We start from the raw sequence: 288,358 nt of genomic DNA on the forward strand, positions 1-288,358 counted from the left end.
AGATTTCTTCATTCAAAAGTCTGAGGAACAAACAATATTCAAATAAATTTAAACTATTCCATTCTCTTTTGTCCATACATGCTTTTTACACAATACAGAATCTATTCCTCTCTCTGGAACTTCAGACAGAAGTTCAGATGATGAGATGTTTTGGTTTGGCTTTGTTTTGTTTGATTTTGAGGGTTTGAGGTTTGATTTTATCTTAAACCCGTACTTTCTGGATTTCTAACATATATAGCAGTCTTCTAGCTGCCCTTTGGTAGCTGTAAGCCTAAGACGACAGATCCAAGACATCTGAAGACAACTACATGTTGAGGAACTGTTGTGTCTGGAGATATACCCCTCACCACAGTGAGACAGATAAATCTGTGGATCAGAAACACCAGAGCCTGAAAAGGTATTAATTCATAGAGATCATCTGAAATTTTGTCTGGTGGCTTCCAAATGCTTCTTGAAGCAGGGTTTGATACCTAAATATGAAGTAATTAATCTGTCAAATCTGGTGATGAAACCACAGTGTCCTGGAACATGCAGTTCTTGGAAAGGATGCTCCATTTTGGTTACTTCTTGCCTCTTGGGTCTGCTTTTTCCAATGTCTGCAGCAAACATGTCAACAATTCAACCACTACCAGTCCACTACAGTGATTGAATTAGAGGAAAAACTGTTCCACTGACCATAGACCATATTTGTTCAGCTGTCCTTAGGGTTCTGCCTTTAGCCAGTGGGTTCCTTCTTTAGACAACATGACAAAGAATAAGAATAGCCCTATGCACTAGGTCCAAACACACATGGAACTACCTCTGCTGCAGCTTGAACAAAAAATATCAAAGCCATGGCTCTATTTCATAACACAGGGAATCATGCTGACTGGTTTTTTACTGGATGTAATCAGGCAACTATTAAGACTTTAGAAGTGACTTCTCTGCTTTACCTATGTGCTAAATACAGTGTCATTCTAGTCTTTTATCAGAACCACATGGTCTGTTTATGACATATCTTCAAATGTTATTTTTGGATCTTTTCCAGTCTAACTGTCTTGGTTTTACAATTACACTGTTGCTTTATATAGATCTCATTTAGCCCTTGATGGACTACAGACATCCTGTTTGCTGGCCTATTATCCAACCTCTTATCAGTTCCACTCTAAACCATTATTTCAGAGAGTATCTGTTGTAGTTGTGCAACTTTCTCAAACTACAGTGTTTTAATCTACCCTTTCTAAAAAGCTTTTGCTAACTAAAGAAAATAAAGCACATTTTAAGACAACCACACAAGAAAAGGCAAATAGATTAAGACATAACAATATTATTACTTTTATCATATGAAACAGAAATATCTTTTGCATAAGTCCAATGCCGGCACAAATTATCACACTTCAAGCAAAAACCTTCAAACCAACAAATTAAGTCCTCCTTTTGAAGATTTCTGAGGCATTGGAATTTATTTTCAACTTGTCACCAGGGTTTCAAGAGGGATCTGACCAATAACCTTAGACTAGAAAAAAACCTCTTGAAAATGTGCTCCTTCAAGCAAAAGACAGGTTAGAATTTTAATTTATTTTCTTGAAATGTTTTCTCAGGTTGAAGCAAATGGTATGTTTGCAGGCATTGGTCTCTCTATGCTGCATGACAGGAGAAAGCAGATATAATATATATAGCTCTGGGATTACATTTGATGTTAAAGGGATAACTAAGTACATTGTTTTTCAGGGTTTTGTTTTGAAACATCTTGTTGTTCCAAAATGCCAAGGTTTAGCACCAGCTATCTGGGGAGCTGATCATAACAATCATCATTAATACATTACATCACATGTAACCTCAGGCCAGACACAATTGGTTGATGTCAACTGCTCACTAAGAAGTATCTCCACTTGGGAAAGGAACATTCGTAAATATGCTGCTCCCTCCAACTAAACCAAAGTTACCCTGTCATCCTCATCAGAACACTTTCATCACCTTAATGACATGTATTTTGCTGACAGAATTAAACCAAGGGGTGCAATTCCCATTAAATAAGGAGGATGTGAGGAATGAGGGTTAAAGATGGCCCCATTTAATTAGCACTCATTATAGAACAATAGCTACTTCCAAACCAGTTCATAGCAGAATATTTTTTCCTGACAAAATTCTTATTGTGAGAGGCATGGAGAAATTTTGGAGTGCAGGATGGTTGGCACTTTTAGCTTCTAGGTACAATTAGATGAAAAAAATTTTTTTTTGAATATTTATTAAAAGTACCTAAAGTATTTACATAATAATAAGAATAATAAAAATAAGTATAAGAGTACCACCAATACCTCAATCACTGCATTTCTAAAAGCAGTCAGCAGAAAGATTGCTTTGCAATTTTACCAGAGAAAGTAGAGAAGGAACTGGAAAATTATTCTTTGATGGTGAAAAGTATTTGTAACGAAAATCTTCAAGAACATCATCTTGAATGATGACCTATTTCTCACAGAACCATCACAAGAGAACTAACCCTCCATTTATGTTAACCCCCAAAAAATATAAACAAGGCTCTTCATAGCCGTGATTGCTTATTTTGCAAACCTGTGCCAGTTTTCCAAGGAGTGAATCAAATAAGCAAAACAGTGTTCAAATTTCTGTAACTTCTTTCACACCAAAAATACTGAATTGGGATTTTCAGTAGCAGAGAATTAGAATCAGCTTCTACCTCAGAGCTCCCAAGAGCTAGTAGACCAAAAGCCCAAAATAATCCGTTTTCTGACTAAGCACTTTGTTTTCTAGTTGCTTGAAGAGGTTTGGAACTATCTCCCAGTGTTTGTCAGAATTCTCTGAATGGCTTGAAGGCTTTGATGCATGGCTGTTCTGACAACGCCGTGGCTGGTGAGTGTAGTGCCTCAGAGGTCTACAAACAATGCAATGATTCTCTGGATCTCCTCCATGAAAAGCAAACAGTATCAAGTTCACAATTTTTCTCCTCTTCATTAAGAAGGTCTTTCTAGAAATTTCTGTATTTCTATCCTTTTTCCAGCACAAAACCAATTGTACCTTAACTAACATGAGTGAAATGAGACAAATTAGTAGTACTGCATTATTGTTTTTCAAAGTACAAATTTAAGCTATCAGCTTCCACAGCACTGCATATGGACTGATCTTTGAGTGCTACAGTAGATGGTCTATGCTACTGTTATATTTCTCAAATATCAGCTCCTACCTTCTGCTGTTATGAACCCAGATCTTATTTGTACCAATGCAGTTTTGAAATACTGCATTTGGATGTGCTATGCTGTTCTTGCTGTTTTCATTAGCTACAAATAATCTACAAGACTAGTAAGTAAGTCTAGGTTAAATTAAGCACAAGAAGTGTCCAGAACTCATGGCTTTTATGAATGGTCCATCCCAAGACTGGAAAAGGGCATTATGAAAAAATATACAGAGTGTTTTCTAAGCAGGAGGTGTTAACATCAAGTGTAAATGTACAAGAAATTAAATCTTAAAACTTATTTTTCTCCTCTTCTTTAGGATTTACACTTTTTTTTCCTCCATAGTGACCTAAAAATGTTGTGTTGAAAAAAATGTAAGATTCATCATCTATGTATAATCTAACTTAATAGAATTGTTTCTCTACCTAATAATTGGGGAACAGTGAAAGCAGAGTTGCACTTTTCCACCACCTTCTTTGATTTGAGACTGAACCTAAAAGAGATACACTTTCACACCCTTGGGGAAAAAAATAGAAAATTAATCTTCCATTGCTGTTCTGCCTCTGTTAGCAGCAGGGTATGAGGTCACACTGTTGCCTCAATAAAGACTGCTCAACCTCCTACGCCAAGTGATGTGGTTCCTGCAGAGTATGAACAGCTTGTCTATGAAAGAATCTCTGGATGCAGTGGCTCTATAAATACCTAGCCTTTGCTGTTAATAAGGTATATCAGCTGGTGAAATGTCTTGCAGATGACTAAAGGCTATTGAACAGTAGTTTGTCAGCCCTGTAAAATTGCTCTCCCACACCTTCTCCTTCACCCACACACAGGCATAAATCCGGACAGAACTGTAAGTTCCCAAGGTGCAAGGTGCAAGATATAAAACTGGGGATTTAATGCCCACTTTCTCCCCAGGCCATATTCCTCCAAGATGGAGGATACAAAAGAAGGGTTGGGTTGTGTGGTGGTGGTTGCTGAAAAGCAAATACTGCAGCTACTGACTCTCTAAAAAGGCTGGGAAATGCCTGGATCACATTGTTAGCATCACCCTCAACATTACCTGTGTTTTTCCTTTTCTGTGTCTACTCTATTGAGCTGCATTTGTGAAAGAATCATAGAATATCCTGAGCTGGAAGGGACTCAGAAGGATCATAACATCCTACTCCTGGCCTGGCACAGGGTAATCCCAAGAATTACATAATGTGCCCAAGAATGTTGTCCAAATGCTTTTTGAACTCCATCAGGCTTGGTGCTGTGACCACTTCCCTGGGAGCCTGTTCCAGTGCCCAAAAACCCTCTGGGTGAAGAACCTTTTCCTAATATCCATCCTAAACCTCCCCTGATACAACTTCAGGCCATTCCCTCAGATCCCACCACTTGTCACCAGAGAGATCATTGCCTGCCCCTCCTCTTCCCCTCACGAGGAAGTTGTAGCTGCAGTGAGGTCTCACCTCAGTCTCCTCTTCTCCAGGCTGAACAGACCAAGTTACGTCAGACCCTCCTTGTACAGCTTCCTCTCCAGAGCCTTTGCAATCTGCGTTGCCCTGCTTTGGATGCTCTCTAGTACCTTTACAGCCTTCTTAAATTGTGGTGCCTAGAACTGCACACCAGTCCTCGAGGTAAAAGACTAGTACAGGGAAAGGCTAGGAAAGGCCTACAGGGAAATGTAGGATATCAGCTGCAACTATTTGAAATATATGCAGTTCTAGTTCCTTTTCCCTTTAAAAGGTTTCTAGTACCAACCTCACTACAGAAGGATTTAGAAGATTACAACTAATGAACCTCATCTAATATTGGCAATTTCCAATACCAGCACTATAAAATACTCACTTGCACAGCCTTAATGCACATCTTACAGGTCATGTCAAACAAGAAAGTGGAACAGATGAATATATGAAGCTACCAGATCTTTACCCTTCCCACAGCCAAGAAAACAGGTATGCTGTGGCTTTTTGCAGCTGAACACAACACAAAAGCAACTACTCTGGCTAAAGGGGAAAAAAGGGTCAATGATAAGGGAGGAAATATAAGAACAGGGAACTTAGCTTTCCACCAGCCTCCAATCTCTTAATTTTAAGCCCCTCCCAAGACATACTTTCTTTCTTTCTTTTAAACACCAACAAGCTCATGGAGGATACATTCATTGTTAGTGCCTAACCTGAGTTTTTAGCACACAGTATATTCTTTGGCAAGAGGTTCTACAGATCAGCTAGATATGTGAAGAACCATTCCTGTTGTTTTGTTTTGAACCTTGCTCTGACTACATAGTGGCTACTTGCTAATTTTTGCTCTTCCTCTACCCACAATGAATAATATGGCAGCAATTTTCTGCTCACAGCCTGTGTGCTACAAATGCATCATTAGGTCTCCTCTCCAAGTAGTCTTCTTTCCCTCAATCGCTTGATTGAACACTTCAGCTCTCTGGATTTTTACTATTTGTAACAGAAAATAACTCAGACACTTGTAATTCAAAGGTAGAAGTATAGTACTAAAAAAATCCCAAATAGATAATATAGCATCCTCAAAAGCCCCACTACATCCAGAGCAGAATGCATGACATTTTTAGAAATTATTCATGCTTTTGCATTACTTTTCCAGCTATTAGGAGCAATATGATTTATTACACCACCTAGTCATATTTACAATCAAACCTACAGTGGTCATATTTTGCAGTATTTCATTATTGACTTCAAAAATCATGGCAAGCTTTAAGCCCTGACTTCAGGGGTTATACATTTTAGGGAATATTTCAGGAGAAAATAAAAAACCCCACACCTTTATATTGATTTGCTCATATTCAACCTTTCAGCTTCCCTCTTTCTTGATGTGATAATATAGTTTATTTACATAAACATCCAGGCCTCCCTAACTCTTGCTCACCAAACTGGTGGCCAGTACAGTCCCCCCATCCTCCAACTCCAAGGTCTGTTTTTTTCTTTTATTTGTGCATGATTACACGTCTCTAATCTTCACATAAAAATACTCCACACAGTTCTTTCTCACAGTTTGTTCATGCACTCATAAACCAAGCTAACTCTCAGCTCTTCTGCTCTTGAATCTACAGGTGTTGTATTCCCTACTATTCCAATAATAATGGAAGTCCCTTCCAGTACCAAGTTTCAAACCTTTTTTCCAGAGCTGTCAGTCTCTTGCCTAATCCTGATGTGAACAGCTCTAGCATTTTATCTCCAGAGATAAATCAAGGAAGTTTTATTCCTCAGAGTCTGATCTTTAAGAAAGAGATGTCACATTTATTGATAATTTTAGAGGATATAATTATATAAGCACAATTTAATAATTATGAGTCATTGTGGATATGGAAAGAGTAAATCATGTTAAAGAAATCTGGTTACTTTTAAAATGAAAAATGTTATTAGCCTAGATAAACCAAGAGTCCTGACTTAGCAGGGGTCTTAAAAAGGTTCAGAGGAAAGTCAAAATGATGGATCATTGTTATCTTTAAGAAAGATTTGTTGTGGATGGAGTAAAACTGTATTAAAACTTTTCTCCCAATATCAAGCACTTGTGACCCAGCATTCACATCTGAAAGTCTGTATCCTGAAGTCTGACTCTTTCCCATCCTTGATGGGTTTGGGTTTCTTGGAGCATCCGCTTTTCCTGTAAGACTGTGATAAGTTCAGCTGACTCCAGATCTGACGCAGTTGCCTGCCTTGAGGTTTGAGCAGTACCAAGGTATCATTTACTACCCAGAAAAACAGGGGATTGGATGGAAAATGGAAAGGTAGCTGCTGAGAAGTGAAGTCTCACAGGATTGTAGATTAATACCAGCAGATTTTCATATTTTATTCAATGGTCTACATAAATCTGTAATAAGTCAGACCATTAAATTTGCAGATGATACTAAAATAAGCAGAGTATTCAAGACTCAGAGGGATGTAAGAATAATCCTGCCATTAACAAAATGGGCTCATAGGTGAGATAGGAAATTAAATAAGTATTCATTTAATGTAATGAAAATTGACACACTTCAGTAAAAATAATGTTCAGGACACATACTGAGACACAAATTGTACTAAGGTATTTAATATGTAAAGAGAGAGAAAGTTATGAGCTATTCTTGCATTGCCATTCATAGTTTTAAATTCTAAGAAGACATGACCCCTGTCCTAAAGAGATAACAGATTGGCACAGACAAAATAACACACTGTCATTTAATACAGTAAGAAAGAGTGTCTGCCAGCACAGTCTAAAAAAGAGAAGGAGAGCCCTCTGGACCTGTTAGTCACTAAGATGCCTCAGAAGAGTGACTCTGATGGCCATTGCCACATTTGAGTTTTGCTATTGTCTTCTCTACAAATTTATGTCTGACTAGAAGCTACTTAAAAGCTACACAAAACATTTTAAGGAAAGAGCCCTCAGGTATGAAAATAGAAATGTTGTATTACCAACTATCTGAATAATAGTCAAGAAAAATAAATGCCTATTTCTAAGAGGAGGCAAAACCACCCCAAAACAAAAAAAAAATCCCAAAATCCCAACCACTAAAAGTAGGCCTTTAACTCTCTCTTAAGGTTGCTGAAGGAAAAAGGTCTGAGAATAAATCAAGTAGAAAGCAAGCAAGAGGCAGAGGAAAGGGCAAAAAATGGAAAAAACTAAGTCAAGAACATAATAAAGCAAACCTGCTGGTGAGCTAAAGACAAAGATCCTTTGCCCTAGTTCACACCAGAGAAAAGCAACCCCCAAAACATCAAAAGAAGCACCAAAATACTTTTCAATTATATAGTAAAAAGACTATAAAAAGCAAAGTTTTTCTTCATTTATACCACTATAACAGCTTGTCATAACACATACCTCCAGATGGAATACCCCTTTCTTTTCATTATACTACTAAAAAGTCTGAGGAAGACTGAAAAAACTCCTCCTCACAATTCCCCTATTGAACCATCTATATTAAGGGCAGCAGAGTCCCCTGCTGTACTTGGTTTAGCCTAATTTCTCTGGCTGGTCTATTAACAGCCCGAATTAATTACAGGTATCTACAAACATGTAGAGACTTGGTTAGACTTATTATTTGCTACAGTTTGAAGAGCAAAATTTCAAGGAAAAAATCACAGCAGCGTTAACAGAGGGAAACTGCCAAGGTCATATGATTCAATTATGTAGGAGCTTAGCAACAAAGGAGAGCTGTGAAATACTGTAATAGCAATAAGTCAATGGATTACCACAGCATCAAGCAACATCTTGAAGGAGATCAAAGTAGTAAACAAAATGAAATGTGGTGATAAGAATGAAATAAGGGTGTTCAGTTTTTAGCAGTATGAAAGACTGAATGATTGTAAAGGACCCACATCTCACAGCAATATAAATAAGAGGAGGGGAAAAGATGCTAGCTTTACCTCAGTTAAAAAGAACTGAAATGAATTTCTATTCCTTCTTAAATGAAAAATTTTTACTAAATAAAGGAAAAGAACTCTGATTTTTACAAATACTGTTATTCTAAAATATTTAAACAAAAAGTAGAACAGTAACAGGACATAACAAAGTACTATTTAAGATTCCCAGAAAACAAAATAATTCATCTAGGACACACCGCAGTGTAAAAAAAACCCCAAAACCAATGACTCATATTGGTAAGCAAGCACTCTGTTTCCCTGATGTAAGTTGAGAGAACATAGTTTGATAAGTTTGTGAAAGTATTACAGTAAGTGTATCAATATCAATCAAGTCCAAGGGTATATCAAATATACACTCTACTAGGAAACATTGCTCCACACAAATGAAGGGCATACTCTGTGATATAAGTGGAATAAAACCTGTTCAAATACCACAAATTCTGATTACTAAAGATAAAATCTCATTTAAATACAAACATACCAGATCTCAAAGCCGTTGTGAATGAAGATCATGCTAGGGGTCAGGATGATGGAACCACACTCTGTAAATATGAGTGCATCATCTGTCAGTCTCATCTCCTTGCTGCAAGCACCAAATTACATCTGCAAAATATTTTGTCTTGATCATATCTGCTGGTAAATATCAAGGTCTAAGCTTGTATCTGAATTTACAAGTGATGACATTAATAAGTCTAATTTAGCAATAATATTTCCTACGGAAATCTCTGTAAGGCCTCAAATACAATAACAAGTACATGAAAACATTATTTAATAGCAAATGCCAAAATTGTGGGTTCAGTCCCCGCATGAGCCATTCGTATTCAAGAGCTGGACTCCATGATGCTTGTGGGTCACTTCCAACTCAGAATATTCTGTAATCCATCTGTGATTCAGTTACTATAGAAGGTGGAAGACACTCAAAAGGTGAAATCTTTATTTCCCACTTCTTTTGGGTTTTTTTGTCTCCTCTAGCAGTCTCCCTCACCCCACCAAGTCACTCACCCACATGGTTGGGCCTTCAAGGCCTCTGCACTTAATGACACCCAGTCTCAGTGAGTTTTTACATAGTTGAGTAATTCTGCTTTTGCAAGAGATGGCAAGAAAGGAAGCATCCATTCCACTTCTTTCTCTTGCTTTATACCATAAGAATGTATCTATTACTCTGTTTAGGACAGGAAGGGCAAGGAACTCTGGTACTGCAGTCTACTACTGATACTCCTACCTATGTGTTAGGAAGCAATACCTAAACATCTACTTTCAAATTTTTATTCTAAATTTATTGATGATTACTTTTCCCATTGTATCTTAGCTTCCTTGCCAATTAGTGTATTGGCTTCTGTTTTTCAATGTTTAATCCCTGAGGACTCAAAGGTTATATGGAAATTGACCTTTTATTCTCCCAGGTTCTGGTGTGCACGCCAGTTGTGTTTTGACTACCTGCTGGCACACACCAAGAACTTTCCATCCTTCCCTCACTACACCAGGAGATTATGCCTGCCTGAAAGCAGCATTGTGTCCTCAGTCTGAACAAGAGGAATTCCCTGCTGATTCCAGCTACCATGCAATCTACAGACAGCCTGCGGAAAGCAATATTAATGCCTCTAAGCTTTTGGTTTATTTCTTATAAAGATGACTCATTTTACAGTCTTCAAATAGCCTTTTTTGCCTGTTTCTGCACATAGAACTGTATCTAATACTGTGGTTATATGGAGGGGATCTCATCAGCATCTTGCAAAAACAGCATTAAGCCTTTCCCCCTAACAAGTAATTTCTCATTGCACACCACCTCCTTTCTCAATCCTTTAGAGACCCCTAGAACTGGCTAGAAAACCCTGCTATTCCTTCTCAATTACACTTAGTCACTTGTCTTTTGAGTTAGCAGCAGCTTTTCGTCATTAGCCTTTCAGTGAATGACATTGCTGTTCACATTACTGGAGTTCATTAAATTTCTGTTATTCTATTTATTTAAGATTATACTATATCCAGATATGTCTATCCCAATGTCTTTCAGCTTTATCAGCTAATTTTCATTTCTTCACTCAGACATTCTGTGCCAAGGTAATTAGAGAAAAGTTAAATAATAATAACCCCAAGACTGAATCTCTGAGAGTCTAATATTAACTCCCATGGTGTTTTTTATCAGCTTCATCCAAGAAAATTAGAACAGGTGAACTGCATGAGACCAGAATTTCCCTTTTACATAATTGCTTAGGGAAAGTATATGACTTTTGTGTTGAACAGCCCATGAAAGATTTTTTAAATTGTTTCATAAATTCAAGTATTTTTGAACTCCAAAAATAATTTTTGCATTAGTAATATTCTACAGCTGTAAAGTTCACATTTTAATTATGTGGTAGGTGGACTCCATTTTCTTTTGAACCTAACGTCCTATAACTTCATTTGATGTTACCAATTTTTTTTCAATATAAAGGAAGTTAAGAAGCATCCCTTTCTACTTTTGATATTATAAAACACAATTGTATTCCTTTTCTTGAGAGTGAAAAGACCTATTGTATTGAGTAATCTATTTTTTGTTTCCTTACATGTTTTACTATTACTGCATTTATCACAATCTCTCTCAAACACTGCAATAATTGTTAAAGTAATGATAAATAATATAATATACTGTTCTTGTCTAAAATCACTTACCCAATGGAGAAATGGCAGAAATTTAATCTCAAATGACCCTGCTTTTGTTAATAATTTTACTGTTTTTCCTATTTACCTGAGCACTTTAAAATTTTCTTCACTTCTTAAACAGTTTTTGAATTCTAAGGTCAGATTAATGAGCATCAAATTACTTAAATTATTTTCTCTTTTTATCTAATAGAAGTGTAGTTTCTGTTGTTCTCCAGGGACAAAAGCATCCTTATTATTTCATTATTTTGGAACACTAAATAATGGGTGCTCAAAGCTGAACTCATTAAGCTTACCTAGTTTTGTTTCCAAGAGTTATTTCCTTTTTATATATTCAAACTCATGAATCGTCCTCATTTTGCTTTTGTGTTCTATGTCTTCCTCCTAATTTAAAATTGAAACAGGGCATTCATTTGGATATGTAGATATACTTTTACAATTTATTTTCCCATTCCTTTTACAGCTTTTGAGCTCAATGTTTTGGAGCTCTCAGTTGATCTTTACTAGTGTAAAGCTTCCTAGGTAAAGTTTTCCTTGCTGATGAGTTCTATTTTTCAATTCTTTCAGATATACTTCTAGTATATTTTTAACACAACTGTTCATTTAGTTAGGTTTAGACCTTTCCCTGCTTATTTAAGTTGTTTATTCTGTTTATATTAATAATAATTTGTTTTATCTTTGTAAAGGCTCTTTAGATGCAATTGGGAGGGATCATTTCTTCAAAGCAGTGCCTTTCTACTAGCTTGCATCATCATGGATCTAGTGAAGTATCTGAGCTAGCATACTGCCCCTATAGGCTGAACAGTGGGGAAAGTGATGGAGCAGGCATCCAGGTGGCTCTGCACAGAGCTGTGCTCTGTCACAGCTGAGATGAAGGTGGATTTTAATAAGACAGGGCAGGCTCAGCCAGGATGTCTCTGTTCTATGCTCTCAGTGCACAATGTTCCAAGGAGCTTATCAGTACAGCACTGAGCAAATCGGGCTGGAGCCTTTCTGAGCTTAATGGACCCAATTGCATGATAGAAGAGCAGAGGTCTAAATACCTTTTCAGAGTCTGGCTGAACATAGTCAGGTATATTAGAAGCTCCTGGCCATACCAGAAAACAGATATAGATACATATATAAAATTCCCTTGTGATATCCCTATCCCTCTGTTTCGGGTGATCTGACCTGCTAAGTACCCAGCAGAGATGTTAGTGAGTTTTACTAATTTAAACTAAATAAATTCCTCCCTGAATATCTATCTTCCAGCTTAGAAAATTAAACTTTATGCTTCTAGTATTCACTCCTTATATTCATCTGTGCAACTGAAAGCACTGCTCAGCAGAGAGAAGTGACTCTGCAGTGTTTGCTCACCTGAACTATGTAATGAAAACTGTCCATAAAAGTAAAATGGACATGGTACCAAACCAGGGTTATTTTTAGGTAGTGATATTTGCACAGAAAAGTCACAATATGCTAACTAAACGACTTAATTACTTCCTATTTTATTCTTTTACAGACAATCCAAAACTATCAAAGAGTATGATAGAATTCCTCTTGAATAAATGAAAGGTGTGATTAATTTGGATATATTTTCATTATAAAAAGTGTCTTTACAACATCATTAACATTTCATTTCTCCCGCAGGCTCTGTAAAGGCTGAACAAGAATGGAGAACATACCACTGGCTGTAAAAATTGAACATTTCTCACTCAGCAGCAGGAGAAATGGATGTGATTTATATGAAAACAATAACTGCATTATAAATTGTTTTATGTGGTATATTCTGGGGTTTAGGCATAGAAATCTGCAAAACAAGCAGTTCAGAAAACAGAAAAGTAATTTGAGGCTTTGTCAAGTACTTTTGCACTAAGATTGTTTGAATCAATTACGTTTGCTATTCTAAGACCATACTTCACCTTTTCATTTCATAGTAAGTTTCCTGTCTGACTAGTTCCCTGACTGATGTGTGGGTTTATTACCATAATGAAGCGAATAGGATATAGCCATGTTGCTACTGGGGAAGACATACCAGAATAAATGAAAGCAAAAACAAATTTTAAGATACATGAAACAATATCAAGAAGTACAATGCCATTTAAACCTTTGGTTTCTTGAGAAAATAAATTTTCTTTAAAAATCAGAATTAACTGAAATCAATCATATGCAAAAAACTCAAACCAAAATAAAAAGCTAGCAAAATCTATAATCTGAGGCAAGGAGAAAACCTCCTGATTCTTTTACAGGGAATTCTTTATCATATTTTTGTAGAAAAGAAGAAGCCAGGAAAAAGCCCCAAAGTCACAACTTCTAGCAAATGAAAATGAAACTTTCATATGAAGATATTCATCATGACCCAGATGTGGATGAAGAGAGGTGGCTTGAGGAAAACTTGCATTTCTCCAGTGTGCATTGAGGAACTCTGAGAGTTCTCAGGAGAATAAAGAACAAACAGAAAGAAAAAGTCCTGAAGAAGTCCTGAGGACTTGCCACAGCACACTCTCCTTGCACATTTCATATCTCCTAATTTCTCCTAGAGATTTTGCGAGGTAGCATTACTCAATACTGCCTACTCCTGACACCAGGGACTGACTGCTAGAGCTGTTTCACGGTGCATACATGTTTAAAAAAATGCAAATACATTGGGTAATTTAGTGCAATGTAAATCCACTGGCCACACTCACTAATTGCTTATCAGTCTTACACTTCTGGAAAAGTCTAGGACCCTTGTTGTAAGCTCTAAACAGACACAAGCCATATTCTCAGTATAATCCATGAAGATGGCTTGCTTATTCAAAGCAGAGGTAATTTCATTCCAAATACTCTGGATGGCCGTGTCCCTTTGACAGCAGAGACATCAGACATCATTGCTCACGAGGAAGGCTTGTCAGGTCTTTGCTGACTGGCTGACTGCTACTGTACCCACTCTGTTAGATTGGGTTCTGTTAATACTTGTCAAAGCCTCGAGAATATCTATATAGAATTCAATCAAATATTGCATTTGTTTCACTTTGAAGCTACAGCTTTAGTGACGGGTTCATTCTAAACAAACTTCAGACAGCTGGGGAAGTTTCTTAGTTCACCCATCATCAAAAGAGAGAAAGGCACATTTTTCTTCCTGAATCTGATTTGAACTGGTGCTACTTTTTTTTTTTAATTTGGAATTTTCATTCTTGTGTATGTTTTGATGACAGATATATATCTGCTTTTGCTTTACATCTCTGAAAATTTTATTGTCCAACAATTTTGCTTTTACTAATATACATTAAGATTTTTTCCCCAAATATTATTCTTCAAAGCTCCAATAGATGTCACTATCAAAATATAAAAGAGAGCTGGTTGCGTAATGCAGTCAAAGAGAAACAGCAGGGAAGCCTCACTCTCTGGACTGCTTCAAATCCCAGCATGAGAGCACAACTCATTAAGCTAAACATCGAAGTGAGCAGCTGCCAGCCATAGACTGCATGTCTTTTCATTCTTAAAACCCTCACCATTAGATCAAAAATATCTAATAGTTTCACTGAACATGAAAGTAACACTGAACCTACTGGGTGTTTGGGCTAATAAGCAGTTTCCTGTTAGGTCTTTTCCTCTCTGCCCATGCAACTTCAAAAAAATGACCTATCTTTTCTTTAGCCCACTTTGCACATTACTGGGCTGTGTTTTACAAATGCTCCTTTTTCCTGTTAGTTTGAATCACATCTGGAGTAAGTCTGCTGTGAAGCTTTACTACTGCTTTTGGAATGACACGTCAAAACATGACAGCACTGCTTGAAACGGATAAGTAAAGCTTATAAGTAAAATTATTTCAGAGCTATTTGCCCATACTACAGAAATCTAAGCTTTTTTACTGACCAAGAAAATACTTTGTTCTTTTATCTATCCCTTAAGTCTTTGGGAAAAAAACCCCACATGCTTTCTGTATGAATATTGGAATCTTTCATTGTTCAGAACAATCTCTTTTTTATATTGCTTGAAAGAGGAGGTAAACTCTATACCTCTACAATATGATGTTGAGAGGAGTCTACTAGCTCTCCTGCCTTGGAAAATCAGCTACTTTAAAAATTAAAACAAATTATTTCTTCATTTTTAAATAAATAAAAAACATATAGCCCTTAATTCTTGAGAACATACCTAGGAATGGGAGGCTTTCTATATTCAAAAGACCTTGTGGTTTTTTCTATAAATCTCTGCAAGCTTGTATGGTGAATGTTATTTTGAACAAGTACTAAAGTATTTTCACTGGTGCAAGTTTGTCCTTGCATCAGGACCCATCCCCAAACTAAATTGTACCACAAGATGTCAGTGCAAACAATTCCCGTATTGGTGGCTCCACATTACTTGCTTGTGAACCTTGTTCCAGTTTGAAATTATTTTGAGCAATGAATATGCCTAAAAGGTTTCTAGTCTATTTACAAGCAAAAAGCTTAAGGATGAAAGAGAAGAATTAAATAATTTGTTGCAGGATGGTCTGTCCAGCCTAGATCCCCACTGTTTATGTAGGAAGTCTTCTTCCTTTGTCTAGAACGCCAGACCTGTGCATTAATTCAAAGACACAGACACCTGAACAGTTCTGCTAAAGAGAAGTCTGTGGCTACAGACTAGAGAACCTTTGTGCTAGAATGCAAATATCTTTGTGAAAAAATTGTGCCCGAAGCTACAGAATTTACAATATGCTACTGCAGTTACCTTTTAAAACATGTTTTAAAACAATTTGGCTGAGTCACAGTTTAATGAGCTTAGGATGTGAGGGAATTCAATGAAACAAAAAGGAAAAAAACAATGAAACACAAAGGTCAGCACAGCTACTCAATTTATGTCAGCCAAAGACTGGGCTCTTTTTAGTGAAACACTGTAGGAATATCAACAAGGTACTGCTTCTCTCTCATCTTCCTATTTTCATATTTTTTAATTCCAAGACCAGCTTTGATTTGGGATATGGGAACCTCCATAAGGTATAAAGATTGGGGCATGCTGGAGACCATCACACATGAACAAACACTACAGGTTGCAAGGTTTCTTCCCACCAGAAATGACATGACCTGAGTACATGTAATTTAAAATTAGCTCTTAGGCAACACAGCAAGCGCCTTTTCCATTTGCTTTTTACCTGCTGTTTCTTGTGAGGAGGAGTTATTCTTACATCTCTTATTAATCTTCTCTGGTATGCTACTGACAGCAGGAAATTTATCTGTGATACTCTCTTCATGTTAGACTCAGTTCATTAGAGAAAAGTAGACTGCAGGTACTCACACATGGTGTCTAAGCAGTTTACTTGAGTGACTCCAGAGATTCTGTAAAATGGGAAGAGAGAAAGCAGGCTTAAACTGTACAGCAACTCTTGAATATTAAAACAATCTTGCACAGGTATTGCATCCACAGGAGATGGTACTAGGTCCTGAGTCTAGCTGGCTTGCCCCATTGTGCCTTCCATGTAGGAGGTATAAGAAAGGCACTGAGACCTTTCAAGGAATGCAGGTGAAGCAAAGCCAAAATCAGCATTCTCCAATAGCAATTGGCATAGCACAGAAGATCATTAACAGGATTTTAATAATCAGATTTTCACAAACACCTGGAATACAGGATTTTAGCCAGCCTGTAATGGTGAAGGGCCTTGAGGGGAGACTGGATGAGGAGCAGCTGAGGCCACTTGGTCTGTTCAGCCTGGAGGAGACTGAGGGGAGACCTCATTGCAGTTACAGCTTCCTATGAGGGGAAGAGGAGGGGCAGGCACTGATCTCTCTGGTGACCAGTGACAGGACCCAAGAGAATGGCCTGATGCTTTGTCAGGGAGGGTTTAGTTTGAATATAAGAAAAAGTTTCTTCACCCAGAGGGTGGCTGGACACTGGAACAGGCTCCCCAGGGAAATGGTCCCAGCACCAGCCTGACAGAGCTCCAGAAGCATTTGGACAATATCCCTGGGCAAATGGTGTGAGTTTGCAGGGCCAGAAACTGGCTCTGATGATCCCTGTGGATCCCTTCCAACTGAGAATATTCTGTGAGTGTGTGATTCCATATTTGCTACAGGGATAAAGAAAATAATGTCAAGTTCACAGTGATCACAGCCATGAAAGGTCAAAAATTTTAGCAGGATTTTTAATGCATAGTTAAAAAAATTAACATATCTTCTCCAGACAAGCAAATAAGAAATAGAAACCATGAAAGGAAAATATTTTTCAATGCAATTTTAGCTCTCTTCTAAGAAGCTGTTTCCTAGGTGAAGCACATGTAAAAACAAATAATAACATGTAGTGTTGTTATTTTGCACCTTTTTAACCTTACTGTCTGCTGAATATGTAGTCAGTAAAAACATGGAGGTTATGACTGAAGGTACCCAGAAATTACTGCAGTTACTAGAGATCAGTTATCTTCTGGAAAATACAAATCTTCATCTACATATCCCATTCTGTCAGAATTCAGACATAAATCTCTACATCTTTGAAGCCAAATGTATATCTGCTAACCAGACAAGCTCAAGGACTCAGGCAGTATTAATTCTGTTTCCCTGAGATCTCCTCAACAGGAAAATGGACCTTATAGTTGAATATTTTCCACAGAGTATATTTAGACTACATAACTACATTTTCCATAAGTTCCAGAAAATCTTCCAGAAAAAACAAAAACATCCCAGTGCACATTTTTGGCAAATTTGACTGAGCTCAGACTGTGCAACTGAACTAAAAAGCTGAATTGCTTTTACATATATTAATAGTATATTGAACCCTTTTTAACACTTATCAGTCATCACTACTGTTTCCCTCCAAAATCTTACTAGAAGACGTCTCTAATAATTTCTTCAACATACTTACAAAAATTAACTTCATAGCTACTACTCTGTGTTACACTGCCTACAACTTTACTGTTTGTGAAATCCTATCTAGAGGAAATATTACCTGAACTTTTGTTTATTCTGAAAATTCAAAAGGAAGAAATTTTTTTAAATAATGGACTTCAGCATCCACTAAGCAAAAGTGGTTTCTGATGGTGATTCACGATCATTGTATACAACCCTGTATATTCATCATTCCAGAAGAAAAAAATATAGTATGAAATGTGCTAAATTACCCTCTTTAGTGGATGTATTTATCACAGCTACAAGATCTAGTGGTCTATCTTGCTTAATTTCATTATCTTGCATGTAAGTGCAATAGAATCTGATAGGACCATAATGGCTTGTATGGTGAATATATGGCAAGTCTTCAAATGCACCACCACACCATTTCATCCTCTTTATTCAAATATTGTTAAAAAATCCCTGATATGTAGGAGAAGATCCATTTGCTTTGCACTTACCCAAGATACTGTGTAACAGAGAAATTCCTGAACAGCATTAGCCCAAAGAAAGGGTAATAACAACAATCATCACCCCAAACGGGCCACAGGAACTCTTTGTGGGCCATCTCCTCTGTCATATCTGTTCTTATTAATTTCTATCTTGAATGAGACTTGAATCTTGACTTGGACCTGTTCACTTCTGAGCCTGATGAGCTTGTAATTGTGATAGGTTTGTAAGTGTCCCTGTGCCAGGGCACACTCCCCTGGCCACCCCAGCAGAGACTGCAATAGCCTGTGCTCTTTTCTTGCTCTGGAAGTTTTGCTGCTCAAGTCCATCTGTGCTTCCCTGCCTGGAAATGCTGAGGAAAGGAGACTGGTCACCTCACCTTTATTAGGCTGCTTGACATGGTACAATGCCCATCTCTGCCAATGCTCAGATATCTCTCAGCCATACTCAGAGATGAGCTATTTTGCATGTAGCATCATAACAGCTGGTTGATTCCTTGGGAAAAATACCACAGGTTTCCATAAAGAGGTGCAAGGAGGAAGCCATTAGTAGAATTCAGCAAGTTTTCATGATCCTATAATACCCAGGACTATGTTAGCCAAATTCTAACTCTACCCCTGGGCTTTCTTGCAAGGAGAAAACCTGGGGAAAATAATACTGAAGAATAATTCTTCTCCTGTAGCACAAATCATTGATAATTGTTCTTCATTAATAAGGCCATTTACACACATACTACAGTCCAATTATCAGGCATAATTAATCATAATAAACTATAGGCATGAGACACTCAGATTTTCTCATGAATAATAGGAATATTGTTAGCAAAGAAAAAATGTATTCAAGTATATACCTTATTATTGGCCATTGAATCAGGAAGACATTACTTTTCTCTTACAGCTATATTTCAGACAAAATAATTAATATATAAAATAAAACCAAAGGTGATCTGACCTTCAGTGACAGACTTTGTTCTCAGAAACTTGCCTTTAATTGCTTTTAATTTCTTCCACCAATCCCTGACCATCAGGCTTTCCTCTGTTAGACATCATTGTGAAATCTAGTTTATGGTTATGGATAGAAAACTGGGAATATTTGAGGTTTTACAAAAAGAAGCACATTGTTACATACCTACACTGCTGCAGTATGTAACACTTCACCTTCCTTCAAAGTATTTTTTTGCACTGTGATTAAAAGAAGAGCAAAAATAAAATCTTTGCTTTCAGAATGATTAAAGGTAGTGAGTCAGCCATGAGTCATGAGCGGAGAGAAGGTAAAGCTGTTAAATCTGAAATCACAAATGCTGCTACGTGAGGCAAAAGAGTAATGCCATTATCTTCAAATAACAGCCTCATGACCTCAATGCAGACAGACAGCAGCAAAAGACATGATCACACTCAGAAAGTTAATAACCTATTCTTTGATCTAAAAAATTGTAGTTCAATTGTCTTACCGTATTTTTCTTTCCTGGCAAACATCTATAATTGTAATTTTTGTGCTGATAAGTACTTGCATTCAAGGTTTGTGGAAAAAATGTAAGTAGCAGAAAACACCACAAATTCCATAGCGTTTAAAATGTTCCATTATTTTCTTTATTAAGCTCTTTTTAATCAAACATTGTTATTACTGGGCTGTATCTGCCACATTAAAATCAGCAGGTTGGAAAATGATCCACAAGAACTGCAGTGGTATATCCTGGAGCAAAGAGACAGTGACAGCTAAAGCATGGTGCTGAAGAGACAAATAGTAACTACAAGGAATTAATAACAAGGAAGCAGGAGAGTCAGTAGAAACTGGGAAAAGGACAGAGCCATGTTACTGGAATTTAAATAGAAAATGAATCATTAGAGGAAACTAGGCAAATACAAGTGAAATAAATATGACAGTAACAATGTATGAGCAGTGTATTTGGTTTTTTGAAGATATCAGCCTGTTGACTGATAGGAGCAGTAAAGAAAGTAGGCACCTTTAGGTAAGTATTTGCTTTCATCAAATAGAAAATAATAATTTAAAAAGTAAAATTTAAAAAAACCCTATAAAGTAAAATATTTGTGGATATAGAATATACCACTGTGTACCTCCTCAGATAACAAACCTAAGGCAAGAAAGGAGAGGATATTTTACAAAGATGGATAAACACTAGAGCAAGAAAGAGAAAAAATGGTGAGAAAGAATAAAGGAGGAAGCAGTAAAAATATATCAAGGGGTGGGGTGGAGAGAATTCATTTTGTATCACTTTTCTGTGCCAAATCATAAACACAAGGACACTCAGCAGTTCATTCTTACTCAATGTTTCCACATTTTTCTGCTGTTTTCCATAGGTGGGGCAAAAAAGACAAAGAACGGAGCCAAGCTTTCCATTGGCTTTGATACTAACATGGAAGTGCTTCTCCAGCATGGGAGACATCTTATTTTTGCTTTATGTTGTGGTTTGTACCTCAGTTTCAAATATGGCATTTTAACACTCGTTTTCTCTATAGAAAGAGAAAATCCTGGAAGTCCACAGTACATGTCTTGTTTGCTTTGCCCCATCTGCTGGGGCTGGAAGGCAGCAGGACATACAGTGGTAAGGTCGGGGTGTGCTGAGAGTTATTGAGGGTCAGGGCCCCTCAGAGAGCTGGCTTGTGGTCTGCCTTGTTTGAATTCCAAACTGAATTGCTGGTCACACACCAGCAGGGAACCAGGAAACCCAGCAGAACTCTGCCTCATAGGCACTGTATTTGCCTGTGCCGGAAACAGAGGTTTTATGGAAAAAGGACAGACCAAGAATAGTTTTTTCCCATTCAGCACTAGCAATCCCATGCTTAAAAACCATGAGTCAAGCCTCATGTAATCACTGGAGTTTTTTTAAGGGAAATGTTTTAAAATATTAATGATTAAAATCTTGTTTGCCTTTTTAGATTTTGAACTTTCTATAGGTCTTCTTTCCAGCAGGGAAAAATATTTCTTTATTCACACAGTTTCAGGTGCCAAAGTTTTAAGAAAAACTTCAAGGGCAACATAGTTTACCTAATAGGCAATGTTTTGAGTATTCTCTGAGAGTTACTATTGTTCTTGATGAACTACATTGCTAAGACTTTGGTTTTTTTGCCACAAATTAAGGAGCAAATAAGAAAAATCCAAACAGCTCTTACCTTTAGTGCCATGCAGTTTAGCAGCTTCTTATCATACCGCATAAATTCCTGAAAGCTCGCAGACATTTGGCTGTAAAAAGCTTTAAAATATCTGATCAACTACCCACTTTAGGTAATGGTTTGAGCAATGATGTCCTTAATCCTGCAAATCTGAGAGAAAACTGAAGACAACAAAGACAAGAGAAAGTGCCCTGAGTCCTTTATATCTGGTAAGTATAGGTTACAGCTTTAACTGTCAGCATTTTTCCAACAAAGTGCTCTGGTTTTATTACACCAGAAAGGATAGGATGTTAGCCACTCTCAGGAATAAGCAATTGTGCAACTCTGTTACTTTTAATCAATGCACCTCACCAAAGCTTGAATTGCAGTAAATATTACATCATTCTTGTTTTCATACAGGGAATGCTCTGCCCTGATCCTGAGGTCAGCAGCAAGCTTTTTGGTGACTTAAATGCTGCAGGGTCAGGTCTCAAGTGACACAGGATTCAGCTGCTTACTTCTGGGTTTTCAGTAACTTGATATTGCTGTGTACATAGTCCAGGAAAGGCCATGTGTAGGGATGTGACTTTACAACAGCTGGTAGGAGCAGGGAATTGCTTTTTAACAGTCTTGATGAAAAAAAGTTCTGTTTATCCGCATTCTTCTCCTAAGGTGTATCACTGGGGAGTTTAGTAACAAACAAGAACAAAAGGAAGTCTTATGCAATAGTGCAAATTACAAACATTATTTATGAAGTTTCATGCTTGGACATATGAGGCTAGGCTGTTAGTCTAGAATATTTTTCTTTCTAGAGACCTGAAAGAGTGGTTTATCAAACGAAAGATAGTTACTTACACAAAATCTGTTAGTTCTACATCAATATTTTGTCCTCACACTACTGTCCTCCCATAATTCACCTTGTTTCGCTTGATCCCATATGATTGTTCAAACAACACAACGTAGTCAAATGAAGAAATAAGTTATGGAATATTAAAAAACTGAGGGGAGAAGGCTGGCTTATCAAAATATCATGGTAGCAATGACCATTGTTTGCAGTTTGCATTAAATTAATTGAATTAACTGCATGATATATATTAACTGCACATAATTAAATTCAGTGGCCAACTGGTCTCCAAGTTTTCCTGACTCCTGACTCCCACCCAGACACCTTTGGGATAATTATTTCACTCTTTGCAGTGGATCTAAAGACAGCATGAACTAGATCCAGTAGTGATGTTAGGTGCCTAAAATATCATATAATTTATATTTTAAAAAATTTGTGACAAGCAAGTTGACAGGGATATAGTTACTTACCACATTGCCACTGAAAGAATGGTGCAAAGGTGTTTCTAAGAGCTTGTCCCTGAAACTCTCTTCTCCAAGAATGGCAAATCCTAGCTTCCAGTCTGTAGCCAAAGGATTGCTTATACATACCCAAGTGATATTATTGTGAAGCACAGGAGTCCCGGAGACCCACCATGTTCAAGCCTTCCGTTGAAGGAGCTGTTCTCAGACCCTACTGATCAGTATGCAACGGAAGGATGCTGCTCCTCCCCTGCACCTTGCTTTCAAACAACCTATACACAACGGCAAGTCTCTAGAAGCAGGAAATTTGGATCTAAAAAGCCTTGGAATAGTGGAAATTTTTTTGGCCTCTGCTTTAATGACTAGGTTGTCCTCATCAGACACATACTATACTTGATCTTGAAATCACATTTCTTTCCTCTTGTAAATACATGACATTCATTAGGACAGCTTTAAAATTCGTTTAATTGTACTTAATTCTTCATTGTTGCTCCTCCAAAACTGACAGTTTTCAAATGCATAAAATGTTAAATATTTTTCCTCTTCCTGTCTCTTTTAAGGATTTCTTTCAATAAAGAAATTGACTTTCAGTATGATTCTTTGTTACATTAAACTGACTATATCACCATGACAAATTTGGAAAACATGGGTATACTAACTCACAGGGCCACATAAGAACTTGGTAATCTTCTTGTACTTCTGGAATCAGAGTCTGTTATTTTTTAAAATTATGTATCAAATAACCTTAAGGTTATTTAATAGATAATTTAAAATATTATATTTAATTATATTTATATATATAATTAATTTATATTATTATATTTAATATATAATTTAAAATTATCTATTAAATAACCTTAAGGTTCCATACAATCCAAGCATTTTGATGATTCTATTTTACAATTAAGATGATACTACCAATAGACAGTGTGACAATTTTATATAAAAAACATTACTGTGTTTCTGAAAATTTATTAGAAACATCCCTTTCCATGGACAGTGGCATCTGTTACAGCTAGAGACTGAAAATATGAGTTAATTCAAAGTAGGTTTCCTAAATCTGAGATGTCTGTTACACTGCCATGAAAATGAAATGGGTAAAAAAGCAGAATACAAACTTAAACACATTTTTAAATCCAGGTATTATTACTAGTTTGAAGCATCTAATACAGACTCCATTTTTTAGCTACTTGACTTTAAGCACTTCTAAAAGGCTTGGAGCCAAAAAAAAAATTTGGATGACGGTGAGGAAAGAAAAACAACCTAGATCCAGTATTTTTGCCAGTCCTGCTGTTTGGAGACTCTCTCTGCCATTTGTATTTAATTTTCCTATCTTAGTACACAGCATCTTTCCAGCAGCTTCTGAAAGACAAGACATGCATCTCCCCTGACATCACCCAGCAGGAAACTACCAGAAATTAAGGGCCCAGCCTTGCAAATATATTGTCACGTGAGTGTCAGTGGGATACCCATGTGTAGATCCTGATTTGATCGCTCTCTGAAGTTGGCAATGCAGGTGTATTCTGTAAATAACTCAGCCTAAGCTGCATGTCTGCATTATACAATGCATGCATCAGCCAATTTTATCTAAGATGTTTCAACTCATACTAAGTCAAGTTATTTTACCATGCTGTTTTTAATCATTTTCTTACCTCAACTACTCATCCTCATGTAGCCATATGTTATGAACACTGAATTGGGCATGACATGGAGATTCTAGTGTAATTCAATCATTTCAGAAAAAATGACATTCACATATGTTTATGTTTAGCCTCAATAAGAAGACAGTCAATCACTTTATACCAAGTTACATCAGATATGATTTTAATTATTCCTCTTGTGAAAAATACTTTTCACATATTATTACTAACAAAATCACTGCAAAAATTAAATTAGTTTTACATGGTTTTGAAGAATTTGTAATCCTATGAATGCAAAAATCTATGCTGTGAATGAATATTTTATTTAAATTGGGAAGAAATCAAATAAAATGATTATACTCCCTTAGGAATCTTTCAAACCTTCATAGAAAATCACAAATCTCTTGTATCATAACTGAACTGATTGCAATACAGCATGATTCATGGTTGATTAATTCCAAGGAACTCAGAAGGTTATTCTGAAGTGCTGTTTCCACATTTAAGGTGATGCTAGATCTGCTCTTTCAGTTGTGTTTATCTTTGAATGAAGTGATCCGCTTCATAATTTGGATTCCCCAGAATGCAGCAGAGAGGGAAAACAAGACCTACAACACAGAATTTACAATGAGAATGAGAAACATTATATGAGGTTGATTTGTTTTTTTGGTTTTTTTTTTAGTTTTTTTTGATCTGTAAACATAATGAATGGGTGAAAACAGAGAATTTGAGAAAAAAACCCCAAGAATTCTAGGTATACTGATAAATTCACTCTAGAAAAAGAGGCTTCCTTTTTTCTACTACTCTTTATTGTGGACATTCCTGTTGAATTTTGACAAATGATCTGAAGAATGCTGACACTGTAAGTGGCATGATAAAGTATGAATAACCTTAAACAGGATCTATAGCAAAAGAAGTGTTCTAATTGCAATACAATACGTAATTATTTATTTCCCAACCTGCTGTTTAGGATGAGATATAAGGTAGATGGAAAACAACTTTAAAGTGCAATACTCTTTATCTTGTCCTTAGCTCGTTGCAACTTATTTTTTTTTTTGTTGTGAATTTATTGAGAGATCTAATAAATTTTTTTCAAAATTTATTTGCTGAAAACTGCATTAGGATGAGTAGTAGAGATTTCAGAGTAAAGTCTAAATTAGGCGATAGTTCTGTCTAGAACCCACAATGGAGCAAGATAAAATGTGTATGCACATGGGCACATGTGATATTTTGTATTTAACATTTTCTGAAAGAAACTTTTGTCTTTCACATAGAAAAAATTCTCTAACTTGGAAAATTGCAAAATTTAGGCAGTTGTTATTGGTTACTGAAGTAAGTGATTTTTTTCCATGAGTAAAACAAAATAATTTGTTTATAATGAAAGATATTTTAATAATGTTATTTTTTGCTTCTTAAAAGAAACAGGCCATTTTGACAAGAAATTTTTGAGTCAGTTTATAATAATTCTTTTTTCAGATCAATCTGCAATCTAAAGCTGCTGACTAGAAGAGCCCTAATTTTAACATTAACATAATTTAAAATTTGGCATTTAATAATGCATGGCCCAAAGGTCTACTTCTGTCTTTATCTAGACAGTCACTCACTGAAGTACATGGGATTAGAATGTCCAACATAAATAATAAATTATCATAATAACCAAAAGGTACTAATTTTTCACTCAGTGAAGGCAGTGTCTGCTCTGATCCCTCTCAGAATCTTTTTGGGACAGGTACAGACTTCATGCAATGTGTACTTTAGGTGTACAATACACATGTTTAGCAGTACAAGATGAAAAGTGCACAATGTAGGAGTAAGTAAATTAAGTAAGTAAAATTCAAATAAAATACAATTAAAATCCCCCAATTCTCATTCAATTTTTCTGAATTTCAATCATTTTCATTATAGGCTTTAATTCTACTTGAGCAGGGGTAGGCTGTCTATGGTGTTTAAAACCTCTGATGATGCTGTTGGCACTGTATTTGTAGTCCTATTTGCAGGAAAGACTCATAAAGTGCTCACCAAAAGATTTTTTTGGTAAGAATTTCAGACTTTAGGTATGAAAAATTTAACTTCTTTTTATTTTCTTGCATTATCACATAATGCAAGAAAATGAAAAGATTATCACATTATCACATAAACACCTTGCAAAGCTGTATGGTTCTATTTTCACAGCTATGGAAAGTCTTTTTAAGCAGTACTGCAGTCACACACTGCATGTTTGGTGAGATTTTTCTATGCTGAGATGTTCTGCAGAAGAACTCTAACTGCAAATAACTATCTGTATTTCTTATCTGGCTGTTATGCAATTGAGATGAGTATAAATTGTGATGTACATAAACAATGACTTACATAAAACATACTCTTACTGTGGAAAAATTCTGTCTATCTCCAGAAACAGAACTTATCTACTTGTCATAATTAGTACTTCTTTGACAGATTAATCAACTTCTTTCATTCCTCACCTCAGAAAGATCATTCCTATTCCTGGAAGATGCATTAAATATAGAACTATTTCATTTTTAGAAGAAGCACATTTAATGACTGAGGTGCAGGGCATTCGTAGGGGATTAATGACTGTTGGGAGATGATGATGATCACCTGAAGAAGCACAGCCATGGGCCATTAAGCCCCAGGAAATGTCCTCAGCTAAAGATGGTTATTGCTATTATAGCCTGAAAATGAACAAAATATCTCGGGTGAATTTCTCTTTTTTAAATGAAGTGATGCAGTTTCTTTGTTCTTAATTAAATTCTTCACTGTGAATTTCCTAAAGCATGCAATCAATGCTTGTGGGGGAGTATTTAGAATAGCAGTTATTATATCCAGAATGGAAAATCACATACTGCACACTGTGGATCTGCAAAACTAGTTTGGCTTCAATTCTATAAAATGTATCAATTCTATAAAAGTATTGACTCACTGCCTATCAATGTCAGGACTGCCAATACTTGATGGAAATAATGCATTCGGGAAACAATAATGCTTCAAGGTTCTGGGAGGTGGAGGGGCTAAGAAAAACCCAAACAGCAGGATAAAAAATTAAGGGGCCACGTCCTTGCTTGCATGACAGCAGTTCTGGCTGTCTGTACTGCTGTAATGCTGACCTGCCCTGAACAGAGCCAGCTGTATGGAGCTACCAAGCAGAAACTTGCTGTGTAGGTTGGAGTTCAGTTTCTTTTGATTGCTGCTACATATTTTGGAGTTACAAGGCTTGACCCACTTGAATGAATCGTGCAATCAGGTGATGTCAGGAATGGAAAGCTGAGACGATACGTGCCAGAACTCTGAGCAGACAATAGTGTGGGCAGCAGGAAGCAGCAAAAGAGCATTCCACCAGGCAAGCTGAACTGTAGTTGACCAGTATTTTTCTAATGCCCTTGGGAAAACATATTTCCTGAATCCTATGTGCAGATATTTTGTATTTTCTACTCAGCACTCTCACATGCGAATGGGTTGGGGTTTTTTTTTTTTGGCTGTTTGGCTTTGGGTTATTTCATTTTCTAAATTATTTTCACAGAAATACTCATTCCTTCTTATATTGTCCAAACCCACTAGTACTTGTCCTTTGATAAAAATATTCACATACTGGTTTCATAATTCATCTGGTTTTGAAATAAAATAGAGAATTTAGTATTATACCTTTTCCTTTTTTACACTGAACAAAGCTTCCCCCACCAACAATATGACATAAGAACAATAGTTTCACTTCTGTCTTAAAATGAAAAATTACCGTGGACAGTATTCATACATGGAAGAAGTCTAAAAGCAGGATTTCTCACAACCCTATATTTAGCCAAGTTAAATGCAAACTTTTTGCCACTTTAATATAAACACTTGTTACATTTACCTGTTCAAGTAACTACAGATTAATTATAGACTGTCCTTTAGACTGCTGGAAGAGCACAAATATTTACATTACCTCCTTTCATACAGTCTATTTCCATACAGCCCATATTCTCTCCTTGAATTGTAGAAATGCAAATAACATTATTCACAAGAACAAAGATGGCTTAACTAATGGATTGACTGCAGGACTGAGTCTGCTATTCACAGGAAATTCCCACGGGAGCAATCGAAGTTTATTAGGCTCTAAAGTACTTTAAAATCATTAGCTGAATTCAGGCACCCACTTCTGCATGATTAGCTTTGATGCTGACCACTAATGTTGTTTCCTGCCATTTTCTCTTTTGTAATGTCTTTGTATATCTGAGATGCCTAGACATGATGTCTTTCTTTTCCCCTGCAGATTTCATCTGGATAGAATCAGAAGGCTTTAGACACTGGTCTAAAAATGTAGACAAATATCCAAAGATAGTTCTGCTTTAAGGAGGGGAAGAGTCTTGAACCACACCACCTCAGATCCTTTCCAACCTAAATCATTCAGTGAAACTCTGACATTTCTCAGATTCTGCCCAGATATGTTTGCTCCAAATTTTGCTGCAGAGACAATCTGCAACTGTTATTCACAACTTCTGGGGTACAACATCATATGAATGGGCTTATTATATTGAATTCACTGAACACCTCTGTGTTGGATAATGTATTCTTAGCTCTGGAGATGGCTCAGGAAGATCAGCATATCAACATATTTCATTAAGTTTGCTGTTCACATCACAGAGTGGACCTGATACTGGTAAACATGATAAACAATTAGTTCTCTCAATGTGATGCTGAGCATTGTCAATGTGATGCTACAGTAGTTTAACTGATACTAAACATTATTAAGGCTCTTTTTATGTTCTTTATATACAAATTTGGACATGGCTTCTTCACAGGTACGAGACATAACTTTATACCATCAATAGTAAGGATAACGTAATTTTTGGACTTTGTCTGAGACTCTGTCTGGACTGTGTCTGGGTAATGTCACTGTCCTTTCAAACTAAAGATGGAGATCATAAACTGATACAAAGGCTGAAAATTTTTTAATATTAATAACAAAATGGTTGAACAAACTACTCTAGATTTCACAAGTACCCAAATGATACATTTTTCACCAACACCATATTTTTTTCCCCATTTCTCTTCAGATGACTGTTACAGGTGCTGAAATACACAGAAGAGATAGAAAATTTATGTCTCATAAGTAGGGGAAGATGTTTACTATTTCTGGAAGTCAGGATTTGGATAACAAATGCATGTATCTTCATTCTCAGTACAATGCTTGGAGACGAGCAGTCTGAGGCTAGTAGAGAAATGCCATAACATTAGTAGCAAATCCAGAAATCACTAATCTTGTACAGTGCACAGACCAAGAATATTGCACTTTAAAAAAAGTGGCAATAATAATAGATGGAAAGAGAAGCTAGGAAACAGGAAGGTTCCTCCTCTGCGTGATGACTCCCTCATACTTGGAAATATATGCAGAAGAAAGTGGAAAACCAATTTTTCTTTTTTTGGTGAAGGAACTGTGGATACAAGGGAACAGGGACAGCTGCAATAATAGTGGCTTCACAGCTTTTGTTCAAGATTTCTGTAAAAGCAGCAGATGTTTGGAAATTCTCCATAAGGGCTCATGACACACCTTCAGACTACTGGTGCAGCATGTCTCAAAGATCCAGCAAGCCTCCAAGACCAAGAACAAGGTGCATATCTGATGTCCCTGCTCACTCCAGGGAAGGTGGAACCTGACTATCTCTAGAGGTCCCTTCCTAGCCTAACTATTCTATAACTCTGTGATTAAGACTCTGTTGGCACACACAGGATTTAGCCAAGTATTTCCAACACCCTCAAAGCATATTGATAGTTCACTCAGAGTGAACTATCACTCAGATAGTTCACTCTTCTTTTATGACATATCTCATCGGTTTTATACTTCACTATTAACAAATAATGAGAACACAATAGGGAAGAGATATATACACCTCCTTTTTATTCTGTTAAATATTTTAAACATTCCTTCTTTTATTAAAATATAGTCTGAGACTCTAAACCTAGATAATGCATGAAAACTTAGGCTGCAAAAGCCCAAATACCTTAAAAGGCTTATATTACCTACCCAGGAAAGACAAAGAAAGATCTGGAGAAAGAATATCTATTTCTCAGTTGCTTTCACAGCTGGACACATCCCCAGTATGAAATCAAGTGCACTGCAGAGATGGCTGAGCTAGCAAGCACATAAGCTGCTAAATCTCAGCACAGCACCAGCTTGACTCTATCTTTCCTGGCATTGCACACAAGCTAGCAAGTCACATTCCTCAGTTAAATACGCGGGGATTTTTACACAGGCAGTGCTATTGCAGTTATATTTAGAGCTAAAATGTCTTATGTGCAAGCAGCATGTTATCTGGCATCATGTCCTTCACTCAGGAGAAGCCAGTCCACTGCCTCTCAAATCGCTTGTGTAGATAAATGTATCCTGTTGAACTGTTACCTACGATTTACTTTTTCTCTTGAGTCACAGAATAATTCACAACCTAAGCACCAGGATTAGGAAGATTTTACCTCATTCCCCAAAAGACAAAAATAGTTACTGAAGTGGGAAGCTTTCCTGTCAGTCATATGAATAGGAAATCCAAAATATGTTAATAATTATTAAATCTTCACCTTGTGATGAGCTAATGCAACCTGGAGACAGTATCAATGCCATACTCATTAACATGAATATAAACTCTCTATCTCTTCAGTATAAAATTTGTCTCATAGTATTTTATTGAAACATCTGAGAATATTTTCCACAGTGTTACCTAATGCCATCCATAAATTTCTTGATCATACTAAAATGTTTATCTATTTCAAGATGACCTCAAAGTAAAACCATTTTAAAGAAAAAAAAATCCTTTTTATAATTTAAAAACATTTAAAAATAACTTCTGAACCAAGCCTGTTTCATAGTTTTGCAATTAATTTCCAAAAAAATAAATTTAGTGTTTAGAACATATCGATCATCCTCTGAGCTTAAAAATTTCATAAAACCTGTGAACAAAAGTTAAATTTACAATTTGCAATTCTAGAGCACAACAATATTTTAGAGCTTCTTTCATATTGCTTTAGTTTTATTTCTACAGAACAGCTCTCAAAAACAAGTTCAAAGATCAACACTTTCAGAAAACCTTAATTCTGAATGTCACCTTTTGCATTTTAAATGTTATTATTTTTTTCAGCCTCAATTTAGGCCCAGATTTGAGAAAAAAGAGCCATGGAAATTTTCTCAATTATTTTATGAGATCAACAATTAAATTAACATTTAATCAACAATTAAAAATAAGGCTTTCAAAGAAGTTAATAAAACTGATGGTAAAATAAAATGAAAAACTTAGCCAACCAGTAAACATATCTGTTTAATCTGTTGCAGGCAAACAGACCAAATGAGATTGAGAGAGTTATTGAGTCTTTCATTGCAGAAATGAAATATGTGAGGTAGTCGTGTCTCAGTTTGGCTAAAGTTGTTGAATTTTTTATCTTAAACATTTAAACAGGAGTTGTATCCATTGAGATGCAATATCTCATTTACTTTCACACCTCCCAGCAGTTGTAACATAATTGCATACACCCCACGGCATCACTCCTAGCTCAAACTCGACTTGTAGGGTTAAATGGATATCTGTAAAGAAGCATTTCACTTCACAAGATATTATTTAATTTATATGTGAAGTTTAATCTTCATTATTAAAAAAATATAAAGCTCATTTTGCCTTAACTGATAGATTAGGGCACAGGGCTTAAACAATTGAATGCTTTTAAATTCAGTATTCTAAGTGAGAAAGGCTGTATGTATATATAAGAGTAAGGGTAGGTTTTTTCTATGGTCATGGCTGTAAGCAATGTTTGGGTACCATACTGCTTAATCCTGCTTTGAAAAATGTTTTACTTAAAAGATGGGACAAATTAATTTAAAGGAGCAATGCAAAAGGGACCTCTCCTTTATGCTTTCATCCTAGTTTGAAAATACAGGAAAATTACAGCTACAGGGGAAAAAAAGGGTAGTTTGAACACGGAAGAAAAACTGCTAAACATAACATTTCAGAATTTGGACAAGATAGTACCTGGCTGTGTAATATTTTCCAAAGAGGCATCTACAGACATATTCCAATCTCTTCAATCCTTTCATTTTTATTTCATTTTAATACAAACTTCAGTTTTATACTGAAGCAATGCAGTGTCCAATCTCTCCATCATTAGCAGGCATAAAATATTCTTTGTTTCTATATGGATGTCTTCATTTCAGAGTGTAGCTGTAGTGCACAACCACCCTGGCAGGTGGTGAAGAGAACCAAGAGTGCTCAGTCAGCTTAAAGAGCTCTGACAAAGGTGCTGCAAAGTGATCTCCACTCGCTGGTATACTAAATATCCTCTTGAGAGAAGGCTGACTGGCTATGAGCTCCAAAATGGAACTTTTTCCATTGTATGTGGGGAAAAATATTAAAAAAGTAATCCCAGCCTTTAAGCATAACCCACAGACGTTAGATCACTGATGGGAAAAACTTTGCTGCAGATGTTGAAAAGACGTGATGGGGAAAAGCTGGCTTCTGTGACTAATGGCAAATGTGAAAGAAAGGATTAAGAATGTGCAGAGAGGGATAAAACAATTGAGTGACAAGCAGAAGGGATTTCCAGTACAGTGAACAAACACCAGAAAAGTATTCAAGACAGACAGGGGAAGATCAAGGCTAAAATTCACTCTAGATGAAGACTGCTCTTAAGGCCAACATGCTGTAAGGAGAAATTAATCCTTTCATTGAAAAATGAAGAACAGGGAAGGCTGTTCTCAGCATTAAAAAAATCAAATCAACCAATTTCTGAATGAAGGAAATGGGTCAATATTCATTGATACCATAAAGGAAAAGGCTTGGCATGGAAGGCACATGTCCACATTAAAGGTGGAACACAGCAATCCTCCTGGCCAGCTCTCTTTTGAGGCCAAAGGAAATAAACTGTGACTGTTCTTAAGTTTTTAAGTTCACAAAGAAGAAAAATATACTGAGGCTGATCCAGCCCTCTGTCTATTCCTTTACATGGAAAAGTAGATGTCCTGGCTGTTGGTGTTTCTCTTCCCTGCTCTCCAGACTCTTTATAGCGTGGTTTGTTGGTTCTATTCTTGCCTGGGGAAACTCCTATTTATTCCAAAAACTCATCATCTTTCTATTATATAAAAGAAGTTGTTATTGACATTAACCACAGATGTATTCAAATGAGCTAAATCATTCATATTCCCACTTATTATGTCAAGCCAATAGAGTTGTATTGTTTATTAGGTTAGAGAAAAAAAGCCTCATGGAAGTAATCTATGTGACTTTTTAATAGGAAAACTAGGGGACTATGGTCCAAATGAAACTTCTGTATGGAAGATGCAGAACTGAGTTGGAGAAGAAACACCCAGAAAGCAAGATTTAAAGATTGAATCACAAAATGAAAAAGAAACCAGAATTTTGATGAAAAAGCAGGCACATATATTATAACATTTCTAAAATATAAAAACAAGACAAAAATGTAAATATTTCTCTTTTCCTAGAAAATGTAAAATTCATAATAGCTTTTTAAAAATCTGGAGATGCTGAAGAAAACATGTAATTGAGTAGAGATGGGAGGTACTAGAGAGAAACCAAATACACAAATATCCTGTGAGGGATAGTCATTAAGGAGGAGTATATTAAAAAAAAGAGAATATAAGTATAAGGAGTATATAAGAAAAAAAATTGAGTTAGAGTAGTTCACAAACAAACCATGTCTCAAACTAAAATGCAGATACAAAAAGATGTCAGTATCAATGTGAAAGATAGTAACAGAAGCACTTATAAATAACTATTATATAACATATATTATATATGTTACTATGTTATATTATATTTTATCTATGAATTATATAAAAGAAGCATTTAATGTATTGATTCAGTGACTGAAAGGTGGTGAAATCTTTAGAGAGACATAGATAAGCTGGATATAGTAATGAAGTAGACTACAAGAATTTTAGAAAGGTTTAGAAAAATGGACCTGTAGGAAAGCTTGAAGCAATTCTGCTGTGTATTTTTGAGAAAACAAACAAACAAAAATACTCAAGAGGGGAGTAAGATCAATCTTTTGACATGTAAAAGACTAATATAAAAAGAAATTATAAGCTAGTGCTTAGGCTAATGGAAACAAAACACAAGCCTTTTCTAACTAAAATTTTCATTAGATAATGGGTGGTTTGAGGATGGTATAGCATTGGAATCAGCTATGCATGGAAGCTGGTCTGTAAATAGACAGGCATGTGTCTCTGTGTAGCTGTACTTAATGTCTCTGGCAGGATCTCTGCCAGTTTGGTTTATTCACAATGAATACAAAAGCACTCTCCACCTCTAAATAACTTTTTCTCAGATCTACTTTGCTAACAGTGGTTAATAAAGATATGTCTGCTTAGCACAGGGAGCAACCATGACTTAGCAACTTTTTTTTTTTTTTGCAATAACCAACCTTGTGCAACACTTCACCAAATTCAGTCTCAGATGTGGTTGTCACCTTAGTAAAAGTATGAAAAGCAGAATCTGAGGTTTCTTTCCACCACCACCCTCCCTGCTCAGTTTCTGGCACTGAATGTGGCTGAACCTGCTTCTCATCAGAGAAGTCACAGGCCTATAACATTCAGAAATCAGCTTGCATTGCCTTTTCAGACAATAGCTGCAAAGGCTGATGGCAGAAGCATGAGTGAATTTGCTCTTATTTTACACTCAGCATACTCTACACTAAAGCCACAGGATTGCATAGTAGAAATAATTTGCCTTTAAGACTGAAAGAGTAATCAGTTATGGTAAAAGCCTCGAATGCTGGGCTATTCAATCTGCATACTTTGCCACAGATTATGCAGCATAGAGCAAGACAATTAGTCTCTATAGTTTCTTAGCTGCAAAAAGCTGGTGACTCTGTTTCCCCAAAAAAGAGCTACTTTCCAATCTCTATTTTACTAAAATCCAAGATAGATTCACTGACTGCAGCAATTTCTGAGAGGACAAAGACATTTCAAAAAGACATGGATTTAGCCTTCTGTGTTTTTATTCTGACAACCCTCATATCAATAATTATGAATCCTTTTTTTGTTTTTTTAATCTCAACAAAAATGTTCTTGGATAAATATAACAGACATCCTTAAGAATCAGATAATTTCATGCATTTTTTATGTTGCTCCAGCTATTGAGCAATCTTAGTTCCATAAATCATGGCGCTGACTACATGAAGAGCTAAAAATGGTGTGAGAATTTCTTTCTGTCTCATGATTATATTGCTTTTAAAAAGTCACAAATCACAGTAATATGAACAATGGCCGAGTGTTAGAAAAAATAGCAAACCAGGCTTCAGTTTTATAGCAACATATCCTTTTCTAGTTCTAAGTTTTTGGGTTGGGTTTTTGTTTTGGGGTTTCTCCCCCCCTACATTGGACCCTGCATTAAAAAGCGTGTTGTGCCCTGAATATGCTCATCTTGGAAAGGCTATTTGGTATTGTTGCATTTGTATGTCAAAGGGACGACTGAAATCTCAACAATTGTTAACCTCTCCCATGGTGAGCTAATAAAAGGTCAGAGACTCACATGTGGCTTGCAGCCTGGGGGATTTCTCTCAGTGTTCTGCCAGGGATGGGACTGCCTGAATGATTTCTCTCATAAGTTTTAAGCCATAAACTGCATCCTACTTGGCTTGCTGTGCCAAAACTGGACCCAAGGGTATCCAGAGTCTTTGCTGATGGAAAAAAATGAGTGCTTCCTATGGAAGCCACAGATGTTTTCCTGAGAGAGAGAGAGAGAGAGAGAGAGAGCACAGATGCTCAAATATTTCTCTACTTTCCATTTCTGACTACCTGTGCTGGCAGTAGTTCCGAGAAAGGGGGAGGACAGAGGCAGGCATCCAGCTGCTTTCAATAAACCTTGGCAGCACAGGAACTGAATGCCTAAACACTAAAAGTGTTCAAAACTGATTTCTTTTCCTGGATTTCAAACTATGAAAATGTGAAAGAATGTGCTAGTGCTCCTCATGTTCCCATCTTGAGCAGAAATTTAGTGATCAGGATAATCACCCTAGATATGAAATCAGAGAATTTTTAACTGTTGAAAAGATAGAACTAATAGAAGGGGATGTCTGTATGAATATAAATATATACATACATAGACATTCAAAAGGATATATAAAATACGTATATCCCATGCATTTTCTAGAAAGATTTGTTTCTTCCATCAGATAGTAGGCTGATTGTCACAATATGGATTTGATTTGCATTGCAGGACCATAGTTACCCTCAGTGTAACTCTGAAGTCAAAGAAAACAATTTTGCAAAGTTATATTATAAACTGATTTGACCCAGAATTGTATTTACATCAGCTACCTCACAAATTTCATTGAAGTTAAATTACATTAGAATGAGGCTTATGATACTGCTTAGTAACTATTCATAGCTGCAATTTTTTTTGCCTATACATATTAATGTCCAAAGATCCTTTCATGGATACACTTGATCAAAAGTCTATGTTTCTGTTCTGGACAGGTTACATAGCTGGTTTGAAACCTTTATATTTCCACTGTTCAACACTTTCCTCCAGTTCTACCTTTTGAAATATTACATAAGTATTTCTTAAATGGGATTAATTAGTCCAGTTAAAACACAGAAAATAAGTGGAACTAATAAATGCAAACTGTATAGCAGATAGCTATAGCTGATAAGTAAACAGCAGAACAGCACATATATAAGACTGCAAACCTCCTGGATTGAATGGTTATTCATTGCTCAATTAATCAGCAGAAGCACTCTGAGTTAAGCTTATAGCTCACCAGTTTATTTGCTTATTATAAGGACAGCTCTATCCATCTCATTCATAGTTGCACACCTGTTTGCTTCCTGCAGTCAGTGCCTCCCCCTTCTGTTACAGCCTTTTTTCCTATGAAGTGGAAAAACATCTGTCTATCAACAAGGGAAGTAAGCAGATGAATACTGATGTCTGCAAAAGCTTTGGGAAAGAGTAGCTCTATAAAAGTGCTATTTTTCCCAACAGACAATCAAAAGGGCATTCTCTCCACAAGAATGAATTCTCTCCTTCTGAATGATGTTCACACACCAGGCTGCTTGAACAGCCACTGACCACTCTTCCTCAGAGCAATCCCTCTCCACCCAATTGCTCATCAAGACCTTCAAGACCTTTCACTTACATTCAATCCCCTACATTTTTTGCGTTTTATGTCTTGATTGCTACCTAGACACCAGACACCTTTTTCTACATCAGCTCAGGGATCAAAGTACATTGCAATATTCTTGCTCTAAAAGACAAGCTGCTCTCCTAGCCAGTACAGAGCAATAGCTTTGGCTTGACACTTCCACAAAGGCATTGTTGTTGAGTGTCTGAGCGCTCCTTCAAACCAGAGAAGCTTTAAAGCTGGTGAAGCCGAATCCAACATGGAAGATAAAATATTTCTAAAGCATAAGATAAGAAGTTAGATCTTCTCTAGGTGGTGATGTCATAGCTTAGCCATATAGGCTTCTGCTCCCCTCTGAGAGATAGAAACCACCAGCAAGATGGACCACGGACAAATCCTTCTAGGAAAGAATGAGAGGAAGAAAGTGGTTTCACTTGACCAAGCCATGAGAAGTCAGCAAGTCTGAGCTTGTCATGAATTCAGAAAAGAAACTTCTGTATCTAAGCTACACCTTGCCTAAAACTCTTCAAAGGGGGAAAAGTGTTATGGGAATTTTGCTCCCTGTATTATACACTAGAGTTTGATTCTACCATGTCTTACTCCTTTGCAACTCATGTATTGCACTTCCAAAAGCACCAGCGCCTGACCTTTCTGATTTCTTGTCCCATTATTTCTAAAATAGAAACTAATAATCCAGCAGTTAGAAAGTGAGCAATCATCCATTTTTTTCTCCAAACTAATTGACAGAGGTCTCTAAAAAGTCAGGTGTCTGCCCAAAATAAAGCATCCCTTTGCAACAATAAAAATCAATCCCTAACTACATATTTAAAAGTAAGAATTAAACAATTTCCAATTGTTCATTAAGAATCAAAGGGGTTTTTCCAAGTACTAATTAATCTAGGTAATATGTTTAACTCTAGTTTTAGTTTAGTTATTTGAAATATTTTGCTCTGCTAGCCCTTTTATTTTTTTTTCTACTCCCAAACTCATTTACAATGAATCCTTTCATATTTACTGAAATTATCATCCTTTTTTACACCCTTCAAGCTCTCTCAGAATAGAAGTTTTTTGCAGTTACCTATCAGCCATATAATTTTTTCAGCAGTACTATACAACCACACTGTTTTTGTGTAAACCTGCATTTTTAAATACTGAATCATACAGAAATATGGAAAACAAATGACTTATCATTGTAATCACTAGAGTAAGAGAATGAAAGGAAACAGGATTACAGAAGTGTAAACACAGTTCTGACAAATTCATATATATATACGCATACGTGATCGAAGAACAAATCTTACAACTCTTACAAAATAATCTTACAGAAGTCTACAGGTGGACACACATTAAAAATACAGCATTAAGGCTGAATATCTGAAAGAAATCCAACTTTTTTCAGCAACGAGAACAAATATCACACCTTAAAAAAATGATGTCCAAATGAGTAAAATAGCTCAGCAATAAGATAATCTTGTAGAAAAATCATAGGTACATCTGTAGTGATGACAGATAATGGAATCTGAGGAGAGACTAGTACAGACAACTCGGAATATGGCTTTGAGTCTTATGATTGTTAAAGAAAATACTGTCAGATACCACAAGATTAGTCTATCTAAGGAATTTACTACTGAATTCGTAATGACACCATCACAGAACAGCTCCTTTATTTTTGAATAAAGAAAGTGAACTGGTTAAAAAAGTTACTTAAAAGCGCCTCCACCTGCTGCCAATCAGAGAAAAAGAAATGAGCAAGCTACCTATAGATTCAAAAAACCTTATTGCAGTCTACAGTTTTATGTCAATGCATTTAGGAACAGAGACAAAAGTGAAGACGAACCAAACAATTCTGAATACAGATACTGTGTTGCTGAATAGACAACCATGAATTTTTCCTTAATAAACCCACATAATTAGGTAATTTAGATGCATAGGTTTGTTCTATCTGTAACTATCAGCTTTCTGTGGGACTCTCCCACGGGGCTGGTTCTAATCCACAGATGAGGAACTGGATCAGTTTGCTTTACTGTGCTCCTTAGGCTATGAGCCATGCTAAAATACTGAGCAACTGGAACATGAGGAGTGACTCCTGGATATTCTCTTCATCCACATAGTGTGAGCTGGACCTAGTATCTTCCAAAAGGCTGCAAGGATGGTAAAGGCCACTTTCTGATGGGATTTGGTTTCCAAAAAAGGCCTTGAATGGACTTCTTGTTAACTTGTTCTCCCACAAACATTCATAACATGAACATGTAATACCCAAAAAGTGAAATATTTATTCTTTGTAGTTTTTGTAATGTTGCCCAGTGGTTTGCAAGTTTTATGAATTCCAAGTCTGTTGATTCCTATGTGAATTTATACTCAGTACTGAAATATAATTGTCTGGAAAATGTGAGATAGAAAGAAGTAGCATTTATTTATATATCTTTAATACAGCTGAAGAATTTTAGAGTAAAAAGACATATGCAAAACCAATTAAACCTGTATTAATGATTTTATCTCCATAACCCTGTATTCTCTTTATGAAGTACTGTACTGAAACATAATTTAAAAACCAAATCAAATCAGAGTTCCATTCTGATGGTGTAAAACTTTAACCAGGGAATTAAATGTGCAGAATGTGTGGTTCATTAAAAATGAAATAAAATTTGTAGCATGACACATATATCTGGAATTAGGAAATAATGGTAAAGACATATATCTATCATAACTCAGTCAAAATGCAGAGACTCGTGTGGGATTGATACAACTGAATCCTATTACTGAGATGAGGAGAGGAAGAACTTAGCAACTTAACTAACTCTGGATTTGAGTAAGCTTTCTTGGGTGTTTTAGCATTTAAAAAAAAGCAGCTGAAAATGATTGATCTCCATGAAAAACTTTGCTATGTTTATGTAAGGCATGTTTGGATTTACAAAAATAATTTTGTTCAATACATCTCATCCCCTCTGCTGCACAAAAATCTTATGCAATAGATTTATTAATCAAAATTAACTGGCTATTTCTGTATGGGTTCTTCTTTTCCTGCAGATCATGTCTTATTACAAATCCTTTATGTGCCTGCATCATACTTGATCTTCCCTTTGTTAAACACACATTTAACCTTGTATGAAGACATCCTACTGTATTGCAGACATCTACCGTGTAAAAACCTGACAACTTGACAACTTTTGGGAAGGCAGTACCTGAGAAGCCTCCAAGAACAGCCTCTCCTCTCTTGAGTCCATTTGACTCAACATCTGGTCCACCAAGTCTAATACAATCCTTTTTATATACTGGCAACTAGGCAAAACAATACACAGGTTTAACAGTACCCAACAATGCTGATTCTCCAGCTGATATAATCAGATGGAAATTTACAGCTTTGTTGTTGAGTGGGAATGTTCTGGCATAAATATTGAGCTCTCTAGGAAAAACTGGCTGCTCATGTCTTAGACAGACACGCCCTTTTCTTCGTAAAAACAACTGTCTGAATGACTGGTCACAAAAAAAATGGTGCAGTTATATCCAGCTTGTAAACAGTGACAAGTGGTGCTCCTTAAGTCTCAGACAGGGTCAATTTCATTCCACATCTTTATCTGGGTAAGGGGACCAACTGTACCCTCTGTCTCTTTGCAGATGACACCAAGATCACAGGCAGCCTTTGATCTGTTAGAAGGCAGGAAGGCTCTGCAGAAGCATATGGATATGCTTGATTAATGGGATGAGACCAACTGTATGAGGCGAATCTTCAAGAAAGCAAAGTGCCAGAGCCTGCACCTGAGTCACAACAACTCCAGGAAGCGCTACAGGCTGAGGGCAGAGTGCCTGGAAACTGCCCAGTGGAAAAGGACCTGGGAGTGTTGCTCAACAGCTGGCTGAATATGAGCTGTCAGTGTGTCCAGGTAGCCAAGAAGACCAATGGCATCCTGGTGTGTATCAGCAACAGTGTGATTGTCCCTCTGTACTCAGCACTGGTGAGGCCACACCTTGAATTCTGTGTCCAGTTTTGGGCTCCTCTCTACATGAAAGATATTGAGGTGGGGGAGCAAGTCCAGAGAAGGGCAAGAGAGCTGGTGAAGGGTCTGGAGCCCAAGTCCTAAGAGAAGCAGCTGAGGGAGTTGGCATTTTGTTTTGGCCTAGAGGAAGAAGCTCAGGGGAAATCTTATGGCTCTTTACAGCTGAAAGGAGGATGTAGTAAGGCATGAGATCAGTCTCTTCTCCCAAGAAAAAAGCAGTAAGACAAGAAGAAATGGCCTCAAGTTGTGCCAGAAGAGGTTTAGATTGGATATTAGGAAAAATGTCTTCTCAAAAGGATTGTCAAGCACTGGAACAGCCTGCCCAGGAAAGCACTGGAGTCACCATCCATGGAAGTATTTAAAAGATACGTGTATGTGATGCTTACAGATGGGGTTTAGTGTTGGGCTTAGCAGTGCTGTATTAACAGCTGGTCTCCATGACCCTGGACCTAGGACATTTTTTCCAACCTAACTGATTCTATGTTTTTATGGACTCAGACTAAATTCCTATTTCTCAAGAAATAGCAAGCAGGCAAACCACTCTACCAGCGCTCACTCAAAAAAACTCTGAATTCAAGGAATGTTAGGTTGCCATACAGAGGAAAGAGAAGACCTGCAATGTGCCATTGCCAGGGCCAACATATGGTGGAAGATGCACCATTCAGAAAGAATCAACTCTTGTCTCATAGATGAAGAGCAGCACAAGGAAGCTTGTTTACTCGTATTGAGTCAGTAATATCTTCTTAATGTTAAAGAGATAACAAAAAGCTAACAGGTCAGCAACATCTGCATGTTGGTATAAAACCCCTGTTAAGCTTAGAAAAGTTAAAAAGATAGGCTCTTGGGACACATGACAAATAAACCTTTAAAGCCCACTTGCTTCTTCCCCACAACAGCAGTAGAACTCTCCTAACTTCATTTTTGCTGCTCCACTAAGGAAAATGCCCCTCAAACACTGATGATTATTACTCCCTTCATAGTTGTCTCTTTTTGTTTTTTTCTTTCCATTGTTACACTTAACATCTTGCACTTGCACAAAAAATTGCACCAGCAACAGCCTTAAAATAAACAACTACCCCTGCCTGGTTTTAGTTCTTCCCTCTTCAATCACTTTATCTTGTCACTCAGCCTGGCATTCCATGTGTTGTAGGAACTACATGCATGTACATATCCTGGATAAGACTCTCACCCTTCAAATACCCAGTTCCTGTCTTGGACAGCTCACATTGGACCAAATCTATGAATATCTGGATGGTGGTAACACACCCAAATGAATTATGGGGCAAAAACATCAGAAAGAATTTGAGCCAATGAAAACACTATTAAGGATTTACAAACTCACATAATTAAACCGCTTTATAAGTGATATGTTGTCTTTACATAGGGAAAAAATGACACCTTTACTTTATATTGGTATGTCATTGAAAGCCTAGCAGAAAACTGAGACTAAAAACTCTGGATGTGTTAAAAGACCAAAAACCAAACCAAAATAAATTCCTGGACAGACAGAGAACGAATTGCAAATGAGGATCTTACAGGTAGGATGAAATTTTCTCTAGCCAGGGCATTAAAGGACAAATATGAGTATTACAAGTCCCTTGTATGCAAAGAGAACATGATGGATCAGTTTGGAACTTGGATTGTTATCCTTCTCAGTTATTGTAGTGATGAAAACAGTATATACACACACACTCTAGAAATCCAGACCTATATCAATTCCATAATAAGAAACACAAATGTACAGGAGTTTAGGGTATTAGAAACATGACAGGAAGAACTTTTGGAAACAAGTTTGGTTCCTACAGTGTCAAGAAAGCACACAAATATTTTGTCCCGAAAAGCCTGCAGAACACAACAGAAGGTAAAATATTTCCTCAAGTATTCTGCTAAGCTTTAGTCTATAATAAAAGCAGAAAATCTACAACACTTATATAGAACAGAAAGATCAGGTTGGCATACAGAGGAAAGAGAAGCCACAGTGACACTCAAAGAAGTACACATACAATGGGATTAGAGTTCCTAAAAGTCATGGATGTATACACCAGCTTTCCTCTTTATGTTCTTGCCATAATCTAATAACATACTGCTAAATAGAACTAGATTTTTCATATCAGAGTTTCTGAAGTGACTAATGTAGCCTAGAGTATGCCTTGGAATTTTCTAGAAGGAATATATTCTAAATTACACAGCATTGTAGTTGAATTTTGTCTTTTTTTTTTTAATTTGCATAAATTAATTACCCCTTGGAGCCTTTGTGCGGCTTCTGTAAATAATTGTGTGGTCTGGTAACCTGTCTCAAAAGATTTATTGTGTATATTTTTTATGGAATGTTTAGCTGAAGCAGCACTCATATTAATGAATGCAGAAAAAAATCCCAAAATATGTATGTCAGTAACATTTCCTTTAAAGATTTTCTGCATAGATAGAATAACAGTGTGGCATGGAACTACAGATAAGTATGAAATACAAAGAAATTGACATAAACAAGTACAATATATAAAGAAAAATGAAATGCATGTTATAAACTTCAGCTATAAATCCTAAATTTTGTAACTCAGCAGAAAAAAAACCAAAACCAAACAAACACAATGCACCTCCAAATCAGAAAAGTGGTGTGGAGGTTTATCAATATTAACCATCTGAGTGGCCAATTCAAACTGGCCACTCAGGTATTTGTTGCTTTCATGCAATAACTCAGCAGTGCAGTTCAAACAGATAGTGGATCAGGTTGAAAAAAATATTCTGTAAGAAATCAGATATACATTCATAAAACTCCTGAAAATGCTTTCTTTCTGAAAGAAGTTTACAAGTAGTACAAGTAGCTTCAAATTGGTGCACTTGGCAAGTAAGTCTCATTGAGATGACTAAGCCCATTTGAAATTCTTTTCCCTGACAAACCAATCTTACCAGGTTGGTATGCTAAGGAACAGACATAGAGACATTTTGCAGAAGTTAATCACTTTTGCACATCATCACAAAAATAACAGCAATTTAAGTAATCTACTCCTGTAGGTTGGCACTGGGAGCTTGTTTTCATTTTTGTTGGCTGTCACAACATCTCTATAACAAGTATAGAGAAAAATCTTATTCAAAGCTTTCATGTAACTTAGGGCTGAGTTTTTCTTTCCTTACTAAGACTTTGGTTTTGGCTTTCTTGCAAGTTAAAGATTATGAATTTGGACATGAAACATCACCAGTGAGAGTTTTTTGATAAATAAATAATTTGCAATATATGTACACACTGAATTTTGTTGTCTGAAAAATCTCAAGTTTTAAACATATTAGCTTTTTTTAATTTCTTAATGGTTAATATTTTTGAATCACCTAGAAGTTCTGTCTCCATCTGTTATAACTATAAACATATTTTTAACTCTGTAATATTGGTATAAATAGTATGAAATAATAAAAAGTAGTATTTTTTATTAATTCTTCAAGGAATAAGTGGCTACCAATAAGCATGACTCCAGAGAATGAAGCACCAATTGTAAAAATCAAAGTGACTAATTTTAGTGTCTTTAAAATGTTGTGTGTTAGGTTTTTTTTAACATTTATATCTGAATCTTCTAATCTTAGTAACTAACAATGCTAATGGAATTACACAGATCAAATCAATCCCTTTTGTTTTGTGTCCAGTTGTTATTTAAGTAAACTTATCAGTCCTGTCCAAATGATGGATAATTTATATTAAACACAAATAAAATGACCACTTTGGTAATCTAAACTTTAGATCCTCTCAGTTCAGTATTTCCAAGCTGTCCCTGTGACCTGTTAGTTTGTCTGCATTGCCACCTGGAGGGCCTCTCAGCAAAGTCAGGCTCCTGACTGAATTCCTCCAGTGAGATTTGGTGATAACACTCCAGGACTTAAAGCAGCCTCTCCTGCCCCGTGGGGGGACCCCACCGTGGTTCCCACTGCCCCCCACAAGCCCTGGAAAGTGCTGAGATAGCCTGGAAAATGTCTAGAAGCCTAACCAGGTGTTTGGTAATTAATGCAAATAGGAGATAGATTTCCCTAACCTCCCCTTCCCTCCACACTGCCTTGTACATTAGCATATACACTAATGATTAAATTAGTTGTCTTAATCATGAAGGTCTGACATTGGCTCAGTTAGAAACCATATATGAGAAGCTGAGGAAATGAGACTACAGCTTCTTGAAAACCCAAAACAAAATGAAGAATTTAAATTCTCCAGTTCAGTTGCACTACCTAAAATTGTGGAAAATAATTAGAAAAAAGTCAGTCAAGAACTTGGACCATTTATAAAAAAGGACAAACCAAAAATCCCCTACTGATTAAATATAGAGCAAATGGTACCCAAAAGACATCATATTTTGGAAGGATAATAAGTTTATGCTTCTTTGAATGACTGTAAAGACAAGTCCTTTATAACAACCAGAGACAGAAAACTGTTTTTAAAATAATGCAAACACAGTAACTTTGTAGAAAGTGAGAACAATATGTGATAGCAAGAAGAAAAAAATGTTTTCTGCAAAATGACATATTTGCAAGAAGCAAAACTTTCCAGAAAAAAAGTAAACCTTTTCTATATGTCCCCTGAAGAAACATAATATTCCAGGCTAATTTTGGTTGCAAGTCTAGCTGCTCAAGCAGATACCTGCTAGTCAGAGCAGATCGAAGTCTTCCCAAAAATCCAGGTCATGGTGTATTCATGAAAGGAGCAGATGCTACCTGACACACAGAGATGACACCACTGCACCAGGAAAGAAAGGCTGCTTCGGCAGGAGTGGGATCAGCATGAGTCCAGAAGATAACTACAGCTAGTGGTTGGGTTATTACTTCCAATGCAAGGAATTGTAATGAAATGGAGAGATTCAAACCTGACCCTATACACAATGAGTGAGTGCAAACCAGATAAAAAAGAAGGGAAATCTTAAAAAGTCAGAACAGTAGGTCTTGGCAGAAAACATCATCTGTTAAGGGCATGAAAATGATACCCCTAGGTACAGCTGTGTGTCTCACAAGAATAGCCTAAGGGGATAGAAATGGAAGCGGAAACAGAAAAAGAGAGAGAGAAAAAAAAAAAGTAATTTTAATAAAAATACAGCTAAACTTTCAGAAACTAGAGAAATCACATGGAATTACTGACAGAGTATTATAGAAGTTACTTCTTCAAGAGGACAGTGTTTTGGTTGCCTTTCACAGCACCTAGGCATGAAGAACCTTCCTGTGGCCAGGTACAACACCTTCTGTTGCTCTTATTCCGAGTGGAAGACCAGTTGGAAGCAATTGCTGCTAAGCTCCTTGTGTTTCCACTGTGTTTAAGGAAGAGAGAATTAATCTGGATGCAAATATTTGTATAAAATAGAAACGCTAATTTAAGCATACCATTTCATTATCCCAAAGCCTCACACTCATGGATCTGAATGAAATCCTTATAAAATATTCTGTAGACTTAAAGGCCTATGACTAGAATATAAAACACGAAGGATGAAAAAAAAGAAAACCTCCATGCTCTGGCAGAAAAAGAGGACTCTGACATGGAGGTGGGCAGGGTAGATACAGCACACAATAAAGCATATAGTCTCCAAAACAGTAAGAACTTACTTTAGCATGCTTTAGTATGCCAAAACTACTAATCTGGTTTAGTATTATGCTGGATACTGCTTTTATTTATTTCTTCTACAGATTTCTACACAGGAAATTAAAGTCTGTACTTACTGTATGCCTGTTACTTAACTGTAACTGTTAGGCTTCACTTCAAGTCCCTTTCTTTAGCAAAAGTGTGCTAAAAAAATAACAAATCAATAAGCTGCTTGAAACATGTCATGAAGGATTGATTTGAAAGCCAAAGATTGTTTCCTACTGATGGGAACAGCCTTTCTGTAAATTAAGTGTTTCTTTTAAATAAATGCTAAATCTATGGAAAAAGAAATTCTTAAAAAAAAACCACAGTAAAGTGTGCATAATGAGACAGAGAAGCAGTTAAGGGGGGACAATCCCTCAGAGCAACTTATGTACTAGTGTCAAAAAGAAAACAATAGGGGGGTAAGCAGAAAAGAAAAAGAGTAGAGGCAGGAAAAGGAAAAGCAGAGAGTTAAGGAGAGGCTACAGGAGATGGAGTTTGATGAATACCATATACAAACAAAAATGAAAATAAGGAAGAAAATTAAGGGAAGAAAAAACCCAATAATAATAGAAAACAAAAATAAAAAAAGAAATGGAAGATGTATGAAAAAAAAATTGCAACTACTCATTCTAAAGGTGTGCAAAAAAGGGGGAAAAAAATCTTCAGGTCCTCTCTTTATACAGCGCATATGCCTTTCCTTTGCAATCCTTTCAGGCAAAAAGGCTTGCTGGTATTTCCTGCAGTCCAGGTGTATGGAGTGGCGACACTGTCACCCAGTGGCAGACTCTGCCATCATTTAGTGCTGTTCTGCTGGAGAGGACAAGGGTCATCACAACACCTTCTAACCTGGCTATTTCTGCAACTGCACCAAACTGTTTGGCTGCCATTTCATAAAGCAAAATTCATTTGACAGAAAAGGGGTTAAATTTAATACAGCTGGACAGCTGAGCAGCTGCTTTCATGATTTAAATAAAAATAAGCTGAAATCCTTGCTGTCAGCTCAATGATATATGACTTGTAATGGGATGTTTCCAACCTTTTCTTCCATATGGTCGCCTACGTTAGGTAATACACACAGCCTGCAGTGCAACCAGCTTCTCAGAAAACATCTGGGTCCCATTCCTGCTCTGCTAGCTTCAGTGTTGCCTCCCACAAACACAGATGATTCATAAGACAACATCCCTTTGGTTAAGGATCAAATTAGGACATTTCATTGATAATTTTATCATGCATCCCAACTGGAGTTATGGGAAAATGGAACTAATTCAAACAAGAATTTCTCCATACATATTTCCCTCCTATCTGCAGTTGATAAAGTTAAGATTTCAGAAACAGATTTTAATGACTGCTTAGGAAAAAAAGAAAAGAAGAAAAAACCAGCCTATCTCCTGGGAGGAATGCATTTCCGCTTGATTTCATCTTCTCTCTCGCCTAGTTTTAGAGTATTTCCCCCTTCAAAAATGTGTTTGCTGACAGGAAAATCAAAACATTATACTTATTTCTAAAAGCTGAAATCAAAGCCAATTATTTCTTCCATTGATAAGAGATTAGGATCTGCTTCAAGTAAATTTTTTCATGTTTAAAAAATATAATGGAATAAAGAGGAAATCGACATTCTGCCCTGGAGCTCATGTGGTGAGTGACACAAGCTGGCTGCTAAGGAAAGATGAAGTTAACAAAAAATGGCCAGTCATTTCTTTACCCCAGATCCTCCAAATATTAATTCAGTAGGCCTTTGCTGTTCCATTACTTCAGTTTTTGTGGTCATGCTTTTGAACAAGAAGGACTGACAATGCTAGAATTTATGCAGCAATTCACTGATTTGCACAGTTGGTTGCCCATAGCAATTGGTGGTTTTGTGTGAATGTCTTTCAATCCTCTTTTCCAAAACACTTTAAAATCACCATGACTTGCTTCAGTGTGATGCACTACTCCATTAGCATTAAAAAAACAAGTGATCTATACCACTTTATATCTACTCAGTTTTTCAAAATTCTATTTTTTTTCCTCCCTCACAATTTTAGTGAATGACAGAAAGTGGATTAGGGACAGAATTTAATCAGTTAACCATTATTAAATAATAAGACGGTAGTTTGCAAACGCATCTCTATTACAATTTCATATTAAAGCTTAACTCCATTAATTCAGATAAGTCAAAACATTATAAGGATACCAAATGAATATCATATTAAGAACCTACCAAAACGACTCTGTACTTTTTTCTTTAGCACATGTATACGTTGTTATGTGCAAACATAAAATTTAAAATGCTAAAAAAAGGATGAGATTCTTGTTCACTCTACATCCCAAGTATAAAATAAGATAAATCATAAACCAGCAATAGTCTCCCAGGGACAGATGCATACAAATGCACTTCTAAGCTATTTTTCCAAGAGTCATGCCACCACCATGTACATCAAGACAATCTGCTCACACCACAGATACACTGGGTCATGACCCTGCCTATAAGGAGACAGAGATAGACTGCTCTAGGGCAGAATGAATCTGGCTTTCAAGACTTTCTAAATCATGCCAGGTTTGTCAGTGCAGCTCCCAGAGCAGACCAGAGTCAGTGCTATCAGAGACTTCCAGCTGCCAGTTCTGTGATGTGCTCACATCACATACAGTACACATTCTCACCCAGTGTGTAACCAGGATTTACTGAAAGAAAAAAAATCAAGGGGCACCTTTGTTCCAGAAATTCTATCTATATTTTTGTGCACAGATCTACTGGTGCTTTTCACTTAGAAATTGCTGAAACGCTAAAATTGTGATTAGCTCTGCTAACGAATCTCTCTGACACAACAGCATGTTCTGGAATGACTGAAAAAATCCATAAAAGGACAGACACAAGGCTAGATAGAAATGTGTTGGGTTTACTACTAACTTAAGTAATTTTTCTCCCATTGAATCATGATTTTTCTGTCAATTGAAAGTGTTCTGTTGATTTGCAGGGAAACAGACTCAAATTTAACAGCTTATACTCAGCAGCTCAACAAGCTGATATCAAAAGTCATGGACAGGCTGAGCTGGGAACTGTTCTGCCTGGAGAAGAGAAGGCTCTGGGAAGACTTCCAGTACCTAAAAGAGGGCCTACAAGAAAGCTGGAGAGGCCACAAAGCTTTTACAAGGCTACATGGAGCTTGGACAAGGGGTAATGGCATTAAACTGAAAGAGAGTAGGCTTAGATTAGATATAAGGAAGAAATTACTTATGAGGCACTGGAACTGATTTTCAGTTAAAGGTTTCACCAAGAAGTTTTGGATGCCCCATTCCTGGCAGAGTTCAAGACCAGGCTGGATGGGGCTCTGAGTAATCCAGTCTAGTGGAAGGTATCCCTGCTAGTGGCAGGGGGGTTGGAACTAGAGGATCTCTAGATACCTTTCCAACCTAAACATTTCTATGATTCCCTGATACATATTAGACCATTTAACTCACACAGCAATGATAGGAATGCTTTTCAGAATTAAGTTGAAATGCAATAGAATTTTCCACATTATATAGACTGCTGTAAATAGCAGAATTCATGGAAATCTTTAATTTTTCAGTTTTGTAGGAAAGTATTTCATGTTTTCTCTAACAGGTCATTCACTACTGGAGACAAAATGTAATTTTAATCACTTTTCCTCTATGTGATACTAATTTTTACTCATTTTGCATGTATTTCTTTTCTTAATAAAATGCAAGACAGTAGGAAAATTTAAAAAATAATACAAAGCTTGATTTGATTGTTCATTATCAAATTTTAGCACTGGTACAACATCAAAATATACATCATCTACACCAGAAGTAATTTATCTGGAGTGCTGTAATGCACAGAGGAATTCTCCTCAGTGAATGTTTCCTTCTGCACGTTAAGTGACTAAACTTTTGTGCACTTTATCTTGAGATTGAACGTGGTGGAAATAGAGAGCAGAGTGATCATACCACTAGTGGTGGAAATACCAAAAAAGAAAGCAATCAGCTACCAGTGCATGAGAATATCCTTGGATATGGCATACATGCTCATTCCTTTGCTGCTGATGCTTAGAATTGCAAATACTACAAAATTCCATAGAAAGAAGGTGGCTGAACTGAGGCAAAGAGGTTTTGGTTGAGAAGAAAACAAGATCTCAGAAACAGTATATCTTCCTTGTTTTGTTTGATTTCTTTTTTTTCTTACTCATAATTAGATTTGAGAGACTTTGAAAAGGTGTAGAGGACAAAGACAATACATGAAGACAATGTATGCAAAATACCAGATACCTGCTGAATACTGGAGATGCTACACTAAACCACAAAATATTTGTTGACAACTTCTCAGCTTCCTTCAACCTGCCTCAATGACTGAAGGGCTTAATGGTTAGGCTCTTTCAATTTCATCTCACTTGTACTTTATGAATCTGAGTAAAATAATACAAACGTAATGTTTCAATAAGTTTTTAATTCAGAGATTGATACCTACAGATATTGGTATAGCATTTTTGCTGCCAAAGCTAAAACTATAAAAGGATTAGAGACTGAATTCTACTCTAAACAGGAAAAATTAATAATATCATCAAATATCACCTAAGTCTCTATAATATGTTAAAAGGGGGTTAATTCGAAGCAGGTGATATACTTAAGTTTTAGTTTTCCTTTCTCATGACTGCTTCATTCCCTCATTTAATTTGGTCCTCTCCCATGCATCCTTTTGATGGTGCTATTCAGAATGCAGAACATCATTCTGAATAGCAGAATGATACAAACATAAACAACAAAACCAAAATTATGAATTTATCTAAGAATGCTTTCCACTAGAAAGTCAAGCCAGTAGAATTGTGTGTAGACCCCAACAGCATGCATTTAGGGAACTGAATGTGTATGAAACAAAAAGTGCATTAAGGTGATCTATTTTCTTTCACATAGTGGGTATCCAACACATCATATATACAGAACTTTTCTTAAAATTTCTAAGACTATTTAACTAGGAATTATCAATACTATAACTATGACCCAGCTTGAGTGAAGAAATACTCTCATGCAGCAGAATGCCTTTCCATGAAGAAAAAATTTGTATTTGAAGGATATTTGAAAGACCATTTAACTCAAAGAGGAATGATAGGCATGCCTTTCTCAAAAATACACATACATCTGCAATTCTTTAAGATTCAGCTAGATGCACATAAGCACTCACAAAACTGTAAGCAGATGACAGATTTAGAGTGTAGGAGAGTAACCAGAAGCACCAGAAAACTAGAGAAAATTTCATTTTTCTCTTGTGAAAAATAGTATGTTCCAATGGGTGAAATCCCAAGCTGACTCATGTCCGTACTCCTATCCTCTCCTAAATGAGACAGCTCAATGAGGTAACACAGGAAGCTGCAGCTTCTGAACAGTATTCTCAATATCTTGTTATTGGGTACTGAGGTAACCAATTAAAGTTAGAAAATAGAAAGAAATTCTTCTAGTAAAATGAGTTCCAGCAATTTTTCTTCATCTGATTAACAGACACTCTGGTGCAAGAGATTTCAGCAGGAAGAGTCACCTAATCTAAAACATTCAATTCCTGCCTGAACTGATTATCAGGATATTCCCAGGTCATATCCCCTCATTTCTATTTCTTGGGATGAAAATCAATTTTTGTGAACATTTTTATTTTTAGGACAAAGATCTACTTAGAGTGATTTTTCTTGTCCCTAACAAAGTTCTCAGCCTGAATATAGGTATTTTTCACCACTTAAGAATTTCAGAAAGAACCATAACTCACTATTAACCTTTGGACTTCCCAGCCAGCCCTGAAAAGCAATTCCTGAAATGTTCAGGGCCACAGCAATATCATTCTGCTATACACTGCTCTCAGTTATATGTGCAGTCAGTTAAAAAACACTATAGTGCAAGACACGTTGGTCATATTCCCTTCTCTAAGGGAAGATCTTCATGAACAGTGTGGAGGTTTTGAAGATGGCCTTGAGTCGTTTATCATTACCCTGTGATTCAAGGAAATGTTCACTTATGTTTGCTTTTTTGGTGACACACAAAAGGTTTGAAAGTCCTCTGAAAAAATCAGGCTTAAGTTCAGTAATCTGTTCCATTAATTCCATCATAAAAGCCTAATTACAGAATAGGTTATTGAATTTCATCATCTTCCTTTTCTCTCTACATAGATATTTTCTTCCAGGACTCATTCAGCACATATTATTGTATACAAGATCCAGAATACATGAATGATTTTCTTTTTTCCTTATCAGGCTTAATAATAATCATGATTCTTACTTTGAAGAAAATAATAACAACAGAAATTATCATAGAATAACATAGAATAATGAGAGTAAACTATGTACCCAGAATTCAAGTTAATGACACATGGAAAGAGAATGTGTCCTGAAGCCCAGGAGTTCATAACATTGCTGGGTGGGGAACCAGGATAGTTACAGGAGGGAACAAAGCCTGGAATGTGGGAGATAATGCGTGTCAAGGGACCTGCAAGCTTTCTCAAGGGTGGATAAAGGCTTCAACAGGAAGGTCAGAAAGAAACAGTTGGCAAATAGGTGTGGAATAGCATTCTTGAAGAAGACTTATGATCTGGGTTTGAACTAAGGCTAACTTGGGAAATTTTGTTAATCAAGTTAGAAGTTAGAAGCACAGTACTGCCAAGAATACGATCCTTCAGTGATAAAAAGTGAACTTTAAAAATACATAAAATTATGGGACTAAATACTTCACTGATATCTGAAAGAACATAAAAAATTATAAGGTCAGGGCATAAACAAACAAGCAAAAAAACTTGTAAAGCTTATTTTGACTTTTCAGGTAGTCAAGGTCTAACCTTTGCAGGCAAACACTTGAAGACAAATACACCTTCAGTTACTCTACCCTGAGATGTGCAGGCTCCATAAAGAACACACAGAGTTTCAAAATTACCAAAAACCCCAGTTCATAAATACAGGGAAATGGAGGAGTGATCCACCTGAGATACTTAATAGGAGGCTTAGGCTTGTCTCTCAAAGATGTAGGAGTGAAGGAAATTCTTTCCTACCCTTCAATATTTTCACCTCTTCTTTGGATCTAAGTGCCTGGAAATGTTACTCATTTTAAAGTAAAAACCAGAGGACTCTTGCACCTTCTGGATGGTCAGTATGACCACTGACCCAGAGAGACAAGGAGTACAGCTTTGTGGCCTGATCACTCAGTTTAGCCCTCACAACTGAGTTCAATTTCTTCACAGAATGTGGAAAATGTTGGTACAAATTTGAGAGCGTCAACCAGAAGTTCTGGAATGCTAGCACCCCCAAAAGGTTCCTTGACCTTCTCCTTACTACTGGAGACCCTAATTTTGAAAGCATGGGCAAAATCAAACAGCAGAAAAGCATGGTGAACTTGAATCTTCCTTTCAAGTCCCAAACAGATTTGAGAAGGGCATGGCAGCTGCTACCTTTTTGCTAAGTTTCATGGGTTAAACCAGTGACACCAGTAGTAACTAGGCTCACTTCACTGATACACCTAAGAAATAGGAAGAGTTCATGCTGACCAGATTAGAAGACCTGTAAATCAATTCACTAATGATGATCCTTGATGCAGTATTTAGGTAACTGTGCTCAAAACTGCAGAATAAGTTAGAAATAACATAAGTTAGAAATAACACTGAGACTCTGTGTGCAGCCTGACCAGCAGAGCTGTATCTGAACTTGTCTGGTCTGTACTTTGATGCTGTAATGCTGGTGGCTTAGGCCATCTCCCCAGCTGGCTACTTCAGAGCTTTAGGGATAAATTCTTCTGCAGCATCAAGTGCAGTGAACAGCAGGGGGAAAAAAGGGAGAATTTTGGTGTGATGAAGAAACTGGATGTAGTTGTATGAAAGGTAGTCAGGTATCTACCCCTATAGAACTTTGAAATTATAACTAGTGATAGTATGCACATAAATGAATTTGAATACCCTTACACATATGATAAAAGCATCTTGTGGAAAAACAGTACATTAAGTGATCTTCTTTTAAGTGAAAAACAGTCATTTAGAAACTAGTACTGCTTATAAAGAATTACTACACCATCCAAAACTTACCATATATGCATGGTACTGATTTATTTCAAACACACTTAAGTGAAAATTGTCCAGGAAAAAGCCTCAGAAAAATTAAGCACAAGAACATACTGAAAATAAATTTCAAGAAAATAATGAACGAACATATAATGGAAAGAAAATATTTAAATCAATTTTGATTTTTGCATATGAATCAAAAGCTGTATGTTTTAACAAGTCTGACCAAATGAAGAGTAACTATTAAATTTTAAATGCTATTAATTGCCCTTGGGTAATTATGAGGTGGGTAGCATATCTTATTTTTAAATGCAAAATGTATTGTAGAATGGTATAGTTTGCATTCAAAATGCTAATATTAAAAATAATATAAACTGCATGACTGCAGCATGGTGGAATTTGGCTCAGAATTTAAAAGAGAAACTCTTTCCATAAGACACAGTAAAGAATATCATATTTAAATAAGTTTAAGATGTTTTCAGTCTATTCTGTTTTACTCAAGACGACATTTTCTTCTCTAAAACAGCATAAAAAGAATTATATTTAAATAAGTTTAAGATGTTATCCAGCCCATTCTTTTTTTTCCTTAAAAAAATATAATTCATCTGTCAATGAAGACAATTAAATTGTTTCTCAAAGTTCCCTTCCACAAGTATAATGAAAATACCATTCCTATATAACCTATCAAAAGAAAGGAAAAACCCCCACATTCTAACATGATAGACAGACAAAATTGCTTTTAAAAATAAAATTAAAAGGAGGAAGCAATATGATAGCTTCACAGGTTTTGCTGACCATCAATAAAAGTAAAAAGAAATCCAGTTTTTAAATCAGCCATTTTGAGCTATATAGCAGAATGACTCAGCAGAGTAACACCTTTACTATTTAAAAAAATACAAAGAACAACTGCCATTAGCACCCTCCTCCACTCTCTCACCCACACAATATTTTTCTATAGCTTCTTTTACGATACATAAAAATGATTTTAGATAGCAGTGTATTTTGTTACTCTGCCTAGAGTGAAAATGTAATTATCATTCCCTGTTTTATATCTCCTTGCAAAATTAAAAAAAACACACACACACACAAAAAAAAAACAAACAAAAAACCCAAAACAAACCAACAAACAAACAAAAACTCCAAACAAACACAAATTTTATAAGGCTAAGTAAAACCAATATGAAAATTTCTGACCTACAGGATGTTCTTTCTGTTTTGTCAGTCATCTTAGGTGTGATCCCTACAGTTCACATACCTTAAGGTAATATCATGACACATTTAGACTACAGCAATAAAGTAGTCTTTTAGAACACAGGGGTGCTTCTAAGGAGAGAGAAAAAAAATAAAGAAAAGGAGAAGATTTCTAAAGTTCCCTGGTTACGTCTGGTTCCATTGAATGCAGAATATTTGAACCTGCAGAGAACCCAGTCATCCATCATAGCTGCTAGCCCCAGCCACATGGACTCAACAGGACACCGAAATAATCTCCACCTCATTCACCACCATCCATTTTTTTAAACACTTTGTATATCCAGAAATCGTCCCTCATCATCTAATGTGCACATTGATTTTGTCCTTTATTCTCCATTTGCTTGCAAAGTACATTTGCTACACAGCCCTTGTACTTTCAGAGGCACAACACAATCTGAGATAACCCAAATCTGCAAAAGTTCCCAAGATTTTTTTACATTTAGCATAATGAGAATTTGTAATATTTCTTTCTCCTCAAAGCTCTGAAAAAAAGTTGTTCCCATAGGAAAAGATACTTCAGCACATCTTCTCTTAAAGTTCAGAAAAGGAAAAAAAAAACAATTTTCAAAAAGTAGAAAAACCAGGAAGTCTTGAAGGAAATGCTCTTTTTAGTCAATTAAATCTAAATCCTACAAAACTGTTTGACAACATGCATGCCTTGTGTGTACATGCCTTTTACTTATCAGCTTGGGGGAGTGGGTAAGAGGGGAACACAAATCAGCTGAATACTTCTATTTTTCACCTTGGAGATGGAGCCAAGCTAGAGGGAAATTTGAAGTCTATGATGGTTGCATGCTGCTCTAAAGAGTGATGGCAAGGGTTGAGGGGTTTTTTTATGCCATGCTAATAGTGATTTAGGTGTTCTATCAATGCTGTTTGACTTGACAGCACCCTAATTCAGTGACTAGCGACAATCTTGTTGATTCTGAATAACTGTAGATGCAGAATGGGAATGTACAGATGCTCTAGAGACTTATACAGAATAGGCTTGAATGCATTAAAAAGCAGAAATTTTCTGTACAAAAGAAATGAAAGGGGTTTCTGAGGGAAGTTAGAGTGTCTGTAGCTTGTAATTTGAGAGAGAGTAGGCTTGCCCCACCTTCAGATTAAGGGACAATTTATAGGCATCTTTGTAACCCTGAATGAGTAAGGAAATTCAGAGGATTATATTAAAAACTCACTGTCCCAGCAGAGATATGGAACCTTCTGCTGCACTGCTAGAACTCAGGTCATTTGGAAGTAGTTTGATAGACTGAATGATATATTAGAAAGAAACATGGATTTATTTCATGCTCCTGCAGTGCTGAAACAGCGAATGGTTTTGTTAAGTAGGTGATTTTTCTACTTTAAAAGCCCAGTTTCATACCAAAAAAGGACCCATTTATGAACTCAGTTATACAGTCACAGACTCATTTCCTGTCTTTATATTTCCAGTTTGCTTTCAAAGTTATTCCCTTCTTCAATTTGCCTTTTAAAGGAATAAACTGCTATTGAAATTGTGGGGGCAGAAAAAAAAAAATCACATTTCCTCCAACGCACTTGTGAATTTCATTATATGTAAAAAGCAGTTTTTAGTTGCAGAAGCCAATATTGCTCAGAGGAAGTTGAGTGGAGGGGCAGCTGGAGGTGAATGGCTGGTCTATACTTTCTGTGACCTGTCAAGCTGAAGCACATGCATGTGTAGGCCACTGACAACAGAATGAACCTTAAAAAGGTGGAAAATCCTTCTGGTGTCAAGGGAAAAGCCTTGGAGGATTAGCTGAAAACATTTGAAACAAATTGCTGAAGTCATTTGAGTTCAATTTATGTCTTGTTGTGTTGCAAAGTGTGACAAAAGTTTCCTACACCTCACATCTTTAATTTCCTTTTTCTTCCCCTGAAAATGAGCATTGATAGCGATGTGAGGGAAGAGGAACAAAGTGAAAGGGACTGTGTTTTTTTCCAAAGGTAGAAAAGTATATTGAGACGCTAATGGAAAAACCTCCCCACATCCAAACAAAAACCACCCTATTAGTACAATGCTAAACCTCAAAAATACTGAATTTTCCAAACACTCCACTGGTAAAAAATTTACTTCTAAAGTATCTGATGTTTAATTAACTTGTAACAGAAAGCAAAGTGATAGCATTCTACTTTTCCAATAATGTCATGTTTTCTTTTACTTAATGAACAGTATGATACTTTATAGTTAGCAACATTGCCTTTTATGCCATTTAATTTGAAAGAGGAGGATTAGAGTAGCATAAATTTATGATTTTTAAATTCAGTATGTTTTTTAATGAGTTTTTATTTTTTCTGGATATTTATTCAATTACTATCACAAGATCATTTGCCAATTTTTCCATTCTCTTCCCCTATTTTGCTTTTTAAAATGTGTTACAAAAGGGCCCCTAAAATACCTTGATAGCCTCCAATTTGCATAGGTTACGTATTATCTTGCAGACAAAATTTCACCATGTGACAAGTTTTGTGGCACTCAGTTGTAAATAAAAACTAAACCCCTCATAGCTGAAAGATTAAAAAATCAATCTATTCAATCAATATCTATTTCTTCCTCTGTATCATTATATCTCTGTGGATAGCCCTACCTGAAATGACAATACAGATTTTTCTGTGGTTAAGCTATCTGCATTAACAGACTGCCTTTCTATGGCCTTCAAAGCCATTTCTGAAATGCTTTATAACATATAACATGAAGAAGTTATTCTCAAAAATATGTGTAAATAAGAGCTCTGCAAATTTTGGATCTGAAATAAATCAATTTAAATATTGCTTGCAAAGTAAAGAAACAAACAGATAAGAGGATTTCCTTAATGATATATCTATTTTCACAACACATTTATATTTTCAGCAGAGTTAGTTACACTGTGACAAACTTAATCCACACACACAGATTCAGTAAATAATATCTGTGGAATAATTGGACCATTCCTTCCTTGATTGATTATAACGGGGTTATTAATGCTCAAATGTACATCTGCATATTTTATGAAACTTTTTTCCATTCAGAATAAATGCTCAGGTGATGAGAAAACTACTAACAAAGGCTACTTTTTGGAAAATTTTAGGTTTGTTTTATTAATTAGGGTGAAATAGAGCAGTAGAGCTTGCCTTAGGGAACTGCTTCATAATGCCTTTAGTGATGTGCAAAAGATGATAAGTGAAAATAGAATCTGATTACAGCCTCAGAGAAAGAGAAAATATGAACCCTACATACACAAGAAAATAAAAAGAGTGTATAAAAATCTTGAATCTAGGACCAGAAATGTCAGGTAATGGAGCAGCAACATGCTTTTGCAGATCTCTGAGTACCAGAGTTTTGGCTTAGCTCCCAGCTTCAGAAGTTGGATCAAGCTAATCTTCATTCTGCCAAAGTTGATGGAAGCTCTAAAAATGTAAATCTGAGCTACAGCATAAAAAGTGAAGGAATATTTCTTGCCTTATACAATTTTTCAAAGCACATAAATTTTAAAATTAAGTACTGGAACTCTGCAAGGATTGGACTACACAACAGCCAAAATAAGTTACCAAAATTAATGGAAATAAGTCAGTAAGCTTTTTCAGTATTATAATGTGATGCAAGTGTTGGGCAGAGTGATGACAAGTCTTCTCCTCCTATAGATATGTGTGCTCAATAATTTGTGCTCAATAGTTGCACTAAGTTAATCTATTTAAAGAAATAATCAAATTCTTAGATTTTCATCAAACAAAATGATTTGTCAATCTACCCCAGAATGAATCATTTAACAAATCTCCACAATAAATTTTGACGTATATGAAAAAAAAGTATTGAAAATACTATGAACCATTATCTCTTCAAAACTAGAGAAAAATTATATGCATATACATCCTGAACCTTATGATTAAAAAAAAATTACAATATTTGGAGTTGAAATACAAATTGATGGCCTACATTTAAATGTGGCATTCAGGTGCAAAACCTGGGCTGAAGCAATATGGTATTATTGGGCAAGTTTGACCCCTCTGCAACTTTTTGGGTGAAGTTAGAGAAATGTGTAGCAATAAAGGAAGTCATACACAGATATTTGTTCAGGAAGCACATATGTGAAGTAAGTATGGTATATAGTAGTGGTGTGGACATGATAGTTAATTCATACAGGGTATATCTGCACTGTCTTATGAAGTGACTGGTTATATAAGAACAGCTGATACTTTGCTTAAATGAAATATCCATTACCCCTGTCTAAGCTGATAACCCCATTTCTAGCAAGACAGCTGCTCTGCTATGGAACACCCCTGAAACACATGAAATTACTTGGTTTGAACAAAAAAAGTAACTTTCAGTATCCATGCAAATACTGTTTGCCTGGTATTATTCATTTCAACTACCCTAAAACCTAAACTATTCCAACACCTTGCCAACGCATTGTAACATAACTACTGTGTAGTTTCTAAAATTAATTGGGATTTTTTTTTGGTTGACCTTTTTTCTTTCTGTCTTACCTACTCATGAAGTTCTGTGCTAACCCTGGACTGTGGAAAACAGACTCTTTCTAGCATGATGGAATGGTGAAACTTAACAGAAACCGAAGTATTACTGCACGACAAACAATAATAACATAAGGTGGTGCTGTTAAGTCAGTGAACTGACTTTACCTAATTACTCTTATTATATGAGTCAGTAAATTTTAGACGTGGGAGCAGCTGTACCATTGTTCTGGGTTTTTTTCCATAAGGAACATCAGCCTCACATGTTCCTTATCTTTCTCCTTTTTCACTTGCCTTCTTTGAGAATACACACTTAAAGCATAAAATCTAGGCTCATCCAAAATGTAAACCAAACCCCTCAACTTGTTTGACATAGCCTTTAAAAGGGTATAAGAAACTGAGTTCCTCATTGCCTGAGTGCAAGAAGGGATAAACCAACCTGGAGACAGGACATATGAGAATACGAGGTGGATGTTGACAAGGAAAAAGTAAATGAACTCTGTTCTTAGTATATATTCAAAATTTTGACTGGGAAGATTCTAAGGTGCAAGGATGTTTACCGCAGTGTTTTATTTGAGATCGTAACTCAAAACTAAAACTCCTGATTTAGTCATCCCCGCTTCCTGAGCTTTGCAGCTCTGAAGTGTTAGAACTGGATTCCTTTGGGGTGAAACACAACTGGAAGATGCCTTCTGGCAGCTCTCCTGAAGCTCTCCAGCTGCTGCTGGGCATTCAGTCTGAAGAAGAGGCCCAAGTAAAACACGCTCAGTGTAGACTGAGGTCCTTGGCACCAACCATTTTTCTCTAGAGATCAGCTTCTGTTGTGCTGTGCAACTTTTTGGTGGAGCCAGAACTGTACCACACAGGCACTCAAGAGAGAACCAGAAAGACACAGTAGTTGTACTGATGCCTCAAAACAAATAACAAATATTGCTTTCTGAATCAAGGGTTCACAAGACCTAGGAACACCTGTTGTTTTTGAAATGCAACAAAACCAAACACTTTTAAATAAGTGCAAGAAAGCATCTGAAATTATCAAATTTCTCAGAAAAGATTTGCTGTGGATTTCAATGGCAGGTTGGGGTTTTTTTAGTTTCTTATTCCAACTTCTTTTTTAAAAAAAAGAAACCTGCAAGTGTGGAGTAAAAAGAATAAAGAATGACTTATGTTCTAGGAAATGCTTATGAGGTAAAAGTACCTAGAAGTGGGATATTGCTGACAAGTACTGGCAAAAAATTCAGTCATGAATGGCAAGATTACCAAGAGAATTTCTTCTGTGTTACCTCATTCTTCCACGAAAGATAAATACTTGGTAGTGAAAGCATAATTAATACCCCATTTTCTTTTAGACTCAATAAAACAGGAAAATAATAAGAAATACTGATAACCCTGCATTTCTACAGCTGAAAAAAAATGGCAAAATAGCTTTGTTTACCTAGAGAAAACTTACCAAAAAAAGCTGCAAACATTTTTAAGCAGAATAATTTAATTGAAATGTTATGATCTTGCTCAAGACTTGAAAAAGAAAGAAATAAAAAGTGAATTTATAATATTAAATCGAGTTACATTAAGAAATATGAAACCATATGCAACAAAAAATATTAATGTCTCCATGAAAATCGAGATATAACCTCTTTCATCATTTTATAAATATTTCCTGTAAGTAGTGGAGGTATCTCAAAATGCAACTTAAAAAATATGGAATTAACTTTTACATGCATCACAAGTGTATTGAAATACACTGTGCAGTTACTTTGATGTTTGAATAACAAATATAACAAGTAGGATAAGTTATGGGTGATTCATGCCTTGTTGTTTTGGAAGTTTACATGAAAAATGATGACAAACCATGCAGCAGAAATCCTGAACAAGGAGTGGTGAACATCTGTGGTGTTTCCTCTCTGAGAAAGAGAAAAGTTCACATCCCACCCAGGGAGAAGAAATGATCCTGATAAAGAATGTAAGTGATCTTGTTTGACCTGTGACACAACACTAGTGCTGACCTCTGTGCCTAACCACAGTGCATGTTTTTTGTTATAAGAGTGAGCAAGTGTGCATTGCTAAAAAGGAATGCAAGGAGTATGAATGATGCTGAAAGTCAGAATGAATTATTGATTGTGGAAGTGAAAGTGTGTTTGTTCAGGTAGGTATGAAAGGCTAAATGGAGGAGGAAGCGGAAGAAATGCAAGAAGAAAATTAAATAAACTTACTCATAACCAAGCCATTTCTATTCTAGAAACAAATCAAAGAATTTGCCATTTCCTCGACTCTCCACAGACCAATATTGTGCTCAAAAACATATTAGAACTTCTAGCTATATACTTTAAAGCAGTAAATAAATCTAGTATTGTCCTGTATGATTAAAAAAGTACCAAAATGTTAATCCAACTCTATTTGCTAATGTTATTCATCAGCATTCTATATCATTTATAAAAATCTTCAAATTAGAAATTTAGGACTCTTAACTCATCACATGGAGAGCATGATTAATCGTTCTCATCCAGAAACCACCCACCCCATCATCTTTTTCTTTAAAAAAAGCAAACACACTTATTTTCCAATAGTGGGTGTGCAAATATTTCTAGTATTGGTATAAATATAACACACTGTTCCTGAAAAATGAGCACATGAGAGATTTTAACTGTCAAATTTCCCATGTGGCAACACTAAAGTAAAATAAAATACAACTGGCTGTTTACTGACAATGTCTGCTATCTACAGTTCAGGAAACAGCCCACTTAACATCCAGTGCTTATAAACATATTGTCTCTGTAGGTCTTTTGTTACATATGATCAATGCAACAGATGAAAAGCTGAAGTCAAAATTAATCCATGCAATCTCAAAGCACAAGTCAATGCATTTCTTTCCACATTCAAGAAAAAGGATAATTTATTAAGGGAATTCTGGAAGGAAAGGAATTTGTTAAAGGAATTCACTCCAGCTGAAAATTTGGCCTTCAATTATAGAAGTGAATAATAGAAAAATTATAAAATGCAACAATAAATCTAATTCTATTGCAGCTATTTTTTCTGGAACACTTTAATTTGATCCTGATATATAAGCACAAAAGAATAACACTGCCAGGTCTGATATACAAACCTTGGTAATATGTTAAACAATTGGACAGAGAGAGCTTAACCTGTCAGCAGTCAACGTGCAGTACATTTTTAGCAACAGTAAGAATATGTTTGATAGAGATAGATGACCCAAAAGACAGGAAATATAATGGAATTTTACATCCCTAGGTCTCAAGCTCAAGGGCAGGACCCACAGTGCAACACCTAAACTTTAGGCACCTGCTATAAAATTGTAATCCAGATTCCACTCACTCTACACAGATGCTTAGATGCCTTAAAATGTACAGGGAAAATAAACATTTTTAAAATTCTGTCCAAGAAGATTAGGACACCAAACAGAGAAGAACCCAAATCAATCCTCACAGAAAAATACCTTTTCTCCACAGAGAATAAGCACTCCAATTCAGAGTGCAATTGAAGAGTCCTGGATTTAACCGATCATTTATAGTACAAGTTTATCTTCAGAGTCAGGTTTTCAAGCCTAAACTGAGACACCAAAAAGAATGGGTGCCTCAAAGACCTGAACAAGATTCCCTTTCTTAAAAATGTTGGCAGAGGCAGATGCTGATATTTGCACCAGCCGTTTAAACCATTGCATCCCCTTCCAAAATTTATTTATTATAAAGTAATTTGATAAATTGTTTAGGAAGATTACATCATTTTTCTCCTTAGTCCAAGAGAGTTTATACCAACATCCATTGTTTTGCATGCTCCAACTGCCATTCTAAAAATCTATACTGAAAAAGGGAAAACACCGTTCCACTTCTGTTGAAATTATACCCAAGAATACAATTAAAGACCTAAGGACTGAGAGAAATGTCAAAAAAACCACCAAAGGCAAGCATGATTCTACAGACCACTGACTTGAGAACTCTAAATTCTACTCCATGCTTTTATTGCTTTTTATGCAACTTCAATTTGAAGCTTTGTATCAAAAGAACAACCAGAAGATAAAATAACAGAATTTGAAATGGTTTGGTTTGGAAAGGACCTTAGAAATCTCCTATTTCCAACCCCACTGCCAAGGGACAGGGACATCTTCCATTAGATCAGGTAGCTCAAAGCACCATCCAACCTGAGCTTGAACACTTCCAAGGGATGGGAAAGTCTGCTGATTTAGGTACTGCTCAGGAAGGTATAAAATGTCATGCAAGGTCAATCTCCCCTCAAGATGCAGCAGCTGCTTAGTTATAGCTGTGAGAGCAAAGCAGCTGAAGTCTGCGTACTTTTATTGTAAGGAAGAATTTTTAATGACAATCTTAAGTGCTTCAAATAGTCTCTTCTGAGGTTGTAAATCCTTCAGCTACCAGATTAATCTAGCTATAAATCTGCTGTCTGGCGTTGCTGCCAGTTGATGAAACATTGGCAATGCATGACATGAACATACTTGTATTTGCAAAACATCTTCCTCAGCTGGCATCTCTTCTCCCAAAACAGGGTCTAAGCAGTGAACAGTGGAATAAAGGAATACTTTCATCTGGCCAAAAATTAGGCACACTGGCCGACTTAACAGTGTTTATTAAACCTCATTTATTTCAGTATCATCATCTCGTAGGTAGCCCCACCATAAATATGCACACATTAAAGGGAAGGTATGTAAATACTTCTATATTTGCTGAATTCCCTTACAGCTTTGCTGATTAAATGAATTCTTTAACTACTATGGGGTTATGCTGTATAAAACCATAGATTATAATATATTAATGCCACCTGTTAGACATCAGAAATTCTAGTCTATAGACTGGTTTCAGAAAAAAAAATTCAATTTAAGGAATATACTTTAAATGCTTAGATTTTTTTAGGTACCCATAATTGAGGGATTAATATTTCATCAGCAATTACAAATGAGTATTATTAAATTTAAACGGATGGCTGATTCATGAGCACATTTGAACTCTCAGATGTCCAAGTGAAATCAGTTCTCCCCTCCAAACACTTTCTTTTATTTCCCACTTTCTTTCACATATCTCACTTTCTTTTTCTATCCACAAATCACTAAGTAAACACAAGAGTACAGGAGTAAATTTCCAGAAGTTAGCATGCAGCAATATTTTCTCTGTTTTGAAGTCACAGACATCAGAGGCAGACTAGAGACTGCATTGTTTTTCATAATCCCAAAGCAGGTCCTAATAAAGCATTGTATCATTTTAATTGAATCTAAAATAAAGAAAAGGCTTCATAAGACCTTGGTATGCTACCTTTTCCAACAAACAGATATTTCCTGTCTCATTCTTATTGTAATAGCAGCAGCCCACTTGTTACAATTAATCAGCGTTCTTACTCTGCTAAGGAGTGTATTACTAATAGCAGTGCCAGAGACTTGAAGGTTTTCTCCTGATTTTATGAATTTCATTGTTATTCAAACTTCAATATAAAGCAACATGTCTTTTTACATCATATTTTATAGAACATTATTTTTTCTGCCTTGGGGACTTGCACAGACACCTCAGCCTCATCTCCAACAACTGCAACTCTTGACATGTCCTGAGGTTGAATCAATTAAAGTGTAAAGGCTCTGACATTTTTGAGCATTCTCTTTATGTTACATTGACAAATGGAGGGGTTTTGTGTTTCATTGGTTAAGAAGGAGTCAGGTTTTAGTTATTTGAACCTAGGGTAGCTTCATTCATGGATCAAAAAAGACCTCTTGGGGCTTCCAAAGTCTTAATTATTTTAAAGCTACAAGGCATGATTTGGTAGAGATTTGGGTAATGGGAAACATATTCTTCTGGGATCACTTCACTTTGGGGAGCTTTCCAGCTGTGAAACAGGCTCTCGAACTTAAAAGCTCTCCAAAGCTCTACCTGGCCCCAGGCCCAAATTTCCTTTTAACAAAAGTTGACTCACAGAACTAGTGTAATATATGCAACCAAAAAACTGCAACATTAAAGAACTGGTAGGATTTATGATAACACTAAAAGTTGTTAAAGTGTTTTTAAAAGGTCAGCTTTTCACATTTAGAAGCAGAAGAATATTCGTTTTTAAATAATCACCACATATCTAATTCCACAAGCAAAAGTGACAGCTATTTTATTATCCAAGGTATCTAAGGAGGTTTGCACATGATAGTATTAACTTCTTAAAATAAAGTGAATGTTCCATTTGTTATCATTCAGAATGATAAATATAATATATCTTTTTTTTTACTTTAGAACTGGTTTTCAGGAAAACTACTTATATGATGATGATGTTTCATTTATTAGTTAATGCAGGCATAAATAAATAATAAATCTGTTGCAATGTCTGTGTGTCTGACATTACCCTGCACCATTTAAACAAAATATATCACTTTAAAGGCATATTTATCAACAAAATACAAGTAAGGAAGGCTACTATGAAGCCCATTAATAGTAATTTTATGTTGTATGTACAAGCAATGGTAGATAAGAGCTGTCCTATATGGTATAGGATCTGAATAAAGTGTGATCTTCATTCACAATTATTCACAAAAATTTTTACTGCCATCAATATGAAAAATAATAACTTGAATACTAAAATAGGAACTTGAAAACTAGAAAATTTCAACAGTAAATTGAAAAATCTAAAACCTGGAATTTTATGCACTCAACTGTACAACAAAAGTGTACAGAAAACCTCAGGACCCAGAACAGACCTTCAGCATAAAGTTCAGTTTGTACTCTAGTATGAGGGTTTCTTACATAGGTCAAACTCAAAATATCTTCTTAACACAAGGACATTTATAAAAAAGTGAAGGAATTATGAATGCCATTAAAGAAAGCCATTAAGCTTGAGGAAATGACACATGCACAGAAATCACACACAGCAACCACCACAATTCCCTACCATATCAAAACATCAGAAAAGCATGCCATGAAAAAAACCCTTCCTCTGTTAAAGTGTAGGGAAAAGCTCTTTCATGTTTATGGGCTCCATTTGAAGTCTGGAACCACAAATCTCCTGTATTTGAGAAAAAAGACTGTAGATCAAAAAGTGTCTTTTGGTGTCTCTATGGTTTCTCCTCTAGTTCTGACCCAGAAAAATCTTGTACATCCTGTGTTCTACTCTGCAATAATGATCCTTTTAAAAAAAAGTTCTGAAGGGTAATTATTATTACAGCTTCAATTCTATACCACAAGTGACTTTGAATAATATGCCTAAGTATATATTATTGCTTCATTCTGTCCTGATCCCTCTGTTTATGTATTTATGTCTCTTCCTTACATTACAAATTCTTCACATCTCTGAGAGAGCACTCCAATTGTCCAACTGAAGAGTAACACAAACACTGTCACCTATCTAGGATATATGATCATGCTGGCCATCTGGAATATCATCTGGAACAGAGAAATGCAGAGGAGTAGAAGACAGAGGCAAGCTCAGTCCAGGTGAAAACTGGTCTGTCCTTAGCCAGTAAAAAAAAAGAAATATTCTCTTTGTTTGATCAGCTCTCTGCAGAGATTTGAGACAGGTACTTTGAGACTGTAATTCACCAAAACCAGCATTTAGGGAAGACACAGGTTTGTCAACATAGGCACAAACTGAGATGTGAGCTGTCTCTTTGTGAAACAATGGGGTAACAGTCCAAATAACAAGTGTCCCTGGAATTAATAGCACTTTGGAATCCTACAGGCAGCCATGGGACCCCCAGCTCCACTGACTGGGGACATGGGCAGGGAGATCTCAGATGGTTATGTCTGTGATTCCCTGTGCAACCCATTTATAGTTTATGCTCTAGTTCATTAGTTTATGCTCTTTTCTGAGCAAAAACTGGCAGCCTTCTCTTGGACAAAAACTCTGTAGAAAAAAAATATAATCATGTTTGTCAAATGGCAAGACTGGGCTAATAATACAGGTTGCAGTCATCAAGCTCAGCATCTCTGTATTTACCTAGGATGTGCCTCTACAGCTTAGATAAATTGCCATGGATAACTCAAAGCAGACTGTCATAATAATTAATTGGCAATACAACCAAAATCTCAAAACAGTAATGTGCAGCCGTCTAATAAAGTTCTAAATGGATGACTCTATTTGTTAATTTTTATTTTAATCAAGCACACCTTTAGACACTAGGAATGAAGGAATTTGGAATTTCTTTTCAGAAGGGAGACAAGTTCAGTATAAATTTGAGAGTCTTTGAGAAGTATAATATAGAGTTTGGAAAAAAAATAAAAAGAAAAAGCACTTCAAAGTGATTTTCTTTGGGGGATTATCCTTATGTAGTAGCACTTCCGGATGCACTGAATGCAAGCCCACACTGAACACACAATGTAGTATGCAAAATGATATAAAAATATTTTCATCTTCGGAATGAATTTACCTGAAAAAAAAAACAGCCAGGTTTTTTTTTGTTCCATTAATTTCTTGAGATTATTATGAAGGAAATACTTAGTAAAATCAAAAAGGCTGTTTATCTCAATATCCACTACACAACAGTGGCCAAAAGCAAATACCTAATAAAAAATGCTAGTACAGGGCAAGAATGCAGTGATATCTTTCCAGAACACTCTCCCAGTCTCCAGAGATTTCCAATTCACAGAATTACGGGAAATATTTATCTGAAAGAAGATCATTCACAATGCCTATTGCAGAGGCAACAGCTCTTACTCAATACATCAGCTAAATTATATTCATTCAGTAAAAACTAATATATTAATAAAACTATTATTTCAGAGCTTGCACTGCTTGAAGCCTAAAATGCCTGTGGTGCATATCCCAACCCACAGGGCATGTTTTACATCTTCACTTCAAGCCTCCTGAAAGGCTCACTGCCTGCAGGGTGGGTGGGTCTGACAAGGAGCCTCAGAGCTGCCCACAGACAGCACAGATGCAGTTCCTGCCAGGCTCACAGTGACAATCACTAATGACTCTGAAGCTGCTTTTCACACAGGACAGACATGGACAAAGGCCCTGTTAAAATGCACTCAAGCCTCATCAAAACATCCATATCTAAGTTCTAGGAGCGAGACTGTGCACACACACAGGTTTCCTGCAGCCTGCCACCAAGCCAGCAGCAGAACTGAGAACTGGAAGGTCTAGCAGAGCATCTGCCCCTCTTGCTCTTCACAGCCACAGATACTTTTGAGCCCTTATTCTCTCCAATCTGTGGAGTTATCCTAAACATTATGAAACTGTTAGTAATGAGATTAACAACTCTTCAGACTCTATTTCCCAATGCCTTGAAGAGATGTGTTTTAAGTGTTTACAAGGAATTAAGCTAGAAATACAATTCCACAGACTACCCTAATGAGACATGGCAGAGCTGCTGGAAAGGCTCTGCTCACATTGACCTGTCACAGCTGGTACAAGGGAAGAGTACAGCCTGTGCTGCTGGGCACTGCTTCTGACCATCCAGCAATTAACAGAGGATCACCAAAAGATCTCAAGGAAAGAGAAAATGCACAAGCTGCCTTTTTTTTGGTGAAAGAAGTTAAACCCATATATTTGTTTAGGCAATGAGTGGTTGGTGGTTAGGCAACCAGTATATTTATTCAATTACTCCTTCCTTCTAAAGGAGTGCCCGTGACTTAGCACTCAGATGTTCACAAGTTGAAGAGGGTTAGGCAGATTGTGTCAGTGTGCCCAAGAATTTATTCATTAACGAGTCTCTACAATGTAATACAGTAACTGAGAAAATGGAAATAAAAACCAAAAACCAACAAACCTACTGTTACAATTTAAAAAAACAAAAAAAAAAATCAGAGAGACCAAGAGACTGCTGTAAAGGATACATATTTCAAACTGCATAAAAATCACACCATGATTTGAACCAGGCTTAGATCAGTGGCTGCAACTTCTTCATGAAGAAAAACTTCCATCTAATACTCAGAGTTACCACAAGGACCCAAATGAGGTTTTACCCCTGGCCATGGACATCAGCACCAAACCAGGGCAGGACTACTGGCTTTGTGTTCCCAATCTGGCAGATGGTAACAGACAACAGTACTCCCTCACCTCGAAAGACCGGTGCTTTAAAATTTCTCTTGAGTTTTGTTTCAGTAGTTATAGGTAGGAGACACAAGATCAGAGTTCCACCCTCAGAAGGACTTCCTCCCATCACAGGCATCCCCTGCAGGAATCTTACAGACCCCCTACTTCCTGATGCTCTGCTGTGCTCTATGACTGCCCCTACTTCAAAGAGTAGCAATTAAACTATTTTACCTAATTCACAACACCCATTGGAATGTAATTCTGGGTAAGAAGTCTCCATAATTTAGGTATTTGAAATCAGTTTTTTTACCAAGAACATGTGGACAGCAAATTACACCATTCTGACAAAAATATTTTTCTGTGCTATTCATCATTTGGTACAGTTCAAGCCCTCAAAATAACATGTATACAGATTCATACACCCACCTCCTCCCAGACAGAAGAAAATTTTCATTTAAATAATGTTTATAGGTTATTATCTTGGGTATATGAATGCTTCAAGTGCACTCTTTTTATAGTCAAAACTGCAAATCATCTCCTACACTTAAGTAAGTCATCACTCATCAGTTACACATCATAGTAAAATTCTATCTCTGTTCCTTCTCAGAGTAATTATTTCAGAGGTATCTGCAACAGGGAGCAGCTACATATCTGAACAACCTGGCTCATGTTTGGTGGATCAGATTTGGTTCTCATTTAAAGAATTTCTTTTTTCATCCGTAATGTTACATAAATAAACATTAAAAGCTTAAAAAAGCCAGAACAGTTGCTGTAAGTGATCAAAGCTGTGGTTATTTAGGTTCCCTTTTCTCACCGGTTCCCTTTTCAACCACATTAGCAATGGTTTTCATTCTTTTGTTTTCCCCCATTACAGTTGGATAGCACTCTCCAAGTCATTAGGGTGTGAATGACCTCTGCCCCAGCAGTCATGGTAGAACAGGTTACACTCTGCCCATTTATCATCTCAACACCTTTCAGCCATTGTGATCCACTTACTAAGGTGATGCTGCATACAGACTTTCCATTTTCTTTTTTCTCTTTCTGCTCTTGCACAATTTCCTATTTGTCACCTAGACCTAGGAACTGCAATTACCTTATTTTGATGACTTTATGAGACAACTTCAGGTCTGATAACTGAAAGAATGATTAAATTTTGGGTTAGGAACTATGCTGGATTTTCAGCCTAATGGTTAAAGCATACCAGTGAGAAGCTAGTCTAAATCATGGACTCAGATGTGTAAGTGTGCTGAGATGAGACTGTCAAATGAAGGAAAATGTTGTGGCATTATGAAAACAAATGACTACAAGAACATTACAATAAACAAACAGCAATGTGGTTGCTACAGATCTTTGATATTGATTGTGCTTTCATTCCTTCTGATAAGCAAGCTGAGACTTGCAGTCATGAACATGTTCAAATACCAGTGACTTGAGTGAGACTTACAGAACCTAATCCTCAAGGAATTACTCACGTACATAATGCTAATAACGTATGTAAACTTTTGCAGCACCAGAACCTCAGTTTGTACATTATGCATATCACACCATAAATTGTATTATGCAAGCACCATTTCCAGTATTTGCACATCTTATTTTCTGTCAGCCTGTTAACATACAATTGTGTTGGTATCTAATACAGACACTATTAAAAGAAAAAAGACAGACATCCACTTGCAATGAAGTGTAGGCAAAGGCTCCTAGGACTCTGCTGGGCTGCAATTCCTTGGTTCAGTATGGAAAATATGGCTGGGTTAAAAAAATTTCATTTGGACCTCAGCCTGAGAAGGTTTGGCAAAATTCCTGGTTTATAGCATTTCTGCTGCCTGCTGCTTCTCTTCCAGGTAGTGCAATGCTTCAGAATCTTAAAGATTTTTGTTTTAGTAATTATTTTTACAGACTTCTTGATAATGCCAATTAATTGAGTCTCATGTGAAATAGTTCTTACTGCTTTAGCATGTCATTTATAATTAAGTTCAAAATCACATGTTAATAGAGCTGCTTTGAATAATATTTGGTTTAGTCTACTCTATATATTTAACTTATAGATAATGCTAAAAATAACAACAAAAAAATACCTGCCAATGTTTGGAACATACGAAAATCTACTGCCTCTTCTCAAGGAGACTAGAAAAATATTCACTGTGATACCAAATCTTCATAAAAGTCTGCATTTCCATTTTGATTCAATTTTACTTGACAAGATGTGACAAGTCCAAGCTAATATTATTGAAGATCATATCCGACATCTCAGCCGCTTAATAATTTATTTTATTGAGTATGAGGTTTTCTGTGAGCAACTGGCAAAATCCATAATATGAATTGTGGTAATAATGCAAAAATGTAACTATGATGACATTTTGTTCAGGAAAAAAAAATAAAGCACTACCAAGCTTGTCCTTTAAACTTTTAAACTTGAATATGATTTCTTGAGACATAAAGTATAAAAACAGTAAAAAGGAATGACCCCCTGTATTTGGTTCTTACTTTCAGGCATAACACAACCAGAATATCAAAACATAATTTGACAACTGAGGTCCAGTGATCACTAAATAATATCTTTAGATATTGGAAGGGCTAGGCTAGGAAGAAGGACTAAGAAAGAAATGAAACCAATGAATTTCACTTCAGCAATGACATTTTCAATGAACTTACATAATTGGTTATATGTTTTTAGGAAAACTTATCTAAGGTGAAAAGGAATTAAGGAGTATTCATAATACCTTAAAAAAACCCACAGTATGAAAGAGGTAAATCCTAAAAAGAACCCCTCCACACCAACACAGCAAAACAAAACAAAAAAAAAAAACCCATCATTAGGAAGAAAGAGTAATAAGTTGCCCCAAATTTTGAATTTTTCCTGATTCCAAAGACAGTATAGAATGCACAGTAAATACCTGAAACATGCTGCAACAAAAGGTCAAATAAACTATTTATAAACAGAGATATATGTACAAAAATATCCTCTCAAATACATGTGTAAAGCATATAAACTAACATAATTGTATGAAAAGCAAACTGAATAAAAATACATGCACATTAGACAGGAAAAGAGATAAGCATGATTCAGGCCTAGTATTTTTTTTTTAATTGCAAGAAAACTTAAATACTGAAATATGTTGCCTGGGAAATGACCACTGTTCAAAGTGTCTGTAATAGATTAGAAATCTGTCTGCCAGAAGGGCTGTTAGGAAGTATTATTGACCCTGACTGGGCAAGGGAGAAGGATTAGAGGCTTTTTGTGTGTGATTCTTTCAGCCATACAGTTCAGTGGCCATTGTCACTAACTCTTATCTGTTTTGTGTGATATTCTGTGCCCTTCAGAGCACAACCCATCATCTCACTTATCCTGTTTCTATGAACCTGTGGCTCTCCATCACATTTGTCTCAGTATTATTTCTATCAAGGGTGAAACTGGACCATCTCCTTAGAATCTGATAGCACTGTTGGTATGTTGGGGAAAGAACTGGGCAGAGGATGAGAGAATGACATGGGTTACGACAGTCACGGTCTGGAGAGAATTTCAAGTGGGAAGGAAAACAAGGAGGGAGTTGAGTTTCTGTGTTTTCTCTAAGGGTAAAGAAGACACAAATTACTGGGGAATGCATTTATTGGTGTAGTATCACTGCTCACAAAAGGACTGTGCACCTTGTCCACTGAGCACTGACCTTTTCAAATATCTGATCAAAGGCTTTATTAAAAGCTGCATTTTTTCTGGAATAACTATGAAATATGTGAAGGGTTTTAAAATTACTATTTTCCTGCAATAAATAGTTCTTGCAAATTTTAAAAAGTTGTCACTAAATAGAGACCTGCCCACAAGGGTAAAGGCCATGTGCAGCCTGAGAAAACTCAAGCATATTAGCTTAAGGCACCAAAGTGACGTAGCACTGACTATGCCATGTTATCATAACATTCCACCAAGATAACAAGACTTGCAACCTGTTGTGCTTCATTTACCTGAAGGTTTTTCTTAGTTTTTAATCCTTTTCATAAAAAAAAAAAAAAGAAAAAAAAAATTAGCTGATGGTTTTTTGTCTGTGGGGACTCTTACTAAAAGGCAAGTGAGCAATGAAGAGACAAAATATCCCATTTATTTTATGTTTCTTATTTTGCTTACTGTTTGCAATGAAGTTCAGATGTCCTTGAATCCTTAAGAGTGCAGCTGGGTAAAACAACAACCCACTTCTTGATTAATGCAGATAACAGTGCAAGGCTAGAGGGTAATCCCAAAGTTCCTCACATTTTCCTTATCTTACCTTTCATCTGCTGTGCACAGTGCTGGCCCGAGTGCATTTTAGCCAAGGAAGAGAGCCAAGGCTGAAACTGCCAAGTGCCCCTGTGATAAAACTACTAAACAGCCTAAACTGTCTAGTCCCGGAACAGCAGGGCCCTGGAAACCAGCAGAATATCTTGTCTTGCCTCACCTTTCCTTACTCTGAGCACTCTGAGGGTTATAGAAAATATCTCAAGACAATCAGACACATCAAGATTTTGGAATGCAGTCAGGGAATCATTACTGTCACTATTTCCTAAACCATCTGCACCTTGACAACACTCTTACAGTATCTATAACTACAGTTAAGTATGTGGAAACTTGTAAAAGTTTCTTTTACATGGCTGTCATTGTTGACTTCAGGAAAAGACCTTAATAATCTAAAAGACCCTTTCAATAACAACGTCACAGCTTTTTACTCCATAATGAAAGCTTCTTATATGTTACATATGCATTTGAATGTTGAAGTACTTTATATATCTATATTCACCAGTGTACATACAGTAAAATTTACTGTAAACACGCTAGTATGTGAAAATTCACATTTCTGTCTGAAAAGTAGGCTGTTTGGATACAAAAGACAGTAGTAAGTTTTTATGTTTCTCTCAGTTATTTACTATTTCTCATTTTTTTAAAAGTCATTAATGGACAAATCTCATACAGTCCTTACCCAAAATCAGTGATGCATTTTGTGCTAATGTACACTAGCTAAATCTGTCCATACTTGCAAGTTGGGCTCTATTATTATGACAATTAGACAATAATTTCGTAAAGAAATCAGACTTTTTTCTTTATTTTTCTGAATCAGTGAATAATTTCCAGTTTCTTTTTAAGTGTGATCCCTGATCACTGACTGAAAACCAGAACTTTTCATAGAATACAAATTAGTGTATTACCAGCAGATACTACTAGGAATTAACCATGCCATTCTCGACCACAAACCTATAAAATCAAAACAGCCAAGTTTCAGGGAAAGCTGATATTTAGAATTAAAATAAGAAGAACACTGCAGCCCTCTAAACCCAGGCTGACAGAGGTTTCTTAGCTGTGTGCTGGTATAAAAATAATTATCAGGTATTATGCAGAGGAATTCAAATGAAATTTAACATCACATCTTAAACTCTCAAAGTCTTGATTTCTATACAAAAATCTGCTTAAATATTTGTGAACTCTCTGTTTTACAACATGACTCTCATGAGAAATTCAAGGCCAAAACCAAATTTTGTCATCAACTACATTTTTTATTGTTTTGTTTTGCATGCCATATTTTTTCCTTTGTGTTCCCATGAAAACAGTGCACTACAAACTGCATCAATGAAGCAGAGATCCATTGTGAAACCTGGTAATGAAAACATGCACAAACTGCATAACTAAATATTTCTCATTGCTACATTGAGCTAACACATGTTCTTCAGCTGTGGCTTCCCTCTAACTCAATACATTTGTAAAGGGACTTTATAAAATGAATAGTTTGAGAATTTGACTGGGGAGTAGGGGCGAATAATCAGTTATTTTTAAAACACTATCCATTACAATGCACCAAGTGTCATTTCAGGGCTTCCTCTTTTTTTTTTTTTCTTTTTTTTTATTTTATTGGAATAATATTCAGATTTTGCATCTGTAAAGTCTAAAGGGCATTCCCCAGTAGAAAAGTATGCTATTTTGTGTTATCATTCCTGGCTGAACCATTCTAAGTTCTGTTAGTTTTTATGTCCCATCACTAAACCCAAGTGCATGGTTCAGTCTGAACTTCTATGCACCTGTCACCAGATTAGTTAAAGACAACTAAGGGTGTATTCAGAGACTCTCACCACTTCAATACTCTGTTTACTAGGGTGCTTTTAAGAAGCCAGGCTAATATATAAAGGTTGAACTTAATTCCTGTCTAAATTTGTTAATTATCCTGTGTTTGCTGAACGTACTGCAGCTGATGGCTACAGCACATAGCAGTGCTGCAGGATTAACAGGTGAATTTAGAATCTAGAACTATGAATCAAAAAGGCCAAATCAAAAATGCAATGAAATTTTGCTATTTAAGAATACTCCCTCTTGAACAGCTCAATACTATAACAATATATCCATAACAACAGCAATAATGGTCTTGGATGGTGGAGTAAGCACTTGGTGGGTACTCTTTAAGAAAGGAGTGATGTCTAGTAAATTATGGATTAGACAGGAGCAGCAACAAGAAAAACCCTGAACATGAGTCAAAACAGAATAGCCAAATTTGCACATAAATTAATCAATATTAGTTTACCTGGAGGACAAAAATAGCACAGAACAGCTGGTGATTTCAGACTCACTTCGAGCAATTATTTTCTTTTTTTTTTTCATTTTTTAACAAAGGGGATCAAGATGGTTCTTTTGAAAAACCCTGAACAAATATTTAAATCTAAGTGACTGTTTTTCAAGGATTTTGCTTTCTCAATCATAATATTGGTGAAAAAAACCCCATTTGAGTGCCAAACAACATATATTAAAAAAAAATCAATGCATTTCTAAGTGCAAGCAAGTTGTGACCCCATTTCTGTTACTGAATTTTTGATAAGCAAAACCAAACTCAAAACATTTCAGAAGAAAGTCCAAAAGCAAGAAAAAGGGTGAATTATGATCTGGCTTATCTTTATGAAGAAAAATACTAATTCATTCTTAAATGCATTTCCTACTATATATTGTATATTACATTGCATACTATATAAATATATAAAATCCTTGTGCATGTATATTACTTAATGTGTTCAATAAATATATGTGAATTTTACTTTTGTTTATATATACATGAACACACAGATATTAATCTCATTTTTAAGTTAATGTCTGAGTCCTCTTGTTTTCTCCATTTATCTCTTTTAAAAAATGGACAAAAGTGGAATTTCATGACACATAACATTCTTTCATAATCGTTTCAGTGGGGAGTAAATAGCCATGAATGACCTTCTTGTCTTTACCTTTGATTTTTTAAATTTTTCTTGGCACTTTAACAAATGGTTCGCCACACTTCCACTGAAAGGGAAGAAGATGTCAGTGACTTGATGGATGCTTTTTACTAGAATTGTGAGTAGAAATACTGCATTTAGCACCATGTAGTCTCCTTATTTTTTAATACTACTCCTGAATATTCAATAGGTAGAATATATTGCTAAGAACACAGATTATAAATAGAAATAGTTAACAGTAAGGTTAAAAAGGCTCTGAAAAGACAAATAACATTTTCCCTGAGAAGTTTATAATGAAGGAAATCTGACAAGATTTTGTTCCTAAATCTGTATTGGAATTTGCTCTTAGGCTTGGATACAAGAATGTGTCAGAGTTTCCTGATAATGTTAGGGAATACATGTTATGCTGCAACATTTAAATAACTTCATAGTGATGACAACAGGAAACAGGTATTGACAGAAAAGGCTATGGATAAAGAAGCGTCATTAAGCTTGTATTCACTAAATAATATTTTAAAAAATTAAGTTTAGAATAATTAAGTTAATAAGCTAGTGTTTAAAAGACATATTTTGGGAGTGGGAAAGATGGGGTTTGATTTTTTTTTGTGGAAGAATCCTCTGGTAGTTGGAAGCATTTCCTTCATTTTAGATCCAAGCTTCATTTAATATTTAATCCACTGTTTTTTCCCACATCCTTTTGCAACTAGCACATGCTAATGGAAGATGACAGACAGACTTATATAAGTCACTTAGGGACAGCTCCAAAATAAACATTTGATGCCTTAAATTAGATGCCACTACAACAAACCATACCCAACAATCCCTCAGAGATATCTATGTAATTTTTTTTTCCTTTTTGACCTGAAACCACATCTGCCATTATGTCTTTTGGCATTGATGCATTCGAAATTTCTCATCTTTCTGTAAGGTAGCTAATTAATTTCCACAAATAAAATAAATACTGGACTTCTCTGAAAGTGATATTTTACTGGAATAAATGATTAAGCCTTCCAATGTTTTCAAACCAGTATTACTAAGCAAAGAACACAAAGAGGCCTAAGCAAATTCACAAGTGAAAAGCTGACCCATGTTTCTTTGCTACAGAAGTGTTACATTTTCTGCTCCCTTTCCTGCTTTTCTTACCATACATCTTCACACAAATTCATTCTGCCATTTTGTCCCTTGTTTGGTCAGTTCTATCTGTGCAAGCCAAGCCCAGGCAGGTAAGAGTGCTGGCAAACCACCACGGTGACCATTGGTGGCATGCAGCTGACAAAGAGAGCATGAGGGACTATTACATGGGACTTCTATGAAAGTAACTCTGTGATGTTCTTTCATGTTTGCATTCTGCTCTCAGCTCGTAGGACCTAATACAAGGCTACAACACATTCCAAATGCACTATTAAGCCATTCTAATAAAAAGATTGGCCTTTTCAAAGAAAGCCCCATTTCTAGAGGTAAAATACCCCAACTTACCCATATTTCCTGCCATATCCCCAAAGTAAGATAGGCACACAGCTACACATCATCCCAGGTTTACATTCAGACCTTCTTTACCACCCCTTGCAATCTGCTGCTTGTGCAAAGTGAAAGGGTTACCTTAGCTTGCCCTGCAGTGCTGTCCACTTTCTCTTTTCAACTCTACTCACAAGCACTGTGACTTTATTGCTAATTTCCTCTTGAACTATAAATATTGTATTTTGGAACTTTCTGACACTTTTTCTTTTCTTGTTTCCTTTGCTGGCCTGTCCACAGCTCCCCACCCTTTCATATTTGTCTCCTAATTGCAGCTAGCCTTAAAAATATTTTTGAAAGTAGCTCCTTTTATCCAAGAGTGTGTGGGGTTTTTTTCCCCTGAATAAACACTCTCCGCCAACCTTCCCTTCTTTTCTGTCCTTACAGCTAGGTTTAAAAAAGTTTGGCCAACCGTTCTGTTGCATTCAGTGGATAAATTCTTTTCAAATAAGCATACTGCAGGAGTACTATCATGCAATTCTCAGATGAGAGCAAGCAAATTCTTTAATTCTCTTATTCTACCTTTTCCAGATTGACAATCTGTTTTAATTTTTCCAACATGGACACAGTGTACAGATTACAGAAATATTTTGCAAATACTCCCACATTAACACAGAGATTTTTACTTTCAATATGTAGGATGTCCTAACCATAATAATGTAAAAACCTTTATAATTAATATTAATTTGGTAAATTAATTAACTAACCCAAAGTTTTGAATTTCCAATCTATAAAAAAATGGTGGCATAGGGATTGAGAGATAAAATAAGTGGTGAAAAATATATTTTCCACTTTGATCAGGAGAGAAAAAGACACCAGACCTTTGTCTCCATAGCCTTACTGTAACTTTAGTTCAATGAGATTCCAAGGAATATGGAAAGACTTATTAATCCCCCAAGGCCTGTAAACTGGCTATTTTTCCCTTTTTCAGCCTCTCTTGTAGCCAGCATCCTTAATTTTCTACAATTCTCTCAAGAGCTGAGGCAGTGGAATTTTAGGCTTCAGTCTTAATAAAGGAATTCTTTTCCCTTGGGTATGCAGCAGTGGGAAGAGGTATAAGAAAGTTCAAATTCAAAATGAACAGAATAATTTCACATATTTTTTGATTGTTATCTAGTTCAGGTGACTGGAGAACACTGACAGTTCAATAACAATAGCATCAATACAAGAATACAAGTGCATTTCTGATATTGAGGTATACACTATCTCACTAATGAGATCTTAATTTAAAATGACAATTTACTTCCATACTGCCAAAGTGTATTGAAAAGATTTATTTATACACCTAATGAACCATAACATAGAGGAATACAAAGTAGTATATTACTCTGTGGAGCTCCTATGAGTTCCACATTCCTGTCTAATTTTTACTCTACTGAATGGTAATTAATTCTGGTCATTTACTTCGACAGCTTTCTGTCAAACTGCCAGGTGTAATGTGCAAAATACACAGAAAAGCTACAACATTGAGATTCATAGCACTTTACATGTAAAACATTAAAATAAATAACAGAAAATCTGTTTGATTTATGACCAAAAATGCAAAAATAGAGGACGGTTTTTTTCCTATGGATTTATGCCTAGATTAAACTGATCTGGACACATAAATGGCAGTGGTTTTATTAGGCAGATCCAAGAAAATGCAATGATTCAAGAGGCTCAAGTTCAGTGGCTACCATTCTGTGCTAGAAATTAGCTGTACACATAAAATTGGAAGCATGTTTCTTTACCAAAAGTAGCAAAATTCTTATTTGGCTAACTGGTTAATGCTTAGTCATTGGCTATCAATTTCACAACTTTAAATATACAAGTTACCTTCCTCAGTGAGTCAGTAGCTATAAATTATACCTCAAAGGAACTTGCAGAGTGTCTATACACTCATCATGACATTTCACTTAAAACAACCAACTCAGTAAGTGTATATGTCTGCATTATTTCCTCTGCAGAAAATCTGGTCTAATTTATATCATCATAATCCAACTCCCTGCAAGAAATCTTCCATCAGATGGCTCCATCAGGAAGCCTGAATTTGTCTCAGTGGTGATGTAAAATTTTTAGTCTGGAAACACTGATTTAACACCTCTTCTTGAGGCCAGGGTTCTGAGCATGAAAGGTCTGTGCCCCTGGGCTGTTATCTACAACTCTTTTCTGTCCTCCCAACATAAATTCAGCTATCTGCTTCTCTTTGAGCTGCTAGTTTCCATTTCTATTCTTGTACAGAGATTCACAGCTCTTATTATAACAATGCTCTCTAATACTATTGGAAGGATTCCCCAATGGTTTCCAGGACAAACTATACTCTGTAATTGCTTCCAGGGTTTCTCCCTGTCTGTCACCACAACACATTTGCTGCATGGCCCAGGACAGGGCCCTCAGAGAGGTCACATTAATAATGTATCTTTGGCTGAAAATTGCCTACTAACAGCACTAACAGTGCCTGTTAACCTGCAATTCAGCAATTCATTTAGGGTAGCCTAGTAATTTTACTATTTCAACAAAGTCAACTTCTGCAGCTGAAATCAGGACCACAGTTTCAGTAAGTGAAGGGTTACAAGTAAGCCTTAATCTGACTTTTTTCTTTTGAGCTTATAACCCATAATGACAGACAAGAGCTCACAGATAAGAGAGACAGTTGTGAGGGATGCTTGTACCACGTGCCACCTTGAGCCAGCAGCCATCTAAAGTGGTATTTTGGCCAACACTACCACACTGGTTCCTGTCTTTCAGAAGCCCTCAAATAAGCAGATCCTGAGAGGGTATTTGAGGGAGACATTAGTAAATAGTAAGTTAAGCAATCAGCTCGACAAATGTGCAACAGGATAGACATGTAAACCAGCAGGCATTGGCTCAAGTCTGACTTTCCCAATGAAATGGGAGGTGATAGGAGACAACTCCATGGAGTCGGGAGAGTGGGAATTTGCATGGAAGATCTGAAGATTAAAGACAAGAAGTCTGAACTCACTAGGACTGGAGCTGGTCAAAGTTCAATAAAAATGTGGGATGATCACAAGTTATGTGTCAGATAAAAAGTTATCTGTTATGTAGCATTTTCTTCCCTTTGAGGAAAAATTAAAAAATGTTGGAATCTTTTTTGATCTAGATTGGGGACTTGGGTTTGTAGGAGCAAAGCTAATGACAAGAGCATTTCTTTCCCCTCTCACATTCTCCCTTTCATTTTCTAAAAATAAGCCTATCAACACAGCAAAAAATACATACTAAACTGTATACAGTTTCTAGCTGAAAATATCTTAATATGTGTGATTACAACCATCTTTGTCTTAATACATTATTTTTATAGGGTTTATTTGAATTTGATACTTCTCAGTCTAGATCCACTAAAGTTGATTATACACAGTATACATAAACATGGAACTGATAAATATGCTTCATGAGGCAAGGAGGTTTCCAGATAGAAAAGAATAAAAGAGAAATTACCATACACATTAATGAAATTCCTAATATAAAAATTATTTCTCTGGATATTACACTTCATTCATCTGAAACAACTGGGAGTTATCCAGAACTAGTCAGAGTGAGAACCTAGGTTCTACTGTGTTTAAGCACCGTTCAGCCTTTAAATTCATTTACATTCAGTTTTTGTCTCAACTTGGAAATAATGGAGGCTAGGGGAAATTCACTTTCAGAGTTCTTGTCTGACTTGGCCCACTTAATCCCTTAATTGGATATTGAATGATCTAAGTACAAAACCAGAAACTGTACATGCTTTTCAAAGAAACACATGGAAAAAAACTCTCTGTGTGTGTGTAGAATTGATAAAAATCAGGGGATTTAACACTAGAAAATAATTTTAAAGTACAGAAAAGCATTCACAAAGAGTTTTACTCATTTTTTTAGTAGAAAACAGAATCCAGAAATACTTAGTTATATTATTTTATGCCTACACAGATGACACAGCTGACAACATTTAATGAGCTTTCCAATATTTATTTCAAAGTAATGTTTTATGGCTTGAAATTAATACCAGTGCTGCCAGGTGTCAAGACTCAATAGCAATTTACTTTCAGAGTAGCAATGCAAATTGCACACTTGAATTTTACAAAGAAAAGAACAGCAGCAAAATATATAGTGACAGTAGTATGAAGTTTGTAGGAAGTGTAGCAGCTCAGCTTCCTGATATATGTGGTTTACCCAGCAAAACAAAACTTTTGTGACTATCACTGACTGCAGAGTGTATTTAAATTTAGCTCCAGGATTAACATTATATTTGCTTAAAAGCTCACTGTGTTCCAGAGCTTAAGTATTTTGCTCTGGTTCAGCATTTCTCTACATTCCTTTTACTAAATTGAACACTTAATAGGAAATCTTCCAATCACAGCACAGGTTCGCTCACTCCCAAAATGATAAAACAGAAGTCAATTAAACAGATAATTTCCTTAGTTATTTTTTATATCAGTGTTGAGAGAAAGTCTCAGTTAAGAGTAAAAACTAGTAGAAAAGCTAGAAGCCTGTATCATTATTAAGAGTATTTTTAATTAAAAAATAATAATTGTTTGGGGATTTTATTTGAAATGAAATTATATATATGCTTGCTATGAAAAAGTAGCAAGTCTGTACAAGTTATTTGAAATTTGTACTACTAACCCTAAACAAAAAAAAGAAACCACAGATATAGCAAGATTGAAATCCTATAGCAACTAGGGATGATCTAAAACTAAATTCAGACATACAAAATCTTCTTCATAGGCAGAGAGAATTTCTGGCATTTCAGACCAGTAAGGTAACTACCCTGTGTAAAGGCTCAGGTTAGTGAAAAGGGAAATACAGACTACAATCCAGCAAAGATTTAAAACACATGCTTAACTTCATGCACCTAAATAGACCCATTAATGTGAAGTTAAGCATGTGTGCATGTTTTTGTAGGGTCATTCTCAAGTGATATCCCTTTGATGAATGTTTCTTCCTGTGTTAGCAGGGAATGGTGTTTGATCAGACCAGCATGGGGTTAAGCGCCCTTTATCTTTCTGTTCTCCACTTAGAGGACCCTACTATGTTGGTGAGTGTGAGGATGAGGATGAGAGGCAACATCCAGCCCTGAAGGTATACAAATTCTGGTTATTTTAAGAGGAATCTCTAATACAGATGAAACTGGAGGTCTGATTGTAGGATTTGTACATCTGTGAGTTCCTGAGCTGCTCCAGGTTGCAGAAAAATTCCTGACAAAATGTTCTAGATTTTTTTTCATAAATCACATTTAGTGATTAATATGGAAGTAGCTCTGCTGATCTCCTGATTAATCTTGTTGTGCTAAGAATACACCAATCATTTTCATTTCTTAGCCATTCTTACTTCAGTAGGAAGTCCATTTGTTTATATACTCATACAATTTTTTTTGCAATTTGGATTTTGATGTCAACAACAGTGATTGCAAAATTGCTGCATAATATATCACACTGAACAATTGTGAGCCTAAGCTGAGGTCTAATTATACATGTCTGACTTGAAGTTTCTTTAGGCATATTCACCACAGTAAGACTAGTACAGCCATCTGCATGACAATAGGAACGTGTCACAATAGGCAACAGATTTTTGAACGGAAAAAAGCAAACCAAGGATGCAAGGAACTGGTTTCCTTTGACAGTGTAACTTTCAGTTGTTTAAGGCCCTTTGATAGGTAATTCTAGAGCCCCTTTGCTACCAGAGTAATCATATCTTAAAAATGCATTAGAATGTGGGCATTCTAATTCTTGGATTCATTTTCCACTCAGTTAAATCAACACAAAGAAAGATTCTGTCATTTGCCCAAGTAGTCACTAATTTAGCAATAGGCAGGAATGGATCCTCCAAGTTCTAATTCTCATTTTAGGAGCAGTTAAGGAGGTTGCATTTTTGCCCATCATTAATTGAAAATATACTTTGTTACACTTCTTCCAAGCAGAAGTTTATAACTGCATATAACTACCGCATTATAGACTGCCCTAGAAAGACACATAGCTTGACTGCATGTGCCACAAAGAGGTAGCCACTAATGCTTCCAAAAATGAAGGAGAATGCAAAACATATGAACTATATCAGGATAGAAAATAAAACAAAACATAACAAAAAGATGAAAGGAATTAATCCTAGATCTTTTGGTAAAGAAAACAAACTGAGGATTATTAATGGCTGTAAACAGTCAGTGGCTGAGTAAAAATCTTGTCAAAAGCTAAACTGATCCAGAAGACAAAGCTGAGAATTTGTCTGAAAAAAAATCTTTTCCATAAATGCTGATCTAATATTCCATATATTATTTCAGCAAAAAGTAGATTTTGAAATATTTAAGCAAGGAATTGCATTGAAACTAACAACTCAGTCATAATGCATCACTTAAGATGCAGCATCCCTGAATTATGGTTTGGGATTGCTTTGCATATTCCTAATTTTAGAGCTAGCAACCCTTCTAGTTTTTATTATCGCCTTGTTATTTCCATTTTTCCTTCACAATGTTATGGTGACTAAAAAATATGTGACTTGAAAATCGTAGCCTTTCATATTTCAATCCCCTGACTTTCCCTGGGGAAGCAGATTACTGCATCATAATACTGGTATCTTTCAGTTAATGCTGTGGGCTTCATTCAACTTCAAAGCAAAGATATTAAAGGCTCATTTTCCACTACAAGGCAGGTGTATTTTTATTAGCTCTTTCTCAAAATTGCTATGACTTCACTTGTGGATACCTCGCCAACAGCCATTATTGAAAGCTGGACTATAATTGCTACGGAACATGCAACGTCTGAAGCACTAAACCAGTGTTACTGCAATCCTCCAACAACTGACTGAAACCAAGTGTTACATCATTAAAGCTGAATTACAACACACCCATGGCGTGTTTTCCATGTGTGCTATTTTAAACAATAGTAGAGAAAAACCTGGCTATAAATTCACAGATCCCCAATTTGTTCAAAATCCATGAACAATGAGGGCTGTCTGACAGGATCTTTTGGCTCTATTTTAGTCAGAAATGTCACGCACCATAATTAAATGTCTGTTTGGTTTTTACTGGAGATGGAAATGCTAGCTTTAGTTATAAATTTAAACAACCTGTCACAAGGGGAGACTCCACATTTATATAGTTTAGGAAAGTTTAGCAATTGTAATTGCTCCAGGAAAGACAAATAAACTAATGGAAACTATTCTATTTTTTAATTGGCTTTGCATCAGAAAAAGAAAAAAAAAAGTTAATGGGATTATGGTATAGCTTTCATCTGGTTTGAAGAGTGCTTTTTGCTTTGGTAGACAGTTTGCGTACTAGTACTTTCCAATGCTTAATTTTCATGCAGAAATTTATTGAAGGGTACAGTGATCACAGCTTCTAGGTTAGGAGAAGATGCCACTGAGAAATGGCAACAAAATACAATCAGTATTCCAGAAAAATGCTTAGCTCAATTCTGCACTGTTCACCCTGCTGTTGTCCAAGTGGAAATATTTTGCTGTCACCTTGGTATGCAGAGACTATTATAGTTGAAGCAAATCCTCCAATTTTTCTACTCAGCTTCAGAAATTTTACTGTGCCCAGATTCCAGTGGAAAATATTTGATCACTCATATGCTTGGATAGAAATTTGTCACCTGGAATAGAAATCAGGATAAACCTGCCAGCATCCTTATGCAGACAGGCTCTGCAAATATATACTAGGCAAGGTCTCTGCCAAATAACTCGTGTCTGGCCAATACCGCCCTTCAAATAGTCTGTGAATGCCAGTTGCCAATAAAGATTCATTATACCACGTATAGTTAAATATTATTTTAGCTTTTGCATCTACAGTTTTAAACTTACACAGTAGCAATTCATTTGCTCTCCACATACTACCTGTCTAAAAGTTTCTGTGCAGTAGCCAATCACAATATTCACACTTCTCACTAGCACCTAAACAATATATGTCTTTTACTTAAAATAGATCAGTCAGATGTAAACATTTCCAAGTTATGTTTTTCACTCACACACAAAGTATGTTCTGTAGCTATTTTAAATAGCAATATCAAATGCAAAACTTTGCAGTAGATGTTATAATTATCTAACACTTTCTAAGACTTTGCACTGCTTTTCAAGAAGCTAGTAATTTCTTCTGGGTTCTATAATCTATTTAAATTATGACAATATGTAATGTCTTCTACTCCTGAAAATGTATGCATATATTAAATCAAAAAAATTAAAGCAAAAAAAATAGTAGCAATCACAGCAAAAAGAAACCATAGTGAAATTTTAGAGCCATTCCCTCAGGTGCAGGAGATCATTCAGAATAGTCCCAAGTCATGCAGAGTATTTAAGTTGTTAAAAAATGAAAATATTTTCAACGCGAGTGTGTACCACTTTCACCATAAATACTTGACTATACATCTTCATTCTCTCTCTTTTAGAAAAAGCTCAACAACTCAGATTATCTCAGTTCAGGATGCTATTTACTTTTTCAAAATGGCACAAAACTTGCTGTTATGATACTTCTCAAGCATTTGTGCTGATGTAACTCATTTTACCCCTGTTTTCACCTATTAGAACATTTCAGTGGATAGATATTAACCTTTGATTCATAGAAACAAGTGATAGCAATACCATTTGTTATAATAATAATAATAATCATCATCATCATTTTTCCACAACATTTTTATTTACCTGATAAACCATGTTGCTTTCTCTTTTCCTTCCTTTCATTGTATCACATCCTTTTACACAACTTCATCACTCTATTTTTCTTCACCTCCTCCCATCCTAGAGTATTCCAGTGTCCTTATGTCTCACTAGCACTTCAGTTATTTGAAGTTCACTCCTGAAATCTTTCTTTACTGTTGTTCATATATTTATTCAGATTTTCTATGGAATTAATTCCTTCTTTCTGGAAGTGTTTTTAAATACTAAGGTTTACTTCAGAGGGCCTTTTTCCATGTGAAGACAGCTAATAAAGTTTTGCACAGATTAAAGAGAAAAATCTATGTTTTTTCATGCACCAGAGAAGACAGTTAATGACAAATACTTAAATCCTATTTAGCACCCTCCTCTTAAATTCTACTGGCTATTGATATGTCATAAACATTATTTACTGATTTCTCAACACTACAATCCATTTCTGCTCTTGCAGAAGGCACTGGTGGCTGAACAATCACTATGTCACAGATGAATCTCCTCTGACACTAGTAAAGATATGGTGCTAGAGTGCTCTAGTGCTACATACCAGGGAACATGTTTGATCCCAGTTTCCAGAAAAATTAACTTTCATGTATTCAAAAAACAAACAAAAAATAGTTTCACCACATGAATAAAAGGAAAAATCTATTGTTCTTTTGTGTATCTGAAAATTTTTCTTTAATTAAATATATTTCTCTAATTTTTGTTTTCATTCAAAAAGATCTATTTGTAGATCTTTTATAAAGTTTATTTTAAGCCATTATGAAGGGCTCAGTAACATCAAGTTTTTATGCTATCTGGTATAGCTCAGATACACCATTCTTGTGCAAGCTTTTTCCCTTTTCTGTGCTTCTCTATCAACCCCAGCACAAATTCTATCATTTCTATGCAGATCCCACTCTTTTCTTCAAGTCTCATCCCCCTAACTCTACCATAGAAATTTCATCTGCCCCAATATTGTTGTGTGTTTGAATGTTAGCTTAGGTTAAATATACTTTAAATTCTTTATCTCCTCTATTTTCAAATAAATCTTCTCTCATTTTCCCATAATTCTAGATATCATCACTGTTTATATGCCATCTTAAATCTCACCTGTCTTGAGACTCCCCTTATCCACATCCACAGATTCTTTTCTAACACACCAGAGAGAATTAGTCTTATTCATTCATGGATCTAGAATTCTCATCTGGGCCCTTGTTTTCTCACCTCTCCAATGCAGCAATCCTCTCTGCCAGAACCTTCACACCTCACTGATGTCCACCCACAGTGCTACTGAAACAAATGTATAAGTGATTACTTTCTATGCTTCCATTAGCTCCCTTTTCAAAAATAAGAACATCTTCAATATTTGAAGGATCTTTGCAGCACATCTCTCTCTTCTCTGAGCTACTTCTGGTATCTTTCATTACAAACATCCTCAATTTTTAGACAAATGCTTTCTGATTGGTCGTAATATTTGTCTATTGGTCCAAAATGTGTCTATTTTCATCTGCTGCCTTTCATCTCATGTTTACATTGTACATTCCTGGAAACAGGACTATTGCTTTGTTGTGGGACTTGACAGTAACTTGTACAACTGTTAGAACACCTGGATGTCAACTAGTTTTACTTCAGAGTTAATAAAGGAAATATTTATTCTTACGTATCACATTGCAAGCAGAGAATGTGGCGATGAAGTGCTTTGCTACTTGCAGACCAGCATCTCATTAGTACATTAAAATCCTGATTTACTGCTGTAGAGCCAATGGATAGCATGATGCTTCAGGACCTCCTTAATACAGGAAAGATCAAAACCACACAAATGTTTTAAATGAGATTCCTAAAGCACAAAATAAACAATTGAAAAGTATTTTCCTCTCTAAATATCATTAATCAGAAGTAATAAAAAATTCATATTTGGAAAGCAATTTTTAAACCACATTGGTCAGAAGAACATCTTGGAGGTATTTTTCTTTGCATGTAATAACACATGTAAGGTAAATATAATTGTTTTCCCTGCTGAAAAGATTTGTTTACACTGATGACTCCGCAGTTTTCTTTAATTAAGTTATCAGATAGTAAATAAAACCATGAAAGCAAGTCACTAAACTACCAAATTTCATCTATTAACAAGGCAATCTATTCTTCTGGTCAGCAGCATACTTCAAAGTGCATATTCAACCAGAATTTTTCTTTTTGTAGCTCCCATTAAAATATAACATGAGGTGTTTCATGTGTTTCACGTAATGCTAAGTGTTATTTTTAAATTAAGCAATAAGAAAATGCTGGAGCTCCAGAGAGCTGGCATTACTTAAAAATTACTGCATATGAATAGTTACACATGCATAATTATATAATTGCACTTGATGGCAGCAATAGCACATAGAGAAGATTATTAATAGTATGTAAAATCTGCAGCAATCTCATGAGGACAAATATCCAACTGAAGTATGAAGAGGTGGCTCTTGGTACAGAATATATTTTAGTTTTACCCTTCAGTATGACAATTACCATGAAAGAAAGGATCAAAGGCAAATGGCACAGCTGGCAGCTTGAGAATAATTTAAGAGGTGTACTGGCAATAGCTTTTTGGTTTCAGTGAGATGGACTGCATTAGCTCTAATAGGGAAATGATGCTGGAGAAGTCATACAGCACTCTTGCCTGGCATTAATACAACGTTAGCTGAACCTGCAATTTTGAGAACTTCATAAAAATTTCAAGGAAAAAAACTTATGCTAATGAATACTAACAATAGCAATGTCTCCTCTGTAATTCAGGACAGAAAATCCAAAGCCACATTTAGGCTTAAATCACTGATTCAGCAACTCGTGACCACTGAGAAAATAAGGTAAGCATGTGCCTGTGTATCTGACCATGATTCCATGACCTTGTCACCAAATTACAAAGGTAATCTGCCTGCAAGGACTTGTCTAAAGACTTTAGAAATCAGGGTATGTGGGCCGGAAAGATGTAAAGTAAGATAATTAATAATTGCAGATAATGCCATACAAACCTAAGGTTCTTCTCTCTGAAAAATATGAATTCTACAGCATTGTAGGAGTGAGTTCCCATGAGCAATCTAATCATTCAGAGCCATAACAAATGAAGTAATAACAGAGTTTGGGAGAATGTACAGATCCTCCCTGATTTCCACCTTTACCCTCCCTCCTAGACCATTACAGGGACCCTGTGGATCAGGTGTACCCTGCATAGTCTGCAGATGGTCTGTGCCTGTCACCCCTCACGACATTTCCTTCCCATTACACCTTTAATCTGTCCATTTGATAATATACTTGATAGGCACAAATTTTCATGTCCTTCTCCCAAAGGACCACACTTTGGACTAAAGGCACAACTCCTGTTTTTCTGTTTTCCTTCAAACAGGCAGTCATTCAGCAGAATTTTGAAGGGTTTCAAGCCTAGCTTGTTTCTTAGCAATTAAGCTAACAACATGGCTCCCTTTCAACAACAGTTTTCCAAAGAGCAGTTACATTTCAAAGACTCTGTCTAAGCCAAGAGGCAAACATTTGTCCACACATGTACAGTTCTGAAAAGCAGAACCTTTCCTGCCAAATCTATTATTGGTTCTCTGAAATTACTGGCATATATGCCCAAATATGCTTCTGTGCAGAGTTTATTAGTATGGATTATTGCACAAAGCAAAATAAAATAATGAAGATCATGCAGTTTAGTCCCAAAAAGATCAAAATGAAACAGTAGAGGATTCAAAGTAGTCAGGCAGATTTTATTTGGACTGTCTAGGAAAAATGGACCAGTTTTGCCTGCACACTGCTTTCACAGCTATTAGTTTTGTTACTTTTGCAATCTGATGCTTTTGATTTTTATTTGATGCTAATAAGTTGTGAAAGCCAGAGAGCTTGCAAAGCCAAAAAAATAAACCTGGATCCACTAAAGAACCTGTTTCCTCCTTCTTAATTCTCCACTAGTCAGGAGTTCATTGGAATGAGCAGATTTGATTCATTTAGTGGATTGAGACTTTTTTATAAGAACTTGGCAGAAATTAGCGATTACTTAGAAGGTGAAAAATAGTTCAATAAGAGTCCTGAAAACATCAAATTATGATAGAACCAATATTGTTATATAGCCATAATTTTATTATAAATTGGTGTAATCACTATTCTTAATCAGAGTACTCTAGAATTCCTTATCTGTTTCAGATGAGCTACCCTTGAGTAATGTAACGAAAAAAATCAGTGCGAAAAAGCTGACCTGAATCCAAGGCACTAAAGTCCTACCAATACTCAGGACTGTGTTAAAACCAGACAGTGTTTGCTTTTTCAAATATCCAGTTTCCCTCTGTCAATGAAAAGCTTCTTACTTTCAACAGTAAGATCCTCAGATATTCTCTTAGACGAAACACTTACTTATCTCTCTCTGCTCTTAAAAGTAGAGATTGGACAACTGAAACAAAGAATCTTTTTTCTTGAAATGTATTATTTAAAGAGTAATGAACTCAAAGCAAGTTGAAGATTTTTTACTTTATTTTAAACCAAGAAGTTTGAGTGAGATGCTTTTGTTTCAGGCAATAATTTGTTCTGCTATTTCACTATTGTTATTTTATAATATTGGGGTGAAAAATATCAAAGTGAAATAAAAGTGTACCAACCCAGGTAGGATGAAACATTCTAACTACTCATCTTGAATCTCCCACCTGTTCATGTTTGTCTTAACATTTTGTAAAAAAAAAGTGATTTCCAATTTTCATGGACCTTAAAATATTTTATAGGTTTTATTTTATTTTTATTTGTTTAGAGAACTAGAAAAAGTTACCCTAATCCTCCCCATTTTCCTTTAATATCTTTTCATTTCTCACACACTGGGAAAAAAAAAACCAAAAGTAATAAAAGGGAAGAGAAAGAGTAAGGAGTTCTGTATCCTTTTATTTAGAAAAGTCTCAACTTTTTTCAGTACTTGTTAAAACATATCAAAGCATATGCCATGGTTTTTTATTGAACTGTACATTTTAGACTCCTATCCAGAAGGCAAGGCAAATTCTAGCAAGTTGCTTCTAGCAAGAGGCTCTTCTCAGTTGTTGGTATGTTGGTAACACATTTTAGGTCCAATTCACAAGTCTGGCAGATGAATTCCTGCTTTTTACATGTTTTATGGTCTGAGGATGCAGTTTAACAAAACTCAGATAACCCCAGGAGCTAATCACCACCCATGCACATAGTATGGAAAGATACATTTGGAATGGATTCACTTTAGGGCAACACTTTCATTAGAAGCAAAGATAGCCCAAAAAGATGTTAGAATTATACTCCAGAACACTTCTCATCCTGTGCTAGAATGTTCTCAGCTGAAAATGACAAAGAACTTTAAAATATTTGTATACATAAACCCCCCTGACTTTTCTAAATAAGGTAACTTTTTCACTAATAGGTTTCACTTCTAAGTCCAGAAAAAAAACTGACCAGGAATTCAGCCATGATGATGGCAACTCTACTCACTGCTTACACAGCAAGCAGAAGCAGGACAGATCGTTTTATGTATGTGCAATGACAGGTATCTTCCCTAAAATGTAATAAACTCACTAGTTGGTCTCAAAAGGAAGTGGGAAGAGATATGAAGTAGGCATAAAACAATGCAGTTAATGGCCAGACTCTGTCTCTTACCATCCTGCTTCACTACCACTTTGAGCTGTGTCCTAGTATCTGACCACTCTTTGTAGGCAAACTACATGAAACCAAAAACAGGATAAATTAATAGATGTAGAGAGGTATAGTAATATGCAGATGTGCAATGAATTCAGGTAATAGCTAAGGACAAAATATAGCATCCCTTTCTCCATAAAACAAAATCTGGAATGTTCAAACTGAAACCAGGCATCTTCAACTGTATTAGCTTCCAATCAGCAAAACAAACAACCTATTCAAACATTTCATGGTTTCCACATGAAGATAAACCAAACAAATTCTGTCAGGACAGATGTGATCACTCCCAGACTCTATAGAGGGTTGCTGTATTATTTTGCCTTGGTTTCAAGTGATAACTAGAGCTTTATATTTACTTTTTTCTCATAACACCTATTTCCAACTTTTAAACATACAAAGTGTTTTGTGTGTTCTGCATTTGGTAATCAGTTGTTAAACACAGCATTTGCTAATCTTCTTTCATCAGGCAATTTTTATTTGGCATTGGCAGGAAAAGGAAATTTTAAAACATTCTCTTTGGGCTGCGCAATACCCACATATAAAATCAAATATAGCATTGTTGCTTTCTCTATATTCTCTTATTCCCTGACTCTAAACATCATAGAAAACAGAATTCCCTGACTCTAAACATCATAGAAAACAGGGGAATGATATAACAAGACAGTAATAAAGGAAATAAATCACAGCACCTATAATGGCTTGATTTTATCTTACTGATCTATTGCCCACTTTAGACAAAAGGTACTGGCTGGTTAGAATTTAGCATGCAATTGCCCAGATGTCATGAACTAGTTTTCAGCCTCTGTAGTTATTTCAGGTGCTGCTAATAGGAAAACAGAGGCTCAACTTTTACTGTGCTTTTCTTCCTTTAGTGTCCACAAGAAGCTTCTGAAAAAAAATAGACTGAGCAGAAGATAGCATTTAAGATTTTTAGAAAGTAATAAAACATATTATAGAACATTCTGAATTAATTTCTGCATTCCTACACAAATGTATTGATTAACATTTCCAGTGGGCTAAATTAAAGTCCAAATCTCTGTGTCCTACAAAGACATTCTGTTGCAGAAATGTTAAGTTTTCATAGCTGTTCACTGTTCCAGAAGTGGGGAGAGACATTTATGGGAAGAGTCTGCTACCATTTCCATTGCAAGATGCAAATATTGAGTAATCCTGGACTGCATGTATTTTTAATATTTGGGGTTTCTCTAAACTGTACAAGATAGAAATATCCAAAATATTTTAAATACTAGGTTGGTTCTTTGTGGTCACCTTGTATGTGCCAAACCCAGATCTTTTCCACATCAGAAACAGCTTGTTTCACTACAGCTTTTATCTCTTAAAAGTTAATTCAATCCCTCTGCCTATCATGTTGGAAGATAAAATTCAAACTAAGTAATTTGTATGTGTGGTCTTGGGAACACAGATACCACGCTTCTCTTTTTAGGATAATTCCTGTAACTTGTCTGTTACAATAGCTTTGGAGGTAATCTATCCAGTTTTGGAAAATAGTCCTACTAATTTTGAGTATCAGGCTGTGCTGACAAGCACAGACATGTGGGTGAGCTTGAGGGGCTAAAGACAGCCCAGAGAGCACACACACACACTGGCCATGCACAGTGATGCTGTAAGGCTCCCCACTCAGGGGTGCTCTTCATGGCAGGGAGAGCCCTTCTGCACTCCTCAGAGTGCATCTTCTGCTTCTCCCCACATGACCTGTGTGGAAGGGGAATCTCCACAAGTAAGCCAATGTCTTTCATCCAGGACACACGAATTGCCCATCTTACCCTGCCTTTGACTCTTAGACATTGCAATGTACTTTACATGACATCTTTAAATCAGCTTTGAACGTAACATTTACGAGAGTGCAAAGTGATCAATAAGCAACAGCTCTGTCAACATGAGTCTTCCACATCTGTGGAAATACAGGGTATGAAACAAATACATGCATTTGTGCATTAACAAAAAAAACCCAAAAACAAAACCAAAAACTGAAACAAAATACTCTAGTACTGCAACTACAGTTACACAGACAAACATCTACCCATGTGGAATATGTCAGTTGTCACTAGGGACTAATATCAGTGAAGTGATTTGCTAGTATGGAGATCTCTATCATTATCCATGTGTTATTACGATATAGAAAAGAATGCAATTTGACAGGGATTGTAGGATTACTGTCTTATAGAAAAATTTTGCTTTGACTTACAAACCAAATTACATCAGTAACAAGATGTGTGAAATACCAGAGCTTCATTTTTGCAGACACCCTCAGATATACAACTGAACATTAATAATCTCATTGGCATGGCTGTTACTTTAAAATGCAAACACTACATACAGCTACATGCCAATTACTGACTGCTTTGGGATAAGAAGGGTTAGAAAATAAACTTTATATCTATGAGTGCAAGTGTTGACAAAAGAAAACACAAAATTTCAGTCAGTATATGTGAACATGTATTTTCTATGTTCAGAGTATTACCTTTGCTTTATCTTTGACTGCATGCTTCTGATTTCTATTAAGTATGACTACCTCCTTGTCTTGTCAAACAATTAAAGTGACAAAAGTAATAGCAGATGCTTCTTTCATAGGTAAAACTACAGCAAGCAGACCATAGCTTGCTTTTTATTACAGCTGCTCTATACAGCCTAGTAATTGCAAGGTAATTGAAAAGATCCTGATAATAAACTGCCAGTTTACTTTTTTTCAAAAAAAATAAATATATAACCCAATTCAGGCTTCATTTTAACAACACATTAGATGGTTTCCAACTTGTCTTGATTTTTGTTTTATTTTATGATTGTAAATAAACCCTGGAAAATTCCTTCCCAGATTTACCACCTGAAACTGCAGCTGTTGGCTGACACTATCAAAGCCTCACAATTCCGAACTCACGTGCAAATCTCATCAAGCGCAGACACTTCTAATTGATTCCAGAAGTTTTTCTTTTGCTAAGATCAGCGGGCAGAAGAAGAATAATGAGCAGCTTTTAAGCAGAGGGGGAAGGGTGTTGAGCTCAGGGAGTGGAGATTTTAAAAGCTCCAGCTCAACTGCTCTGCCAGAAATGCAGAGCAATTTTACGGTCAATTGGCCAGAGCATCTGGAACTATACATCATAGTCCTTAGTTGATGGTGGTGAAGCTGACTCTCAAACTGGCTAAGTCTAAAATCAGTAATGACTCTGCTGTCACACCTAAGTGGAAACTAACTTAATCTACTGCCAGATTTTACTGTGACTTTTTCTAAGGGGCATTATTCCCCTTAGGGCAGTTGTCAAGAATATTAAAAGTCCAGTCCCCGGGATACACTGCATGGCATAGCAAACTTTTCTGAATGAAGCTAACATAGAAAAAAACCGATTACAACGCGTGTTTGTTTAATTCCATGTGTGTTGACAAGGCTTTTTATCATAGGCAGCAGAGTTTCCTTCCATCCCCAGTTTCATTTCTAAAATATATTTGAAATACACCAGCCAATCTAGTTATGGCACAGAGACTGCATAAATGCTGAGGTCATAAATCACAGCACAGGGCATGGAGCTTTCACCTTAATGGAAACCAAATATGGGACACGCGGCTCTTTGAAATGTGGCACAGATGATCTTAACAAGGGACCAAGAAAAAATGCTACAGAGCAGAAAACTATCGTTGATGTGGAAATAAGTTCTTATGAGTAAATGTTTGTTTTATGTCTGTACTTATAAGTCAGTATTCCAACACTGGTAAATTATACTAAGAAACAAGTGAGGTAACAGCAACTCTTTGTATGATGAAAGGAAAAATAAGTAGTGTGATAATATATCACACTAAAAGGGACTTCTGTGGAACACATGATACAGCGTAAATCAGTTCTTTAATAAAGAGATATTTTTTATTTTATCCAGACCAATTAGATTCTATGCCATAAGAAATACCAAAATTGCACCAAAGATCAGAGAAGCAGTCCATTTGGTACAGAATACTGTCTCCAAAAGTTTTTTGAACAGCTGCATCAACCATGTTTAGATACTCTGGAGGAGCAAATAAGCTATTTGACCACAATAAACCTAATTTCTACCTTCATTAGTTAAGGGTTGAATTACACCCTGCAGCACAAGATTTTGTACATCTTCCAAAGCTGGTTATATTTCTAATGTACCACATGCCCACATAGAAAAGAAAACAAGTTATTGATTTAAAACATCTCACATGTATAAAACCTCTCTTTTTCTCTCTTTTCCACCATGAAAGTTGCTCTAGATTTTTTGTCCTTCCTACCTGTAAATTAATACATGCCAGCCAATGTGGCATAGCCAGGCAGCTCATTAAGTTGCAATGCAGAAGTCAGGATGAGAAGATTAACTCTTAGATACAATGCCTTAGTTACAATAAAGGTAAAAGATAAACACATCAAGACAGACATCTATTTCCTCCTCCCTCTTCCTCACTCCTAGCCTCTTATTTTAAGAGTCTGAGTTGCAGCTACTATGAGAGTTGGTGAAAATATTTAAAACAAGAGTTCCAACAACATGTCAATGGCTCTCATTTCTACTTGCTCCTCATTAGTACTACTGTCAAATAACAGCCAGTGTTTGACCAAATTCAGCTCATGGAATATGCTGGCTGGTGCCAAACCAGTGCAGTTGGATGGAAACACTTTAAAGAGGTGGACCATCATCACAGATTTATTTTTACATATCGTGCCTGCTGAACTGTCACATAACTGAACACACAAGCAATGTTTTCTGCTACCTCCAGGTGGTTAGGAGGCTCCAGGCCCAGTCTGACAGAAAATGATTTGGCTTTAGTAATACACACAATCATCACATTACGCAGGCATGAAGTAATCAGCCTAAAGAAAGCTAACTAGTATAGGATGTGGCAGCACAGATTCTCAAAAGAAACACACCAGCTCTTCAAACCAGTCAAATATATTCCCTGTCACTAAGGTTTTAACTGACCTCCACCCAAGAAAAAGTTTTCTTAAGATAAAAAATTTCCTCATATATCACCACTTTTTTTCTTAAATAAACAAATAACACATAAAACCTCAAAGAAACAACAACAAAAAAATTCACTCCCTCCCCCTTCCACATTCACCTAATCATCCATATGAAATATATACAGGAAAAGGAACAGAAAATGCATGTTGAGGAATGTACACTGTTCCACCTCCTGCGGTCACTTCTGTAGTGATGATAGCTTCAAATTATTTTCTTGGAGAAGAAAAGGACACTGGGAGAGATCCCCATGAGTATATCATATAATGAATTCAAATACAATAGCAGGGAGGAAAATATATTTAAATGATCAGAAAAATAACACAATTTTCATAAGGAACCAAGTCTGGTAACACATAACTTCAAAGCATCGATGGACTCAATGCTGATTTTACTTGACTGCAGACATAGACACACAAATTAAGACTTCAGCTTTAGCAAAAGCAAAGTCCTTCTTTCTTACACATAACTATAACATCACTTTGCTTCCTCCCTCCCTGAGCCCTAGCATTAAGAAACTTGCTCCACAGCAAGTTGCATCACTTACCTGAAAAAAATCTTTGTCTGGCTAAGTCAGTCCTGCTAGCAAAGCCAGTTAGCAGGGCAGCAAGGAGGGTAAGAGCCAGAGGGCAGGAATGCTCCATCTACTGAGATTGCCATCTTCAGCTGCTTTTTTCATGCCCACCTGAGCTAATCTAATGACAAAGTGGGAAAGGCTTGCTCCTTGTTTCCTCTGTTCTTCTCCCTTCTCTAACTGACCCCCTAGTTTTCTTTCATTTCTTCTTTATTTCCCATTTAGTTTCCCCCCAGAAGGTGTTCTTCCAATGCAGTAATTCAAATTGTCAAGTCTCCTTATGAGCCAAGCACAATAATTTTCAGTTTAAAGCACCTATTTTTGGCAATTAGAATACCCTCCAAATAGCATTGCAAGGATATGTTCTTTAGAAATCTTTACTGATCCTTAAGTAGTCTTGAGAAATAGGAACATATGAAATATAGTAGCAGAAAATCCCCCACACATATGGAAAACAGTAACATACTTTTTCACTCATTATTGAACATGCTGTTGGTAAAATCAGTCTTGCACTTATCTGCTGCAATGTGCGCCGTTAACATAAGAATTCTGAGAAAGAATTGTTTGTTAGATTCTTAAAACACTTCTTTATCCCTAAGTAATCACGCCCTTGAAGGCTTAATTTATAGAAAAAGTCAACACAAACTCTCTTACATGATGTTGTGCTTTCATTCTTTAACACCGGATTACTAAAGAATTGTTAATTTGGTAACACACAAGGATGAAGATATAAAGACAACATCTTTGAGCATATTACAGGTTATGATTACTAGAAATATTAGATTTAAAAGACCAAAGTCAGCTAAATCTAGATGTATGTTAAAGACTGGATATTTACATGAGGAAAACAAAATGAAGAATTAAATGTTTCAATTTACACCTCTTAAAATTTGTAAGAGAATGTGAAAGTGAAACAGAGCAAAGGAAGTTTAAAATCAAGCAGGTTACCTATGTTATTATATTATGAAGAATAAACAACTTGGAATCATGAACAGAAACATTTTTAGGATAAATTTTAAACCTAATTTCTGGGGAAACCATCTGTTTATGTATTTCTTATGCTTTCTGGTACTGCTGTTTCAAAATTATCATGTCAATCTTGAAGTAAGACATTAGTGTTTGAAGATTTTCAACATGAACTGAAAAATCTCCAGAAATCTCTCGGATTTTTTATTTTGACATAAATTCTATTAGACCCATAAGAACATGCTTACCATGCATATAATACATTGGGAGCAAAAGTGGATCATTTTTTTTTAAAGTGGGTCATTCATTTTAAAATTAGGGACATTTTGAAGTTCATTACAAATATTCAGACTGCAAAAAGGAGAACATTTTTTATTGTGAAGATGGTGAAGCACTGGAAAAAAATGTCCAATGAGGTGGTAGGTGCCTCATCCTTGGAAATTTTCAAGATTGGGTTGATTGGGGCTCAGAGCAACCTGATGCAGTTAAAGATGTCCCTGCTAATTGAACGGGATTGGACTAGAGGGTCTTTATACTCCATACCCAAACTATTCTATTATTCTATGATCACAAAAGCTATTAATATAATGAAATTGTTGATTTGCGATAAAATATCAAGGGTGGAAATAGTGGCATCACTCAGAAACAATACCTATTCTGGTCTGCCCAAGAGCAAATTATTTGAAAGACACCGATTTTTTTTCAGTATTTTCAAAGAAAAATTGTGTAGAAATAGTCCTGTCTCTTGTAAAAAATGGGCTACATAGTCAGTGTCAAACAAAGGGCTAAAAAAAGAACAATAACTGTAATATGAAGGATGAAAGAATAAACACAAGGAAGAAAGTATAGGAAAGTACAGTAGAGAAGAACTCAAGATGATAATAAAGTATTTCTTTTAATGATAGAAACACGTAAAGAACAGAGCAAGAACCACTTCATTTTATTTTCTTCTTTGTGAAAGAAAAGGAAGCTATAGAATTCCCTATAAACAATAGGAATATTAATCCAGTATTTTTATTCTACTCATTTCTTAGTAAGAGACATTTTTATATATGAATAAAAAATACATAAATAAATATATATAAATAAAAATACCAGCAGGGAAGGTATTGAGGATGTATATAATGACATAATTCTCATAGAGTTCAGTTAGAATAGCCAAATAATTCAAGTCTGAAAGCTGTGTCTCAAGGGCAAGGTAAATTGTTCCAAAATTTTAGAATTTGTCACTTCAAACCTCTCTACTGTATTAGGCTCCTAAGGAAATTTTACAAGCAATTTTCAAATAATACTTAAGTAAACCTCTTAAAATACCTGCTAAATTCTTGCAGACTCTTATCAAAGGAATTCAAGAACCATTTGATTTATACACCACAGCTTTGACAATGTAACAAGGGGGGCAGGGGAGAGACTAAACAATTCTCAATTAGTGGCGTTTATCTAGCTTTAAATATTGTCTAATAGCTATTGTTTTCCAACCCAGGCAGGAAAAAAAAACAACAGAAAAACCTCCCAGACCCACAGCAGCAGTAGATTTTTTTTATTTTTCTGATTCCATTTCTTTTAGAAAAGCAGGAGAAGTGAGACCACTTCCAACTGGGAAAGTTGCTATAAATTTTGCGTATGTTTGAAGTCAAAGGAAGCATTCTGAACCTGAGTCTCAGTTCCTACTGTTTAATTTGATTTTTTTTCTGATTTTAAGCCAAAAGAGTAACTTTCTGATGACATTCTACTAATCCAGCCACCCATTTATAACCTTGTTGGTTATGAATAACCATTATTTCCTGGTAACCAATAGTAAGTAGCTTGGTAATGTTGTTCAAATAGGAATACTAACAGTGACTATTGTTATTTCATTGTGATAATATTAAAAGAGATATGAAATACCAACTGTACTGGAAATGAAAATAATAAAAAGCAAAAGTAATGAACAGGATAAAAGTAAATGCTAAGAACACAAAAGTAACCACACATATCAGATCGTAGGTCTATTTAGTCCTGTATCCACTCCTTGCCAATTGCTAAAAGTCTGTTTCTGAGGCACAGGATTAATGCAGAGCAAAACACTTTATATTTAAGTCTTCCAGCCTCCAAGAATTTTCATATTTCTCCCATAAAAGGAGAATTAAACAATCGAAATTCAGCAATGCATTACTATTATTCACTTCAAAGCATGTGATCACAAGTAAATTATTTTTACTAGAAGTGGTAAATGCAGTCCTTCATGACCTTTTTTCCAAGGATAACTGGCATCTCAGTAGTGAACCGGAATAATTTTCTTACAAAAAAACCATAAAAAGTGAAAAATAGTGAGATAAGAAAAAAATAATACTCTATTCAAATAGCATAATGAAAAATAAGAAAGCAAAATGTAAACGTTTAGTGTTTCTTTTCTGCAAAAAGATAAAAAATCTAGAATAATCAGCATAGACATTTTAAAATAAATGTCTTACCTCATATGCATAGCCCAAGAAGGAAAAATGACTCCTGAAGTAGCCAAGTTTGTAAGCACCTATGAAGACTAAACAGCGGATGACTTCCAAAATTCCTGCTTTGGACCTAGAAAAGGGAATTAATTCAGATTAACATCCAGTATTTTCTTCTTTGCTAAATTCAGTGACAAAGAGAAAACAGAATTAGTTTGTGATGTCTTTCACTTACATCTAGTCATCTTTCTTAAGCTTAAAGTTAAGTTTTTATGGTATTTACTTTACATTGACTTACAACCATGAATTTGCTGTGGTGAGAATACCCGTACTTGCAAAATATATTTGAACTAACACAAATGGAGCTGTATATTTAGTTACTGTCCTTCGATCTCAAAAATTACCACAACAAAATTCTGAGAACTGCTACATAAATAGTTCAGAATATTTTCAGTGGTCTACTTCCATAAATTTTTACTAATACCTCTTTATTAACTCCCTAGGTTATTCACATGTCTGGCATGTTGACAGATTTTTACCTATCCTGAATTAAACTGTTCAGTCCTTAAAAGTGAAAGCTATTCCTTCCTGAAAACATAGTGAACAGCAGGTGCAAAGCAGTACTGGCACCTCAGTCTCGAAGGAAACTTCTACTCCATATTTCTTCTCTGTCAGGGCAAATAACTTCTTTGCAAGCAAGTGTGGATGCCACTTACTCTTCTTTAGGGCCATAGTGCCCATAGGGACTACTTCATAATGTATCTCACTGGACTGGTGTATTCAAGATCCAATTTCATTTGAAGCTATACTGATTAAGTTTAGTCTCAAGTCTACACCATCTTTCACACGATTTTGAGCCCACTCTGAGCTACACTGTGTGCTCCTCATATATCATCACTGTATCTGGCACCTATGGCATGCTCCACAGGGCTCACACAATCTGACCTTGAACAGCCTCAGACAGCTGGCACATCCCACTCACCTGCCACTGTCCCAAACCCAGAGGAATGGACCCAGTATATGCAAGCACAGAGCAAGACATGAAGAACCCATCCCAAAACCTTTCTGCAGGGTTTTCTACACAGATGTAGTATTTTCTTGCTATGAGAACAATCCTGGATTTAGGTGCTGGCTAGTCATGTGTTATTTTGTAGTCAACAGACAGCCATGTGCGGGTCTGGGTGATTTTATTGATATAATTACTGAGATTTACATATAGTTATAAATAACCCATAATGAAAGAATAAAAAACTCCATATATACAAAATATATATATATTTTGTATCTTACTTGTTCTCCATAAGTAGTCCAAAAGATGCCAGGGACAGAATGATAAAGCCAATTCTCACGAGAACTGTTCCCTGTGACAACATCTGTTAAAAGGCAGACAAAAAATTCATTTAGAGTAATCTGGAGAGAAATGGAGTTTTTATGGAACAGTAGCTTGAACTTACTCACTGAGTGAAGCAATTGTCTCCTTTTAAAGTAATTTGCTACTTTAAATTTTAGGGGAAAAAAATCTGCTATGGATAGCACTCATACCTAGAGTAACCACGTTCAGAGTTGGTTCCTGAATACTGTATTAATGTTTAATGCTATCTCCTTCTGTCCCATGTGGTTTCTTCCCAAAGTTATTTGATTTCATTTTGATTCTACTCAAGAGGTAAGGAACTTCTACATAAAAATCCCAGCAGCCCTGTTCTTTAAATCTCATATTATGTTACCAGGTTTTTACAATAGCCATCTTTGAATCCCACTGGATACAAATGCCAATGTACTGGTAAGAATAACAACTCACATGACATGATCATGTTTAAGACAAAACAAAATTAAGGTTTTCCCTTCATGACAACTCGACACTTGGTTCCCAAGTCAGCAAAACTTTTTAGCTCATATCATTAACTTCAATCAGACTTAAAACACTTTTCAACATTAACATGTGCATGAGTGTTTAGATGAATCGCAGCATGAGGACGTCTGTCCTTAAAATTTACATCAAAATGACATAAACAAAATTCATAAAAACAGAAATTGCTTTGATTGCAAAGTTTGAATTTTTAAAATTTATTAAATATTTATTTTGTATTCTATACAGCTGCCTTTGAAAATCAAATAATTAATAGGTTTCCTTTTTTCCCTCCCTGATTTTGTTTCAAATAGTTTTGAAAAGCTTTTGGTTTTGTTTTATTTTATTAAAACAAAACAAAAGTATTGGATCTGACTGAGTTATAGAAATCCTTTCTTGCTTCAGCGGCAAAAGAGCTTATGAACAGCATCTTGTGCTTCATTTGCAGGCATTGGAAAAATAAAACTCCACAAATGTCTGCCCTGATTTCCATAAATCCCATTCAGTGACAAGCCTAACTTCCTTCGGTCGTGGCCCCAACCCCTCAAAGAGATCTAAGGTAAGTATCTGTGAGCAGGGGAGGCCACAGGAGGATACTCTCAAGTTTTACAGCTGTGTGAACTTAGAGTGCCCATGTTTGCAAAACACATCAAACCACACACTCAGTCTGGGCGGGTTTCTGTTGTTTTACTGAAGCATCACAAACACCTACTTAGATATCCTCAACAGTTATTGAACAAAGAAAAATCCATCCTAGCCATGTGCAAGCTAAACAGCAGCCTCACCAGTTTACAAGCCAGAACACAGTTCTCACAAATGACACCTGTCAAGCCACTCTGTTGCACAGATTTGTACCAGGTGAGAATCAAACTTACTACTGCATTTCCACATTACCAATCTGCTCCATTCCTCATTATGATAAACTTTTCATCATTAGCAATAGGAGAAATTTGTTTTGAAGTGACAAAGTGTTTGGACAGAGCGTTTTTATAAAAATTTGGCACAGATTCTATTTGAATTTATTAAATGAGGAGTACTTTAACTGCTCATCTAGCCATACTGAGTTCAACTTCCACTTCAGCTTCCTGTACAATTTGGGCCATACAAAAATTCAAGAAGTGAGGAAAGAAAAATATTATTTGGCACAGGCATAACGGAACTCATCCATAAATTTCTTAGAAATGCTTTGACGGGCTTTTCAATGATTGTTACTAGTCTAACAAAGGGGTTTTCCAGGGAACAAAGAATGAAATTCAAAACTTTTCTCCTGAAAGACTGTCCTCACTTTTAAACTGAAAAATTACACATTTTTTAAAATCTATTCATTCTTGCCAGGTGGGTCTGATTTTTCTTTGTTTGCACTGTGATGTACCAGGTCCTGTAGACTGTCTGAAAAATGCTCCCACAGTGGTAGAGCACTAGAGAAGCAAGGTTTTGTATATTAGGCAGGAAAGAGAACTAAACATCAAATCCAGATTTCCATCAAGTCATGGAGTAGCTACATTACAATATATGTCTAAAATCACACTTTGTGGAAAATTAATGAAACTGCAATGGTTTTCATACAAGTGCTAATACCTGTCTTCAGAAAGGATTCAACAGTACATGCTATGAATGAGCAAGGGTGTCCCTAGATCCCAGTTTTAAAGAGCTGCATGATTTCAAACTTCTCTGCCTTTCCAGTGATCCCAAACTTCTAGCTTGTCCCAGGCATGTGGGTTTCCTGGTGACTCCAGCTGCAGAAAGCTGATAGCAGCAGATAAGATAATGCAGATTCATTCTACCTGCCTTTAAGTTCACTGAAGTGCCCTAAAACCCGTTATTAACCTAAGCTTTTGCTGAAACTTGTGGAGAGAGCACACTGGGAATGTGGGAATAAGCTAAGCACTTTGGGAATTCCATTTCTTGCCATTAGCTAAACTGCAAGCCTAAAGACTACATTTGGTACTGCATTAAGAGTTGGATTTGAGTGGATGATGGAAACACTTCCTAAAAGCAGCCAATTTTGGGTCATATTTTAGTGGTAGTTTTACCCATAACTTCTATCGAGGACTTTTTTCTTAGCTTAAAGATATATTTTAATTTACATTACTAGAACAGGAAAAAGAATTAAAATTATCCCCCACATATATCTAACACAGAAGAATAAAGCACAGACTAAGAACTTGACAGGAAATTAATACATTTCAGATCAGTTTTAAACATGGAGTTCCAGAAAAAAAAAGGGAATAGAAATACATTTTAACGTCTTTTCATAAATGAGAAGAACTGAAGCAACCTTGTAACATTTTAAAAAATCAAACTCAAATGTAAACAAGCCTTTATCTTTAAATTGTTAAAATGCTATATGAGGTTCTATGGCATAATAACTACTCGAGCCAGGTGTGATCATATTTTACACACTTGTTTTTTCAGGCCAATTTCCATTTCTCTTCCGACACACTCCTACTTGAACTATACTATTTTGAACACTAGCTATTTGTAAAACTCCTTATGGTGAGTATGCACTCTGGCCCAGAATGTGATGGACTGGAGGACTCTACAGCACAACCTGGTTAATTTCAAATTTGCTATCATCAGATTCATGCAAAAGCATGGCACTGTAATGCCTGAGCACAGTGTGGCAGCTTTCCACTTCCCAAAACATCAGCTTTTGGAGGGGTGAAGGGTGAGGCAGAGAGCCTTACTGGGAATCATGAAGGTAGAAGGTGCAAGTTACCCTTCACTGTAGGTACACACACCACAATCACATACAACAAAAAAAAAATTCCTCATTTGTACTGCTAGCCAAGGATTACCAAGAAACTTTCAGAGAAATACACCATGATGCTATTGGGAATAACATCTTTTAGAAAAGCAGCCATATAGCGTAATTTTTACCACTGTTAGTTTGCTTCCCTAACTTTCTCTTATAGTTCCACTGGTATAGTAATATGCTGCCATGATTCTTTTATTTGCTTTCAAACATGTATCACCCTATGAAGTGGATGCTGGCAGCTGAGGCATCCATTTTCTAGGCATTACTCTACCAAAATCAACAAAATAGTCAGTGGGTTATATCACTAAACTAACATAATATATCAAATCTATGCACTGCAAGCAGCAGTGCAAAAAGAATGTGCCTTTTACACCTTCATTAGTGTTAGCATCCTTGTTCCACCTAAACATAGTATGCATGGATGTACATATAAAATAAATGAGTATTTATATACTGGAGTATTTGTATAAACAGAGAAGCATGTGGGACCACAGCAGGTTCCCCAATTACAAGTCAGCCACAACTCTGCAATGTGGTTATTGGCTGCAATCAAGCAGAAAAAAATATTTCTGTTGGATTTTCATTTCATTTAAAGCTTTAAAAATATCTTTGAGCCTTAAAAAATGGGGGGGAAGGGGATTATAGAATGTAGAAAGAAGTTTACACGGCTTTGTAATCAACAGAATGCCATAGCATTACTATTTTATGGTTTTTTAGTGATGAAAAAAACTAATTCATTTAAACAAAGGAAATGTTATTTCAAATATGTATTTAGATAAGCATTAAAATAGTCAAAATTGACTTTTTATACTGCAAAGAACCAGGTTTTTTATTCCTTTGGAAGTATAACATGGATGCATTTTCTCATTCTGATTTGTCCAGCGGTCCAAAAGAACTTCTAGGAATGATGTCAGCACATTACATAAGTTAACAGCTGCCCTGATCTCATACATCAGATGATCAGATACATTCAAATTAGGAATGATAATATGATGCTATGAATTTTCTATTGTTAGGTGTTGTTAGCTGTATGAATTTATTTTAACTTAGAATTCCTAGGAAAAAAAAAAGTTAATTCTTAGCAATATTATATACACTGTACTTGGTGATGTCCTACTGAATGGATACATTAGTTGTGTTCTTAACTTTCAAGAGATCTTACTAATTTCCATCTAATTGAAACTGCTCACATATTCATATAATTATAAGCACAGTAAATGTTATAGTATCTAACAATAAAAAAAAGACACTGCAAAATGTGTTTAAGGTGCACTTCACTTTGATTTATATGATACCTGAAGTTCTGGAGCTATGAGACTTTTGCTTTGAATGTACTGCAGTTTTACACTCCTAGCACTCTCTCTGGGACTGATCCAAATCCCATTTCTTCAAGAGGCTTTGGATCAGATCTAGATGTGCAGAGCTCAGAAAGCAATTTTTATTCACTGGATGTAGTGCAGATCACTATACAGAAAACAAACACTGTATGCTCTCTCCTGTGGAAAATATATATTTGTTCTTTCCTGTTTTGCTCTTTTCATAAGTTAAATGTAGGTCATTCAGACAGAAGGTATATGGTTGCTCTTTATGGATAGAGAAATTTAACACTTCTACAGGGTGTGAGACCAAACACTGAGCAACTGTAATCACTTGAGAAATGTAATAGCTGTGTGCTGTGTCTTATGGCTGTTATGAAATGGAACTTATACCTAAAGATGAGGAAAACAGTTAGTTTTCTCCATTTATGGAGCTATGCCACAGTTATGACATAATTCATAGCCAGACAGAACGTTCCAGTTGTATCCATAGACATTTCATAACTCAGTGTAGTGGAAAACTGATATTGAAGAAAGGTTTTGTGCCAAGTAAAGTTATTCATACACAAGCTTCCTTCTCATGACAGCTTCTCCACTGTGCTGCAGAGCAATGCAGGAACTCTGCCTTGGGGCCAGCGCTTTCTACACCCACGCTGAAGGTTTATGTCCTGAGATGAGGTGCTTCCAGGCCCCTGTGCTCCCCTCATCCTTACTACCTTATTACCCTGCAGTTTTGTGCAGAGAATTTTGTAGTTGCTTTTCTACAGTAAGTTCATAAATGGAGGATCCTCAGGACATTTCCTCCATGATGGAAAGAATTTAGTGATTATCTGGGGCTTGGGTGCATTTTTCAACTTTCTTTATTACTTATTCTTAAACAGCTGCAGTTACCATCAGATAAAATAATGTGGACCATCCATTTTTCCTTCTAGGATCAGAAAAAGGCCAAAACAATAAGGAATAAAATAGAAAAAAAAAATCAGACTCCTTAATTCTGGCTGCTAAAAGCAACAGCATAGAGTAAAAAGACCCAAAAAACCATTTTGAGTGCAAAATGAAACAAATGGAAAAAACTCAAACACAGAGTTTGATTCCTATGCATATGTAGGAATCTAGAAGTATTCTGGAAAATCTTGCAGAGGTTTTTCTCAATACAGGCACATTAGCAATCAGGTATACTGTTTGACTTGTGTATTTTGGAGGTATTTATTCATACCTTTGGCTTAATTCCCTGTCCTTATAACAGACTAAGCCTCAGATGATTTAGTAATCTCCTAATTCCCTGCAAGTGCAGCGTGACCCTTTGCAGAAGTAAACATGGCACATAGAATAACTCCATACTAATCCAAAGAATATGCCTGAGGTAGCTTTTATATTATACCAGGAATGCTACATCCTGCAGTGTCCAATGGGGCGGGCAGGGGGCAGTGACCACCGCTGGCAAAGGGTTGGAGATTGCCAAGTGAGCATGCCAGGACAAGGCTGAAGAACCCAGGGGGCCCTCTGGGTGTTTACAGCCTGCCTGTGGCAATGTGGATGACACAAACACAGCAAGAGCACTGCTCTTTAACTAAGGGCGTCTTAGAAAGGGTTTAAGAAGAAGACCAAAGGGCATTTTATCAAACTAAGAGAGTTTTGTGGTGTTTCTGTACATCTTGAGAGGTTTTTGACTTATTTGTGGGAATATTATATCCATTAAATCCTGCTTCATAGCTATGAAATTTTAGCTTTAGTACATGAGGGAGAAAGATAGGAAGAAAAACAAGGAGCTTGGAAGGATGTGAAACCTTGGAAGCAGTTAATGTCTCATTTCTTTTAGGTGGACATGGCCTTGTAGTTCACCTTCACAGGCTGCCAGCTATCCACAGAGGAACCAGTCACCATGGAGATCCCATTAGGCAAGTCTGTGGTGATAAATCCATGCCTCTCCTTGCTGTGCTTCTATCAATGCTCTTGTATGTTGGAGATTGGAAGAAAAATTTGCCCTGACTTTATGCTCCTCCAACTCTGAACTAATGCTGACACCAACCTACCCATGTGAAAGCACTGCAAGGCTATTGCAATCTTCCTTCTAAAGCCTGGGCATCTAATAGTATGACCAATCTTAACATCTAAAACTCCATAGTTTCAAGCCTCATGAGGTACTAAAAGCTAAAGTAGGCATATATGTCTTTTAGGCAAATTATTTATATTAAGTAAATAACTGATATTATTATTAAAAAATGTTTACTAAACAAAATCAAATGTATATTTAATAGCATGGGGTTATATATTTAGCCATTTAGGTGAATTCTTTTACAGAAACTAGTTATCATTTTAGTACTTCAAATAAGATATGAGTTGGCTGTAGAGCTGCTGCCCAATCCTTTAATATTTAAACATGTTGTGTGTCATTGCTGTTAGCAGGAGATATTATTTCATAAGGGAAGGAATTACTTACAGTCATAGAAGCAAGAAGTTCAATGTACAAGTCCACTATTACAGCAAAATGTACAAGTGCATAGCAATTAAGATAAACTGGTACATGTGGGTTGTAGGGAACTTCTTTTCCAGTGATCTGTATAAAACAAAACAGTTACTTGCTTTCAAGAGTGACCTGCTCTGGCCTGTTGCTTCTTAATATTCTTTACACTTAAAACACAAAAGGGATGACAGCTAAATGAAGAAAGATAATTTACTGTCAAATTTATATACTAGTTTGAGACAGTTTAACTTTGTGTGTTTGTGCATTCCCACACCTGAAAAAAAGGAGAAATTACTGTACTCCATAGAAAAAAATTTGAAAATCTCTTCAGGAAATGAATAATGAAAAAATAACTTAAAAAACACGCCTTTTCCATCAAATAAAAAGAAAAAACCCCACAGTTAAAACATTCATTTCCTTCAGTTTCTTTTCCCAATTCATCTTCCCCCATGCTTTATGACTGCTAATTTGCTAATTTAAAATAGCATGTGTAGAGTTTTTAACATTGATCCAGTAGCATTAAAAGGCCCAAGTAAATTACACACAACTGAAAGCCTGTGCATGTTCTATTTACCACTGGGATTTCCTCAGGAAGGCCAAGTCTAGGTTTGCCTGGTCCCCAGCCTGGCCCTTTGAATATGACAGAAAGCTTATTGCAGAATCCAGGTGCGGCCCAAAACGTGTTCCAAATATGAGCCAAGGGACGTAACTGAAAAAAAGGTAAGCAATTTTTCATTGTTTGCAAAATAAAGATTAATAAAACATTGCATTTTATTAATTTTTAGTTTTCAAATAAATGATTTTTCAAACTCTGTAAAGAGAATAAATTAGAAATAGATGATGACAGTTCAGAAAACCTGGCTGAAATAGGCAAAAGCAATATGAAGCCCTTGGTTAATTTGGTGAGGATTACAATGACTTCTGCTCAGAGGAAAATCTGTTTTTCCATCTGTGTCTCCTGTAATCACTCCTGAGTATTTAGTGGCATATTGTATAGCTATATTTATGCGGTATGATTTGGTTACTGGGACCTTGAAATGACACACTCTCAGTAATGAAATTACTTAGTATCTGACTGAAATGGATATAATTGCACATCCTCCCACTTTCCAGCCCTGACAGTAAAATTTCTCTTTCTTTGAGATTCCTCCTTGGTTGAACAATCATGAAAAGCAAATATGGATTCCACTGCTTCTCATGTTTTTGCAGAGAATTTTTACCTAGCTTAACTGAAACCTGAACCAATAAGTCTAAGAAGCACCACACTAATTAGTTTTCTTTTTTTTTATTATATGCTTTTGTCTGTGCTTCACTATTTATTATTGAACTGCAAAACACCTCATTCAGTCCAACACCTTATATATCACTGTTTTAATTATTTGTTAATTTTACTGTTATATATTTTCATGATTACTACAAGCTCTGCATATACTCAATGCAGTGAGTAGAAATGGCTGTCTCATAATGAAGTACTGAAGAAATTGTAGATAATGTAATTGACTGGTCAGCAATGCAAGGATGGCTTCAACAGTGCCTAAGAGACGAATTTCTTTTGAATATAACTGAATGTTGAAGATATCAGAATCAGTGATAAAAACTATAGCACCTGGAGCATGATGGGATCAAATGAATTTACTGGATGTGTTAAGCCATATACAACTTTTGCATCTTCGGCCTCAAATGTTCCTGATGGAAGAAGAAAACAAAAGAATGACAAACAATCAAATTCAAAAGTATACATATTTTTTCCACACTGATTCAACATGACAGAGAACACCTTCTTTTACGTACCAAATATCCTGTCCCAGATAATGAGTGTGCCACCATAATTTTTGTCAATGCAGTAAGGATTTCTACCTATAATAAAAATCAATTATGAGACAAGTAATACGGTAAATCAGAATACTAGGAACTGAATTATGAAGGAAAAATCATCATTTCCGTCACATTATAATCTAAAAATAACTTTAGAAGACAGCTAACCCACCACTCCTCATATTTCTATATATATTTCTTTTTTCCTTAATAGCCTTATTGCTCTCTTTCTGTTCAGATTCAAACTTACAAATCAAATGCATCATGTCCAAAATATCTCTGAAATTTGGAGACGAAACCAGGTCACAATATATTTATAAAAGAAAAACTTAAAAGCAAACAAAAATGAATCCATCAGTTTACACCTAAGAAAATATATATTAAATACATATAGGTGTAGTTATCTCATTAATATCTGTCAGGTGTCTCTATCCTCTATGTCACATGTCTGATCCTGCACTATTAATTTCAGTGTGAGGAAAACTGAAAAAATCCTTCTAAGTTTTCTAGGGAATATATTTGTATATAAGCAGTCCTCTCAATGTTAGGAGTGAAGAAGCATTGGTTACACATCCCTAAGTTTGTGGAGACAGTCTGGAGCAACTGTACAGCCCCTGATCAGCTCCATAATGATTTACCTTGACTCCAATTAGGATGAGAGCATTAGTTCAGATTTACAGCTGAAAAAGTAAGAGCAGAGTGTCTCCCTGAGGATTACCAGTAGTTGTGCAAATTTTAAGGACTAGACACTTAGAGCACCACCACTATGGACACAGTGATTGTGAGGATACAATAAACATTAGTAACATCCTCTGCACACGTAGCTCCATTTCAGTCTGTTTCAAACTGTTCTTCCATTCCCCCATTTTTTTAAACTTACTGTCTCTGCACACTGAATGAGCTAAGGACATCTGTGAAATACACTTCTGTGTCTCAGATACATTCATGACATTTTTCAGTATGCAGTAGAGTTATTAGCACAATTTACACATGCAGTGCAGTCTTGAAGGCCTGTGAACACTGATAAAAATCAACCATTATGCACTTTTGTGAAATGAGATTTACCGATAATTCAAACGGGTGAAATCAAATTCCACTAAAATATTTAAAAGTTCTTCTAAAACCTAGCCAAGTTTTTCACATATACAGTGCTTGAATTGGGGTGCAAAAGAGTGTTGATGATTCAGTAGCCAAGAAAGGATGAGGTATTTTTCTATCACTATTCATACTTAAAAACATTGCATTGTTTTCCTCAAAGTCTTCTAACTATTTCATGTTATCCTGACTTAATTTCTCCTCATTAATTAACCTTGAACATAAAAATGTTTAAATTAAATATAAGTTCTGATTATATTTTTAAAAAAAACTGTGAAATTTCTAACTGAACAGGGACCACTTCTGAAGTAGAGGTCAAAATTGAAGTCTTTCTCTAAAACTGATTTTACAGTACAATTTTACTATATTACTATTACTATACAAATAGTGGCCCTGAGGAAAAAAAAGGAATAAGAGGTTCCACTTTTATCTTACCATGATGAACTCTGTGATGACTGGGAGTATTAAGTATCCATTCCAGAGGCCCAAGTTTGGTGATAACCTTAAAAAATGTAATGTTTTAATGAACTTGAAAATACTGTATAAGACCAAGAAGAATTAAGGAAATGAAAAGAAGGAAAAGCTAAAGAAAAGATGTTTATCTTCTGGAGAACTGCATAAAAAGACAGAGGTGCAATATCTTTTTCTGAACTATATCACTGTATTACAGTTACAAACATTTTCATCAAAAATATTAAAATACAAGTTATAAATTAAATTTCTTTTTGATCCAGAAGCTAATTTCTTTTGATCTAAAAGTGAATTGTTTTTATCTTTATTCCATGAGAATCTTTGAGAAAATTGGCAATCATGAGCTGATAATAGGATGGAATCACAGGGAAGTGATTGTCCCAGTGTACTAAGCACTGGTGAGGCTGCACCTTGAGTACTGTGTTCAGTTTTGGGCCTCTCACTTCCAGAAAGGAATTGAGGTGCTGGAGCATGTCCAGAGAAGGGCAAGGGAGATGTGGAAAGGTCTAGAAAACACGTCATGTGAGGAGTGACTGAGAGAACTGGGATTGTTTAGCCTGGAGAAAAGGAGGCTTGGAACGACTTCACTGCTCTCTAACTCCCTGAAAGGAGGCTGTAGAGAGGTGTGGGTCGTTTTCTTCTGCCATGTCCCAGATGAAAGGACAAGAGGAAATGGCTTTAAGTTTTGCCAGAGGAGGTTCACATTGGATATTAGGAAAAAAAAAAATCACAAGAAGAGTGTTTAGACATTGGAATAAATTGCTCATGGAGGTGGTGGAGTCAGTATCTCTGGAAAAGTTCCAGAGGCATCTGGATGTGGCACTTGGGGGATATGGCTTAGGGGTCATTCTGGTGATGCTGGGTTGACTGTTTGACTCTCTGGTCTTGAAGGTCACTTACAATCTTGATGATTCCGTGATTCCATACAAATTGTTTCACTCATTTTTCTTATCCCTACCCAGTGACACTGCTTGAGATTCAGTGCAACTCTATGATACCAGTTTTGCAAACACTTTATGTCTACAAATAAGTGCCATTGACCCAGAAACAAATACTCCTTCCCCCTTCAGTATATTTGACTGCTTGTTTCTTCTATCAGTAACCTTCTTTGACCCTGGCACAAATGCATTAAGACAACAAACCTGCCTGGGGAACTGATGCAAACCAAAACTGCTTTTGTTTTGTTTTTCTAAGTCAGTTTAACTAGATCAGTTCCTGATTTTGGTCCAATGTATGGTCACTGTCATGAGTTGGAGGCATGAAGAGACAGTAGATCAGCATAAATTTATCATGGAGCTACAATCTAATGCAATGACTCAACAGTACAGAAAGATAGCTTTGATCATTTTAGTACCAACCCAAAAATTACAGAAAGTATCCATTGCCAAAAGCCACCTCTAGTGTTTCAAGCTTTGTCAGAAAATGCTGACAAATTAAATTTGTGTGGGCAGGCTTTCTGCTAAATTAGGTACTCTCAGCTACTATGGAATTAGAGGAAAGTCAGCACTGACTTCCAATTTGGTGCTTTGGTTAGCTCAACAGAAGTGTGTGGACAAACAAACAAACAAACAAAAATAATAAAACAAAATAAGCAATAAACTGAAAACAAACAAACAAACAAACAAATAGAAATGTTTCTGACTAATAATAGTGGAAGTATTTTCTTTGAACACAGCAAGTATTCTTTAATCCCAAACACAAATCCATCTGTCACAAATTGATGCAATCACTGGATGATCAAAAAGGACATCTATTCACAATATATTCTGAAATGGTATCTATTCACCATGTCTTATTATGGCCATAATGTCTTGCAATTAAAAGAGAGCAGGGGGCATTAAAACAGCTAAATAAAAATACTAAGACCTTAAGAAACAAATCCAAGAATCTATAATTCTTTTCCTTTTAGAGAATTTAATTAGTAAATTTATTACTCAAAAGGGGTGATCTGTAATATAATAATAGAGATAAGATAATAATGGCAAAAAAACCACAAGCAACATTTAGAGGGGCAGTCATTACTCATGAGAGCAGGTCCATTAATCAAAAAAGGATTTTCATTCCTTTAAGGTTTACAGAACAAAGCCCTGAAATACAGCACTTCCATATCTCTTTCATTTACAGTTCTGCAAGTGCAAGTAGACTTAGATTCAAAAAGCAGACTTAGGATATTCCTCAGATGCATTTAAATTGTTAAGAATCAGGTAAAGATAATAAAAGGAAAAAGTAACATTTTTTCATTTTTCCTCCTCAAAAACTGCAAAAATAATATCACCTTAATTGGTTTAAGTAGAAAATTTCTGTAATTAAAGGAGTATAGAAATACGAAAATTCTTCATCTACATAGAACTGTAATATTTGGTCCATCTTTCTTAAAATCCTGCTCACACTTGACTGGAAAAACAGAATCCCGAGACAAGTTTGTTTTGTTTCATTTAACTCAGAAGCCAAGGACAACATAAGCAGGATCAGCTCTCCCTCAAAATAAGTTCAAGTCTGAAAAGACCACCTAAAGGTAAGAAACAATCCATCATTCCTGCTAGTTCCATTTTCTGCCTTTCTCAAGCAGAACATCCCACTGTTTTAAGATATGTGAGATGTGACCATTAAATTAATTTAATCTGAGACAAATGTTTTAAATTGAACTGCAGCCCAGCACCTGAGAGAGCACTGATTTATCTAATAGACCACAACTAACTTTGATCCAGTTGGTTTGAATATAATTTTAGCTCAATATTTTAACAGTTTTTGTAAAAATAAACCAAGTGTGCACTAGGAGAGCAGGGAATCAGTAAGGATTAGCAGTCTTCACCTTTATCCTACAGGTGGATTATAACAAAATGTCCTCAGAATGAATGCCTTCAGGTCTCAATATCCAGCCGGTTGAATTAAAATTTTAAAACTAAAATTCATCCTTTTTAAAGTCTACACAGTATATCCTTATGCTAAAGTAGAACTTTTTGTCTTGGGACTCTCTAAGGACCTCAGGGTAAAACTTTATATAAATTTATATGCAGAATTTTAAATAAATTTTTCTGACTAATAATAGTGGAAGTATTTTCTTTGGATAGTGAAACTGCTCTCACCCTTTAAAACAGTCTTTCTTTGAGTGATGAAATTTAAAAATCTACTGAAATATCTTCTCTATGTCATAATTAGTGATTGATACCCAAGCCTCCTTTGATTAATTATTCACGGAAGGTCACCTCCATTGCAAAGACATTTTAGCCCCACTCTGAGGAAAATATCATCTGAGACAACAATCAAACCACATGACTTTAAAGCTCAGAGGGGGTGCAAAACTCTCTACCTGATGAAGCAAAAATCTAGTATGTTGACATTAGCAATCCATAAATCAATGCTTTGTCTAAAACACATCAAAAATATTTTTTTCACCAGATAGTCAAAATAGTGCAGGGTGCTATTTCTAGAAACTTTCTTTGCCATCAGTAAGTTTACTTGTAGATATTTAGCTCATTCCTAAAAAACCAAAAAAAACTTTTGTCAGAGGAAAAACTTTGGTGCCAAAAAAAATATAAATGCATAAATGCTATAAATATAACCATATATCTTTCCAGCATACAGAAATACATCACCACTAAAAAGCTCAATTTTGAAAGCTCTTGCAGCATGTACATGTCAAACAACATAGCTCTTTTGTTTAAAATTGTTGAATTTTTCTTTATTCTGCCATCTTACCTGGGGCAAAACTCCTAGAAGCAGATTTTTCACCTAAGTAAATTGGATAGGATAGCAAGACAATTTTTACCAGATATGATTCTGACATGGTCATGTCAAGCTGACAGGAACTTACTGCAGTCATATTGAAAGAAATTAATTTTGTAATAAGTGACTCATAGCAACATTTAATGTGGTGTAGCAATAGCCCTAGTTCAAAAGAATAATCCAGAGAGAAGAAAGGCAGTGGCAGGTATCCTGCTTACCCATCTACCTTTCATCTGTCAGTCTATCCCCATTTCTGTGTCTTTATTATGTCCAGACGTTTTCTTTGGAGAATGGCAAGTTTAAAGGAGCTCATAAGGATTCTTTGTACCAACAACCTGGCTTACACTGCAATTACAACCAGTCGCCAAAGCACACAGACCACTAAGTTTCAGCCATTCAAAGAAAAAAACATTTTCAGCCTGCAATATCACTGTATTCAAATCGGTTTCTTAGAGTAAAAGCTTTCATGATCACATAACAGAAAAAAAAATAAACTTTTTAAAGAACACCAAACAAATGAGATCAGATCAGCTTAGTTTTTATGCTCATAATTGGGATTTTCATTTTAAAAAATCTGCTACTCTAATTTTTGTATCTGACCTTTTTATTGGAAAGTATTCTAAAAAGTAAAAAAATAATAGCTGAAATGTCATTGCTCCATAACCCTGCCATCAGTACTCCAAAACTTATTTCATATTACTCAGAAGAAAAAAAGGTCTGCTTGTGAATATAAAATATTCTTATTCTATGTATCATCGACTAAAGTGATCTGGGGAATACAGCAAAATAGCTACCAATACCCTAAAAGTTGAAATACTCCAACTGTTGTCCAATGACAACCTTATCTGTATTTTGACCATTATGACACTGGGGGTTTACATTTGTGTTTGTTTCCCTGGTACAGACACCTACTGATCTAAATCAACTCCTGTCTGCAATTCTTCCTTTCTCAATTAACACATCATGTGCACCTAAACTCCCATGCCAATGACCCATAGATGAACTGCAACATTCCAACAAAACTCTTTTCCTGTTTCCTTCATTTTTTAACATCCCTTGCCACAAAAATAATTTTTCACTTGTCAAAATCCTTAGAAATGGACTCAATAAACTACCTGCAAATCAAATATGTAGGCATGTCATATATATATGTTATAAAAGTTGTTCCCACAAAACATGTATTCTTCTTTCTTTCTTTTCTTTAAAAACCAATGTATTTCCTCTGCTATACTTGGGTATCACTAAACAGTAAAGCAGAATTACTGACAATAATTGAAGCAACTCCAAAAGCATTGTAATAAATAAGGCATGCTTAGAAATACTTTTCATATACTACTGAATAAAATATCATGGAATTGAAATCTTCCAATACAGATGATAGAAACTAAATGAATTTTTTTCCTACAATACTTCTTCTTATATAAAGATGTTTCCATTGTGACAGCAATCCCTTGCCTAGAGGGAAAGAACATTATGTTATATCTCTGGTGGCATGTAAGCACCTCCATCTGCGGTCTCAGAGTTTGTCAGCACCAAGGGAAATCTTTATTGCCTGGTACCTGCACCACTTCAATGTAGTTCTTGTTTAAGTAATGAGAAAAAATTGTGACATGAAATCCAAGGGAAACTTTACATCTTGTGTAACAACTCCTCCTGTCACCACTACCACATGAATCTTTACTTAGCTCTGTTTCAATGTCAGTGTTAGGAAGGAATGTCAACTGAGTAAAGCAGGCAACCTTACAGTAAAACTATTCGCATATAAAAAGTTCAGAGTTGATTTTTTTTTCCTTGAGCATAAGGAAAGCTGTTTGTAGCACAGCATTACTTTCAATATCATGGTGTTACTGATCTGCAGGACAGAAGGGGGTAAATTCATCCCTGGAGCATCACTATGGAGTACTCTGAACTTAACTTTGGGCTTTCTGTTAGACTAGTTGGTAGTAAAACATATATTACAAGTCATTTCCTCATCAAAATCAAGGTAAGATTCTTATTCCTGGCATATAAATCTGTATTTCAGACAGTCTGGTGGGGAAATTTTAAAATATGACCTTAATTACATTCCCCAGTAGAGCTGCTGTGTTAATTCAGGACAACACACCCATGTATTTATACAGATGGCTCTGGTGACCAGATTTGCCATGTAAAATCTCTACAGGGAAGCTGAGGAAAGGCAGAACTCCTGGGATAAGTGCTCGTCTGCCAGTTTCACACTTTGAAATCCTTGGCAAACTCTGATTTATACACCGCCAACTGTTTTCCTATCTGATTAGGCAGTTTTCTACTCTAGTAAGCATGTAAAATGGATATAGCTGAATTTCCACACTGAGGAGTGAAAAAACAATATTCATAGTTTAGAAATAAAACAAGTGAGAGGAATCAGGCATGTTGGGATCATAAAGAGTTTCATAGAGGGTGAATTTCTGATAAATCTGGATAGTAGGAATGGGAGGTGAAAGCCTAGTTTTAATGGACAGTCTGATTTAGGGCATATTTATATAATAAACACACAGACTTAAGAAATGTGTCTATAATAAATTATCTTGAAGGCAGGCTGTTGTCACTTTCCATTGTTTTACACTTCAACCAGGAGGTAAGGTTTGAATCAAATTGGCATCTTACATGAATATTAAATTAACTGTTTCAACAATTGGATGCAACCTTTTTGTTTTCTCTATAGGTCTAATTAAGCCTTGTGGGAAAGGTGAGCACACAGAGGAGATTTCAATCAATTTTTCCGCTAAAAATGAAAAAACTTACAGGAACTGATTGGTTTAATTGCAGCATTACAAATAGCAGAGCATGGAGCAAATCACACTTTCAGTCATACATCAAGTTAAGCATTTTAAACAAACTCCAGGAGAAAAATTGCTATACAATTTTAGTATTTTTCAGCAGCCTGACAAATACATTCTGGCAATTGCAGGAAAAAAACCCAAAAGTCATAAATCAGTATGCCAGCCCTGAAATAAACTAAAATATAGCCAAGTGAGGCTTTTCATCTTCCTTTCTAAACAGATAAAAAAAACACTCAGCAGCCTATACTTTGTGATTTTAACAAAGAAGTGTCTTTCAAATTTTCTGTTGGCTTTGAAGCTATAAGTAAATAGATTCTCAATGAGTACAAGCCATGAGAAAAACTCAAGAGCATTATGTGTAATATGTTAAGATGGAAAAAGAGGGGTTTTTTTAAACAAAGATCAGAATCTCTAACATTATTCATGTGATATCAATTCATTATTACATTAAATTTATTTGGTAAATGAGTTGTTTAGATTATTTCTCCAGGATGCAGAATGTACTGAACTGTGTTACATCTCTAAGTAGCTCACTTCACTTTTATCTTGCTAATTCTCCAGGGACCTAATAGACAGAAGTGACCTAAATAAAATTCTTTAAGTACAATCTTTAGTTTTAGGGTTTCTGCGGACAGATTAGCAATAGTCAGGCCCACTGTTGCTGAAGTGAACATTTCACAGCTGTTGCCTGCAAGAAGTCTTTGGTGAAAGGAACAGAAGCCAACACTCAAACTCTAGGACTTAACTACTAGCATCCAAATTGCAGTCACTGATTATGTTCTTGTCCTATAAACTTTTTATTTCTGGCCTCAATATCGACTCAGCTTCAACAGGGAGGATTCTTCTGTCTGGATTCCTGCCCATCAAATGCAAACCACCAATATACCCCTAATTATCATGCAACAGCCACTTTTGAATGAAAAAGATCATGGCTCCTGTGCTGCATATTGTATTCAGAGCTATTGGGTGCACAGCAGTATTAAAATAGGAAGCCACACAGAGTTAAAATAGGAGGCTCATCCTGACACTACTAAAGCGGAGCATTGGCATTCTGAATCATCACTGAGCTTTTTTGTGCCCAGGAAGGAACTCCAAACTTCATCCTGCTATGTTTTTCCTGATTACACTGTGTTCAAGCACAACGTACACTTAGCAGGACAGGAACAGTGTGCTCTCTTATGAATGTTTTATTTTCTCTCTCTTTTGTTATTCTTTTTGTTTAAAACAAAAAGTAGAGTTATATGCCTTATATATCTAGAAAGAAAATACTTTTCTCCCCTCATGGGGCAAGTGAAACATGGAAAACTGGAACTTATTTTACAGTTATTGCAAGTATTTGTGTTTAATGATAGTGTTGTCAGCTTTGCCCTTTTCTGTGTTCTGGCAAGTGCAATGATGACAAGACTTTGATCCTACAGGTTGGTCAGAAAATCTAATAAGCCCTTTTGGCAGACAGGCTGGATTGAAGCAGTGAGATCTCTTTGTTTCTTGGAATCATGCTTAAGTTTTGATGTCTGTATTGCATATATAGCCTAGCTGGACCTACAAAGTCACTGTCTGCATTAAAGAAAGTATGTTTACCTTCCTGGTGTTTTTTGAATTTGTTTTCTTTCACTCCAGAGTAAAAATGTGATTTGAGAATTTGCAGCAGACAAATAATGAATTTATGAGTGATAAAAGCATCAGCTATCAGGAATGGGGCAAGAACTTTCTTTTGTAAACCAGAGTTTGGTTCTTTATGCAAATCAACAAACAGTTCTTTTCCTATTGTTTTTAAAATAATTTATTGGATCTTTGTTACAGTACGACAGTATGCAATAGGCTGTGGATGATATCACCTGTTTCTAGGAATTCCAGTTAAATCATCATGTCATTGAATATTCACTGACACAATCTTGAACATCAGACTAGGAGAATGGCTGTAATCACCTCTAATTACCTTCATCCCTTTGATCACTTTTAGCAAAAGTCTTCTGAATGGTAAGTTTCTGATTCCTTGTAACCTGACAGGGACAGATGTGCGTGTTTCTAATTTAAATGAAAGGGAACATCAGACAGAGCTGTGTCTATTTTTGTCTAACATGGCCAAATTAAAGGAAAGACATTCATTATTTCATTAAATGAAGCAATATACTAGAATGAAAAAATAAAGGTTTTCTTGGCATATGTTTTTTGAATTCAAAGTGACCTTCTAGAATCAAATTCAAGAGCTACTGCAGTTTCACAATTCTGCTTAATACATTGGATTATTACTGATTTTACCTTTTACAGATGTACAGATGATACTTTCAAGATTAAGAAAAAATAAATTAAAAAAAAAAAAACAAAACAAAAAGAAAAAGAAAAAACAACCAACAAACACAAACCAAAACACTAGCAGCAAAACAAAAGCAAAATGATATTTCTTATCATGGCCAGAAGATCAGATCAGTCCACCATACTCTATTTCCAATGTGATCGATTCAATACCACCTGTTTGCCATAATTTCGCAAACACTTTCATGTGTTAAATTTGACTCATATCTTACTGACCTTATAGGAAATATTCACAGTCCAGTAAACTAGTAATGAGTAAATAGACATACTTTGTAAATATATTACTATATAAACAATAAGTATATGACTTTGTAAACCAGGCCCAGAGATAGTTTCCCTCCCAACAAAACATCTCCTTTTTTATCTGCAAACTATTGAATACTTTTGCTCTTTACCAAAACCTTCCTTCAACTCCACAAATCAACCACAAGAATAAAACTATTCTCTTTCCAATACAAACACTAAAACATGTAACACCCAAATAAGTTTTGTAATAGTCAAATAAGTTTTGTTAAAATGCTTTTTAAATTCAAAGTCTCATTTCTTGATAAAATCTATGCTTCTGTTTTGACAACTGGATTAAAAAACTACTGCAAGTACTTGAAATAGATGGAATAGACTTTGTAACATTTTTTTTTCACTCCTGAAATCCCTTCTTGCTTATTTAAATTAGACTATGGCACACAACGCAGAGAAAATAGGTCCAAGAAAATTGAAAAAAAAAGTTTGTGAAGAAATAGACCAATCTCAATTGTTAGGACCTGGAAACTAATAACTGAATATTTTGTCTATTGTTTCATACTGTCACTTATTTATCACAGTGTCCTGATTATGACTCTTTCACCCAATTCTTTCACCATCCAATAGACTTTTGTCTCAAACAGCTTCTGCTTGAAAAGACAAGTAAGTCCTCTTGAGTTTCAAGAAGAGCTTTTGCTACTGATATGATGGTAATCACAGGTGTACTGCTACTTAGAAGAACTTAGGTATATTTTTTTATGTATGCTTTTTACCTATTTTCCTTTATTTTACCTGGTTCCTCTGCTTGTTTAATTTCCTCATTGGAAAATAAAGTCAAAACAAAACAGGTTGGTTTTTTTTTCCTGAATCTGGCCATCTTCCTAGGTATGATCTGCTTGATGCAAGAATTTAAGGACTGGGCCACAAGAGCCGACTTGAACTCAGGGAGCCCAGATGAGCTGTGCAGGGCATGGAAGCAGGAAGAATTCCCAATTTCTCTCTTCCAAAGCTTTTCCTTAAAGAAAACTGAGCAGAAGTCAAAGGTAAAACAAGACTTAGACAAAAACCTAGACCAGTACACAAGGTGCACGCATAAGTGAAAAATATCCTTCTGATAAATACTGTACACTTCCTCAGCAAGTTTCAGTTTTACTAATAGGTGTTTTCTGATAACACTAATTGTATTTTTCCCTATATCTGTAGCAGTTTTATGCCTCTCTTTCCAGTCTGCATGAGGTGTTGCTAAAATTATTCCCATTCTTCACCTGTTTTCACCCATGTTACTTCTGTTAATAGTTGTGGCTCACCTTTTTCTGCTCCCAGAGCTGGATGAAGTAGAAAGCCTTAAACAAGAGATGCCTTAAAAAACCTGACTTCTGTGAGTATGCTAAAGGGCAGATCATATTCTCTCCTTAAATTAGAAAATTAAACAGAAACCAATACATGTCAAAGATCAAATAGGCAAGGAATAATCTGCTGCTGCAATTATTACCATCAGGGACTGGATCAGTTGATACTTTCTAAATACAGTTTGACATCTCATAAAAATTACAGCTAAACCAACAGAAACTAATTTCTGTTTTTCACAGGTGTCTATCAGGTTATAAACACACCTAACTTATTGGTTGTAATAAATGCATAGTGGAAGGATATAGTTTAATATAAGCCATAGACCTTCTGAATCACCTGCGAAAATAAACCGAAATGGAGTATTTCTGTCTGTCAGTAACAGTCCTGAAACATTCTGTGGCTTTTGAAAAATTAGTTTTAGTGCCCTTTGACTAAAGTTGTTTTTTTTTTTTTTTTACTTCCCTTATGATCTAGATGAGAATGGTCTGTCTGGTCACAGAAGCATTTCTCCCAGACTATTTAAGAGTAGATCTGAGCCATTCAATTGACCTGAACATTACTGGATAGAACAAAAAATTCTTTTTATTTTTTAATTTATTGAGATCACAGAACCATAGAATCATTTAGATTGGAAAAGAGCTTTAAGATCATCAAGTCCAATAGTTAACCCATCACTGTCAAATGTTTTCCTCAGGGGTCTTCTTGGGTTGACTTTTTTTTCCTTCATTTTTCATTTAAATTAATTACTAGGAGTTTATTTCAATGCTTTGGTGCTACTTAGAGATTTATTTTGAATCCTTGACAAAATCCTGTGATAACTTCAGATTGCCATGTACATGTTGCAATATTCATAGAATCATTAAGGTTGGAAAAGACCTACTACACCATCAACTCCTACTCTTGACTAAACACCACCACATCACTTAACAATTGCACTTAGTGTCATGTCCAGTCATTTCTTGAACACTTCCAGGGATGATAACTCTATCACTTCCCTGGAAGCCCATTCCAATGCTTAACCACACTTTCAACTAATAAATTTTTCATGATGTTCAACCCAAACCTCCTCTAGCACAGCTGGAGGCCATTTTCCCCACTGGCTCTGCCACTGGTTGCCCTGGAGAAGAAAACGGCTCCCACGTGGATGCAGCTTCCTTTCAGGCAGCTGTAGAGAGGATAAGGCCCCCCTGAGCCCCCTCTTCTCCAGGTTAAACACCCCCAGATCCTTCAGTCACTCTCATAAGACTTGTGCACCAGACCCTTCACCAGTTCCACTGTCCTTCTCTGGACAGGCTCCAGCACCTCAAGGTCTTGTGGTGAGGGGCCCAGAACTGGACACAGGATTCAAGATGTGGCCTCACCAATGCAGAGTACAGGGTGGCAATCCCTGCCCTGGTCCTGCTGGCCCCACCATTACTGATCCAGGCCAGGATGCCATTGGCCTTCTTGACTACCTGGGCACACACACTGGCTCATGTTCAGCTGCTGTCAACCAGCATCCCCATATTCTTCTATGCTTGGCTGCTTTCCAGCTACTCTTGCCCCTGCCTGTAGCCCTGCATGGGGTGGTTGTGATCAAAATGCAAGACCTGGCACTTGGCTTCAAATCTCATATCTCTGGCCTTGGCCCATTGATCCAGGATGCAGTGAAAAAAATAGTTGAACATAAATGCATGACATAAGTCAAAGTTGTATTTTCAGTCTAGCATACACAACTTTATTAATTTCAGCCATGCCTTTCCTATATCAATAGTCCATTCTAATAATAAACAATAGTAAAAGAATCCAGCGCCAGAAAAATAGTACAATTTTAATATAAAATTTATAGAGCTTAAAATGCTGTATTATTCTAGATAAAATTACAAAAACTAATGTATACCAAGCATGTAGGAAATACAGAAGTCTAAATGAGGTAGAACAAATGTGTACTTTTGATCTTTATGATACTGTAGTCACAGAATATATGAGTCGCTTGAGTTAAAATAAAATAGACCATGTCTGATCTGTTGGTAGTAAAGCTGGACAAAAACTGACATAACAAATAATGAGACAGGTCAAAGTTATAACACAGGAAACATCTCTTAATATTTTTTAAAGCAACACTGGACACATGTAAAATTTAAGTATAGAAAAATAGCAGGGATTGTATTTGGCTATAAGCTTTTGCTCTAGGCTGAAACATGGCATAGAAAGTTTCAGAAGAGCATGATCATTCTTTTATAATTACCGAATTCAATCTATATTTCTCTCAAAACAAAACATCTTCCCTCCGACGCTTTTTCATGTACTTAAAATCTTTCCTCTTAATTATATACACCTTCTTTTCTTCTATAAAAGAAAAAAATTAGGCATGTACTTTCCTTTTCAGTCCTGTATAAAAAAACAAACAAACCACCATCTACTAAGGAAGAGAGATTTTTTCCCTCCCTCAATCTTACTAGATTTTATTTTTTTTAAAGTGAAAGACGTGCAATCAAAAGTCGTGAAGTGACAATTTCCAAACATCTGTGACTAGCTAATGTGGGCCAAAACTGTATCAGGAATTTGATACTGATGAAAAGCAATAGAAATCTGGGGGGGGGGGAATGCTTCTTCATTTTACAAGCAAATGATTACATTACTGTACGATTATATTGGCAGAATGGAAATAATGAGGTGTATCTCCCCTAGACCCCTAATGACATGTAACAGCACCCTCCACGGACTCCCAGAGCTGCTGGGGGATGATAAATATCTGCTCTCAGAGCAAGGGCTAGCAGCACTTGCTGAGACAGGATGCTGTTTGCTACAGAACCCCAGGCTACAAACTCTGAACAAACTCTGTACATTAGTAAAATGGCAGAAACAGAGACTTGAAGAAAGGATTTTCATATTAATAAAATCTTTATCAGAAAATTAGGATCATTAATATTCAGAAAAGGACTATTAGGAAAAAAAGAGCAGCAATAGCTTTAAATAGTTAAATTGTGATAGCTATTGCAAAGAAAACCCAATGTAATGGTGAAGCATCATATTAATTTCACCAAAAATATAAGGTAGCATAAGCTTGAATGGTCGATACCATTTCCCTTCCTTTCCTTACTTTTTTCTGTCAATGCCTTGCCCTTGAGAGCAGGAAATCTGCTAATACGTGGTGTAACCCTATTTCTATTTCGACATAATTTTTGACCTTAGAGCATGACTCCAACATATTTCAACCGATTTCAGCTGTGCTATAAAATCAACAATATCAACATTAAGAATAACTTCCCTTGTAAGCAAAGTTCTATGAGTGGATCAACTGGATTAATACAAAAGATCCATTGTTTTTCCAGCAGCACAATAATTTAATAGTAAGGAGTGCTTATCTTTTCATTGAGACTGAAATTCATTCTTGTTTAGACTAGTGTCTAAACTTGGCACATTGCACATATGCTATGGAAATTCCTTTTAAGCCCTATGAAGGATTTAGCACTTTAGAGGGATGTAGGCAATTCATAAGCCTCTGAAACTCACTTTAGAAACTAGACGCGCACTGTGGCACCAGTTCTGAGATTCATTGAGTTACTGCTACCCAGCAGAATGTTAGAAACCTCTCGGCCAAGGAAGAGATGGCACCAAGCGCCAGAGAAGACACAGATGAGGCATATCATAATTTTTTAGTGGCAAAGTACACTAAAACTAATTTGTAGAACCTAAAGCATGGTCAAAGAAACTTTGCTACCATATGAGGCCTAGTATTCATTTGGTATAGTTTTAAAGACTGCTTGAATTTTTTCAAAATATTTTAAAAAGCTTAAATGTGTATTGCTTCAGTTTATGCCACTTCTGGTGTTGTGTGTGACATTTTATCTAAGCCTTTCCTATTCGCATGGTGTTTTAGATCATGAGACATATGTTAATGATTTCAGAAATGTGTCCAACAGAAACAAAATGTCAACAATCAAAGTTTGCTATTGGTCCACTATAAGTATCTCACTTTTAATTTTTTAAGTCTTTTTTTAATGAAACACACAGAAAATTTTTTTTTAAATCTGCAATTTAAACAACATAAACACCTAAAATATCAGACGAAGAAAATAAAATTCGCTAAGGACTGTCCTATATATTGCATCATGAAATCAGAGAGGAAAAGGCATCTGTCTGGGCAGAATAAACAAAGGAGTAAGTGTCATAGAAATAATAAGCCCACAGCCCACCTGGGGCTACTGAGAAATATGCTACTGACTTATAACATAAAGTACCTTTAAATACCTCTATTATAATGTAAGGAAGAAGGCAAAGGCCATTGAACTACCTGAGAAGTGTGGGAAACATCTTGCTAATTACAGTGTGTTATTAACCATGCATGTATGTAAACTAGATATGGTCTATGCATTCACAAAACAGAAATGAAGCGGTGTAGTCATAAACAAATAGCCATCAGATAATCATAGAGCATTCTTCATCTGAGAATTTCTTGCATTAAGAAAGAAACAACATAATAATTTAGTTGCAACTCGAAATGATCTTTAAGAAGCACCGACTTTTGCGTATTTTTCCCTAAAATATTGATCCTAGAAATGAAATCAGCTTCAGTATCTGCCAAAAATGTTTAATAAGCTGCAAGATAGGAAAATACAGTATTAAAATAGCAAAAAGTTTTGATTCCTTACAGTTACTTTTTTTTTTCTAAATCTAATTGGGACCAACTGGCCTCATTGCTTCTCATAAATTTAGCAATATACATTCAGAAAAAGGAATAAAAATGAACAGATGTTTCTCCTTAAAGAAGTCAGACAAAGATTTTTCTTACACAATAAATCAGCTGCTAGTGGATTTCCAAGACACTGCTCCAGGCTAACTGTTTAGGTATGGCTTAAAAACCTGGTTTACCTCTGTATGTATCCAAAACTGGTAAAGCAGATTAAACTGTAAATGAACAGCAAACACCGAAGGGGGAATGAAAAGAGCCATGGGCAAGTTGAATATCTGAAAAATGAGAAAGAAAACATACATTAGATATCTAATTCTAAACTCATGATAATATAATGAAGTACTATCAGGAGCTCAAAGCACTGCACAATATACTTGCTTCTTCTAATACATCCATAATGCAGACATTACATAGTGTACATAGATAGTGATTATTATGTTACCACTTGATGTGCTATAGCAAATGAGACACAAATTGATCCAGAACAAATTTCTCACAAGCCAAACTGAGCAAGCAGAAAATCCAACATAAGAATTCATAAATTCTGGTATTAGATGTTTATGCTGTGTATTATATGGAGCAGACAGCAACATAGCCTTGACATTAAGGGTTGCCCTATAGAGAAGAATTATCACAGATTAAGCAAGGTGCTAATTTATAACACTATAACTGCTTACTTGGGAAATTCACAATTAATTGTTTAACTGGCTGAGCAACAGAATAAAACTTCTAAGACCTTCATATGTTAAAAGTCAGTCATTTTTCTTCAGAAAAAGGATGATCTTGAAAGATTTTATCTTTTTATTTTCCCTTTTACCTGACATTGTGTTATATCACCTGCATTGAAAAGTTAATACTTCTCTAAAATACAGGGATTTTTCCTAAACTAAACAGTAGCAGAGGTATCTTCAAAACTTTAAATCTCTTTAGCACTCAGGGAATATCTGTTTGGCCAACAAGAGCTCCCTGTGAAGCACAGGAAAATTAGAAAAATATACTTCAAAATTAGTACTGTCCTTTTCACAAAAACATCAAATCTTTTAACATCCAAGAAGGCAGTCCAATGGCCATGACAGGCCTCCTGGACCAGGAATTCCTTTACTGTAGGTCTGGATATAGCATGTAAAACCAGGATTCTCTCAGTTTTAGCCAACAGGGCTGCCCAATAGATTAGAAGTCACACTGAGGCTGTGAAGCAGCTGCACTTCCACCCCAGTGATGTGACTGATGCTCTCCAGAAAGTCACCACAGACATATGTCACTGTGACAAACCAATGGAGGACTAGGACCTTGCAATATCAGCTTTGTCTGCTGGCTTCAACACCAGACAATGTCTGAAACACCAGGACAAAACCCTGAAGCCATTGCAGTATCACCTGGCAGGGCTGCGACAGCTGGGATTTCAAAATCTACATTTAAAGGCTTCATGGATCACAACTGCCCCACAAATTACCTATGGGGTGTTTCTCTTTCTGTCTTGGAAGCTACTTTCCAAGAAGTAAAGGAATTAAAAGGTAATAGAGGGGGACTAAGTTTCTGTCTAATGGCATGATAACAGCAGGATTTTTTAAAAAAAGGAATGGAGAGGAAATTGATTAAAAAAACCCCAAAACCAAACCAGATGGTTTTCAGATTGTTCATGGAAGTGGTTACAGGATTGAAAGCAGGGTTAAAAAATTATATGCTTTTTCCCTAAAAGTATCAGAAGCAATTTGGTGGTATTTACAGATGACTCAAAGGGGAAAGAAGGATCATCTTCATATTTATTTCCTAACTTACTTTACACAAGAGTACTAGGATTTCCCTGCTAAGTAGTGGGATGAAGGAAATTTTATATAAATCTGTAGGTAAATTTGAAACTGTCAAAGGAGAATGCTTTACTAACTGCCTCACATTTTCTTGCAGTGTAAGCTTTATTTTGCACAGAAAGGATTTTAAAGATCATTTACAGAAGTGGAACTCATAGGGAGAAATGAAAACTTCTCCCATACCAAGATTTGACTTTTCCTATTTGTGGTTCCACTGAAACAAGAAGAGCAATCTCAGGAAAAAAAAATCATTAAACAGCTCTTTACTGGAAATGCCAATTCACCAAATCAAAAGATTTCATGGCAACGTACCAGCTTTAACAAATTTGTATAGGGAAAGCTTTCTTGGCTTCAGAATGGAATTTCTGGTCAAAACTATAAGAAAACTTTTATCACCCTGACAGATCTTTTCTCACTTGGGAATTCAGCAGCAGAGATTGGGAAAGTGCTACAATAGCTGATGGGAAAAGCACCCAGAGAGGAGGTGCAGAGACATTTGCATCTGGGGCTGCTGCACTGCAGCTGTTGGCCCCCACGCCAAAGGCATTGCCCCTCTGAAAGGACCATTGCCCACTCTCCCATGTGGGCATCTCTTCCTTTTTCCTCCCATTTGTAAGTAAAAGTTTGTAACCACTTCCACTACAGAAAGGGAGTGCATTGAAACTCCTGAGGTTTAGCAGGAATGCTGAATTTCCACCCTGGGTCTCTGGGGCCACCTGCTGATGCGGTTGCAGAGGACTTGCAGGGCACGGAGGGCTGCAGGACAGCTGCTGACAGCAAGTTCATGTGGGCAGGAGCTCCTGTGAGGACTCTGCAGCAGTTAAAGGCAAGGATAAAATAAAAAAAAAAATCAAAAAAGCCAACCCATTTTTTACCAGCCATCCCAGACCTGGCAGACTCGTCAGTAGAAAAGAAGTGACTGACTGCACTGAAAACTGTGCTCCCTATTCCATTTCCAGACTCGTATGTAGATGTTTCCACGGCTTTTATACGAAGTCATAGTTCAACAATTTATCTAAATGTAACGTCTAAAGTGATCAAATTATTATGGATTTAATATTTGCAATTAAATCTTATCCTTAAAGTTGAGAATGGTACTCAAAGCATTAAATCATAGCTTTCAAACAGCATGCACAAATCTCTCACAACTGCACTTTGACTGTTTTGCCATTTATACATTCATTTATATAGTATTATCTTGCTTTAGCTTGCTGTCTTCTTCTTAAAAGTTAATACACTTTTTTTTGACATCTTTTTCTCACTAAATAGGCCTCAATAGTATCTCTCAGTCTACACAGTAGATTTGCTCCTCCATGGCCCCTCCAGTGGAGAAACAGAAACACTGTGTATGCAAACAACATGAAGGACTATACATTCAGTTCCAAAATCAGGAGTACATCTCACACCACTGATTGTCAAGCATGTTTTTCTATTCTCTTTCATTTCATCTTTTCAGTCATAGATTAACATGCTAATGTATTTATCTTACAATGTTTAACTTAGAACACAACAGAGCTGGCAGCAGAACAGTCACATAATCCCACGCCGTCCACCATAAGTTTCTCACACTCTCCACAAAATTGGATGTCAAACTCATTGAACAGTATAGTGCACATTCAACAAGATCAGATCAATCTGAAATTAACTAAGGATTTCACTGAGTTTCAGCTTCAAAGCAGATTCATCCATGGTTCTGGACAAAACTGTCAGTCCAAAAAACCAGCAGTTCTGTAAGAATTAGCAAGAATTGTGATCATGCACAGTAAGGCGTTGCAGAAAGAAAACTGGTGTATGTCTGAATAGTTCAGGGAGGAGGCAAAACAGTATTTACATTAACCATATGTTTTGGTTAATATCAAATACTTGGTGAAAAAAACCTGGCACACAAAAGTACCATGTATTCCTAGATTAGTTTCCTTTGCACAAAGCATCTGAATTTTAAATGCACACATATTATTTGCCAAGTGATATCAGTGTGGTCCTGAGGATGGTCTTTGGAATCCAAGGGCGCCAAACATCTTGGTCTTCCGAGTATTTTATGCTCTCTGAAGTAACATCCTCAAAATCATGCCATCAGACAAAGTTCTCATGTGCATACCCATATGTACACACAGGCTTTTTGTCTTTTTGAATTATGTTTTTGTTAAGCATTTGCACATATGGTCCCAATGGGTAAATGGGCAAAGGTTAAATCTTTAACATAGCAGTATTTACAGAGGAAGCAGGGTTGTCACAGACATCCCTTCCGCTATTGTTCATTACGGGAATTTAAATTCTAGGTAATCTTGCTAACATCATATGATTATTTTCTTAATAAATAAACAACAAGGATTTATATAGAAGATATCAAGAAAAAGATCTAAGAAACAGTACTGCTTCATGGTTTTCAGAAGAAAATTTCCCTGGAACATAGCACTTAAACTAATTTAATGTCATACACTTAAGACAGTTATGAACTACAGACTAAGTCCATGTTCAATTACATAAGCACAAATCCACCCAAGTTAATGGAGTTATAGTAGATTTCCATGGGTGAGCACAATCTCTTGACTTCAAGTCATTTGCTCACAGGCTGGATTGCCAAAGGACTGTGGGCTTCCTTCACCACCCATATGATACCTCACTGGAGAATATATAAGATTATACAATTATATGTATGCATTTGTATATGTAAATACATTTAATATCCCTTTTGAACCCCAATTCTGAAAATTAAATTTTGAAGTTATTCATTTTGAGTAACACACAACCAGACAAACTACAATCTGATTGAAAAAAAAAATCAGTCAAAAGAGAACATGAGGGCCCAACTTAGGAAATCAAAAGTTACCCTGGGTGCAGAACTAAACCCTAAATATTATGTTACATTTATGAATGCACTTGGAAATATACTTTTTAAAATCTGTACATTAATATGTACACAGCTCACCATTTCAAATTAATTTTATCTGAAATAATGCTATGTAACATACTGCTCTTACCTACAAGGGTACTGATATGGCATGAATGAGCAGAGACAAATAAATCCATATGCATGTCCAAAGCAAATTTTAATGATGATTTCTCTCCTTGTTCCTTTTATCTAGACAGGCATATTCTGAAATAGTGTAATTATACTCTGCTTTTGTTCTGTATTTATGTATGAATAATTGAATGAAAATTCTCCATTCTACTCAAAAAGTTATGAAAATATAAATGCAGTGTTACAAAGTTAGCCTTCTTTAACTTTGGTAGCTTTAATGTTTGCTGTACAACATTGGTGAATATATTTTAAAACTGATTATCAGATTCTTCAGTTTCCTCTTCTGTGCCTTCAGTGTCAAACATCTTTTTAAAAATTATGTTTTTCTTTGAAGGGAAATAAATGCTATGTTTTAACTTTTACTGAACCTTGTCAATATTAACTTGTTTGTCAAATCTTGTGCAACTTACCCAGGAGGTGTATTTCTGCAGTACAGATTGTCTCAAGGCTGTGAATAAGTTGTAATCTTCTGAACTATGGTGTACTTGGTGCGCAGCCCACAGTATATTAACCTCTGCAAAACACAAAATTTCTAATGAGGTTTGTGCTAGAGAAGCAATATTTGTTTCTCAAGGCCCCTTTTCCTAAGCTAGAAGCAACTAATCCTCCAATTTACACTTTGCTATTTTATATTAACATAAAATAATAAAACCTAATGCTCAAAGCTGAGTCTGTGTAGGCAGGGTTACATGTCTGTCAGTGCACACAAGTCAGTGTAAATTTCATGCTGAAGTAAGGAGAGGCTGTAGCAGGAATTAAAATCATTGCTGGAAGAGCAGAAGGATGTGTGAGATGAGAATTAAACAGCCAGAAAGCCTCATCTGAGTTCTGGTAACATGAGTCAGTTGGAGCTCTGGATGGGATTCAGAGGGACAAAGCCTGAGGATGCTCTCATGCTTGCACTTGATATATTTAAAGACTAAAAGGGGACACAAAATGTTCCAAAAATCATATGCATCAAATTTAAACAACTTAACTGGTGTCAGCTTTTATACTTACATTTTTCTGGAATGTGTGAATCTTCAACCCACTTATGCCACAGACCACAAAACACAGCCACTGCCTGCCCACTAGCGACAAATGGAAAAAACAAACTGATGCTTGCTGGGAAGCCTTGACACAACCAAAGAAGAGCAGCGGCTCTATTGTTACAGTAAAAAAAAACCAAAAAAAACCAAGCTGGAATAAGGGCAAAACCAGTGTCAGCCACATCTTCCAAAGGCATGACAGCTCTAATGCACTGAAATGAAGAATACTGCAAAATCCTGATTATATTTCAAGGCATTTTCTCACTCAAGTGCAGATCTGAGTAGACTGTCTGCACTGTATCTGGCCAGTCCGAAGTGGGATATTAAAATGGAAAGAGTCATGGCCATCAGCTATAAGGATTACCTTAATTACAGAAAAAAGGAAAAAGCATGCAGTCAATGTAGCCCAAATGATGCCTATTTATCATAATTCTTAATTTAAGGTCTCATGTACTTCAAGGGATGAGCATACACAATGCCTCAGCCGATTACAGAAATTAAAAGTTGATTGGCTGTCTGCCAGCTGCACACTCCCATTGCCACTGACCTTGTTTCACCGGAGCCATTAGAGAAGTGCCTCTGGCAGACATTAGAATCACATTCAGAAAACTATTTTATAATGGCTGTCTAAAGTCTTGTAATTATTTGCAACCAAGTTTACATCAAATAGTTTAGGCCTGGTGATTAACCTGTACTTCTAGTGTAAAGTCAGTAAAAAAAATCCTCTTAATGAATCTGAATGTACCTTTACCGTTTAGGGGACTCTTGTAACAGGAGGTAACAGTCCTGCATGCTAGCAACTGGGACTTTTAAATCTAATTAATTTCAACAATTTTGTAATTAACATCATAAAATCATGTTAAAATTATCTCTAGGGCCTTAAAAATACTTAAAATTGCTGAAATAAATGTGCAATTTCAACTATCAAATAACACAACACTAAGTCTAAGAATTCTTTCTTCTTTAAATGCATTTGCTCCTGAAGGAACAAGTGTTCACTATATCAATAATTAGTGATGTCACTAAAAAAAAAATCAAAAAACCACCAACCAACCACATCTCAATGCATCTCTGCCTAATAAACACACTAGGAAATGAGTTATTCAGGTGAGCTTCAGTATTCAATAATAATTTCTGTTTGAAATGTTTCTCAAGACCTCAACAGAAGCTAAATGAGTGAAAAAAGCATCTGAAAAGGTGGAGGTTAAAGACCTGTCTCCTTAGTTGTTTTAAAAGCATTTACTTCCTATCACAAACTGTGTGTAACACAAGCCTCCACTCAATGAAGTACAGCTGTGCAAACAGGGTACAGTAACTGGATCTTTCTTCTTTCCCTCAGTCATTTTTCAGCATTATGAAAAGTTCAAGGAAGGGAATCTATGATGATTTTTACAGTCTACTTTCATTGTAGTTAAGGTCAAATGGTTTTCAAAACGAATTACTAAAAAGGCGTTTTATTAGGATTCATTTTTCAGTTAAACTGCCTCTTACACTAACAAGTATATGGAGTAAGGTAACCAAATATTGGTAAAATGTTAGTTATTCAGATGTGCAATCCAACTTAAATGATCTATCATTCAAAAATGCACCACAGGAATATTGGGGAGATAAACAAACAATTCTTCCACAAGTAATTTCACTGCTACAGCTATTTCTGACTTCTTTTATATGTAAGTAAATTAAATCCTACTACTTAATCCTATTGTTGATGACACCAACTGCACAGACTACGTTAAATTCATTTGAGAAATAGGCAGACTCAGTTGGAAAAAAAAATGTATTAACATTAATCTGAAGAAACTGATCATCAAGAACTTATTTGAAGCAGAAGAATAATATCAATGGGTGAAATAGATCACCCCAAAACTCAGTCTGTAACCATTAGTATATTAAAAATACTACAACCATGATGCCAAAAAGACATCTCTCAAATCTAAGAAACAGACTGAGCATTCTTCATGGAATAAAGCTGACTGCTCACCAACTACCCGCAAGAGAAATGAAATTGTATGTCTCTACAGAAAACTTGTGGTTTCACTTTTTCATTTCTAATGATGATAACTTAAAAGAAAATGAAAAATTATTTGAATTGGGATAAAATTATAAAAGACTCTTTCACACAGACTTTCTCATATGTATTATTACACAATGACCAATAAAGAAAGCAAGGTTGAGCCAATACCAACACAGATTAAAAAAAAATCACGCAGAAAACAGGAAGTATTACTGCATTTTATAAAATTACCAAATCCTACTGTGAAGCCACAGGAAAAAAGTAGGTGATGGAATTGGAGAAGCCACTGAGACAGTGTTCTAATGGAATTTTTGATGTTTCATAATTCAAATGTGATTGTTAAATACAATTTAAAAAATAGATAACTTCAATACACTATACACAAACCCCCTATGTTTGATTGAGGAGAGTGAACCTCATGGAATCATAGGGTAATTCAGGTGGGACAGAACTACCAAAGGTCTCTAGTCCAGCCTCATGCTCACAGCAGGACCAGCTTTAGGTTCCTGAGACTCACTTGGGTCTCAGAAGACCTCTGCATCTGCTGCTATTATGAAGAACTACCTGTCAGTGAAGATAAAGGTAGCATTTCCTTTTCATGTAACTGTGAGGAAAGTTATACAAGTTAAAACCCAGGACAGCAAGGGCCTCCTTTCCTGTTGTGGCTTTCCCCAGTTTCCTGTTAATGGATGGAGACATGATGAGCTATTCTCATCTGGGGAACAACAGGGCAACTGCATCTTGGTACTGGAGTACCAAAAATTGGTGCTTGAATTAACTGGCACTTAAATTGTTGAATTTATTACTATTATTATTACTACTAATATTACCAACATCTACTGAATCAATTAATATTTCCATCCATCACACAATTTAAAGAATCAGCATGTAATCCCAACAGAGAATAAATGAGGCCATGTAGTAGGTGACAAAGGAAAATTGGTGCTACACAGAAACTGCTGAATGAAGGACAGGTTATGATTTGGCCCTCAGTTTTCGTTCTAGCTCTTTAAGTCTCCTTGACATCATCTCAGAATCAGACCTGCTAAAATCAGTGGGCTCCAAGAATATGAGAGATTTGTATCCTACAATTTATTCCAAAAGAAAATGAAGATTTGTCATTTTAGCATTAGTTCAATGTACAAATTCTGTTATTAGAAGAAAAAGAATGAGAAGCTGAGGGAACCGGCCTCGAGAAGCACAGGCTTTGAAGGAACTTAATAGTAGCCTTGTAACAGCAACGAAGCACTGGCTAACAAGAAGCTGAAGCCAGGCTTTTTTCAGCAGTCCCATTTATCTTCTTTACTGGATTTTCCAAAATGGAAAAGATTATTGATGTTATCATTCTTTTGTAGTTCTCCCTTCCTTCGTCCTCCTAATTAATTCATAAAATGTAATGTTTCACACACTTTCAAAATCATACTGGTAAGGTGACCAATGATTTTACTTAGGCTTAATTTTTTTTATTTAAAAATAATTTTTCATTACTAATCAAGTTCCATTCTATGAATCCCTAAGACAGATCCAATGTCTGGGCCATATTTCATTACTTCTGAAGTATTTTCTTTTAGTAGTAGGAAACATTCATTGTGCACATAAGATTCCTCTTGAAGAATGCATAATACAGAGGTGTCAAAGTGAGATTTTTTTTCTTGTTAATTCTAGTAATTTTAAGTAATTTCCATAGCTCAACAGATTTTGGTTAACAACAGGAGAAAACATTTATGCCAATAAAAACCTATAGTCATTTTAAGGAGTGATTTCAATAGAAAGTCATTTTATGAAATCCTCAAAATCAGTGAAATGGTAAAGATTTGATGATTCTTTTTTATAAAAGACTAGAAATTAACTTTTAATTAAAATATGCATACAAGCTTTATAAGACCTGGATCTTAAGTAATATGGGAAAAAATACAGCTGATGAGTCACTTAAAGTTTCCATTCTCTCACAGTCGACACTGACTGTAGCTAGGAGAACAGGCGAAAGTTTCCCTTCAGCACCTACTTAAATTTAAACGAGCCTTCAGTTTTGCTGTGCTAGCCATCTTTTAGAAGATGGCATGGCCCCAACTGACCCCAGTATGGGATCTGCTGTTCCTAAAGCAGGTGTAACCCACAGGGCTTCAGAGGTAGATACTCTGTGCTGCGTTCACCTACAAGCAATCAAAAAGGGATCACCTCCTGGGTCTACCTTCTCTAGTCAGAATTAGTAGAAAGTCCAGGATGACTGAGGAAAGAAAAACAGCCTGGAAGGTAGAAATGTCAGTCACCTCTTTTCTATGCATTTCAATCCTACCTAAAAAGATAAAAGACAGGAAAATACATAGCATTTAAATAATTTATTTGCCAAACTATCACCTTTTCTGATTCACAAAAAAACCCCAACTGTTTGATTATTCACTACCTCACTGCCTTCTTCTAACTGATGTGTTCATAAAATCATAGAATCATAGAATATGCTGAGTTGGAAGGGACTCACAAGGATTATCAAGTCCAACTCCTGGCCCAGCACAGGACAGTGCCAAGAATCACTCCATATGTCTGAGAGCATTGCTGCAACACTTCATGAACTCTGTCAGGCTTGGTGCTCTGATCACTTTCCTGGGGAGCCTGTTCCAGTGCCTGGCCACCCTCTGGGAGAAGAACCTTTTCCTGATAGCTAACCTAAACCTTCCCTGATTCTTCATGACTGCTCACCAAAAAGAGGAGATCAGTGTCTGCTTCTCCACTTCTTCTCACAGGAAGTTATAACTGCAGCGAGGTCTCCTCTCAGTCTCCTCTTACCCAGGCTGAACAGACCAAGTGACTTCAGCCGCTCCTCACAAGGCTTCCTCTCACGGCCCATCACCATCTTTGTTGCCCTCCTTTGGACACTCTCTAACAGTTTAATGTCTTTTTTATACTGTGGTACCCAAAACTGCCCCCAGAACTTGAGGTGAGGCTGCTCAACTCAGAGCAGAGCAGGACAATCCCCTCCCTTGCCCAGCTGGCCATGCTGTGCCTGATGCTCCCCAGGACAGGGTTGGCTCTCCTGGCTGCCAGGGCACTGCTGCCTCGTGTTCAACCTGACATTGACCAGGACGCCCAGGTCCCTTTCTTTGGCCCTGCTCTCCAGCTTCTCATTCCCCAGTCTGTCTGTACATCCAGGGCTGTTCTGGTCCAGGTATAGAATTCAGTACTTGTCTTTGTTAAACTTCCTGTAGCTGGTGATCATCCAGACCTTTAATTTGGCAAGATCCCTCTGCAGGGCCTCTGCCTTGAAGGGAGTCAACAGCTCTTCCCAATTTAGTGTACTATTGCTGCTTTTTAAGAATTTGAATAAATCCCTTCTCATGCAGAGCTATTTCACAGAATCTCATTCTCTCTTTGATTCTATACTTGCATTGGACAAGCAACCCCTGCAATACAGTACCACTTAAATTTTGTTACTGGAAAGGACAATTACTGGATTTATTTTAATGAAAGTTGCCAAAAAACCTGTATTTTGGGACCTATTTGGGATCCACCTGACATAAAATCAGAATCTAACAGATTAGCTATCATCTCCACAACAGAAGTAGATATGAACTGTGGTGGAACTCTTCTGTTCAGTCTGTTATGGAGTAGGCCCTATTTTGTGACTTTTCTGAGCCAATTTTGCTTTATGTTTTTTGTTTTAGTGTTCTTCAGGCAGAGTTGCAGGATAGTTGATTTTGCCAAAAAGCTCTGCTTCCTGCTTATTAGAAATATAATTCTTATAGGAAAAATTCTTTCCTCAGTTACGTTAGTGTTAGCACAGAGCTGTGCGGGTTTAATGAGAACAGAACAAGATCCAAGGAATTTATCTGGAAGGCTCTGTTATATACCACACACCAGGAAGCATGTATACAGGGAAATGTACACTTTTTTTTTGTTTTGTTTTGGTTTGGTTTTTTTTTTTTTTAATAAGACACATTTTGCTTAAATTGTGGCCTTGGCTACAGTGAGTTTCAGCAGTTTTTATTCTCAAGATAATCACATTTGTAAACCAAAGACTGGCTGTAAGGAGATCCGATTTCAAGTGGTGAACTAGATTTGATTTACTATAGACCTTCAAACAATTTTCTTAACCTTTCTCTTTTTCTCATTTTTCTTGAGAAGCACCTATCTATGCATGTTCCTGACCCAGACCAGTTCTCAGCCTTTAGAAAGTAGGAGTTCCACCACTTTTTAAAATATCAGCCATTGCTCATGAAGTTGGTGTGTCAGGACAAGGGGGAATAACTCAAAAGCATTTTTTCAGCCTCAGTATTACCTAGTCCTTCTTGGTCATTTTGCAGCGAAATGCACATTGTTCTACCCAGGTAATGCCAGGACAGGCAATCATACAGCCTGTCACAGAGCCAGTATAAAAGAACATTATGCTACCAAGAGACACCCTGTGGTCTATACAATCACAATCCAACAGTTTAATTAGTAAATTTCACTTGGTGTTCAGCATCTGATCCTTCTGGGATGTGAGATGTGCTCTTTCTGAGCTTTAGTCAGGATTATCTGTTTTTCAGCCTTCTTCTTATGTTACTCTATGTGGTCAGCAAAGTATTTAGTGAGTGGGCTAACTTGTAATCAAGTAATACATGGTATATAGTCCCATGGTTTGTAAGCCAAAAAATTCAAGCAACCTTCCACAAAACCTGCCTCCAGAATGTATGCACAAGCCAAAACCTCCTGCTTGATCTGCTGCCATACCAGTTGAAAACACAAATCTGCTCCCACACAAAAAAGTCCACAATAAGATCTGCAAAACTTAAGATGCAGAATAGTCTGGGGAAACGTGGGAAGAATCAAGATAAGCCAAAGTATTACACATGCTACCCAGAATAAACAACAGGCCAGATCCTATCCCCTTCTAGCAAGAATCCAGAGGACTGCATATTATACCCAGATACACTTCTGAATCTGTAAAATATTTAAAAGAGCATGTGGTTAGGAAAGCAGAGGCTGGCCAGGTCAAAAATAATGGTCCTCTCAACCATACGGGCCTTATGTTATTTCCTGGCGTCCTCATAAGCATGGGACATCAATGGAAAGGCTAGAAAAAGCCACAGCACACCCAAAGATTCAGTCTCTTGGAACTAGTAGGAGCAGTTCCCTTGGAAACTAAGCTGCATGAGTCAAACTTCTTGCAGCATTGTTGTATCCATGTAAATCAGAGTAAGAATCTCAGTTGCTGCATTAGGACAGTGTTAACCTATGGCCTGTGAGCTTTTCATACAGTTTCCAGGAACTGAACAGTCTGTTTCTATATACACCATGGAAAGCCACAAAGGAATAAAGGCTATCAGGTAAGATTCAGAAGTAAGTAACAGTGACTCAATCTCTAACTTCACTCATAATTCTAACAGAAAATGAATGCGCATTCCTTTGTGTGAAAAGATAATGAGAAGATAAAGGATCCAAAGCAGTTTTAGCATGCAATTGTTGGATTTGGATATTTCCACAAAGACAAATAGGAAACATTAAAAAATTAAGAAAAATACAATAGGGATTATGTTTTAGTACTGTGTATATAAGTTTACTCTGAAAATAGTGGAACATTTGCCAAGTCTTTCAGTCCACAGTAGGTCTCACAAAAATTCTGCTGCAACAACTTGCCTGACCAGCCTCTTTCTCACACCTTCCTGAAGCCAATTTTCAAGTGCTTTAGTTGTCTGGAGCAGCTCTGCAGCTGGTCAAAGCTTTGTTTCTCTGAGCTCTGGACAATCTCTGTAACAAAGATAGGAGTCTCTACACCATCAGGAACCATGATGGCAGTAGCTGTTGCACTTTCACTTGTCTCTTTCATATGTGTATAAAGCTTGATTCAGGTATTCTGTTTTTCAGTTGTTAAGGATTTCATAACAGATTCTTTATGTGTAAAAGTGTTAAAATAGCTCTGATTTGTTTAAAAAAAAATGAAATGGTGCCATGGCACTTTCAAGGATAACCAGATTAGAGCATAAAATCCTCTTTGAGAATCCAGTCCCAAGCCCTATCAAGCATTTCCCACAAATACTGGCCTCCTTTTTTTTCAAATACCCTTTATTCAGTGAGGGTTTCTCCTGGTTATAACAAGGTTTATCCACCTTACACCTCACAGCCTCCTGACTGAGTGACACACCATATTTTAACTTCTGAAATTCATTGATGGAGAAAGTTTTTGTAGCACTTTGCTTTCTGCTCCTTTTTTACTACAAAGAGAAGAATATGGCTCATTAATTTCACAACCCTAAATCATCGTGTTATGAAATTACATTTATGCACTAAAATAAAACCTATAACAAATTTCTGTGTAAAGAAGATCCCCAGCAGCTGTTTCAAAATGACTTCTAAAGGTCTGTGCCACTTTATACAAGCTGCAGACTTGACTTAAGCTTCTCCCAGTATGGCCAATTACAGCACTGGCAATCTTTAGTTCTGAGCACTTGCCAACCTGTGTAGCTTAGGGTTACTGAATACTGAGGTCAAACTGTGCTATGAACGTATAAAATGCATTAACTGTGACAAAACTAGCACTGTATTCATTAGCCTGATGATAAAAAGAGAACTGAGACTAAATTAAATAAAATCTTAAAAGGAAAAAAAAGTTACTTTAAAAGACCTAAAAACCAAGTCTTACTTCAAGTCTTCCCATTTTTTTTTCTTTCCCCAAAAGAGTCTCAGCACTGAAATGTCAGCTTAGGCAATTTGAGAACATATTCATCTTGGAGGATCTTAGAAGGAAATTGCTGAAATTAAATAGGGGAAAAAAAAGAGATAATTCTCCTTTTGTTTTTTTGTGGGCGGGAGTGGGGTTGAGAGTTCTCCTCCTGTATTCTGGGCTGTCTTTACAAAAGATTGATGTCTGGTGTCACTGTTAGGAAGTGCAAACTGTTCAGCTTCATTGCAATCTATGTCCTCATCCTCTTGCTCTGCAGGATACCACATACTTTGGCAGGCAATATTCAGAAGGGAAGCAATTTAATGGCAAGAATGGATACCAGTGAAACCTTTTCCCACAATGTTCAAAACTCTGAATGTGCATACGTTAAAGCAACATAAAGCTGGAGGATATTAGGAAGAAAACAATAACTGATAGTAACTCAGACACATTAATCTTACTTTTTTGCCCCTCAGAACAATACATTCAAAAAATTCTAGGGAAATACACACTCAAGGGTGAAAAAAAAAGAAAAAAAAAAGGATGAACTGAAATGATTTCAAGTCTTCCAACCTAAAAGCATAAACATAAACAGACTTTTTCAAAGGAAATATCCATGGCCCCTTCATGTATCTTTTACCTTTTAGGCTGAATTTCTGCATTCATTTATTTGGTTGGTCATTTTTTCAAACTACATATAGCAAGAATTAACGCTGGTAAGTCAATTTATTCTGGTATAAAAGAGGAATTGGCTCTCCACTTTTCTCTTCCACTCTCTTCCAAAGTGTTTTAAATTACTTCTTCAGCTAAGTTCCTGAATGACAGATGTGTGGAAATGCAGACTAAATTTGCAAAAAAATCTACAGAAATTTACAGAGATATTGGGAAAGCCTTGTGCTTATTAAATAGTGGTAGTTCCATTGTATTTGGAACTTCATCCACTTCATTTATAGCATATGTGATGTGTGCTAAGAAACCTGTCCTTCCACAAACTACATTTGGACCAGTGTTGTCAGTACTTATTTTATGCTCCCTTTCCTAAGAGCATATAGCTGACCACAGATCCTCTGTGTCCATCAAGTAATTACCTATGGCTGCAGCTGTAATGCATGCTCTGGACACTATTAAGCATGCTAAGACTTAAATAGCCTTTTTCATTTATCATTCTAACACGAAGGACATGGAATCCATTTAAATAGATTAGATAAAGAGAGCAGTTAATAGTCAAAGCAGGCAGCCTCAATTTAAATGTGAAGAAGAAAGGTAAAAATTTGCCTCCATACTCCATCAAGCTGGGATCTACTTGGTAGAGTGCACCCCTAAGTGTGTCAGCTGGGATTATCTAGAGGATGCCTCTAGCACCAGAATGTTATCTTCAGGGTTTTGTCTCCCATCACTCCCTGTCCCGTCTCTTCAGCAGGGAACAGACATGAGCCTAAATTAGGAGTACACAAATAGGTTTTAACATTGGAGCCATCCACAGGGATACAGGCACTGGCAGCATGCTCACATTTAACTAAAAGGCATGAAACAGCCTTTAAGAAAGCCTTTTACTGGGTGCCCCTTGCTACTTGTGCTAACTCTTAACTCCAAATATCAGGAGTATCAGTATCCAAATATCAGTCAGAAGAGTAGCTTTATATTACATTTCCTCTTTCCCCAAAATATTGATAAATGATTACTAGTGGAAGACAGGTGAAGCCACGTGCAGTAGAGTTTCAGGTATGGGGTTCATTTCAACGTGTGCTGTAAGTTCTGGTAATAAGTTTGGAGAGATGAAGGTGCTCCTGCACTACCAGCAAGCACTGAAACAGATTTCAGGTCTGGGAGTGCAAAACAATGGCTGGCAACACCAACCACTAACAGATGAAGCCGGAGGTGCGGGGGAGCAGGAATACCAACAGACTCCTATGATGCTAATTCAGACTGATTTGTCAAAGAGCAGCTCTAGCACTTGACCTGTAAAGGCACTACTCCTACATGCTCACTGGGTTTGGCAGCCACATGTCTCCTGAATGATGTTGCATTTTCTGACTTTGAAGGCCAATAGCTAGTGGTTGGATAATTAGTACCAGAGCTAACAGAAAGAAAAGGATTTCAGAGACAAAAAATAGCAAGTATGGAAAAAAAAGATTTTTAGTTGATTAATTATGACATTTATACACATCCCACTGTAAATTCCTTCATTTTTTATCCTTTATCTGTTTGCTCTAAGCTACAGAACAAGGTAAGACTGAAAGCTCAATGCAGGATGCAACTGTTGTACTCTGTACTTTCCAATCACACAAAAGTCAGCACTAAAGCTATGAAGTGCAGGATACTAGACTGCAGGCTTACCTCAACCACTGAAGTTGTATATAGGAAACAGATCTGCCTAAGAAAAATAGGCTCCTCTACTCTATATTGTATGATTATTATCTGGCAAGGGTAGTGTATTTCATTTTCAATATAAAAACAGAAGGGTTTTTTGCTGCTTTGAGATCTCTGGTTAAAATCCTTTGCTAGACAAAATAACTGACCCAAAATGAGTGTGCTATTGAGCCAAACTCAACTATAGTCTACCAAAAAAGTCCTATTACTCCACAGCCAATCTCCACCTACTATTAGCAGGAGAGGAGAGGGAAACAGAGAATCTTTATCTGAAAAGTGTTGATTTTTTTATGGAAAACATACTTGTAAGTACAAAGTTTTACAGTGTGTTAAGACATACTGAACAGTATGCATTTATGTATAATTTCATAGGATATTTTATATGCACTCCAGTATCCATTATCTCTATACCCAGCATGGGAGCTTTCAAACCTTTTAAGTTAAAGGACTACCCCGTGTTCATCTCACCACAAAATTAGTCTTTGATGGAAGATCCCAGCAATTTTTTTTTCAACTTCCCAGCCAAGAGACACAGTGACAGCAAAACAGTGGCCAGAAGGAAGCAGAGCACAGCTCTGCCAGTCCAGGCTAAGAATATTCTTTAGCCAAAACTCCAGAGGTATTGCTAGGAGCTTACACTAGGGAATCAGGACATAGATAATCAAATCAGCAGAACTGGCAGGTTCCAATATCACAACATCTAAGACAGTGGCTATAGCACAGGAACCTTCTTTATTTCACCTCCAGGCAGAGAAAAGCGGGGGGAAAGAAGAATTTAAGAAAAAAAGGCAGTAGGGGGGCATTTTAGAAACACAAGCAAACCTAACTTAGAGACAGCTGCTGAAATACATCAAAACAGTAAATTCACATATGTTTATAAGGAGCTTGAAGGATATAAAAATAAACATGATCTTTCAGAAACAGATCAAAACTTTAAGTGATTGTTTAAATAATTTTAATCCCACTTCAGTAATGTTCCCAATTATTTAACCACTGCCATAGAGAAGAAGCATGTCTGATAAAGCAAGTGGGAATTGAAAGACATGGTCAGAATAAAACATTTTTTTGTTCATCAGTTTATACAAAGAAAATTTTACTTCACAGTCCTTTTGTTTACTTCTTCAGCTACTAGCCAAAAAAGATCTGTAGTTTAAGAGTAATAAATACTCTTCTTATTCCCCCACCAACATTGCAAGAAAGACAGTATTGTCTTGATAAAATTTGGCTCTAATAATAATAAATGTTTTGGCATAACATCAGTACAGATTATAAATAGTACAGGTGTCTGTTTCCAAATCTAAAAGCAAAACAAACATCTGCATTTTGCAACTGGCTAGGGCAATCATATCACCACATAGATGTTAATCTAATTCTATTACAATAGGCTTCTAATCATCTACATACTTCCTCTGAAACTAGAGTCAAACCCTTAGATCAGGAGCACTTCTTTCTGTGCATTTACTGAGCATATATATCCTACCAGCTCTGATCTCTTCTGAGACTCTGTGGATCTTCTGCGCCATAAGACCACATAAGGTCTGAATATTCAAAGTTATAAGGAAAGATTTATAAAGGTGTACAAGAGACAGATACATTTGTTTCTGGAATTAGATAGGGCTGGTGAGGTAGAGCTCAGTGGAAAAGCAGGTGGTTGAGATTATGATCAACCAGGCAAACAAACTCAGGCAAGCTGGACCAGATGGCCTTTTTTCTGTTACTAATATTACTTATGTTCCTATTCAGCTGTAAGAAATTATAAATAGTTTACCTGTTCAGATTTTTCTGACTCAAATTACATAAGATCAATGCTCTCACTTCATTGTCACATTAAAACTGATCATGACACTGTCTGTAATTCTATTTAATAATTTACAATGCTGCCAACCAGAGGAGAAACCGGTAGGTGTAATGAAGAAGTTTTGCCTTTAACAACGCCAATTACATAGTAAACCATACAAAAAAAGAAAAGAAAAAAACCCAAGAAAATCCCCAAAACCTTAATCTAGAGGATTAAGTGCTACTAGATACAAACAAAACCTGAAGTCAAACCATATTTCCTGCATTAAAAGATGAAATTTGGAAGGAAAATTAATGGGCATGACTAACCTGTAGTCACAGAGATTGCATGACCCATTAATTTACAACTGCACCAACCATGTCTAAATCTCTCCTTCATCTAACATGTGACACAGTTCAGAGGCAATAAATTTAAAATCAGAATGGTATTTCACAGGTGCACAGAAAAAATTAACATCTCTAAGATTCCAATCTGCATTAATTTATTTCCAAACTATACAAGCAATTTTTACATGTGGGCTACAGCTTATTTTGCACTTTGGACTAATACGAGTGTGGCTTTTCTGTGACAGCAGATCTGAATTACTGTTAGCAAAGGAAACGTTACCAGTTGTGGGGTATACTCTGATGCTGTAAAGACCCTAATAATCTAGTGAAAAAGTTAACTGTGTGAAAAGACTTACAGTATTATGACCAGCTTTCAGAGCAATCCACTCAACACCTATCTATACCTATTTTCCAAAATTGCACTCTCCACTGTAATTTGGTATCACACATAATAATATTGAGACAAAGCAAGCTGTGCCTATCATACACTTTAGAAATCATTCTGCCTCTATGTCCATTTACATTTTAAATATCATCTTGGCCAATTAAAGTCTTAGCTCTTCAAGCACTCCAGGTGCAGGCACATTGAGGCCACACGAAGAACTGCCAAGTTCCAGTTTACATCAATCAAGAGTCTTAGAAGACACTACAAAAATGTATAAATTATCTACACCTACTCTTCATATATTTTTATTAAAGCATGCAAAGAATGTGGTACATCCCACAGCCACTGATATTGATAGTTATTGATTGCTGCTTCATTTCTTTGTAATTATTTCAGAGGAATGCTGGAGGAAGAATTTGAAACTCAAAATATGCTGTGGTTCCCAGTATAGATCATATTTCAGGGACAGCTTTAACAACTTCACAAATTTTCTTGATCCTGGCTCTGCAGACATGCAAACATTTTCATTTACACATAGTATAGTGTTTTGGCTGGTTTGTTTACCATTTATAGTGAACAGCACACAGCACACTTCTTCTAGATATACTAGGCTGGCCTGTCAGTGGAATGATAGGTGAAGCGAGCAGAGCTAAAATCAGTGGAAATAAGGAGACTTTCCCAGTAGCACAGGAAAAAACCCCTTGAGTGGTATTATTAGAATCAGGATGTGACTATAAGTTTCGCAGAGTTGCATGTCTCCCTGGAATGTCACAACAGGCAGGCAACACATGGTTTTTGTCACATTTCAAAGTTTTTAGGTATCTTGTCACATTTCAAAGTTTTTAGGTATCTGAATTCAAAGAATTTTCTTGTTCTAGTTTATAAATGTATCCACTGTTGTGATAAGGCAGAACTTCAGAGATTGGAAGCCTTCACCATATTCCAGCATTCTCTCATTTCAAGGGAAGTCAGATGAGCAGTTGTATCTTAAGGATGTCCTTACCTTGGGACTTCCCCATATAGAAATGTGATTATTTGTGTATTCAAGTGTTTTGTTCAATCAGAATCACAGAGATTTAAAATGTCTGTCTTTGTTTTGCACCATGTACAGTATTAATAGTCTTTGTATAAGTATCTGAACAACTGAAACAACTCTGTTTATGCTATATATTTCAGTACTGTATGCCAGTCTCATTAATTCAGAACAATAAAATAAGCATTAATGCAAAAAACTGAGCTGAAAGAACTTACTGTGCAGCAAAATAGAGAGATAGATAGTTGAGGGTTTCTCCTGAAGACCACAGACATAATCCTGTGTGATCATCCAGCTGAATATTGTGTTAGTGTACTGTATATACAGCTGTTTATACAGATTCTATTCTGCCTTTGCATAATTTAATGAAAATGTTTATTGTAGACTACTTACTCTCCCCTGCTCCAATGCAGTGGAGAAGAGCAGAATGTTTGTACATCATCAGTCTGAATATCAGCAGGACACTTAAAAATTGAATCATAAAAGCAAAGATAAAACCATCACACTCTATGCCAGCCACCACAGTCTCTTCTATGACTCTTTGATCATATTTTCAAGTGTATTAATATCCTAATTGACTCTTAGATCAAGAGATGATCATGAACAAAATTGGAAGCATAGAAAGTACATTTCCTCGAGAATTCTAAAACCACTAAATAAATATCATGGTCACAACCTCCAGTCCACATTGAATTCAACTCTCTTTGCTTCCAGTAGAGAAATCAAGTGAAAGATCTCACATTTTCAGGAGCCTAACCAGGGACAAAGATATGTTTAAAAAGAAAAAATCTGAGAGTGATTTTGGTGTGAGCATTGGCATTTTTAAAAAGTATAAATATTTTTGAGCAGCCTCTTTTCATTAAAATTTCTTAGAAACTTTCATTTCAATCCAGCTTAATAATAAAAAGTAATTATTGTTCCTGTAATTATTTTTTTATTAAAAGACACAAAATCAGAAAGTGATCTGATTTACTATTATATTTAATATTTCTGTATTTTGCCTTATTTTACTTCAGCAGTTTGGAGACAGTTTAAGTATTCTTACCATAATTTGTTCTATCAAACTAGATCAGACAAACAGCTTTTCAGTGAGGGCTTAATCCTGCAAGGTGCTGAGGCCTCAGCAGTGTGTACATAATGTATACAGGGTGTCTTCTCTTGACCTGCAGTCCTAGACTTGAGCAAAAAGAGATAATAAAACCTGTGAGACAAAGAAAACTTGCTTGGACTATAAGTCCAGAAAAATTTCACACCATTGGTGTCCTACGCATATTAGGAGTTTATGTATAAATTGCCAACCTCATGACCCAAGAAGTATGCAGTTTATGACCTCATGCACCACTAAATCCACAGGTGCAGGGGTTTTCTTGCATCTTGAAGAGTGAACCACAAATGGCAAACATTTGCACTACATTCTCAGATAAATCAATATTATCACCAACTATAAATACCCAGAAGATTGTTCCTTGTCACTTTCAGAAACATGCTACATTAATTTTGTATTTCTGGATAGAAAAGATTTTGCTGATGGTAGAGTACTAAAAAAGTGGCTTTCCTCAGAACTTTTTGTTATAAACCAAAATGCTGGAGGAAGTCTTGACAAGAAAAACTAACCTAGTGACTAATCTTTGTACTTGAAAATATTAATAAGAGTATTATTGAGAAATATATCTGCTCTGTCCTGGAATTTCTGGCTTTTATTTCCTCTAAAACATTTATCCAAAATCTGTATAAGTTAATCCTTTTGGTATGATGTCTAATGTTTTGATCTCTGGGTGTCAACCACGTTTTTGGACTGGCCAAATTACAGCTCCAAGGCCTGTGGGAGCAACTCATCAGCTCAAACTTATACATTGCTGCTGAATTTCCTAGACAAGGCTTTTCCCTAGCTCAACAACATCCTCATGGGAAACTCTGGTTTAGAATTCACCCCACTTATTCACTTATGGCAATCAAAGCATGCTCAAAAAGCACCATCTTGTATTCATGACCATCTTTACTGACTAATAAAGCCCTTGACAAAGAACAAGAGTCCTCCTCAGTGCCATAAGTATTCAATCTATCACTTTGTATGTCAAGGTGGATTTGATGCTTCTTCAGCCCAGTAGATCAGTACACAATCACTTAAAAATACATTAGAGTACAGAGAGATGGCTACGTACAATACACAAGGAGACTGCAATTTTGACCTCTTAACACAATGGCTTATTTCAAGGTAAAATTATACAAATGTTAAAATCAAGAAATCTGAGCAACATGCACTTAGGATTTTGCATTCATAATCTTCCCATACTCTGTATAAGCTACATTCATTAGGTAATATACAGCTACATTCTTCTACTTCTGTGTAAGAACGTAGCTATATATAACCTAATGACATCCCCCTCAAGTACAGTCACATGCTGCTTACAGCAGAGGTGTGAAGACAGATCCTACTCATAGCCAATTTTACTAGGACAGTTTTCATCACAACTGAACTCAAAAACTTGAAGGGTGCATGTAGGGATTTGCCTGTGGCCACTACTCTGGATTAATGAATAAGCCCCAGAATACACTGCATGTATGATGAGATCTCCAGCTGCAACCCAGAATAACAATTTATCACAGACAAGATCTGTGGGTTCTATTAGGAAATGGGTTTAGAAGTAAGGGAGTGAAGATGTCATAGGTCACAGCTAAGGGACGGCTGAGGAAGCCTGTTGTGATTAAGGCAGCCTTACATAGCTGCCATGAAAAATTTTCAGCTCAAAATGCAACATCTGCGCAACCAAATCTACCACAGCAATTGTGAAGACAATGGCCAAAACCCAAGGAAAATTATACTATATTCTCTCATAAAAAGTACTTCCCACAAAGAGAATTTTATAGGACTTGACTGAATGAAATGTTGAGGTCATAAGACAGAAGTTTCCAGGGGAAAGCAGAAGGAATAGGGCAAATTCTTTATAAATAAGCATCAGCTATGTATTTGCTATGTCTATCAGTACTGCTGAATGAGCCAGGAAGGAAAGATGTTAGGGAATGTAACTTAAGAACAAAGAAATTATTAAAAGTAGAGAGCACTTATAAATTGATTAACCACATATATATATATATATATATATATATATATATAAACAAACTATACTAGTGACAAGCTGATCAATCATGTTTGTCCATGGACAGCAGGAGTAACTAAAAAAGCATATATTATCTTGCGAACATGAATCACTCCAATAACAGGATTATCCAGATTTATTATAAGTACTAAAGATACATAAATGCCCCAAATATTTAATACTATACGTATAAATGGACAGAAGACACAGTCATTTATCACTTTCAAAAAGTATTAATGCTTCTTCAATAAAAATGAAATTTCATCATAGACATGTTGCGGCTCTTCTCTAGTTAGTAATTTTTAATTTAAATCTTCCCTTCTGTTAATTTCATATGAAAGATAATATAATGCACTGTATATCAAAATTAAAGTAAAAAAATCTTCCTTTATTTCCTACAAAATTCTTGCAGGTTACCTAGACAAGATGATCCAGAGATGTTCATAAAGGTAGCTTTATGAAACATTACTTGTGGATCAAGTATTGCCCATATTTCTGGATCTTATCCCTAGGAACAATTTAAAAGAATTCTTTCCTTGACAGGACAGTGGATTAATAAATTGGATCAGCTCAAGGAACGGGCTGATGGACACCTAAGAAACAAAGCAGGCAGGGTGAGATGGCAGCTGGGCTTAAAAGGGAAGTAAATAGCAAGGGGGAGGATGTGAATGGAGGAGAACAACGGTGTGGCAGAGAGCTGTAAGTGGGGCTTGACGTGGTTAGAAAAGTGAAGCAAGAACAAGAGACAGTCCCTCTGTTCCAGAAACTGAATGTAATCACCTGACTTCACACCAGGTCAATATTGATGGCGTAGAATCACAGAAATATTTAGATTGTAAAAGACCTTTAAGACTGAAAGGTAAATGTGCATTTGAGCCAAGGCAGCACCAAAATTTGCACAGGCACGAAAAGGATCATAGTGGGCTCAGGAGGATCTTTTAAGTAGGGTAATGACAAAGACCACAGCACACAGAGCATTCTAATGGAATCTGATTCACTTTGCAGGTGTTCCTCACATAGAGCAAGAAGAGTTTCAATATTTATCCTTAAATAATTGAATCTCCTCTAACCTGAATACAACTTTCTGTTAAGTAACATTCTGGTCTGTTCTTCAATCAGCCTTAATATGATTAGAGACATCACTTTGCTACATTTACACAGGAGACTCAACAGCTGCTTTTATTGCTGCTTTGGAAGTGTCACAGCACTCTACTGAACCCAGATTAGATTTTTAGAGATCAACTTGATGTCCAGATTCTACCGATGTACTTAAAGATGGATGGAAAAAAGAAATGGGACTTTGTTTTCTGCCCTCCCCTTAGATTTCTTTCTGAGAGACCATGACAATAAATTAATCTTTACACAGGTGCAGTCTTTCTCCTAGAGACTGACAGCCAACTTTCACAGTTTTCAAAAAATTGTCCGATTTCATCAGTTTCATTTTCACAATTAATTCTGATATGTAAATTTGAAAAAAAAAACCACCCAACCTTCACTTAAAACACTGGGGGTTTTGTGTAAAAATTCTTTAGATGGAATGCATATGTGGAAAAACCCATAAGGTTTAAAGGTCTTAAATTAGTCACTATTAAATTTTTCTGTTGCTAGGACTAGAATTTATTTTTTTATGATAAGTAAAATTGGAAGGAAACATATTCTTCAAAAATCAACAGCAAAATATTCTTATTGTTTAAAGCTAAAATTCTGAATACAGTTTTCTACAAGGCATAGGCATTGAAAAAATTCATAGAAAAAGGAAATAATATATATATATCTCCCCATTTCAAATTTTGCCTACATCCAGGAAATCTGATACTTTGTTAACCAGAGAAGCAATTGTTATGAGTCACTAACAGATTTGCATACTAAAAAAAGGACAATCTTACTTTTGTGTTTCATACTATTCTCACACATCAGAAAATAAAGCATAGGTATCTTTATTTTTAATAAATTTTTAATAATCCAAAAATTAGAACAACTCATGGCATCATGAGTTGCTACTGGCTTAAGTTCAGTATTTACTAGAACTTTGTAAAAGCAAAATTTGCTATAAAAAATCAAATTTACGTTAAACATTTCCAGCATCTTCATCGCCACAGAAATTACCCCCAAAAGACTGAAATGCCATTGTGTATCCTGAACTCAAAATCAAGATCAACCAAAAGTGAGGAAACATGGTTGTTGCTACAATAATATTTTTTTAATAATAGCAAAGGATGGTGAACATATGGCTATATTTCCAAATAAAATCCAGTAGCAGGTGTTGGGCTGTGGTTTATGGGTGTTTTTGTAATTTTAATACACAGCAAAGCTGTTGCTGCTGCAGAGAAGATAAGCATTTTTTTCTATGCAGAGGGCTTTTTCCAAAAACTTCTTCAAAGGGATTTTTCCTAAGTGAGGCAAAATTTTCCTTTCAAAATTTTACACATCTTTAAATCATGAAAATTAGTTGGCATTACCTTATTGGTAGAAACTTGCAAACTTGCACCATAGCAGATAATAAAAGACTAAAAATCCCACTAAAATTAAATTTAAAAAACATAATTAAAAATAAATAGATCCAATTTTTCAAGCTTTGATTTTTTTATCCAGCATCACATGGTAGTTCTTCAGACATTTTAATCCATCCTTGGAGACCAGTCCCTAATTTCCCAGCTGATTTGTACCAGCCAGGAAAGGGCTGTCAAATATACAGATAGTACAAAATATTTTAGGATTTACATTCCTTTGGGTTTTTTACTTCCTGTTTATTGGGGCATATTGCAGAAGCATAATGAAGTGGTGAAGCTGATGTTTCAGCCCCCACACCACATGCTCATAGTGACCTGAGAAAGCCAAGCCTCTGTAGGATTCAGAAGTTTGACCTCTTTTTCTGCAGTACAGTGGGAAGGTAAGCAAAGCCCATAATATTAATGGCTTTCAAACTCTTTGTCAGCACAAACCAGTTTCATATTTCCAAAAGATAACAACCTGAGTGAAAGTAGTGAAGTGGAAAGCTGATGAAAAGGGAAATGCCTTTATTTTACCATCTTGCTCATAGGTACCACAGATACATTTAGTGTCAGACTCAATACCTGGAATTCAAATTACTTGAAATTTGTATCATTCATAGATTCTTGTTCCCATCCAATCATTTTAGACACCCATGGGTGCAATGGCATCTCTTTTGGCCAAGTTTATTCTATAACCAATACTGTCCTTGTTAAATTGTTTAGCTGCCTCTGTGCAGTTTAACTGGGAAAAAAACCCACCACCAAAACCACATCAAGTACAACAATCAGTGAATTTGTACGAAATGAAACAAATTCAAAAACTGAGCTATTGAAAGAAAGTTGCAGAGAGGTTAATGTAATACACTGCATTTTTTGGGAGGCTGCTAGGCAATTCAGCTTATTTTGAAAAAAGATACTGTGTCCTCCCCAAATGGAGTCATTTGATGTGAACATCTTTATACTGAACTACTGATGGTTTGAACTTTAGATGATGAGCAAATTTCAGAGTCCATTTGACATATTAATCATATGTGCACCCATATTTTAAAGTGTTCTCTTACAAACTGGCAATGCAATCACATAGGCAGAATGGTCCAGTAAGTCTTCACACTGATCTGACCACTTTGGGAGAGGGAGGATTTAAGGATTCTCAGGATAGCATACTCCTGCTTGAGGGCTATTCCATGAATGATGCTTTCCTTGCGCACATTCTGAAAGACTTGTGCTGAACACATACTAGACATCAAGCTGCAGTAGTCAGGAATTTTCCATCTTTAAACTAATATAAATTCATCAGTAGCTAATAAAAAGATTATTTTGCAGTTGTGATCTCATCTGTAAAAATTTACTTCTCTGTAAAAATTTATTTATCTTCAGAATTAGTAAGGTCATAAAGTTTTGCCTCTGTATCTCTCAGAGTTCAAGATGACTTGACATTGATTCACATATTTGGCTTGATTATATTTCTTTCTTATAATCAACATTGTTATATTTATATAAGCAAACCTTTCAATTAATGCCTCCTCAGTTCCTATTATTTCAAAATGCAGTAGGTCTTTGTGGGTTTATTGACTCACCACTTCCTGAGAAATTTTTCATAAGGGTTCACAGTGAAAATTTCCTACTGTTCTACAGTTCTTCAGCAAGCATTTTACTTGATCTGTGAGTCTGCAGTTCTTCCATTTCTTTGCTCCTGTAGGATGGAGTTTACCTTTGGCAAGAATCAAATATATACTTGGCAGTATCAGCCCTGAAAAAATGAAACTTGGTGGTTATTAACTCATGGAATTATTTTGTAATTTTTCCATCCATAACTTTGACCATGGTAAATGGAAACTGGATCAATTTGTTCTTTTTAATTAGTTTTTTTCAGAGACTGTAAGATTGTTGAATCAGGCTCAGGTCATCCTGTATTAGATGTTTATAAACTCTGACAGTTATCTAGTAAAATAGGATAGAGAATACAAAAAGTGAATGTTCACATCTAGATTCACCTTTTGATACACTCTTGCATAGCTGATGTAAAGATGAACTCACATTTAGACACTTGCAATGAACTACATTTTGTCAATTCACACAAAATCTATAAACAGGATTTCAGACATAACAAGTTTGCAAATGTTTCCATAATTGTAAATAACTCTCCACTGTCCAACTAGAAATTATGAAAGGAAAAAATCATCTATGAAATACATTTACTGAATTTAGTTATGTCAATGATAGATTAAACCTGTTACTTTTTATGCTGCTGATTTTAGCATACTTTGAAACATATAATTATTTTAGGTGAATTTTACTGTTTTGATTTTGATCTTATTTTACTCCTTCCAAGTATTAGGACAGAAATTCATAATTATGTTTAATGGAAGATAAAATCAAAATCTCCAATCTAATACCCCTTCACTAAAGTGTTCACTACATATGAGCTATGAACTATAAACTGAAAAAATAATCATGTCCCAGCTGCAACATACAGATTATTTTTTAAGGGAAGAAAAACTGGATACATGTGCAAGACAATGTGCAATACAGTCAGTCCTGATTACAAGCCAGCTGTGTGAGCTTGAGCTCTTCTTAACAGGGTTAACTTTTCTTTTTCCTCTCCTTTAAAAAAAAGATGTGGCTTCATGTAAAAAAAAAAAGTCCTTATCAGGGTCAACTTTATGCCTCTCTTCATCAAATACTAACTTTTTAACTTGCTCAACCATAATTCTTTTTATGGGTGAGTTTGCTAGTTACACATTCCAGATGTGAGGCAATAGGAAAATTGCAGTGCGGGGGTTGGCTTTGGGATCTGTGTGTCTGAAGCATTCTTTTCCCACTAGAAACTTTTCCCACATTTATAATAATGAAATTGTGAATAATGAAAAGTAAGTTCAAAAAAAAAGAAGTTCCTAAACACACGGGCCAACATTTTCAAATTATAAACAAGAAGAAAGTGTGTCTTCTTATGATTCATCCATTAATTTTGGAAACTGGCAACTGCAGGTCACACCATCTATTTCAAAATTCAGAGGGAAATGCTGGTTGATGACTTCTTTTATTAGAAATAATTTTAATCTTTGGAAATGCAGCCAGTAGGAATTTAGGATGCAATGGAGTTCAAAGTTTGTGTGGGTGTATGTTGTTGGGAAGTAAAGAACAGCAATCCAGGCTACTTTAACTTGCCAGATACAATTTCCTTTCTCAGCATTCTATGGGCTTGCCTAAAAAACTGGAAAAAATATTTTTACTTGCAAAATTGGCTATAGCTGGAATTAATCAAGCAGTATTATCAAAATTTTAAGCTTTGTGTAAGAGAAAAATAGTGTTATTGTCCTGGTGTTGTCTTTCTTCTCCTAAATCAGATGCCTCCAGCTCACAAGAACTGTACATGTTATATATGCAGGTAACATGAATGTGTGTGTATAAATACACATAGAGACAGTGTGGATACACACAAAAATTACATCTATGTAACCCAAGGTTAAGACCAAGATTTTCCAGTGTAATCAGTCTCTAAATCCACTCATTGGCAAATAAATACATCCTGTTCCTGCAAAATACTGTGCTCCTGGGGCTTCTCTAGAAAGTACTTGGTGTGGCTGGAAACACCCTGGAAACAAGGGCTGGGCAGGCACTGTCCTCCCCAAAGTCACAGATAATCCTCTGCATATGGAACAAAACCGGAATCTCTTTTTTTTCATCTCCTGCTGCAGCCTTTCCCCTAATCAGGAAACAGGCAAACAGTTCATGACCCAGTTCAGTGGGAAGACACTTTGGAAGATGGGCTTTTCCAAATGACTACCTTAGGCAGCGGGAGAAGCACTCTGAGCCTAATGCTGCCACTCCCAGGAGATCTTCCCCATCCTCATAGACTGCTCCTCCAGAATCTTTCCACAGTAGTGGGATTTTTGGCCAAGTTCTCCAGCCCTGCTCTGAGGACACATGCTATCCCAGAGCCGCCTAGGAAAATGAAGGGAGCTGTACTTTTTAGCTTCCTTGCTCAGCAGATTGTGCTGTACAAACTCCCCCTGCCAAAACACAAAAGAAGACTAGCAAAAGTACCCAGGATCTCAGTTGTGGAAGATTAAAACCGTCTGGATTAACAATTAAACACTTGGTCATTTTGCTGGAAGTACAAAAAGGACAAACTGAAATTCCATCTTGCTTTGAAGAGAGGACACTTCTTTTATTTGTTGTCTGCATGGGCACCTGCAGCATCTGAGATGGCACAGGCCAGCTCTGCTGACTGATAAAAGGTAACAGGGCCAGCTTTCTCCTCAAATCCAAATGTTTCCAAGAGCTTTTTGCAAGATTTTCTCTAGACTGACCCTCATTATGTCTTCTAGGGCATCACAACATTCTATGTGTCTCCAAAATCCACCACTCAGCACCAAACAACCTTCATTACTTTCAGACTTTATCAGAGGAGATATTAAAGCAAGCAGAGGCTTGAAAGAGAAGACCTTTCCCTTCCTACAAATGGCTATACCAGAGATCCTATCTTTTTTATGTCTCTGCCTTTGGACCACTCAGAAATAACAAATACCTGGTTGTGAAGGAAAGGTTTTTATTATGTTTCATGTAAATAATATTTTATGATGTATTGTGGTTTGGAAGAGTTATTGAGTACAAAATTGAAAGATAAGTGCAAAAGAATCCATGTGTCTTTCTAGGAAATCTGAATTTATTACTGACAGAAAAAGCTTCACTTTCCTTTTCAACTTTAAATTAGAAACAAAGAGATAAAATAAAATATTTATTTCCTTTCTGAGTGTCTTTATATTATGATTTTTTTCAAAAAGCGAGTAGATACACTGCTAACAAAAAACAGATATATTTTTTTTCTATCCTGCTGGGCCACTAGAAGTACATTTTATGAGTTTATGTGTAGGCTTTTCTCATATGTTCCAAAAACGAATTCAGTAACAGCATATTCTAGAAATCTAAAGCTAAATGCTAATTGTGCTTAAATGATTGAGGTTTTTCAACTCCAATGATTATTTGAGAGTTCTTTAATACTTCACTTATACATTTTAAATGTGAGATAATTATGGCTACTTACATATCTTCTGAGCCTTGCGTTGATTTTATGCATTCCACTAAGTTTAACCTTACACCAAACATTTCAAATAACAACATCCAGAAAACAAACTAAGTACTTCTGCTCCATTGAGAAGTAAAGAAGAAAATAGTTCTAGAAAATGAACTGTAATAGTGTGTTAGGGTACCAGCATCTGTTTTCTGGAGCAGGCCAGAGGCCATTCCTTACAATCTTAAAAACTTCAGAACATTCTGCCTCCTACAGAATTAAAGTTATTTGTTTGTGGGTTGTGTTGACCCTGGCTGAATCCCAGGTGCCCCCCAAAGCCACTGTAACTCCCATCCTTAGCTGGATATGGAAAATAAAACAAAAGGCTTGTGGGTTGAGACAAGGACAGGGAGAGATCACTCACTGGTTAGTATCATGGGCAAAGCAGACTCAGCTTGGGCAAAATATTATTAATTTTATTAATCAAAATTAGAGTAGAATAATGTGGAAAAAAACCCTAAATCTTGAAACAACTTCTCCCACACCTATTTTTCCCCTTCTTAGATCTGTTATCCCAGAGGCACTACCACTGTCACTGACTGGCTAGGCCTTGGCCAGCAGTGGGTTCATCTTGGAGCCAGCTGGCATTGGCTCTGCCAGACATGGGAGAAGCTTCTGGCAGCTTCTCACAGACAACACCCCTGTAGTCACACCCCACATCCCTCCCTTGTTATCTAGCTCAAGCTGTCTTCCTGTGGTTATCATTCTCTGTTACTTTATTTCAGATTCACACAGACTCCTAAAAAGTGTTGAACCAGTCTAGTACAGGGTGGTTTTAAGCTAAAGGTGTTTTTAAGCCAGCACAGAAAACCAACTTTAACCATTCTATGTAGCTGATGTATTAGAAATCAGCCTGTCCAAAAGTTTTAATGAATGCAAAAAGTCAAACATCACTAAAACTGCTGACTCTGAAGCAGCATACCAAGTATAAGAGAAAATGGAAACATACTGTCAGAGTTGTCGCTTATCATTGGATCTTTTATTCTGAATTCCTCTCTTCCCTTCTGGTAGAATACCACAGAATTAAAGCACCAGCGGCACATTTTTAATGGAGTAACAGAACAGTCACTGAAACTTTTTTTTGACAGAAAACAAACAACAGGGAAAAAACAAACAAACCACACAACTCACTCCTTAATTTCTCATGCAAAAAGGCCATATGAGATTAAAAAAACCCAGATGAAATTCTGGAAAATGCTTAGCAACCACTGAAACTGTATCTCAGAAGAAACAGGAAACAGTAAAAAAACAGAAAGACATTTGGGTATACAGAAAATTCCCACCTCCCACAGCTCCTGCCAGTCCCTACTTTCATTCCCTCTTCCTACCAGCCCTATTGGGAGCTGCTTCTCTTTAATCAGCAGCTTTGGTGCAGATACAAACTTGTCCCTCTCAAAAGCCTGAGACAGATCTCCTTCCCAGTTTGTCTCCTCCAAAGCCCTGCAAGGAGGTGGTGATGCTACATCTCTGCCAGTGGTACCTGGGGTTAGTACTTGCCTGTTGCAGCAATGGAAAGCTAGGAGCTCTCTCCTGCATACCTGGTGATTCCCCTGGCAGTGCTCAATACTGTGCATCCATCAAAAATAATGGAAATATGAGGATCTACAGAGGGACAATGCAAATCTACCAATTCCAGCTCCACGGGGATTCCCCCTGTGCTACCCTTGCTGTGCTGGATACTCCCCAAGTGGGAAGTCCTCCTTCAGTTTGCATCTGGAGGCACAGAAAGGAAATTTTTCTGTGGGATGGGGAGCACAGCTCCAGGGAAAAGTCAGACCACACGGCAAAGGCCATCTGGTCATTTGCTCTAACCAGAGTGATGATCACAAGTCCCTCTTTGGCTGCTCTTCCCTTCTGTCCTCCTGTACACCCACACACACGTTTGCTCACTCTGGCACTCACGACAACTCTCAGCAGGGTAATTCAGCTCACTGGGTTAGTTTCTGGCTGGGAATGTAAAACAAGAGAAGTGGACTGTCATCCTTGGCTCTGTGATCTGTTTAGCTTTCCTTTTAACCCCTGCTCTTCCCAGCATGGATAGCATTTGGACCCAGTAATAAAAATACAGTCCTAAAAGCAGTGAGCACAGAAACACCTAAAAGTCAGGCATGAAGTTTAGAGAGTGTTTTTATCCATCAGCACATCCATAGGGAAAGGTGTGGGTGCTCAGAAGGCAGGCAATGTTCTGAACTTAAGACAACTGAAAGTAAACATCAAACAAGCAGTTTTGAAACCCTATTTTATGCTTTATCATTTCCCTGCAGTCCCAAGATCTCTACCTTGTATGCAAAAGCAGGACCCCTCATATGAAAGGCTGCTACTTAAAGGACTTTAAGCCATGCTGCTGGATAAGCAGGACTGACCTGCTGCTCCCTGGTGTGATGGCAAGAGGAGCTGGTCACAGTGCAAACAGTAACATTTGAGTAGGTGCAGAGATCTCTGGAATGTAAATCTCACCCAGTCCTAGACAAGACTGTGAATCCAGACTGCCTCCAAAATGCAGCTTAAGATTTTAGTTGTCATTGTAGAAGAGCTAATAGTTTCAACCATTTTGCACACTTAAAGACCAACAAAAAAATAATAGGACCATCACAGAACTGCAGCCAAAGATCTTGTACAAAGGAAGACAGATTGTTTGAAAATCACAAAAAACAGTTTCAGAGATGTGGATATATTCACATTATAGGTATCCTGCTCTCTGGCATGCTTTGATTTTTTTTTAAATTTCTTGAACACATATCTGTTTATGGTCATCTTTGAGTGACCATTCTCAGCTCATTTATCATCTGTACAAAGTTTTAGACTGTTAAAAATCAACCTAGGCACCTATACTTCTTCCTATGGATATTGGTATGGGCTTACTCATAGCCAAGTGTTCCTTACAAAGAAATCAAATATGAGTAATAGTAAGACAGGTGTTCCTACAAAATATTTGTATGTTGAGTCAGTGCAAGAAGGGATAAAAAAAATCATATAATCATAAAATGTTTTGCCTTGGAAGGGATCTTAAATACTACTTAAGTTCCAGCCTCCCTGGACTCCTTCCACTAGACCAGGGCAGGGATACCTTCCACTAGACCAGGCTACTCACAGCCCCCTGCAACCTGACCTTGGACACTTCCAGGGATGGGACATCCATAGCTTCTCTGGACAGCCTGATCCAGTCCCTCACAACCCTCACAGTAAAGAATTTCTTACTAATATCTAATCTAAACTCTCAGTTTGAAGCCATTCCCCACACTGTCCTCTCACTACTTGTCCTTTGAAACGGTTCCTCTCCAGATTTCTTGTATGCTCTTTTGAGGTACTGAAAGGCTGAAACAAGTCACCCCACTTCTCCTCTCCAGGCTGGACAACCCCAAATCTTTCAGCTTTCCCTTGTAGGACAGGTACAACAGCCCCCGATGAACTTCGTGTCCCTCCTCCAGACTCACTCCAATAGGTCCGTGTCTTTCTTGTACTGAGGGCCCCAGAGCTGGATGCACTGCTCCAGGTGGGGTCTCATCAGAGGGAAGCGAATCACCTCCCTCAACCTGCTGGCCAGTGGATGGCTTTGCATGGGTGTGGGTTTTTTGTTGTTGGGGAAGAGCTGAGCAGGAGGAGCAGAATAACTCCCAGCACTCATTCGCTGCTCCCCAACATGGCTAGTAAAGATATTAAGAGAAAAGGCATCTTCCTTTCACTACTGATACACAAGTGGCACCAAAACACGCAGCATAAAAAAAATGCCTGGGCCTTTCACAGTTAAAAACCCACTTGACATTCTTTGTCATGGCAGAGCTAAAATCCTCATTTTAACTGCTTACCGAAAAAGCCACTTTGATCTAACCAGTACACATGTGCCATCACTTGACAGTAGCTTTTTACACATAAATTAACATAGGAATCAGTATAACAGCAAAAACGCCATCCATTAAATGGTATTTCAAAATGCTTCTGTTTCCTAGGAGCACATTATTTGCTAATAAAGACAGGATATATAATGAAATTGGTTTTGTCTGTTAGAAGTGTGTTGTCTTTCAACATATACTGAAATGAAAGATGTATTTAAGTATACATAATTTTATTTTTACACTGATGTTTGCAAAAGGTACTGTGAAAAGAAAATGTCCCCTTGGGAGGAAATATTTTATATAATTTGTAAAGTAATGAGATATTCCAGTTGTAAGTGCCATATAAAAACATTATACATGAATCACTGTACAGATCAAAATGGAATTTTGGTTGCTAATGGTTGAGAATTCAACTCCAGTTCTCAGTCTCTTTTTCACAGGTGCAGACATAGAAGATCCAGTACACACAACTGGAAATTATTTTAAACAAACATGGGTATTTGGGCAATTTTTTCAAATACTGAGAAAAAAAGAATAGGCCAACTTTTGCAGTAAAGAAGGAAAAGGAAATCTCTCATTTTACAGTGTAATATGAACAACTCACTGAGATGCTTTAGGGAAGAGATTTCACACTGGAATTGCAATTTAAAAAAAATACCCAAGATGACCTATTGAAAACTCATTAAAATCAATGCAGGTCAATAAAGAGTCATATGCTTCTACTTTTAAACACACTTAAAACCACACAAAGCAGCACAAAATCACCTTTTATAGTTGTCTAAACTTGTTCTGGATCAGAAAATGCAATGGTTACTACAAAAAATAATGAAAGCAGCTAATAAACCTTACAGAAAACAGTAGATTCAAGCACATGCAAGCAATATGCTGAATAGCTGTTGATTTTCTGTCTGCTGAGTGACTTCAGATCTTGTCACCAGCACAGTCAATGGGGTACAAAATCCTATGGAATTTGCTGTGTGACACTGGCCAAGCAAAACAACCACTGGATCCTAGAACACTGGACATGTCACGTGCTGTCATCATAGATCACGCTGCCGTTCTCACTCCCATGCCAGCAGAAAAGTCTGCTTTTTATATTAAATGCAGACTCTCACAAATCAGTTTTAATAAAAAATTACTTGTGTGCAACAGTATTTAAATCTCTAGCAATTACATTGATTAACTCAAGATGGTCTCTTTCTTCATTCAACTCTTAAGACTGGCTACCTAAAAGCTGGATAGAAAGCATATTAAAAGCCATTTTATTCTGCATTTTGTTTTGGTTCCTCATTGTAACCTCACCACTTTAGTCACAAACAATGGCAACTCCAAGAAACGTGTTGCTAAAGCAAGACTTGACATATCTGGTGTTTTCTGAATACTTACTAAATGAACATATACTTGAAAGCTGCTAATGAGCCATGCCCATTTTTCCCAGGATTTAAAGAGTCAATGTATTTTGCAGAATCATCACAGTATATGCACCCATATGTGTTATCTACAGCCTGAAACATAAACTTGGAACAACTGTATATAAAAATGGTGTCCTCCTAAATGAGTCTATATTTCAGACCGCAATGTCAAAGCATCTAGACTGTTATTGTCAGAAGTGCCTTTGACTTTTCTAAGGGATGGTGGCAATCATTTGAGTGGTTTAATACTGAAGATTTCTTAAAAAGACTGTAGTTTATTTTGCACAATTTGCAATTCCATAGTAGGGTCACAGACACTGAGGAAGTAAGAAGACTGGGTAAATGGATTTTTCTGTTCAATGCCTTACTTTGTTCCCTTTTGGCAGAAGGAAGTGATTTTTTTTTTTTGGTCATTGTAATTACTGTGAATTGGAACACAACTACCTCTAACCTGGCTTTGGGAACTGAACAGGTACAGTTCAGTATAATAAAACATGAGGACCTTCTACCCTTGTTAGAAACTGAAATACAGAAATATGATGTGATACATGGAACAGTTGTTACTAGCACACAATTTATCGATTACTCTCCCCATAACAGAAGAGATCTGTAGCTGGATAAAATATAGATCTCCCAGTATGGCAGCAACATACATGCCAAAGTGTAGGACATATTGATTTTCTCTTAATACCTATAAGCTATTATCTGCATAGAGTTCATTAAGATCATAACATTCGACATATTTCAAATTTAATCACAATTTTGAAATACCTGCCAAAAATACAAAAAAATAGTCTGATTTTAATTAGGTCTAATATGTTGCTAGAAAATTTTCAACATGTACAGTAAGAATTTTCTGAACTAATGAACAAAAGAGCAAAGGTTGTAACATAAGGAGATAAAGTCTGGGCAGCTGTACAGCCGAGGAACATTAAGTCCACCTGCCATCAATTGCTATGGTTGTCCTCATTCATTCCCTGTTCACCTGCCAGGGTGGTACATCTTTCTGTCAAGCAGATCAGGTTGGATCTTCCACTGGCTAGCGTTGCCTTAAGCTCACTAATCTACAACATGTCAGTAGTTTTTCCGTTTTCTGTGAGTACATTATGGACATATATTAATTACACTTCAACTGCCCAATTATGCTGTATTTTTCACTCCTTTCTCCCAGTCTTGATATAAACACAGCAAATTAGCTCTTGCTGACAATTCTGGTTTTTGTAAGGGAATCCTGAGCAGCCTCTTTACAGAATTTTAATTTCTTTTTGATTAAGCCTGTGTGAATTTAAACTCTTAATCAAAGCTCTTGCCAACATTCTAAGTAAATTGCAAAGCCAATCAAGACTTCCTCATTTGCTTTCATTATGTTTCACCTCATGTAAAGTTTCCACTTGGGAAATGCTGAAATGTTAAAATAGCAAATAAAGAAATGAGAACTTGCCCTAGAAATACAACAGCACATAAACCCTACCAACATACATTTTGCTCCTGTCCCAGTTCCAAGTACAAAAACGTAAGAGTCTCCCTCTTCAATTCAAATGGCTTTCAAGCTGGCCCTGAATACTTGTCTAATTATTATACTTTCACTCCTCTGTCCTCCCTTTCTTCTTGTACAAGAAATATGAATTTCAGGGTAATTTCTGCTTATGTAAAACAGCACAGAGGGATAAAAGAAGAGCTTCAGGTACAGCCCAGAATTAAAGATGATGTCATCTCTAATACCTGCTGCAACGTAAACCCATCTAAATGATACTGTAAATTCAGTTAGCTCAAACAGCTGAAGTCTTGTGATTTTTGGACCTAGAAGTGTCCATTCCATTTTCACTCACCAGTACATAGCTGGCAAACACACAGGTCTATGGCTTCAGTACTGATTGAATAAGAGAGGATATGTATATTCCATAGACACATATATTGTTTGAACAGGTGCAAGTATAAACCACAAAGAAAGTTTCTCAATTTCATTCAAGAATGTGAGATTGGCATGTCATCAGTATGCTCCAAGGAGGCTTCTTCAGTCAGCTTTGAGAAGGTCCTGTACTGGAAAGCACCTAACTCAAATGATTAACAGATGATAAAAAGATTTAAAAGGTCCCCTGTAGGTTGACAGGTAATACATTATATAAAGATCTTTTCATCACAGCATGGCAAATGTGTGGAAAGTCAAAGTGAATCAAATATATTTGTATTGTAACCATTCTTTCTGCATTTTCTAATCTAATCACTATATTTAATTACTACTATAGTACTAACAGACAAAGGAGAGCATTTTCTAAGCTGATATTTCAGTGGTATTTCATTCCTTTCCTTCTTGCTAAAGAATCATTACAGCTTTAACATTTTATGTAGAAGGCCATGAGGAATCTAAAATTAAAACTGTTATTAGAAGCAGTTGAAAGCAAGCAGTGAACTGAAGCTGTGCCTTGCAATCTTGGCTATTGTTGTATTATTGCAGAGTCCCATAGGCAGCGCTCACATGTACAGTACAGAGACTTCACATCCTGGCTCTTTTGATTCTTTTGTCTGCCCTCCAACCTGCGCAGCCAGGAACTTTCACTTGAGAAAGATTTATGAAGCCTCCGCTAACAGGGTCAGCCCTGTTATATCACCAGAGGGCTTCTTCTTAAAAATAATAACATCTATCCGCAGCTCAGCAGGGCGGTCTCTCTTGGCACTCGCTCTCCCTGTTTGTCTTAACAACCAGCGCACACAAAGCCCTCAGCTCCAGCGAGGATGGCCAGCGATTCCCTTAGGCACGGTAGCCCCATTTCCTGCTGCCTGCCAGGCCTGTGTCAGCTGAGATAACCCACACCTCCAAAACCCACTCCAGGTTTATGAAGTCTTGACTCCTGAAGCTGGTGGGGTTACACCTTCACATACGAGGAAAAGTTTGCAAATCTGCAAAATCCGTAAGAAGTTTGCAAGGTGGACTAATAAAATGACTTTAGAGACTCTGATTCTACTCAATTACAGTGCAAGACCATTTATTCTTATGTGCCAGTCACTACTATATCATTATGTAGTCACCCTGACTGAGAAACTCCTGTCAGTTCTAATAATTATGAGAGTTTTTTGGTACTATGTTAAAAGCTACTTCCAAGGCTCTTATGCACTTTACAGTGCAAGTGGTTTTGCTATTCATTGCATATATCATTTGAAAGAGGGAGGGTTTTTTTTTTTTCCACTGCAGCTATCAAATATTAAAAATAGGTAGGGAAAAATTATTTTTACAGTCATTTTCTCCAAAGGAGTTCATGCTTAGAAGCCTGGACAAATCCTCAGATAATATGTTCTTCTCTGTATATTTCTTAATAAAATAAAAAGTTGAACTTTTTCCCAAGCTTCCCCTCCTGCTTAAGAAAATGCTCTTAAATTTATTTCATTTATTAAGATAACATAAAGTGTTTCTTTCACAGTAAGCATTCCTAACAAATTTAGTCCCCTGTGCTGGGAGGAGAAAGACTCTTTTCATGAATACTCAGCCAAGGGTTCCTGAGAGTTAATACTCCCACTCTTCTTCTTTGAGTGTCAAGGGATTTTTAACATCCGCAAAACAGACAGGAACTTGGGTTTCTGCCTTAGGAAAAGAATGGATTTTTTTTTTCACCACATAATAATATGCTGTGCAATTACCAATAAGAAAGGAATATTCTCCACTATAAACTGAACAATGTGCAAGAAGCATTTATTGGTCATTTACTGCAAAAGGCATAAGGAATTTAAATTAAGTTTCAGAGTGAATATAGAAAGCAAACAACCTAAAGAAACCCTGAGCACTATACAGTGCAAATTATTTAAATGATAAATAGAAGTCTGTAATATGACAGAGTATTGAGACATCACAGACTAAACTGTTCACTTTTATAAAATACTGATGACTAGTAGATTGTATTCACTGTATCAAGTGCCATAAGATCTAAGTATTACATGTTCACATAAAAGAAGCATTAGTTTCAAATCAGCTCTGTGTGGGAGCATTTCCTTTCACAAATCCAGCTGGAGGACAGGGCCTTTATTAAACTAAAGACTACTGCTTCCAAAGTTTAATAAGACAGAAGGAATGAAGATTCTGTCCCTGCCATGTCCATTTACTGTGTACAGAAATGGGGGTTAACCTGTCTTAAATTAAAATGTGCTGCTTTTTTTTTTTTTTTTGGCTAGTGGGAGAGTAGATCAGTGAAGCAAATCCTTCACATGATGGACAATTTTAACAGTAAGGAAAGTAGTCAAATTAACACTGACCCCACACAAAAGCTGTTATTTTGCTCAGAGGACATTAGTGGTACTTTAATATTTCATAATAAATTCATCCCGAACACTGAGCAGTTGGAAAAGTCATTCAGAAATATATGCACACGCTGCTATCAAGCAAGAACCTGGTAGTTGTAAAAGAACTTTCATGCTATACAAAACCATATTGTTCTCTCTTTGACCCGTTTTGCACATACCAAAATGCTTTTATAAAACCACAAATTCCTGAATCAGCTTACCTTTACAAAGAGAATAGTAGCAATTATGTATCTGCCTTCATTAATTAAAACCACTTCCAAAAACTTACTCATGATTCTGTGCAACATAAATTTTGGAGCTTGCTTTAAGGTGTGTTCTCCTAACCCATTGTCAAACTTTTCCAGAGGCAGTGAAACAGCAGCCAGCACAGGATGCTTTCAGAGGGGGCATACATTCCTGTTTAAAGCAATATAAATCACCAAGTGTGAAGACTTTCCTGGGTGACCATAGGTTGTGTAGAATTACACAAGCTAATTCGCAGTTAGCTCTTTTGCATATTGCAAACCAAGACAGTAAAATTTACCACAATCTAATCTTGTTCTGTCAGAGGCTTAGAGCTGGCAATAAGAAGCTTTTCCATGGCTATCAGAAACAAACCAGCTAGGTAAAGGATGTATCCATAAGCAGCACTTAGTTCCACATGAGCAATTACAACAGGACATAGTCATTCTGTAAGAGAGAACATTTTTCAGACCCTCATGGAAAGAAGTACTCTTTAAGTTCTTCCCCGAGGACACAAGAAAGTACTACCATTCTCCCTTAAATGCAAACTTTTTTTAAAAACAGCAGATATTGATGCTCAGGTCAAATCTGGATCTATAAATATTCTTTTAATCCTCACATTGACTTAGGATCACAGCTTGGGGTCAATCCAGTGAATTAGAAAATTTCATCATATTCTGGCTTATCTCAGTGTACTGATTTATCTCCCAAGTTATGCTATCAAAAAGTAGAGCCAAGTGATTCACAAGTTCATGCCTTCCAAGATGGGTCCTGAATATGTGACAATTCATTTTGGTTTGGCAAATGGAAAGTTCTGGTTCTGGTTTAAGAGATCTTCATACTGAGGATACCACCAACATAATTTAAAAAAAATTATTGTTTCAAAATTAAACACAATTAAAAATATATAGAAAGTGTAATTTAAAAACTATAGCATGAATATTACCTACAAAAATTTTAGGTACTTTTTATGGCTATATTTTCATGTGTGCAATTCAACAGTTGTGACACTTAGTAGCAGTTGAAGGTAATATACACACAGAAAATCACAGGGATACTCTCAAAGTGTCAGGATTTCGACTATCAGAAGTTGTTTGCCATTCAGCAGCTGAATGACTCAACTTTAAAGATGTATTTTTAAGAAACAATACATTTTGTTACCCTAGTGGCCTCACCCTTCATAGTGTCTAAAGGTTTTCATTTGTCTCAAGTAAACATTTTATAATAGAAATTATTCCATATATTTATAATGTCACAAGCATATAAAAATAGCCATCTATTAAATGTGCACAGGTTCAAGAACATTTTTTCCTGCAAAGATGACTTTTCCATACTTCCTCCACTATGGCTGGATGTAAAGTACATTACAAGTCAGAGGGCAGTGAGGGAAAGGCCCTCCCTCCCAAGCCAGCAGGGAAGTGCTAGAGTCTCAGCACATCCCCAACAACATTTCCGTTGACCTTTTCCACATGTAAACGAGGCTCCAACTCAAAGGACACCCCTCATCTCCCAAGTAACAGCCACAACCCTCCTCAATCCTCACTTTGCAACAGTTCACAATCCCTTGCCTAAAGATGTTAGGTAAACTAGAAACACCTTCCTAAGAAACGCAGCCTTTCTTTGCCATCCTTTTATTTTCTCCACTACCAGGTCAGCTATGTTTGTACTAATTCCTCAGGTCATCTAATTTTCAAATTTCCAAAGTGCCTGGAACTCTGAACAATGGAAGGGTTTTTCATTTGACCCATAGAACAAGGAGAGTTACTCTACTGTGGCACAGCTCTCAGACATTAATTGCAATCTTTGTCAACACACTCACACACACAGCTACACAGCTAAAACAGATATGGTTAAATATCAGCTTTGTGTAGCACCTCCTCTCAAAATGGTGCTATTTCCATAGACTTACATATCTTGATAATTAATTTTGGTACCTTAAATTCTAAAATCTAGGATTTGGTACTTGAATTATAGAAAGATTACCTACTATCTTAAAATTAATATTATGATTGAATATTAAATAAATACTGTTAAACCACTTTTGAATTCTACATGTTCTTTTAAAATGTCAGTGCCATCATCACATCCAAGACACTGAAAAACAACCGTTCATTGCAGCAATTATTCCCTGTACTGTGCCAAGGAATTATATTTCCAGCAAGCAAATGATGAGTTACTTCTGAGATAATATTTTTGTTTATGCTTCTTATGTTACCTATATTCAAAAAGGAAGTGTAAAGTGAATTGCCCAGTCCTTCATTTTTTCAGCTTCTTAAAGATTAAAAACTATCTTATTTTGTGCACCTTGTATGGAATTTACACCATTGGAAATCATGCTCCTATGAAAAACTATCGCTTCAGTCAACTAGAAAATTAAAGATTCACTTTTTAAATGAAAACAATGAAAAACCGCTCATCTAAAACCCCTATACTCCTAAAAACAATTAATCTTATTTCATAAAAAAACATGTTTTCTATTGCCAGGACTGTGCCATCTAATTGGAAATCTGAAATTGTAATAAAACTTTGGTTCTTTAATCCATCATATTTCCATAATGTAAATGAGGAACAGACTTCCTTTAGAAGTCAGTTTTGCATTTTTACCAGATACTCTGGAAAAATATTAAATCACAATGGTAAAAGAAGTATGGATTATCTTTTCGCAGAACTTTAAAGCAATATATTAACATGTAATAAAATAATAGCATCAAATTTTGTTGCAGGTTTGTATTCAAAACTTCTCAGCAACATAACTACTTTTTATGTTATCTAAAGCATAAAATAATATTTAGTTCTCTTTAATATCTAGTAAAAATATATGCATTTAAACATAGACACCTTCTCTGAAAACAACAGCTTTCACTTTTTAAGATTTAAGAATCTTTAGGGAAAAAAATGCAAGAACAGGGAAGGCATTTTGAATTTAAAAAATCTCCCCATTTCCCTGTTAATTTCAATTCTAATCACAGTAGCAGTCTTGCAATTTACAGTAGCAGTGAAGTTGTAACTCTTCTCCTGCACATTACACCTGGACACTTCCCGTAGCAATTTGGGTTTTAAATTAATGATATATGATAATATTCCTATTTTGAAAAGGTTTCTCCTCATTGATCTCTCACCTTCAATTTGTAACTATTCTTTCTTCTTATAGGGTATTCCAGAAGTGTTTTGCTTTATTTCAATGGTCATGGATTTGGGTTACAGCACTGCAGGCAGGGGTACCAATCAGAGGAAAGACAGATTTTCCAAAGAAACACAAGACTTTCCTTATTTTTTATACAATCCTACAGCCATGACATAATTTTTTCTTTTAAGTTCTTAATCCAGATATAATTTCATGAGCCTTCTCTTATAGTATGTCACTGTGTTCAATCCTCAATGATTTGGTAATATTATACCTCACATACACACAGAATCAAACATGGCTAGGTCAGCTGTAGTACTATCAACACAACCTGCTTTGAAAACATAGCCCTCACATTACTATTGTTATGAAATTTTACTATCCATGTCACACCACTAGATTTATTTGGCACTTGCAGTCATGACTTGTTCTTCCGGAGGAATTCCTCTATAATTGAGCATAAGTTATTGTACCATTAAAATGCAGCGTTTCCGTAAATTTTAAACAGATAACAGCACTTTCTAGCAAGTGTTTTTTTAGATACAAGTTTATTACCTAGTTACAGGGAGGAAAAAAAAAAGTTGGCTAAAAAAGTTTTTCCTTTTCTAGTTAAAATAAAATAAATGAGGTTAACAGAAAACATCCTGCCATTGCTCCCAAAGGAATATTCCCCAACTATAAAATGAGTGAGGGCCATTTCTCTAAATGTAAATATTTTAAAACCTAATGTAATAATAAACAGTTATACAACATACATTTTCTAATGTGATCTTTTGTATATTTATATTATAAGCATTGATACTTTATAGGTATTTTTATCTATTTCTTTCATTTGTGGATTCAGGTTCAACCTTATTAACAATGGCAATGGTCCAATGACCTGGTAGAAATATGCAGTGGGCACAGACTGCTTCAGCACTGGGGCTTACTCATATTTCAGACGAAGAGTGGGCCTGTGCAGTTGAACTATTATTTTTCCACAAAAATGCCAAGAGACTGGGATGAATAGGCTCCTTTCATTATGCTCTGAAGGAAGAGGAAGACTAAAAGGTTCATGGCGAATTGTGTCCTTGCATAAATGTCAGAACAAAGTACAGCTCCGTGTAAAAACATTTTCTTTACAGTCTTGGCAAGTATTTCCCTAAGAAATTCTGAAGAATTAAGCTCATGATGTCAGACATACTTAAGTGAGTATGAAGGATTAATATTTTTTATTTCTCGGCTGATCTGCTCACCACTATGGGAATCCAAGGCAGAAGTAACCTTTTGGTTACTTTAACCTTTCCTTAAAGCAAGGTACAGAATCATCAGAACTCAAACCCTAAGTTCAGGACACTGATTGATCAGAAAGACTGGCCCTTAGGCATGTAATGTAAATAATACTGCTTGCTGAAATCTTATTTCTATCCACATATACATGCCAAAAGCAGAACAAATCCCTCAAGATCATTAAGAAGGCCAAGCATTTACTGGGATTTTACCGTGTAGACTAACTTAGTCAATATTGTAAAATTAGGTATAGAATTAACAATATTAATTTGCATTGTAAATAATATTCTTGTTTATATTAATATATATATATATATATGTGTATATATCAAGTATCAGATTGCAGTATTGTAAGTATTTTTACTAGATTGTAATCGTCATTACATCATGCCCTCTTTAACATAATAATATTTAATGGGCAATATGTAAATGCAGTGCATTATAAAGAACTCATGGAGTTACTCTCAGTTAGGGATAGAACAGTAATTTAGAAGAATAAAATAATAATTTTTACTTTAAAATAAATACCAATCTCAAAAGAGCTTACAACTGTAAACTCTTTCAAAGTCTAACACAGCAAGTCTGTGGTTTAAATTTCAAATCCTTAGAAGTATTGCAAAAAATTGTATAAATAATAAGTAAACAAAATAATCAAAGGTGAATTTCCTTGAGAATAACATCAGGCCAAGAATTAAAGCTGCTGTGGCTCAAGTATGGGAATGAATAGCTACACTCTGGACTATACTCTCACCCATTTGACTGTGCCAGCATTCAGCATTCAAAGCCACTGCCAATACAGCATTTACCTGAGTCAAATTTAGGGCCCACAACACTTTGGCTTCAATTAGCATTCCAAAGCTCTCTTTGGAACAAATCAGACATACAGTGAATTTCTTCCTGAACTAGGCATCATTCCCTGCATTTGTATTTTAGTTGTCATTACTCAGTAGCTAATCCTGTTTTCTATTTCTTTCTGTGTCCTCTGGCACAGTTTATTTCTGACTTCACTTCTGTTGTGCTACTTCTAAACCACATGGCAAACACTTTCAGCAATGATACAGGTTATATAAACATTCTCTACCAAAGTTAACAGGGGTCTAGTAATCCTTTGAAAGTTAGAGATAACTGTGCATTTCACTATTAAACCAATACCTGCCAACTGAACTTTCCTATGTCAGTGTCTGACATAACATAGACACAACAAGCACTTTCAGGGTTTTTTTCCTAAAATAAAACAGTTTTACTCAGTCATTTTCAATTTGATTCTACTTTGGATATACTGCAATCAAATTAATTCTGACAAAGTAATAGAGTTTAGGCTGATGTTTGGATGTGACACCATTAAGGAAATCTGTGCTGCAAGAAGGAAATTTAACAGCTGCTTCTGGAGGAAGCATCTTTATCACTGAGTCAGAAAGGAACCAACTGCTTAGCATAATTTTAAAGGCAGCTCCTCTGTCACAGGCATCATCACTCAGTTGACGTGTAAAAACCATTTATAAATATTAGCAATCATCTGGCATTTTTCAAAAGAACAAGAAAGTCAATCCTGTTTCCTGACTGAGTTCTGTATTGCATAATTACATTCTGACTACCTAAGTTCCCCTGCAATTTCAGTTAATTACAGCATTATTCTTACTTCCTGTCCTAAAATTATTTGTGTAGTAACCATATCCTACTAGAGTGGAAGATGAAGTAAGCTCTGTGAATTATTTTGATTAATATGTAAAATGTTGTGCTATCATCTCACACAAAACCCCACTACATACTGGATATAATTTCCAACTAAAAAATAAGTGTGAAACTTTTCAGCAATTACATTAATGCTCAGTAGCCCACCTCTCAAGGGATGCTTGTGTTACTTGACTAATAGATATATATCTGTACATAACTAAAAAATATTAGTTCAGCCTTTTAGTGAACATAAGAAAATTTAAAAATCTTAGACCTCTACATAGAGGTAAAAAGTATACAAGAATAAGACACATAGTCTACATGAAAGTATAGTCTTTTTTTTTCTTGCCATTGCCTTTTCCTTTATAACAGAGTAGAGGTAACAGTGTAGAGAGCAATTTTACCCACCTCATCCGGTAAAAATTACTATTGCTCATTCTGAGTATTGGAAAATCATTATATTTTCTTGGCAACCATAAACTTTAGAAGCATAACTATTCAGGAAGCAACAAGAATATTTTCAGCAGACCAAACAGGGCTGCCCAACTTTATGGCAAAAGTATATCTGAGCTATTACAGGTGTTAGATGCTATTCTGAGTGTCTAATATAAAAAGAAGACTTTCATTCACTTTTGATGCAAACTCTAATCTTGTAACAGCAAGCCCTCTAACAGCTTCTATTGCACAGGGTTTTATCCCTGAACTATGCTATGCAGTAACCATGAATCAGTCCATCATAAATTTCCTCACTCCTCCTAAACTCATCCTGACTCTGCATAAATTCCTCTGTACTGCCTCAATGCCTACTGTTTTCTTTCACATCTCTCTTTTCCACCCAGCAATGCTTTCATATTCCACTTGCACACAAATTATTTTCCTATCTGAAAGTACTTCACTTTGCCTGTCCCCAGCTTCTCCTTCTAATTGTTGTGATATCCACAGGAACTCCCAGGAACAGAATTAAGCCACTTCTATAATCACTCTTTCTTCATGGTCACTCTCCATCTCTCTTTCTCTCTTCTGAACAGTTCCCCTCTTTGTATGCAGACTCAGCAAGAACTGCATCTGGTGATACTTCCACATTCTTCACTTTTTAACATCTTTCCTCGTCCTGAGCACATAACACTTTCCAGCAATGTTTTGAGCATTACACAGAAATTGAGACATGTTACTTCTACATCCTTGCAATTGCCAATCTTCAGGTCATGCTCCAGAGCCTATTTATTCTCATACATGACTGAGAAGAAATTATTAAGTCACTGAAGAAATTGGGTGTTGTAAATCCTGTGCCTTCTAAACAAGTATTTGGAAAAGGTCTCTATGTTTTCTGAGGAGGAAAAGGCTGGGCTCCTGTAATTATATGGCTGTTATATTTTCTAATGTTTATAAAATGGCAGAATGGGAACACAAAAATAAGTCTACATAAGCACATGAATAAAAACCCTTTCAGGCACTTGCATTTAAAATTGTAGGCAATGCCAGTTAAGGGAATTTACAGTGCTAGAACATGCTGCAACACTGCCTGCCCAGGAGAAGAACAACTCTGTTTAAAAGTTGGTAGGGGCTGTCTTTGGGTTTTTGTTTGCTGTTTGTTTTGGGGGTTTCTTGTTCAGGTTTTTTGTTTTGTTTCAGTTTTGTTTTGTGTTTTTTGGTTGTTGTTGGTCTGGTCTGGTTTTTTGTTGTTGCTGTTTTTGGTTTTTTTTCTTAAAGTTTCACTCTCTGCAGGCTTGTTTTGGAGCTCCTAAGCAGTGGGGAGTTCACATAAATGAGTTAAACACCTCCCATGCACTGAAGCAGTCTCCAGCCCTCAGGAGATCTTTAGCCCAAGGAAGTGGAGAAATATCTGGCCAGCAAATTTTACATGCTGAAAGGGGCCTCCTCTGCCTCACTGCTAGTATGGTGGCAAGACCCTCTTATCCCTCATCAGCAGAGGAAAATCCCTTCCACATTAAGTACAATTATAGGTGAAAATTGGCTGCCAATTTTTGAAAATCTGTCACTTTAAGTTTTAAGGGAGGTGGTTTCCGTTTCAATTTTAAATATATCTCACCCATATGGGAATAATACACAATCAAATCCAATATTTTTCCTACTGCCTAGCAGCTAAGTTATTTACTTGACTTTAACAAGACGTTTCTTTCCTCTTCCCAGGTTTGAGAGTAAGCACAGGCTAAGATGAGCTGTGCTGCTCTATTAGCAGGCAGCTGCTTCCAACTATTTATCTGAAAAGAAGGAGATCTGTATGTTAGGTGGGAAGGGAGAGACTTAGTATAGGCTGGGGAAGGAAGGGAAAAAGTCAAGCTTTTCATTTTACATTGTCACAAATATTAAGTTTGAAACATGGGAATAGAAAATAGGAAACTTTTAGTGACTTGACACACCTTTATCCTACTGCTGGAAAATTAAGACAGTTCCATTAGCTGCATCTCCCCTGAACTAAAAACAATGCACAAAGGGTGCTAAGTTAGCCATGCAGACACAATGGCTACTTAAAAAATGCCACTTGCATGCTGTGCCAATCTGCATGTTCAACCTGCATCTCTTCTTAAGACACTACACTGAAGGCAAAATGAAGTTTTACTTTCAACCCTGTTTCCCCCCCTCCACAAACTGTGGAAATAAAAATATAGCATGTTTACTATTTACAACTTCCTTCTCAGGAGACACAGGTAGAGAATTCTTGCTTTCCAAAATGTAACCTTACACATCTGGCCAGCAAACATCTGGATATTTATCTTCACTCATCATTTCCTTCAGTAAGTCCAAAAACTGTCAGTTGTTTCAGCTGAGATTCAGCCCAAGGGAGTACAAAAAAAAGTTACATCCTTCTTTTGTCCAGGTTTTATAAACTGCTTTTTACCTTTTTCCCTGGGATATCAGTAAGTATAAAAATAAGCAGTCTGGATTCCTCTGACTGTGGTTTTTATTCTGTGACTATGAACTTCTGTAGTCACACGGTGCATACATATGCAATTGAGGTAATAATACAGTCACATCTGCAATGCATGCATAACACCCTACACCTTTTAACAAGCTTTTATATATATATATATATATACACACACACACACACACACACACACATATATATTACATACTTCCAGTACATACTCAAATCACAAGTAAGAATACAGAATGATTTGTGAATAGACTATATAGCAAAATTTATACCAATTAAACTTCAGACAGACAAAAAAGAGGAAATGTGTGATTAAGTAAAAGAAACCCAAAACTTCACCTGCAGAATTACTGTAATGGAAGGACTGCCTTTGGTCTGAAGGTCCCAGTCTGAAGAACTCATCCCTGAGTTAGTCCCTTGCTCTGCCACTGTGCTAGGAGAGTCCTGTATGCTTATGCTACCCTTCCCCTCTTTTACAGAAGGGAACAATGAAGCTTATCTCCATTGCAAAACACTTACAGTTTAACTATGAAAAAAAAAGTACACTAAGGGATTCAATTATTATTACCAAAGATAGATATTGAGCAAAAGAAAATGTGAATAATTTCTGAATCAGTTTTTTTTCTTCCTGTTCAGTAATTTAGACGCTGCTGTATTTAAAGTTTCCATATCTCTGTTCTGATATCCAATCTGAAATTGCTTTGCAAAAATTTTCAGACAAGAAATGAAAAATTCAAACAATGTACAGTGGTTTTTTGAAGTTTGTTGTTTAGCTGAGGTTGCATGCACTTCTTCCCAATAATTTCTCTGAACCAGCTTCATGCTTTCCAACTTAACTCTGCTTGGTGAAGTTGAAGTGCTTTCACTTTTCACAAGACAGGCAAATGCAATAATCATACCCATATTTAAAGGAAAAAGAGCAAAAATTAATATTGTGGCCTCCTAAAATTCAATCATTTAGTATGAATTTATTGTATATGTGTACTGTGAACACTTTGTATGTTGTCATTTGTCCCATAGGAATGCTGCAAAGTGTTCATGACTCAGATTCATTTTAACCATATGGTCCAAGAGAATCTGCTAATGATATAACAGGATAACTTACTAAATTCTGCATTTCTCCACAATATTCTTAGATATATTTTTCAACTTTAAATCAACCACCCCCCCCACCCCCGCCATGTTTAAGTAGCAAAACAACATTTATAATAAAAAAGTCATATTAGCATGAGTGGGTAAGAGGCATCAGAAGAAGAGAGCAAATCTGGAAAGAGTAGGAAAGAATTGAGTGTTGGCTTTGGCACGTTTGCTCATTCCTGCTTCACATCCATTCTAGCCAACGAACAGCCCAGGAAGAGTTCCTTTTTTAAATTGTTTGGGGATTTTCTAAAATATCTTAATCTCCAGTCAGAAGTACATTAAGTTAAAAGACAGCTTGGGGTGAAAAACTCCTTTTCTTTTTAGTTCTGTAACACAGTATAGGTTACCATATTTTAAAAAATACAAGATTTTATTTTTATATCTACAAAATTTTAGGGTCTCAGTAGCTGTATGTGTTAATAGTGACTAAAATTTAAAATAAAATAAAACAAAGCATAAAAGCATGTAAAATATACGATGCACATATAAAGCATATATTTTTCTTACACCACTGTGACGTAAAATCAATAAAATCCTATCATTTTGCCTCAATTAGCAGGCCAGTTTCCAGGTGATGGAAGCCATGAACATGACATCATTGATGTCTGAAATGATTCCTTGTGAAAACATGTCACATGCCATAGTGTTACTACAGGCTGAGAGTTTGCACTTCCCTTTCCATACTTAGCAATAGCTTTGACCCTCCTGAACCTACAAAAATAAAATGGCAAGGTATGCTTATAATGACAATGATATTTACGATATTTGCTCATTAAATTGAAAGGAATTCTTCTAATTTTATAGAAGTCAAAAGTAGCACAGGCAAATCTCTCCTATGTTTTACAAGGTCATATGTCCAGGGTGAACTACATAGTCTGAAGCAACAGCCACACCATTTTACTGTAAGTGTGTGTAATGTCCTCATCAGAAAGGCTGAGAATGGCCACAGCTTTTTCAGAAGGAAATTTTTTAATGGTTTCTGGAAAATTAGTAACTAGATAGAATAAAGAATTCTCCTCCTGGAGAGGAGAATTCTCTTCCACAAAATTTTGCACTTCCTCACACATACGTACCAATATTATTTAATTAGTTGCAATTTTTGTTTCCCAGCAGCAAAAAGAAATTTCTTCTTCCCATACAACCCTCAAAATAAGTAGCCCAGCGGCCATTATCCAGTGCTTAAATGCAAGTAATTTACAAAATCCAACTATAAAGACCATAAAACAACTGAGTGACTCCTATTTAAGATACCTGTCTTTCATACAGCTTTATATATCTGAACATGGTAGATATTTTGTCTCAACAGGATGTTGACATTCTATTTCACACCTCTTCATTTATAATAAAAAAGTATTTTACTTTTAAAATAGTTAGCATTGATGAATTAATTCAGGTTTGACATTTTCTCATCCTTAAGAAAAATTAATTGAGAAATAGTGTCAGTTATAAAAAAAAAGATCTACCAGAAAAGGATTTACTGAAAATGTTAGCTACTAAAAGAAAATGAAAAAGGGAAAAATATCTGATTGATCTTGTTGATAATTTTTATTGAGTTAATCTTGTTGATAATTTTTATTAAGTTACATCTTCCACCAGCATGCTATCAATTTAGATAGAGCATGATGCAGAAAAGATTGCCTTTCCCACACTAAAAAAGCAGTTTTGGCAGTTTAAATACTTTATTAAGGCAATCAAGATGCATTGAAGGAAACATACACGCAAAGAGCATTGCCCAGATACAATAATGTTTTCTGCTCCCAACACACAATAAATGCTAATTGTCAATCCTGAAACATAAAGTATTTTAAATGCTAATGGCCTCACTAGATTTCTAGCAAGCAAGGAAAACCACTACAGACATCGAGCTTCTGGAAACCCGAGTAATATCCTGAAAGGAACAGCTTGCCTTTTGAGGCTTGGGATGGAATGCACTTTTATTCTGCGTTAAAAAGGCATTCTAAATTTCTTATTGTTCTTGGTCCTAATACTGTAGAAATGGGATATTTTAGCCATGTCCTACCAGGGAACAGAAACGTGATTCCAATCCCTTCAGAGCAGCACACCTGCCCAGGAGGATTGCTGGGTCTGTGTCACCAACTCACATGTCCCAGCCACACAATCACATATGTGCCACAGCAACCACCTTACCTTTCCCTGCAGGTACACTGTCAAGAGGCTCCAAAGCTAAATTCTGCACAATTTGAAGAGAAATTTCAAAAGAGTTGTGTGAAGTTGCATCTTCACAGTGCATATTAGCTGAAGTGCCGTTTCAGAGTGGAAATGCGGACACAGCGTTGTGTTCATTTCTTTCTCTATGCTAAAACTATACAGACTGATAGAGCAATAATGACCAGGCAATTTTTACTAGCACAGAAGGAGAAAAAGACTTCTTTCTGTAACAGAGAAAGCACAAGCATCTCAGTGGGCTATCTGTTTTAAACAATGCCTTTCATTCCTCTAGGCCTCTGCTCCTACTTTAAAACTGTGACAAAAAAAAATAATTACCACTGCTGGCTGTTTGATGAATTATATGGAGTGTGCTTTTACTCAAAATCTAATTCCTTACAATCACAGTTTCACATCACACATTAAAAAGAGTTGTTCTATTTGGTACCTTTTACTGCTGACCTGCTGATTTCAACAAATTGGTGTACCATGGAGGTGACATAGTCTTCTAGCAAGACAGTGTGCAGAGCTGCTGTATCATAAACTGAGGTGGCATTTCCAAAATTACCACCATTGGTTTTGGTTTGAAATAAGCCTAGATTAAGTGATCTTTTGCAACTTCTTCAGGAAATAGATATTAACCTTTAGCTGAAGTAAGTAACTTGATTTCAAATTAAGTTAAGGGAAACAGAAATATATATTCTCAGGTGGGCTTTCACTTACACATGAAATGCAAGTTTCTATTATAAGATACACATTCAAAGTTTATGACAAAAAAAAAAAAGGAAGAGAAGATAGACATAGCTGGACTTCTCTCCTTGAGTGAGTAGTTGAACTATCAAACTTACAGTTCTCTCTCTTCAACTTATGAAGTCACCTGATTGAAGGTGGTTCTGTAACATTTAGGAAGCCAAACAGTGTACAAGAGAACTATTTCAAACCTTTTTTCAGGCAAAACTTCAGTAAGATCTTCAGACTACTCAGAAGAATTAGCTTCTTCTCTTCCACACTAACTAACTACAAAAAGATTCACTTTAAAACTTGGATAATTCACATTTTACTTTATGTTCTGTAACATCTTAAAAAACACAAGTGTTATGCACCATTTCATTGGTTTTCAGCAGCACACTTGAAAAAGCATGTCAAATGAACTGTTCCCTGCACAGTGAATTGGACACTTTCGTACTCACATCTCCACTCAGATGAAAAGAATTATTTTTTAGTGTGTTTAGAATTTGAACACAGCCTAGAGGGCAGCAATAGCCAAGGATACAAATGTGTGAAGACAGCTGATTTTTTGAATGGCCAACCCATGCTAATTTATAACAAACTTTCTTCTCCCACTTCACCACATTTTCTAATGTTTTACTGAAAAAGCATTTTGCAAACTTGCTTTTGTATAAGCAGATCCAGAACTTTTTCCTTAATCTGTGCACTCAGGAAAAACCCAGGCACTGCAGGTAGGAAAAAAGATTAAATTCTACACTCCAGACACCTATACATCTAACTAATGCATATCTAGAGAGAGAGCCTCTAGAATGTCAATGTATTATGTAAATCCTCAAAGTAGGAAAATACGTAGTACTTAAAAAGATTATTAACCTTGTGCTGGCCACTTTCCCAACCATAAAATGACAAACAAGGAAAACAGACGAATAGTTTCTTTTTCATTTTGTACTGGGGAGCTTGCCAGGTGTTTTCATGGTGGGAGCTTGAGAGAAGATGAATAGTGCTGAGAGGAGATGGAATTAGCACCTGAATTTTGGCATAAAAATTGTGTCATAATATTGTCAGCTCACACTTTCATTACCACGTATTTCATGATTTTTAAGATACCTTGTGTCTGGAATCAGAAAAGAAAAAAAAATATTGCTTTTGTACTTTATCAAGGTCTAATTCATAATAGTCAGGCCTTTCTCTCCCAGCATCCTGCAGGGAAAAAAAATTACCAGATATTTACAGAAAACCTACAAGAATCATGGCAAGTGTACTGTTGAACCCAGACCATGGAGCTCATCTCCTCACCTACAGCAACAAGCCATGTCTTACCCTTCACTACACTGTATTCCCACTCCAGACCACATCCTACAGCAGTTAGAAAGAACCAAAAATCCACAGCCAATCACTTTTGTCTCACATCCAACCTATTGGCAGATTTGTTACTACCATCATTCTTAATTATCTCTGACATTTAAAATACTCAGAAAATCCATTCACCCGTACACATCTTTAGGATATTCAGAAATTAAAACTAAGCAAAAACTCTCTAGTGGATTCTCTCTTATTTCCATCTTCTGCGCTCTTCAGGTTACAAAGAATTTTCAGACAGGCAATTATTATCTCACCACATGTAAAGTAAAATAGGAAGAGGCTTTAGCTATCTGCATACGCCACAATAAAATTAACAGACTAAATGAGTCAACCTCACCTCATATCAGGACATTTTTCTTGCCACTACACAAGAAATCAGTCTTTCAAACAACAGGAACTTGTTATGAACAATAACAATCTGAAAACAATACAAGCAGGCTCCTATAATTTTAAGGGACCCTAGACATTCCATATCAGGAAGCCTCATTGCAGCTGATGGAGTTTTCAGGTGAACTTTCTCAAGAAAATGTATGTTTTAATATGAAAAGGAATGGCAACATCTTGATTTGCTAAGATTGACTTTGGTCTTCTACAAATTCAGTGTCCACTCAAAAAAATTAAAAGGCACATAGTAAAGGAACACCTCTTCTTGTAAAAACATAAGAGAATGGTAAAAGACAAGTTAAAAAAAACAAGAATATATAAAAAAAAGTAGTTTATTTACAGTCAACTTGAATGGCAATGAATGAGTCATAATCACCTGAACCATGTACTTATTTTCAATTCATGTTGTATTGTCTTCAGGTATTAGACTAGAATCAATCAGAAGATGGAACAGAAAATATGACAACCAGCTATGACAATAGCTTTTGCTATTTTTGTGAGGCTAATAAGGACAGCATTTTAGTATCCTGCTCTCACAAACCCCTTTAAAAAATAAGAAAAAAACAACTGACAGAACAACAAAAAAATGTTTTCTGTACAATACAGAAGAAGAGAATATTTGTCTCTTAATGATTGTGTATCAATTCCCTTTGCAATCAACACAAGCTGTGACAAGAAAAAGAGCAGAGCCTCCTCCAGTCACTTGACAGTTCCCAACATTTTCTATCTTTCACTAGGGTGAAATTAAATGTGTTTCATTTTGGATAATCAATATGGTACTGAATTCTGAATTTCTAGTTAGGTAAACAACAATATTTTTCCACATTCAAAAATAAGCCTAAAAATACCACCACCAACCCTACCTTCTCCCCCCCTTGGCATGTAAAAGAGCATTGCAATTTGCTGTATTTCTAGAGGAATACAGACTCTCCTGAAAAGCAAAACTTGTAAGAAAAGTCAGACATCATGGTATTATAATGAATTTCCCATAAATCCAAAACCCTATAAATAAAAAATTAATTCAATACAGTATCAATTGCTAATATAACATCTTCATAACAAGTCCATGCTAATATACTGAGTTCAGACAAGTACATGACAAAATGCAGATGAAAAAGGCACTTCAAAGGCAGGAATGGATCAGATAAATACAGAAAATACAATCATATGATTTCAATACACCCTCAAAAAATTCACAGTGAATATAGATGGTGAAGAGACTTTGAGCCTCTGAGCTGTGTTTGCCTCTAACAAGGTTAAACTCTTCTCCTCAAGCAACAACAAGCACTGTATTGCACTAGTGTCCAGTAACACATTAGGATTATTATTACTACACAATACATATAAAATTATCAGAAAGAACAGGACTGGCTTTTACTTTTGCACATTCCAGTTGTTTTAATCGCATCAATCTTGAGACACTACGTGTGCCTATTTATCCACTCTGGCTCCTTATAAAACAATGAGTTACCTGCCTGTGCACTACTGACTCAGAAAATTGTCTGCTCTCTCTCAAGTCTCCACTTAATCCCATAGATTCTCAGCTAGCACATCTGGCTTATGTCCTGCTCTGTGGCTAAGTTGACCCCTATGACTACTGAGTTGAATTGTTAAGAAAGAAATGCAACACAACTTTGTTTTTTAACATGGTTCATTTCAGTCATCTTATGCACACAGCCTCCATACAAGATATTTTTTTCAGGACTGAGTGGGTTGTGAACTGCAGCATAGTGTAGGAAGGAGCAGCCAGAAACCTCTGAAGTCAGTTCTGCTGCTGAAGGAACTGTAACAAAAGATGCTCACTGGGTGAAGAGGCAGAAGCAAATTAAGTCATGGCTAAGAGAAACACCCCTCTAAAAGAACTTCTTTAAAACAGGAGTTGAAAAGTTTACAAAACTTCCAATTATTTGAAGTCTTAGAAAGAAAAATTTCTAACATCCTCAGCTGAGACATTTTGCCACAGTCTGAGGCATGGTCTTTTGAAGGACAATGCCGACATTAGTTTTCAGGGTTTCCTTCTTTGTCCTCTGACCCTTCAGAAGCTGGACTTGGCCAAAAGGTCAGTCTTGTGGGGTGAGAGAATCTGAGAAGCTTGGAGTCTATTTGCTCTACAATACACCTGGTGTAGAAGGCTCATTTCTCATCCACTATAAATAAATGCAGAATTATTAAGAGACATGCCATTAACTCGAAATTTTATGTAGCAGCTGGGGAATCTGCTGAGGATATACTCATCAACTGAGGTCTATTTTATGACCTCAGATGTAACTCAAACCACCAGCACATATTGGCTCGGCCCTTGGCTGACAGGGACCATGTCACGTATCCTGCAGGGCGGCTGGAAGCCACCAGAGGACAATGGGGCGAGCGGCTGACACCAGCCAGCAGGGCCCGGGCAGAACAATGCAGCTGCTGCAGAGCTTGGCCCTGCTGAAGGAAACTCGCTTCTCCCAGGTTGTCTGAGGGGAGGGACGCTGAAGCAATGGAAATTCCCCAGCAGTAAAGGAGAACAAAAGAAGAGGTGTTGGAAGCTGCTGTTAAGAAGAGACAGCTTCTTCCAGGGCCTGACAGAGGAGAGGAGATTCCCCCAGCTGACAGAAACACACTCTCTTCTGCAGGATGCAATCCTCCGAGAAGTGTACATTCGAAACTACTCCCTTACAGAGCACCAGAGCCTTGCAACCCCCCACTATTCCCCACTGGAGCACAGGGTTGAGCACACAGCTGTTGCCAAGAGACCTGCTCAGGCCAGGGGTGGCCCTGGATCTGGCAGAGCCCCCCACAGCAGAGCTGGGCATCAGACACCCTCAGCCGGGACCTGGGCTCTGCACCAGCACCAGTATTTTTGCATGGATCTGGAATTCTCTAGATTTCCCCCTGTGATTAAAAGGTGTGGCTGCTGAAGAAATCAGTTTACAGAGCTTCCAAATTCCTTACTGCGGTTGTTATTTGTCTGCAACAGGAGTGTCCCTGAGGCCAGGGCGCGGGGAGGGCGTGCTGGGGCTCAGCGCTGCTCTGGGACCACCAAATCCCCCTTACTAGCAGTACTAACTCTACAAGGCCTCTGCACCTGGAGAGGAAACTTGAGGAGTAATCCAGATATGCTGGATGAAAATACCTGGTAAAAATCCTTCAAACCCACACATATCCTTCCCTAAAAAACAGTTTTAAAGTAAAACCTATGATTTTACAGCATACTTTTTTTAGTAGTACAGCCATTATGGGTGTTTTTTACTGAAACAAAGGGAAAAGTTACATTGATTTATAAATTCATTAAAATGCGATGAGAAAGAGCAGGGTCTAAGTAGACCCATTGACTGCCATGGCTTTTGGATCAGACCCAGAAGAATGCTGGAATAAGTGGTGAAGCATTTTATTTTCTAACCTTTCAGTGGCTACTGCAAACAATGGAAAATACAAGCACATACTTAGAATAACTCTATCCTTTGCAAAATGAGATCACACCTAAAAATACTTCCTTTTGTTGCTGTATAACTTCAGTTTAGGATAATAGCTATTACATGCATATAGTGAAGAGGAAAAATATCTCCACAAATGCTCGGTAAAAATTTTATATTGCAAAGTAGGGTTTCTCCTACAGAAGAAATTTTAAAATCTGTAGTAATTCGAGACAATTTATGAAATAGTAGAATGAAAAATCTAGTTATTCATGGATAACATGAAATAAGGTAGTTAAAATGCCAGGGGATTGAGTTACCAAATTATTGCTTGCATCCAGGAAAAGCTACATGATGATGATAATTCTTAGTATCAAAACTATATCAAGTTCTAAGAAACAACTGAAAAATGCATCTGAATTTTAGTTTTTCAGTTTGAAATAATTAGAGCTAGCCCACACAGCTTGAACTTCCTGGGATATACATGTGCTATTAATTTTGAACTTTGCTGTAGGATCCAAGCCTGAATCACCAGGCCCTGTCACTTTCTAGTGCAAAGGTGTGTTTTGTCTGCTTGTACCAGCAACTTTTCCAGTGCCCTTTCCTCTCAATTTGCAAAGATATTTTTCCTGACTTTTTAAAACCATCTCCTTGAATTTCCTCAGCAACTTTCAGTGCAGCTGACTTTTGCAGCTGTGTTGCTGTGCTACAGATTTCATCATTGTTTGACCAGAAAAGAGTGTTGGTTAAACTAAAATCCCCACTTAGAGTGATTTTCTACAATTTTTCATCAGTTCCCTGCTAAGTAGCACAGATCTAACAGCAAACAATGTGTCTGTAACCTGAAGAAGAAGAGTAAATTAACATTTATTCAATAGCTCACCACTGACCTTCTTAAGAGAAGAGCAGCACTTTCATACAGCTTCTTCAACTCCATTACATATAGAATTGGCTTATTTTTATTTCTAAAACACCTATTAATTCCAAAGTATTCCATCAAAAACAAAAACAGAGAAGAGCAAATGCAAAGTTGCTGCAGAAACAGAACTATATCCATTGCTATAGAGATTGCAGAGATGGCCCTGTTCCCTTCTCTGCCGGTGGGAATTTTACCACTGACTCCAGAGAAAGCACAGCCAAGCTAGTGATTTTCTAACACTTGAAGGCAATTATTTTTATTTTAAAACACAGGAATAGCCTCCTGCTCTTATGCAGCTCTTAGCCTGAGGCTGTAGCCCTGCCAGCACTGTTAATGTCATTGTTTGTGAAGCATATTCCCAGTCTCCATACACCCACGCAGGGCTCCCAGCTCCTGGCCGTGATGTCCCCCTCGACACATTGTTCCAGCTCCCCCTGCTTCCTCACCTCCCGCCCCGTCCCCCACCATTGTTATCCCTTTACACCCACCCAGCATTGTTCTCACACCCGCCTGCCATCCCCACCTGGGAGGGACCCTTCCTCTCTCCCACTCCTCGCAGCAGCTCAGGCTCCTTTCTTACTTACTTCCATATATTCCACTGACCAACTGGCAGCAGAGCATTTTCCCTTTCTGAAAGCACATTACATAAAGTATCATTACTACATCCCACAGCTTCTTCAGGCTGTGGACACTCTGCTTTAAGAAGCCCAGTCTAAACCCTCTTAAAGAACAAAAAGATTTTTATTTCATTACTACAGACTTCAGGTCAGGCCCAGAGCTAGGATTGATAGTAAGTATTATTGCATTTTCAGATATGGTATAAAAGGCTAGAGCTGGTATTTGTTTCCACTAGGGAACAGAAATATGTAATGAGACAGACATATATGTACAGAAATGGCTGACATGATTTACACAAGCTCCATTATTTTGGCCATCTTGGTTTTTCCTGCTCTTTAGTTTGTACATCCACCAGATTCTTTTGAAATAGTTATCTGTACTTTGCTGGATTTTTCATACAGGTATATAGGGATATTGAACTCAATTTTTTATGTACTCACTTTTTTTCCTTACTGTTTTTATGATACTTCATTTTCTCTGTTGAACTGCTTTCAAAATGATACTCCTTCTATTCACAACATTGTGTTCACTGTATAGAGTATGATGCATTAACTGTTTCCCATGCTAAAAGTTTATCTTTGCTAACCCGTGGGAAGAAGAGCAGCTATATATGCTTAGAGTAGATCAAGTATAGAAACAAAAATTAATACCTCACTTTATTACTAGATATTAATGTATTTTGTATGCTGAAACATGAAAAACTTGTTAAGTCTTACCATGGCTCATGCGATGAAAGCAGTAGTATGCAAAGTCCACTCCCAGAAGTGTCAAATACCATGTCCATGGAGAGTCCCAGGGCAGTTCAAAGAGTCTGTAGTTATTCCATACGTATATGTAACTAATTAACTCAATACTTCTGAATAAAACACTGAAATAGAGATCCAGAAATTTTTATCAGTAATTCTGTCAGTTTTAATTTCAGAACTTTTTATATATTTACAATTTACCAGCTGGAAATCTTTCTACAACACATAAACCACTCTCCAAGTTCTTCAAACTCTGTCAAGTGACACTACTATTGACTTCAGTGGAACCTTTGCTTAGTGTCTACCTTTGTCTTAGTTTCTAAAACCAACTCCCACCCAGTCACCACCTATGCTGCGGCATTAGGTACACTCAAAGGCTGAAGCACTCCTGTGCTCTGCAGGCATTATGGTGTTCCTGTTTTCCCAAAACTGGAAGAAACCCATACTTGCTAACTACTAAGTCAGAAGTGATTGAAAGCAGCAGCAATTACACCAAAACACTAATGTATTACATTAAAATACCTTAACTGCTTCCATAATAAGAAAGAACGTGGAAGGGGGCAGGACTTCTGGGAGCAGCGAAATGTTTGATCTGCTCATCATATCACTTCACTTCAAAAGAGGATAAATGCAGCAGCAGGAGACAAAGACCAGTACCTTTGAAAGGAAGGGGAAGGGCAATTGGATTCTGATGAAGAGAAAGAAAAAAACTAATGAACTTGCAAAGTCAAGGAAAGCCCCCAGACAGCTCTCACTGCCGCTGAGTTCCTGGACTGCAGGGACAGGGTAGCTGTCCCTGGACTAACACAGGCTCAGCACTGAGACCAGGAGAAGGAGAAAGAAAGTAGCTCTGGAATGGGCAGGCCAACCCTAGTAGTAACTCTCCACAGCTGCTCTGATTAGTACAAATTTGGGTAGCCATGGTTGCACCCTCCTCTCAGCACCTTACTACCTCATTTCCCCAATTGGAACCCTGAGCTATCTCCAAACAAATTACTTTGATTTTGGTGGATGAGATTTTGGGTGAACCAGGAAGCATTAAACCCAGGTCTCAATAGTGAGAGGCTGTAGGCACTGGGATGGCCCAGGTGACAATTAGCTTAGGTAGCTGCGAAATGGTGCCGCAGATGCAGATGGATATATATTTAAACTGGCAATTTTGTAGAAGAAACCAGTCCACAGCAGTATTTGCAGCAGATTCCTCACATAGTCTCCTACTACTCTCCTCTGTTGTGTTGCTGAAAATGTAGTGAAACAGTGGTAAACTGAATTAAATCAGCCTCTGAAAAGCAGAAGATGGGAAAAAAGAGAAGTAGGGGAAAGATACTAATCATAGAAAAGTCACAAATATCCTTTTTGTCGATATCAATGGCTGACATTCACCTCAGTTTAGGGCCTAAGAGTAAGAAATAAGATAACACACACACAAAATGTGGTTCTCAGATGTTATGCTGCTGCTATTCTGTGGGGAGGAGGTAGAAGAATTATCAGCAACGCCTTTGTACGAAGTGGTGCAAGATTTTAAAAACCTGTAAAACATTCATAGTTGAAGAAAGACTCTGGGACACAAATTCAGGGAGCTTCCAAAGAACACTGCAGATAGCACACCTGTAGACACTACTTAAATAGAAGTGGCAACAAACTGCACATTTGTGTTTCAGCCATGCAAAATCCCACCTAAAGGACAGACCAACATCTCTATTTCATCTTAGTCTCATCTAGAACTTCACCTTAGATTGAAATCAGCTGAAAGATTCCCTGTGCATCTCTGTCATATTTGCTCATTCTTGCCTCATTACCACCTCTCAGAGATATTTCTTTCAATACCCTCCCTTTTTTGGCTCATTTTTTTTCAGCTAGATTATTTTTTATATAGTTGCCAGCATGGCCAGAAAAATACTAGAAACTGCAAAACCAAGAAAGGATATATACTCCTTCCCCCTTAAAGACTTTTTTCACGCATCTGGAAAACATCTCTGAAAACAGTCTGGCCATGCCCTGTCCTTTTGGGCAGCTGTACTGAAACAGAAGGGAAGCTCAGCAAACATGGTTGTTTCAGCTTGCAAGCCATCCCCTGTGCTATAGCTGAACTCCATCTTTTTGCTTTATGCTTTTTACTCAGAGCTTTTATACATCTGGCATTAGCACCTCTTCCCATAAGTGTTTTGAATAAAGCTAGAAGAAAACACCTAGATTTTCTGTGGTGCTAGTTTCACTATTAATGAAGGAAAAAAGTCATCTTTTAAAAATCCCAACCTCCCAATAAGAGCCTGCAAGCATAACAGTATCACATCCACCATTTTATCCTGAGAGCTGAAGCCCTGCAAATAGTTGTTGCTCAGAAGAAAAAAACTAATATTTTTTTCCACAGCCAGGTGCACATCTTACCTACAACTCATTCCCAGCTTTACTATAATCATACAGGTTTTTCTCTTGAATAAAACCAAGATACAACAAACCCCATGAAATTTCATTTCATTTTAGCAGCTTGACCATGAAGAATTTCTCTTGACTAGCAAGGACAGGTGTATCTACCACTTCAAAAACAACTTGGCTGTGCCCAGAAGGTGGACCATACACACCTGGAACATGTTTAATTTTCATAAGAGCTGTGTTCTATAAATATTTTTAAAGAAGATTATATACGTCTAAGCAGATTTTTGCAATTCACCTCATGAGGAATCTGTAAAGTTCAGTATAAATTCTCAATCCATTTCACAACAGGTCAGAAGAGAGCTGATATTATTGAACACAAAGAAATGGGCATTTCTTAACATCTTTTCAATGACCAGGAAATTTAAAACACCTCTTGCAACATAGAGTATCAGTTATTATTAGGTACTGTTTTCTTACTTTATTCTTCTGCTTTTATTAACATATAATGCCTTTGCAGTACATCCAAAGATATGTGACCTGGAACATTTCCTCCATTTTTGATCAGATTTCAGTATTTCACCCTCGAGTCCTTTTTTTTTTTCCACAGGCTGAGGCCAAGGTGTAAACCTTGAGCTAACCCTGCAACACATTTTTCATATATGCAATTTGCTCTGCATTCTTTCCTTCATGCTTGAATCACAACTCTACAGCACACAACGTTAGCTGATTACTGTAATTAATTTAGAGTAATCCATCATATTCCTAGGCAGTGCTGGAGAAAGAAGGGTTGCTTAACTAAGTATTTTTTTTTAATTTACAGTGTGATAGGAAAGACCAGAGCTTGCATTCAATTACAATTCCTAAAGTTCACTTGGAGTTTTAAAGGTTTATATTCCCTCTTTTTTTGCCCTCAAGTTCCTTTTTCACTTCTTGAAAATACTACGAAAACTTAAGAAAACTTTTTCCTCATTTAAATGTTGTAACCCTAAATGCAATAGAAGTGGACAGGTAAGTCTTTTGTCATCTAATCCAATCCTCTGCATAAAGAGTGATAAATCCTAAAACAGACAGACTGTATAGAAAACTTTATTATATACATTACATAGATTTATCCTCTTGGATTTTGAACACTGCTGCTGAAAATTTTCTTATTATGTGCAAAGCACACTTAGGTAACTGTTACCACCTTGAGAGTTCTTGTCTCCTTGTTTCTAAAGATCATACGTACTTTAATTAATGGCAATAATATTTGTTTTTAATAAACCATTTCCCCCTTCACCTTCCACTGGGCCAGATTATCACTTCCTCTAATTAAAAAAGTCCAAGAAGGAAATTCTGGGAGATGAACTCTCCATGTGGATATGAAGATCTACTTATCCTAGATCCCTATGGGATAATGAAGGAGGGAAAAGGTGGAAGAAATTCAATTGGAAGAAAAGGCAGCTGCCCATTTCAAAGAATACAAGGTCCTGTTTTGCTTCCTCCAGCCATAGAGCCTGAAACCACATCTTTAGGAAACTTCTTCCATGGTGCCCAGAACAGTCACCAAAAATGAAAAGGGTCAGAGACAGGGGCAGTTGTCTCTTTTCCAAGCGTGGAGGAAGATCTGTGTACCAAAAGTGAACCCTCCAAGGAAACTGCCTCAGCTCTCACCACTATTGCAGTCACCACCTCACATCACACTGGGAACTGACCTGGTGCCCCTGAGCTAAAAACACAACCCTACAGCTGGACCTACAAAAGCTGTGCTCTCAAGGGCTGTAACAGACTTGCATCCTTGGAGGTCAGGCACAGAGGGAAGCATGTTAAGACACCCTGGTCACAAGGTTATATTATCATTAAAAATAGTAAGATCTTACTACTACAGTTTCCCTGGGTTAAATAAATTCTGTTTTACTAGCCTGATTCAAACTATATAAATGTAAAGTTTCAAAATGTTGAACAAAGGCAGTTTCTCAATAATTCGAAGTTATTCAGACCATTTACGTAACAGCAGGATACATGAATAATTAAATGCTCTGTAAGGTTTTATTTCAGAATGGAAATCATAAAGATTTCCATTTCCAAGGATACTCATAGAGTTTTCTTTTCCAGATGAAACACTGGCTCCAGCCACAATTGAAATAAACATTTTGATAACATGATTTCAGTAAAGAGAAGAAGGGGGAAGGAGGTAGAGGAGCCTCGAGAAAAGATCCATTTGTAAAACAAAGCAAATCTGCTGCAACTGAAATTCCCTTTTATTTCCTGTATAGGTGCCAGGTCTTGAACAGACACCCAATTTATTACCTTGTCAGCTGACTTATTAGGGTTGACACAAATCGAGCTGAAATATGCCTGACACACTGCAGTCAAGGCTTTTTTCACGCTTTAGCACAAAGCCAAACTTTCCACAAGGTGGAGGGAAAGGGAGAGGGAGCTGTGGGAGTTCTATTCCCTGTTTTCTATCATCAAGATGAATATGATCTCCTCTCCCATTCTTAATATGCAAAACCCAAGGCTAAAGAATAATTCACCAAAATGATACAGCTGGGAAATTATTATCAGGCTCTGGAAAACCCTTGATTACAGGAAATAGCACCTACATTTTGAGAAAATGTTCCCACCAGACACAAAAGCTGAATCAAAGCCTCTCCTCTTCCTCAGTATGGCTTTCTTCTCCAGCATTTTAGCCTAAACAATACAAACCTCCAGTTTTCCTCAAGGACAAAGGAAAATACCAAATTCAAGTTGAAGTAAAAGGGAGGTGACTCAGGTATCCCTACTACTTGTATTTTACACAGTACTGCACAATATTTTGCCTGACAGAGCTGTCCTTTTATTCACCAAACCTATTCCTGTTGCACTTCACTTTTTATCCTCTAATTTATGACACAAATATTAATTTACAGTAGTGGGGGGCATAAAATGTGAAACAGCAGCTGTTGGAAGAAAAAATAGCAACAGTGTTACACTTTTTAAAAATTAGGTCCTAGTCTTGCTACATAATTCAATTTGTTTATCTTTGCTCATAAATAAGTAAATTTTTAATTGTATCAGTTAAAAATACAACAGAGATATTTTCATGAGAAATTCCACTGCCATCAGTGATATAATCCACAGCTGAAACTCATTATGCCCTAAGTTTTTGAAAGGTCTTCAGATACTTTTCATTACATAGTATCCTTAAAAGCTTAACAAGCGTGGTTTAAAACCTTCAGTGCAACTGAGCTTCTGGCACCGTAGCTTATTCCTCTTCTTTTGTGAGAATGGAAGTTGTATTTTTTTATACCTATTTATACCTGCCCAGCACTGGAGGCAGTAAATTTTATTCTAGTATCTTCAGGATACACCAGACTGGAATATTCTGCAATGTCATCTCCTACAAGGCAAAGCTCCTGATTTTTCAATTTTTGCACAACCATCACCACATGAGTTCAACACAAATGCTTGAATAGGACCTTTTTCCAGTTGAGGGTCTGATTTTGATCTGTCCTACTTGGCTGTTCCACTGAAATGAGCAAATCTGCATTATAGTTTAAGTTGAGTTGCGAACAAGCCTATAATATTCTCAAAGGTCAGATATAAACAAGTAATGAGAAAAGGGTATTCTATTCAATTCAGGTTGTTCTAGATAGATTCAGAAAAAACAAAGGAACTAGTAAGAGTTCCTACGGTCTGTAAAAATACGGTGAAATATCTTCAGTGAAACATCACAGCACCTCAAATGATGAAATAAGGAAAAATATTTACATGAGAATTTATGTTGAACTCCTTTGGTCATACTGAATGTTTTAAAAGTTAGTTTGTTTTTGTCCATGATACACAGTAGCGAAAGTCTATTCTTTTCAGATCTGTAACACTGATTTACAGAATCATTAAGAGACACATTCCCCAATTTTCCTAACTTATAAGTGTTGACCCAAGAAACTAGATTGGCCAGCTCTAAAAATGCTACCCCTGTGCTCCATCTAGTGGAGTCCTGATTTAAGATTAATTCACTATTTAGCAGGGATGTCCTTCAGTCAGAAGGGTACTCTATACACAAGCAATTTCTTTGAGGTTTTTTCAAAATGTGTGAAAATGACACAATTTACATTAATGAAAATACAAAAACATGGAATAAAAAATCTGGACAACATTTAATGGATTTGAGAAACCAGTATATTTGGTGAGCTACAGAGACTACTGAGCTTCATACCATATTTTCAATAAGGGTAAATTCAGTCCACAGTACCTTCACAGAAGAGCACAAGCATATTTCAACATCTACCCTGACAGCTTCTCTTTGCTTCTAAAGACATGGGAGGTGTAAAGCTGGGCTCTGACATTAGGAATGGGCAATCACCAAGCCACTTTCTGGCCTCACTGTACAGAAAAAAAAAACATGATGCAATACTAAGGATGTAGAAAAATATGCATTCTGTGTAAGAGGTTACAACCTAAAAGAGTAATTGGATCCCTAACAGGTTTGTGTGAAATACAGCAATCTGCAGAACATTATAGAACATAGAGACTACCTGTTGTTTCAGTCAATTAGTTTGAGAATATCCAAGCTCTCCCAAATCCTTCCTTGTAATGCAAGGTAGCTTATATGTAATTTCATTAGAAACTCCAGAGATTAAATTATGGCTCAGATCTTCCCTTAGTCATCACTAAAAAGTTGCACTGCCTCACTGGCAGAACTCCTGTGTTCTGCCAGCAGCTATGCCCACATGTGCTCTCCAGCCTGCTTCAAACAAATGGAACCAGAGCACCAAAATGCTACAGTCTAAACCTCTGAAGATAAGTCTGCTGATACGCCTGGGAAGGGTGCAGATGGTAAAAGGGGATTAGGGAGGTAGTGATGAGCATGAGAGAGCAGGCAGGAAGCACTAGCATCTTTACTGGGCACAGCTGGATTTGGATTTACTGGAAGGCATGGCATGATTTACAACAAAATTATCAACTGTGCTGAAGTGATACAGTAAGAACACAGGATAATCAATCCACACAGAAGTAACTAATTTACTAACTTAGTCCCGATTGGCTCATCAATGCAAACCAGATTAAAAAAAACCCAAAAAACAACAATCTAATTAGATTAAACCAAAACCATTCAGGTAAGACAGTCACTGCCATGAGTTTAATTGAACTGATTTTGAAAATCCCTTTCCAGCGTCAGGCTCATGTCCTGAAAATCCTATCGGATCCTGTCGCACAGCACTACTCCCTTACTGAAATTGTTTATCTTACTCTGACTGCTTTACCTACAGAAGATTAGTGAGTTAATTCAAAACCTGTTCCTTTGACAGAGCTGTGAGGGCTGTGACCTTTGGCAAAATGTGGGAACAATCAACAGTGTATATAGGAGAGTGAAGCCAGGAGGGTGCTCTTGTGAAATATGTAACTACCTAGTGCTACTTGGACAGTGGGAGGAATAGGTAGGTGAGCAGATTCTGTCTTTTCAGGCCTGTTATTTATTAAAAATGATATTAATGATATTTTTTGAACACATCTATTGACAGTGCCTTAAACTGCCATAACTAGCTGCTGCAGGCATGATTGTGACTGCAGGTTCTGTAGAGACTGAACCTAAAGCCTGACAGCTCTTGGCTGTCCCTTTTCCATTCCCAGACAATTTGCTTGTCTCTCTGCCTAAAGCAAATACTGTTTTGCTCAGAGAGTGAACTAAAACAACTCCACCTGGGATCAGATGAGCACCTGAACCAATACAAGAGAAAGAGAGGACTATGTAAGTGAGTACAAGAAAGACAGAAATGCAGTAGCCAAGTTCAGTTGGTTTAAGGACATGGCATGGCACAGCAGCTCCTCTTCCCATTTAACCAGGTTAAGTGACTACCTTCCCAGTTTGGCCCCATCTGCTCATCACTGCCCTAAGTGTGGTGGTTACTAGTCCTCAGACCTGCCACCATAATTGCATGCATAGCTGCTCCCTGACCTGGCTCTGTCAAAATGAATGCAGCTGAGCTTAAACACCTCTTTTATAGTTCTTGGGGGGGCTTTTGTTTCTGCTTTTAGCGAGATCACTTTGTCAGGACCAGGTTAGGGAGCAATTAAATGTGCAGTTATGTTGGCAGATCTAAGGGGGCAGCTGGACCAGAAGCAACACATCTGACCATGCTCTAAACAAACATCTGTCCAAAGTCTTAGTCAAACAGATGTGGAGGAAAAATGTACCTAATAAGGCTTGAAGTGAAAATATAATTTACGAGAAACTGCATGTATCAAATTTTCTTCTAAGAAATGCAATCAGTAATTCATGAGATTGTAAGTTTCTATAGCGACATACGATGTATCTAATAGCTACTTCAGGAAACCAACACATACTTCAAATGGTTAAATCCATGCTGGCAACTTTTTTCTCTTCTGTCAAGACACTCCTAGCTCCACAAGGTTGTGAATAACTTGCACCAACTTGAGGCAAGTGTATTCTAATCAGCTCTGCATTTTGTTCCTCTTAAAAACTGAAAACCTTTGGCTTCAGATTGCAATTTTATATATGCTACAGAGCAGGTAACTCAGTAACACTACAAAAGCATTGAGTGTTTCTTGTCCTGTAACCCTGACTGCTCTTCTCCAATCCCATTTCTTGTTCTAGCACAAGACTGTGCACAGACATAGTAAGAATTGATGCAGGTTAGTGTGATGGGAAGGTGCTGAACCTGCTTCCCAAGCCACTTCAGTACAGGGCAACACAAATGCTGATGATGGCCAAAGAGGGGTGAAGGTACAGAGGGAGGAATGAGCAACCAGAAGTATCACTCAAAGGTGCCTCATTTGGGAGCATTGCTGGTCTAACCTGTACATGAGACTGCCTCTTCAATACAGCTTCTGAAAAAAGATTATTTAAAATCCAGATGATGTACAAAACTGAATACACTGGTCTACAGAAGAAACAGGATTTTTATTCCTTTGATTTAACTATTGCTGACGTGTAGATTCTTAAGATACTTACTAGCATGAACTAATCAAAAAGCATTTACTCATTCCATTCTCATGTTCAACAATTCAGAGAACTCCAACCTCCTCCGATTCAAAAATCAAGCTAAATAATGTATACAGACTGTGATATTCTCTTTAGAAACGGAGAAGTTCATTGTAGACTTGACTGACCAAACTGTGTCACACGTTATATACATATACACTCATACACTGTACGACTGTGTTGCAGAGCAGAACACTAAAAATTGGCAATTGAGCATGACCATAAAGAACAAATACTTTCCCAACTAGTTTAAAAACATACCTACCTCAGTTATCCCCCAAACACTTTTTGACTTGATTTATGTTCTGCTGCTTTAAAAGAAGAAATGGGTCAATATGAAATAATGCACATACTTGAAAAATGGATATTCATACCCAAAATAAACTTTCTCTTGGGAGAATATTTTTAAAGCAGCATTTAAAGTCTCTTGGCAATGATTAGCTAGAAAAGTTAGTAATTTATTTATTTAGAATAAAAGTTCTCAGAATTTTTTTACTAACATTTAGGATTCTGGGAGTAAACTTAGTAATACAAGTTTCTCCCAAATTAATTTTCATTCCATACAACATTTAGTATTTATACATGCAGAGGAATGCACAGTATGCATTAAAGCAGAGAAGATTATATTTAAGAAATGTATGGGCTACTTTACAAGAGGTGATATGTATGCACAAACGATTCAACTTACTGCTGTTGAGCCTAAGCCTAAAAACAAAAACATTACCTTGTCTGATTAGACTTTTCCTCTTGCACGTACATTTTTAACATTTGGCATACAAGTATCAACAATTTATGATTTGAACTTTCTCAACAGAAAGTTGAAGTATGAAACACTAAATAAATACTGTTTGCCCTCAAGACATGCAGAAGTTCTGTTATACAGACTGTGAAATGGAAAAAATACTTAGAGGCTGACTATGGTTAGTGACTCCTAATTTTTTTATTAAATGTAAAGACCTCTTTGCAATGACATATTTGAAGCTTCATTTTAACTAATAGACTGAAGCCACCATTTTAGACCCAACCACAGATTTTTTTAAGGAAGTGGCAAACCATTGCTGCTAGTTGAGAAAATGAAAATTAGTCCCTGGGAGAGGATACAATCAATGGTGTGTTAATCTAACCTTCAGCTGTTAATGATTTGCACTACTATTTCCCCTGATGCTGTGGGTTCTGCTGAAATATTGTTTTAGCAGTTTCTGTCAACTTTCCCTACCTTTTTTCTTCCTGAAAGGGACAGACTGAAGTGAAAATCTTAGCAACAGATTTTTCCCTGTGCTATTTTTTCCTCCTTTTTTTGTCTGACCCAGTTCTTTCACACCATGGAAGCACGAGACAGAAGGGTAAAAGAGTTCTGTTTTTTTCAGTTAGAGCCTTTTTAGACAGTCTGTTATTCACAACTCCTCTTACTTACAAAAGAGGTGTTACACTAAGCAGTCACCATTAGAATTGCAATATTAACATGAGATTAAATAGTTTAGGAAGTCTGTATTTTGCCCGCTTCTTTCACATTCACCCAAAAAGCTAAAAGTGTTACAGGACTCTTCTTTGGAAAGAACTGCTGAGGAGGGTCTGGTATTTCTAGTCACAAGAGCTGTGCAAGCAACCTGGAAGAGACTTCTTGTGCCGGTATAACAATAGATAGGTGTGGCAATCTTGGAGATTTGCCTGACTCTGTAAACTTTTGAGTCCTTAAGGATCTTTTGGTTCACTCAATTGAAACAATCTTGCAAAAGAAAACTGCATAGCCCACAAGCCAAATTCTGCAGCAAAGGACTGAGTGCCAAAATAATAAAAGTACTCAGCACCTTGCAAAGCTGCATTCCACACACACAACACCAGTTTTCTTAGCAAGCATTTCTTCCAGGAATGAGTGTATCTCGATCGTTTCAGTATCCTTAAAATAAAGCCAAAAGGACTTGCAAAACAATTCAAACTTACTTTACATGTATCTCAGGCCCTTTGTTTAACTTAATCAGTTCTGAATATTTGAGATGAATTGTGGGATTCACATTCTCTGCACAGAGAGAGACATAATTCTCTCTCTCAAGTTTTTCCTGGAGAAGCACAGAGACCAAAACAATTCTTATCTCATTTGCTGCTCCTGTGTTTTGGAACATGAGGAATATGCTGGAAGATTATTTACCTGAAGGAATTTGCTTGATTGGATTCTGGTGTGTTTTGTTTTCTTGACCAATCCGTGCGAACTGTCACATTTGTGACTGTGTCATGACGGTCGGTCAGGAGACAGTCACAAGATTCAGTTCAGTTGAGTGCTTGTGCAGTTTCAGATGTAGTGTAATATAGTATAGAATAATATAGTATAATAAAGTAATTAATTAGCCTTCTGATGTCGTGGAGTCAGATGCATCATTTCTCCCTGCCACAGGGGTTGCCTTGCTTTACAATAATGAATAAAGGTAAATATTCAGCATGGTAAGCCTGTCAAGTTTAAAGAATTTGGGTTAAGTTGAAGAAGCAACATTTGATCTATTTTAATGTTAGCTTCATGCAGACTACAGTAACCCATTATCAGGGTTGTGTGTTGCTGCACACAAATCTAATTTGTTGATAAATATTTCATTAATTCATAAAACATACTGAAAAGTTCAGTGTTGCTCCTTCAAGATCACGCTCACAATTCATTAAAAATTATTTGAATATAGGTACACTATATGTAGAAATAGCTTCACTAAATTCTCAAATAACTTAGACAAAACTTTGTTTGAAGACATAACTTTATGGTTGAGTATTTCTCATATTGAAAGCTCATGCCTCTCATTTTCAGATATTTCAAGAGTTTTGGACCGTGTCTTTAAAAGGTTTCATAAGGGATGTTTACTACCGATAATTAACACAATCTATCAGAAATTGTCTTTGTACCTAATGGACCTTGTCAAAGACTGTATTGATTAGAAAGTTTAAAAAAATCAATCAAATGACAAATGATCAATAGATTACAAAGAGGGTGATTTAGACATTTCACAAAATGAGTTCTACTAGCCAGAAGGGATAATTCTTTGTTGTTGTTCTTGCTACGCTCTTGTAATGTATTTGATCAAGAATCTGGTTTGAAAGAAAAGATTTCTAGTAAAATTTGCAGTGACATAAAGCAGGAACTTTTAGGTAACAAAGACAACTTTTCATGGATTCAGGCTACTTCAGGAGGACCAAATGTACAATCCATGTATTTCTATGTGGCCAAATATAAGAACATATTGCCTATGAATGAGGAATGTAAGCCACAGAATCCAAGAAAGTATTCAGGGATGAAAGACAGCTCAAAGTATCTGGGATATATAAAGGGAGGAACAACAAGTAGAAATAGAGAACAAATGACTTCATTATTTGGCACTGATGTAGTAGTTTCTGAAATATGGAGTGCACTTGAGACATCAACACTAAGAAGGCTGAAAAACTGCAGAGGATTCTGAAAAAAAGCTGGGGGAATAACAGAAAGGCTTGCAAATACCATATAGTAAAATTCAAATAATAAAAGCTTTTCTTCTTATAATGAAGAGATTATATACAATTTGAAGGTCACCTGCAAAGTCACACATGAGGAATAGAAATGTAACCCCGTTTGAAAAGAAAAGATGCAATAAAGCCTATCATCTGGAAGCTCATATCAAGCAAAGGCATATCTAAAACATGATATTACTTACAAGTGGCTAAAACCTGGAAAACACTTAGAGCAATTCATATGAATAATTTGCTGGATTTTTTTCACTGGGATTCACACTTAATCCACAGTGGCTATTACTTTAAAAAACAACTCTACTCACCAAACTAATTCTGGTAAATCTATGGCATTACATTGGAAAGTGAATTATATGATCATGTTTGCAGCAATTCTCTCATGAATTAAAATCCATTGAAGTCAAAGAAAAGATTAGGACTGTCTTTAAAGCACTTTGGATCACATGCATATTCACAATTCTATTGATCTAGTTATATATATCCAGTTTTATTTCTAAAGGTTAACAAAAACAATAGAGTTGGTTTGTTGGTTTTATTTTGTTATCTTTCCATATTTTAATGAAAGAAAACCCAGATTCTAAAATCTAGTCTAACATAAGATATAGTGAAGTCAGGTGAAGTCCCAGAAACAGCAAAAGGTGATAGCAAGATCCAATACAGTTTAATATAATATAATTGATGATAAATTGGTAATGTGGAGCTGGAGAACACCCTGTAAGAATCATATTTAGCCTTACAGATTAGAAAGATTTTATACACATCACTAAAATTTAATTGCATAAAGAAAGGTCCAGATGCCTTGTTTAATCATTTTGGATTAGCAATAACAACTTCAATACATAATTATATTTTCTTCCTTCTTAGTGATTAAAACCCAAACAACCTCAAGGCTGTACTCGTATACTCACTCTGGTAGTCGTGACAGGATACCCAAGGAAAGAGAACTTATCCCATCGTTGATCCGACCCGGCAGCTTACGCTTCTGAATCCAGCTGACAGCAAACTCCAGGCCAATGAAAGTAATGAAGAATGGAATACTCTAAAAATAGTTTGCAAAAACAAAACAAAAAAAAAGTCACAACAAAATAAAATTAGATACACTTTTCCAAACAGCATTTTATGCAGTGAGATGCTTCTCAGATTGGCTGGCACTTTAGTAGCTACTCCTGTAATAAAGCTCATAGCATGGACCTTACAAATCAGAACAACCAAGGCTACCATTTGATCCAAAACACCAGTAGAAATCTATTGCAGTAACCTCCTCCCACAGTGTTTTCTTTTGCACGTTCTGCACATAAACTCAAACATTATCAGAACAAAACACAAAAGTCTTTCCAGACTTCTATTTCTCATATTTAAGTAAAACAGTGAGAGCAGCAATATTTGTGGACTTCTCCAACCACAAAGTAGAACAGAATATAGTTTGGATTTGATATTGTATGAAGTTTTCTGAGTGTTTTCAGCCACTGAATTTGGTATCCAACATTATTATCTGAAAGATATAGTAAAGTGAGTTTCTTTCTACTTGGCATTTCTATTGCCATGCTTTTCACTGCAGACAACAACAGCTCTTCTGTATGTGCTTTCATCAGTGAACCAAATAACTATGCAGCCCGTTTCAGTTTGGGCCACAAGCCATGTTCTCTTCCCAGACTAAGTGACAATGATACAATGTTCCCCTCTTTCTTTTGGATTATACTGACTGCAAAATAGTTTTCTGCCTTTTTGCAGAAAAGTATAATGATGAACAAGACTGGAACATTTCTCACTCACAGCATTGCTTTAGTCTGGGATTCAATTCTCACTGTCCATCTTCTATCCCAAGAAAAGCTGAAAATGCACAGCAACAGCACCTATTAGTGAAATGTGCAACTGGTGAGGACTATCAGACCTCTTCTCAATTCTTTATCATCTCAGGCAACAAGAAAAAGGCTTGAGTAACAGTAAGTCGTAGAGCAATTTTTTTTTAATAACACTGTAGTCCTAACAGTCCCTGCACTTCACATGCGCAAGGAATTAGGCAGTGGCAGCGTTTTAGCCATCTCCACCAAAATCTAGAAGGCCTGTGGCAAGGAAAATGGGAAGGAGTGATCAGATCTCTGTGCAAGCAAATGTTCCTTCAACAGCCTCCCTTGCTTTGTAGAAAACTTTTAGGTGACCTTTGAGACATTCAGACAACTGCTTTTTGGTTACATTAAGGCATAAAATTCCCACCGTATTTTGCAGGGCAAGAGAAATGCAAGAGCAGTTTTGCACCACTCTGGGACGCACCACACTGCCACACTTGCCCTGTAAGTTTTCTGCTGCTTCTGCTCCCTTCAAATGGCCTGCAAATACCTACAGCTTCAGTGCCTGGAACCCTCCAAACTGCACTGCTGTAGGAGAGAGCTGCTCCTGCCCATACAACAGTTTAATAGAAGCATGTTGTCTCTGCAAATACCATTGCATTCTGGAGGGCACTCATTTTTGTTGCCAAGTGATCTGGGAATTCCTACTAGGCTGGGACAGTAAAGACACTAAGATGGATACAGACCAGATTGCTCAGACCAAGAATTGGATGATTCAAACCATCTCTTGCAAACAGCAAGAGATTTATAGTGTCTAGAAAATATGAAAGTTCATAAACTTCAGCAGCACAGGGTTAGGTTACAATAACAGAAGAACAGAGATTAATATCAACATGACACTTTTTAATTTAGGTGCCTATTTTAGGCATCTAAAAGCCCATATCTGATAGGCAACAACCGATGATATAAAAATCTTGAAAGCAAGGGAAGACCTGTAAAGGCCATAAAGCCTAAACAGCACCCAAGAAAACCAATGTGGCAAATCTTTCAATATTTCAAATAAGTAGGAAACAATATAATAATAAAATATATAATAAAAGAGTAAGGAAACCCTAAAACCTTCAATTTGAAACCAATGAAACATACTGGGAAAATACAAATACTCCTTGTTTTGCTCTCTATATCTGTTTAATTTCTAAGTAGACAAGACTTTTAATGTACATTTCCTAATTGATATAATCAAATAACAGATTCCTAACTTAGCAAACAAAGGTTGATGACCACAGCTGAACACTCCAGCAGAGAAAAGAGAGGTTTAATACAAAAAACTACAAAACACTTAATGACAATATTAAAAGGCAGTTCTAGCATAGACTACAAGGAGTTCTAAGGTATGGAACAGCAGAAGCTGCAGAACAAATTGAATGGGCTCAGAACAGAGAAATTGAGGTGTTCTATTCATGAAATAAAAACAGTTAATAGGAAATGTACACTGTCTGTATTCCATGGGATGATTCATTTTACCTAGCAACCTCTGAAACAGTTGAAATACTTGACTTTATATGAATGTACACTATTACAAGTTCTGTCTTATTGACTTCATTAAATATTTTCCTCCCACTATGAAGCTGTGAAACAGCCAGGCAGTTGGCTCCACTTTTTGACTCAAAAATGGGGAGTGTCATAGCAAGGAGGATAAAGAGACATTCAGACATCCTTAACCTCCTGCTCATCAAGGAGATTATAAAAGAAAAGATTTATGGCATACCTCTTACTAGCTAAGAAATTACTACATCTCTCTCACATACCTACATTAAGCTTGGTCCAAAGCAGATCAAGGGGATCTACTACATCTGGGCTAGGATGTATTATTTATGTTACTATGACAGCTATTGTCATGGAGGATGAAAAGGCATTCCCTGACCCAAACTGCCCACAGAGTAAGGATGAGATGTAATGCAACAGAAGAAGAATGCAAATAATTCAGGCAAAAAGGAGACCATAAGGGAGAAAATAGTTGCACTAGCCTAACCATTACTTTTCTTTTTTCCTGTTTGTTTTTTTTGTTTGTTGTTGTTGTTGTTTTTTGTTGTTGTTGTTGTTGTTGTTTGGGTTTGGGGTTTTTTTTGTTTAAGTTAAAAGGACAATGAAGACATTTAAGGGACCCATCGAACCTGGCTATCTCTACGACTGTTTTCAAGGGTTGTCTCTACAAACAAAATGGCACAAAGTTAAGAAATAGCCACTGTTGACATCACAGGTCAGTGACATAAGACAGATCCTTTTGATACCTTCTGTCCATAAATGTTTTACTCTCTCTCTCTCTCTGTTTCCAGGTTTTTTCTCTTCACCCAACAGCAGAAATACTCAGTGGAGATTTGTGTTAGCTTGTGGTTTAGCTGAATAACTGATCCATAACATGAAAGCCTTACTCTGAGTACTGTGTAAGAGGGTTCCATTTTAAATTACCAACTCTACAGAATGCAAAGGACCATTCAAAATCAGTTTCCACGTTATACTATTGCAAAGAATAATATTCTAGGTTGAAACTCAGCATATACACATAGTTTTATTGCAATTCTTGAAACAGTTTTTGTTTCCCTAAAGTCCCAGATCTTTATAACATAAGAATCCCAACTTTCAATTAAAACTAAATATTAAGGTTTTGTACCTCACTATTTAGAAGCAAATCCTAAAATGTGAATTGAGTTTAAATGTGAACTTATTCTTTAGGGTCTCAAGAGAGCAAATTGAAAACAGCGATTACTAAAGCTTTCATTTTGGAGTTCTCAGCAGAAGGACTGTCTCTTCGGAAGTCTGACTCATGGAAGTCTTTACAGAGCATAGGTGATAATTTCAGACCATAGCAAGCTACAAAGCTACAAAGTAAATTTGTGGTTCATGAAAACTATGTTTGGCAAACAAAAAGAATCATTCCACCACCTGTAGATTGTGAGAGAACAAAAAAAAAAAAAAAAACCAACCAACAGAGCATGCAGAGACTAATCTTACACCCATAGAAAAGAGGATGCTCTTAAAATGAATGGACAAGCATTAGTACATCCTGTCCTAGATAAATGAAATTGACATACTTCCCAGATATACAGACAAATTAAGGGATTTGAATTCTACATAACAAAAAGTCTTATAAAAATAAATTCTATGACGATTATCAAAGATCCACACCCCTTTTCCCAGAATTTTGGAGATTTGTTGAAAGGGTGACCTTTCCCTGGGCACTGCTGCAGAGCTTTGCTGCTTGTCACTGGCAGCAGCTGATCAGCTCATGTTTTAAACAGGACTTGAGTCTCAGCTTATGCTTTAAACAGGACTTGAGGCCTCTCCATACAGCTCTGCCGACATACAGAGCAACAGTGCAAGGCCCATTGCTTCTGAAAATGGAAGCAATGTAACCAGAGACAGAAAGTACACTGCACAAGTTAAGCTAACTATTCTGTTCTCAGAACCAGAGCTGCTTCACCCCCTGCTGTCATTTCCCACCCAGATGTAACACCACAGGTAACTCTAGCTCCAAGGTGCCTCTCCTGTGAAGTGCCTGTATTTTGTAAGCCAACCAGCTCAATTTTGCAGATTGCTAAATCCATTAATATTTGGGTGACTTTGGAGGTTCTGCCACCTGTCTAATATTGGAAGGTGCCTATTCCCACAGCTGTAGCTATGTCATCTCATGTCCTAGAAATACTTTCATCCATCTGATACCCAAGAAATCACAGATCTGGGATGCAAATTCCACTACAGTGTCTCAGAAAAAAAAAAAAGAAGGAAAAATCCCACACCATTTAGACACTAATGTAATCAGTAGTTTGTTTCACACATATACATCAACATTATCGTCTTTTAGAGTGAATTATTTGAGCTGAGGCCTTCATTTGTTACCAGCTCCACACTAAATTCTTTTTGTTCTGTGTTGAATTGAGTTCAGATATCCACCTCTACGTCTGTACCAATTAAAGGAGTTAGCACTCCCAAGACCTCCTCAAAAGGCTCATCAGGTCCCTATTAAATCTATTGCTGACTAATCCAATGGATATACTGCTTGTGTAATTGCTCCCTAAACAGTCAAGAATAGCAGCTGGAGAGGGACTAGATAGCTGCCATCTGCCCATAAACAAGGCCAGAAGAGGATGGATGAACTCTGCCTAAGCTCAGACCAAAGCCAAAGAGTTAATACAGTTATGCCACTAAAATACTTTTATATGCCTACTGAGACAAGCATCAAAAGATCTGTTCTAGCAAAAAATGCACTGTCAGAAGGGAAATCCAGCACAGCTAACCTAAGATAGGAATTTAAGCAAAGTATAACAGTAATCGGAAAACTTTTCTTTAATGCTATATTTTTTTGTGAGAAATATTCCTTTACAAGCTTATCCCAACACTGCTCTACAACAGCAGGAGCCTACAGGTGCTTTCATAATTCAAAGTACTAAGAATCCTTTCACAGACTTACAACTGTGTGCCTTAGTAAAAGAAATTCACAGTTTGGCTAATGTCTGACCTGAATATTGCACATGGGAGAATAAAGCCCAAGGATGTCAAGGTATGCTGCAGACAAGAAAGTGAATGATTTCCATTGGAAATGTGGGAATAGTAAAAGGGATTGAGGTAGTAGAGAGAGCTGGAAGAAGAGATCAGCTGACTAGGCACAACCATCGATCTTCCTTAATCATGACGTTGTATCTTAGTTGCAAAATACCTCTGAGGACAGCAGTCCATTGACCAGACACTGCACACACAGGCTGAGCTTGCAGCAGCTCTCTGCTTACCTTACACAAAAGGGTTTACCTTTGCAGATAACACCCCTCAGTGAAGGACAGCTGCATACTACAATTCCCAGAAAGCTGCTGATGGTGCTGCACTGCTCTGCACAGCCCATGGCACCCCCACTGCAGTCTGCCGGCAGCTGCTGCACAGCACTCCAAGGTATACCTGTCAGAGAGGCTCGTCAGAACTATCAAAACCCATTTTAAAAGTGCAGCTCTTTAATGAAGCTGGGAATTCACTTTGACAAGGGCAAAATAGTGTTTATGTGCTGTCTCTGTGAACAGCTGACATCGATCTGGGTTCGAAGGAGCTGACAATCAAGATATGAGCAATAGGTAGGACAGAAGGGAGCAAAGGTATCTTCTTGGAAGTGAATAAACTGGCAGGGCAGGACGGGAGGGAAGGATATGCTGCTGACAAGGGAGTTCTCACCCATGACCTCTGTACTCTTGCCTTGGATGTTTAGGACACAGCACTGTCCCAACACAAATATTTGTTCTAAATTCTCTTAAACAATCTTTATTTTTTATTTTAATTAGAAACCTTTTATTTTTCTGTCTTTGACTGAGCTTGACTTAAGGGCACAGAGAGACCTGACTTTTTGCTTGCTTTAAGAACCATAAAAGCCAAACACAGTATCATATTTTCTTGTTTCCTCAGTTCAGTTTGCTGTCACTGTTCATCTTATCCGTGCTGATGGATATAACATTAGCACCAAGCCTCAGATATCTCAGTGATATCTGAAAACTCCAGCTCTTGGTACCAGGAGAAATCATCATTTAAGTATATGAAAATAGAGGGCACATTTACACTGGCAGCTTACAGGCAGAAAGCCCTTGAGAGAAAGACAGTTTTATCTTAATTTAGGTGCCCTTTCGCGGACATAGTTTCAGTGAGGCGCCCGTGGCTTTTGAAAACAGGAGCAGGTGGGCAAAGGGAAGGGCGAGGGATGCAGCCAGGGTGGGAAAGGAGGGGACTCTCACCTTCTCTACGTAGTCGGGCACCTCCTCCACCGTGCGGAAGGAGCTCTCTCCGGGCGCCAGCGCGTAGAAGAGGGCGCGGAGCTGCTGGCCCGGCGCGGTGCCCCGCGGCCCGCCCGCCTCAGCGCCCATGGCCAGGCCGCGCTGCGCCCGCCGCGCTGCGCTCCCGGGACGGCGCGCGCCACCCGCCCCCGCGCCGCCCCGCCGCGGCCTCGCCTCGCCACCCCGTGGGCCCGAGGGCTGAAGGGCTGCCTTGGAGAAAGCTAACAATTTCTGCTTCCCCCCCTGGTTCGGAGGTTTGCTTGGGTTTGGGTGCTGTTTTTTCTGTATGTGTCATCGCTGCCTGGCCCACTTCTGGCAGCTGGGAGAAAGCTCTCGCGCACCCCAGCTCCTTTCTCACCCTGGAAAGTCTGAGAACCTCAAAAATCCGCAGAGCTCAAGTCACTCTTTCTCAATTTTAGACAGAATTCTACACAAAAATAGAAATTATTGCTCAGGTTTGGAGTTCTATAAAATAAAATGTTGAGGGTTTTGAGAAATAAGCCAAGGTGTGCTCGTAGACTCCTGTTCAGCTGTATGGGTTAGTCCAGAATTCTTCCCATTAAAAGCTGTTATTTTTTTAATAGGGCTTATGATGGCTCCATTTTATATAGCTTCAGTTAACATCACTGCATTGAAAGTAGCCTCAGGAAGCCGTCGATTATGCTTTCATTTATGAAGGAATGAAAACTAGGGAAACAGAAATGGTGAAAAGAGATATATGTAGATCCTTGTAGAAAATTACTTTTAGGAATGCAAGTAAGGACAGGCTTTGTGCATTCAAGACCTTTGGTCTGAAGCTCAGGAGCATGTCAAATGTTTGTCAATCATGCTTGATATTTGGTGTTAGTACAAATAATAAGATTTCTGATGAAATAGATTAGCCAACAATAAAATAACACAATGTCTCAACAATCCCTTCATCTCAAATGTACAGTTCCACTAACAGTCTTTGCAGATGAAATGAACTGCAAATCCTGCTGTAAAAGATTTTACCACAATTTAAATTCTGACAGTCATTAAAAAAGATTTTTACTTTGCATCAGCCTTTAGTTTTGGAAAGGAACTATGCCAGGTAATTTCAGCTGAAGTTTCTGTTTAGGAAAAGTGCAATGCAAAGAAATTGACATTTTAAAAACTGAAATATTACACATTTGTGATGTTTGTATTAAATAAGTTTCCATTTAAGCAACAGCATGGAAGGTCGACTTAAACAATATTTTGCAGTTTGAATAATGTTGCAATACTGTAGACAATGGCTGTCAGGAAATTACTGGAAATATCAATAAAATATTTGACTTTTAACTGAACAAAGCAAAACTATTGTAAAAGGGCATTGATGATGAAATAGAGTTGGACACTTTCTTAATATGCGTAGTTTATACTAATACTGTAAGTAAAAAAATTATTAAATTTATTTAAGTGCTTTAAAATTGTATCCTAGTGTTCTCAATTTCATTGGCAATTTATGATAACCTGAAATTCTTATAAAATTCTAGTTGTTAAATTCTAAAATCTGAGTTAATCTAAATAAAAATTCCAAATTTACTCAAAATCACACAAATCAGCAGCATTCTGACTAGATCTTCATGGCAGGCAATGGCAAAACATTTGCTTTTTCATTCAGATTAGCCTCAGTATTTCTGTGACATTACTCTCACATTCAAGCTCCTTTAACTCAGCCTCACCTCAGCCATACCATCTCACCCAGACCCCTTCCTTGGTGTTGTGCTGGTGTTCATCTTGCTCCATCATCAGCTTTCAGAGTTAAAATGGCCTACACTTAATCCCACAACAATTGTTATCAGTGAACTGGGGACCATTCTGGGGTGAGAATGATTAGCAGGGCAAGGGAGCCCATGGCCACACAAGGTGAGATACATTTTGAGTACCATGGAACCACTACATCATATCACACCAATCTGGGAAAGAAGACAGTCCCTCAAGTTTTTAGAACTTTCTACTTTCTTAAAGATTATTTTGGACCCTCACATCATTGTAAATTGTCACGCCAATATGACTGTACTAAAGCTCTTGCTTTCAAACAGGAAGGATGGAAATTGGGCTTGATCATGCTTCACAGGGGAAAATAATAGGTTGTGTTTTCCAGCTTCCCTGTCCAAGAAGAAATAGGAGATAGCACTACAATACCTGCATTTCTGGTGAGGGAAACAGTTTGAAATCTTATCTGAAGCATTTATGAGTGTTTCACAAGCTTCGGTGGTCTGGCTCTGCCAATGTGGCTACTGTTGTCTACTTGTGCCTTGAAACTTAGCATGCAGTTTTCAGTGCTCCTTCTTTCTGATGTTAAGAAAGTAAAGGAAAATAAAGGAATGTTGCTTCCTTGGAGGTACTAAGCCTCTGCCACACAATGTCCCTCCATTCAGTTACCTTGCAGAACTGTTTTGTGAGAGTTAATTTTTTTATTACTTTATTTTCCTCTTTACAATAAAATCAACAAACAGAAAAGTTAATATTTCTCATCCTACACTGCCATCAAAAATGCAGGAGGATGTTCTGTATGGAGACTGGGATCCTGCTGTTGACTAGTAGATAGTTCCAGTAACTAAGGCAACAAAGGCCTCTGTTCTGCTTGGAGGAAATTGGGGAGCTGGCCTAACATGATCTGTAGGTGGATCATATTTTGTTTTCTCTAAAGAACTTCATCCCACCCACTTCTTGAACAGAGAACGCCCAGAGTCTTCCTGTTTAGGTCTCTCTAAGCAGTAAAACAGCACTAAATAATAAAGTCATAAAGGGAATTAGGGCAGGTTGAAATTGGGATGGGCCATATAGTCTGCCTTGGCAGTCATTCACAGTAAACTAAATCACATCCAGAACCTAGCTGGGCTTAGTATGCTCTGTTTATGTAGTAATATCTGTGAATAGAAGAACTTTAAAGGAGTACACTTTAAATGAGTACACAAGTAGATGTCAGAATTTTTCGTATCACCACTCCAAGTATACAGCACCTACATTCATGCTTTGCAGTGGATGTCATCACAGAAGCACTAAATGTATCCGTGTTATTATAAAGCTGGTATTATAAAATATTTTCAGTGCTGCCTTTCCATTGATAAGCCCTACATCACATTAAAAAAACCCTACCATTAAAAAAAAGTCAAATGTTTATTTGTTCCTATTATAAGCGGTATATATATCAACGCACAAGTCTTAATAAGAGCTAATGGCTCCAGAGACCCGAAGATAGGGGTATTCTTGAATATTAATCAATGTTATGCCATGCACTTGGCAACTTACTGCTAACTTTCCATTTCTTCTACACAGGACTGGTAGCCATAGAACAGGGAGCAGTCATCAGGATACTCAAGCAGCCTGAAGAATAAGGCAGACACTATTTTGGGGTATTTTTGTAATATTTTCCATCATTGTATGCACTTGAAATAATTTAACCTTTTGTTCTAACTGAGGAAAAATGTGTTTTGGTTTTTTTTGTGTGAGAGGGAATGGGACGGGAGTTACTGGAAAAATAAATTCCATCTTCAAGGCAGATTTATCAAGTAAGTAACTTTAGAAGAGCAGCCTGCCCACCTGTTGTGAATGTTTCCAAATTTTATCTGGCATGCTCTGCTGTGCAATTTCTTGCACTTTTATTTCTGAAAAACTTAGTTTAATTTTTTAGGAACACCAGGGTTCAGGCTGCTGTGTGCTGCAAACTACATGTTAAATCAGCATTATATAACTTACAGATATCTTATACATTGAGATCATTTTATTAGATATGTTATAACCTATTTAATAGCACTTTGTGTCACGTGCCCAGTGATTGTTACTGTTTGTTATCACCAGAACAGTCTCGTGTTTTTGAATTAGGAATGGATGAATATCAACACTAGGTAGATCCAAAATTATAAAACATCTTATGACATGAGAGGCACACGTGGGATTATAGCACATGCTACCACTTTACGCCCTGTGTACAAGTAGGAATAATTTGAATAATTTCTGAGAAAGCAAAGAAAGTACAATTTTTCAAGCAAGGCTATCCAAAATGCTGATTTTTTTCTGTTTTGTTTTATAAAGAACATTCATAGAGAATTATGAAGAGTATGCCCATATACATGAACTTCAACAGAAAGACTTGTCTGTTTACACTGGACATTTTTTAAGAATCTACTCTAGTATCAGCAGCAGATGTACTTTATCAAAGTCATTGGGTAATATTTTAAAACTTGAGACCTTCAAGAATCATTTGGCTTTAAATCAGCTGTTTTTCTTTACTATAAGGAACAGAGAATAATTTTTCTTTCCTAGGAAAACCACATAGCTTCTACTTTTTTCTAGCCTGCAAATCCCTAGTCCTTGAAAAACAGATTGTTTTCTGTGGATGTCTCCTTTAAATAAATTACAGTGATTTATAAATGCTGAGTGCAATTAATGTGTTTGAATAAAATAAAAAGACTACAAAGCTTAGCTACCAAAGGCAGTAGAACACTTATGGAAAGGTGGAAATTCCCTTTACTTCCAAGGAATAATTTACCAGGGCCCCTGGCAGACAACAAGCCTCCTGTGCCAGTAGGCCTGTATGGAGATGGACAGTGCCAGCTCCCCACCCCGCAGCGAGTCCCCAGCCACTGTCCCCTACCACTCCAGAGCAAACGCTCACTTCTGGCCCAGCTGCCTCTGTGCTCCTGTTCTGCAGAGTCTGTTCTCCCTCCTCACCTTTAAGTCAGTGCATCAATTCCACAAATTCAGGACTGAGGGCAAAGAAAATGCCTTTCTCCTGCTGCCCAGAGACATAAGCTGACAGCCTTCTCCACTCAGAAGGTTTCCATCCACCACTCATCCACATGTAGCCTCTTGCTCCCCTTGATTTGTTTCATGCTGCTCCAGGGACACTGTGAAAACATTTCCCATCACTTGCCTGCCATCCTTGAAGCCACATGGTCACACACATCCTCCTACTTTTCCTCTGACCCAGTGCCAAAGCCCACCTCCCACTGTGAGACCACCCCAGGAAGAAATACCAGGTGCTCCCTGGAGCCTAAACCTGAATAAGGATGTGCTTCACTGCTCCAGTTCTTTTGATACTCCAGGTTATTTATATGTTACATGTTGAGAACTAAACCTTGCAATATTGTACAATATTGCATCCTACCTGGAGACTTTCCCAGCACACTCTCTGCAGCTTAGCTGGCTCTTTAATTGCCCAAATATCTGCTAACTTAATGTCTGTTCTCTGCTAACTTAGTCCTGCTGACTTAAATACATTCTTTCTTAATCAGCCATTAGATAAAGACAGAGGCTCCTTTTTTGGAGGTCGTTTTTAATCAACAGGATTCCTTTTAGAAAGTAACTGGCTGAAGGCTCCAGAAGGTCCTGGGAGCTTACAGAAGGAGCTAAATGCTGAAATGTGGGCTGAAGAAGAATTAAAACAAGAGCATTAATAAATACACCAAAACCTGCAAATAACTGTTAGCAGGAAAAGAAGAAGGGACAAAAATACTTAAAAGGAAAGCAAGCAAATGAAAATTCATTAATACCCCGAAGTTTTTTGGCTATATGAAATCTAGACCAGTAATCTAGTTAGAGGTCCCAGTACAAGGTAGGATATGATGACTTAATTAAAGACTACTGTAATATATAAATGCTGGAAATGTCTGTTAAACTTAAAAATAAATGTATTCAATCTTTGAGTGAATTTCATTTTGCAAGCCTGAAGTTCATTTCATGCTGCACACTTTAATATACAAAAAGCAAGAATAACCATATAAGTTATTTATAAAAAACCAAATTATTGAAATTAGTATGATCAATCAAATTACAGGTAATATGTATGTCACATTTTACCATAGGAAAAGCTTTTTTCTTGCTTTTATTAGTCCTCTCTTTTATGTGATGACTGTAAGTGAAAAGCAATATGAAATTTCATTTATGGATGCACATTATTTTGAGGGAAGAAAGGACTATCCAGTACAAAATTCAATTAGGGAATGCCTGATTTTTCCTCCTTCATTCTAGGTTCCCATATATTCATGAATGTTTCTAATCTCTTTTTATGTTTGGGGAATGAAATAGGCTTCACATTCATATGTCATAAGTATGGAATGTATTCCCTGATATTTAATTGTGGGGAATCCTTCCTCTGTTGCAGAGTAACTTATACAGCAGCTGTGATCAAGATGTTTGTGTGGTTTTCCTTGCTGCGCTGTTTACCTGTTCTGAAACACTGTTGCAGCATCTGAGCCAAAGCCCACTCAGAATGGTAAGATTTGTATGCATAGTGTTTTGGGGGATGCTTAGGGGTTTCTAGGGGTTTTGTGGCAGTTTTTCAAGATAGTGAAAGACAAAATAGTGGAAAATTAGAAAAAGATCTTCAAGAGTCCAGACGCAACTATCAAGGTCAGTTCTGTCTACTTAGAGTAGGTTTGCAATGAATCAATTCCAGAATTTTGATATGAATAAGCTCTCTAGATGTTAAGGAATTCATGAGGTACCTGGGGAATGTGTTCATAGTTAAAAGACTACAAAATCTACCATAATCTGAATAGTTGAACTGGATCAATTAATAAAATATTTTAAGTAAATTGTATTTAAATACATTTTTCAATTTAAAGATCGTACATTTCGATTTTAAAACATGTACATTGACCTCTCAACTTGTGAATGTGTGAAGATTTTAGGTCATGGTTCTCAGTCAGTAAAACTGCTGTTGACATTTTAGCTATTTTCATAACCTCCTTAGTCCTTTTCTTTGGGCCATGGATAGGTATGTCTTTGAATTTGGCATTCAGCGAGTGGCAGAAATGGGAAGCAGGAAACTGAGAATAAACACAGGGTTACCTCTATCAACTCTGCAGAATTCAGAAGAGAAAGTTAATATTAACATCAGGTGCATTTTGAAAGTTCCACTAAATATGGGTGTGCCTTTTGAGTCCAGGTGTTGTCACAAAGCTAAAGGAATTTGAAACATGTAAATCTGCATCTCCAATTTAGTTCACAGCACTTTTTTTCTAATTTTTCAGCTTTTTTAACTAAACAAATTCCAAATTTTGTCCCAAAGTAGGGAGAAAATTAAACTCCCAGTGTAAAGGCTTCTTAAAGGAATCTTTCCTTTTTTTCCATGTTTTTCTTCACAGGCATCTCATTTTACTGACAGTATCATATTAATAATGTCTTTGAGCTTATGCCAACTGGCATGTCTGAGGCTAAGAGTTTTCATTTTATTTTTTCAAAATATAAGGACAATGAGCTCTACAATATTTTTCTTGGCTATTTTGGGCAACTGAAATTCTCTGAATTGCTCCATTTCTTGTGTAAGTACATAATCTGAGTTTGTTTTTCTGAATCATACCTATGCAGGGTGCCTAAACCACTGCAATAGTGAGAAGGCAGAGCAAAATCTTATCAATTTCCTAATTGGAGCAAAAAATGAAATATGCAAGTAATGTTCTAGCAAAGTGCAGTTGCAGGTAGATCCATCATCATTCATTTTCATTTCTTCCATTGCCATTCTCTGAATTGTTCTACAGCTGTGAAGTTTCTCCTCAGAAGGAGTTGCACAGCAGTGACAGACAAAAGCACAGATAAGAGGTGCCTATGGTTTGCTTAAAGCTGCATATACCTTTCAACATGATTCCTTAGATGCCAATTTAAATATCACTATGCTAATATAATCTTTTGCTGGCAAAATTTCTAAGAAAATTATATCTACCTTTGTCCTCAGAGTTTTATCAGGCTCATCAAAATTTACTCCTTTAAGAGTGTTCAGTGAAGAAGCCTTTTTTGAAACCATTATGATGTTATGTTATTGTGAGGCAGTGGAAGGTGTTTCCACATATTTGCAAATATGTTAGGAGATTATAGTCTCCCTCTAGATTGAAAAGAAGTCTTTGTATTGAACTGTCAAATGCTCTATTCTCAATATCACTTAAAATGCTGCTGTAGAATGGGTTTGATCACAAACTTATGGCTCATTCTCATTTAATCTATACTGTGAACAGGTATGGGATGGGATTTAGCCATTAATGCAATACAGCCCAGAAACAACTTCAGCACGAATTTCAGCTTTGTTTTCCTTTTTTTCTGATTGGAATGCGTTTATCCAAGCCCCCATTCTGCAATGAAGAATGCTAATGAAGAACCCACCCTACAAAGTATTACTGGGATTTTGATAGGTATTCAACCTGGGCCAAAAAAGGGGTTTAGGGCTTTGTGGCTTTGTTGTGTAATGAAATTGCAATGGTATATTTCATAAATGTATTCATACAAAGTCTGCTTTTAATTTCATGAGAGCCTAACTCCAGCTTCATTAGGCTTATCTTCGTGCCATTGCTGGATCTTTAATTCTTCTTTTGTTAGTCTCTTAAGAGTCCCTATAACTTTTAACAGGAATCTGGCTGAGCCAAAAAGGAAATCATCTCAATAGTGCTGCATGCCAGTGCTTTGTGTACATCTCATTATCACAATATGCTAAGGCCGTTAGAGGCTAAGCCTGATATTGAAAACACAAGAGGAAGTCCTTGTGGAAATAAAACTGTTCTTCACAGTAGAAGACCAGTAGTTCAAAATCATCCAGATGTCTCAGGATTGATCAAAAATGTAACAGCACTACATTCTCAGTTACTTACAGGACTGCTCTTTATCTCAGCCTCATATCGGTCTACTGTAAATATTTTGTCAAGGGTCTGCTTAAGGCAAGAGAGAAAGTGGATTACTTTCATCACTGATAAAGCAAACAATGCAAACTCTTTCTGTCAAAAGGAGTAAATGTGCCTGTGCTTTCCTCATCCTCATTTTTCAAACCACTAACAATGTCAGTCATTCTTAACACCAAGATTACAAATAGTAAAAGGACTGTTTATTCAAAAAGTCTTCTGAAAATGGCATAGAAAACGGGAAGTCTTGCATTTATACTAGTAATTCCTCACCTCCTAACAACACTCATCTGTTAGGGAGAGAGAAGTGTTGTAACATCTGGTTCAGTGTGGTGAGTTTTCATCTTCAGTTGAGAGGGCTGATGTCATGTAAGGAGCATAGCAACACACTAACTGCTGCAAATGAGAGGCAGCAGCAGTGCTTATCCTGGGAGCTGGGGCTCATGGATCAGCTGAATGGCTGCCTGCAGCCCTCATGTGTTGATTCTGGCCCATTAACCATCCTATTAATCTTCAAAAAGCTTTAAGGCATGAGTGGTTTGGAGAGTGAACGTAGGTGAGAATTTGCAGGTGTCATTCACACAAAACAGCCATCTTCCACACTCTTTTCATCAAACAGCTTTCCCAGTCTTCCAGAGCACAGAAGGAAATTTTTTCCTATACCTTCTACCCTGTCTGAAATTTCTAAGAACATCAGGATTTTTAACATTTTGCAACATGGCAATGCAAACGTAAAGGACCAGTAAGAATGAGAAGGACATTTCTTTTGGAAAATTTATACACTTCATTCAACCCATCCTTTAACTTTCAGTTTTTGTGTGTCACCACAATATATACTGCTGCATGAGTCATCTCAATGCTGTATCAACCAACACTTCAATTCTCTCTTATATTCCATTCTATTCTTTTGGGAAAGAACAGAAGAACAGAGCAATTTTAGTCAATTTAAAGTTTGTGCTATGCTTGACACCTGACTTCACTTTAGTAACACCTGCCTGAAGAATAATTAGCAGGCCACTTTTAAAGAAAGAACTTCCATACACCACAGATGGCATTTTTCATACCAGACAGGCAACGATGTATGCTGGAAGTAAGCCAAACTGTCTGCAAAAACTGTGAGAAATTCAAGACAGACATCTGAATGGAAGGAAAGTTTTACCTTCCTCACCACCCCTACCCCCCACACCATTTGGGAACATCTGTTCAAACCTACCTTCCTAGATTATACACTTTATTTTTCTTATCTACTAGTACCACAAATTGCAGAATGAAAGCAACATGGCAAGATTCTTTCATATTGCTTATGGAACCTACAATTTAATAACTTAATGTGATGATTTGCCAGCTATACAAATCCTGCATTATGACTCCTGTTAGAACCAAAACCAGAATTTTCATAACCCCATAATATGGGGTTCTCAACTCACATTTCAATAAAGTGGTCCTAATTTTCACTGTGTACTCAAAACTTTGTTGAAATCAGGATACTGTGTGTCATAATGGAGGCACAAAGTCAGCAGTCACTTTGGAAATTATTGGCTAATGTCTTAATCCTGGACTGTTCACTGATTTGTATGAACTTTTGTGTGTACTTTGGGCTAAGTCCAAATCCTTGTGAAATCAATCGTAATCTTTCCATTGCCATCTATAGGCTTTAGATGAGGTCCTTTGCTGCCTTAGAAGAACTTTACTTCTTTCTTCCAGAAATATTCCATATAAAAGGAATCCTGAGATCTCATCATAAAATTATTATCAGAACCAAATCTTACACAAATATGCTAAAATCAGAAAACTGACAGCTCTACGTTGTACCTAGTACCAGTTATGGAAGAAAAGTTGGGTATTTTATTTCCACAGTTCCACCAAATAGGTATCTACACAAGAATTGTAGAAATACATAGACAAAACTATTTGCATTGTGTTGCAATCCCAAATTTTAGGGCTTTTTTTCTCCCCTGCTAGGTTTTACTCCCTTAAATGCATTTCTGTGGTGATTTCATAAAATTTTTCTAGGCACACTTTTCAAGATAAATTTTTAATTTGGGAAAATGCCCATTTCAGTATTTTCTCAGCTGTGCATGTGACTTTTTTGGCAAATAATGTGGTAAGTATTCAGAATAGACATATTTCTAAAAACCCTGAAGTCCATAAGCAACCGTAAGTTATATATACAGTGTTTATATGTTCATGGTGACACTAGGGATGAGAATTTGTCCCCAGTTACTAAACTATTCCTACAGATATCTACCACATTAATTGCTTCATATTGTTTTGGAGCATGCTTTTATAATACAAATTTCATTATATTATAGTGTGGTTATGAGACAATAAATTCCTACAGAAAAGAAGTCTTGTGATGTTTACTTAAAGGATGAGTGAATCTCTTTAATTCATTGGTCACCAGTGTAAATAACATTTCACAAAATTTCTCTTAATGGATACTAAATTTTGAAAATTTGCCAAAAATAATCAAAATATTAGCAGAAAAGTACTGTGTCCAAAATTTTTCTTTCTTGAGAGATGTCAATTTGTGAGCTAGTAATCTTATTCTATTTGACAACAACAGAATTAAATATTTGAGTTCAAGTATATAACCTTAATAAACATTATACACAAAGATATTTAAAGGTTTTAGTTCACAAGTTCCAAACAAGAATAAAACAAAATCCTTTATGGAAAGAATGGGAATGTGGCAACACACTTTATTCCTGTTAATTAGTCCTCTGAACAGAACCAGTAACATTTTAATAATTATTTAATATCCTGAATCACATTCTTACACCTTATCTTAACTATATTGTTCAATTCTTCCTTGAAGAATGACATACTGCTCTTTTTTTGTGAATCCAGTTAAGGGAAGGAGCGAGGGTTGCAAGAGTTGGAGTAGTTTGTCTTTCTCAATAGGAAGAGCTGGCTGCTTCTCCAAGGCAAGTAACCCAGTCCAATCCCTGTGCCACTAACAGAGTAACACACCTTGCAAAATGCCTTGGGCTAGGAACATATTGGTGGATTTCAGGTAATGTAAATAAAGCAAATCCATTTGTTTTGTAAAGTGTCAGCTCAAACTTGATTGATCTTTTTTCAGAGGCAGTTGTAATTTTTTCATGAATGACAGCACGAAACAATTCTGCAAAACCTTGAAAGGTATTTTTGGCCAACAGTATTGGAAAACATCTTCTCTCCTCTTTACTAGCAAAACAAGTCACATTCTATTTGACTAAATCTCTGTGGTTAAGTGTTATTTGAAAATTAAAGATACTTATTTTCAACTTTCCATTGTAATTTTTCATTTTGTAATGTAGTTATATTTCATTTAAGGGGAAGGAAAAAATAGCCAAGAGTAAAAAGCTTTGGTATGAATCACTGTAATTTTTTTCTGTTCTGATAATCCCTGCAAAACTCAAAAACCTTTCCCACCCAGACATAAAATCAAAAATGTAAGTGTTCACAATAGTTAGCTTACTTCTCTTTATCCCATTCCTGTTCTCAGCACTTTCGTATGACAAAGACATTTGAAAAAGAACTGAGAAAAAAATGCAAAGCCCCTCAAGTGCTGGAATCAATAAGATGCTCTGAAGTCTTTTAAGAAATTAATTACCCATTGCTTGGATATTTTAAACTAAAATGGTCAAGACAACAATTAATGTGCAAGAAAGATCAAACTTTCAGTGGAAAGGATTTGGGAAATAGACACAGATTTCTTGATTGCATTTAATTTTCATGATGCCCTACTGCTCCACATAGCAGAGTTTCAGTGAATGCCCACAAGTACCTGCTAGGATGTGCACATTTCTTGCTCCCTCTTTTTTTCACCCACTTCCTTCTATCACACTACCCAGTCGAATTAATCTCTGAATTCTTGGGGAGATGCTTTGAGTTTTTATATTAAACAACTTTATTGAACAAAGGTATGATTAATCTAAGTATGCATCTGTTCCTTAAATTTATTGCCTTTCATCCATTTCAACAAGTTCTACAAAATAACCCTTTACATTTGCTTTAAATATGGAAAAATGATGGAACAAACTCTTGTTGGTTTTGGCCGAAGACATCGTTAGCTGCTAGTTAAATTTTTCCTGCTAAAGGAAAGAGTTTCCCAAATGGATCAAGATGGAAGGTTTGTCCAAGATAAAAAGTCTAAATTTGAAAACAGCTTTGTGTTGTCCCCAGACAGAGTTCCAAAAGACACAAAAAGAGACAGAGCTGCTTAGGCAAAAATCACTTTTAGAGTGCTATGAAATCACTGTAGAGAGACCAGAGTTATTTAAAAAGGATTATTTATTAAACATATTTCTTTACAAAGTACAATCAATAGTTTGCATTAAATTTTGGGGTTTGGTATTTGCCTGTATGTACACAAAAGCTTATAACAGAAAATATGTCTTGATTTTACACGTGGGACACAATATAGAGTTACCTTCATATTTTGATTCCTACCAACATAAGCAGTTGATAATAGCTTTCAGTTTATCTGCTGTTTTTTCAAACTGAACATGAAGCAACAACATTTCTGCAGAGTTTCAGCATTTATCAATGTACTCAATTATGACAGAGTAGAGACAAATAATCCTTTGGAGAATTTCCACCGAGCATAAGTGGAACATGACATTTTTGGCAGGTTACTGGACTATCCTTATGATTGTAAAAATCACCTTTTGCAGTTATAAGATAGGAAGAATTGAGGAGCTAGGTAAATTTAATAATACCCTATTAGCAGCAGTTGATAGTAAATGCAACATAAGGTTTGTTTTGTCTGTCATACAAGGATGTGTCCTAGCAGATACTATTGTATTGTTCTCTACTTGAACAAAAGTATCTGCATGTATTGTATGTCTTTGGTAAAACAAAACAAAGATATAGAGACAAAAAGCCATTTATTGTCATGAGTGACTATTGCCATCAGCTAATATGAATGCATTGCTAAAAATTAGTGAAGACAGGAAAATGCTGTAAGGTAAATATATACAGAGTTAAAATACATTTCTTATCCACTAGATAGTGATTTTGTGGCACTGTGGTTTTCAGAATATAACGTCTTTGAGAGCAATGTAATTTTCAGTGCAAGCTTAAGCAAAAATACCTGCCCGCTGTCATAAAAACGACAAACAAATCTGGAATGTTCAAAGTAAGTTTGTCTTCCACTTCTCCACTCTTGAGGCACCTTTAAGACATGGCACTTACTGTAAACCATCTAAGAATCGAGAAAAGCAGACACAATAAGCCTGAATTTTCCATAACAACTTTAAAGATCACCGCCAGAGTCACTTGCATAAGTAAACGATGCCTGTGTAAGGCTTGCCAGCAAAGCATCTTTCCTGAGAACGGAGCGGGAGCGCTCTCTGTGTATCATAAGTGTGCGTGCTCTGAGCTGTGGTCGCTGTCATGGCTGTCGTCGTTGGCTAGAGAGTCCCCCGTGTGCTGGAGGCCGGCAGCGCCGATGCCGGAGAGCTCGGAGGGAAGCAGCGTGCCCTTTTTCACATTCACCAGTTCCTTCTCCCGGGCTGCTGCCCCTTGCTGGCCCCCTTTTACACGCTTCCACTTCATCCGTCTGTTCTGGAACCAAACTTTTACCTTCACAGAAGAAAGACAAAACAAGAAAATAAAGATGGGGTCACTGAAGGTAAAAATGAACTTTCTACCTCTAGCGCAGCACTTGGGGATTGTATTTTTCTAATGTGTCTTTCTGTCTGGATGGTAAAGAGCTTAGCAAGCTTTCCCTGAAGAGCAGGCAATTCGGTTTTGGATAGGATGTGAACACTGGGGATAATGATGGCAAGGGAGGAAAAGGGGCTACTCTTAAGAAGACAGTTGGGCTCTCTGCTACAGACAGTTCTGTAGGAACATCTCCGAGCCCTTTAGAAAACATTAAAAAGATCACATACTCTTGAAAAACATATTAATGCCATTTGTGAGAGAGAGAAACAAAGTCAAAATGTTTCCCATCAAGACACTGTGCAAAAGGACATACATTTTGAGTAACAGAGAACCCTTCATCAGACGGTAGTTACTCTGCAAAACAACTTGCCTGAAATTTGGCATTGCTTTCTTCTTTGTTTCTGTAAGCTGGTGATGAGTTTCAGGTGCAGCACTTTAAAGGTGCCTTTTTTTTTAAACTTGCTGAAGTATCTGAAAGACCATTTCTTACTATAAGAGCTTAAGACTTCCCTATTTCACAAATGTATTCAAATTATTCTAGTCAACTGATCCTTTATTCTGCTGCATTTAACCATAGACCCTGGTCAAATTTTTAGACAAATAAATGCTCCCAAAGTCAGAAGGCAAGGCATTTATAAATTGAGTCAAAATTAGCAAATAATTTCAGATAAGAATGAAAAAGAAATTCATAACATGGAAGACTAAAAATGTATCTGTGTTTAAGTCATATTAAACCCCAAGATTTTATGCCAGCTGAAACTCATTTCCGCTCCTCCCCATCTCTGTATGGAAATATATGAGGGAAAAGTAAACCTAAATTATTTGCACTGCAAACCACAATATTTTTCTATAGCCAAAAGAAAAGTAAAGAAAAAAAAGATGTGCATAGCAGCTGTCAAATATATTAGACCAGATTAAAGGCTGATTTCAGATCAGCTTCAAGTACTGTCACTGAGAACAGTATGAATAGAATATTGTTCGGTTTGATTCACTTACAATTAATGTTGCTGAAAAATCTCATGTGTGTGTGTGTATGTGTGTGTGTGTGTGTGTGTGTGAGCAGCTCTTCAGATGGAGGTTCCACAGAAAAATAAACACTGCCTGCAACATTTAACTTGGGAAAAAAGCAAGAAAGCTTGCAATGCTAGTATATCCTCTGTTGTGTTTAGCAGAATGTGTTTCAGAGTTTTAAAAGAATCAGCAAGCAACAGGCACAGCAGGACATATTGTACAACATGAGTAATAGAGCCACAAAAATGCTGTTTTGCTGAATCTGTCTTACACATCCAGGAAACCTCACAGTTTTTGACCTTTACTATTGCTTTGAATTTTACATTAAAATTTTACTACAATTGAAGTGATTGATAGTGTCACACTCTTTGTATATGTATCTAGGAAGGAAGAGAGGTTATTTATTTTTTTAATACTCTATATTCCTGTTAAAGCCAAAGTGAGCTGTTAAAGCAAATCACTTGGGAACAGAGAAAAATGATTCCAGGTTAGTTAAGAGCCTTGAAGCAGAGCACATCTTTTCCTCTAGTTAGCTCATCAAAGCCGAAGAAACCTAGCTTGCCAAGTGAAAAAGTGTAAAAGGGAAGGTATTTATTACTGGCTGCTGTGATATTGGAAATTACCATACTCAGAACTGGTATCAGAAGTGTCCCTGGAAACAACATCTTCAAAAGGGTACAGCATTGGCAGCTTTCTGGGAGAAGTGATAATATTTTGTTTCATTTTTGAGGGTTTTTTTAACAATGAAGTTTCCCTTGCAAAAGGCACTGCTCTACTTGTACCAGGTAGTGCAGTAGATACAACTGCAATCATTATCTGAGCATCAAAAATAATACACTTTGTATTGGAGCCATTATCACAAGATATTATCCCACTTCTTATGAAATAAGGGCCAAGCCATTTTTCTTTGGTAAGAAAAAATTACAGGATTGGAGTAATTATTAAAAGGTCCAAGCAATTCTCTGGATATTTTTATGTCCTTGAACATTCACAGAACAATGCACATCACTCAAAGCCTAGAAGAGAGTAATAATAATGTATAGAAAACATGGTTTCAAGAAAAATGACAATAATGCATTTGAAGTAAAGGTTTCAGTGCACAGCCTGGATGCAACTGTTGCAGACATCCCTTTCACTAAAAATCCTTTCTTTAGGATTTTTTCCCTTCTGAGGAGCTGAGGCCTCAGAGACAAAATGTAAACAATAATTTTCTGCTGCTGTGGAATGCAACAGGTGGATCCGTGATTGGTCTGGTGTGGAAGTTTTGGTTCAGTGACCAGTCACGGCAGAGCTGGCTCTCTGGCTCGGGCAGAGACAGCTGCTTTTGTTATCATTCTTTCTATTCTATTCTTAGCTTAGCTAGCTTCCAGAAACCTTTCCTTCTTTTTCTTTTTAGTATAATATAATATATATATATATATAATAAAATAATAAATCAAGCCTTCTAATCATGGACTCAACGTTCTCGTCTCTCACTTCACCTGAAAACCCTTGTGACCACCGTCACATGCAACCTACTTTAACTTACTGGAATAAGAGACATCCAGGCATTCTGAATGTGGTCAGTTCATTTGTGAATACTTGACAACCTGAAGCTAATACCCTTGTGACCAGTCAGACACTGTCCTGGATTGGACAGGAGTGAACAGGATGATTACTGCCTGGCTTCTGTTACAGGTGCTCATTTCTGTTCTCTCACAGACAAAACTAATTCTCACATCTGCTAAACTGACATTTTTTGACTGTTTTCTACTGTAATTTAATAACTTATTCTGGTTTTCATTTTTTATGACAATACATTTTGGTTCTGCTTGTTATAATTCAGGCCACTTGACAACAGCAGAGTTGAGAGGAGTCTGTCTCCTTAAGCATTAAACCCAAAAGATTAACCCCAGCTCCAGGTAATAAGTAACTGAATCCAGGCTGGGGAGTACTTCTTCATTCAGATCACCAACCTTCAAATCAACTCATAAAATTATGCCTTAAAGTGCCTCCACCAGGGATTAGTAGAGGTCAGCATCTGCATATTAGTTGATATAAATCAATTAAGGGATGAAGACTTCCCTTTTCAAGGATGAGTGCAGGATACATTTGCCTATTCCTCCAAGGATTCAGCATGTAATGTTATGTCTGCAGGTAGACCCATTGTATGGGAAACATGGCATTTTGGGAAAGTTAGGCTGAAATTGCTCCAGCTCCCTTTGCATGCACTCTTTTGAGTGTAGAAGGAAGAAAGTAACCCTGACAATCTCTCAGGAGAAAATATACTACTGATGAACATATAGCCTTCCCATAAAGAGAAAATGGTAGCAATGTTAAAAAGTGGGGGGGAGGGGTTTTTTGTTCATTACTTTAAATAAACTGCATCTGATTTACTTACAGAATATAAAATAAGCAATTGCTTTTTTGGTATGTCAAAGGTTATTCTCAAAAGCTAGAAATCAATTATAGTCAAGTTTGTCATTGAAAATTTTGTGAGTTTATTTTGATGCCTTTTGCTGTGCTAATGTACTGCAGGGTTCTTATATAAGGGAATGCATTATACATACACAAAATATTTTTAATATATATTTCTTTATGTCCTCCATTATGAAGTATTGAAGTCTACTTTTGATCTGATCCAAAGTACACTAATATCAATGTGACTTTTTTCATACAGCTCAACAGACTCTAAATGAAGACCTTAATGCTCCTGTGCTAATAATATGAGACAGGTACTTCACTTGTTATTTCCTCTAGAGATCAAATTTAGATATTGGAATTCTGAACTTCCTTTGGAACTGAAGGTCAGTTATAGAGGGTATAATTGTTACTGATATGTGATCTATCGATATTTTGGTAATGGAAAGGAAATGAAGCAAACTTTGTGTGAAGTAATTCAGAGCATTAGTTTATCTTGGTTCATGGAAAAGAATGCTTTTTAAACACACAACTCATTTAAATCTTCATGCATATAACATGAATCAAAACATAATCCCTGAGAAACATAAAGGAGGGAGGACAAAGAAAGAAGACAGAAAATAAAAGAAGTAGAATAGAATAGAGCAGAATAGAATAGAATAGAATAGATCAAGAGTGACAGAGAGTGACTGAATGACTGAAAGAAAAATAAAGAAAAATTTAAATAAAAATAGAGAGAAAAAATCCTTGCTGAAATGAACTTTTAAAATTTTTGAAATTTCCCCCAGTGAAAGAACTAGTAGTAACATTCACAACTTTTGCAAAAATTTATGTCCTTTAAGAAAGTTTAAAGATCTACTGTGACAAACTTAATAAGATTTACAGAGCTTTTAATGCTATTTTTCAAGTCTAAGTTAGCCCCAGCAGGGTCTGAGCGTGCTCACCACCTCCCAGAATCAAGTCCTGATTGCCTACTGTTTATTGCAATGCACTCCCTCGTCTCCACCCTTTGACTAGCACAACTTGACTGTATGGAGCAAGCATGTGTATGCACAGAAACAAAGGAAGTGGCGGGAAATGAGCTGTATTAAAGATGATGGTAGCATTAACAGCTGTTTCTAAATCAGCGCTTATGAGGCAGTCTATTGAGCACATCTGCTTACTGGCACGAAAGCCCTGTTTCTTTTCCCTTAGTCAACAAGTTGTTTAGCATCTGCATCTCCACATCTGATGATTAGACTGTTACTTTAGATATGAGTAAATTATTTCTCATCGCGTATCTCCTGATCTACAAGATAAATGTTTTGCTGTGACCAATTTATTTTAAGGTCTGCTCTGTAGGAATCATAGGAGGGGAGTCAAAACAATGAGGTTGACATTGTTAGTGTCTACATTGCCAAAATAATTATTACATACTTATGATAAATAGGTCCTTATTAGTCTTAAGGACCACATGATGGGCTGTGTTGGATGTGTGTCTTTAATATAACTTCCTTATGTGGACATCAACAATGTAAATATTTCCTAAACTTCTGATTTAATGCTCCTTCTTCAGCAGAGCCTTTCAGTCATGTTAACTTTGAGAATAATTGAATGAAAAAGTAATGACTGAATTCAAACTATCCTAGTTCTACTATCGGCTCCCTTTCTTATTTTAAGAAAAAATACTTTCTTTTTATAAAAGCTATTTTCTGGAAATGAAAAATTCTTTCCTAAAATCCAGTTTTCTATTCCAGGTTTTAGTGGCATGAGTCCCAAACAAGATTAAAATTTGAGGCCTGATATCTAGAGAGCCTTAAAAATTAGAAAAAAAGAGTGCTGTGCCAGTTGTAGATATTCTTTTGCTTTAAGGGAATCCATATTTCTAAGCAAGAGTCTTTGCAGTCAGTATCCTAAATTCCATGTTTTAATATACCTAAATGATATGTCATGAAGACCAAATTATCAAGCCTTTAAAGCATTCTGCCTTGGTCAGCTGTTATCCATTTACATTTATTATTTTTAAATCTTTCAATTTACTTTCCTCTGATACAGACATACATATAAATAACAAAAAAAAACTCAGAGTTTTTGAAATTAGAAAACAAAAATTAGGTTTACTTCTAAACTTTCTTTGGCCTTGAAAACATTCCTGTTATTTTTAGATAGTACATTTATGCTGCCAAGTTTTAAGGAAAGTCAAACTCCTGAAATTTACAGAAATCCCTGGTGTTCTACAGCTGAAGCTTGCCTTTTTTGCATGCATACAGATAATATTTTCATGATAGTTTATTCAGAAACTTATAGGAGTAAATAGAAGTGTACAACCTACGAATAAATGTAAGTGCTCATAGAATATAACTTGAAGGAATTCCATTTTCTATTCCAAAGACATTCTCATAAAAATATAAAATATATTTTAGAGATTAAAACGAATTTAAATAAATCTTAGTATTCAATGTCTTCTTAGTTATTATAAAATATTACCAAGATCCATCACTTGAAGAAAATGGAATTATCTTTGGAAATTAAGGAGTGGTACCAGAACCTTGTGATTAAAAGTACTTAAGTCACCTGCTCACTTATTTTAAATGATCTGCTTCATGTTACATTACAGAACTTTACACTGAATGTGTACAAGTACTTTGCAGCAGCTGCTGAGAAAAAGGGGAGGTTTTGGCAGGTGCACAAAGGACAGCTGGAGCTTTTGGCACCCAGGAAGGTGTAGGAGTGAGTTCTGGTTTATCGCTACATAAAAGTCAGTTGAGATTTTGGTACTGCTTAGGTGATACATTCTCCTTTCTACCTCCCACGTTTAAACAGGGATGGAATAGACATTATATTTCAGAGGACAGCAGTGATAACAATACTTCATTCCAGTTTCAAAAGTCTTTGGGAGCACTCAGTTGACCTCCCTCTACTCTATCCAAAGAACAGTTGCCTTCTCCACCAATGGTCTTCAAAATTGCTTTCATGATCGAACAGCTAATCCTCCTGAATCAAAACCTCTCTGAAGTAGATTTTGCAGTTAACATATCTTAAGCAGAAAGACAAACACTATTTCAGGCACCTTCCTCCTAGTGACTTGTTTTACATAATCTAAGGATATATTTTTCTGTAAAATTAGTCTTTCCTTTTTTTGGTTAAAGGCAAAGAAAGGCAATCTGTTGAGCTGCTGCTTAAATTCCCTCTACCTTATTCTCCTGTAATATATCTTTTTAGAGCATACTTTCATCCATTCCTTTGCTATATATAGTACCTAAAGGTTCTCTCCACCCAGAACCTCACAGGGTTCCTCTGCAGGTGTAGGGTCCATTCACAACTAACAGCTTGAAGTTCTTGGATATTGCATATGAATTTCTTGTTTGAATTCAATCAATACTGCAAATTAAATATGCTGATTGAATTTTTGCCATGTAATTTTTTAAAAATAATTTTTGCACAAATCAAAATTATGCACTAATTATAACTAAGTTTTCTAGCTGAATTCTTTCCTGAGAAAGAACAGAGGTAGCACAGTAACTCTTACTGCTGGTATTTATATTGCTCAAGACAAATATCAAGGTTTTATTTTATTAAGAGTGTTACTTTAAATAAAAAAAAAATCTAAAGGATTTCAAGCCACACAGACTCATTATATAGTGTGGATAGAGTGTGCTTAACACATGGAAGTGTGGAATGAGCAGCTGCCTTTCAAAGATGTGACAGCATGACAGACTGATATGGTCAAGCCTGTCCTATCAATACAGATTGATTTTTGTTTGATTTTTGTTTGAAAATATTCACCACCTAACCTCAGAAAACTAGCTTCCTAAAGTAGAAAATTAGTCATGCCATTTAATGCATGAAGAGACATTAACACTTCCAGAGGCTGTACAGAACAAACATATGATGGAGGAATGTTGAACTCCTGTTTTCTTGCCTGGGTGACCAAGTGAAGCTACTCTTACCTTACCAGTGAAGTCTAAGAAATGCAGTGATTAGCCTCCCTTTACCTTTGTAATGCTGAGAAGTATTTTAATCAACTCACTTGTGATGAAGTTTTGAGGTAACCAGGTCTGGAGAAAGCTTCATGTAGCATTTGCATGATCTTAACAATGCAGTGCTACAGCATGGGTTATGGTACTATACCAAAGTATAATTTAAATAATAGGGCTGCTTGTTTCCATTTCTGGCAGGAAAAAGGCATCACAAAGCTTCTTTCTTTGTGACTCATTCCATGTTGGTACCACATGCATGGAAGTCAAACACTTGATACAAAAGTATTCTTCACTTGGACAAAATTTTGTCCTTTGCCTATGCAAAATCAATGGTTTTAGGCTTTTAATAAATGATTGGTAGCTTCTAGGCAGATATTGGAAATTAAAGTTGAGAAGAAATAAAGCTGTCGTTGCCATCAGCAGAATTTAATCTGGCTAGGTGGGATTTTCCGTTTGTGTTGGCAAACTGAAGCATTACACATTTGGACTGTTTATTCCGGTAACCTTAGCTAGCCTGAAGAACTGCAACATTACTCTTTTGATTAGCTCCATGCAAAAAGATCTTGCGAGATGGAAAGATCTCCTACTCTTTCTATATTTGGCAGGATCAGCTCTGTAAAAATGTCCATTTTGCCACTCCTCTGATACCCCGCTGCAGCTGCTTCCTCCCCTCATCCCACGGTGAGATATTAAAAAGTCTGCATGGAACCATCTCCAAGTTTATCTGGAGGTACAAAAAAGCCAAGAATGCCTTTGTCAAGGTTACAAATATCTAGGGAACTCAGATAGTTTTTAGTCTAAGTAGCTCTTCAAAATATAATAGAGGCCTGTCAGCTGAAAATTATTAACTGCTGGCTGATCTGGGATTGTGAGTGCACTCTACAGGAGAGGGAGCAAGCATTATATGTACCTATCTTTCTGGAGTTCTTACAATACCATAATAGAGCCATCCTACCACCAGATGTGCTTATAATGCTCTCAAAGTGCACTCTTTATATCTAGGCAATTGAAGCACTTATTTAATGTCATCCTCCTGTCTTGTAACTCAGGTTTCCTTTTTAGGGAGTGATAGGATTACTTCTTTCTCCTGAGCCATATGTTGTTAGGGTTTTTTTTTCTTTTTTCTTTTTTTATGAAATAGCCTTCCATGAGTCATTTATGTTTGAATTGATCTTGCAAGTTATTTCAAAAGTCAGATGAAGCCTTACTTTGATGACTGCAGAAAACTTTAATACCCTTGTATAGCTTTTTAAATATGGTTAGACATATGTTTTTTTCTACAGCTTGTTTAAATACCAGAAAGGTAATTATGAAGTGTTAGTTGGTCAGTGCCTCTTTTAATCTGTGGTGTATGGTAGAAATTATCACTATAGTCAAGAGGAAGATAGAGATTTTTTAAGTTAATAGACTACATGATTTATCTCACGTCTTGGGGAATAACTGAAAGTTGTAGCTTTAAGATGACCCAGCAATACTTTCCCCAGATTATTTTGTTGTTCTTCTTTATCTGAATAACACACTTGTCTTCTTTTAAAAATCCTAACTAAAAAATAATGCTAGACAAATAATTCCATCAGGGGTTAGGTCTGCTCTCAAACCTATTTTCCAAGCAGACACATTATTTCGCCCAATAGCCAATGCTACTATTTTGCCATTGTACTATCTCAAGGAAGTTTCAATTCTTGCAAATTCAGTGTTTCATGAGACCAAGAAATCTCCCAACACCAAGGGGTCTACCACATGAGATCAAGGCTATCACTTGTGTGTTCGCTTATTTCAAACAAAGGAACTGCTACTACTTTCAAACAAAGGAACTATCAGCTATTGCACTCTCTGCAATGCAGCTTTGGGAAAAATAGTAAAGAGAAATGGTTCTGCAAACAGCAATCTTCTAAAAATGCTTCGTCATGGGAAAGGGGAGGCATGGCAGATAATTCCATCAACATATTTTAGAACACTTTTTGCACCTGTTTAAGGTAGGTATCAAATATGATCTCCTGTGTAGGCACAGCTAGTTTAAAAAAAGTAATAACGGTAGTAAGGATGAAAATAAGTGCTGTTATCTCGCTCAAGGGTAATGATTCATTTTGGTAATGATGGAAAGACAGGTCCTGAGGAGACTTCCCTCTCTTAACTGGAGAGAAAAGAAGTATTCATGTCGCACCACTCTCACCCTGAAGTACATTTTTAAGTCACTGGAGGAATACTGATATAAAACAAGCATGCAAGAGGAGCTATTGATTTATGGCATTCAGCTTCTGAAGTCTGCCATATACCATGGAAACTCATACCCAGATCCGTGCTATTTACACCATTTTTCTATCAAAACAATAGATTTGGTTTAAAAGAGACATTTTTACTTTATAACATTACTTGGCTAAAATATACATAATCAGTATGATTCAGAAACTGAAAAATATGTCCAGAATTTCCCCTCAGTGTTCACTTTGTGATTAACAATACGGTTTTTATGCTTTTTTGTTGTTGTTGTTGTTTCTTCTCCTTTTCTCAGACCATTTTACTGTGGGAAGATACAGAACTGGATTGTATCAAACTAAAAATCTTAATGCTTTCCTTTTCTAAGGTGGTGTTAAACAGGAAGGCAGGAAGGAAGGAAGGAGGGAAGAGAGTTATCTCTAGGAGCTCAGTTGTCATTCTGTGATAATCTGGGGAAGCAGAGAAGGATTAGATTACACAATTAAAAATACTAATGACAATGCTATAGAAATCACCACAATAATCTGCAGAATGCTTAAAACTGATGCTTTGTGACAGCTGGAGAACAGGAAGTACTGCCATGACTTAAATAAATTCTCTGTACTTATGTAGCTGGACTGTGTTTTCTCCTCCAGAAACAATGTTCGATATTTATCTGTCCCTTTTCAGTATGCTAAATGCTTTTAGATTAACTATCCCCTTCAGGATAATGAACTGTCTCTTCATTTAATTGTACTACTCAACATGATCTTTGAAGAAAAGAATATAGAATTTATTAGGGGCAACACTTAATTCTAGGCCAAATTCACCATTATTAAATATAGAGATATATCCAGCTGACTGATTCCTGTCAAATTTGCCATCAGATATTTTTAAAATTTATTTATCATTGTTCAGTTTCATGCTGACTCTACCTTTGTCACCAAGACAAGGATTCATTCTTTCTCCCCTTAGCTGTCAAAAATCAGGTGTGAGTCTAAATAGCATAGACAGTGGAAATGAAAAAAGGCAAAATTTTATCCATTATTTGATACAAAATAATGTACTTCAAAAACGTAACTACCATACTTAAGTAACTGAAAATTACCCTAGTGAAACCTGGTACTATGGTCAAATCAAACAAGAAATTGCTGCATTTTTCTTGAAAAGCTCAAAGGCACAGCCATTCTCTAGAAGCTTTCAAAGCAGAATGACTATCTATCAGTGGGCAAAAAGCTTTCCATTTTAATATTAAAACTAGGAAATATTTAATGAGATATTGTGTACTTGAGGCCAGTATTCTAAACTTCTTTACTAAAACACATTTTCAAAATGTGTACATTGATGTCATTATTATTTGAAATGTGACTTCACTACCTATTTATTGTATAGAGATGAGATCCTGAAACACTTTAATACATGTGTAACATGGATATTTCCATTAGAAATCAATGTGACAACATGCATGATGAAACTTAAGCACATGCAGAAGTGTTTCCTGGACCAGGGTTTTCTGAGCAGGAAACCAATAACAGTGATAAGAAATTCCATCATCTCCGCTGCTTTCACAGAGCGGGGTAAGATAAAGGGGTTTAAAATGCCTGTATCCCAGTTTTGCTGGCGTTCCCATTTTTGCTGCCATCTGGAAACAGGATGTTCAGAAATTCTGCATGAATGGCCACTGCATAGACTTAATAGGCTGAACCAAGTTGCTCGTATTTGTTGCACACAGGCAAACCAATTCCTTGTGCATACAGTGTTTGGGACCTACGCCCTCTTCAATGACATCAGTGTGGACAGATTAGAAAAGACATGCACCCATCTAACAGATCTATCACTCATACTTTTATCTTCCATCTCTGCCTAATAGACGAAATTAATCTGAAAGTGGTACATATAAAAGTATAAATTATTTTCATAGCAGAGAGATAATAAATGTATATAATTTTGCTAAAAACGTTCAATCTGATGTATCAACATTAATATTAGCATTATAAACAGGAGCTTTACTGTGAGGAGCTACTAATCACTGGTACATATTGGGCAGGCATTTAAAGTCCATTATTTTTCATCAGTACCTGTCTTTCAGTGAGGTCAAGATTTACTGCTATCTCATATCTTCTCAGCCTGGTCAAATAGTTATGATGAGCAAATTCTGCTTCTAGCTCTCTGATTTGCTCCTTGGTGAAAGCTGTCCTTTCCTTCCTGGGTTTACTGTTAACCTCTGTCTTGTAGTTTCCTTCTTGGGAATCTGAAAAAAAAAAAGGCAAAAATTGATGTAATGTAATGACAAGTGTACAGCTAAATAGAAAACAAGCCCAAAACCAACAACAAGCTAAAGTTACATTTTTCAAACTTTCTTCTCTCTGAAACACACCCTTGCTTTCATTCCTATGGATCCTTTGCTGTAAATCAGGAAAGCAGAAGTTATTCTGGCAGACTTGAGCTGCTGCTTCCATTGACACACATCAAATTTAGCTTAAAACCTTGCAGTGTTTCATTTTCTAACAATTCTCTGAAGAATTTCTGCAAAGCTTGAATTCCTTCCCACTGCTGGCAACTCTCAGTGCATCCAACCAGTACAGGATGTGTATCATTTGATTACTGTATAATGAGTAATACTTCAAGAATCTCTCTCCCCTATCATTGCACTAATACCGTAAGCCAAAGCTGTTTTACAGCAGACACTTTAAGGTTTAGTGCAGCTACACTTCCAGGGAAAGCTAACAGACAAAGCATAAGAAACTGAACACATGTCAAAAGGAAGTTGGTCCTATCCCATGTCCCATGGGATCTCCTGCTCATGCTATGGTACAGGTAGGAGCCTTTTGGCATAGCTGGTATCAGTATAGGAAATTTGCTACCACTGATGCTCATTACCTAAGGGATACTTTGGCCATGATAAGAGGAGCTTTGCTGAAAGTTTTATTATCACCCTCATAATTCCTTTTACTCTCAGAAACAGGTATATTTGGTCCTGACCCAAACTACTGAACTCCGTAACTCAGTGACATTCATTCTATTGCAGTCAGTGAAGTCAGCTTAAATAAATGAATGTTCAAACCATAAGGGAAAAAAAAAAAAGAGAGAGTGGAAAGAAAAAAAAAAAAGAAGAAGAAAAAAAAGACCAGACATTTTTAAGTTTGGGTATGATACAACACCTATAAATCCAAAATTAGCAGGAGATCAGTACAAGTATCATTAGTCAAATTCTGGCCTCATGAACCATCTTAAAAATGTCACAGATTAATTCACACTTCAGCTGCTGATTTAAATAGAAACGTGCATCAACATCCAAATGAACTGGCTCACAAAAAAAATCCCTCCCTGGGACTCTGTGTCAGATGAATCATCAGCATGCCTGAGCCTGTCCAACTGGCCAATGAGCCTGGTTTCAAATCTACATTTTATAAAGGTATAAGAATATTTTCACTTTTTGTCAGTCACTTTGTTTCTTGGAAGGGAACTTTGGGGTTTTTTGAATTGTTCTTTTTTTTTAAAGGAGAACTGTTGATTCTTGACTCAGTGATATAGTCAATAATTTAACATATTTTAAAGATAATGGCTGCATAGCACCAAACCTCTGCTTTTGCTGACATGACACACAGAACTTTTTTTCAAATGTGAAATGTAGAGCTGGCTGTATGACTGAGAGTATACACCAAAGTTGTTGAGTGAATCTGGGAGTTGTTCAGCCACAAGTACAGTAGGGATTTTAGGACATTAGATGGCAGGCCCATTGACAATAGTGTGGGGCCAAGGTCTATTTCCAAATTCAACATAGAAAACTTGATATTTCAAAACCACTTTACACCTATAAATTAATATTTCTTCCTTTATACTAGTAGGCAAACTAGAGTCACTGTAACTTCTCTCCACGTTTTTCTGTTTCAGGAACGTGCACATTGGTTTTTTTTCCTTTAAATTTCTCTGTCTGTGATCCCATTATAAGGTGCAAATACTAGTAGATCACCTGAATTTAAATACTCAAATCTCTACATCCCCATTCCATTGAATCACTGAAGAGACATACTTAAATCATTATTCTTACCATTTTGGCTAATCATTCTTATACTGCCAGATGTGTTTCATACAGGTTTGAAAGCAGATGGGTGTGCATAGTCATTATGTGCTGCATGACACAGAAATTAATTTTATGCAAGTAATTTCTAAAGTCCTCTTAGAACTGTCCTGGTCGTCCTGTGCCTGTGTGAGGCCATGATCCAAGAAGTCTTCCCATGTCAGTACTTGCTGTAAGAAAGGTCCATGGCTCACTGCTTTCCAGACTAGAGGTTGTGTCCTTAAATAAAAGTAATGTATCTACATATGACACTGATACCATATCAAAGATAAAATACTAGAAATGATGACGTAAGTCTGGATACACAACAGAAAGAGGGGTCAAGGATATAAAACCTTGGTAGCTACTTCTATTGTGAATATTTGAAGGGAAAAACTTCAGGAGTACCCATCCAAATGTCTCCCAGGAAGACACTGATCTCTGTAAGTGACTGAGACTTGTAACGTGAGCAATTTTTGCAAGAAGATGGTTCCATCAAGAAAACAGCTTTGCTGTACAGCAGCAAATGGTTTTTTGTAACATTCAGAGCCAATGGTTCTTGGGATGCTTAAAAGGGAAGGGGAGGAATACTGGGATAAGGAAAGGGGAATATAACTGCATTAGTAGCATATGTCCATCATCTTTGCCAATAGAGAGGATTCAGAACTGCTATCAATGTTAGCCCACATAGATCCTGTGCAAATATAAGGATTCTTGGACTATTGGTTATTTAAATATTTCTTCCATTGCTGGATACTACCTGTAATTCAATGCTGAATTCTAAATGCCTGACAGCTATAGTTTTGTCAGCAGTAAGATTCCACCAGCAGACTGACACAGTGAAAAAGTTGCAGGGTTTTGTTTGTTTTTGAGAATATAATTGATTTGATTTGTAGTAGTTGAAATACACTAAAAACTATGTGGTATATTCAAACAGTGCTGAAAGCAGAAGTTGGAGAGGTACACAGAAACCTGGGACAGGTACAGAGAGCTGACTCGCTCTCAATACTGAGGTAAATCCAACAGAGCAACAGGAATCCCAGGAAATTTGTTTCAACAAAAATACCGCCAGCAAGACAATGGTATTTTGCTTAATGCATTTGAGATATTGAAAATATATCTAAAAAGAGACTGAAGTGGGTACTAGTTTGGTAATCATGAGTCTCTTGCTGCCATCTGACCTGCTTGCTGCAGTGTTGCCGTGGTGGAATTTTAGTTTTAAAATTTGGGTTGTTTTATTTTCCAAGGAGAAATAATCTAGGCTTACTAATCAGTTGTTGTTTTTTTAACAGTCTCTATAAAGCCAAGATTGGGAACTCCCATCGCTTTCTGACCTTCAGGACTCTGTTCATATCACCTGACTTGCTTCTCTTTGGTGGAAAATGGGTGGGAGACTTGGAAGAGATTCTTGGCAGAGCTCACGTCAGCCTACATCTGTTTTGCAGCTGTTGCAACTAAGGCAAGAAAAAGGTCCCAAGAACCTTAGTTTTCTTCTACTGGCTACATCTTATGCCAAGTGGTAGGTGTAGAGGCAGAGAACAAAGCCTAGGGGGAACTCAGTTAGACTACTTGCCTCTCAAAAGGCACACATAAAATACATACAGATGGTACTAACCACTTGATGAAAAATACAGTAATCTATATTGTCTGTCTTCCACCTTCTGCCAGACAAATTCTGGCACACTTTCAGAAGATGTAGCCTACATGCAGGTATTTGTACCTTATCAGTCTCTCTTTTGGAAACCTTTGTTCTTTAGATGTCAAGTAATGTAGGCAGTTAAACACTGCTTTGAGGGATGCAGGTCATGCCTTTTCTTAGAACTGTTTTTATCACTCTTCAAAAACTCCAGGCAGCATCTTTAATCTCCTGTTAGACAAAAATACTTGTTGGTAACTGATGTAAGAAGGTACTGTTTGGAAAGACATTCAGAGTTATAAATGGCTGTTCCACAAATCTTTGAAGACTAAGATTTTTGCCAAGTTTAATAACAGCTCAAGATTTATTTTTAAAAAAATCATTCCTAATCGCACTATTCCCCACCCTCAAAAGTTACTTCTGCTTTACTTTAAGGAATGGTTTGTTCTTAATCCCAACATTTGTATTATCCCATCAGAGTTCCTATTTCCTTCTCTCTACATCAAGAGCTGAAGCATTCCAAGCAAACACAGGATCAAGTTCCTATACAGTGATAATTTTGATGTTTTTACTTTTGATATGTGCCTAAGAAAAAAGAAAGACTGATCACAGAACATTGAAAGAGGCTGGTGGGGATACCTATGGTACCAAGATCTGCTAGTAACCAGCTAGGGTCAGAATCAAAGGTAAAATGTGCAAGAAGCAACTATTTTTTCTTGGATTAGTTCAACAGCTGACATACCTTCATTTCTCAAAAAGAAATGAACATTCACTTAATACCAGGAATGTAAATCCCCAGACAAAAATTTTCAAAATTTAATCAGATTGCTAGTGTTCTATTGGTAGTTACAGAAGGTTTTCAGATCCTGATATTCACACTGAGAGTGAATAGTGACAATAACCACTAATGATTTTTGACAAAAAGGCCATAAGAATTTCACATTTATTGCTCAATAGTTTGCAACACTTACCCTTTAAAAGCCCCCAGCACTAGCAGACAATTTCTAAATTTATTTCACTATTAATTTGTAGTGAAGTTGGATAAATTATATGTCCTTAATTGCGTATCTTCCTATAAATGATGGTCAAGTGTCTGCAGAAAACAACCACTACATAGCTATCTACTTTGAAATGAAGCAATCTATGTGAAGTATTAAAATCAAAAATCTTGCTACTTATGAGTATTTTAATGTTTTATGAAACAATATTTCTTTCAAACATAAATCTTTGACATTTATTTAAATAACTGGTATGTAACAAAACCTTCTAAAAATCAAAAGAACAAAATAATGAAATGTGATTCAATTCAAAATGCTTGCTTACTTTTCTTTTTTCTTTTGAGATATGAGCAACGTGAACTAAGGAAAAAGTAGCAAGGAGATGGTGCAAAGGTCTCCATATGGTTCCTATTTTTTTGCCAGAAACTACGTGTGAGAGCAAGATTTACCCAGAAACAGTCAGCTTCAGACATTTTTGACATTTAATACAGAATATTATGAAGATTTTATAGGATTTTTTCCTAAATTTTCAATTCAAAGTTGCTCAGAATTAATGTGAAAACTTACCCTGTATCCAAAACACTGCTCTTTACTTTGCAGGTTCATAAGTTAAACCCTTTCTCCCTGCTTTTGTGTAAAATCTTTGTACAAAATAAAAAATAAGTGTCTATGGTTACTTTGACGCACCTTCTGTTATTTGCACCAGATGTTGCAGACTTTATTAATCCATTTTTGTTTCATAATTTTCCTTCTCTTCACAGTCATTTAAATAATGTTCTTAAAAGACTTTGCCTAGTGAAAAAGTGTACTTCCAAATCACTGAACACCTTCAGTCTGAGCGCCTCTTTTGAGAATGTCATTAAAAGTATTTCTGGAGCTGCAATTCACTAAATATTGGAACAGACAACATCATCATTTCCATAATTCACAACCCTGCATGTGCAAGTGGGCAAAACTGCACAGTAGCACAAGTACGATGTCAAAATTACATGAATCCTTCTTTTCAGACTAATGAACACAAACTTATGTTTGCTTATTGAGTTAATGCTTTCTAACAGTCTGTGACAATTAACAATTTAAAACAGCCTCATATCCACACCCAAAAAAAACACTGACCTGGCACAGTAAAACCTGTGGGTATTCTGAAACACACTATATACTGTCCTAAACCATTACCTACTGGCTGCTGCTGCCAACATTTTGTTATTATTGCCTTCTGAAAGTTAAAGTCTAGGAATCATACTGCAGTATCGGAAACATTGATTCATAACACTGTAGCAGCTAATGCTGCAGGTTCTGGAAGACACCTCTGCTTGAAAAGATATTCTTTTACCTTCTAACTACATAGCATGTACAGGACACTGCTTCTTCAAACTGTGCAGATAGGGAGGACAACATGTATTTTCTCATATGAAAAACATGTATTTTCTCATATGAGTGAGAATAGTAGTGATCTAGTGAGTAGGTCTTCATGTGGGAGACACTAATCTCTGTCCAAAGTCTGTGTATAATCACAGTTTATCATAGGGAAGGAGACACAAGTTTTCTCTGAAAATAACTTCTCAGACTGCATTTTAATATGACATTTTGTCCACTGGGATTGACAATTCCCATTTGCAAGTACATTCTGAAGATACATCTCTTACATGCAGCAACAAATAACACATGTTGGCTTTTCTGCCTTTTTACCAAACAAGTTTTATAGCTTGCTGTCATGCAGAAGAGCTTCATTAAACAATGTCAGGACCATCTCCCCAATAATTAGGAGTGAATCTTCCAGAGTAAAAGCTAACCTATAAAATTAAACCAGCAGATTTTCTGTACAGGAGCTTCTCAGAACAAAGATCAACAAGTGAAGAAAAGACCTAGTTGAGATAGAAGTTTATATAATTTCTCTTTCCAACCAAGAGGAAGAGAACAAAAGTGAAGAGCAACCAAACCCAGCCCAAACACGATGCATACTTCAATCATCATCGTTCTCATCATTCTGATGAAAGTTCTTCCCTGGAGAGGGGCTGTATCAGAACTCTAAGGAGGCATTAAAAGATTCCTTTTGGCACTACATTATTGTATAAAAATGATACTTGGGAAAAATTTACTTGGGAAAATAGATCTTCTCTGCCAAGATGGTATTTGAAAGACCTAAAGCACTACAAACTGTAGGGAAGTGGTTGCTTGAGAAGAGAAATGAGTGTAAGACACACAGAATTTACTTAGATAATCCCCTCTCAATAAGTCTTATCACCCTAAAATCATAGGTTGTAGTTTTTACTTTAGCTTTGCAAATCAGAGACCCTTGTCCTGCCAAAAATACTAAGCAGTGTCCTGGGACTCAGGTCAAACAGAAAGCCATATATAACTCACATCTAAAAAAAAAAAAAAAGACTTTTTAAAGGAAAAATACTTAAATACTTAAGTGATAAAAAACGGACTATGGATCATTTAATCCTTTGACCAGTAAACTGTTTGAAAAAATGCTTTGTCTTAAGTATGTGTAGATTTGCCTCTTTAGGCAAAATATAGTTGAGGTTGCTCCACTTCCTATGACATAAAATGCTATACATCTAGCTTAAGATATTGCCAGCAAAAATTGAGATGTGGGTAAGGAATCCAAAAAAATATTGCAGTGATTTACTGCTAAGAAGGTCACCAGTAATATACCAAAATATGCCAGTATGCTTCCTGCATGTGCTACCTAGTATTTAAACATCATGAAAATAGATATATTACTTTTTTCTCTGCAAAGCCAGACTGCCACTGTTGGTGTGTTAGAATCTAAATCACAGCAGCATGGGAACATATGTCGAGTGATGCATTTTATGAACCTTTCTTCATATAGTAACTTCTTTATATAAATGGCCATTAGTTTTATGTGCTTTCGCATTGTCATTAAAAATCCCTTATATTTAAGCAGCAGTACATTCCAATGCAAAACTAGCCATGTTTGCTTCCCAAATTGATAATAATTCTGTTGCTTGGAAAGTGCAGACCTTGTGGATACTATTCTTTGAATCAGTGAATAAAACATTTTTAATGTGGTTATTTAGTTACTCTATGGAAAGCTGTCAATTATTTAATTTTCTGCTACCACTGTACTAAATCTGCATTGTGAAATTCCAAATATACTTTTAATACATAATTGTGCTTTACCCATAAGCAAATAGGCTTCAAATTTTTTTTACACATTATTCACATTATCCATAGTTTGCAGAAATCAAGGTGTAAGTTGATTACAGGCTTCACCAAGTGTAGAGCCTAGAGCTCTTTCTTCCGAAGTTGGTGCGCTTGAGATAGGCAGGTACCATTGCCTCCCCTTCTCCCTCACACACAAGATCTTACATTAGAATAAATAAAACCCAGAATATATAGTAATTTTTGTAGGTCTTGCAACAGGCCTTATCATTGTGCCACACCATGTACCTGCACTAGAGCAAATGTCCTAGAAAAGGGTGTGCCATCTAGGCCAGTTTCTTAAGATAGGCCAAGTTCTTCCCCAAATTACAGTGAGCAAACTGGAGAAGCTCAAGAATTTCGGTGGAATCTCTTCTCAACTACAAGGGTACCAGAGCTGGTTTTGCTCCCATTGTAAGTACCAGTTTACTTTGTGTAGCATCATTTGAAATCTTGAGTTGAATAAAGAAGAGTATTTTCTTATGCTCCTTCATATATATTTTTTCAAAATATACAAGCAGAACTTACACTCAAAATTATGCTGACTTCTAAGTTTGCTTTTTAAAAAAAACGTTTATTGCAATTGCATAACTTCCTGTCTGAACAAAACAATAAATACTTTGCACATAAGCCAAAGAATCTAGGATTTTAGTTTTCCATACTTAGCAATAAAAGTTGAAACACTTTACAGCAGTTTAATACAGTTTCTTGAGGGCTCCATATTGCCTAACTCACTCCTCTTTTCAAAGATTCAGGATACAGTTACACAAAGGAAAATATTAATGGGTACCAACAATTCCACTTTAACTCTTTCTAAGAATTATTTTGCTGCTACAGGAAACAGGAAGCCATTTCACAGTGGTATTTTTAATGTAATTCTTCCACGTGTGTTACACTAGCTAATTTTTTTTTCCCATTCATCACGAAACAGATTTATTTGGGACCCCTTAGTGATGTAGTGAACATTTTATATATGTTGAACATATGACAGAAAAAAAGCAGTGTCTGGAGCAAATCTAACATCCAATACTTCTGTTTAATCCTATGTTAGTGTGCCCTTTCTCAATTTTTTTTAATTCAGTCTGCTTGAAATGTTTTTACTCTTTCTAAAACCTGTCCTTTTTAAACACCCATAACTGGCCTCTAAGTGTGTGTAGCACCTTGCAGAGCTGCAGGATCACAAATCACCTTCCATTTCACAGTCTTGATGAGTGTCACAACCCCCACACACACAATTCCATGTGGTCATTCTCTGCCTTAGTGGCTGTCCCTAGTGGACATGGCTCAGCTAGTGTGGCATTACAGCTTTCAGCATGAGGCACAAATGTAATCTCTGTCTGGGCCTCTAAGAAATATAGATTTCTGTGCAAATATATTTGCCTGCATATGTTTTAGTGACATGTTTTGTAAATCTTATTATCCCTCAGAAAGCATTAAAATGAAACCAACAGGCCCAGCTGTGCTCATAACCTACCTGAGCAGATATCCAGACTTTTTTCAAAACAGAAAAACACACACACACACACACACACAGACACACAGACTCCCTCATACCCAATAGGGTTGCTTTTCTGGGTGTCTTCTATTATTTCATTCACAATTTACTTTACAGTACTGTGCTGAAATATAACACTAACTGTAAAACTGGAAAAACAGTGAAAAGTACTTTCCCACATACAATTAAATGGAATCACCTGTCTTTCAGGGAAAGACAAAATAAAAAGTGTTGTAAAATAAAATTTTTCAGATCTTTTGCTTATTTATACCACTGGCTTTCAGGCCAACCATGAAAGTTTCATTTTTCATTTAAAACTATTACTGTCTGTTAATATGAGATAGAAACCCTCCTAATGACTGCTTTGGAAGTTCTGAGTATCAGCTGGCTTTGACTTACCCTAATAGTTCCCCTATTTAGCACCATGCCACATTTTCCTTTATTTTTGTTTTCTCAAATAATTATTGTAAATGGCAGAATCCACTAAAAGCACCCAAAGGATTTGTCACGTTTGATGCTAACACAATTTCATTTTCAACCTATAGTACAGGTTAGTTATAGTTATGAATTGAAAAATGCTCACAATAATTAAACTGAAAACCCAAAACACTTCTCTAGATAGTATTTTGGGTGAAGGAAATAAATCTGTAAAAGAAATAAAATCTAGCTAGTAATTAAGGTTTAAATTTTCTTCTAGGTATATTTTACTAAATATTTTATAGTCTGGGAGGTCTTTTTGATGGCTAATTTTTCTTGGCTGCTAACAATCAACTTACATTGTTAAAGCCTGTGATTCATAAATGAAAGCTTTGGCAGAGTACAATTAAAAAAATCCTTCAACTTCCATGTGAGCAAAAAGATGTACTATAATTTCTGGAGGCCTTCTTGTATTTTAAGATTAGTGTGCATGAAAATACTATATATGAACAAGGGCAAGTTACTTCAAGTATGGGTTCAAGTACAGCTTTTGAAATGGCAAAATTTTAATGCCATACTTATATTGTTCCTTTTTATATAATACAGTGAGACTATAGTTACAGTGACTGAAAATTATAAACCCTCTTTTAACTTTAAAACTGGACTGTTACTTCCAAAGAAGTTAATATTCCCTACAAAGTCTTAATTCTTTATTTAGAAAATACAGTAACAGGAGACTAATTGTGCAAACATGTCAATGTGTACATAAAGTTCTGGTCTCAAGTGAGCCCATTGAAAAAAATATGCTAAAAAAAAAGAAAAAAGAAAAGAAACCCCCACAACCCAAAAGCACCCAATAATTAAACCCAATGTCCACAGTATTTTAGTCAAATTAAAAATAATTTTTTTCTCCAGCTTTATTTCTAACCCCTTTTCAGTAATGCAAAATCTTTCTGGGATCAATAAACTCATACAAAAGTAAAAACTTCTAAAACTTTTGTTTTCTCCAATCAGGGAGACCATTTGGCAAACAAATGTTAAATAATAGGGCCTGTCTCTTCCATCACTCACCTCCCACAGCTTGCTGCCTATAAGCTGGAAAATAAAGGCCTTCTTGGTGAAGTACTGTGCTAATGAAATGTTCTGACAGTGCATGTCAAAGCTAGTAAATCCTATATATTTTCTACAATCCTATACCATATATGTTTTACTCTTCTTGAAAAAGCTAATTTTAAATACCTACCTCTACTGGGATAAGAAAATTTAGAAACATTCATAAATATTGAACATAAAGTTGGATAGGTATAATGTTTTTTCTTCATCTTAGAAGTTATAACATCAAAAACAAATTAAGAGGTTATTTTATTGTACAATTAAAACATTTCAAATCAGTACCCACATTCTTTAATGTGATCAGTTGTCACCTCCAGTAACGATTGGCAGCTGAAGGTAACTCATTGTCCCCCCTTTTGACTTTGATAAGTATTGAACTACATCCTTCTAGGAAATTAAAATTGGTGTTACATTTATTTGCTCTTCTTCCAACCCCCCAGGGTTGGATCTCTGCAGTAAGAGTAGAAACAATACTTGAGATTATCAGATCCCAGAAACAGGGGGAAAATGTCAATTAATTTATTAGCATACTACTTGAAGGATGTAGGAGTACAGACTAAGAAGCAGAGGCTCAAAGCAGCAATGAAATCCCAGTATGTATACTGGTAACCAGCAACTCCAGGGCTGGGCTTTGTGCAACAGTAATGCATTCTGCATTTGCCCGTGCCAACAGGGTGAGGAGAGGTGGTAGATAAATCTGCCTCTAAACTTCAAAAAATACCTCCTGAACTCTGGTCTGGCAGATTTGAAAAAGAGTATGTAGCAGCTTTCAAATTCAAGAGGGATCTATAGAAGGAGAATAAAGATCTGAAGCAGTTAGGCACGAGCCCTGGGGTGTTACTCCTTTCAACATAAAACTTTATTTCATCTACTTTTATACTACTTAGTCACAGAAATTCCACCCAATGGAATAAAATTATTAGATACTACACTATTTTTATCAAGGGTATCTTATTTTAAAATTGCACATATTTGAAAGACCATTTCCAATCTTTTTTTAGGCATTAATAACCACCCTGAATATGGGCCTCTTGCTTTTGCTGCTCAGGATCTGGAGGCAAAGGGGACACCTACGGACAAGGGACTGTTTGCTTCTCATAACCACCCCTGCAATGTACTGGCTGATAGTTTCTATTGATGACAAACAAAACCTGAACCATCTGATCTCAACTGTCTGTTGCATGACAAAGTGTCAAAAGGCAGCTGTAAAGTGTTGAACTTCATTCCCTCTCTTACCCACTGCTCTGCTTAGAGCTCCTCAGCAGCACAGCACATTTAGGATTCATCTGCTTGCTGTTTGTCTATTTAAAGGGTTCAGCTAGCACGACTTGCATCTCCCTTCCTTTCTGCATTCCCTAGTGACTCCAGTCAGTAGAACAAATGTCACTAACGCTTGGAGTTATCATAGAGGCTGAACTGAGCATGCCACAAAAATGTTTTTTGTTGAATAACTGCGCTGGTTGTTTCACATTGTTGTGATGTTTTCCAGGGTATTTATAGGCCTCTAGGGCACTGAAAACATGGAGCAATGCCTACTCTCACAGATATAAACACTGGTTTGAGTAAATAGTTAATTTTTGCTGGTGTTAGAGCATTTGGCAGATGTTCATAGTCATAAACAAGAATTCTCCATCTTTCAAAACAGAAAGAAAAATTGGATATTGACTTGCTCTATCATCCAAAATTCCAGCCTTCTCCTTAAGCAAAATTGGATCCAGTTCAGTTCACAAATCTGAGTCAAAAATCAAAAGGAAAGGAAGTTAAAATGTTGGTCTGTTATGGTTATAACTATGCTGAACTCATATGAAAAATCAAATACCATAACATGCTGATACATCTGATGTTTTTATGCAAGACTGCCTTGTTTCCATTAAACAGCAAAAAGACAGCTACTGTTTAACTGATGAAAACTGATGGAAAATCCTCATTACTATATAAACAGTGGTATAAGCATAAAAAGTGTTTAGTTTATGCATCTGTGCATTTAGCTGAACATTAAGCTTTTTCTAAACACAATTTGGTGCCTTCCTACTCTCATATATTTTCACTTTCTTTTTGAAAGCAGGAAATCTGTGTCTTCTCATGCCTTGAAATATAGACAAACAAGAAAAAAATCAATTATTTTATTAATTATTTATTATTATTTTTATTTATTTATTATTATTTATTAATTATTATTAATTATTAAATAATAATTACATGACATAATAATTACATAACATAATAATAATTATTAATTATTAATTATTATTATGTATGATTTTGCGTCAACTAACCCACCAGAAAAACCATGTACATTGATTCTAGAATTGTAGCTTTACTTTAAAGTCTGACTTTTCTCTAATTTTTTTTTGGGGGGGGGTTGTTTTGGTTTGGTTTGGTTTGGTTTGGATTTTTTGTTTGTTTGGTTTGGATTTTGGGTTTTTATTTTGTTTTTCTTTTTTATCCTTTATTTCCAAAGGAGACTTGGGTCTACTGTCACCCTAAAAGACCCCATTGGCTGCATCATTTAGTTACTCTGCTTTGGAGTTTGGACTGCTTACCTACTTGGTGTTGCTCAAAAATGCACAAATGAACCCGTTTTTCAATGATGGCTTCCATTCCTAGTTCACCTCTTTAAAACTGATCTAGTCCTTATTAAAAACTTCAGTTTCAACTCCTTTCTTTCTTCACTTATTTCACAATTTCAGCCCAGTAAACCCTTGAATAATAAAATTTTTCTTGAGTCAACTGCCATGCAAGCTAATCTTCAGTTTCATTGACAGAATGAGAAGACATCTATATAGACAAGGCTGAGAACTTCAAAAAACCACCAGTCATTCCTTCTTGGATTGCACCAGTAATGACCAGGTAAGAAGTTCAAATTAAATATCCTTCAACAGGACATCAATTCACCCATAATTTATCATGCAGGCCAAATATGACTATTTGTGTGGACGGGGTCCTGTTTGTAAAAGGAACCCGCCCCTCACAAACTACTGAATAGATCCACACTCAGGTAATAGGAGCTCATTTCAGACAGTTTGTTACTACTTGAAAGTATTCATCATTAATCCTTAGAGAAGGGGCATTTTCAGGACCCTCATGCATAACCCTACTAAGACTTAAACGGAAGTAAATGAATAATTTTTTTTCTTATACTATGACATGGAAAAGACAGCAAGTCAAGCAAAGAGTGAAGCTAGAAATGCTAGTTCCCTAGGTAGGAGGACATTTTTTGTTTCAAAAACTGTAGAACAAACCCAGAAGCTCTTTTTTTGAATAAAGACAGGTATGCCCATATATGAGACAAAGAAAGTTCCAAATATATTATTTTTTTGCATTAGTGCAGCAGTGGTGCTTAAAGGGCTTCCTCATTGTACTGGACACTGCATGCTAAGGAAAGTCCATGCTCCCAAGAGCTGACAATACATTTATCATATGCTGCACCCCACTTCCTCATCGTGGTAACAAACACATGAAAATGTTCGTCAGTGTCTCCTAGCTGTTATCCTCCTGGGCATTGTACCAGAGAAGGTTTTAGGGAGAGATGGAAAATCTCACAACCTCCTTCAACTTAGTCTCACAATTCATCAGCAACAGCTCCCATCTTGGAAAAGACTTTGATCCTTGTTCAAGAAAGGTGTGGCAATACTGACCAATTTTTTATAATTACAGACTGTTTAACATTTTGTCCAAATACTATTGGACAAAATTCACATTTTAAAGAACAGTTCGGGAGAAAAAAGGGCAAAGAAGATTCAGATTGTGCATGATGTAGTCAAGATATATCAACAGGGTGTAAAATAATGTTCATGTCCCATCCCACTGAGGCACAACTACAGAAGCAACAGCAGCACAGTCTGTTTCTCCAAGTCAACATGGTTTTCTTAAGTGGTCTGATTCTGAAATTTCCTACAGTATGCTTATGACTTAAAAAAGCATGTATTTTTCTCAAAAGTTGAGGGAAATTAAAGAATCATAGGAAAAGGTCAAAATATGCAGGATCCTCAGATTTAGGTTCAGCAAAAGCCTAAGGAAAGGAAACATGCTAGGGTCTAAATCAAGAATAAAAGAGGGTGAAATCAACATGAATACGACGTACAGTCCTAAGCAAACCTTTGAAGACATCTCTGAGAAGGTGTGCAAACCTTTTGTGAGAGCTATGCCAATAGACACCCAGATCTGCTGAGCTACACAGTAATTTAACAGCTGAAAGCACCAGGTTTTGTAAATATAATCAGAGTATCTTCTACATGACAAATTGCTACTATGCAATGTGGGTATGATCTATTCCTTTCATGAACTCTAAGAATTTAAACAGATGAAGAGATCATTATAGCTTGAAATCTGACTTAATATACCAGAAATATATTTAGGAAGCAGAAATAACAATTATCCAAAGATTGTTCCAGGGTGGCAGCAATTTCTGAAATTATATGGGTGTCATTGCAAATGCAAGATAACCTTTTGTCAGTAAGACAACTAGGAAAATTAGACATTTATTTTTAGGCAATTCATATGTCAAGTTGCCAAGGAGTAAGATCACTGATCAAGTTTTTAGATTTTCATCTTCCTAAGTATATTGAGAAGACAGGTATTTTGAAATTCCCTTTGCACACAGGAGATGTTTAAGACAATCAAAATAATTTTTAAACTTGACAAAAGAACACACATAGTGTACGAAATAAATTACCTCAAATCCAGTTCTGAAAACCTGTTTACAAGTACAATCCCACAGAGCACAAATGTAGGATACAAACAAAAAGTTGTTCCACAACTCCCAGTGTGTAAGAAAGGAAAGTAGTAGAAAGTGCTCAGAAAAGTACATTGCCTTTTGTACCCATTTTTCTAAGGAAAATTACTTTTGATGAAACAAAATACTGTTCCATTTTAGTCATTTCTCTAGATCTTCTGCTGCTATTGATCATAAAATGTACCTATCCCATTTTTACTAGTTATTACAGAATTTTCTCTCAGATACAGAACCTTGTGAATCATTATGAGTACAATGTCCTGGACTATCTGTACCATTCCTTTCTCATTCAGTATTCAATATTTCCATTCAATATTTCTAAAAAAGCAGTTAAGAGCAGTAAGGCAATAATGTTGAAACGTCAAAAATTATGTTCAGCTCCTCGTTTGCTCTAAATCAATATTAAGAGAAATGTAGGAAATGGCAACGTTCTATCCGGTGCAAGTCATCACTTGGACAAAGCATAGCTGACTCTAGACAGGACCAAAGTACTTGCCTGAAATGCATCCTTCTCTCTGGATGCCTTCTGCCTCATTCCCCCTCCTCCTGATGTTAAGACGTGCAGGCAGATGCCCTTGTCACTGTCTAGTCCCTGTGCATTTGCTTGGATTGATGCTCCCCGTGCCTAACTCTCTCTCCAGATGATGAAGATTATGCCTTGTCCTGCCCGAAACAAAGCAGGCATCAATGAGCAGTATTTGCTAACTGATGTAATGCATATGCAGGTATTAAGTCACGCATCCTCAAAAAAAATTTGAGTTGCTCCATAAACACTCAAGTAGTCTGCTTAGCGTGAAGATTCACATGACCACTTTCCTTTCCTGCTCTGCACACCAGCTCCCCTTTGAAGTAAGGAGGCTGCCTCAAGGTCTCACTCCAGCTGTTTAAAGAGCCCAGCAGAAATAGAATAAGCAACCTGGCAGCTTTTTCTCTCCAAGATAAGACTTTTCCAAGACGACTGTGCTCTACTGAAACAATTCTAAAACTTAGGATATGAGAAGTTCATAAATGCAGAGCCAGGTCTTTTTTCCTGCCAACACTGAATCTCCATTCCCATAAAAGTGAGGCTTCAGAATTCATAGTTTATAGCAGCAGACCAAAAGCTCTCTTAACTCTGATTTAATAAGTTACGCACATATACACAGCACAAAAAAAAAGTCTATGTGTTACACACAGGAAGAAGCTAATTCTTTTCTGCCATATTAATATATAGAATTCATGAACATGACACTTTTCAGTTTCATAAAGCATTTTAAAAGCTGTTTATTATTTCAGTTCATCTCATTCTAAAAGTACTCAACCAGCATAAATATAAACAGTGAACCAGCCTTGAAAAAACAACTGTAGTTTTTGTTCTGAACACCTGAACATTTTTGATGTTTACATGGAGCTCCTTCAAGTATTCCAAACTTACGTTCTGTGTCTGGAGTAATTCTTAGAAAATAATCACAGAATCACAGAATAGTCTGAGATGGAAGGGACCCACAAGGTCCAACCCTTAAATGGATTTGTCTTTTTGACTGGATTTATGCTGTCTGCACAATAGGTTTTTTCAGGTCAATTTTTTCTGGAAGACAAAGTAAACAGGAAATTCACAACATTTAACTGTTACAAAACTAGCTATCAAAATAAAAACACAAGATTCAAAGTTATGAGCTCAGTATTACTTAAAATGGCTTGAAGATCCAATTTTAGCGCTACTTCATCCCAATGATTTTTGATCTGGAAAAAATCTCCTTCACTGCATTCATTACAACTTCAGAGACTTTAAATGAATCAATAGAAAAAGTGATCCCTTCCTTGCTCAGTAAAATGGAGAAACATTCTTTACAGTTGTCATATAACCAATATTCCTTGAAGTGCCTGTTACATAGAGCTAACTGTTTAGTGGCCCTCCTGTTTTTCTTTCATCCTGTAACAACGTGCTTTAGCAGTAATAGAAATAAATCATCTAAGGACATAATCAAAGAATACTTATGCAATTGTATTTATACCTCCTTTAGGTATACCTGAGTTTGTTTAATCTCATGGGGTTTTCCCATCATATTTTGTCTGTGATACATCAAGACCTGAACAGTTGTATAGTTTCAACAAAAGGGCCTTTCCAAGACTTAAAGCTACCAAAATCACTTCGGAAAAATCATCTGTAAGCACATTTTCAGTTTGCACATGGATTCATTTCAGAATATTTTGGCAATTGCAATTTGGAAAGCAATTCCATTTTTTAAAACAAGTAGTATATTTTGAAGGAATTGAACTGTCATGCAAATGGCAGACATATACATGCCTTCTTTTTGTTGCTTTTGTTCTGTTTCTGACAAAAAGACCCATAGGATTAAAAATGAGCTAGAAAATATATACAATCCACTGGAGCCCCAATTTTTTTCCAGAATAGGATTTAGTATCTCCCACTATAGCAAGTGACATGCTCCTTTTGGTGTAAGTTTACACCATTTTACTATGGGTCTGGTTTATATGTCCCCATCATTAATGCAATCCATTATTAATACAGACAAAAAGAAAGAAAAGAGGAGGGGAAGCCCCATCCCATTACTATGTGAGGTTATGTGATGGGGTAAGATCCTGGGTCAGGGCAGGGTGTGATGCTACACATCTCACTGGTTCCACAGAGCATTTTATCTTCAATTCCTTTCAAACTTCAGTATATTAACACTAAGGAAAATAGACACACTTCAGCAGTGTGCTGGGAGCATACAAACACTTGGTCCATGGCAGGAAAGGGACAGATTCTGGAATGGCTCCTTAAGTCACTTTTTTGTAACTTTTTTTTAAAAGGCCATATTAACTTATAAAAATCACTGTATACTAAGAGCATCAGAAGGCAATCTGAATACAAGGGTTAGAATAAGCTTTGGACAGGGTAGAACTGAAGCCTGTGGTTACACTTGAAGTAATTACAATAATAGTTTCTACTGTACTGTGAGTTCAAAACGTGAGGTATTAAGTTTGCCAGCAATAAAAAGTAGAGTGGAAAAATAAGTAGTTTAAAAGCAAAATAATTAGTTTAAAAGGATTTGTTCATATAAGAGCAAATTTAATATTTTATTTATGGGACTAACAGCAAAAAACAAAATACTGGCTGTGAAAACAAATCCAAGATAGGACTTTTACTGAGCACATAATAACACTGCTTTCCAACAATAACAGTATTCCAACAAAGAAAAAAAATCACTGGAAATACTGATGTCAAAACTCTTAACAAGATTTAAACTATTTAGAAAAATGGAATGGATAAAGAAATGTGAAAAGTTTTCCAATGCTATTTATAAACTACATTGTAAAACTGTCCCATTTAAAAATTCTCAGCTTCTGCTATGCCAGGGGTCCACTCCTAACAAAGATTCATTAGGTTTTCCTGAAAATGTTGGCTTTCTATTAGTGATTTTTCCTTCCATGATTTCACCTTCAATTAGAAGCTTCTTGTATTTTTTATAGTCACAGACATTTGTACAAGTAGAGTCAGTTTTTTTATTGGCAAGAAAGCTTAAAGCTACTTTGCTGAAAGTAACTGCAAACTTTTAACAACAGCTTTTTTCTTCAATTTTATAAAGAAGTAAACTGTGCTAGTCAAGTTAACCTAAAAATGAGTTACAGAAGCAAAAATCAATACTTTTTTTCCCTTCGCAATGAACATACTTGCCTATCAGAACCTAATTTCCGCAGCCTTTTTCAGCAGAAATAGACCACCAGCTAACAACTAGATCAATTTAAAGACTTTACTAGCTTTCCAAGACTAATATTTCACATTGAAAAGAGGTTAAAGATAACACTTAAGCCATGGGTTGTTGGGAACAGAGACTGCAATGAAATAAATTCCAGCTCAAGAGAAAAGAAAAAGCAGATGCAAACTTACACATGAGAACACTTGGCACTAAAGGCAGTCAAGGCCCAGAGGGGTGACCTGTGGAATGAAACACAACGTGCAGCAAGCAGAAGACCATCTAGTTGAAAAATGGAGCCTGAGAAGTGTGGAAGTCAGAAATATGGACCAAGAAAACAACAGCTAATGCAATGGATATCACAGGCCTAGAAGAGTTTCCTGGACTCTTTCAAATTTCCTCTGTCCCTGTGAAACTGGCTTGCTTTAAGTGGTTTCCAAGGGCCTGCAATTCATTTCTTGGCTAGGCAAGCTTACTTTCACTGAACACAGTGATCTGAGGTTTGTTTGAATTCCTGCTCTGTGGAAATCTACTGTACTTTCTAGCAGGTGTGAGAATACTGAGGCTCCTTCAGTTGCAGCTCATTTCCACTTTCTAACTACTTTATCTCCGTGGATGAAGCAAAAGTGACTTTTGTGTTTCCTGGCAGTCTGCTGCTTCAAAGAACCTTATAGTGATTTGTTTATTTCAGAGGAAATGGAGACCAGTCAGTGATGACAGATTTATTGGTTAAATGGACATCACAAAAAAAATTTCATGAAGCACAGGCTGGCTCTAAGCACACTGTGAGAACTCATAGTAAGGGGTGATGTGCATTCCAGGAGTCCAGTCCTATTTAATCCACTCCACTCTAATCTGTACATTTATATTACACCTTTCACACAATTTCCAAGAGCTCTGTACAGAAATGTAATAGCCACTGTAGTGAAACATATCCAGGTATGTTGATGGCCTACATTTAGGCTTGAAAATGCAGCAAAAGGAACCAGACTGTTGAATATCTTGTGGCAACGAGTCAGACAGTGACAGGCAAGAAAAAAATGGGTGCCCAACTTCTTCCTATTACATCTCAAGATAGAAGAGAATTTCTTATTTCTGGAGAGACAATTTATAATTTGGCAATTCATAATAGTCCTATTAGGTGAGAAATTTACATTGGAGCAATTAAATATGAAACTTGACATGGAAACTATTGAGACTCAAGTTATACAATATAGTTGATCAAACACACACAAGAGGAAAAGGAGTTTCAGCAGTTGGTAGGTTTGCAATGCATGAAGGATTATGCCAAGGATTGCATAATTTCAATGTGAAAAAAGATTTTAAATATTGTAGAGAAAGATACTACCAGACTTATGTTGCTATAGTCTTCCAATGATAACTGGTTGTGATAATTGCATCTGTCAAAGAAGGTAAGACAGATTTATGAATAACATACAGGAGCTTGTTTTGAAAATCCCAAATAACCAGACAACTGCTGGTTCTCTGTTAGGGTGAAGAACACTGGTCAAAGCAAACACTAAGACACAACCAGCAGGGCATTCCACTTGATCTGGATTCAATTTCAGAAAAATAGCTGGCTGAGGTCGTGCATTAGCCAAACAAACATACCATTTGGAAAGAAGCTGGAATATTTGTTGAGGCAGAGAACATATCTGTACATCACCTCAAGACATATGGTTCACTAAAGCACATCTGCCAATAATTGGCTCAAAAAATCATCAAAATGTTAAAAATGCCTCTATTTAAGATGGTAAAATAAAGAGTGCTATTTAATCTTTGGAGACCCTTACCTGCTCAAAAATACTTTGATAGGTAAATTACCCAGCTTTTAGTAACTGCCATTGTCATTGCATTTTGAGTCCTCCTATTTCCCAGTCTAGTTTGACATCCTGAATGTTTTATTTCTCTTTATACATAAGGAAATGTAAGCTGGTTTTGTCCTCTATATAGACTGAAGATCTGAAGTATGGAGTAACTACAGCACTGTGTCAAGATTATTGAAGGAAGTGAAACTAGAAGACCTACACAGGGATTCCTGTAGGGAGCATTGTCATGGAGATTTGCCCAAAGTAATGTACTTGCTTCTCTGCAGAGGCAGTTTGCCTGGCAAAATCATAATGCTAAGTTTTCAGAAACTAAACTTCTCCTTGATTTCCTGATGCTGTCTTAGTTCAAAGAAACTTATCTGCTCTACTTTTGGGTTGCAGGGTATTACAAGGGCTGTTTTTATTAAAATTGTGTCTTCACCTTTTAAGCCTACTACTAGCCTCACCCTTTTAGTAATTATTTCTGACTTTTTAACATTTATAAACCAAGAATGAAGCCCAAAGGTGCTTTTGAACCATAGACAACATCTTAAACACCCCACCGCACAGAAAAATTTCAAATGGTACTTGTATCGTATGTGTGTGAGTGTGTGTGTATGTGAGTGTTTACACACAGAACTTAGGTGAAAATAAGAGCTATTCTTTACTATCATTTTCTTAACTATAAGAAGATATTTTGCTTGATCTTGATTTAACCCAATCCTGCTATTATGTATTTCATTATCATCTACATCTTATTAGCCCTAAAGTATAAGCACACTGATATGCAACCATCTACACACTAGGCTCAGTTGAAAAGTTTTCTAGGACTGGAAGCTCACTTCATGGAAGAAAGGGCAAAGCCCTGCTTCTTCTAAAATATTTTGTATTTTACAGGATAGCCAGTCTAAAGCAAACAAATCATATGAATGTACAGCATTTTAAGAGTCCACACTCTGGTTGAACTCCTTCCAAAAGTGTTACCAAAGCATTAGATGCAGAGAATTAATGTCTCCAGGATGAAAGCAACATGAGGGACGTGTACTTTTAAAATTCAGAACACGCTGAAGGGGTTGCAGCCTTGCAATATTCACAATAGACCTCCTAACAATAAGCAAATGCTTAAAGGATATAGATGTGGGACAATTCTGGAATATAATGTTTACAGTTAAGTTCTATAGCCAAGAAGAGATAGGCTAAAACCTACAAGCTATCTCAACACAAAAGGATCAGCTTTCAAGAAAACTGCACACCCAACTGTTACCATTTAGGCACCTAAATGAAGAACAATGGGGGCTTCTGGGTTCTGAGCTCTTTCAAGCATCTGGTCCAAATTCTTTCCCTCCATATGAATCAAAACAAATGTTTAGGCTACTAACTTTCCATTGCCCTTTAAGTTTAATGCCAGCTTTTCCAGCTTTTAAATTCCTTAGTATAGTTAGATGAATAAAACACTAACTTTGCAGAATACCCAGTTAGGGACTATTTACCGTATTTTATTTGTATTTATAGCTGGCATAAGTTCTGTATAGAGTTATTGTAAAACTGTATCTTTCAAAAAAATATCTTTTAGAACAAAATCTTTTTGTTTAATACACTTAATGTTTAATACATTTAATCCATCTTACTTGGCTATCCAAAGGTGGTCAAACATTAACTCACAGATTCAAAGATGCAACAGGCTGAAAATCAGCATAAAGCAAAACATAGCAGCAGAAACAATAAAAAAACCCAAGTTAATTATACAAGAAAACAAAAAGCAGATCACATCATGGTGTGTACATAGAATGTAAGTCGATGTGTGCATCAGCACATCCTGCTAAGGGAAGTTTTAAACGTACAGAATTCCTGCTGCTCAAGACAACTATGTCCAACATACAGTGGCATGGATCCTGATACAGGACCTGCAATGCTCTGCAAGAGTGCAGGATACATCATTGTGCCTGGACCCTGATACATCCTAGGATGTTTAAAATCTGTACTAAATAATCATAAGAATGTATTTAAATGTTAGAGGGGAACTATTAAGACAGACAGGCATTATGGTATTACCACACCTCTGCAACTCAAACAGATCACACAGGAAATGCACAGCATTACCTGATACTAACCCTGGGGGAATATTAGTCCATTTCCAGTCCTCTTCCTGCTGTGGGCAACCTGGTCTGCAGAAAAGTGTGAATTCAAACATATTAAGAAAATCTCTGATTAAAAAACCAGAAATTTTGCAGGCCTGTTACAGAGAATACTGAAATATTCAACACTTTCAAGCAAGTTAATGATGGGACAAAAGGAAATATCACCTGAGTATCTCACTTTATTTTTACAGCGCATACAGCAGCAAAGGACAGAGCAACTAGTGAACACACAAAATATTAATGGAAATCTGGGTTTTCTTCTGACTTGAAGCAAGAAGAACTTTTTTTCAAGAAGCACATAAACAGAGTTAGCAGAAAGCGGTTTTTGCTAATTTACATGAGATAATAAAATATAATGTCTGGAAAAAAACATACAGTCGACTTTCAGCTTTTCCTTTACTGTATAATAACCCTTCCCATTAGTTTTTCTTTTCCAAACTAGGTTCAAAGTTTCTGCTGCTCCATAATTCTTACCAAAATTATGTCCTCTAAATGATACTATGCTAAATGGCCAGTATGCCAAAGTTAACTCTGAGTTTCAGTTGTAGAAAGAGTTTTGATTAAGAAAAATAAACAAAAAATTTTGGAATGAGTTACTTGAAGAAAACAAATACTCCCCAAACTGGCTACTCCTGTCTATAGGAGCGTATGAGAACTGCTTTTTAAATCTGGATAACAAAGAGAAGGGATGTTACTGAGGACTGCAGTAGAGTCTGAGACAAAGCACAGAAAAAGAAAATTCAGGTTTTTAAGATGAGTAGCAGGCCAAAATTCCTGCAACTGAGATTTATTACACCATGGAGTCTGATTCCCGAGATGGCTAATGAAGGCAAGCTATTTTTTAAAATCCAAATGAGCATTTAATAAATGAGTACCACACTCAAAAACCATATATATAACCCATTTTGTCATACTGAATTGAAAGGAATCAACCCACACTCAAGCATTTTAGTCATCACTATTTCACTCTATCTGTCATTCGTCTAATAAAAGAATATTAATATGGATTGCTGTTTGGCAGGGGTACCTTTTTCCCTATACATAAGATTCCTCTAGATAAATCAGCTATACAGAAATGTAATTAATTATCTTATAATTAATTCTGTCAGGGGGGTTGTTCAACCACTGTCCACTGTATTATTATCTGACCATCATCCACATTCATTACACTGGAAATAATGTCATCTCTAATGGACACTGCAGAGTCTGTAATTCTTCTTCGGAACCAGAGTAAGCTTAGTCTGGCATAGACCAGCATGGAGAAAAGAGGAGAAGAGAGGGAAAGAGGTGGAGAGAAGGGTTTTTACTCTTCTGTGTAGATTGGAAGTGAGGTGAGGTGAGGGAGGATGAGAGTCAGTATGATTATGACCCAAATACATTTCAGCTATGGCAGTTTTGCCGCATTTCCTGAAGAGGAGCAGCCTCTTGATCCTTTTTAATATCCTTATTAGTCTCTAGTTCAAGAAGCGTGTGTGAGGACGTATTTAACTCTCATTGAAGTCAATGGCTCTTAAGCATATGCTCAATTTTTTTCACAAATCAGGACTTTAATCTGTTCCTTATGTACATTTAGGATTACAGAGAGGTCTTCTGTTTTTGAAGTTACTGGAAACATCAGCTTGCTGATGAGAGGGGGGGAAGGCAGAAGGACTCCATCACTGTCAAAAGTCTACAACTTTTCTATTTTTTTTCCTAAATTTTGCCCGGAAGATAATTTACCTTTTTTTTTTTTTAATGTCTTGTCAAATAGTTAGATTCTTATGTGTGCTCCAGAAATGTGAGTTATTGACAAAATACACTTATAGGTTTGTTAGCATGTCCTCCCTTCCTCCTCTAAAAAGTTGATAGAGCTCTTACCAAAATCCAAAAGAGATTTACTCCTAGCAAGGGAAGAGAAGAGTTGAGACAAAAGCCGTAAAACTGTCTTTGTCCTACTCTGCAAATGCACCTCAATTCTGGCAACTACTGGTTTTGTCTACTTTGGTCCTGGAATAAAACCCTCTTCACTGAGCCTGAAGGTTGTGCCAAACTGTATGGTGATTTTTTTGATATAGAAAAAAGCCCACTGGAGACTAGCCTTAAGGCAGCCAATCTTGTGATCTGATCCTCATGTGAATTTATGTCTCTAGAGTTTAGATTTGATATTCTGTAATTTTACCACGGGTTCTATTTGCTGATATTACGCTGAAAACTCTAGACACTGAAAAGAACTGAAAAATTGCCAAACCCAAACATTCAAAAGGTATCATCAGCACTTTTCTCTCCCTTCCTGAAGCTTACTCCTCCTTCCCAAACTGGTTTTAAAACATGTTTAGAAATAAAATAACACAGTATAACCAAATGCTGAACCAATCAAATCACATGGACTATCCAGGTCCCTATCTACTTTTATTTTAGATTATATATATATATATATATATATATATATATATGCATACACACACACCCCTCAGATATATGTTCTTGTCTATTATATCAGTGAAATGGAATCACATAAAAATATTTTTCTGTTTTCAAAATTCTTTTTGCAGAAAAATGGAATAAAAGAACAATTTGCCAATGCTATTTAAAGATTTTACAGGCCCCTTCAAAATGAGACTTTACTGTCTTTGAACAACATTCCTTCTGCCACAAGTAATTATTTAAATTTTTGAAGTTAAAAGAATGCATTTTAAGAAAGTTAATTTTTTTTTCACACATTTGGCTTAGTTTCAAGTACTTCGTTTTTACACAGAGCTCTGCTCAACACTGGGTACATCACTGTTATTTGAAACTAAATGTAAGTATTGTCAGGTCTGGGTCATGCTTGATTTTTTTTGCTATAGCTGTTTACAGAATCTTCTCTGTGGTGCACAACTCCTTTTGGAGTAAAAACCTCTAGAGAAGAGAGGGCATATGAAGGACCTTTTTTTTATTCTTTATTTTTATTTTTTTGTGTTCACTTCCTGTCTTGGACACTTTTCTTATAGACCTTAAGTCCGCAGAAGAGTCGTGGTAGACCAACAGTTACCAAAAAGAAGTTCATGGTAAAAGAGATGATAGCTTGGTGACAATGGGTAATGACATAATATTGTTTTTAGATGTTTCTTGCATGTATTTGAGGCATACTGAAGACAGAGAAAAGTGTGAATGGAAAAAGGATGAACACAGTTGAGACAGCATGGAGAAAATGTTGAGGTAGGTAAGAAACAGGATCTAAAATATTGACTGAGGCACTGGGCAACACCTTGCAGTGAAATTAGTTTAACTCTGAGAATTTAAGGTAGAACCAGAAGAATGATTCTAGGAAGGAAATTTCAAAAGGATGTGATTGAAATTTGTGATCATTTCATCAGCTTTGGTTTTGGCAGGCTTAAAATAAGAGGCAGGAGAGGACTAGGGCAGAAAAAACAGGATATAATTTCTGCTAAGTGGTGTAAAAGTCATTTGTAGAACAATCTGAAAACATGTTGGAAAGAAGAAGACAGAGAAAAGCAACTTGCAAAGTCTCACAGCAAAATAAGTTCTTCTAAACCATAGCTCTCAATCTGGTCAGAAAAAGGAGTGGCCCATGGCCTTGCACTGGGGAAACCAAGGACGAAGGGTTTTCTATGTCTGTAGAAGATGTTTTGCCCTCACCCTAGGTCTCTTTTGTGAGCATTTTTTTCCTACATCTGTGCATTCTTGCCCTGGAAGGAAAGGAAATGCTGTCTGCTTTTGTAAAGAAACCAACCTTCACCAGATAAAGTTCAGCTTTATGGAGAACAGAGATATATGAGCCATTAAATGACATGGCAGGGAAGGTGCAAAGGCTGATTAGTGAGACCTCCTTTTTTGTGCTTGTTGTCCAAGAGGATACGCATATTCCCTAGACTTGTTTCTGTTCCAAAACTCACAGAAATACTCTTCTAGAGGTATTTAGGGAATATGTACTCCCCTCCAAATATCTTCTGAACTAGAAAGGCTCCATGTAGGTTTGTATTAACACCTCAGATAGGAGAAATACTTCTTGCATTTCCACCTCATTGTAGATTTCAGATCTCCTTTTTGTAGTAAGACTCTGCTGTTAGGTTAACAAAGTCCTTTTAATTAACAGGCCAGCAAGAGGATGCAGCCAGACTGCACTATATGGGTAACACCAAGCTTTCCAGTTCTCTACATAAGAAACCCAACTAAATATGTCACAGTTAACATGGATGCATCTTTCAGTTTTTGTTTGAATTAAGACTATCAATTAGCTGTAGAAACATGCTTGAAATACACAAGACAAGCAGGAGCCTCCATAAATAATATTTTCAGGGTATCTACCCATACGTGGTGGAACTACAAACATTTCTTATCTGCACAGCATCAAGCTGAAGGAATCAACAAGAGGGTAGTAACTGACATGCTTGTGCTCAAGTTTGTCAACATTATACTGTTAATTCCAGAAAAAATACACAGTAACCTAAGCTGTGTCCAAATTAGACTAACTGACTGGCAAAGCTGTGACTACTGCAGGAGGAAAGGAAGTGGCTTTCCCAAGATCTTTGAAGGACTGGGTCATTCTCTAAGTTATATTTCACCAAACATACTTTAAAAGGGCTGGATATTTTTAGCCACTGTACTTGAAACACACAACCTCTATCCAAAAAAGGGTTTGTTTGGGTGTCATGTCTGGCAAGGCATTCCCAATATGTTTGCAAATACAAAAATCTGAAATCTCTGATATTTCTCATGCCAGCAGACTGCACACTCAATTGACACCTTCTGTCTTTGTCTACATTTCAGTTTGGAACCAATGAAATAAATTAGGTTTATAGGGTTTGAATACTGTTAGATTTCTGTACATACCCTCACATTAAAGTAATAAAGATGTTTGCCTCATAAAGTTATAGCAATGTATTGAAGTGTAAAAGCAAAGGAGTCAGAATGAGTGAAGTAAAAATTAAAATGCAAAATTAAGCCAAACTACAAGAAAGTTCAGCAGAATATTTCTTTATAATATGGAGCAATCAAAATTGTTTGCACTCTTCTCTCCAGCTTTTTCTCCTGTGCATGTTCACATCATTTTTTTAAATTTAGAACTTAAGATGTTTCATTTGCCAATACATTTTAATATCAATATATTATTTCATAAAAAACAAATACAGACGGAATTGTGACTCTCTTTATTGACCCAATAAGATATTAAAAAATCATGTAAATTAAAGTGCTAATAATACAAAAAAAGAGATAATTCTGCAGATTCAAGATGCGCCATGAACAACTGCTAAAGAAGCCTTCTATTTTTATCTGAGTCATAACTATTGCATCTTGCATTGCCTACTAGAACTAACATTACATTACCTTATTTAGCAGGTCACTGCAGTTCTTAAGTTATTGTAGGTTACATCTAATGGAAATCTGATTGAGGTAGAGGGCCATATTTTTTGTTTTGAAATTAAGAGAGTGCTCATTTTGCATGGACGAATGGAAATTGAAAGGCTATATAGTCACACAGTCCTTCAGAAATAGACTTGTGTAAAAAAAGAAATGGAGGGAGGGAGGGAGGGAGGGAGAGAGAGGAGCCAGGAGTGAGACCATTAGTGTGTATTGTTCTAATGTTCTCAGGAACGCAAAGACTTAAGACACAGCTGCAGCCTGAGGTCATTGTGGTACTCTCAAAATAAGAATATAGAAACAAGGGGGAGGAAAAGAGCTTAATATTAATATGTCAATTCTGAGTCAATCAAACCAAACTGCAAAGAACTTGTAACGTTCTCAGCTCTTCCTAAACCCTACATGAGGCGGGTATGAATTGCAGACTTTTACTAGGTTTTAATGCCTAGTTCTGAAAATATAACTTTGAAAGGCGTGAATGTGCTTAAGCCCCAATTATACTGCTGCTTTCTTCTGGCAGAAATCACTATTTGGCATTCTAAGCACAGTTTTACAAGAAATCTTTGAGTGGTCAACACTGCCATAGCTGCCCAGGCTTCTATTCACACCATTTTTAGCAATTCAGTGTACCAAAGCCTCACAAAATATGTTGTCGTTTAGTTTATCAACACATCTGACTTAAATTCTTTTTTCTTCTCTAAACCAAACTGATATTTTCACAAATTTGGGAGACATCTAGTCACTGTTCCTACCTTTCTTTCTACAGTAATAAGCACATTTTAATGAGTCGTTTTTACTTGTCCACATATTCCATGGAGCATACAGTGTTCTGGTATTCTCCACCAGATGAAAGAAAATGAAAGGCTTGAAAAGCTATTGAGACCAATGTGCCTGAGGAGCCTCACCCACCATGTCAAAACACCCCTTGCCAAAGAGGCCCCCCATGCACGCTCAGGATATATTGCATGCATCTAGAATATGCCATTTTTTGCTTGGCAGGTAGAAAACCCCACAGTTCATTCAACTCTCTTCAGAACTATATTGTCAGCACACATATGTCCAACAGATTTTTTAGTATCTATTTTTAGGAAGACCAAAGTGGGAAACAGTTTTTTCCGCTTGGTAAATCTAAGTGACTAATGCCCTCAATTCACCAAAATGTGTAAACATACACTTAGCTTCAGCAGTGTTCATATCAAAGTACTACTTCATGACTACTTCAGCTGTGAAGTCCTGGCTCCACTCAATAGCTAGTTTTGACTTCAGCTTCCCGAGGTTTCATTCATCTCCCAACATACAAAATTAAATGCATACTACAATCATTGTAAGATCACAGTCTGAGAATTAAAACTCACAATAGTGGCAGAGGATACTGAAGTGCATCTAACAGTTTATGTAAGGCAGCATTTGTCCAGACTTACTTGCTAAAAATAAGAAATAGCTATTAGAGAGCTGAGAAAATGCAGAAGGAAGAAGGACTTTTAAAAGATTGCAGTAATCTGTTTCGGTTTTAGTTTTTCATATCCTATTTGCTATAAAATAATGTTCAATCAACTAGTTTTTCTTTAGTCCAAGAAGCAGCAAAGGAGAGTAAAACAGAGAAGGAAAGAAAAAAGAGGAGAGAAGGAAAGAAATAAGAGGAGAGAGGAGAGGAGAGGAGAGGAGAGGAGAGGAGAGGAGAGGAGAGGGAGAGGAGAGGAGAGAGGAGAGGAGAGGAGAGGAGAGGAGAGGAGAGGAGAGGAGAGGAGAGGGAGAGGAGAGGAGAGGAGAGGGAGAGGAGAGGAGAGAGGGAGAGGAGAGGAGGAGGGAGAGGGAGAGGAGAGGAGAGGAGGAGAGGAGAGGAGAGGAGGGAGAGGAGAGGAGAGGAGAGGAGAGGAGAGGAGAGGAGAGGAGAGGAGAGGAGAGGAGAGGAGAGGAGAGGAGAGGAAGAGTGAAAAAGCAAGGGAAAGAGCACAATAGAGAAAGAGTGAAAAGAGAGAGAAAGAAAAAAGAGAGAGAGAAAGAAAGAAAAGAAAAATCCACTGGATTTTTATAATCCACTGGATTTTATTTGTTTAGTAAAATTATTCTCTTCTATCATAAATTAAAGATTTGACTCTTGGCTTTGAGCATTGCTTCCTTGGTTTCATAAATTATTTTGTTTCATTTATTAAAGAAAAACAAAAAAAATAGAATTGAGTGCAATACAACTCTTTCACATGACCATTAACTTCTCATAGATGTTTTCTTGTGAGGTTTGTTGAGCACAGGTAATTTTCAATACAAAGTTCAGACTACTTTTTTCCATTGCATTGAGTAAGAAGCTCAATTCAATGGAAAAAAGTAGTCTGCAACTTCAGAATGCACAGCATTCAGTGATTACATCCATCATCAAACAATAAAATATTCAGTAGCAAATTTCCAAATATTATTATAGATTTCTCTTTTGGCATATAATCATATTTCTATTTATTAATATGTACAAATTCCAGTCAAGTGACCTATCCCCAAAACTATTTGTAAAAATTTACAACTCCATATAGAAAATCAATCTGCATTCTGAGTAGGGGGTGGCTTAGTATCTTCTGTAGGTCCAAGATCTTGAAAAGAAAGATATCCTTTCTAATCTACAGCGAGCATTACATCTTTAATATTACTGATGTTAGCAAGTAGAATTTTGACAACCTAAGTAGTCTATTTATAGTGTTCAACAGAAGACTTCAGAAGAAAACTTTCATGCATTACAGTGCACTGTCTACTACTATATCCTGTTTTTTTAATGTGGGTTTTTTTCACTTTGCATAATTCATTGAATGTTAGGATGCAGTGATGCAACTCTGCACTAGTGAAGTTACAGATAGATGTATAAAATTTGCAGAGTAAAACAAATAAGATCATTGTGATTTATGCTATTGTCTACTAAATATTACTTTCAATGGATATGGTGTAGATAAACTTATCAAAGGACATAGATTTTGTAATATGTATTAATAAATAACAAGGACAACACATACTAGAAAGCCAAGACCAATGGCAACAGTGTTTTTTTAAACAAGCATTCCTACTCCATATTTGCCGTTGGAAGAATTCAAGACAGCGTATAACAAAAAAGCTTAATCACTACTATGGCTAACTGGTCTATCTCTTTCTCCAAAGCTAAGCTACGTTTAGAGTAAGAACTCACAACTTAAAATCTGGTGGTCCTAACAAAAATCAGTAAGAGTTTTGTCATCCATATCTTCCTGGTGGAATTTCCCCTAGCATGTCTGTTCATAAACCATTTATTTCAGTAACTTTCTTTTTACTGTTTCAAATGCTTAAAATCTAGGACTAGACTGCATGTAGCCAGCACAATTACATCAGGCTATTTTTGAATTCAGGTTTTCATTAAGCACAATAGAAAAGCATCTACGTGCTCATGGAAGACCCCAGACACTCACCGCAGAAGTCAAATGACTTCTGGCCGTGCGTGCAGTCACACAACTCATGCTGGTAAAGGTGATGCAATTGCCCTGCTGAGTAGCAGGAGGAAGGCTTTTTCTGCAGGGTGGCTGTGCACCATCTTGTTCGTGCTCTGCAACTTGCAGTACTAGAGAAATTGTGATGCAGATCTGTAAGTCTTTAAAGCCTACTAAAAATAAAAAGCATGTACGCACACACACGCACACAAAGCTTTTAGTTTCATAAAAGTTTACAGTACTTTCCAAATGGAAGGAAAGCACTTGGTATGGCCACTATATAAGTTGGGCAAACAGTCATAAAAGGACAGGGCACAGGCTCGAGACAGATCATAGGACTGGGTTCAGTGCCCAGCTGTGCACTGATGTAGTGAAGTAGCCTCCAGCACTGTTTATCAAAATTCTCTAACACCACACTATTTCAGTTAGAAACCTTATTAGCGACATATGCAAGTATTTATATTTAGAAAATATGACTTTCCTTTCGCATCCTTTCAAGTTGCATTCTTAAGTATATTAGAACAAGGACACAGGGTAGCATTGCAAAAGTGCGGGTTGAATCCTACACCACCATAACTACATTTTACTGATGCGTTTAAACTTTGCTCAGTCTAGCAGATGAAACCAGATTTATTTTGCTTCCTTTCTGGAGACTTACAAAATGGCTTGGTAGAGTACATTTTGCTACTGAGAGAAACATGCCACGGCGACTATTCACACTGCTAAGTAACAGGGTCTTTGAAAGCAACAATACAGTGAGCAATATTAGGGCATCAGCAGACAGAAGCAAAGATAATGTTACCTGCCCCTGAGTTTCAAGACACAGAGCTCAATCCTACTCTTGAGGAATTGAGATAGAGCATATGAAGTCATTGAATCCCTAAAGAACGAGTATTTCCACACAGCAAACAGTATGCAGATTAACAGACTCAATTAAAAAACATTTATTAAACAGTTGGCAAGTCTAAAAATGGCAAAAACACAAAAAACCCCACTCAATCTGATTACTTACATTAGAAAATACTACAGAAGTCACACTAGATATGTTAGGACAAATTTTATCCTAGGATGTTAAAACCAAGGTAGTTAAAATTCAATGTGAATATAAAATGCTCAATTGGCAATTTTCAAACAATCAGGCAATCCAAATATTTTATCAATAAATATCTACAAGAATTATAAAGCATTTTTCTTTAATGCCCATGTAAAAGAATTAGCTCTGATTGCTTAAAAAATCTTGAGTTCTTCAGTGGTTTCACGGGCGTCAATGGACCTTCTCACAAAAACATTTGTGATCCCGTGAAGGTCTGGATCGGCCTTCCAGTGTTTCTAAAAGGGTGGGTTGATGAGGAGGGGGAGAAGGAGAAGTGTAAATCCTCCTGAATCATTTATACAAACAGATAGAAATACATAGCTAGGAGCCACACATAGTTCTTTTTTTTTTTCTTTTTCTCCACACAGAGTTCTTCTTTGGCTAGGGGCGAAGAATTTTGAAAATGTATCAGCAAAAGAGCCTTTCAAAATTTTAATCTTAGAAAAGTTCCTGATTATATTTCCCGAGAATGAAAGTGAATTTCTTGCAAGTTTTCATCTATTAAAACAATTCAACTGGTAACCCCATCATTTGATAAGTGATCAGTCTTGAAGGTTTTCTCCTAAAAGTGTGTATGTTATTCATCAGATTTTGAAATTTTTTCATTTATAAAATCTACAGAGTTTTTGTTGTTGTTGTTTTCTTATGGGTAAGTGATGCTTTTATACAAGATACCAAACAAATTAACTCTTTCCAGAAAAACTATTCTTTATTATGTATTTTTTCTTGTTTGTCTTTACAACCACACTGAAAAGCAGAGACATATTGATGAATCAGTTACACAGTGCTTTTTGACTACAAGTGTGCAGCTCATTTTTCTTACTGACATGTTTCAGAAACCAATCAAAAGTCCTCAAAACTCATGATTTCACAGTATTTATAATCATTTATCAAAATGACCTGCTTTTTAGAGACCATTTCAAACAAGTACATATGATTTATGATATTTAGATGTGTTTAAAATAAATTTCCTGGAGACACAACTTTTTGCTGCTTGCATCTTGAGAATAGGTAGGTTATAAAATATTAAAACTCTGGGGAAAAAGTATTGTTTTTATTCATGTGATTTGTCAATGAATAAAACCCACCAGAACAGGTATTGAAACACTTAGCCGAACTGTTGAAACAGTGGATTCCTGAAATGCTTTTCTAAATGCTACTATCGTAAATACATTCAAAATATGAATAATTTTTATTACCTGCTAGCCTTTTCTTGGAAACCTATGCCACACAGAAAACATTTTCCCATGGCGAAATTTGGTTTCCTTTTTTTTTTTTAGTCTTTTCATGCCTGAGGGAAAGAGTTTAATTACATTAGACTTTAACAGGAATGTGATTTCCTTATGTATTTATCTCTTGCAATTTAATGTTTGAATAGCTGTATTGCTTAGAAGAACTCCTTCAACTGTACTCAGCCTCCCCCTGGTCTTTTCAGCATAGTATTTTTTTTCAGCATAGTATATTTTTCACCATAGCATTTTAGACTTCCTTAAGGCAACCAGATTCACTCTTTTTTCATATTTCTCAGTAAATCTAGATAGCACTTCCTATATAGGCATTAATATGCTTTTTTCCTGACTGAAGTCTTGAGAAAACTTGGACCTAAGTAACGTAACTTAGGAAATCACAGAAGTAACTTTGCATCTTATGTGTTCTGCATCATCTGAGAATCAAAACCTACTTTATAATAAACAGAAATAAAATGGCCCTGAAACTCGCAGGCAAGTAATGAGAAGGGGAGGCATTAGAAAAATCCAAAATATTCCATATAGAACAACTCATACCACAAAGCAACAAAGCACTCCAAGAATATGTTTTCTATACACTCAGCATGGTTTTCATCCGCATCCCATTAGCACACAGATAATTCTGACCATTAGGGCACTTTAAAATAAGCTATTTCATTTGCAACCACCCCTCAGACTTAGTATTGTCTCTCTACTCGTACAGCCTTGACATCCAAAGAGTTGAGTTACAAAGGCGAGGATGCAGATGCCATTATTCACTGCAAAATGTTAACATATAAAGATTTTTATGCACCACTCCTCAACTCACAGGCAGCTTTACTGACCCACTCCTGGGCCTAGGCAGGTTGAAAGGAATGTTCTGCAGATTATGAGAGAGCAACTACAAAACCTGGAGACACTGACAGCTGCGGCAAGCAGGGGCTGATGACTACAAAAGCAATATTTCCCAGCCCTTCGCAACGAGAACAGCTGAAAATTTCACCCTGTTCTCTAGCAATCTTTTCAATATCTTCAAAGGGAACTTCCCAAACTGCTTAAAATCTGGGTTAGGGCTAAAGAAAACTGTAAGTCAGTTTATGTAACTATCATGAGAGTACATTTCACCTTGTTTTCTCAATCCTAAATGAAACTGCAACAGATTAGAGAAGAATGTTTCTATGTCCTCCCATTCCCTTGCAATATGTGAATTCCGGGGAAATTCACACACAGTCCATCATACTAAATTTTGTTTGCCCTCTGGATTTTTGTTTAAAATTTTAAAATGTTGCACTCCCATCATCATAACAAATAAGTAAAATGGGGCATCCCTTCTGGTAAATTTTCTGAGTAGCTATACGGCTAAGAAGCGGTTACTCATTTGGAAGGTAAATGATACAAGGAATCATCATGTTTTACATTCTTTAAACTATCTACAAATTCAGCTTTGTGATCTTAAACACACAGAAACAAAAGCTAAGTAGTGGAAGAAAGTGGTAGCCTAAGGTTAATTCAGCTCTGAAATGTGAACAGATTCAGTGCTCAAGAAAACGCTGAGCATTTTGTGGTTTTAAGTGATATGCTTAAGAAGAGGAAATATATGTGTAAATAAGCAAGAGCATTAATAGTTGTCTCAGAATGCTGGCACTGAAACTTAAAGCAGTCTCTCTCTCTCTTCACCTCTTAGTTATTTACTATTAGGATTTTTTACAAATGTCTATTGAAGTAGTTCCAAGTCTGATGAAGGCATGGAAGAAATTCTTTCAAGCACAGTCATTTGTTTAAAAAAAAAGATTAATGAGAAATAAAGGCGATGATGTTTAATCAAATGAGGGGCAATTATGGTTGACAAATATAGAAACACAGTAAATTAAAATAATTCTTGCTGCCATATATGAGAATAGCATTAAATATTTAGCACCAGAGTTCACGACTAATAAAGGGGTGGGGTTAAATATTTAGTCCAAAACACAGGCTTTTCCTGAAGAAAAACCAAACATACAGCAGCTATGCAGTTGTTGTCAAAAGACATCTATTTTCAGTTTGAGAGATTCACAATTGTGTGAACGGTCATATTTTTTTTTCTTAGTGGAAGGGAGGAGGAAATAGTTACCTGCCTTGATCTTCAGAAAGCCTTAGCAAGTGAGGATCGAAGTGCATTGCAAGATAAACATAACCATGGCTAAAGGCTCAACTCTTGTCCACTAATCCAGTGGAAGACTCCAGTCACTTCAGAGTAAGGTTTAGGACATTCCTCACTGGTGTTTTTTGGTTTGCATTGCAGAATGAAATAAACAGAAAGTGATTCAGATACTTCCCTGACAGTGAAAGGGACCAATTTCCTTTTTTCCTTTAGCTTTAAATAGACCGACAAATACAATAAATCCTTACACCAACAGGCACCCAGTTATTTTCTCAGTTGTAACAGAGACTGTCCATACACCTCAAAAAATCAGATTATTCTTTTTCTTATTGAGAGTAAAGAAGACAAAACAAAAGATTTTACCAGCAGTGTTTGAACTAAATACAGCTTTAAACGCAAGGAGTTTTCAGCAACTATATCAGCTATGTAAGATGCAATCAGATAAATTCGTTCTGAGTTACTCTAACTGTAAATATTTGCTAATATAATGGAAAATGAAGGAAGTGATGGTATTCTTGAGGGTTATTTTTTAAAATCCTTTGTGTAGCTTGCTCTCTACCAAGCTTACAGCATTTTGAGTGAAAGAGGTTATGGTTTCAGTTGTGAACTTCATATGTATCTGGAAAAGCCTTTCACTTTCTCTTGTGTGATAACAAATAATTAGCTACGCCAGCTCTTGAGTTTTCAATCTGTTGAGCCCTCTCTCTTTCAAATGTCTCCTGCCTGTCTCTCTATATTTTTGGTGACCCCCCAGTTCATGTGTGCCCTAACGGAAGTCCCATCAGTTGTGTTGTGTTGCCTTCGCCGAGTGGCTTTTGTCAGAGCAGGACTTTGACAGGCTTTGCTATTTTAGAAAGCAGAGATAATGTCAAAGTTTTTTGCCCATTCATTGATGCCAAATCATTGCTCTGGAATGACTGCGGGTCTACATGTTTTTATGCTCGCCCTTTAAGTAAGAATTACTGTGATTTTAAAAGGCAGACTGCTCCTTCCTTTCCTCTGTCCCCGCCACCAGAAAACTGAAGCGAAGCAGCTTTCTGAAACTCTCATTCACCCGTTTGCTTCACAGAGTCCAAATTTTGCCCCTTCACGCTGAGGATTTGATGCAGGCTCACTCAGATCCTACAGGGTAGCAAGGCATCAGCTCCTCTCCCGAATCCCCGCTTCCAAGGCAGAGCTTCCAAGCGTTGTGCAATCGCCTCGGAGCCGCAGTCAGCTCCACGGCGAAGGGGCGGAGGGGAAGGAGCGCGCTGGATTCTGAATTTTGAAGCAGAGGTGTCGTATCGGGCAGGGGGGAGGGGGCCGCGGGACCAGATGCTGAAAACCGCACCAAAACTACAAACGTTTCTCTCCTTGGCTGTAGGAAACTCTTCCCCACCGCCACCTTGATTTCATACTCTATCACGTGCTGAATTCTTTCTTTCTATTTCTCCCCCGTAGCCTTAATAAAGCTTGCGTTAGTGATGGAGATCCCGAGAGCGCGTTGGTGGGAAGGAGCAACCCGGCAGCCCGGTGTCAGCCGGCGGCGAGAGCACAGCTGCGGCTGTGGCCGGACCAGCCGAGCCGAGCCTAGCTGAGCCGAGCCGAGCCGGGCCAGACGAGCCGAGCTAAACAAGCCCAGCCGAGCGGCAGCAGGTCCGACCGCGCCGCTTCCCCGAGCCCCGCCGCCCGGGGATCCCGCCCCGCTGGGGAACGCGCGAACCTTTACCTGAGCTGTCGCTTTTCCTTTTGCCGGACCTCTTCTCTGTTTCCACCGGGGACAGAGCCTGCCTGCCATAGTCCCCTGGCGCGCACGCTGCCCCCGTGGGGGTGTTGGTGCCCAGGCTGGAAGAGTTCGAGCACAGGACAGGGGGGCTGCTGCCCAGCTCCGGGGGTCCTCCTGAGTCAGGCTGAAGGCAGAGGCTGTGCCTGGCCGCGGCGGGAGGAGACGACATCTGAGGAATGTGCCAGTTCGTCTGCAAAGCTTGGTGCTGCTGTTGCTGGTGGTGGTGATGGTGGTGATGGTGATGGTGATGGTGCCCCCTATGATGTTGGCTGGCAAACATGCCCTCCTCATTGGGGTATCCCGCTATTATGCAAGAGGAAGAAGAAGAAGACAGATCAGGGTAGGACATGTGGTCAGATCTTCCATGCAGGGCAAGAGAAGACTGGGAGAAAGGGTGCAAGCTCTGCGCAGTGGCATGGGGGCTGCGCAGGCAGCCAAAGAGTGTGTGATCCATGGCATGCAAGTCTCAGGTTCCAGGCAGGAGAGTTTAGGAAAGATCCAACTTCACCACCCTTTGTCAACTTTCACTGTAAACAGATCGGGGCTGGGATTTTTTTTTCCAAAACGGCACCGACAGACTCTGCAGCAGGCAGCTGAGCTCAGATAATCCAGGTCTTTAGCCCTAGTGGCCAGTCTCCGCTGCATAAACACTCGGACCTAGATGAGCCGTTCTCAGAGCTGCTCAGATGTCAAGAAGTGGGAGAGGTTGAAGCCAATAGAAGGTGGTCCCAGAGAACTGCTTGAAGGGGGAAACAGCTTCGAGAGGTTATAAATACAGTAGTGTGTAATGTGAGCTGGGGGCTGGCTCAGCAGCACAGCACTGACCACATGCAAACTCCCTCCAAAACGCCAGCGCCGTCCCCGCGCCGAATCGCTCCGTCAGCGGGCGGCAGCGCTGCGCGCCCCGGGCGCCCGCGGCCCGCGGGGGGAGGGGCGGCTCCGCGGGGGCGTAGCCGCTCGCCCCTGCCCCCGGCCCGGGGCCGCGCCCCCCGCCGCGGCTGCCCCGAGCCCCCCGCCCCGGGCGGCCCCGCGGGGTCATCACCGCCCCGTCGGGGCTGAGGGACCGCTCGGGGTCCTGCCGCCCGCCGGGGGCAGCGGGCGGGGCAGCGCAATAAAGACGTGAGGCGACGTGCGGGGGTGACTCTGGGGCGGGGGGCGCGGGGGACACCGCCGCCCCATTTCCCCGGGGGCTGAAGCTCTCTCGCCAGAGCCTCACCTGCGAGCCCAGGTGCGAGAGCGGCGGCGTGCGGGGCAGCACGGGCCGGGGCCGGGGCCGAGCTGCCCCGCTCCGAGGGTCCCGGTGCAGGTCATGCACCCGCTCCACCCGCGCCCACCGCCCCAGCACTCGCCACGGGCCGCGGCACTGCCCCGGCTGCCCTCAAGAGCCTCACGCTGTGCCCCAGCATCGGCGGCTGGTTCTTCAATGAACCCACCGGCGCCCACCGTGCCAGCAACGCTGGCTGCAGAGAGAAAAGTTTCCCCTCTCGCCCTCTGCCCCTTCAAAACAAGAAGTCGCATAATGTTTCTTTGCTTTATCTTCATTTGCTTCGTTGCAAATGTCTTTAATGTATTTGGGGACAACCTGGAAAGTCTGGGCCTGTCTTTTTGTTGTTGTTGCTTTTCTTTTTAAAAATTATTTTTGACATCCGTGTAGTGGAATTACAGTAGCCACCAAGGCGGCTTTTAACTGGTTTAAATCAGGATAACGCATTTAGTGATCAATGACCAAAGAGGTGCCCACTGCGCAGAGGTTTTATTCTTCAGCTCTTCCTGCTCGATGTACCTTGCTCCTCCTCCCCCCAAAACAAAACTAAAAAAAAAAAAAAAAACCATTTCTCTCAAGTCTAAATTCTTGGGTCCATGTGCTAAAGATAAAATGAATTTCAATTGCTAGTGGAAAAAATCAGCAATTGTATGACTTTTGCAAGAGCTAGTTTCTTAAACGGAAATTGAGTCCTATTTTGTGGGAAATTAGTTTTGCAGACTTTCTTTAAAAAAAATCTAAAACTTTTGTTCAGCAGCTGCTCCGCTTTTCACTGCAGTTTCAGGCTGAGCTGGAACCTGCAGCAGTCTTTCGACGGTAAGATTTCCCCCCTTTTCTGACATCTAACTCTTTTTAACAACTGTCTTTAGATTTAACTGTAGCAACGCGGTCTTTACAAAGAAAGCGGCGTCCAAAGCAGAAGTTGCTGCCTCTGTGCATCGTTCAAAACTTGATATTTCTTCAGAATAAAGGAAATATACAGTTACAACACTGATGAAATGTTTTGTGCTTTTCATTGTGTTTATCGTTTCAATATGTGTTCTAATATTAGAAGAGAGGGATACAAGGAAATCTCGATGGTTGAACCCCTCTTGAGTTTGGGAACACGCCGGGCTGCCAGCGCAGGGGTGCTGCTGTCCCTCACAGACAGGCGCTGCCATGGAGCATTAAGTGCGAGACAGCGGCAGGCGCGGAGCGTCGCGCCCGCAGCGGCCCCGGCGGCGGCGGCCCGAGGGCAGCGGGGGCGGGCGGGCGAGGCGGGCGGCCCCAGGTGCGAGCGGGGAGCGGCGGGGGAGCGGCCCCTGCGCTCCGCTCCTCTCCGCATCTCACCGCATCTCACCGCACCGCATCTCACCGCACTGCACCGCTCCGCTGCCCTCCGCCGCTCTCCAACCTGCTGCTGCCCGCCCCGGCCACGGGGGCCAGCCGCCGTCGGGGAGGGCCGGGGCCGGAGGGGCAGGAATGCCAGCATCATCACCTTCCAGGGCCGCCGTGGCTGCAGCCCTCACACTGCCACAGCTGGGAAGAGGTCGGGGAAGTCCCGAAGTCAAAGGCAGTGTAAAAATGCCTTTTCTTAATTCTAGGGGATGGCCATGTAGGATTTCTCGCACATAACAAGAAAAAAAAAAGTTAAGTTAAATAAGTGAAGCACAATGAAGAAAGTGAGAGGGTGCAAGGAAGAGAGAGAAAGATAAGGTTTCCAAGAGAAATAAGAGACAAGCCAAATAGGACATTTTAGGGAGAGGTAGGAGAGGTTCCTAAAGAGAAGAAGAAGAAGAAGAAGAATGCAATAGCAAAGTTATAATGGCACAGCTCTGTGTTTCCAATAGTTTCATACTCAAATCTGACTATTCAGGAATGTGCTTCCCTGGGCTTCTGAGTTCCCAAATAAGTTTACAAGTCCTACACCAAGTGTTCTTATTACTCCTTTAAAAATCAGTTTTAAGAACGCATGAACTGGAAATGCAGTTCACTGCAGAGCTTTATGCTTTCCTTTTAAACTATGTAAGGAGAATGCAAATATTGGCAACTAATGTTAAGGCAAATAAACAGCTTCAAACACTTTCTGAAATAGTTCAGAAAGTTTTTGTGCGGTTACCAAATACCTATGGCTATACGATAGCATCCTTTGTAAAAAAATTATAACTTTTTAGTTATAGCTTCAGCGCAAAGCTACTCAGTAATAGCAGAATAATTACTGGAAAAATTGTAAGCAGTTGCTGCCTCTCAATATTAATGATTGAATTCTTGTTCGCATTGTACCTTTTCAGAATGTGTGTTTAACCTACATGTGGTACAAAAGCATAACTTAAATCAATGCCAGCAAGTTTGCCCAAAGCTTATAAACATCAAGTGAAAAAAAATAGAATGTTTTAAATATGTGAAAACAGTAAACTGTTTAACTCATAAAAACATCTGGAGGCAACACAGTTTGGAACATCCTTTATATTTTCATGTATGGGCTACTATTTGCATTCACTTTGTGTTTCTTGGTTTTGCTGGTGGGTCGGTTTTGGGTTTTTAGCTTACCATTTCTGGGGAAGGAGATCATGTAAAATTGACCTGGACGAACCAGTGTACAATTCCTCCTCTTCAGGACTTTTGTAGTCTTTCTGATTTTTTACGTTGGAGACTGAAAGAACCACCTTCCTGAATATTTATCAGAATGTAAGTAGGATTCTTGTCAGTTCTTTCTAGTGTGTGGTTTGCATATCTGCAATATGCATGTTACAGTGAAATCAGATAGATAAGTCATTCTTGGGGACCACCATTTAAGTGATATAAATTTTCATAACTTTGCTGAAGTCAGCGAAAGGATGGCAATTTACACAATTTAAGAATATTTTCCTTACTGTCAAAGGGAAAGCTTACAAATATGAATTCAGTTTCTTTTTGCCAAAGTTTTTATTGTACCCAAGAGCCTACCAAACCAGAGGACAAAGTTTTATTCTACTGTAATTATGATCAGTTCGTATTTTTCCATGGCAATTTGGTCAATGCAGGCATCATTTAACCTTAGAGTCAATCCAGATTCACAACAGATGTATATTTATTTTCAGCCTTTTCTTTTTTCCCAAATTTTTGCCAGTTTAACTCCCTCTGAAGCAATATAATTCGTTTCTCTTGGTACCTGTGCTGCAATATAAACCCACAGATATAAGCAGTAATAAAGTCTGGGGATTATGCATCATTTCAGAGATGCTTGAATGCCTTAACTGAAAATCCTAGCAAAGTAAATGAATAATTATTCACTGACTAGTCAAAAATACTGAATCCCTGACTAGTTAAAATTGACAATAATCACATTTATTGTTCTAAACCTATGGTGTACCAGTATCTTTACAATACTTTGTCATAAAACCATTTTTTTTCTGAGAAATTGCACTACCACAATGTGTACCTCATAATTTTAACATTGCATTTCTGTGGTGTACTTCCATTTCACTCTCTATAGCGCTTACATGTGCCATGGTTTAACACTTATCAGACACAATTTTTGCTTTAAAGACAACTAGAGATCTGTAAAAACTTTTGAGCCTGAATTCATATTTTCAGCTACTTCTCCCACATACATATGGCTTCTGTTCTTATTTCCATGATCTCCAAGCATTACAAATTTTAAAGTTATGCCAGCAATTTAGTATACTACAGAAAAGTTGTGCTGAGCCATGAGGCCCTCACTGAAAATGATTTACAAGTTTGCATTACATCATTAAAAGTTATTCGAATTGCCAGCCCACTGTAGCCAGTAAAATATCTTATGTTTCCTACTTAATTTAAATAAACTGATGAAATATTAAAATTCTAAATGCACTTGAGGCTTCACACCTGAACTATGATGTTTCAGGAATGCTTTTAGAATTTGGGAAACTCTGCATTTCACATGCTATGGGAAACTTGCATTTCATATTAGATACCCAAAAATCCCAGAAGTCATATTCAAAACTTTGGGGTGTGTTTGTTTTAAATAAATAATTTATTTGAAAAGTGAACCCTCTTGCACAATACTATTTGTTTCCCAATCTGCATGTTGCTTTGCAATTTAACATTTTTTTATTCTTTCTAGTATTATCTCCACTTAAGAATACTTGGACTAGAAAACAGCTTTGTAGGGCACTTTAATAACACATATCTTTCATTTGTATTTAGAAATGTACTCAAAATGCATATGCAGGCAAGTCAATAATGCCTGAAAAATATGTTTTCCATCTTGACAATTACACGCTACACACAGTCCATTTTCCTCATAAAAATACTAATCACAGAGGGGGAAAAAAGGCAAGTATTTTACACTTTAATCATTTTATTGTTTGATACAATTCACATTGTGGATTTTGATCTGTATATGTATTTAAAAGACATTTCACTGGAGTTCCCATTGAAAATACGGACACTGTTGTGCATGGAAAAAAGGTGAAGGGCATTTTTATCATTCTGTATTTTTAACAATGCTTGCTTCTAACTGTGCTGCAAAATTAATATTGTGCTGATTATACTTCAAGTCTGAGTCACCCAGAATAAAAAATACAGATGATTGAAAACTTTGTGCATCAGAAGATTTAAGCTATGACTTACACCCATTAACCGGGTAAATAAAGACTGAAATAGAGACAAAATCATACCACATATCTGAAATATTTATTGTCTCCTGGCTGACATTTCCAAGCCCTTGCAGGACCAGCAGCAGGGGGCATATTTCATAATTCTGCCTCCATCATTGGGAGAGTGATAAGTCACTAATTTTTGTCATCCCTTTCACCCATTAATGAGCATAATACTACTACAGTGTGTGTTTGTAGTTGTTTCTGATTTTCTTTGCTCTGGAGGGAGAAAAAGGCACAGGGGCATGTATCTATGCTGCAAGAATAAATAAGTACAACATCTCTAGGTTTTAATAGCTGCTGGGATTATGTTATTTACTTTGCAGGTGTGTTTGCTATGATTTATAGTGTGATGAGCTCTAGACTTGGACCAGAAACCCCTAACTAGCTAGTGTTCGGAACAGAAAGATATTCACTGCCCCGCAGAGCTCAGGGTCTATTCATTCTGCCAGTTTCACATGGGAGTAATCCTGTGTTTTTGCAGAGTCCTATTTGTCTTAATGGTGATTTGCTTGACTGGAAACATTTTCAGGATTGCAACATTAATTAATAATAGCATAGGAAACAAAGACCTAAAAATTGCTAATGTATAGCAGCATCATGCACCCCAAAATCTACCATCAGATAAGGCTAACAACAGATACTTGATAGGAGAAATTAATTACAAAATAAAATTTGTTTGGAATTATTATTTTAGACTCAGGGCGTTTTTAAGATGCAGATATTTTGTCTTGTGAAAGAATGAGAAGAATTAAAAAAAAATACCAAGCTAGACTTCTCTAAAAAATATATGCCAAGAAGTGCTTAACTTGCGGATAAAGTCTCAAAGATTCAGGAAACTATTGTAAGGCATTAGTGACACTAAAAAAACATTGGTAAATTCTTAAATGTCATGAAGAAGCATCCGAATGTCATACCTTGAGAATTACACCTTCCAAGGCCATGTTTGCATAAACTAATTTTTAATTTTATTTCCCCAAAACAGAATGCAGCTCTACTGATGAGCTGTGAATATATGATACTACTTGTTGAAATAAACCCTTCCAAGATATTTGTGCTTGTCATGCTTTATTAAGCATCCTACTTGCATGTCCTTTGATACAATGTGATAGATCTCAGGTTGGGTTTAATAAAGTATTCCAGAAAGAGACTTAGGCACTTTCACACCAAGTTTACATATTGGACTCTGGTGCACCAAACCACTTTAAGTAGCCACCTTCCTCTCTTCTTTGATGGATTTTCATACCTTTTATTTAAATTAGATGCCCATAATAAAAGTGTGAAGTCTATTTATTTGTATCTTATTTTTTCAAATGAAAAATGTCTAGCACTGTGGGCTCAGTGAAGGTCAGCTGTAAAAAGAGGTGTATTATTTGGCACACTTTTCAGCTGACTGAGACACATGCAATGTACAGCACGTGGGGACAGTCTGGATTTGTGTAATTCCCTCATAGGTAATTTGTCCATGAACTTTAAGCATTCGTACATTTGAGCTGTGGAACGTATCACTTAGGAATTTAGATTGTATTTAATAACCCAAGTATATTTCAATACAAGATGGTAAACTAAAAATATTTTCTGTTTCACTGTTTCAAAAAAAGCCATGTGCAAAAGAACACAACAAAACGAAATTAACTCATAACATATGCAACTCTTACTTGTGCAAGAGCAGTATATGCCCCTAAATCCAGACTGCAGCATCTGGAGGCATAGCATGTCTCTAATGGAAGAGAAAGGCACGAGACATGTCAGCTTCTTGGCTGTGCTACTCTAAAAGTCGTGCCTTTTCCTTCTCAGTACCCAATGCAACTCCGATTAAAACTAATAAAACAGACACTGTCCAGGTAAACTGCCTTTGAAGCGTTTTGCCTTTTTTGTCTCACTAATTGTAGGCAATAGCTTTAAACTGAGATAGATATTTATTATATAAAAGAAAAAAAACCTCTTACATAAACCTCTTTTGCTTGAAACAATGAAGTTTGAATCAAAACTAATATGCTAATATTATACTAATATTCATACTAATACTATTCATACTAATATTCACAGTATGAATCATGTGTTAGTGCATCCAAATCTACACATTCCCATTTGTAGAAACAAGTTTTGCTGTTACTAAGAGGACTTGAAGTGCTCTTTATTATTACTGCATTTTTACCCCTAGTAGTATTAGAGATAATGTATTCCTCATATACTTTTACTATTGTGATCAGCTTGGTAGAGACTCTGAAAACATTTTAAAGAAACAACTCGCCCTTAAACTGTTTTACTACAAGAACTGTCTTCTTCATAGTTGACTTTGAGGAAGTGCTGAGTCTTTTCCCCAGCGACCTCACAGGATCAATTTCTTTGTTAGACTGTAATAGCAATTTTTAAAAGTGCAGGGAAACTTAGATACTATTCTTTGTAATTACAAAAAAATAAAATCATTTAAATAACCAACACTGCTGAAAATTGTATTTTGAAACAAGCCTGGTGGAGAAAATATTTCACGAACTGATTTTCAAATTTTATTGCACTAAAACTGTTAAATGATCTGCTACAGAAATTGAGATATCTAATTTTAAATGTTCTTCCCTTGGTTTTTTATCAGCTAGTCTCCTCTGATATATTCATAGGAAGCAAGGGGGAAGGTATGTCTGTCTATTGTAGTTACTCTTATTTGCAGAAAATACAAGCAGAAACTGCAAAAGTGTTATTACAAAGCTACTAAACTTGAAAATCCCATCATGAACAGCATGCTGAATGTATAAATACACATATGTGTATGGTGAAAGAGGGTGTTCAGCTGTGCAAAAGTGCAAGCTTACCTCCAGGCTCAAACCCTTACTGTACGATTAAAACAAATCAGGTTAGTGCCCACTGTCTTTTAATAACAGGGAGAATTCTTAGATGCATTATATTAAAATAGAAGCTTCACATAAAATCAAATGAAGGAGCAGAAAAAACTCTTTGCACAGATTACCAGAGAAAGTTCTGACTTTTCTTCCTAGCAGAGAAAAATGTTTGGGAATATATCTAATCTAACACACCCTATAAAACTGTACAGTAGTCCCTGCTACAACAGTGAGCTACATGGAAGACAGAGTCACATCCCAGAGCAAAATTCCAAGATTCCTGTGATCCAAAACTGCCTGTTTAATTTCTAAATTGTGAAGCTATGTATCCATTTTGGTAAATTGGTAGATAGACTTCTCCTATACATGTACACTAATTTCATTACGTATGACCCCCTGCAGCTGTGGTAATGAGCCTTTTTTAAAAACATACCTTGACTTGATGATGAGCATATTTGGATCTAAAAATAAGTCATATATATAACTTCTAATATGGAAGGCATGGCGTGTATCCAGAGGTTCTGGCAATAAGTTTATACTGTACAATTTGTAGTCAATCAGACTTTCCAAAATGAAATTCCATAAATATGAACATATATTGCTCATTTGTTTTCTTTTCTGCTTTTGTTTTTTTTGGTTTTTTTTTAAGTTTTCTTTATTGGTATCATAATAGTATGATCCAAATATAAGAGAAAAAACTCCATATCGTATTAAACACAGGAATACGCTTTCACAGTCGTTTATTGTGCATAGCTAGTAAACATTTCCTGGCAAACAATTTAGAGAGTCCATAAATTCCACCCTAACGCTACTTCCGTAGCTAGATGCAGTGCACCATACACGAGGGTATTAGCTCAGTCTCTCTCATCCGGAATGGGTGGATTGGAATTGAAAAATCCCCACCCCCCCATTATAGCACCATATGTCTCGAAAGTCTATCCTCTCTCAGGGCAAACGGCTCCTCTCAGATCCGCCTGATGGATCACGACTGAAATGCTGCTGTCCCTCGCTATTTAATCTGACAGCATTTCTGAAGTAGCTATCGGGAGAGCACAACGAGCCAAGCATCCCTTTGGCATTAGTGGCAGCTCCCCACGCAGAGAATATCAAGGATATGGAATAGCAGAGGGAAAATCTACCACACCATGCCAATTTGTATGGAAAATTTGATCCTCAAGCTAGAGGCAGTGAAAAGAAGAAAGCCTCTCATTTCAGCAAATTGAGCAGTGCTTATGACTCCCGGGTTCCTTATGTAACTAGTTAACCAGTGTTAGTAGACCAGCTTTGCAGCATCTTCAGAGGAACTGAGTCCTTACGAAGTTCAAATAATTTTCTCTAGATGTCTTATGGAGGTGTTTATAGATTGAGGGATTACTAGGGGAACGGTTTATCCATAAAGATTTTTGGTAGATTTGATTTCTGCTCAATATTTTTCATATCTCTTTCTGTGTGCATGTCAATTTATAACAAAAAAAACCCCTTCAAATAACACTCAAATGTTGGAAAGGATTTGTGTGAGGTGATCATGTTAAGATGAAGTTCATATCGTTACTTGAGCAGAGTAAGTAGACGTATTTCCACCACTTTATGTACTTTTTACAGGTATACATTAATATCATTCATGTTACAGGTATTATTTCCAGATTATTTTGGATTGAAAACAAAGACTTCACAAAAATCTGGACTCTTTCCAAGTTTCCAAAATCATCTCAAAAGCTCAAAGGAATTCAATCACTCTGTCGAAGTCCTGCTTTGTGATCTTTAATTTTAGAGCATATACCGTTAAAATCTCTTCCCTATACACCTTGAATCAGAATCTGAGGAAGGATGGTACGGTAACAAAGGGCAGAAAGGTTTATTTTACTGTCTTTTTGATTTTTAGCTCCTCGGTTTTAAAATCCTCTTTCATTGATTCCAATTGAATGGAAACACTATTAGACAAATAGTCCTCTTCTTGGTTAGCAGCTTCATTATATATCTTTGATAGTCCCTGTGAACCCCTTGGGGTACTATTATGTGAAACACCAAAAATTTTGGAATAAAAAGTATGACGGGTTTTGGCAGCTTTTGAAACTAATTAAAATTACCAGGACTTCAAGTCTTAAGAATTTTAGACTTTTTCACGTGTTCTTTGCCCAGTGCTCAGCAGTAGACATTGCACAATCATCCCTCATTGTCTGGCTACTCATCTTTACAGTCTCCCTGTACTTCCTCCCTTTAGCTCTAAGGCACCGAGTTCAGCCATGAGTCCTTCAGGGGTACTCTGAAGAGAAGTAGTTTGTGGTCTGCAATTTGCTCAACTTATTGTCTGATGATAAAGCCCCTAATTCTTTTCCTGGACCAGGACCTCTGCCAGCTTCCTTTCATTGTGCATATGGGCAAACAGAGCTAGAAGAAAGATAACGCTGAGCTTGTTCAGCAGAACTCCAGCAATCATCTTCTCTTTTATGTTTTCAGTGAATCTGATTGCTGGCAAAAGCTGCCAGAAAAAGACAAGTCTGATCAGAAAGAGCATGAGCAGAGAAAGTCCAGTTTCCCAGATATGTAGCCTCAAGGACTATTCTTTACTGGTGGTAGGGTGTATTAGCCCCCAGGCCTCCCCCAAATCAGCCTGAACATACCCTAATAACTCCTTTGGTGTGAGTTCTTGTCTGATTGGTACAATATGCTATTTTCTCATATTTAACATTACACTCATGCATGGTTGCATGGATTTTTCCTTGACTCTCCTCATTGGTAAAGAATATCAATAACAAATTAAATTCATGTGTTTTATGTACATTAAATAGTAGGAAATAAATCTGTGTAGAAAATGTAGCTAGTTCCTGTGTTTGCAGAGACTCTCTGGATTTATTGCATTGAAGCCAAATCTATCGTTAATCCATTTAATACTGATTTTATTCTCCAAATATGTTTGGTGTTTCCTTTCCGAACTGACATATCATGACTGAAAAAGTCAGTATTGGACATTCATAAGGTATTGGCAAAAAAATTGCTGAGAACAGGTAATACATTGTTTTCTTGCTGATAAAATATGTAAAACCTCACCAAATAAGTTTAGACGGTGACTGGTTGAATCAGCAGTAACATTTTAATAGGATTTCTGTAGAGATCTTTACCCTTTTGTGTCAGGTTCTGTGCACTGAACAAGAGAGCTTTCCATCTAAATAGGCAAGAAAGAGGGCTAAATAAATTAAATCAGATAATTACAAGGCAGCTATACTTAAAATTAGAAATGTCTACTGTAGACATTTACTTCAGGTCTGTTGTTAAGCATGCTTGTGACACAAACAGAAATGCAGTATTTCTTTTTAAAACATTTTCTGCGGAATCACGTAAAAAGAATTAGGAGATAGATTCTCTGAAAGCATTCTTATGTAATAATACCATTTTTAATAGGTTTCACCCTCTTTAAGAAGAGGATTAAATCAGGGTGAGGTAATTGGGTGCTATGATCCAGTTAACAAACTTTAGCATGAGGCTAGTGGCAAGTTAAATCATTATAATATGGAACAGAGTTTTATGAAGAAAACTACTGGAAGTCTAACAGTTTGAGCGCTACTGACTTCAAAGAGCCGGGAACCTCAGACCTGATTTCCAGGATTTTATAATTTGTTATAATTGTAGCTGCATTTTCAGTATGTTTTGTATTTCTGCTTAAAGCATTGAAGCGAGCAATCTGCATATGTTACTGCAAATAAACAGAGGCTATGAGAGAACGCCGTGACTCCAAGTTAACACTTCACTCCTAACAAAAGAACTCAAATGGCTTCTATGCACTAAATCTTTCACACCTCTCAGAAACTGTGTCAATATTTCAATATTTTTAAAACCACACTTATTTTGAAACAATGATCCAAATTGTAGTTGAATCAGGCTGACATTTTATATCTCACTTTACATGCCTTATTTTAAAGATTCTCATTGCTGTCAAAATTAAATAAAAAATTTTAAAAGTCTGGGTTTCTTTCATAGCGGTTGTGAAACATCTTAGTAAGGAAAAATGCTTAGGAGGTATGGAATTGTATTAACATAAACTGGAAACCTCTGAGTGTCCATAACAGAATACTAGCTACATTAAACAAATCAAAATTGACAATTTCTCTAACTGCATCCAGAGGAATTCCCTACTAGACCTCAGTCTCGTGACAGAGGAAACAGAGAATAAAAAAAATTAATTGCTTATGTGTACATATCTAAAACTTGAGTATATTTGTTATGAGAAAACAAATTAAAGTCTAATATTTATATTTGTTCATA

The 288,358-nt window shown here is 36.7% G+C and overlaps 2 protein-coding genes across 2 annotated transcripts; both read right to left on the reverse strand.

The window, feature by feature from the left end:
* Positions 1-25,002: 25,002 nt before the first annotated feature.
* Positions 25,003-211,398, reverse strand: AGMO (alkylglycerol monooxygenase). Its single transcript, XM_030943230.1, has 13 exons — positions 211,270-211,398; positions 204,626-204,756; positions 190,865-191,016; positions 134,865-134,968; positions 129,804-129,899; positions 114,481-114,547; positions 112,927-112,992; positions 112,742-112,821; positions 111,710-111,844; positions 111,112-111,228; positions 104,042-104,124; positions 102,779-102,884; positions 25,003-25,083 (listed from the first exon to the last, which is right to left on the reverse strand). Exons 1-13 carry the CDS (start codon positions 211,396-211,398, stop codon positions 25,003-25,005), a joined length of 1,347 nt encoding a protein of 448 aa, XP_030799090.1.
* Positions 211,399-224,190: 12,792 nt separating this feature from the next.
* Positions 224,191-276,175, reverse strand: MEOX2 (mesenchyme homeobox 2). Its single transcript, XM_030969488.1, has 3 exons — positions 275,340-276,175; positions 237,223-237,395; positions 224,191-225,494 (listed from the first exon to the last, which is right to left on the reverse strand). Exons 1-3 carry the CDS (start codon positions 275,848-275,850, stop codon positions 225,270-225,272), a joined length of 909 nt encoding a protein of 302 aa, XP_030825348.1. The 5' UTR covers positions 275,851-276,175; the 3' UTR covers positions 224,191-225,269.
* Between the last annotated feature and the right edge of the window lie 12,183 nt (positions 276,176-288,358).

Source organism: Camarhynchus parvulus, chromosome 2 (assembly GCF_901933205.1).
Source record: "Camarhynchus parvulus chromosome 2, STF_HiC, whole genome shotgun sequence".
Classification (NCBI taxonomy): Eukaryota; Metazoa; Chordata; class Aves; order Passeriformes; family Thraupidae; genus Camarhynchus; species Camarhynchus parvulus.

What these genes read in the sequence shown, in the direction of transcription:
- AGMO (XM_030943230.1), bottom strand. Translation starts at nt 211,398, where the DNA reads ATGGGCGCTGAGGCGGGCGGGCCGCGGGGCACCGCGCCGGGCCAGCAG. An exon ending in TGCAGAAATACACCTCCTGG is followed by an intron (nt 129,900 to 134,864) that starts GTAAGTTGCACA and finishes CTCATTTTTCAG; the next exon opens with ATATTCAACTTGCCCATGGC. An exon ending in TCTTGGGCTATGCATATGAG is followed by an intron (nt 25,084 to 102,778) that starts GTAAGACATTTA and finishes TCTGTGTTGTAG; the next exon opens with GTCTTGTTTTCCCTCTCTGC.
- MEOX2 (XM_030969488.1), bottom strand. Translation starts at nt 275,850, where the DNA reads ATGGATCACACACTCTTTGGCTGCCTGCGCAGCCCCCATGCCACTGCG. An exon ending in AAGGAAAAGCGACAGCTCAG is followed by an intron (nt 237,396 to 275,339) that starts GTAAAGGTTCGC and finishes TTTTTTTTTCAG; the next exon opens with ATTCCCAAGAAGGAAACTAC. An exon ending in TTGACCTCACTGAAAGACAG is followed by an intron (nt 225,495 to 237,222) that starts GTACTGATGAAA and finishes TCTTCTGTGAAG; the next exon opens with GTAAAAGTTTGGTTCCAGAA.